This window comes from Rhipicephalus microplus, chromosome X (genome assembly GCF_043290135.1).
Source record: "Rhipicephalus microplus isolate Deutch F79 chromosome X, USDA_Rmic, whole genome shotgun sequence".
NCBI classification, from domain to species: domain Eukaryota; kingdom Metazoa; phylum Arthropoda; class Arachnida; order Ixodida; family Ixodidae; genus Rhipicephalus; species Rhipicephalus microplus.
The window spans coordinates 96,030,973-96,313,472 of record NC_134710.1 but is presented as its reverse complement, the minus strand read 5'-3'; the positions used below and the strand labels follow the sequence as shown (position 1 = coordinate 96,313,472).

At 45.3% G+C, this 282,500-nt stretch overlaps 7 protein-coding genes across 10 annotated transcripts in view; all 7 read left to right on the top strand.

Annotated features, from left to right (window-relative positions):
- Positions 1-1,431: 1,431 nt before the first annotated feature.
- LOC142775665 (uncharacterized) lies at positions 1,432-74,740 on the top strand. Its single transcript, XM_075877300.1, has 28 exons — positions 1,432-1,612; positions 10,430-10,551; positions 15,402-15,525; positions 17,402-17,538; positions 19,901-20,051; positions 25,201-25,373; positions 31,524-31,773; positions 37,441-37,688; positions 37,840-37,957; positions 40,243-40,397; positions 43,077-43,230; positions 43,518-43,672; positions 43,754-43,886; positions 45,126-45,265; positions 48,174-48,327; positions 49,015-50,090; positions 52,374-52,509; positions 53,502-53,668; positions 54,195-54,315; positions 58,809-59,455; positions 59,511-59,841; positions 61,314-61,468; positions 65,426-65,555; positions 67,846-67,985; positions 69,631-69,781; positions 70,617-71,458; positions 73,203-73,356; positions 74,501-74,740. Exons 2-28 carry the CDS (start codon positions 10,488-10,490, stop codon positions 74,721-74,723), a joined length of 6,429 nt encoding a protein of 2,142 aa, XP_075733415.1. The 5' UTR covers positions 1,432-1,612; positions 10,430-10,487; the 3' UTR covers positions 74,724-74,740.
- A 3,507-nt stretch (positions 74,741-78,247) lies between these two features.
- Positions 78,248-93,661, top strand: LOC142775664 (uncharacterized). Its single transcript, XM_075877298.1, has 12 exons — positions 78,248-78,405; positions 87,454-87,577; positions 87,660-87,816; positions 87,904-88,521; positions 88,591-88,760; positions 88,820-88,964; positions 91,152-91,291; positions 91,348-91,498; positions 91,566-91,770; positions 91,827-92,475; positions 92,530-92,668; positions 93,394-93,661. The coding sequence occupies exons 2-12, from the start codon at positions 87,490-87,492 to the stop codon at positions 93,596-93,598; spliced, it is 2,667 nt and encodes an 888-aa protein (XP_075733413.1). The 5' UTR covers positions 78,248-78,405; positions 87,454-87,489; the 3' UTR covers positions 93,599-93,661.
- Positions 93,662-106,368: 12,707 nt separating this feature from the next.
- On the top strand, positions 106,369-180,422 carry LOC119176749 (uncharacterized). Of its 2 annotated transcripts, none has more exons than XM_075877297.1 (21): positions 106,369-106,590; positions 107,890-108,018; positions 108,139-108,232; positions 113,524-113,666; positions 135,192-135,324; positions 135,406-135,578; positions 154,304-154,384; positions 154,525-154,741; positions 155,162-155,343; positions 159,786-159,900; positions 164,991-165,130; positions 165,880-165,906; positions 166,007-166,115; positions 167,248-167,393; positions 176,607-176,742; positions 176,852-176,991; positions 177,070-177,190; positions 177,307-177,636; positions 179,528-179,721; positions 179,796-179,931; positions 180,180-180,422. In XM_075877297.1, the coding sequence occupies exons 2-21, from the start codon at positions 107,907-107,909 to the stop codon at positions 180,406-180,408; spliced, it is 2,958 nt and encodes a 985-aa protein (XP_075733412.1). In that variant the 5' UTR covers positions 106,369-106,590; positions 107,890-107,906; the 3' UTR covers positions 180,409-180,422. The 2 variants fall into 2 exon arrangements, with proteins under 2 accessions (XP_075733412.1, XP_037284003.2); XM_037428106.2 differs by having other exon boundaries at positions 177,055-177,190.
- A 3,759-nt stretch (positions 180,423-184,181) lies between these two features.
- LOC142775662 (uncharacterized) lies at positions 184,182-219,756 on the top strand. Of its 2 annotated transcripts, XM_075877296.1 has the most exons (21): positions 184,182-184,289; positions 184,457-184,637; positions 185,141-185,234; positions 185,326-185,468; positions 185,552-185,690; positions 188,352-188,518; positions 192,636-192,837; positions 200,935-201,071; positions 201,136-201,277; positions 202,900-203,042; positions 203,105-203,255; positions 203,430-203,581; positions 203,685-203,817; positions 203,945-204,087; positions 204,178-204,331; positions 204,412-204,814; positions 205,027-205,059; positions 205,120-205,340; positions 215,139-215,401; positions 219,278-219,428; positions 219,519-219,756. In XM_075877296.1, exons 2-21 carry the CDS (start codon positions 184,520-184,522, stop codon positions 219,715-219,717), a joined length of 3,288 nt encoding a protein of 1,095 aa, XP_075733411.1. In that variant the 5' UTR covers positions 184,182-184,289; positions 184,457-184,519; the 3' UTR covers positions 219,718-219,756. The 2 variants fall into 2 exon arrangements, 1 of the variants encoding a protein (XP_075733411.1); XR_012886905.1 differs by lacking the exon at positions 215,139-215,401.
- Positions 219,757-224,948: 5,192 nt separating this feature from the next.
- Positions 224,949-240,640, top strand: LOC142775661 (uncharacterized). 2 transcript variants are annotated; one of them, XM_075877295.1, is made up of 13 exons: positions 224,949-225,058; positions 225,200-225,290; positions 225,364-225,471; positions 225,529-225,673; positions 226,903-227,057; positions 230,558-230,786; positions 231,565-231,707; positions 231,787-231,895; positions 232,863-233,005; positions 233,072-233,198; positions 234,295-237,854; positions 238,837-238,978; positions 240,333-240,640. In XM_075877295.1, the coding sequence occupies exons 3-13, from the start codon at positions 225,411-225,413 to the stop codon at positions 240,526-240,528; spliced, it is 5,010 nt and encodes a 1,669-aa protein (XP_075733410.1). In that variant the 5' UTR covers positions 224,949-225,058; positions 225,200-225,290; positions 225,364-225,410; the 3' UTR covers positions 240,529-240,640. The 2 variants fall into 2 exon arrangements, with proteins under 2 accessions (XP_075733410.1, XP_075733409.1); XM_075877294.1 differs by having other exon boundaries at positions 225,200-225,294.
- Positions 240,641-267,696: 27,056 nt separating this feature from the next.
- LOC142776914 (uncharacterized) lies at positions 267,697-282,112 on the top strand. Its single transcript, XM_075881239.1, has 9 exons — positions 267,697-267,876; positions 268,090-268,195; positions 268,894-269,024; positions 271,003-271,141; positions 272,670-272,818; positions 275,266-275,386; positions 276,577-276,764; positions 281,022-281,133; positions 281,723-282,112. The coding sequence occupies exons 1-9, from the start codon at positions 267,813-267,815 to the stop codon at positions 281,907-281,909; spliced, it is 1,197 nt and encodes a 398-aa protein (XP_075737354.1). The 5' UTR covers positions 267,697-267,812; the 3' UTR covers positions 281,910-282,112.
- Positions 282,113-282,333: 221 nt separating this feature from the next.
- LOC142775062 (uncharacterized) overlaps positions 282,334-282,500 on the top strand; it is a 4,518-nt gene continuing 4,351 nt past the window's right edge. The window contains exon 1 of the mRNA XM_075876381.1: positions 282,334-282,382. Coding sequence (XP_075732496.1) covers positions 282,334-282,382 — 49 coding nt within the window. The remainder of the gene's footprint in view (positions 282,383-282,500) is intronic.

Here is a 282,500-nt window from a genome sequence, read left to right as displayed (position 1 = left end):
GTCTGTCGGTCAGTCCGCCCATTCGCCCTGACTGTCTGTCTGCTTGTTCGTCCGTCCATCCGTCTGCCCGTCCATCCATCTGTCTGCCTGTCTGTTTGTTTGTTCATCCATCCGTCCATCCGCCTGTCTGTCTGTCTGTCTGTCTGTCCGTCCGTCCGTCCGTCCGTCCGTCCGTCCGTCTGTCTGTCTGTACGTACGTACGTACGTCCGCATTTGCTGAGTGAGCCATAGAACTAGGCGATCACGTACCAAAAGACAAGCACGAACAGACCCACGGCTGATCGCCTTTAAAACATGACGGGAATAATACTGTTTTTTTTTGGCGTCTCTCATAATCATATGGTGGTTTTGGGACGTTAAACCCCACAAATCAATCGGGAATAATACTATTCTGCTTACTCCGTATGCCAGACAAGAAGAAAAAAAACGATGATTAAGAATAACGAAGGCTTTGTGCTTATGCATAACAGAAAACGTGAGCTTTGCCAGTTTACAGCGAAGGGATATATACTTGTGTATACTACTATTTATATACGACATGTGGTGAATCTGTGAGTGTCGCACACTTTCCCTATACTTTAAGCTCGTAATAGAAGTGAATTGTTTTTAACTATTTAATTTACATTCTGGTAGAGTCACTGAAATATCGTTTTGTGCTGCCACTCATGGCTCGTGAGACATGAGTGAGCTGCGTGAAGGTATCATCCGATTCATGACCTATCCCCAGAAGTGGGTTGCGCCAAGATGCTGAAGAACCAACCAACCAGCATCGAACGCGTTCACTAAGCTGAGGGGGTATGCGCCCCTTTCATCTAGGCCCGGCCTCTTCGATTGTCATAAACACAAATAATTAAAGAGTTTTTTCTAGTTCGAAGACGTAGGTATTTAGCTGGTAATTGAATTTCTCACTCTTTTTTAAGTATGCTGATTATTTGATGAATTTCGTGTACGCCGCCATCTTGGACTAATAAGCGTTTGTTTTGTAGATTTTCCATGTCACAATATGAAATAATCGTGATCATGAAACGTTGAATGCCTCGGCAAAGCGATTTCGTCCGTATGAGTTCACCGTATGGCACTATTTGCTTATTTGATACGAATACTAAACTGCAACGTTATAAGTCCAAGATGGCGGCGATTGAGCGCGTTTGGAAAATGGTGTATAGTCGAGGTCAAACTGAAAGCCATAGTAGGCCAAGACAGAGGGCTAAGTTTTTTTACATCCGAACTCGCCCGGTTACACAGAAAAATTAATTCCGACATTCAATGAAGTCCCAACATGATCAATTCAGAGAAAAATAATTGGTTTGAGACGTTCCCATTTTTCTGCAGATTTTACTGGCAACAGGGCACAAAACCAGATTTTATAATAAGCGCGGGCCGTGGCGGGAAGCCGAAGAAGCGAAGAGCGCCGTGCACGCGCGCATGACCACGAGGTGGAACGCGCCCGGCGTCGATTCGCGAGCTCTCGAATCAGCTGCCCGCTTCCGTGCAGGATCCGGGCTTTTGTTCTCTCGTTCGTGGATCGCCCAGGACTCCCGGCGCCTGGACTGAACGCTAAGCCTCGGAAGAAGACGTGCAGCGCTCGAAGGTTCCGGTGCGCCAAGTGAAGGTGAGTGTCCGATTTGATATTGGCCGTGGAGCGGACTGCATTAGGCTTATTCTTTCAGGGCCACGAGCACGGCCATTCCTGCACTGCGCCGTAACCAACGCCGATATCCGAATGCGGCGACCATGTTGCAAGCTGTATCTCGCTCCAATTTTCGTGCGCCTCTTCTTACGTACCTCACGCTAACGCGATGTGACCAGCTAAGCGCTACCCGGTCGAAAATTCGATTTTTTAAACCGTGGACTTTCGCTTGGAGGTAACCAAAGCCGGTATCCGAATGCCGCGACCATGTTGCAAGCTGTATCTCGCTCCAATTTTTGTGCGCCTCTTCTTACGTACCTCACGCTCACGCGATATGACCAGCTAAGCGCTACCCGGTCGAAAATTCGATTTTTTGAGCCGTGGACTTTCACTTGGAGGTAGCCAACGCCGATATCCGAATGCCGTGACCATGTTGCAAGCTGTATCTCGCTCTGATTTTCGTGCGCCTCTTCTTACGTACCTCACGCTAACGCGATGTGACCAGCTAAGCGCTACCCGGTCGAAAATTCGATTCCCTGAACCGTGGACCGAGGCCACACTCTTAAAAAAAATGGAATGACGTACTCTCCATTTAGGGAGGAACGGCGATGTCCCCAATGTTCGTCTTCAAATAGAGAAACGTTGCTCCCTCATCCACGGAGAAACACGTTCCTCCTTATGAAAATCAACATGGCTGCCCCCCGGCGAAGCGAGTAGGCTTAGCAAATGCAACGATTCTCGACTGGTAAGGAGTACACGGCACTGAAAGTTACAAAAACGGTCCCGCTGAGCTTGATATTGAACGAAATTATTATAAAAACAAGCAGACGAACCTGTGGCGGTGAACACATCGCGAAAGAAAAAGATGGAGCAAGTACGTTTCGTTCGGTCAGCGAAGCCACGTTCACTCCGAAAGACACGGTTTCTGCAGAGCCCTCACCTGAAGAGTGCATGCTAGGCTTGCTGTATTTATTTCTCGCAGATTCACATAGTGTAGCGACGTTATCCATGCGCTTACGGGTCTGCAGGTCACGAGATGTGCCTCCAAACCGTACACTCGATCGCAGCGAAATCCGAATCCGTAGTGCAGCTTTGATAGATAGATGTTCAACGATATATAAATGGCTGGAAGTGTGAGAGCGTCAAAGCAATGAAGTAGGTGGCGCCATCTGGAGGGATTTATCAAAGTTAAAAAAAAAGTTGACTGCCGCGACGTTTGTTGTTATTACCCACTATCACGGCTCCCTTGCGGATATTTTACGCATCAACCCATTCAAGACCACTTACGGACACCGAAAGCCTATTATGTGCTGATGCAATCTATATAGCTACACATGCACACGTGGTCACATAGTACACAAATAGTACGCAACAAGTACACTAGCGTATACGCTAGCAAGTACGCAACAAGAGCACAATCAACCATTCAAAACCAACAGCTCACACCTCGACGTGTTTACTCACACCCTACTGTGAAAGCGCGCCAGCTTATATAGCGATGAATTCCAACTCACGTGAGTGGCACAGGTTACAAGTAGGTTTTCTCACACTTTTTTTTCACGTTTTTTATCAATACCACAACATGCGCACACGTAAATATATTGTATCTGATGCTTAGGTAAACCTTAGTTAATCAATGGTTGCACAGTAATGAACGGAATAATTACTAGAGCTTATCAGGTTTTCACGAAGGCGGATGCCCCAAGCCGTGCTTAGAATGCCCACGGCAATTCGAACGCTGCGCCATCTGTCGACCACTGCCACAGCTACTTTTTTTTTTCTTGAAGCCTCTGAGAGTGCAAACACTTGCCACGCGTTAGCCATTTCGGAGGTCACATTTTTTTTTCTTCTTACTTGGAGCATGCAGACCAAACTTTGTCTTCGTCGTGGTAGGTGTTCTGTGGTCACGTCGACCTCGTTTAGTTGTTTCGTCTTAACGTTTGCTTATATTCTTTTTACGTGCGTACCACAAGTGTGGCCGTTAGCCATGGATATAGTACACCACTAGCCCTTCAATGACAATGTTTTAATGCGGTAACGACCGTCCTAGCAGTGTATACGTACGTTACAACGCGGGTCTTGCGAGATAAATAAGCGACGACCTCGCATCCGACGGTATTTTTTCGTGAGCCATGACAGTGGCTGTTGGCGTTGCGGGAGCTCTCATACTTGAGTGGAGGAACTATCGCTGCAGTGCGCAAGTTTACTATAACTTTATAGAATGTTGTGCCTGCATACTTTTCTGCTTCAGATGCCTCTCGCGATTCGCCTCGCGTGTCAACTTGCAATCATAGTGCGTGCCACAATTTTGTTGTTAGCGCTGTGGCTGTGGTGGTTATTACTCTGGATTCGGAATACTCTTTTCACAAAGGTGAGTGAGCGTTAGTACTTACTTGCTGTGCAAAGCTGCTACTAGAAGTGCATTTTGTGTTGAGTTTCTCACGACAAAGGAGAATCATGGACGAGAAAGACATACTGCTCGCGTGCATAATTCCTTCCTACTTCTCAGTGCTGGCATGGGCAATTCAAAACGAATGCGATTGAGAATTTGGTTTAACCTACAGAAGTCATTGGTTCACTTTTCACAAAAGTTTAGTTATGATGATGTTTAAAAAGTTTCTGATAGTTGTAATCTAGTCTGGCGAATAAACGCTCGGTGAAACTTCGCAGCCTGTTTCCCTTTGTGCTTTCACCTGCCGGGGTAGCATAGCCTTATTGGGTGTCGTGTGACTATGCTGATGGACGCAGGTACGACTTCCGGCCACAGCGGCCGTATTCGAATGGGGGTAAACTGCAAAGAACATCCATATGGTGGTAGTGGCACGTATAACTCTATCAATTGTATATGATCGTACTTTCACGCATGGGCAGTGGTATCAGGTTTCCTACACTATTGAAAAAATAAGTGTGATGCTTTTTTACGCGCCTCGTTGAATTCATGAGTGCTGTTGGTGCCGTGCGAAACTAAAAATTCGTGGGCTTACCAACTATGTCGACACCGAAAAAAATCATTATTTTTTTTTTACACTCTAAGGTAATCGTAAAGCAAGACTGCTTGGGAAGCAGAGCTCCTTGTATTCGTGACAAATTGGTAGTATGAAACAACACGAGACACACATGGAAGTGTGCGGAGCATCGTGCGAGTGCCTGACGATAAAAAAAAAGAGAGGCTTTTACTCTATACTAATAAAACAAAAGAAAACGTCATTCCTGCATTGCTTACAACAATCTTAAGTTAAAGCAATCGCTCGCGACTGGCCGCGGGCGGCTATAGGCTTGGCGTGCGCATGCGCGCGAGCAAGACCCCCGTGATTGAGGAGTAACTTGAACGCTGAAGGAGGAACGTTGCTCCTTTGGTCCTTGCCGCGAGAGGGCGCGACGGGTAAAGCGCCCGAAAGGGAGGAAGTCGCTGCGCTGAAGGAGGAACGGAGCCCGTTTCTCCATTCTCGCTCCCTTATTTTTAGAGTGCCGGATTTTGGCTCACGAGGGGTTAGTTCGTTAAACGTCCACCATGTGCCGCATGAAGTTGAACCCTCCCTCTCGTTCCCTCTTTTCTCCTCCCACCACGATGCTGACGAGTTCCCTACGGAAATGGCCTCGCTCTTCAATGGCCTCGCTTTTCGCTTGGAGGTAGCTACACGAATTCACTGCCTAGTTATTTGTGCAGCTATGTGCAGTTTTGCCAGACGCCGCAACGCCGAGGCGACACCACTATAGCACACTACTGATATCAATTGGAGGTCAGTATGCCATTGCACACAATGCTTTCTAAATGTTGTGGGGCCCTACTTGGAGCGCTAGCAGATAAAATTGTACGCGCTGCGATGAAAAAAAAAAGCGTATATACGGAAATGCAAGGTTACGTGAGCCAAGTTCACGATTGAAATACTGCTGAAGGGATTCTGCTGAAAGAATTTTAACCCAGAACAATGGCATCCCTAATTACAAGGGTGTCTGTTTAACGGCGACATGCTTGTTTTCTCGTTGACACATTTCCTTCAGTACTAGGTGGATTCCGCAATGCATTTGAGTGAAATGTTTGAGCAGCGACTTATGCACAGGTGCACATCGCACTCTTGGTTCTCACAAATGTCCTAGCAATGGTCTTCCAAGGTCACGTGCGCTGGAATTCGTCTCTCGGCTCAAATTGGCAACTGGTAAAGGCGTGCCGCAAGCGTTTAGTCACGCCTTTTTGTAATTACCTTTCGTAACGTATAAGGCTAATAACGTATCAGAGTAAAAATTCTCGTATTTCACGCGCCAATACCATAACATTCCATCACGTCATAGTTAAGGACTCCGGATGGATCTTGTCCAAGTGGGGTACTTGAGGGCGCACCTAAATCTAACCAGTGCGGTGTTCTCGCAATTCGCGCCCATTGAAATGCGACCACCATACCAAGAAATCGCATCCTTGCCACGAGCTTGTAAGCACGATACATAACATGCTAAGCTACTATGATGAGTCTCTGTGCATTCTCTTCGTGTGCTACCCATGTAAGGCAAGAAGCTGTGTTTATTGCGTTGGAGACTCGGCATCCGGGCCTCTATTCTCCAACGAAAAAAGCTCTTACCCTCTACTGCTTGCTTTCCCTTGTCATCGCACTATATTTAAAGGGTCCCTAAATCACATCCGAAAAAAAAAAAGATCGTGTCATTATCGCATGGCATTTTTCTAATTTCTCTCGAGACGTCGTTAGAATACATCGGTTGGTCCATATACGAGAAATATTAGTTGTGAATTCTCTTCTACATTGCTATGCCATGCAGTCGCCCGTAAGTTTCCTTGGCTCGCATGACTATGGTGCGTGGCCAGTTGATATAACTTCATTCTAACGCGATACCATTAAAGAAATCTTCGAGCAGGAACGCTGGCGTTGGCATCGGTGTCGGCTGCGGCATCGTTGATTGTGTGGCGAAAACTCGGCACTGTCCGTGACCGAAATTGGACGTAGTTGCAAATAAAATGAACATTCGGTCAGAGCGTGAAGTGAACCCACACCTTGTGCGTGGAAAGCAGTACCACGGAACCCAGCCAGCGAATAAAACTCGTAAAAAAAATCTATGTGAATATCGTGTATAGTAAGGAACCTCATTAACGCATATAATATTGCGTCGCAGAATGATATAATCACTACAGGCGTCAAATAGATGGATTCTGCGACGAAGGGATGGTTCAAAGCAGCCCACCATTACGAAGTGTGCAGCTGCGCGGGTGCGCGCCGCACCTTACGGATACGTAGTTGGTTAATCGCCAATTAAGCAAAATGAAGAATGATAGCGCAGTGGGCGCTTCTCAACTGTATGTGCAGTATAAATTCTAGGATAGTTTGAAGCGACCAATGCATGCAAGGTTGTAGGCAATGCGCACGCACTCCGATCAGTTTACGCTATCGTCTTCTACTCTTGAAGGTGAAGCTCAAGCTCCCTGTAATTTGTGTCCTCGACTGTGCAACGGGATAAAACAGCGTGTAGCTGGCAAGTCCGAAATCTTGAGAGGCTCTAGCGCTTACCCCTAGTTCACACTGAAACATCCGCTTTGTACAGTCGGCGAAATTCTTCTGTCACCGAAACACAGTGTCGTTAGCACTGGACGTTACCGCATCACCGAATTAGCCAAATTATAGCGCCCTAACAGCCGCGTGAACAATCAACCGTGGGGCGAGCACAGGATGGATGCGCTGTTCCCCGGAGGTTGTCGGCGGCTCGCACACTTCAGTGCGTCCGTGAAGAGTTAGATCTTTTTTTTTGTTTTGCGTGTTTCAGAGCTCGTCGCAACTCTGAAGAGAAAGGCAACTGCATCACAAGGTGCTCGTGACCTAACGATCAAAGCAACATAGGCACAGGAACTCGTACTTCTCAGTCAATGCAAGCTAATTTCCTAATAAATGCGAAGCATTTCTTAGCGAACTTCAGTGACTTTGAGCGTATCTATCTATCTAGCCGCTTACGTTTGGGTGCTCTCGTGGTCACCCCCCTTAACTTGGCGTGAACCAAAATTAGCATGGGAGGGTAAGATGGCTTGACCAAGTATGACGCGCTGGTCACCACACAAATAAGGTCACCTCCCTGTCGCATACGCCGTCAAACGCTTCCCGCCAGACAGTGGCACATACCCACGGGCGGGTATGTGCCGCTGGTATGCGGGTATGGGCCACAGGTGCTTGACACTTAGTATCTACCCAGGAACGACGAGAACACACATGGGCAATTTAAACGCGTGAGCGTTAAGCAATACCCGACATTGGTAGCGTCGACATAACGAAGGCATAGAATAAATGTCAGTGTTAAGAAAAACCGGACATAGGCAGCGTTGACTCCTCAACGAATGCAAATAACAAGTTTCAGTGTTCCAGCAGGAATCAAACCCAAGCATTCTACGTGGCAGTCAAGCATTCTACCACAGAGCTACGCCAGGTCTCGTAACTACTTTACAAAGAGACGCTAATCTTTGGGAAACGTTAATAGTGGTTGCAGTGCTGCCTACCCAATTTTATAAATATTACATGTGTACTCCTTTGATACAGCCATTACGTCGGGTTAATGTCAATTGTGGTTAGGTGCCATGCGCTGAAGTTCACTTACGTAGCAGTGTTTCGGGCCAGCATCTTCGCGAGCATCAGCGCTTCATATCAGCTTTTGGTGTGCTAATACGCATTCCATTTGACATCGTTGTGCAAATGCAAACAACTGGTTATATAAACAACAGCAACTCTTGAAGATATCTGTGCGTGCAACATTTGTACATATATTTAGCGTCATTTCATGACGTGTCCTTCAAAATAAAAAAAATGCAACACGGTCACCTTCCCTGTGCATGCTTCGCATAACGTCAATTCCCAGGTACGTGGAATCTGCGAATTTTTTCATTCCACAATTCATTCTTTAGCAATCTGTCCTTGTGCTTGGGGTGGCGTTTGTCGTATAGGACGGGGTGGTTGCGCACAAATTCAATGAGCCTTTTTGCTAAGCGCACGTTACCTCACTGACATGACGAGCGATTGGAACTAGGCCATCATTTTTTTTTTCAAATTCCTCGGCTAGCGCCCCTATTGGTTCGCGGTGAGCCGATTTGGCGGCAGGCGCCGCGAAAATTGGTCCGAGAGCGATCGGCGCGGAGGGGGCCCTTTCGGCGGATCTCGCCGCTGCCGAACCGGATTCGGTGCCCTTCCAGTGGCTGGAATGGTCAGTGTGAACGAGCCGTTAGTGCTGACATTGTGCTCACGCTTTATGAAGAAAATAGGTGGCGAGGAGGAGACATTGTTTTCAGGAAGGCTAGTGAGGCCGAGAAAGAGACGACACTCTTTCTTGTCATTAAACTCGGTGTGATTTAGGGGCCCTTTAACGTTGCTTACTTCCCGTTATTACTATGGAACTGTTCGTTCGACATGACTCCTATCGTCGCTAGATATATCAGTGAAAGCGGTCCAGTAAATAAAAAAAAAACGGCCGCGTATCTGCACGTTTCACTGCAAATGTCGTCTAAAGACGATAGTCTTGCGTCTGGAGAGTGGGAACAAAACGTTTATGTGATGTTCTGCGCGAGAAAATTGGTGAATTCTATTCCGGAGGCGCTGCGTTGGAGAGTCTCGATCCGCGCAGCGACGGCGAGCGAGCGCATCGAGGCACGTTAGACACGAGCGCTATCTGGCAGTTATCTTCGAAAACGAAGGAAGGCGTGCGCGCCCGTCTTGGAGGCGATAAGGTGTAGAATGCAAAGTGATGGGCAGGTGCCACCACCGTGTCGTCTTAGAAAAGCGTTGGAAACACTTGCCTTTTTGAGCATTGCGTCGCATTGTCAGCGCAGCGTGATAAATGCTACGGTCTTTAGAATTACTAATGTATGCCTTCTCTAGTATAAAGACACACATACAAAATATTAACGTGTTGTTGTGGTGCCTGAGGTATGCGCAATGATTGCTCTTTAATTGACAATCACCCAAGTATGAACGTTGAAACTTGAGCAATATTGGGGAGCGCTGAAGATGGAGTTGGCCGTCGGAGTACCGTTTGGTGCCATTTGGGTTATTGTTACGGCGGACAAACAGACAAATGGCAGACTAAAAGGCAGAAAGAGCAAAATTTTAGCGTCGAAGTACCCCAAGAAAAACAATTCTACCCCAAGAAAAACTACGCCAGAATATGGTAGAATTATTCGTAAAATAACACTTCGAGCAGCGCTTAATCTAGAATTATTAAGTCTTATTACGGCCAGAGAACGCCATCGTGCACTGTGCTCATTACGTACTCGGCACGATAAACATTGTAACATATTCTGATGCTGAATTCACAAAACCGTTGGTTTGCAAGCGCTATTTCCCACTGGTCGACAGGTTTCGCTAACCTGTCGGTTGTCGTGAATATAATCACGACAACCGGGCAGATGCTAGCTATAGGGTAGATGCTAGCTATAGCTAGAATCTGCCTTTACCAGCAGTTTTAGCAAAATTACATTTCTATACTGTTTGGAGTGATAATCACAGAAAGCTGCAGCTGCATTATATATACGTAACGTTTTTCGGCGAATTACCATGCAAATGCGTGCATCGACGTTTACCGATGGCGAATGTGAAAGTTTTCTTCAAAGAAGCCGGGATTGGCCCGGCTTCTTTGAAAAGAAGCCGGGCCAATCTCCTTCAAATATACAACATAGTCATGCAGAGGCACTTGTTTTTTTAGTTGATTGTATTCTTTTGATGTAAAAACTTCGTATTGCTGGCTTACCGGATAGGTCGTATATTTGGCGTGCATGTTCACATGCAAATATGAATCTAGAGCTCGTGTTTTCTTTTTCTCCAGAAACAACTACGTGGTGTCCAAAGGCTCCAGTAATTCCAGCTTGGCTAATGAATAAGCGATGAACAAGCCAAGGATAGCACTCTGTGCCGCGCTTTGTATTTTCACCGGGGTCTCAGTAGGCGGTACGTAGCACCTTTTTTTAACGATTAGCATGCTGCCTAACTCGTGTCGCTTTTCACGATTATCATGCCGCCTGACTCGTTCAAGGTACCCCGACCACAAGTGTCAGCAAAAAAAAAATATTGCACACACACACACACACACACACACACACACACACACACACACACACACACACACACACACACACACACACACACACACACACACACACACACACACACACACAACTTTCATCAGTCAAAAGAAACGCTGGAACTGAGTTGCAGGAGTCGCACTGTCTAGCTATGTATATGAATTCGTCGCAATTATAGGCGTGCGTACTGGGAGATTGGTGGAAAGGAGGGGAGTGGGGGCTAATCTCTGCCCCATTCCCTTACCTAGTCAAACAAACTTCTACCGTCATTGTTTCAAGTGCGGGGTTATAGCCGTGCAGATTTTTAACGATAATGAGCCCAATGGGCCCCTCTGACATTCAATTCTAAAAGCTGTTCACTCCCCACCTTCGTTCTCAGAGCTCAAAAGACTGAAGGCTGGCCACTGTAACTAGCACGCCAATGTTTAAACTGTGATTTAAGCCAATTGCGGAGTTTTGTTACCTTTCGGACTCCACCAACGAGGGGCCATGCGTGAATGCATGCGAGGGCTGCAGTGAATGTGAACCCCCCTCAATGGAGAACCCTATATGCACGCTTATGGTCGTAATGGCCGCACCACATACATACGATTCAAATAGACGCTTTCTATACAGGCTAGAGTGATTTAAGCGATGATAAGTATATCTTGTAAGTCGAAGTAATGTCAACTACGACAAATGGCAGTGTAAAGGCCACTGTAACAAACAGAGAATACAGATTATTTAAGTGTATACTTGACGCACTTTCAAAAGGCTGACAATAAGTTTACAGCGTAAGCATTGATGATTTATGCTCGGGAAGAAACAATGCTGTTAGTTTCGAGGAGACGGCCACGGTGAGCGATATTGTGCATGACGGAGGTGATAACCACGACAGAAACGTATAGCCACTGCTAATTTTCTGCCAACAAAAACAGAAGTCCTAACAAACAAGAAGTCCATATTTGGTTCGTGCAGCGAATGTTACATATGCGTGTAGGGTCGAGGGTGCTGGCGCTGTAGTATAAATAGCGACGTAATATGAAATGCCTGTAAAGTTACATGTACTTCATACGTGAAAGTTTTGGATTTGGTCTGTCTTTAGTAAAAACCTGTTAATATTCAAATCTTTCCGACAGCGCCGGCGTAGCTGACGGTGACCGCGATCGCAGAACATGGTGAACAGCAAACGCTAAGGCGCAGTGTGGCTTGAAACATGCAGAAGTAGGCGCGCAGTCACGCTGGCCTAATGGAACACGCGTACCTGTAAAGTGGTATGCATCGTGCCACTTGAACAAAAGGCGCGAATAGCTGGCACCACACTCCCCCCCCCCCCCCCCCGCGAATGGGAATATTATAGCGGAATGCGTGCGCAGATAGTGCATGCACGCAAAACCATGTAATGATGTATCTTCACGCGGCCAAATTGAAATGTATAGGCTGTTTCGCGAGTCGCTAGTCGAACAGACGGATGTTGTTTACCCTGGAGATGTACAACGAACAAAATAACAAATTACTCAAGATAATTATCTAAGCGCAATACTTTAACCATTGAAGTCAAGCCAATAATATTTTCGCTTCTTTTTATAAGCTTGGTAACTTGGGAGGTTCCGGGGGTCGACCGGTCTATAGAAAATACGATAACAGCTGATAAGTTCACCAGTTACAACTTACATGCCAATCTATCAATATGCACATACGTCATGTCTGTTTGGAGTCGTGAACCAGACCTCTCTGATGACCTTTTCGTTTCCCTTCCCCCTCTCATAACGGCAAATTCTAAGCACTTGGTACCGAATGCTGCCGCAAGCAGATAAACGCACTTCCTTACTTTATTTTTTACCAGCGATTCGCTTTTCGGTAAAACCACCGAATCTTCAATAATCACATTTCGCTAGCCAGTCGGCCATTGGCTTCATTCTTGTGAATTTTTTCTGAATGTCGGCAATGACCTTGCCTGTACTAGAAGGAATATTACTTCATTGATGGTGATAAATTTATTCGATGATTTTCGTGGCCTTCAGGTGCCAGTGGTGCATATCTACAATGGGATGGTGAGATTTCGTCGTTAAGGGACCAGCCCCGATCTCTAAAATGAAAACTTATCAAGTGCGCGCGCGCGCGTTTGTGTGTGTGTGTGTGTGTGTGTGTTCACGATGCCCAGATGTAACAAAATTATGGCTTTAACAAAAAACCGCGATCAGCAGTATGGCCGCAACTGCGTTATTTGACCAACTGGTTTGACATAGGACTACATGTTTGGTCGCTGCCACGAATGAAAGCGTGAGGCGTAATGATGAGATCATCATGTTGGATAACCGCCATAGTGACAGAAAGCACTTACGGGACATTTTACGCCAAACGACTCAGCCATTTTGGCGACCATCTCATAAGTATTCGAAAAAAAAAATCATGCGGATTTTCTGCGTTGAAAACAGTGAGTTGCTATAGAATATTTCCGGTAGAAAAGAGTTTTTGGTCAGGTCGGTGACTTTCAGACTTCCCAGAATGTCGTCTGGATGTTGTTTCTGAAAAAAAAAATGCTTTAAAGCACCGCCCCCTTTTTCAGTACCAAATTTGGTCTACATAATAAGTAAAGGTGCTTCCTTGAGGAGTTAGAAGGTGAGTAATATTAGCGCATTTTTTCTACCACATATACCTGCAAGAATTGAGCCGCAAAATTTTGTTTGCATTTTTCATGGCATTACTGCACTTTGTATGAATATTTGAGCACTGAGTGCTTACTCCATAGAAAGTATATTTTGTAGAAAAAATATCTTTAGACCAATAAAGTTGCTAATCTTTACACCTTTACGAGAAAAAATAGGAATTTCACAAAACTGTAAATTTTGACCACAATGCGACATAGTTTGCACCATGTGGCGGTCAAATTAAAAATCAAGTTTGTACCTCAATCGAAAGCAAATGAGCAGTTATTCTTATAACGCTAGTTTCATTATTAGAATTCTCGCTTTCAAGAAGAAAATTGAATTTTAATTCTCCCATTGATGGCAATAGGGAACTCGAAGGCGGAAGCTGTCGTATGACCAAATGGGAAACTTCAAACTTTTTTTCCTTCATTAAAACAGAAATTGTGCTGATAAAATTTGCTATATAAAACGAACAATTCATTTGATTTTTATTGAAGTTTAAAGGTGATTTTTAAGTGGACTACCACATGGTGCAAATTGCGTCTCAATGTGGTCGAAAGTGACAGTTTTGTAGAATTTGTGATTTCTGTAAAGTTTAGCAACTTGATGAGACCAAAAATATTTTTTTCTGCAAGACATACTTTATTTGAAGTAAATATTTATTCCTAAAATATTCATAGAGAGTGCAGTATTGCCGCAAAAAATGCAAACATAAAATCTTTTGCCTTAATTGTGGTGACCTATGTGGCAGAAAAATGCGCTAATATTATACACTTTGAAAACCTTACACAAGAACTTATACCTAATATGTAGACCAAATTTGGTATAGAAAAAAGAAGCAGTACTTTTAAAATCAAATTCTCCAGAAACACCCAAGCGACATTTTGGGAAGTTCGGAAGGTGCCCATGTGGACAAGAAATTCTCTCTCTCTGAAATATTCCAGCAACTGATTGCTTTCAAAGCAGTAAATTAGCTTGATTTTTTCCCAATACATTTACGAAGTTTAACAAAATGGCTGGGACGTTTGGCATGTAATGACCCTTCGGGAATTAGTACAGGCGCATACCTGAAGCAAAACCAAATATGGCGTATTCACTATGGAATGTCTCTGTGACTTTTTAAATTTAATATTACTGCTCTTATAAGTGCCGGAAGTGTTCTGTTAGCAATTTTTACGCTTTACGCTAAACACGTTTGTACATACATGTACAGCAAAGCAAACCACGACATTCTTTAAACCGATAGAAAACCAAAGTACGACACGGGCTGGTTTTGTCAAAAGTGAAGCCCCGCGCTGATTCGTCATACTACTGCATAAACAACTAACCCAAAGTTTGACATAACTAAGTTCAACATATTATACAACGCGCTACAACGCGCTCAGCTAAATAAGTGCGGTGCTTTCGACGACTTTTAAGCCTGTAGACTTCTCTATTTAAGACCACTCAAACTGTGAGCTTAATGCCACAGTTCCCGGTTCCCATGCATTTGAAACACTGAGGAAGAACAGTTTCTGACCTAAAACCATTTACTGTTCTTACTGTTGCTTGAAATATTGGTGATGCGGTAGACATAAGCGTGACACGTTTGTGTGCTGCGGTCACACGAACCCACCTAGCAATATTAAGCTTCGTTTCCAATAGTGAGAACTAGTTCATAATTGTTCACAAAACGTACTTACGACATCGTTTAGCTTACTTAACTACAGACGCTACTGATGTGAGTGATACAATTGCCAGAAAGAAAGGAGTGAACAAAAGCAGAGTGACTTGTTGGGCGAGTTGGGCTATTCTTACGGTAGCCTTTGGCGCTTGTCCGTCTCTCGTGTTTATTTCACGTCAAAAGCTACAGTGTGAACAAAATTATTAATTTTTAAATGACAGCGTAATAAATGATCCTTAGTCAGAAGTGATAGATGCAGAAGTGTCGCCATATTTTGGCGTGTTGGGTATCAGCGGTGTCGCCGTGTTTTCTACGGTCACATTTTCGGGGGCCATGCGCGCGTGTTCAATAAACGTGAAACACTTGTTATTAGATCTTCGTTAAAGGAATCTTGAGTGTATAAGTGTTCATCTCCCGTTTCAGCGAGCCCCGAAGAAAGAATATCACCGTGCGACCAAGACATTCTGTTCACGTTCACCAATGAGTGCGAGAAAGTGTTCAATGATGTGATAACATCAGCACCAGTAAACGACACCGTCAAGTGCAGGTACGGGCAAGGGCGCGCAACTGCGTCACGCGCACCTACGGTCTGAGCCACACGACACGTTAGCATCACCCTTCGCGTAGCAATTCTCGCTCAGAATGGTTCTGGCTTGAGGTTTGTTTTGAGGTATGGGGCACATACCGACTGAACAGTGAAATCGTACGGCTACGTTTTCGGTTCTTTAGAGAGCCGGCAGGATGATTTTGTGTATTAAAGGGACACAAAAGTGAAACAATGAATTGCTATAGATTGATAAATTGTCTTCTCAGAACTCTGACATCGTTGACTTCTTCTTCATAGGTATCTTATTAGAGGACAAAATTGAGGTACCAAGTTTCGTTTTTAAATTCCGCGCCGAAATATTCGCACGTCACATCTGAATTTCAGTGCATTTTTTTGTGATATTGTGACATTGGCCCGAAGAAGTTCCTAAAAATTGATGGCTCTAGCCTTCTGGATGAATAATGCCCTTCATTTTTGCTGTTCAGGAGCTACGTATGAGCTTGATGATGCCATTAAAAATTTATGGCGCCACGGCGTTTGGTGCAGAAACTTCAGGGTGGCATGGCCACCCACATTTTATTATTGGGTGTCCCACATTTTATTATTGGGTGTTTCCTTGCTTACCGAAATTCTACTCGCAGTAGCAAGCATGCTGTTTTCAGTAATCCGAAAGAGGAATTTACTAATACGCAGCTAATAGTTTCTCGCTTCAGTGTCCCTTTAGTGGGCAGCTGAGGCTCAATATTCAGGCCATTTAGTTGGCCTTCAGTTCTACAACTGTTCCGGTGCTCACTGAAGTTCCATAAACTATTAATTCATTGCGAACAGAAAGTATTCACCTAATTCTTTTTTTTCTTTTTTTTTTCCTCACAACACTTCAGGAAATTCTGGGTGTATCATTGATCCGCTAAGTGTTGCGGGTCGAGTAGCGTTGCACTAATAATCTCGAGGCTGCTGGTATGATTCGCGTAGTCTCAAGGCGACGTAGGTTATGTATTATTTTCGCAACCCACACCAATGCGTTAACGTCCCATGAATGTCCACGCCCCACAGAAAATTAATATTAGAGTATGCGTAGCTTTTCACGATAAAAATGGCATGCTGGTTTGCTTAATAGACGGTTATAGTATACTGGGCTTACCGGGATGCCGGGTGCATCGTGATAGCGGGATCAAAATGCGTGTTCACAGATACCTACGTTATTCGTACTGTTTACCATACGCGCACTATTTTTCAGATTTAACATTACCGTGGTAGTGTAGGTGTACAACATGGCGGTGCTCCCGGACGCCCGCTTCGAAGTGATTTTGGCGTAGTTGTTGAAAGATTCTCTTTGTTCGCAGCAAGCGACTATTTAAAGTGGCTTCGTTTTCCTTCAGTTAGCTTCGATGACTGAATATTACGAATAAGTTGACGTAGTTTTTGAGATAACTTCCGATTTCTGGTGCGTCTAGGCCTAACTACAAGATCAATTTAAACAAATCGGCAACATAAATGTTTTAGTGATTGTTGCGTAGTTCATATATACTTGTTTTTATCATTACTATAATAAACTTGTAACAATGCTTCGCGTGGTGGCTTAGGCGAAAATTTGTGTCTTTTTCACTGTTGTTTAACTTATGAACCATCTGAGACGTGGCGCCACCGTGCCAGCTGGGGCACGTAAACCACGTAAATGCAATCTCGCTAAACTATAAGACGCGGTCCACAACGAACGTTTGTAACGCCATTCCCTTAACCTACGTTATCACGTTAACGGTAAACTATAACTGTCTAATATAGCAGCCGAACCACTATATTCTGATCGGCAGCACAGTGACAAGAAGTAGCGGCTTCCACTCTAAAATAGCCTGACCATGTACGCTGTGTATTACAGCTACTTCAAGACCTTCCACGGCTGCGTCCACGACGCACTGCAGTCAACAAGATGCGATGGAAATCCTGAAGTAAAGGACAAAGCACTTGCCATTGTAGAACAACACAGGTTTGCGCAGGGACTCAACTGTGAAAAAGGTGAGCTTTTCCAATCGATCACTTGAATAATCTCTTAATTGAGTCACTTCACCAAAATAACTGAAACGGTTGCAAGATCCGCAATTTATGGCATTTCGCCAGAATTAGTGAAGCGGTTCTTTAAAGATCCTTAATGTTTGGCAGTGTCACAATTTCACTTCTATTTTAGGCCCAGCATGTCGGTGTTTTGTTTGGTTCTACGTAAGAATTCGTATAATGCGCGGCTCACGGGTTTCCTGGGGACAGCATTTAAGCTTCAGGGGTCGTATTCACAAATGCTTTTTTTTTGTGATGACCTATTATGTAGGCACTCTCATTTTTGTTATCAGCGACACACGAAAGTCCAATTAGGCCTAAATACACCATACTGCTACTACACAACGCAGGTGTTTTATTACACTTAGAGGCGCATCATCTCGTGCGACAATGTGAGGTACCTAATTTGCTGTGCGTATATTGAAGCGAATGGGGGCCGCCAGACACGCACAGGTACCTCTTTGGAGACAAATAGTTGGAAGAAGTTTTTTCAGCAATAATATTACCTAGAAACATCTCTATACAAAAAAAGACAACTTAAACATACGATGAATCCAAATGGCATGCTTCTTATACATGCCATTGTTTTTTTTTTCATTCACTAATCATGTAATTGAGTGAGCCAATGAGCAATATAAAATATTTTAGTGCGACAATCGGCCTAAGCTGTAAGCTTGCCAAGTTATTACCTGTAAATATTTCTGGCGTCTTACCCACTGCATGCTTGCAAAGCTAAACTAGATTGCAGTTGTGTTCGTTCTTTAAAAGAATAAAAAAGACCCGATCCTTAGTGGTAAAATAAGACCAATGACAGTGACTTGCAACTTGCAAAGAATGTATTACTAAAACCTCTTAGTTCACTATACTAGTATACAGGGTGCCTAATACTGTAAATCGGTTTCGAGATGATTTTCCGAAACTGACTCGCCGTCATTATGAAAGTGTCCCTTGGTTATCAAATTACCTCTGCTTCCCCCCTCCCTTACTCCCCTCTTACACACACGTGCACATTTCTGCGCACTTTACCACATTCAGAAACTTGGAGCTTTCGAGTTCTAAAAAAAAGACATGTGGCTTGTCTTAAAAGTTTCACAAGCATGTTCATGAAGAACGAAGTTCGTCACATCTCAGACCACACATATCAGAACGCGCACCGCCCTATAAAAAGTAGGCGTGCTTTTCGGTGCGATACAGAATATTCGCTCGTGAGTTGAGACGAGAACCCTGGAAGTGGTGTGGGTGATCGATGTGCAAAGACACCTCGGAGCCTTCTCAGGACGTGTAAAGGCTAGCTACCACGAAAGCGGGTGGGATGCCTGGCAACGGCTGAGGCAGTCAGGGCGACGACATCGAACGTTTACAAACAGCGCTTTTCGCTTCAGCCGTTCACGCATTCAATTTCATGCAAATATAGTCTGAAGAGAAACCGATCAAGCAAGCAGCAACTTCGCACTTTTTCTGCACAGATAAAAATATCTGTCGAAGAATCGTGTACGAAAGTGGTCGAAACGGGTGCGAGAGCATACTCGAGGTGGATGCAAAGCACATCGCCGATGCCAGCAACTATATGCCTGCCAGTAAGCAGAACGAGAAGCAGCTAGTGAAAGCGGTTTTATGACTCGAACCGGCCGTCCCACAATAGACGCCATTTCCTTTCATCTATAGGTTACTTCGGTCGTTCGTCGCATACGTAAGAACAGTTATGAACTTGACACATTGCCACCAGAAAGAGTACTTCCTCGAGAGAGAGAAAGATCGCATCAAGAAAAAGACTGTACAGTTTAATGTTTCTTGCAGTGGTGTTTCTTGCATTGGTAAGAGTGTGCCTTTAGGATGTAGAAAGGCGGTCGGGCAAATTTGTTGCACCCACAATGCTCCAAGATTCACTTCCCTCGACATAATCTTTCACTAACTGCCACATTTAGGACATGTAAAATGTCTCTTACAGATACCGCACAATGAGAGAGCACTATATTATGAAAACGCCATGCTTTGTTCGCTGGCGTTTCATTCAGTTGATGCCCAGTGCCCACGAACTGAAAAGCGTCATTCAGGGCTAAGTAACGCGCGCAACAGTGTTTACAATTTTTACAGTTAGTGAAATAGCGGCTCAACTTTGACTCGGAACAATTACGACTCAACCAACATGACCTTCAGCAACCAGATTCGTAACGACATGAAGCGGTTACCTTGAGCAGCCGCGCCTACCAGTCGTTATACCAGACTGTTTGGTGTCGCGTTTCAATCCGTACGCGCTGTGCTTGAATTCATGAGAGTCAGACATTATTATAAAACCCATAAAGCTATAGGAGGCTTCTCATTGCAGATCACATTGAGTACGCACCACAGTTGAGTGAGCAGTCAGTCTGCCACAAACGTTCTGCGCTCCGCAAGTTCTTTCTGTGTGGCCTTGCGTTCCACTACGTCACAGAAAAGAATGACAGTAGGATCAACGAAGACCGAAGACTCCTGTGCCAGTAAGCGCTTCCTTTTGATCTGACTTTATTTATTTCATTTATTTATTTTATTTCAAAATACTGCCAATCCCTCAAAGGGATTATTACAGGGGTGGGAGTTGATTTATACATGAATGTACAGAAGTAATGCGGAGAGCATATTATGCGCTCTGTAATAAATAGACATATACACGTATAAACGAAAAGACACACTCTAAATTTACACACAGCAAGAGATTAAAACAAGCATACTACATCCATATCACAATAACAATAACCAGAGTGACATGTGTCTGTGTCACACAGCTCTCTCCACGAGTTCAGAGAATAATTCTAGCGTAGGCTGAGTAACAGTAATTTCATCTAAGGCATTCCAGTCTCTTACAACTCGTGGAAAAAAAGAGAAGCGAAATACATTATTAGTAGGACGAAATTCTTCTAACGTGAATTTGTGTTTGTGTCGCGTTTCTCTGGCAGAGCTGTATGTAACAAATGACCTGGGGTTGATCTTAAAATTATTTTTTAACAACAAATATAGGAATTTCAATCTGTGCACTCTCGCTCGGTTAGACAAGGTAGTGAGACCAGCCTGCCGAAGAAGTTCTGTTGGGGAATCGCTACGCCTGTAGCGATTGAAAATAAAACGGACAGCTTTCCTTTGTACGCGCTCAAGCGCAGCGATGTTGTATTTAGTGTGTGGAAACCACGTAATACTGGCGTATTCCAATGTCGGTCGGATAAGACTGGTGTAGGCAAGAGAACGTGTTTCAAAGGTAGATCCGGCAAGCGATCGTTTGAGAAAGAACAATTTATTCATTGCTTTTTTAGAAATTTGCTGCACATGCGCATTCCAGCTTAGGTCACTGCTTATCGTTACACCCAGATATTTGTACTGTGAAACATTTCGTAGTGGGGTGCCGTTGATACTGTAAGGAAAGGTAAGTGTTGATTTTTTGTTAGTAATGTTCATGTAGACTGTCTTTTCTGCATTTAACACCATTTGCCAGTCTGAGCACCATTGAGACACTTTGTACAGAGAATTACTAAGTTTTGTTTGGTCATCTTCAGTTTTGATTGTGTGGTACAGTACACAGTCATCTGCAAATAATCTAATGTTTACGTCGACGTGCTTAGTAATATCGTTTATATATAGTAAGAATAGCATCGGGGCTAATACAGAACCCTGCGGTACACCAGATAGAACGGGAACAGTATCAGATACATGGGCATTGTACTGTACGTACTGATAACGGTCTGAAAGATAATCTTCAATCCAACGTGTGAGTGGTCCTTCGCCTAATAGACATCTTAGTTTATAGTTAAGCTTCAGGTGGGAAACCCGGTCGAAAGCCTTTGAAAAGTCCATAAATATTACATCTGTTTGTAGTTGGCTGTTAACATCTTTGGCAAAGTCATGAAGCGTTTCTACTAATTGAGTAACAGTCGACAGGCCACTGCGGAACCCATGCTGATTGGAGTGTAATATGTTGTGACTTTCGACAAACTCTGTTAAATATTTCAGGATGATATGTTCCAGTATTTTGCAAGATGTGCATGTCAGAGATATGGGCCTGTAGTTAGCAGGGGAAAACGTATCACCTGATTTATGCACGGGTATTATCTTTGCTAATTTCCAGTCAGCTGGAAGATGACCAACGCGAAGTGACTTTAAATATATTAGCTGAAGGAATTTGCTTACAGGCTCAGCGTACCGCTTTAACTTGTAGTAGTAATGGCGCGCACACACTGTCGCTCAAAACTGTGCACATCATGAAAATGGTCGCTCTGTCAAGAGGTCATTAGAAAAAGAAAGAAGAACGATAACCAGTTATAACATTCGCATGTGACATTTCTTTATATACAGTTGACGCGTCAAATTGTCCTGCAAAGCCCGCATCCGATCAACTTTTGATAACTGATGAAAGAAAAAAGCCACGGCGATTGAAGTAACGTTCGTGCCTTGAGAACAGCTTTATCACAGCCGGAAACTGAGCATGCAGTAGCTGTTACGCGGACAATGCATACCCTTGCATAAACCGTGGTTATGCCGCTAACCACGGTTGTCGGAAATAAGTTAGGCAGCCTCGCTTTGGAGGTCAAGCGAGGAAATGGCGGCGTCCATGCATTGCTGGGTTAGCTGTCCCAACCGAGGATGCTTTTGCGTTGGGTAACGTCCGCGAACTGTAGCTTGCGCTAACCACGATTCAACGCGGTGAACCGTGGTTCGTCGTCATGGCGATTAACTTGCCTATGTAACAAGGGTATCACTCACTCTTGTGCAGTGGAATAATGCTAGTAAAAAAAATACGGGTGCCAAAGAATGGCGAGACATACTTTTTCAGGTAACATGCGTTTTTTGTTCATTCGATGCTAATTTTTTTTATAACTCCTTGATCAATAGCACTACCTGCGAGCTTGCGATTACTTGACAATCATGTCGTCCTTTTGCTTTGAGATGCGTCTTTTAAATGAAAAAAGAAAGCCAAACTAAAATATAGCCTCTTAAATTGAAATGGTAGTCGGTTACAGCCTAAGAATGCAAGCTCGAGATCTACCCACAGCAGTCAATCGCACCCATGCCAAAATCGGCATATATGTCTTACTCAATAACAGTCGATTATTTGCGTGACGCCCGACAGATTTCACGGATTTCAAACATATCACTTGTCCATGCAGGCTCGTGTTAATTTCGCTAGTTCTCGGTAAAAAAAATTTCAACAAAAATTTCGACTTCACTGCACTGCAAAACGTAACGTTTTTACAAGTGACGACAAATTTTCAATTGGCAATATGCGTAGTATTTGCCTTACCATAGAAAACGTGCTTATCGTCAAACGAAAATTCACAGTCGTTGCTCTGTTGCGCAGATGAATGACAGGCGTGCTGCAGTACTGGGGGTGGAGCATTTATTTTTAGGCTTTAACCGACTATACGCATTAGCTGGGCTCTAAAAACCACGTAAAGCGTGCTGCTCGTGAGTTAAATCACCATAAACTGAATTGATCATTGCAAGCTATATCATGTGGGCGAATAAAAATATTGTGGATGTCGTGAGCCGCATGACAACAAAAAACTTGTTCGCTTTGTACTCATGAAAACCTTCTGCTTTGCACTTCTTTTTTTAAAGCCGGCGACTGTTAGCTGAAACACCATGCACATACACACATTCACGTTTTCGAAAAAGAGAGGGAGATCGTGCTAGGGAATACAGTCATGTTACTTCAGGGACAGAGAGTCTCGCCAGTGCGCACACAGGAATCACTACGACATGAAGCGACGAGGTTAAACGGCGTTTGGTGCCGTCCATTTCCAAGAGAAACTGTTCTGGTTACCATGCTCCCATCTGGCACCCAAGTTTAATAAAAGTAGATTGACGTGTGTCTATACCCAAAACCATCTTGAGTTACAAAAGAAGCAGAATAGGTCAAAGTTGTCAACCTCTTTCTCCACGATGTATTTCAAGTGTCAAACACCGTAAAAAAAAAGTCGCATCTTTGCCGCAGACGCGAAGCAATGAACGCGATAGTTACAAATTGGAAGGTCACGCGCAGAATGGCAAGCATATCGAAACATGCCCCGCGTTTCTCACGCACAGAGAACGCACGAAACGTACTCGCAGGTACAGATTAACGCGAATAAGCGTCTCAGTTGTTACTTTACTGTGTCTGAAAAGCGCACTCTTTTTGCAAACGAAGGCTGTGGAACGATTGCAGTGACCTTTGTGTGCCTGGTAACTACAACAGAATCGTTCCGACGGAACTCAAAGGCTAGCGAAGACTTACGATTCTCCTCACTGCAAGATAAGGGCGCGCGATCGAGTACACCCCCTTATTCTCTATGCGGGCCAAAGTACGCGTGAGACATGAGAGCCGCCGCGTGGTCACAGCACCATATGGCTGATAATGCTGGAAACACGATAGTCCCCCCCCCCCCCCCCCCGTTCCCCCGAGATGGCCACCAACAGCGGTGAGTGGTAGATATGAATAGCTTGCCGTTTGAGCATTCAAGGCGGTATCTCTTGGTGGATCAGTGGGGAACGCGTCGCATTCACGACGCTGATGTCCCACGTTTGATTCCGCGCGTCAGAGTCCTTTTTTTTTCTTGCGTTTTCATATATATAGATACGTATACATATACGGCGCATGACGACGACGCCGGTGGCGAAATTCAGCCGAAAGTGTACATATTATTGCTATCGCAATAAAGAAAGTTCATGCCCACCGCGGTTGCTTAGCGCTCGCAACTACAGCTAAATTCCACATGTCAGACTGTTCACTCGGCTGCATCTTGCAGCAGCGTTCTGACTTTCTTGGCACTTTGACTGAACTAATGGATTACGAAAGTTTTCTCCAGATGTTTAAAGCAAAATGAGCGCTATATTATAAACAAACAAAGCAAAGTGGACTTGAAGTATGTTTGTCTCCAGCTTCCAAGTATAAACACATGTGCTAATCATGACAGCAAGATAACTAGAAGACCTAAATAATACGTTTGACTCCCATTCCTCTTAAAAGTTGCACCCGCCAAGATGCTCAAACAACCCGTGCAAGCAGATGTTGTGTAGCTATCCTGTCGTTTAAATTAAAATTACTGTTAGCAATTTGAAACCCACCTATAAAGGGGAAATCTTTAACGTATAGCCAATTCGCACGAAACGCACCCGTTAAAAACCATGAATTCACTAGATGGCTTCGGTAGAAACGAGATCAATGCCACCTCATATCTACGACCTTACTGTTCAAAGGAGCACCGTTATTCGCTACAGTATGTTATTCATTATGTTTCAGCGCAAAAAGAACAATAAAACTCATTAAGGCCCACATACGACAGGTGTCCTGTCGTATGTGTGCCATGCTAAGTTTTCTTGTTGTTTTCACGCTGTAACATAATAAATCAATACCAACTTGTCCAGATTACTTCTCTCCTAACCGTATGTAATCATAACGGAGTGCTGCGTAAGTCATACGAAGGTAGCTTCGGTTTCCCCGCACATTAGCGTAATAAAGTTCACCTGGCCCAGTATTTCTAGGCCGGCTACGCTGGTGACAGAAGTCTACGGGAAGCAAAAACGAAGTGGTGCCCTAGGACGTCTGCATTAGCAACACTGTTATTCCCATTTTGTTTCTATTGTATAGCGCAAAATTTTGACATCTTGCTATTTGTTCCTCAGGGCAGTGCACGAATACCAAAAATGTACATCAATGGCACTTTCTTCAACGGACTGCTTCTTGGACGAGGCCCTACGAAAACACGTCTCCTACTTCTCAAGCGGAGCTCTAGAAGACCAAGGAGTGGCTTGCAGTTCGGACGGCATGCCAAAGGCGCAGCGCTCACAGATTTCCAGTGAGTGATTTGTTTACATGTATCCATTCCTCCAAAGGGTCATCATTCGAATTGCAAGAAATCAACAAACTTTCCACATGCTCTCCAGAGAAAGCACAGTGAAAGCAGTACAGCAACAAATACTAATAAAATAAGTTTCCACGGTTGCAAACATAACTTCACCAGAGTATAAATAAAAAAAGCGACAGATCAGACCTGCCATCTGAAACCTACGTTCAGGAAATCTTTTACGATAATGCATGGTTCACAAGCCTGGCTCACGCGCTCGCTCCGCTCATGCTGCTCACCGCCCTTCGACGCCGTCGGCGCTAACGCCATCGCGATTTCCCGCCGGTCTCCCTTTGTAGTACCCAGTCTCCCTTGGTAGTACCCAGTCTCCTTTGTAGTACCCAGTCTCCTTTGTAGTACCCAGTCTCCCTTGGTAGTACCCAGTCTCCCTTTGTAGTACCCAGACTCCCTTTGTAGTACCCAGTCTCCCTTTGTAGTACCCAGTCTCCCTTTGTAGGCGTATTTTGGGGGCCACCACGCAGCTGCCAATGCTTTAGTCGCACGCTACGTGAAGAGCATGGAGGAACGAAATCATAAGTGGCGTTGGCACTCAACGAGCGTGCCTGTAGTGGTGACGTAATGCCATTGATCGATATTCTTACCAATTCGGCACAGGTGCATGCCTACTGTAATAAAAAATTGGTGGTGGCAGAGTGGTTTCATTATCAGGCTTAACTATCAGGCGAATGGTTACAACATCAGACTTTGTGTTTGTAGACAGAAGTGTCATGCACGTTCGGTTCATCAATATTGCACCGAAGTCAAGTGTTTCAAAAAATGCCTAAGCATTCATATGCCGACACAACAGGGCAATATGTCCACCGGTCATGTAAGACGATTCTTCAGAAAGAAATTATAGTGTAAGCTAAAATAACACTGAAAGGAAAGAAATTAGCTGTGGCAAGTTTCTAAGCCATGGCCACACGTTCAGAAGCCGAGTGTTTCATCCACTGAGCTAAGTACCGACGCTTGTAGCTTGTTAATATAACGTGTGCTTATAAAGAAAGGTATTTGGTGAAAATATTTGCATAATATAACATTTCAGCCAATGGTGATGCGTGAAATTTTGGCCAAATTCCAAACGATTTGCTCCCACTTTACTCAAAAAATATATAACACAATTACATGTACGTTTTGGCACCTATGCTGCTGACATCATCAGTATAAATCTTGAAGAAGCACGAACTCACTTGATTTCGAAACATTTTTGCATATTGGTGAAGCCAGTGAGCCAATGGGAAAACCCGCTTACGAAAGTATTGTGAATTCGGTCACTAAAACTCACTAAAGTGCTGAACTTACTGCGAACACTGTGCTGAAAATTTTGCAAGGACAAATACCAAACGCGCCACATCACTGATGGGTGATTCCACGCAAGATCGAACAAAGCATGGCTGGTTGACCTCTTAAATTTCTTTCAAGATTTTATATATTGTTGCCTGATCAGTAGAAAGAAGAGATTCGCAATAGGTTTTCCTGTAAAAAATTATTTCGAAGCACAGTAAATCCATGAAGATGGAGAGGTGGAAAGCCGCGCTTACCTACTCTGCTGCTTTTTTCGATATTGGCGATGAATTGCACACAATATATTAAATATACGTGCATAAACTTGTTTTGATACAAATAGGCGTTCTGGCGCTTACGTTCAATTATAATCAGATTGTGTATATTTTCTAATAAAAATTCTCAAACTTGATCTAAAAAAATCATTTTTCTGACTAATCTGCAGGCCTTTATTCCACTAAGAACTAATGGTGGAGCGATGAAAGTTCCGCATCATTTTTTTAGCATGCTGAATTATAAAACTTCCGAAGCTTATATTTATATCATTTTCAATAAAAATATATAATCGCGCCAACTTCAAGAAAAGAGCATGCACGGTAAACTTCTGACGACGCTTAAAACATTTTTGATATTTTTTATACCTTCCTCACTTATTATACTGCACATCAGCTTTCACAATCAATAAAAAACATGTTGCATTATATGGTTTCGCTTGGAGTTACGGTTCGTCAAAAAATGCCCTTGCGCAAGGAAAGGCAACGGTAGATCGGACTTCCTGCACGCTAAGTATGAAATTCAGGCACAGTCAGGCTGATGATGTTGATGATGATGATGATGACAACAGAGCTTGATGGCGCAGTACCTTCAATGAGCCCCACACGTGCAACACTAACTTCTATTCGTTCACTACCATGTTTATCAGTGCTAATTTGCAGCGCCGATACATAATTACCTAATACAATATCATGCCAAATTAAAAAAACCGTAAGCGATCACAAGTTTCATACAATCTTCAGACTTAAAAATTGTGCTGTCTTGCGCAAAGACCTTCTTCGACGGGCCCTTCGCACACCGGGACATGGACTGTGCGCGCTTGCTTGCTCGCAATCAAATCATTTTGACCAAATCATTTTGAAATCGGCGTCATCAGTGCAGTCGACAGCTATTTCAGTGCTGCTTCCCTTTTAAGAAACTGAAGTGCAGGCTTGCATTCTATGCTTAGCGGGAAAGAAGTCCGATTTATCGTTGGCTATTCTTGCGCAAGGGCATTTTTCGACGGACCGTAACTGGAAGCGAAAGCATATAATGCAACATGTTTTTTATTTATTGTGAAAGCTGATGTCCAGTATATAAGTGGGGAAAGTATGAAAAATATCGAAAATGATTGTTTTTTAATCGTCGTCAGGCGTTTCCCTTGCATGCTCTTTTCTTGAAGTTACCACGATTATATCTTTTTATTGAAAAGTGCTATCAATATAAGCTTCTGCAGTTTTATAAATCAGTATGTTGAAAAACAATACAGAATTCTCACCACTCTGCCATAGGCGCTTTGTGAAATAAAGGCCTGCAAACTAAGCAAAAAAACAGTTTTTAGGTCAAGTTTCAGAATTTTTATAAAAAAGGTACACATGCACACAATCAAGTAATAATTGTGCGTAAGCGCCAGTACGCCTATATGCAGCCAAGGTAATTTGAGGTACGTAGCTTAAGTTTTGAATAACTCATCGCCAAACTCGAGAAAAGCAGCAGAGCAGGTAAGCGTGGAACTCCACCTCTTCATCATTATTGATTTACTGTGCCTCGAAAAAAATGTTTACATCAAAACCGATGGCAGATTTCTTCTTTCCACTGATCAGGCAACAATAAATAAAATTTTGAAATTTAAGAGGTCGACCAGCCATGTTTTGTTTGATTTTACGTGGAATCACCCTGATGCGTTTCTGTGTTCACGGGACAGGCCTTTTGTTTGGGCCGTCCCTTCCCCCGACCGAAGTGACACCCGTACATACGGATTATTCTAGAAACCGACTACGTCATAAAAAAGTCTGTGTTGGGCGGTAAAGTGGAGCAAAAAGTTGACCGGTGAACGCAAAAAGATGAAAGGCGTTGGGCCGATGCCGCCCTAAAACAACCTTCCAGGGAAGAACAAGCGCTGCAGGTGTTCCAGAACAAGGGTGGCAGATTCAAGGGCTTGACAAAGAATGCAATCGGGATCAGAGAGCGCATCATTCGCCTCTCTTCACTGGTCGGTTTTGCTTCCGCAATTCTCGGTTTCAGAATTCTTCCGAGCTGTCTCTCGGAAGTTTTACGAGACGAAGCACTGACATATCACCGAGGGAAATCCCACAGGATATTCTGCGTTGCGCTCCTCCTTAGGCACGCTGTAGTGGAGTGCTATCGAGTGTTCTACCACCCGGGTTTCTTTACCGTGTACTGACATCGCACAGTAAACGAGCCCCTAGCATTTCGTCTACCTCAAGATGGAACCGCCGCGGCAGGTATCGAACCCACTACCTACGGGCCAGCAGCCGTGCATAGCAACCATCATGCCTAGGCGTTGAAGGAAAACGGTCTCATGGTGGCATATTTGAAGTGAAGTTTATTTTCCTTTCATACAAAGAAGAAAGCCGGGGCTAAAAGCTGGGGTGCCTGACTAAGGCATCGGCTACATTGCACAGCCTGTTGACAGTTCACAAGGCAATATAACTACATGACATAATAAATATATAAAACAGCTATACTTGCAAGTACAACAAAATAAACTGTTCTTAAGCATATAGCAGTGAAAACGTTATACCTAACAGAGACGAGAGTCGAGTAAATATTTGTTTCCTTTTTCAAATATTTTCATTGAAACATCAAAATTAACATTTGTAGATATTTTATTCATAGCCACAGTCACCTGATTTAACACTACAAGTATGAACACGAATATCTGTCTCACTGATTAAACGCTTATGCGCAGACAATGATTAAAACAGTGCCTAAAAGAGGACGCTACTAAGACGCAGACACGGTGCTCAGCTTACAACGAAGGTTTATAACAAATTAAGTGCAATATATAGCAAGCAGATATCTGTGCAGAACAATGAAACCCAAGAAGAAATGCAGATACGCGGTATAAAAGCGATACAACGAAAAATAATCACCTCGAGCACATTATCGAGAAGCTGTCGCACTATCAGCTCCTAGATAACTAATTTCCCTCAGGTCACGGGATCGAATCTCAGCCGCGGCGGCTGCATTTTCGATGGAGACGAAAATGCTGTAGGCCCACGTGCTCAGATTTGGGTGCACGTTAAAAACCTGCAGGTGGTCGAAATTTCCGGAGTCGTCCACTACGGCACCTCTCACAATCGTATGCATGGTGGTTTCGGCACGTTAAACCACACGTAATAATTAAATCAATTAGACAGCTAGTTTCACTGCAGTGAAAGGAGATAATTACAATATCTGGAGCTTAACATCCCAAAACCGCGATATCCCTATGAGAGACGCCATAGTGGAGGGCTGCGGAAATTTTAACCATCTGGTGTTCTTTGATGTGCTCCGACATTGCACAGTGCATGGTCCTATACTATTTCGCAATACTTGCTACTGCTGGAAGTTATGTTTGCAAAGAACGACCCAATCGTTACACAATTCACACTGGGTGACGCCTGGCTGTCCCTTTGCTGCTTTAAAACGTTTTTTTTGCACGTTTCTTAGCCTGCTTGAAGTCAACTTGGAACAGAGTTTCAAGCCCCGTCGTAGCTCAGTGGTAAAATACGGGGCTAGCACGCCGACGGCCTGGGTTCGTGTCCTGTTCTATGCTCAATATTTTTATTTAGTTTTTTTCCTACTTTGCACGATAGTGGTTACGGCCCCCGGCGGCGGAGGCGGAGAACTACAGCGCCAAAATAGGTCTTGTTCTGATCTCGTAGCAGCTGTCATTGTAAAAAAAAAAAAAAAAAAGCTATGATGCGCAGGGTAAGACACACAATCCAGGCTGACGGAATAGACGGTGAAAGCCATGGCTCCTTATGCCCCCAACGTTGCATCCCCCCCATGACCTGGCGTCCTTTTTTCCCTTCCTATACTATTTAATAAAGTTGTTTACTCCTCCTCAGCCTTTACGATCACATCGAAAGTAAGCAGCGCTTTGAAAAAAAAAAAGTGCACTAAGTCATGAAGCGTGCGTGACGCAGTTTCTTTCTTCCGTGCCATCCCTCCCTGCTCGTCGAGACGAGGAGAGAGAGAGAGCGATTACAACGTACGACATATCTCTAACTCCGCTTGCACGTGATGGATTATAATACTTTTTTCGGCGGCGGATTCGTTAGAACGCCCGCCGCGGTGGTCTAGTGGCTAAGGTACTCGGCTGCTGACCCGCAGGGCGCGGGTTCGAATCCCGGCTTCGGCGGCTGCATTTCCGATGGAGGCGGAAATGTTGTAGGCCCGTGTGCTCAGATTTGGGTGCACGTTAAAGAACCCCAGGTGGTCAAAATTTCCGGAGCCCTCCACTACGGCGTCTCTCATAATCATATAGTGGTTTTGGGACGTTAAACCCCACATATCAATCAATCAATCAATCATGATTCGTTAGAACATCAGCTCCTTTAGGGAAGCCAATCGATGGTAGCTCGGAAAAGTGTTGCAGGGCCCGTTCAGGAACAGTAAGCTTTCCGCCTGAAACTCACTCAACTGCAAATCATATCAGTAAGGCCTCTGACCACGAATAGAAAACTGCGCTAGCCAAGATAGGAGCGGCCACGCGCAGAAACAATTGCCCACACGTTTCTACTTCCCAGCGTCTGATGTTGGACTTGCGTTTCGCAGGCAGCAATCAGCGTCTACTGCACGCTCAACAGAAGTGCGTGGGGCGAGCAGTCTTGTACGACTTCTTCAAGTGCGGCCTCGAGTTCAACCGGCAGGTGAAGAGGGCCAACCGCGGTGATTTCAAATTCAAGAGGGCCTACTCCCGGAAGAAGGGCAAGCGTAACTCCCGAAAGCGCCTGAAGCCCATTGTCGTGCCGAGAACTGATTTCCGGAAGCCCTTGGCAAACGCAGGAGTGAGGGAACTCTGCGAGTAAGTGTGACCTTTTTTTTTTGTCCAACGACGAATGAGCGAGAAGTAAGCAGTTTTTATTTTAGCTATAGTGGTCGCAATTGTTGGGCTATGGGATTAAGAAAACTACCTGCACAGAGAAAAAATTATTATTGTCCCGTGTACTGCTTTGTACGACAATTTCCCCTTAAACGTACACTAAAGAGGAAAACCACTTTTGTTCTCTGTAAGTTACCTTTTCAAAACTCCAAAATCTCCGTACACGGGGCGAGAACATGCTCGGTAAGCGAAGAAAAGATGCAGAAAATTAAAAAAAAGTGTGTGCTGACGCCACCTTTAAATTCCTGCACCGAACATTGTTACGTCACACATTTCGATAGTGTTAATAAGGCTTTCGTAGCTCCTAATAGGTAAAAATGAAGCACGTTGTCTGCTGATGGGGCCTCAGACTTGGCGTATTAAGTTTGTGGAAATATTGTCGAGTCAATGTATGCAAATTACGACAAATATAATTTAAAATTTGTGATGTCATGCGCGCAGATTTAGGCGAAAATTAAAAAAAAATGATAGTCAGACTTTCAATTGCCTCTGTAATGAACTTATTAAGGTAAAATCACAGACAGTAGAGTTGTCAGAGAATACTTCAGCAGCATAAAAACAATTTACCAATTTAGCTGTTGCTCTTCAGCGTCCCTTCAAGACCACGACAACATGCCGACATTAAATATATCACAGCCCGGATTTCACTTCGTTATAAGAAAAATTCTTTACATCAAATTCGCACATCTTTTGCATAGTGTAAATCAGAATATCTTGCTCTCGCACCCTCGCTCAGAGCACGTAAACGTAATTTCGACCCAATTTACCATACCTCCGCGTGGGCAGAATGGGGGCCGAAGGGTTTTTGTCAAAGGGCCCCTAAACTACACCAAGTTGAGAGGCGAGGCACTAGTTTCTTTCTCGTCTTCCCGACCAGCAATCACTTCCTACAAGCTTTATCTCGTCCTCGTCCCGTATTTCCTCTTACAACGCGCGGAGTGTCGGCATTAGAGGCGTTCAGTTGGCCAGGGTTACCCTCTGATTGATTACAGCTGCTCTCTTCGCTAGCACGCAATAGGCACGCGAGACAAAGCAGAAAGGGCGTGCAACTATATGACAAAGCAGGGCAGGAGACGATTCGCAACAGCTATCACTCGTATGTCGACCAATCTAGAGCTTATTACATCCCGGCGACACGTGAATATACAGCTGGCATCGCGAATGTTACCGCAAAGACTGAAAACGCCGGGAGACAATAACGTGCCCATTCTTTGAATTATCGGTGGTGGTTTAGGGGCCCTTCGATTCAAAGCTGATGGCTAGCTAACACCGGGGACAAGCATGTGACAAGAATCAGCCAGATGCTGTGGTAGTCGTTCACTGCGCCTGGCCCGCAGCTGCAGCATGATGAAGGCTGCCGCCTACAAGCGATAAATATTTTGCGGTATATTATCTGAAGGATTCATTTTCATACGCTATAAGGTAAAGAAAAAAAAACGCCGAACGCTTTGGAATACCACTGCGATAAGAGGCGTTAAGATGTATGCATGTCTATGAGCACACACGATCGTCTGCGCAAGTACAAACGCCCATACACAGGCGACGCTACCCCTCCTTAAAGGGCTTATCCAAGAAAATAGAAAAAAATTGGCCCGAATCTACACGTTACACTGTAAATGTCGTCGAAAGACGATAATCTTGCGTCTGGAGAGAGTGAACAAAACGTTTATTTGATGTTCTGCGCAAGAAAATCGGTGAATGGTATTCTGGAGGCACTGCGTTAGAGTGCCTCGAGTGAGCGAGCGTTGGTCGCGGGTTCAAATCCCGGCTGCGGCGGCTGCATTTCCGATGGAGGCGGAAATGTCGAGGCCCGTGTGCTCAGATTTGGGTGCACGTTAAAGAACCCCAGGTGGTCAAAATTTCCGGAGCCCTCCACTTCGGCGTCTCTCATAATCATATGGTGGTTTTGGGACGTTAAACCCCACAAATCAATCAGAGTGCCTCGAGCGTGTAGCGGAGCACGTTAGACACGAGCTCCATCTGGCAGTTATCTTCGAAAACGAAGGCGTGCGTGACCGCGGAGAAAGATGCGCGCCAGTCTCGGAGGTGATAAGGTGTATAATGCAAAGCAACGGGCAGGTGCCACCACTGTGTCGTCGTAGCAAAGCGTTGGAAACACCTTCTGGGGCATCGCGTTGGCACTGTCAGCGCAGCGCGATAAACGCTGCAGTCTTTAGAGTTACTTGTGCCTCTTCTAGTATAAAGGCAGACATACAAAACATAGACGTGTTTTCATGGCGCCTCAGATATGCACAATACTTGCTTTTTTAATTGACAATCGCAAAACTATGAATGTTAAACCTTGAGCAATATTGGTGGGCGCTGCGGATGGGGTTGGCCGTTTAATGTCGTTTGAGGTATCGTTAGGGCGGACAGACACACAAATGTACAGACAGACAGACAGACAGACAGACAGACAGACAGACAGACAGACAGACAGACAGACAGACAGACAGACAGACGAAAATTTTTCCGTCGAAGGTCCCCAAGAAAGAATCGTCTTAAAAAAAAAAAAAAAAACGAGCGCATCATTTTCTTCCAACGTTTCTCATTTTTCTAGAACACTTCCGTGACGCAACAGCTATAAGTCCCGTGATGTCTATATAGCTCATAATCTCGATGCGTTCATATACGCCAAATATCAGGTGTGACATACTGAAGCTTTGGCATACACACACGAGGAAACAGACATCAGGAACACGGGGACGAGCGCAGACTAACAACTGTTTTTTTATTGAATAAGGAAACAAAATATATACTTTTTTCAGCTCCTCATGATCACTGCGCATGAGCAAAAACAGCATCGCACAAAAATAAACTATTAAATCCTTTAACAGATGAAGTGTAATATAACCGTTATTCAGCTATTCAATTTATTTTTCATTAAGCGATACTGAAGGATGACTAACACGCGTGTCTTCAAGTCTCGAGATATGCTACGCTTCTACAACTTTCCTTCTCGTCTGATTAGGGTTAACATACAGAACTTCAGTTTGATTAAGCAAAAGCTTACATAAAGTAAAAGAACAACGTGCACAATGCAATGCTATAAATGTGTTTCCGGCCTTCCCTTCAAATGAGAATTGATTTATTGATTGATATGTGGGGTTTAACGTCCCGAAACCACCATATGAATATGAGAGGCGCCGTATTGGAGGGCTCCGGAAATTTCGACCACCTGGGGTTCTTTAACGTGCTCCCAAACCTGAGCACACGGGCCTACCGCATTTTCGCCTCCATCAAAAATGCAGCTGCCGCAACCGGAATTCGATCCCGCGACCTGCGGGTCAGCAGCCGAGTTCCTTAGCCCCTAGACCACTGCGGCGGGGCCTATTGTCTGTGTATTCCTGTGTGTGCGCTGAAGCTTCAATATGCAACGAAACCAACTTGCCCGTCTTTTCGTATTGAATCAGACGTGAATTGTCTCCTTCCCAGCTTTACCCTGCAGCCGTCCATCGATTCTCCCTGTCTCGCGTCACTATAGTGCACGATCAAGTGAGTTCACTTCGTTTGGTGTGTTACCGACTGCTCAAGCGGAGATAACAGCGCATCCAACGAAAGCGAAATCTTGATAGGCTGAATACTTAGTGCAGACTTCGTAAACATGCGTCTAAGAAGAATTAAATGGCCACGGAAGTTTTTGACAATAATGGCGACCGAATACACTTAATGTCGCGTTCCAAGAACTCTACGTTTAGCCTTTTTTGTCGTAAAGGCGGTGACCACCAACAGAGTATTGTGAGAAGCACGTCACCACCTGGTTACATCCTTTCACTGTTACATCCATTGCGAAGCTTGTTTTGATTGTTCTCAATAAGAGGGGGGAGGGCAGGGGACGATGCTACAAGGTCTTAGCGGTAGTAGCGCGTATACGTTGCAGGAAAGCGGTTTCTTTCTACAGTCGACGGCAAGCTACGAATAAAAGTATAGTGTTCCACCATTCATTTCTGCCATGCTTGTTCAACTAGGGCTGCCCTTCGCTATCACGTAATAGTTAGGACGAACCAATAAAGGCTCTCATCCACACGTACACATCATCTTCGCCGGTCAACATTAGTGATGACCATTATTCTCCCGATTTCAACTGCATTGAATTCAATCCCATTAAAATTTGATTGTGCCGCGTTCGACGTGCACGAAAACGACAGCGGATCTAAGTGTTTTCCAACGCTCTATCGCGTTCCGTCATTTCCGTGCGTGATTCAGCAACGTGGTGGAAGTATGGGAAGTAAGGGGAGCCTATATTGATTCTTAGGCAGTCACCGGCTGTAGTCGTTTATTGTTGAATGAGTATGATGAATCAACATTGGGCGTTAATCATTTCTTAACAGACATTACATTACGCAACACTATAGACCTCATGCAAAATTGCTGCCTTCTTATTCTTAGCACGAGCTCCGGCTACTGCTACCGAAATACGTGTTTGGGTTCTCCTTTTTTATGCAAGTAAGACGTGGAATAGCATTTGCATTCGTGTTCCCATAAATTGCTCCTCGCTGAAGTAAGGCAGTTTTTGCGACGTTTTCGCTAGCAACCGTTTACCAAATGAAGGCGACTCATTCGTTTCACGCTGAAGTCACATTCATGCAACGAAGCTTATCGCAGATAATTGCGTGTGCCTACATTTTGTTGAATGTGTTTTGTTTATTACGTTATGGTAACGGCACACGCTGAATTAAAAGCAAGTGCACGCGTCATCAGTTGATTCTGAGAAGAGAGCAACGGTGCTAAAGCGTATTGTGTTACAAGCAGCCGTTTATAGTGGGATGACTTGCGCATGACTGCGCACGTTTTTCAAGTGCTCTATTCTATGTGCTCAGCACGTGCAACTAAATGCAGGCATGTGCAATAGGTCGTGATAAAGCCCGTTGCGTGTAGGTGGCTTCTGCGTATACCACACGAGTCGCCTTCACTTGGTAAACGGCTGCTAGCTATAACATTGCAAAAAACTGCCTTGGAACACAAATACAAATGCTATTACACGTTTTACTTGTATAGAAAGGATAACGCAAACACGTATTTCAGGAACATTAGGTGGAGCTAATGCTGGAAACGCCATCAGCTTGGGGAAAAAAAAGAAGGGACAAAGTTTACGGCTTACCCCTTTTCCTTCAGAATTTCGAGTTACTCTCTGTGTGCTGCAAGAGACGCAGCAATATGTCGGCATTGCGATTATCAGCCAATACACGCCTCACGTAAATACGCCTTTCGTATACATCTGCGTAAACACACGACCTGTGGGTACTGATCCGCAGGTCGCGGGATCGAATCCCGGCTGTGGCGGCTGCATTTATGATGAAGCAGGAAATGTTGTAGGCCCGTGTGCTCACATTTGGGTGCACGTTAAAGAACCCTGGGTGGTCGAAATTTCTGGAGCCCTCAACTACGGCGTCTTTTATAATCATATGGTGGTTTTGGGACGGGTGAACCCCAAATATCAATCGATCAGTGCTGTACGTACTGCGCCGTGCCGAGACTCTAACATGGCGGCTATGCACACAACGAGCGACAGATGGCAGCAATTTTACATAAGGTCTAAAGAAAGAACCTTAGTGGGTGATTTGATTTCGTCGTTTCCATTTTGTGCAGGATCGTGGCGAAGTTCAACGTATGCACTCACGATTTGGAGTTAAAGCACGAATGCAGTGCCACAAACAGTCCCGACCTTATTCATAATATGGTATTCGTGAGAAACGCCTTGATCGCATCGTTAGGAATGCTGAACTGTGGAGGGCCAACTCCTAAAACACCATCGACGACCTACCCCTACCCAACCGGCAAAAGACATCCTACTGGTACGGGCACTATTGTACCGTCGCACTTCACCATGCCAACTGGTAAGTTGCAGGATTTCACGCATTTTTCTTCTGATTTGCTCTCCCGTGTAGATCCTCCTTGTTCTTGTTGTCCTTCATAAAAAAAGTCACTCTTTATTGACTCTCTTCAAGCGCGAGCTTACGGTCTAAATTGAGCTGTTGCCTGTTTCAGGCATTCCACCTGGCTGTTCGTACATGGAATATGTGCGTCGCTATTCCTACTGTGCAGTAGCTTTCTATGCCGACGTAGAAGGAAGAGGGCTTTCCCCAAACAACAACGAAATATGCACGTAAGTATTTGTAAGTTTTTTCGGCGATGAGAAAGCAGTGGATTCTTGTAAAATGTTTATTTATTATTAATTTGATTATTTCGAGGCTCACAGGGCATTCCAGATGGGCTGGGTGACATCATCAATTAAGTTTTGCTAAAAAAAAAGACCAATCGCACCTTACAGATGTGGTGGACTGCTTTCCTAAATAAACAAAAAAACAAAAACAAATTAAAAGCAACAAAGTCTAGTGAAGCGTCATCACTTTATTGAGAGATTTGCTATTCGCTGTAGCAGCAGCGCGAGTGAGAAGGTGCTACCAGTTTTCGTCTTTGGCAACAATGCATATCGGCACGCTGAAAAGGAACGTCCACTTTAGGGCCAGGAATTGGGACATTGACGTAGTTGAGGGAGCTGCCACCAGATGCTGCCGTCGAAGCTAAAATGGCGTCCGCGCTGCCCGCACCCGTGGCGAGGGGGGCTTATTTAGGCACTGAAGCGCCCTCTTCGTATCGCTCTCCCACACACACTCGCCAGCATTGTAGTAAATTTCGTCACCACCACAAGCTGTTCCAACACGCCTCGATAGAATACAGGAGCAGACGGGGCTTTGAACACAATGCGAACAAGGCCGCGAAAAACGATCGAGAAAGTTACATGGCTTCAAGTACACAGTCAAGTAGCATATCAGTTTAAAAAAAGGCAGCGCTCACAGGCACTGTGGCGACATCTTAAAATGGCCTGGTAAGATAGATGCTGTATGGCACATTATTACAATTACGTCCAAAATGTTCAAGAACTTCCCAACTAAACGAAACATATCGAAAGTCGTTTTCAATATTACACTTCCTTCAACAGATGATTTTTGTGTGTATGCGTGTGCGCGATTACCGTTCGCATGACTACGGTTGTGAGCCAGGTCACAGCCCAGTGAAGTCTATGTTGCGACATTTACACGTTCCGTAATTGTAGGGATGTTTTGGAATAGCCCACGTGAAATGACAAGTACGATGGTTCTGACACGAATTTACGCCCGAAGAATTAGCTTGTGAAAGTTTTTTTCTCTAAACACAAAGGTCGTACTACTCGGTCTGGAAGGCTGATGAAACATTTCATTGAGGTTATACTTAAAATAAAGTTGTAATTCAATAAGAGAAAACTCGCAATCGGTATCGGACACATTTTAAGGAGCGAACTCTAGTGCTCAGGTGAGGACCCAGTATTGCTACATAATCCGGCTTTGGTCGAATGAATGTTTGGTACTGCCGTAGTTTCATATTTGCATGCGCCTAAAATACGAAGGTAGCTCAGTGAATAATTAGCATTGTAAGTCATGTGAAAAGACCACGATAGGGTTCTTGTTATTTGAGCTCGTTTCACAAAGCATCGTGACGGAGCGTCAGTGTATTACACATTATTTCCGCACATTCACAACACTCAAACGTGAGTGGGAGGTTACATATTCACAGTAAAATTTTAGCTCACCCGCATTGCCCTATTGCACCTATTGTGGGGCAGAAACATCTACGGCATGGCCGTACTAGTAAGCGAAAATATGGCGCAACTGAAACAGCCACGCACAAAATGAACAAAGGAACGGGAACATTCAGGGCTTGCTTTTGTTCAATAGACACAGCCTTAACGAAAACCAACACCTAAAGTGCGCGACAATTATGGTCGCAGCGGCGAGGCAATGACGATCCACTCTTGCGTTGGCAATCGCGGCAGTATCCCAAAATTTGACCAGGAGCTCAAAGCTCAATAAGTTGGTGTGCCAATGTAATAAAGCATCATGCGCTGTACAAGAGTTCAGTTACAGCCGTTATTACTCGTACATGCGACTTCGTGTGGTTGGATGAGCTAGCTAGAATACCGACATGCGATGCACATAAAACACGTAGGAAAATGAACGCAGAGGCAGGAAACACTGAAGAACATGATTGGCTGTCATCTGTTTTTGTGAAGAATCTTAACTGTTTCGTAGACATGTACAAAGCCTAAATTGGTGTACTTTGAAGCATATTTTTAGGCTATGTGGACATAGCCTAAAAATATGCGCGCGTTGTCTGCATTTCTGAACACCAAAGATTTCAAGTCTATTAGAACATCACGCTCACAAAAAATGAACTTTGGTGTCTGTTTGCGACGACATAAGTGCTGCTACTTGCCCTTATTATTTTACGTGTACAACAGGAGTGGCGCACAATTTCGTGCAATGCCAATGTCATTGTCGCTTTTATGGGGTTATGTGTACAACATGAGTGGCGCACAATTTTGTGCAATGCAAATGTCCTTGTCTCTTCCAGTTTGGTTAATGAGTTCATGGATTGCGAACGAGCAGCCCGTAGAGACACTGGATGCGGATCAACGCCAGCTTCACTACTTCAGGACATCTACTACTTCACGGATGTCTTGTTGAGGCAGTACAGACAACTGTGCCATCTGACTACTCGGTTTACACGTAAGAAGTTTTGCACGAAGCCATATCACTAAATTATATAGCTATATTGCTGAAATCTAATGCTGTTGTAATAGCGAGTAAATGTCTGGAGACTGTAGCGAATTACTGTCGCCAGTGTTCCCCTGGGCACGCTTTCTCGATATGTAGAGTATATTCGGCCTCAAAAACGGCTAGGCGAGCCGGGCGGGGTCTCAACGTTGTACTTTAAATAGCTCATCTTGTACAGCGCCAAAGCACTCCTCGTAACGAAAGAGCGTGCCCGGGGGAGAGTGCCCACGTGGGGCGCTATTCTCGTGGTGTCCACTATAGGGCCCCTACTAATTGGCGGGAAATCAGCGAGCAGCACGCCGCCTGTGTTCAGTCTTGCTTTCGTAACTTCATTTTGACGTCACGAAGCTTTCACAACTCTCGAAGCAAATGAGGAAGACGAAATGCGTTTCGCCGCAACGAATGCCGCCCCCAGAGATCCGCTTTTGGACGAACGTCTCGGAGGCCGGGAAGGGCATGTTAGCACTTGAATTAGGTTTAACGCGGCCGCCCACCTGACGCATTTCGAAGGTCGATATGCATTCCCTGCATCGTTCTTTAAACATGTCAGTACATTCATACGCAGGTGCAGACTTGTCAAGTTCGTTTGAGTCCTGTCACTATATTTTGTCCACTTTCGTTCCCTTTACGGTATATAGGAAGAGAGCTGGCGGGTTCAGTGCGTCGACGCGGGCTAAAGTGCCATTACAACACGGTTCGCCACATTTTTGAGTAACTGAATTTACTCCACCGAAATGGGCATGTCGACTAGATGGATACAGCGAGAAAAGCGCCCAACGCAGAGTTGGATGCCTATTAGCTGCCAGGGCGATATAAAGTAAGCCGATGAGGAGTTAACTTGCTTGCAGTTTTCTCGCGGTAATGTCACACAAGACAATACGTAGCAGCAATACACATGACTATCTTCCTCAACGATTCGCCTTTCATGCAGGCAGAGCGGTGTCGTTCTTCTTTACCTCAATCAAGTGTACTACTGTACCTTCGGTAATAAATGTGGGGTAATGAACTGCTTCACAAATTTCGCGCTACAAGAAGTATTTGAAGATGTTGCTTACGAGATATCGATTAGCACAATCGTCATCAAGAGAGATCCGCTGCGCTCGTTACACTCACTGCATGCCGGAAGCTGTAAAGCCTAGAGCGTCTCACTTGGAGCTTTTCACAGCTCGAGTCCTTTTGAAGAAAATTTGTGTTATATATAACTGATAACAAGATATTGCCACTGTATACTACGCAGTCGGCTGAAGTCGGGTTAGTACATGTTGTGTAGGGACTCACGCGAGGCAGAACGCCGGCGTCTTTCAGAGCCGATATCGCACTTTCGGGTGATTGTTATCGACTTTGCAACCAACAAATGCACAGGCAGATCGTACAATCGTGATGAGGACGGTGCAGCTGTAATCACTTTAAACACGAAAAAAGAACTTCACGCGAACCTCATCGACATGAAATAACAGGTTGACAAGTAAAAAAAAAATCGCAGTGTAGCCCACTCGTGACGTGGTAGCGCAGTGCAAAAGTACGAGGCATACAAGGTGTACGAGAAGCCAAACTGGGTCGTTATCTACAAAATTATTGGCCGGCAGTATCGGTCACCGTCCGGAACTGAGGAGGAGAACCAGGGGGGAGGGGGTGCGATGATTGCTTGTCATAGGAAGCCAACGAATAAAGGGACCAAGAAAATGAGATGGGAAGAAATGATGCTACACGAAGAAATATTGTCGAAGTTAAGTGTGCAGTGTACGAACAACACTGCTGTGGCGGTGGCTCCACATTCTTTAGGGTTTACGACTGTGCACATGACTGAACCCCGGGAGTGTAGAGCCAGCTTTAGTGGCTGATTTGTAAAAGCCCTTTCTTATAAACATCACCCATCGTACTTCATTTTTTTTGTTACGAATAATAAACTGATTGATTAATTGAATGGCGTAACGCAGTTAACGTTTAGCAACGAGCAGGTAATTATAATTAACCCTCTCATTCACTCCAAGTATTGCAAAAGAACATGTGCGATTTCGTCATTGCACGATCAGGATTTTTTAAAATTGTGTAACGTGTAAATGCAGACATTATTCCCTGCAACACACACTGACGAGTTGGCATTCAGAAACGCATTTTTCTTATTTGTTTTCCTTTTGTGCTAAAAGTGCTTATAATTCCGAATTTCTATCGCCGGTTTTGCTTTGTCATTACCTAACATTCCTCTAGAAAGTTTCCCACGAGCTTGCGCAGCAGCATAATAGGAGGTGCTCTTGTATGGCCGATTAATAAATATGTACACATAAAAAAAAAACAAAGCGAGTGACAGCTCGTCGTGCACGGAGACAGAGTGGCGACGAGAATGCTTTCACGGGGTCTCACAAGCACTGAACAAGGAATTGTGGCAATATTAAGAGAGGCGCACGGTTCAACTGATCGCAGGTTCGACGTAACCAAACATGTTAGCGCCAAGTGTTTGTGTACAGTCTACAGTGTTGTTTCTAAGGCCTCTTCTGTCGACTTAGCTCCTTTCTCATTACTTTGGGGAAGAAGAGAGCTAGAAAAAAAAAGAAAAAAAACAACAAGAAGTGTACACTTATTTTTCTGCAAAAATGTGACAACATCAAGTGACATTTCGTCTACACATTCTAGCACCCATAAGGACGCCAACAACGCCAGGTCCAGTACCACATACAGGAAGTACAGAATCCGACACGAGTTGCAGGCAAAAAGAATTGTTGCGGAGGTTCTTCGCATGTGGCATTGCACTACAAGCGAGCATAGAAATGGCGGATGACCCATGCAAGTAAGTTGCAGCAGTCAAGTCTTTTCAGCATTTAACGGAAGTTAACAAGGTAAAACAAGGAAGGCTACTGCTGTTTGCATTTTTATGAAGCATTGTACCCTGGTTACCCAGTGGCACTGATGTTTTCTGCAAAAAACTGACGCCAAGTGGTAATAAAGTTCCTGACACCACTATTACGTCAGCTTTCTCAGCGAAAATGCATAAAACATACTTTCGCAAGTCGTTTTTCACAGTCAGTTACAGTAAATTAACACTGTTGCGACCTCTTGCGTTTTCCTTGGGCGCAGGTGTATCAGTGAGTACGAGAAGTGCTACTCAAGAGCCAAGATAGAGCTGCACTGCACGCACGACAACATGGGGGCGAATTTTACAAAGTACATGCTCGAGCTTACCGAGGCTACCAAGAAGATGTACAGGGTCAACTGTGGAAAGCAGCGATTCCGTACGTCACCGCTGTTGGTTGCACAACAACAGCCGGCCCTTATATGGCACCTTTCTTGATTGTGTGTCGCGCTTCTTTCAGATGCTGGCACCGCTCTCGGCAAGTGTGATGCTACCGAAGCCATGCGCCGGTTCTTCCTGTGCGACTTGTCCTACTTCCGACTGGTTGAAAACGCCGTCAGAGTTGGTGGAAAAGCGTACGAAAACATTTGCAGGTGAGCAGGCCCCGATGGCATTTGCTTGATCGCTTGCCTTTTTGCAGTGCCTTTCCACTTCTGTGTTTTTTTTTACTGTTAGCTGAAATTGACATATTATTCTACGACAAGAAAAAGGGACAGGTAAAATGTGTGAGAGCAGCTTGAGGAGCCCAGGCCTCCGAGTACATAGGGTGGCATAGAAGCGTGCGGCCGAGTGCAACTATACCTGGAGGGTAGATGTGCGAGCTTCAAGACGTTGGTACAAAAATGAAATTATAATGAAATCATGAAGCGAAAAGGAGAAAAAAGTTGTTGCCATAACACAACGCTGAATGCAGTTTCTCTGGTAAATAGCAAATTACTTAATGTTATATTCCTTTATGATTTGGTTCAGATAGGTCTTACTGATTTAACAAACTTTTACACTGAAGAAGTTCATGTAGTTTAGGGCGGTCAATATCTGCTCCAAAACCACCACTTTAGGTGTCGACATTGTTTCATCGATGCAGTTGTTACTGCTAGCAGAAAAAAAGTTCCCTATTTCGAGGAAAACGTGGGTAAAGGGTCGAGGAGATATGCGGTATGGTTGGGCACATTGTATAAAGAAGTCGAATGCTCACTTAACTGTGCTTCAGGACCCATGGGTTATTCAGGTGTGCCTTGTTTCTCAACAGACGTTCTCAACAGATGTGAATGCAACATGTCTCGGGCAAAGTTATGCACAATAAGTTTCGTAGACACGGGTACTTTGAGAATGTTACCAAATTCACCAAATTTGTTCGCATTTTTGTTGGCGAACAATATAGCGAAATAAACCTCCACGGAAATATAAATTCCAATCAAGCAAAACAATCCAAAGAAATTTGTTTTCGATTCCCTCGAGGAACCACAGAAAGCTTAACAAACATCGGTCACCTCCGCTAAAATTTTAAAATTTCAAAATTGTTTACGGTAGCCTAACGCTTGTTTGAAACGCTGAACACGTGTGCCGAGAGCCAGCCTAGTAACCGACTCATAATTACGTCGTGATTTCATCGTAAATGTGGCTGGCAATCAAAAATCACGCTAATTGCAAACGTATGGAAACCCGTATGGACTGAAAGAGCCTTGCACGAGACGCGAAATAAGGCATAAACAACATAAAAAAAAACTCTACAACGTGCAGCATCTACTTTAACTAAGTTTTCAAACTTGCAGTTTCGTTTTTCGTCCATAGCAACTTTATCACGGCGCCGGTGACATTTATTTCTATTACAGGCACGTATATGACGTGAAGGATTGTCTAGCGAAGCTGGAGTATCAGACTGGCTGCACGAAGTCGGCCCTTCACCAACACGCGGCATCTCTTTTGAGCAAAATAACATCACCATTCTCAACGAAATGCGGCGAGTCAAAACGTGAGTGATACACCCAACCGTTATAAGTGAAATAGCTCATCACGATCATGTTTTTTATGAAAAAAAAAAGTTCGAGGACACCTGAGCTCTGTCTTCAATATTGAAGGTGATAGCGTGACCAGGCCCCGTTTGCGTATTTTTAGCCAATAATTTGGCTTCATTTTGCTTCTCAGTAGACACTGTAACCGTGTCGCAAAGAAACGGACGCCTGTGCCAGTAACCTTGGCCATTTCAAACTATACTAGGTTGCCTACTGTCAGCATTGTCGGGAAGTGCCCCTGTACGTGTTCGTAAGGAGTCACGTGCGCCTTCAAAGCTGTGCGTTTCGTTGATGCTTTTGCTAATAATGATAACCATGCCTGAGTGCTTTGTAATGGCCAGTTCCTTATAATACTCTAATGCACAATTCCCAAGGTTTGGCACCAGGGGAAGTTCAATGTTTCTGCTCCGCAATATTGCGTGCGTAGAGAAGACTAATCCTACTACGCGGGATTCATATGTTTTTTTTTTTCGAAGCAGCTTCAATGAAAGGATGCGACTGGCCACGCAGGTGGCTTAGGTTTGATTTTCACTCGAGTCAAAGTTTTATTATAATTATTTATTAGTATTTGCCTTAACATTTCTGTCATGGACAACGCAAATTTTGCTTCTTAACCAACGACACCGACGCCAACGCCGGCATTTTTGCGAAATGATCTCTAACACTACCAAGTGAAAAAAACAAACAATCATTTACCCCGTAATTCAATGGTTCAGTATCATTGTAGCTACGAGCACGAAATGCGACGGGGTTGTTACGTAAGGTGTGATACAGTGAGCATAAGCCATCGTTTGAACAAGGAAAAAAAGAAGACATACGTTGGCCTCTACGGACCACGATCATCTAACTCGAATTCCAGTCGATGTTAGCGCACCTTACAGAACACCAGATTGTCAGAATTTTTTTAGCCCTCCACTGCGGCATCCTTCATAGTTTCATAATTGTTTTCGGACGTAACCCCCCCCCCCCCCCCCCATATTTATTCTGAACTCTGGAATTGTTCGAGGCTAATAGTAGTTCAACAACGGCTTTGCATTAGGTGACGAATTCCCATGCTGGTTAGACTGCCCATTTCTATTCACAACGTAAGGATGTCGCACGAGCACTTTTATCAATCACAATGCACCCCGCTATGTCCCCACGAATTTCCTGAAAAGAACAAGGTTGCGACTTCCCACAGGCTTCAACGAACTACCTGTTAAATTTCCAGTCCTCTGAAATATGCACGTCGGTGCATATACAGAGGACTGGACGACAAATGACAAATGCACAACGCAACGTTGGTGCATATTTCAGGGGACACACGCAGGCACACATGAGCGCGTGTGATTTTTGTAAATTACATTGCCTTCGCACCTTGAAAGACACGAAAGAAATTGTCTGATCACGACAGATGCTATGAAAGCGAGGTGACTGCAGAAGCCACTTGCGTGTCACCGGACGAGTCTGAATTTAAAAAAAAATATTTATGACTAGGCTTCACCATTGTCAAAAAAACGTTTATTGTCACGTGACCATCTTCTATCCTTAGATGCGAAGCATTTCTTGCTTGGGCCTATGTCTCGCGGCGTCGGCGGTGTGCGCACTCCCACTACGCATATGCAACTCTCCTTCTTCCTTGTTTTCAACAGCTGCGCGTTCTCTCCAACCACCTGCTTGCGCTCGCCTCCCTCTCTCTACTCTAGCCATGCCTTCCAGCGCAACACCCCCTGCCCAGCGGCGCTAACCCCCCCCCCCCCCCCTTTGCGCATGCACGTCCCCTCCCCTCAAGCGACGCAGCCCCCGCCATAATCCGCGGTGACGAGGTACCGTGGTGGTTAGACACAAAAACGCAGGGAAGAAACGACTTCCATGCGGTGCTGACGATGCTTATTCAGGCGCCACGGAAGCCTCGGAGAGGGCATTGTTATCTCTCCCAAGATTGCCCGCTTCGTGATCATTTAAAGCAACGACATGGGGCGAATTTTCGCTCAGCCGCCGATCTCCCGAAGACACGCCAACTACAGGTCTGCGGATGCGTTTTGCTGGTGTTTTCGGTCTGCCATGATGTCACACTACGACGACATGCTGTCTTTTGAGGCGTCGTCGTTGTCGTCGGCCTAGTGTGACCATAGGGTCTGGCGACTTCGTCGGCGGGCGCGGCCGATGCTCTGCGTCTGCCTCGTGTCTTCGTCGGGGTCATGTCAGTGTCGTGTCGCTCTAGTGTAAACATACCTTTAGCGATTTTATTGATTGAAAAAAAAAAAACCGACTGCTCACGCTGCGCAACCGTTCACTGACCACCCTGTTTATATAGGCACTGGATCTTGACCGCCAAGGTAACTGGTGGGAGACTTCTCCTGTGCGTTGTTGAACAATAAAAATTCGCAGCGTGTGCACTAACTAAAAGCGGACTGCGGGTCTCTGTATTCAATCGGAGTCTTCTGTCGCTCACTGTCCATTAGCAGCAATTGGCATGTTCCAGAAGGAAACACTAGTGCATGACGGGGTACTTTGCGCCTCCCCAAGTTTCTCTGCTGGGCAACGGAGCGATGAGCGCCAGCGTCAACGTCACCGCCTGTGTAAGCGTTAGCGTCCGTTGCTTCGCATCTACACATAGTTTCGTTTAGCGGGAGATGGCGTAATTTTGTTTTCTTTCTCCCCCTTTCTCCAATCTCGTGTTAACGCAGTCAACCGGGCTGACCTGAAAGAGCGCAATTCCTTTTTAAACTAACGGGTTTCCGTGCGTGTCAATGCAAGCCATTAATTAATCACTTCCTGCGCGCGATGGTTATGTGGCCATTATATTTGAAATTTTCATATTTCGGGAATAAACGTTGGCATCACTTCACGTACATCTTTTCTATTTTCCTTTCTCTTTTAAAACAGTGCCCTTGGAGGCCAGTGCGCAGATTGCCCTGCAAAGAGATAAGTGCGACGAGTCTGCAGTTCTGAAGAAAGCTCTCGTGTGTGCTATCGGTTTCCAGAATTTCATGGACCAAAAAGTGTCTCGACGGAGACCCACTAAGGAAGAAGTGTGCCCGTGAGTACAACAATATTTACTAAACCAGGGATAGCACATACTTCAGCAGTTCGAAGTATTAGCTACGCAAATCAATAACTTTACCATAGAAGTTTTCGCGCATCAAACGATAGGCGTTCCAGCTGAAGTTTAGAAGTTTTACTTTCGACCTGTTATGACTGTTTAGCTAATCAATAAAGAGTCTCCAGTTCAAACAAAGCTACGAGCAAACCACTGCTGGTGCCCTCCTCATACCTTGTAGCCCATTTCCTTTTTTACAACAGCCTGGCCCACACTTTCGGAAACTCTTCGGCAATATTCATGCCAAAGCATTCCCGAAGCGACGCACACGATAAACGCGTACTGACAAACGATATGCGTCAGGCAGCTGACGTATTAAATGAAACTTGAAGGGAACTTCATAATAAAATGCTAACGCCTGCTAAACCATGCTGGGCATATATTTGTATATAAGAGAAAGTATATGGAGTGGTTTACAAATCAAATGCAGATTTAGGAGAAATGTTCTGTAAAGCTTCAACTGGCGCTAGTTGGTACGATAGTAGAATGTAGCGGCCCTGAGCAAAAGACCCGAAGGACTAACCTATACTCATCTTTCCCCATTTTTTATTCCTTCATGCCTTTTGCTCAGCGCAATCACTTTAGAATTTAGGCAACGCTTGTACCGAAAATATGTCTGTCTTTCAGGTTTATCAGAGATTTCGAGAACTGTATCGACAATGCCAGCCAAGGTAGCACCTGCAAAACTGACATGTCACTGAGCGCGCAACTGGTGACTTACAAGAGGCTTTTGGAGGAAGAGTATGGAGTCGACTGCCGCAGCAAAGGCGACATGAGCCCGCGCTTTTCCGCGGGAAGCGAGTCGGCAGACTACTTTTACGACGACCTCCGTAAGCGAGAGCACAAGACGCAGCGGAAACCCCGCGAACGGCAGCCACCCGCTGTACCCTCCGGCAGAAAGGGTGACTCGGATTTTTACGACTACGGAGACAATAGACGACGTCGTGGCGCCGCACGCAAGCCGGCACCGAACAAACACGACGCGTACAAGAACCGCGAGGAGTACGACTACTACAACGATCCAGCGAAGGTAATGCCGACTCCTCCTGTACCTCCGCCGAATGTGGAATACGAAGACGAGGACGCCAAGGAGTACTACGACTTTAGGCCAGACGTGAAGCGGGGTGATCAGGGAGGAGACGCCGGACGCGGGAGTGGCGGAAGGTTCCGCAGAGGCCACGACGATGTCGAAGATGAGCGACCACAACGCAGGTCCGTGGACGACGGAGAGCGTCGCTCGAAACCGAGGAAGAACGAAGCTCCTCAGGAGACGAAGGAAGGCCACGCGTACCAAGACGATGAGGCTCCTGTTAGACCAGGCAGCTCATACGACTATAGCTTCGAAGAAGGATTCAGCAAAAAGAAGCTCAAGAAAAACGACCGAAGTGAGGACGGCAGCTTCTTCGAAGACGACGAGGACGAACGCACCGAGAGAGTTCCACGACGGCGCAATCGTAGGCAGGACGCTCCCGCTGTGGGTGACTCTTCCGACGACGCGGAAGAGGCCTCGGACGAGGAACGCATCAACGACACTGTTGACGATGGCGAGCCGGATCGAGCGAGTCAGCGTGCGGCGGTTGAAGACGAAGACGAGGAAGAGGATCCGTTTTTCCGGGGCAAGTTGGCACGCGCGAAGCAGGAGGAAAGCATGCAGATGGAAGACGACGGCTACGAAGATGCTCAGCGCCGAAGAAACCAGAGCGGTGAGAGAACGCTAAGCGCGCCACTGCCAGATGAATATCCTCTATTGGCATATGCAGAATAGTATGCATGCGATGTGGTTTGAGACCGCAGATTAGTGGGTTAGCATGCTCACGCAGCGGTGTACGTAACTTCCACACTCAAACCATTACGCGGAAGTCTTGGGGCGTCCACACTGGCGGGACAAAAACGAACGCCGCAGTCTAGTGCCACGAAGGTGCAGGTCCGTCGTGGTCCGATCCAACCGCGTCGAATCTCGCGTTGCTGGCGAAACCATATGCTCGTTCAAGACGACAAACGAGTGTGGTGGTTCGGCCTTATTTCAGCGAATGCAACAGGGCGTATAATATAGCTGGAGCAAATATACTTATAGAGGGAATTTACTAAAACGACGTGGAAGCTGTCCTTCAAGCTGTCGTCATGTACGGCCCTTTCAGTGCGGAGGAAGATTTTTTTGTTTGAATTTCAGTAGTGCGAATAAGCAGCCTTTCGCCTTCGCAAAAAATAATAATAATAACTCCGTTTCGGCACTCAATCCTCTGTGTTTAAACGATCTTCATAAATTGAAAGCACTATGTATATGATGAAACATACAGCAAAACTGCACCCGCTTCCTAGACACCCTAAAACATCTAAGCAGACCTTATCTTTTTGGTGCCTTTAAGTTTCGCGTAGTCTCCCGTTTCGAAAATCAGAAGCAAAGTACGAACACAATAATATCACTTTATATATTTTCATTTTCGAGTTACTGAACTTGCGCTCAAACCCATGCGTGCTACACGCTACATGGCTAACGTATTATAACACCAAGAAAAAAAAATGAACCGCGACATTCTTTTCCTATTACACACAGCCATATGAAGCCAGTCACATTTAAATGTAGTCATTGGGAAATAAATTTCATAAAAATAAAAGTGGGTAAATAAAAAAGCTTGCCGCTTGTGGGGACAGCCCTTTTTCTTTCATCGAAACTACGGCAGTGGCCGTTGTTACGCCCACTTTCTTCGGTATTTCTGTATGTGTAACCCTTGGTACGTTACCCTGCATCACTCATAGGCATGGCGGTGTATATTGAACATATTTTGGGGCAGATAGAATCAAGCCATCGTAGTCATCATTACCCTTGTCAGCCCGTCTTACGCCCACTGCATAATGAAAGCCTCTCCCAATGACACCCAACCAGCCCAATCGTGCGGAAACTGGTTCCATTTTAGCACGCAAATTTGTCACTCTACTCATTCTTCTGTCGTCCTCGGCCACTTTTAGCATCACGTAGCATGTAATTTATACACACGGGCAGCTGACCAATTCGAACGGGCAGCAAGGAGGTCGATAAGGCAGCTTGTCAGTAATCCATGTTGGGGTAGTTGGTTATATTGTTCGTTAGTCAAGCCTCAAGACAAAATGTGGGTTTGACAAAGGCAAATGTGAAGCTTTATGTGAGAAATCTTGCGAAAGTAGTCTGTGGAGGGGATTGACTTAATAAACAGACAGTTCATATAAATTAGCAGCCAAGTAAAAAAAAAACTTGGTGAACAAGTTAAACTCAACTACAACATTCCGAGCTAAACCCTAAGCAAACAAACACGACCCGGTAAATCAGAAGACTTGTATTTTACTTGCAAAAGTTTTAAGCGTTAACGTCACCTGTCTGTCGTGTCACAGGCTGGAGTTTAAGTGAGTCGACAATTTTTGACCAAATTATAAAGAAGGCGAAACGGCCGTCACTTGCGACATGTTCAGACCAATCGCTGATGGCAGAAACTAGAATATAGGTTTTCGTTACAGTAAGTAACGTTCCGGTTCCTTTCTAACAGAAGGAGCTACGGTGCTATCAAACGATGTTACCTTAAACATTTGCACGATGCCTTAAGGTTAGGTTATTTATTAGGTGATTAGGTTAGGTTCATATTATCGCGGATAGCGTTGAGAAGGCGGGGAGGTACTGACTTGACTATTTTGGTTGAATGTTCAATTATTTTAATGATTACAAAAACAATAAAAAATAAGTCAGCGTAAAACTCGTGCTTATGACGCTACATACTTCCTCGTGAGAAGTGTCGCCAGCGTTTTCCCAGCTAGATTGGACTTGGTTGTGTGTTACGATAGGAGGCTGTGCACTAAAGCGGCATAAAATTGCTGCTGTGACATCAAATTTTAAAATTGTCAAGTACGCAAGTAAAAAAAAAGGCGTCAACTTTTCTATGAATAAAGAAGCATTGACCTTATACTTTGCAGCGCTTTATTATGGTGAAATTATTTATGCCTAAATCACCTTTTTGCAGCGTGTAATGTGCACATGTACCACATCGACATGAAGCGATGCGATCGTGGTATCATGGACGAAGTGGCATCACTGTACAACGTGACCGTACGTCTTTCTCGCAGCGTTTCCACAGCTGCTAAATCCAGCGCATGCATGTGAGTACGAACTGCCATCATGCGGTCATTATGAGATTTTTCTTTTCATGCATTTTGATCAATGTGAGAGTGAAGATATTGCATAAATTTCGCCAAAGCCGCGGCAGTCTCCCAGTTGTGTCACTGTGCTCTGCGTACGTACACTGCCATTTAAGACTCCCCCCCCCCCCCCTCTCCCTGATTAGATCTTAGCAAAGAATCCGCTGATTAGATTTTTGATGACCTTCTTTAGAGACGTTTGCACTGGCTAATACGCTATAAGGACGCGAAATGGCCGTACGTAACAAGACGGGAGCGTGAATTCGTGAAGAGGGTAAATGAAGAATACGGGCGCAATCAGCGTCACTATGGTATAGCCACAAAAACGTCGTAGCAAGCAAGCAAGCAAGTAGAAAAAAAAAAGACTGGCAATTTAAGTCGTCGCCCCAGAAATGAATGCAGATATACGTGCGAGTGAAAAAGCAGTGAATGAACGAAAATTAGGATTAAAAAAAAAATGATCCAAAAAATGTAACCTACAAAGTGTAACCAATAAATTAATGCAAAAAATGTCAAGTTCTGCGACACTTGATCTTCCATACCTTAATTTCGGTGAATACCAAACACAACGTCTTTGAAGACATACGCCAACGAGTCAATGTTTATTTTTTCGGATAAACTTTGGCTGACATGCCTTTTTAAACCTTTTTCTTCAGCCGGACGCTCTATCTGCGATGTTCAAACATTTCGTGCAAAAAAAGCACCGTTGACTAATTAACCATACAATGCCAATATATACGAATACCTTCCAAACCATTTATTTGCAGCCTGAAAATTTACTACCATTAGTATGAGGAAAAGAGGCTTTACTATATCCATTTGGCCCGCTGAACAATCGAACAATGTCTCAGAGTATGTAGCAGAATGACCTTGAACGAAATGAATGTTTATTCTGACAAGTGGAAATACGGCTGAATAGTCTAAACACCGCCTTAAATTTTCTCCTTTTGAAGTGCTATTCGGGAATTTGAGTCCTGCATTCAACAAGCACAGGTCAGGCACCACTGCATGGTATTCGACGAGACACACAACATTTCGCTGATGCGAAATCTACTGGCGAGAGCATTCGACGTAAACTGCTCAGACACTGCGCCAGTGCCCATGAAACAACTTTCCAAAGGTAAGCTTCGCCTGCAAACAGATAGATAGATAGATAGATAGATAGATAGATAGATAGATAGATAGATAGATAGATAGATAGGTATATAGATAGATAGATAGATAGATAGATAGATAGATAGATAGATAGATAGATAGATAGATAGATAGTCCTACTTAGCCAACTTAACTATGGTCTGACAGCCGATAAGTACATCGGTCACAATCGTATAGTCAAGCTGTTGCAAAGACTTGGCGTCAAATTATTGATAATGGCAGGATGTCACTTGTTAAGCATATTGGGACTCCTGTTAGGGAGAAAACTTTGCCCAGGAAACTTGATCACTTTTATTTTACTCCCGAGTAGAGCCAACGAATTGCAACCATTTTTGCTACTTTAAATCATGCCATATCATTAAAAAAAAGTTATTTGTTGCGTATTTTCAACGAAGAATTGATTCCTTGCATTGCGGCACAAAACGAGAACAAAGCGCACGCGTAGTGGGACGATCACTGCATCGCGTTGCGCAATGTTGGCTTACTTTCAGGTTTGCTGCAACACAGATGCAACAACACCATGCTTGCTCGGCTCTACTCCTACTGCGCCGTTGGATTTTATGCAGAGGTGGAAGGCCAACAGATTGACAAAACGGACAAAGCCGTGTGCCAGTACGACAACAATTTCTTTCCCTAACTTGTAGCAGCTCTAAGTTTGCTGCATACACATTTCGTGCGTTATTTTTTGATGACAGCAAGAACATAAGCATGAGAGGCAAATGTAGCCTGTTCTTGGCACACACGAGGGAATGTACTGAACTTACTGCTACAATCATTAGTCACTATGCGCTTGTTTGGGTCTGTGTGGACGAGTGATCGTTGCACTGGCGCTCCGTATAGCGTGTGACTATGCGTTTCAGTGATAATCGCGCCATAAGTGGTCGTCATACGTGGTCAGGGCAGCAACGTCATAATGTTGAAGTCAAGTACCGAATGTAACAGCGTTGTACTATGAATCGCGCTCACAGTTTGTACTTAGTCTATCTCAACTATATTTGCCGGAGTTTATGTCGCGAAGTTACGAATATTCAACGTTTTTGTATCCCCGGTATTTGCGATGAGTCAAATGTATACACAAGTACTGAGAGTTCATTTAGGGCAGACGTTTACAAGTTGAAAACTTCTCTGCCTTTTCATAACGTTGCCACATTAGGGTATTGGTATTGAAGCTGACTTCCTTAATCGTAAAGCAGAGCTGTGTCGGTCAGCTCCTTCCTATTCTGGCTTAACTTTTAGAGCTGTGTCACTGTGAGAAAGATCAGGTGCGGCTACGTCTTCAATAAGCTTTCGCCTTAGATAATAATTAGTCACCATACAGATGGAAGCAATGGTGTTATGTATAGGAACACACTAGCTTAACCAAGCTTAAGGAAAAGGCAAGCGAGAACTCGGAACAATACACGGTTGCTGTGATACACTATATAGAGACGCTGTCAAATGGTCAATCCCACATGTAGAAATTTGCAGCCGCTCCTTTTATCGTAAAGTCTGAGGCAGGGAGAGTCATATGCCTACGTTGGCGCTCCCCGCTTGTCTCCCCCTCTGTCCGTGGTCGTCGTCGCGCCTTTATCTACAAAATATCCTGAACCTACGCGTCCAGAAAGGAAACGCGCTCACAACAAAACAGTAACTGTCAAGTCAGGAATAACTAAATGGGCGAGAAGTGCGTTATATTTAGTCACTCGAAGGGTGGTGACAGATAGAAGAGGCGCTTTGAAAGCCTCCCAAAAGTAGTGCATAAAGAAACTTTGCCCGGAATCTTGCGTAGTACGAAGCTTCATGGGTTCCTAGCAATGACATGCACGTACCCTGTCGTTCAATATCACGCCTATGAGCACAGTTCAAGATAAAGTCCCCTCAAATGGGGCGCATTGCTTTCACTCGCGTAAATCAGGAGTATACCCCCTACGCAGCAATCGACAGCAAAGCTATCCATCGTTTACTCAACACATGCCCCAACGCTTGACGATATAATGTGGGAGACACGCATTTCAGATAAGGCAAGCGCGACTGCTGGCGTCTTCTAGAGGTGTCGCCGTCAGCATCCTTAATGTGGTAGCAAGTTGCTTGTCACGACCAGTAAAGAGTTCATGTTTTATTTCTGTAGGTTTTAAGTTGAAGCAGTTTATCGTGTAGCCGCTCATCTAACAAGGCTGATTCACGCATTGGAAGGCAGTGACACAAGGAGTTGTAAGGTCAAAGAGAGGCAGCAGTAAAATAACAGAAGCACGAGAAAGCTAAAAAGAAACTGCAAACGAACGGAAAATTCATTCACTATAAAATATAAGCTGGCCAAAGAGATTGGTGATTTCAGAGACGTAGTGAAGGTAGCTGATAAGCTGAGCTCAGAAGTGTGCAATTCATCCTTCTTCAAGGAAACTCTCAAAGCAGAACAAGGCAGTGGAGTCCTCTATGTAATGACAGATGAGGTTAGAAAAGGCGTAAGAGGTGTATGGTCGCTGAAAAGCTGTCGGAGAAGACATAATGATTGATGTAATAGAAGATAGAAATTAATATATGATACAGAAACTCTAATGTATATAGTGTCTGAAAACGCCAATTGGTACAGTGAGCTGGAGAAATGCTAGCATTATAATTATACACACGAAAGGAGGTATCAAACATTGTAGTTATCACAAACGGATGAGCTTACTTTCAGAATTATATAAAATCTTCATGAAGGTAATCTCAAAGATAAATACACACAATACACACACAAATACACACAATAAATACACACACAAATACACACAATAAATGACAGCCACGCAATCAGCCAGGTAATAGAGTTGTCTGCTAAGTACAAGAAACCTCACTACACAGCTTTAATAGAATGCCCAAGATGCACTCTACTTCATAAATTATCAGGAGCATTAGAGCGTCATGTCACTTAAGGGCCCTTGAAACATATGAAGATATCTACAGCTACCCGACATCTCCGCAAGAAAAGCTATACAATCACGATTGAAAAAGGCACCAGACAAGAAGGTACGATCTCTATTTCTATTCACTGCATGCATAAAAGCAGTATTTAAATGACTAGACTGGGAAGAAACTAGAATAAAAAGTAACGGAGTGTATTATTAAAGCAATGTAGTGTTTGCAGATGATATGCGCCATCCCTGCATTGCTCATAAAAGACACACACAAAAAAAGAAAATGAAAACTTAGTAGGTTACAAGGATGGCAATAAATCTGTTTTGGTGAAATAAAGCAAAATATTTGAAGAAATGCAAACTAAGTGTCGGAAAGTCGCACATTGTTTTGCCTTCTCACTTTTCACCTTTGATTCGCCAACGGAAGCAGACGACGTCAACATAAAAAAAAGATATATGGTTAAACACAGCGTGACTGAGACATCTACATATAACCTGGTCTTCTTCTGAGGAAGACACAATCATGTTCCCCCATAGTCGAATACAACTTAAGAAGTCCGGAGTCCCGATGATCAAAGCACGAACTCCGATCACCTCCGCGACCGCGCCTAAAGAACACTGTCACGCACGCGACAGTGTTCTCGGAATGTGGGGTCACCATAGGCGTGCACGATGCCCCTTCAGGGTGCGGGGGGGGGGGGGGGGGCGAAGGTTCGTCACAACGCTCCCTCTCTATTATTTCAATGTATGGATCCGACATTGCCCTACTTCCCCTCCCCCCCCCCCCCCGAATTACAGCGCCTCGTTTCCCTATTATTTCACTGTATGGTGCTGTCTTCGCCCCCCCCTCCTCCTCATAGGAGACTAGGGAGCGGCTACCCCATCCTGACTCTCTAGCTCTCCTCCTATATACGCATGCCTATGAGGGTCACCGGCCGTCCGGCTCATGACGTCAGTCTGGAGAGCGCGCCCGTTGCTTCAGGCTTCTTTGCCTGCGCTATTGAGAAGAATATTCAGCAGGCTTTTTGAGTTCTACGCGACTGTTTATATCTTCAGGCAAACTTCGAGAATATTAGGTAGCACAGCTTGACTATTTCATACTGATCGATACGTTTAAGCGAAAAGGATAACTATACGACGTAAGTAGTGATGTCATTTGTTTAGAGAGCGAAAATTGGTGTGCTACGCACGACATGTTCTAAGCACGAAAAAAAAACAACGTTTCTGCATTCCGAAAGCTTTGTCTTGATGAGATGCCACTGATTATAGGCCACAGGGTATTATGAGTTTGTTTCGTCATCATTTATAGCCTAAATCAACCTTGTGCGACATTAGTTGGCAGCCACTTTTATCACACAGGTAGGCGCGACAGTTAGAAGCCAGTAGGTTCGGTCAAATATAAACATTTCTATTTCGAGGGTTGCGTTAACAATTAAACAATGTCAGTGGTTAAACAAGATCGCAATTGGCTGTATGCTAATCAACAAAGTGACATTTGTAGCAGATTGAAAAGCTCCGTACCACCAGACAGGACCTGACAGCACTAAACCTTATGCAATGGCATGAATACTCTAGCCAAACAGTTCTGAACAAGAAACCTATTCATTCCTACTTCGAATGGAAAAATAAGTGTTTCAAGCATTCGATTGCTTATTATTTGACTGTTAATTTTGTAAGAGCATGCATTCTGTCGATAGATTTTCGGTAGCACTCAAGATTATGAGCTTTTTCACCTACAGCACGCGTCGGTGGCTTACTTCAGCCACTGAAATTACCCGGTAAGAAATTAAGCAATCAACATACATTATGATGGATCAGTAGTTTTGTTATTTCTCAGCATGAGACTGCAATCAGTTCACGTAGACGGCATTCAAACACTCGGGATGCCCTTTGTGCTTGAAGAGCCCAAACTTCATAACAGCTGGTCAAACTACATATCTTGACCCACCGTACCTTTACAAGATGCAGAACTTCAAGACTTATTTTTTATAGATAAACGCATGAAAGGGAGGCAGCAGTACATAGTTGACTAGGATACGTTGGCCATCATAAGCAGCAGAGTATATTTCGAAGCACGCTTAAATTGGGGACAGTAAATCTCAAGGAAAGCATGAAACTGCTTTCCGTAATGCCGAAATTAAACGAGCTAAACATCAGATCACGTCAAAACAATGTCAATCCTTAACATTAGTTGGCAGCCAAACTCAATTGATCTTGTGCTCATTTCAGCTTTGTCCGTGAGTTCCTGAACTGTACGAAGGACGCTTATCATGATTCCTCTTGCGAAAATACGGACATGCCGATCAAGCCAACTACCAGCTTCTTCGACAGCGTGTTGCTGACGAAATATGCGCGCTTGTGCGGGATAGAGCACGACGTTACGCGATCCACAACGCCACGGATCGTGACACCGATAATTCCAGAAAATCCTTCATGCGGGAAACCTGGTCAGCCCGGTGGTCCTGGTGGCCCCGGGGGACCTAATGGCCCCTGTGGGCCATACGGTCCTTGTGGGCCGAATGGCCCTGGTTGCAAGCCTAATGGGGAACCAGGTACGCCAGGAGGTCCCGGAGGACCCGGAGGTCCCGGAGGACCTGGAGGTCCTGGAGGGCCGGGTGGTCCAGGAGGACCCGGGGGTCCTGGAGGGCCAGATGGCCCCAAGCCAGGACAACCAGGGGGTCCTGGAGGTCCAGGGGGTCCTGGTGGTCCTGGGGGTCCTGGCGGTCCAGGGGGTCCTGGCGGCCCCGGAGGTCCAGGTGGTCCTGGAGGTCCTGGACCAGGAGAACCTGGTGGTCCTGGAGGACCTGGTGGACCCGGAGGCCCAGGTGGCCCTGGAGGACCTGGTGGGCCGGGTGGGCCGGATTGTATCTGTCCAGGTAAGTGAGTTTCGTGCACAAGGCAATGCTGTGCTCAATAGCTGTTCTCGCGCAGCAACATCATCAATCGCAACTACAACCACATCAACTACGACGACAACTGAACCATCGCCATTTTCAACCGTAACCAAGAAATGGTCGACGATGTCTGACACGACTGAAACAACGTCTCCCGTAACATCACCATATAGCGGCCCGACAACCACTGAATCGCTTTACACTACAACAACGCCTTTCACGCCCAGCGTCTCGGAAACAACATGTCTTGTCATCAACACGTCTTTCAAGTATCCTGAAGAGTGCAATAAAAAGGAGCTGCTTAGGCGTTTCTTCACGTGCGGCATAACCTTCCAGACCAACCTGGAGCTTCAGAAACCTGAATGCCAGTGAGTATGAGTTGGTAATTTTGCATTCAAATGTAGCATGCGAGAACATTAATCTTCGCATGACTTTTGGTGTGTGTGGCGGTCCTATTAGAGTAATTACACAGGGTGTAAAAGGAAGTGAAATCAGAGCCTATATGCGGCATGCTAAAGCTACTACAGGGTCTATATGAACTCCCGGTAGCCGTAAACGCATTCAAAAATGATTTTAGACCTCACTTGTGTTGAAGTAGTGGTACCATTCCATACAACTATATCGTTTGCCTAGAGCTTCACAGGGCCAAAACCTCATTCAGGGTACTGGCAAAGAAGCATACCAACCTCAAGGGCCTGCGTATTTCTTTTCACATATGCTTACTTTCGATCATTTTATTTATGTTACATGAACGACAAGGAGGGAAACACAGGGACACATTTGTGTTACGCACAATCTCACAAAGCGAACCCTCGAAATATCAGGAACGTATAAACGTATAAAATATCGAAGGAATGAGCATGAACGTACAAACTCGTTCCATGTGGGAGAACTCGAGTAAACGTTTATATAGTGTGCAGAAGTGCTTTGTCACCGCATACCACTCAGTTTACCATAGCTCGGCAAATTTCAAGTTTCGTTGCTGCAACTTTGCAGCACTGCTGAGGTTATATAGATGGTTGCCGACTTCCAGAGTTCATTAGGCTGTCAAGTTTTCGTCATTATATCTCACACTACGAAGTACGGTCGACCAGATGCTCGAATGAAGCGTTGTATCTTGTACATAAAAAAATTCGGCGCATTCGTTGACGTGAAATAGGAGGAGCTCTTAGGAAAGCGCACTCAGCTTTGTTCAAATCTGTGTACATTTCACAATGCAAGCAAAACCGCAAAGAGCACAGAACGCACGTGTTTCGACAATGTCCTCTGCATCCCAAGTGGCACAGACAACTGCGTGTCCCTTTGTCAAATCGTATGTGAATAAAAGTGCCGTAGGCGTCTCAAAAAGCCACAAAGTTATTTTTGTTCTCTTAGGAAGATTTCGCTTTGTGTAAACATTTTGTTTAGTAAGGTGGCAAAACTGAGTGAGTAGGACAGTACTTATGACGATCAGCGTAAACAGATCAAATTACAAGTTAGCGCCTGTGTCGTATTCTGATTTTTTGTGCTGGGCATTATGAAAGAAGTTCGCTTGAACTATAAAGGTGAAACAAACAAACAAACAAACAAACAAACAAACAAACAAACAAACAAACAAACAAACAAACAAACAAACAAACAAACAAACAAACAAACAAACAAACAAACAAACAAACAAAGCTACAGCGCTCCTGTAGGCACAGCGAAGGGCGGAATCGGGAAAAAAACGCTTCTAGTACAGGCTGACCATGATCGTGACGCTACGCTTTGCCAGAACGGACGGTTCGGTAGCACTCTTGTGCCTTTATTCCATGTGCGCACATGTAAGCGCACTAATAGAATGCTTACTCCGCTGCCTCAGATGCTACTACAACTACAAGAAATGTTTTGATGACGCACGGAAGGAGCTTCACTGCTATAACACTGACCAGACTAAGGACCCACTCGTAATCACTGTGAACATTCTGTCCGAGCTGATGATCAACATCTACAGTGTGAAATGCATGCCATCAATGAGTAAGTGGAGTTTTTATTTCTTTCCTCCAGGCATCTTAAACCGGTTGCATGTTTTTTTTCCCCTTCTGGATTAACTATCTTGTCAGTCAGTCCAGAGTAACAGTTGTTTAAATAGAATACCTGACTTCTTTACAACGCAAATGACAATAGACCAACTTCACCACGTTCAGAGCGCATGCGGCGCGATCACCCGCCTTAGTGGTCTATTAGCAAGTCGCGGGATCGAACCTCGGCCGCGGCGGCCGCATTTCGGATGAAGGCGGAATTGCCAGAGGCCCGTGTACTTAGATGTAGGTGCACGTTAAAGAGCCCCAGGTGTTAAAAATTTCCAAAGCCCTACACTTGGACATCTGTGGTATTCATATGATGCTTTTAGGATTATTATGATCATCATGCACAGCGATCCCGTCCATGTCATGATGATAGCAGCCCTTGCCACTTTCCCTTAACTTAAAAGATGGCGAGGATCAATGCGAGAAACAATGACATTGCAGATTTTTCAAGAAATTTTCGGAAGATGTCGGGCGGTGCGATGCCTCTATACTTACATCTTCCGAGTGGGATTCCCATAATGCAAATACGGCATGCATTATGCCATTATTGCCTGTCCATAATTTGAGGACTGTTAAAGCTAGAAATCTCTCTAGTAGTGGTGGCGGAATGAAACTTGTAGTAAAGTTAGCTGTTTTAAAGGTAGTTCTTAGCCATGGGGTGAAATTTTACTTATCGGCAGAAAATAGTGTTAGAAAGAACTATAAATTTATATGGTTTGTTAGGCGATGTTTAAGATTGCCACGAGACTTTAAATGTTTTTTTTTTTTCATACAGACACACCTTGTAAGAGGACGCATCAGTCTGAATTGAGCAGTCAGCGACACCATTGAAAATTTTGGTGCTGTGTACACTTTCTTGAATCCGTGTAATGCAACGTGCAGTGTTCAGGCGCCAGATGGACTGTTTGTGTAGGAAATATGCCATCGTGGGCACAACTGAAACACGAAGGAGTCAGGTGCACCTATAGTAATGTGTTTCGATTTCCGCCTTCACCAGTTAATATAATGTCGCTATGGTATAGGCTTGTACGTGCTTAGTATGCCACATAGCGTCGTTTCATAGGTAAAAGTACCAGTGCATAAACGGCATCTTAGGTTATACCTTCGACTTATTGCTTCTAACTGGCGATCTGCTTGAATTATGCCATTTGCGTCCTTTTTAGCCACATCGGGAAGTTTGTACCCTATAAGATTAGAAGAAAAACAAGGCATGGATGGGATAGCGTGTAGTATCCTTTATTATAAGAGTTCATGGTGTGTTGTTAGCATGAAAGCAGCGGTGCCCCATTCCACTCAGTCACGTTCACTTGAAGGGAATGCTTGAACATGCTGAAAGTACCTAAGTATCTATATCGTGATCAGCAACAAGCTTCTATAGTGACGTATTGTAAAGGAACCCACCTCTGCTATTGACATCCCAGTTCATCACCCATTGGCCTAAGAAAACAGGGTGGGAATCATCTCGGATTGATTATGAAATATCTAATATGATGTGTGCCTTTGCATATTTAAATGATCCGGCAGCACAACAGGCGAGAATGAACAATCAAGCAGGAATAGCGAATGACATTTGGGCTGTGCAAATGGAATTTGCCGCAGCGTACAAGAGCTATTAAAAGTGCTGCTGACTTGCGACTAACATGCCCGATTGCAAATACAGCAAATAAAATGTATAATATATAAGTGCCGAAATGGAAGGACATGCATATTTGAGTATTATGCCAAAAACGATCGGCAAAAAAAAAAAGACAGACTTAACGGATACAAGTGAAGTTTATTTTCATTTCACACAAAGGGGGAAGCCGGGGCAAATTCTGGAGTGCCTAACAAAGGCCTCGGCTTTGTTCAGCCTGAACTCAATAAACGCAATTATATAATTACAATTTTAGCAGCATTTGCCAGGGTTACACAATGCTGCGGTTAAGCATGCAGCGTAAACAGAATACAAAGCATTATCAAAACAAAAATTGATACAAAATATAACTTGAACTTATACAAAGCAAAAATCAAACTTTAGTAAATATTTCTTTATTTGCTTTATGAATAATTTAAATGCAATATCGAAAACAACATTCGTCGACACTTTATTAATGGGAAGTTAGTCATCAACAGTTTCATTATTTTGCATGCAACTGCTTGAAGTTCGTGAATCGAATATGATTCTCAGTACTTTTTCAATGAAAAGTAAAACCAAGTTTCAGGAATAGTTAGCTTTGTTAAAGACAAACTTTCGGAAGGTTAGGAAGTGTAAAGCAAACAGACCATTGCTCAATTCACAGCTATATTGTGTCGCGCCTGTATAATTGAGACATTCGACCTTGCATAGATGCAGCTCCTGGTGTCGCAGGGAAAAATAAACGTTAGGTGCAGCCATCATGCCCCGCGGTGGTGGTCTAGTGGCTAAGGTACTCGGCTGCTGACCCGCAGGTCGCGGGATCGAATCCCGGCTGCAGCGGCTGCATTTCTGATGGAGACGGAAAAGTTGTAGGCTCGTGTGCTCAGATTTGGGTGCACGTTAAAGAACCCCATGTGGTCGAAATTTCCGGAGCCCTCCACTACGGCGTCTCTCATAATCATATGGTGGTTTTGGGACGTCAAACCACACATATAAATTAATAAATCAGGTGCAGCCATCACGTGGTGAAGTTAGTGTAGCCATGACGTGGTTTAAACATGGCGTCATGGTTTCTTGGGAGAGAAACAGCCAGCAGGCTCAGGGGCGATGCTGTTTGAATAACGTGCAGATTAAGGGACCAACTTAAGGTTACCCTACGTGGTCCTCACAATGCGGTTTGAAAAGAAAGATTAGAACGATGAACTCGACAAGGAGGTTGCTTTTCACCGCGGAGCTGTTCAAGGCTACCGTGAAAACATCGGTGTCCGCAGAAAACCGCAGGTAGGTATGCGCCCCAGGAATTGGGCAAGACCCCACTGCCTGGTACAGCAGGTGCGAGCGTTGCAGGAAAACTATGCTCGGCGAAAATGAGCAGGCGATACAAGTGAAAGAGAGTGAGAAACAAAGAGATAGGAAGAAAGAAAAAAGTAGTGAGATAAAAAAAGAGCAAGAAAGAAAGGAACAGAATGAGGACAAATTGAGACAACTAAAGGAGATAAAGGCAAAACGATTACACAGAAAACGAAAGCGAAAGAAATGAACTCGAAAAATAAAAAGACGAACCAAGCAATACAGTAAAAGAAATTAATAAAGAGAAACAAAAATAGAAATAAGCTGACACAGAGAGAGAAAGTGGTAGAAAAAAAGACATACAGAAAAAGCTAGAAAGAAACAGACACAAAAAATAAAGAAAAAAACAGCAACACAGGAAAAATAAGTAAATATATAAAAAGATGAAAGAAATAGACAGAAAAATAAAGGAAAGGATGTAGAAAGAAAACAAAAGAAAAGCAGGAAGGCTACCAAGCTTCTCTATTCTTTCACCACAAGCGCAAAGCCACAATTTTTAAATTTTTTTTGCATGTCAGAGTACATTTGTTTTACGTTGAACAGCTTCCCGTAATCCAGTGTGTTTTGTTTTCTTTAGCACTGCGAGCACAGTAAAGAGTTAATCAGTTTTCACCAGTCTAATTGCCACAGAAATGAGCTTGCACGTTACATGGTGAAACGAAAAGTAACTCAGCCATTAAGAAATACGGCAATACTCATGTTTACATTAAATCTAGAGCAAAAAATGTTTTATATTTAGCAATTTGCCAGCGGAATAGCAATGGACACCCGCTTGCTTTTCTGCTGAAGCTTTTAGACACATTTGTGTCCCAAAGGTTCAGCGCCTCGTTCACCATGAGTTGTGCTGAATTAATATATTAAATACTTTTTTGAACAGGTTTTATTGTTCATTGTCTTATGCCATAGTGTAGTGTCAATTTCATGCTTATTTTTTTGCAGGTCCATTAAATTTTGAAGAGTGTAATCAAGCGTTAGCGCTGAAGAAAATCATGATGTGCTGTGTTACATACTTCTCTCTTTCTGACGAACACGCCAAGTCAGTATGGGCTGGAGCAGCGGATACTTGTAGGTAAGTAAAGATGCATCGGTACGGCATGGCTTTGATATGAAATATTCATTCGTGGAACTAAACGTTAAATTTACAGCTAAACGGCAATATAACGATGTCGGTAAAATCGGCAATTTATTTTGTTACATCGTATCATCCTCAAATTGAAATTCGATCTTTTAAACAAAATATGGTCGTCAAATGACTCTGCTTTTGTATAATAAGTGATGGAAGAATACCAGACTAATACGGCAGAACAAAAATTTTTGAAATCGGAAAATTAAAAAAAATAATACCCTAAGTTCTGGCGACCGCAATCCGATGCTTACCGGTGAACTCGCTCTTCACAGCGGCTGAACGTCACGTGAGAACCGCCAAGAAATGCAGCTCAGACGCACCGTCTCAATAAGACATAAGCGACGCTATCGAGCTTGTACTGCCATGTACTGCGGGGTGTTGTGCAAAACCCCGTATGTAGCCAAGAGCGGTGCGACGCCGATGCTACCTTCGCCTAACCCAGTCACTTACTTTCCACTCAATTTTAAGAGCTGCGCTCACACAAAAGCCAGCTAACAACCCGAATTAAGATTTCTCCGTTTATGGTGGCGACTTTTTCTGTGTCGCGACATAGGTCACGTGGATGTCACGGATTTTATGCATTGGTTTAACGATTTTTTAAAAAAAAAGTCTTCTGTATCAGTGAACTCCCACATAACTGAAATTCGCTCAATTTCATTTTTCACACCGATACCGGCTGCCTCGGTGACATTCGTTTCCTATGACCGCCGAGACGAGCTTGTCGCTTGTAGTGGTACTGCCCCCATGCTTAATTATTTCTTTTCCTTGATACGCAGCGTTAACGGAAACGCCGTATGTGGCAATACGTCACTATACCAACTACTCAATGGTCAGGCTTCCCGCTTTACACAAATAGGCATTCCCTCTCTGCCATGCCCTTTCATGTTGCTGTGAAGCGCACTACTTCGTTTGGGTGGCTGCTCTTTATCGAACCACACGCGATTGAAAAAATGCGTTAGCAAAAACCACGTACATTTCGACCATGTCTGCACTAACCCCAGCATAACTTCCAATTTGTCGCATCGGTCTTAAGTCACTAATTGACGCGTTTCATTATACTGAGGTAAAATACATAAATATGAAGCTGCGGAAAGTGAAGTACTATGTTATATCGGGAATTTAGTTTTATTGAAGTTCAGTATATTGATGTTTAGCTCAAGACGTTTCAATTTTTTCCAATACGTATAGCACAAATTATCTTGGTGGTCGTATACAAACATCGCTTCCTCCATGCACTTTTAAAGGATAAACAAAACAAAGCAGAAATGCTTTTAGTTAAACCGTTTGTTTAGTTTCATGGCTAGAAAATGGTGCCAGAGAACGAGACAAGAGTACTTAAGGGGAAGCACTGACATCCAATATGGACGTTGGATCACACGGTCACAACGTATGCTGAGAGCTGTTAAAAACAATCACTGCCACATCATGCGTTGCTGCGAAAGGCAATGAAAATGAAGGAAGAGCGACACCACGGCAGCTTAGGGACTGATAAACGATGATGCTCCTAAGCTCGAAAACGTTAGTTCGAGTCCCGGTGATGCGGTAAGGCGGGGTACAGCTAACCAGAAAGGTCTTTCGTTGATTAGCAAGAACAACCTAAAGGAAACTATAGCCTTAAGGCTGGCTTTCTGGTGCTTTCTTGGAAGCTACAGGAGCTACTTGACGCCATTTCTAACAGTACATGTTTAACGTCGAGTTCTTCTGCATATAGGACCTAGGACGTGATGAAAAGCCCTCGTTCAACACGGTGGTATGCTAGGCTGGTTGGGGCAACATATTATAGATTGTATGCGCGGAAAACAGCAGAAATGTTCGCTCGTACAGCTTTCTTAGCTATATGACGAGACATTGTGCACATAGGGGTTCACAGTGAACTTAGCTTTATGCTATGGATTCGAAACTCATGCAGGATGACTTATACTCAATTAGTTTTTGCTGTTTACGCGCAATAAGCTTTCATACAGACGTCCCTGAATGAGTGAAAAGTGCCGCTGGATTCGTTTTCCTCAAGGCCCCACGTATAGCACCCATAACACTTTTTTTCTTGCCGGTTTTTCTTCAGTGTATACGTTGTTGTAGCACAATAAGTGTCGGCATTCATAGCCAGTGTTCTGTCGTTGTTCTATTGATATACCGAGTACTACTATATAGAAATAAAAGCAAGCGCAGCTTACTGATCGAGCTTCGTCACACAGTGGCTGACTTTCTGAATGTCTTCCTCTCTTGCCCTCAGCTATGCGCATGATATGCAGAGGTGTATTGCCATTGCTGAACACAAGACGAAGTGTGTGAACCACAAGATATTTGCCCATGCTCGAGAATTCGTGAGGCACGCAACGAGTGACAAGCGACATGTGTGTCAACTCAACGTCTGTAAGTGAATTCATGTATTATATAATCAACAAACGACGCTGCCACGCTTATCTACGTGGCACGCCGGCCATTTTCGTTTTGCCTTCTCAGACATATGGCAGTGAATTGAATTATTCTTGAAAGATAGCTCACAGCAACGAGATCCACTTCGCACAGTGACCCCGTTTAACCTTGTTTACTCAGCTGCCTAAAAGAGGGAACAGCGCTGTGTCGTGTCGAGTGTTTCGACCCAGTAGTAAGAACATGCAATCAAAGAAAAAGAGAGCAGACCTCAGTGCCTGTGTACCATAGAACAAATAACGCAGTTTAGTTACGACTTCTCATTGTTGCTTATATTTAGTGGTGCAATTAGCCTGACAGCGTTTTCTATGCACGAGCGTGCAATGGCGTCGGACATACGTCGCAAGCTCGTCAGCACTGAAAGAGGTGACTGTGAATTTAGTGAGGTGAACAAAATAAACGCCACTGCAATTAGTGTTTACTTATGGTTCATTCGCGCACGATTAGTTTCCGCAATATGTTCTTCATCCATCCCTGTTTTTTTTCCTCCTCCGGAGGGAAACATGGTGGAAGAGGGGGAGGGTCAGGAAGGCGCTCTGTGATGCTGGTGTCAGTGAGGTTGTGATATCCCTTATTTTTAAAGCCACGAAGCCATGGGACCAAACAAATAGCAAAAGCTGAGCACTGTATTTCCATCTGTACATGTTTACGTAATAGACGGCCCTGCAAAAAAATGCCTGTGAGAATCGCACAACCATTGCGCCAGGATGGTCCTTCGTAAGAACGATTTGAACTGACTGGTCCAATTATCAAAACACAGTGGTTCGAATTGCTATAGTGTGGAATTATAGTTCGACCACATTAAGATTTCGCATTTATGCAGTCAGCAAGGTAATAAGGGGCAGAAAAAAGCTTGGTTATTCTTCGAGCATGTTAAAGCATGTAATACGTCTTGATAGTCATTTATTATTATTATTATTATTATTATTATTATTAATATTATTATTATTATTATTATTATTATTATTATTATTATTATTATTATTATTATTATTATTATTATTATTATTCTAGTGCTAGTATTATTCTGTGCTATAAGTAGCTATTTTCTGCGCTATATTTCTTTGTATAGTTCAATCTTGTGTTTTTTGCTTTTTTTTCTATTTTAAACATTGTATCCAGTTTGATGTCCTTTGTCGCTGTGTAACCGCTTGCGCAAGTATGTAGGTATGTCACACAATTGGTCCCTCTACTAGCCAGTTAGGCTATGGGACCAAACAAGTGTTTGCGAAGTTTTTTGTTACATGGATGTGAAAAAAAAGTACACCTGACAAATAAGTTCACAAAATCGCTGGAAACAATAATTTAATTCGAATGACGAACGATAAGGCATTAGTCCTGCGCTTGCAATGCTCTATCCATCGAGCTAAAAGAACGGCTCTCTTGCCCCTCAAATGGCTAGTGTATTTGTGCATGTGTTCTAACTTCTAGATATGTGCCTCGTAGTGTTAGCGCCATTGTCAGGCATAGCGACAGATTCAAGCTGCATGCGTCACATAGAACGTCAACTTAAGCAGCAGCCAACCTCGTAACGTCAACAGCTATGCTCATTTGTGTTGTGGCATATGTTCTCTTTATTTTTCAGCCTCCATGAGCATCCAAGCTCTGGCACCTCACATGAAGACCAAGTGTCGGCACACGGCCGTAATGAAACGAGCCCTCACCTGTGCTCTCCAGTTCCAGAATACTCTCGACGGCTACACCAAGAACAAGCCACCCATGACACTTGCTTGCGGGTACGTATATTACAGAGATATTACACGCTCTGCTGAATATATCATGGTGATTAATGGGAGTTAGCGACACAACCGCCATACGAGTAATGAAGGGCTGTCAGTGGCACAGTGGATCGCTGGTTCTGAGCGTAACATGGCTGCCAAGTGGCCTTAAAGGTCTCTGCTAAAACACTTATATTGATCTGACTTCTTCAAAAATGTGATCAGAAAATTAGTACATATTGTTTTATCGGCATTTATTGCTTAAACGCATATTCCATGTAGCATAAACAAGAGTGTACCTTTTGGGGAGTTGCAGTACGCTCTTGCGTAAAAAGCACCACATTAAATAAAAGGAGAAAAAAAAAGAAAATAAACAAGTGCCGGCCAAAATTTTCTCTTGTTGATTCAGGCAGCTATGCGTTTTCTTTTTCGCAATATTTTAGTAGTAGCGGAACGTTTACCGCTACATTTAGGGAGCTCAGCACTTGTTTATTCTCTTTTTGATTTATCCTTGCGTCTATGTGAACTGTTACCGGATGGTAAGCACGATGTGCCTCTCACATCGTTCAGGCTGCAGCGGTCGAATGTCCACGTCAGTTGACTGTAAAATCGATCAACTGCGATATCGGCGTACTTGAAAGCTCAGTTTACCACAGTAATCAAAGACCAGCATGTATCGCAAATTGAGAATATACTTGCTACTTGCCGAATCGTACCTATAGTGGCCACTAGCCGGTAATCAAGATGAAATCGTCACTTAGCGGGGATCTGATGCAGTTAGACAGCAGTTTAGTTTTATGAGGCTTGTGCGCATAAATTCGTCGATATTAACAATACTGTCGCCCATTTTCAGTTACGTCACCCGGCTCCAAGAATGTCTGAGGTCCTCACTTGAAGGCACCGAATGCATCGGAGAGTCAAGCGTTAACGCCCAACTACGGGGCTACAAGCGAGTGCTGCAGGATGCATACAGCCTGAACTGCGAAGTAGCCCGCAGTAATGCTCCAAACAAAGCAGAGCAAATGCGTAGCCGAGGCGAGGCTAGGATATCGAGGAACAAGGTGGCCTCCTCAAGAATGGGTAAGAGTTTGAAGCAAAACGTGCTGAGACGCTACCTGAGTCAGTACGCGCACATGTCAGAACAAATCGCGCCCCGAGGAAGCTACGACGAGGACGAAGATTACGAGCTCATTTCCAAACGGCAGAAGCCAGTGTTCATGAGCCCGGCAGGCAAGTTGATGGAAGAACCAGACGGCTTCCGCGACGATGACAACTACGACTTGTTGCGATCAGAGGGGTACCAGTATCATGACTTGAACAGGAAGAACCAGCGGGAGCTAGAAGACTATGAAGATTTCGCAGACCTCGAGCCAGATGTCAGGCCACGTGTGGGCCACCGGCACCACCGTCGGCAAAAGAAAGGGCGCTCCAGGAATGGCAGGACCAAGAATCTGGTGGGCGACCCACTCGTTGCGAGCAAGGTGAGGCACGCTAAACGTGACAAGCGGCGAAAGCTTGCGTACGAGGATGAATACTTCTTCGACAACGAGCCTGACGAGGATTCTGTGATCTCTGGCCTGCCCGACAACATGGCCATGTTCCAACACATCAAACACAGGCCTGAAATGAACGTGGAACATCTGACCAGCAGAAACACAAGTGCGAACTCCTTCGTGGTGACCAACATGGCTGGCCGTAAGTATTGCACTTAAAGCTTTTTTTTCTTTTTTGCACCATGGGGTGGGAAACATAATGCACGCCTAGAAATAGCACATAACGATGATGTCAAAGTAGTTGCGAGGTTCAGCCTGTTATTAGTCACATGGACGTTATGTGTAGATTTTGCGAACGAGCTTTTGTCAGTGTAAGTCCAGCCGCTTAGACGGTTTTGTAATTGCGCTATCTCAACTACACGCACAGACGATGCATCGATTATTGATGCTTGTGATGAGGCAACATTTGCGCTTTCGAGCAGCGCCCTCAGCTGTTTCACTGACAGTCGAGAGGGACGTAGTGACTAGATTTACCATAACAAAAACTATCTGCGCTAGCGTCAGAATGTCCTGAAACCGACGGCGAGTGTGGCTCCCGCATTCGGAATAGGTGCACTCTTGCGCCCGCACGTGCAATGCCGTTTGATCAGCTACCGTTACGTGTGGCATCACTGAAAGTTGTTGTCGGGACAACTGCTTGGAAAGTAACCCATCCTTCAGGTGACGCGCGATTTCTCTGCGCGAGAAGTGCAGTATTGGAGAATGCTTCTCGTAGGGAAAGAAGGAAGTAAGGGGGTGACAGTATCGATTATATCGAACACCCGATTAGAAACAGTAGGCATCAACATCGGAAATAGGCTTCAACATCGGTAATAAGCTAACTGCTATGGACTGCCCAAGCGAACCGTATAGCAACTTCGAAGCACTGCGTTCACATGTCCGCCTTTGCGTACTTGCAAAAAGAAACAGATGTCCGTTGACTGATTCTGAATACGGTTCTCCAGCATCCCCGATTCCCGCCCGGTGCTCTATCAGGTCATGGACATGATTCTTGAAGAAAAGGAATAAAGCTTGCGACTTTCTGCCGTAAGATCCAATACTTTAACACTACTGGGGCCGCATCGCTTACTGACATATATTTTACATATACAGGTGTGCACGAGCGTGCCTGTACCAAGAATAAAAAAAACACTCTTTTATGAAAAGAAAGTCATGCTTGCTGTATATTGGTAGTCATGTGTACCTGCATTCTGTATTTCTATTAGTTCTATTACTATGTGTAAATAGAATAACTTCAATTAGCCAACTTAACTTTTTTTCGGCCGCCCCAAATGACGTATTTCGGTTGAAAACAGCCTGCGAAGCACACGGGTGCATATGTCTCCGTTCATCATCACACTGTTCAGAGCTTCGCACTGTTCGATAAACGTGGCTTGAAAACTTGCCGCGTCCATCAAAGCTGCCAGACATGGCTATGTCAAATCAGCGATGTATATCTGGGCAGCTGAAAGATGCATCCCTAACACGCTGGCAACAATTGCACCCTAATTCCAAAAAAAAAAACTATCTTTGAAACACCGTACATGAACTCGTTTATGCAAAGTGCTGCTGACGCACAACAACATGGCGCAGCCATCAAGTTTGTAGCGGGAGCAAATAATTGGCGCTATATCAATGCACATTTTCACGCAGGTCCCAATACAGTGAGCTTGGCACATCTATGACTCTGGCATATAATGGCTGCCAGCTGCATTACGTAAAATAGTCTATACAACATGGCCCATAATCACATTGTGGTTTCAATGCGTAATATCCAAGGCTCCGAAAAAGAACCGAGACCAAAAAGCAACTAAAGCTAACGGCTTCGTGATTTCTGGCGAATCATAATTGTTTTCGTGGTTGCGATGTCATGATTTTGGATTATCTTTTATCGTTTCCTTTCGCAGAAAAAGAGTCCACGTGCAACAGCGGGGATTTGCAGAATGAGGTGAACAAATGCAACGTCACACTAACGAAACTGGTAGCCCTGTGGCCACAGTCGTTGGCAAAGCAATCTGACCTGGCCATAAGTAAAGAAACGTACGAGGCCACAATCTGCAGGTAAGCGGTGTGTTTTGTGGTTACAAAATGGGCTGGAGTTCCTTAATGCACAAATATTGCCGTAAGGGGTTACGATGTACAATGACTTCTGAGGAAAATGTACAATAAAAATAAAGCAAAACTATGAAAGCACAGTGCAGCAGCCCATATACTATAACATGCAACCACCCGAATCAAAATTTTTACAACGCTACTGTCTCGGGAATCACAGAGCACGCATTACGAACATATAATTCATAGAATTACATACAAAGGCAAAAGCGCCGACCACAACAGAATAAAATGTAATCAGGTTTTGGCACCCAGCATGGAAGCCTTGTTAATTCACAACCTCGTTCTGGCTGCCGAAACGTCATTACATTTTTATTCTGTTGTGGTCCGCGCTTTTGCCTTTTTATTCGATGATTCTTTCCGACCAAACGGACATCCGACGCAGACGCAATTGCAATGTTCAAACAAATGAATTATATCTTAGCATTCTTGTCGCCTTGCCATTTCCACCTCATGCTCTCTTTTTGCATGCATGTGACAGTAAGCACGCAATATACCTTGAATTCCTTAAACGGCACCGTTTTACTCTTTCGCACTGTCAGGCATTTTACCTACTGCTGCTTTTGTTGTGCGGAGACGTCGAGAGTAATCCGGGCCCAACTTAAGCAATCCTGAAGGTACTACAAAATGGCGAGGAGGAGATTAAAATTATACTGAAAGAAATTAAAAACAGCCAAACCACTAACAATCAAGTCATCATCAACCTTACTGAGCGAACGAGTAAGCTCAAATAAAAAAATAAGTAAGCGAGAAGAAAGACCAAAGCGGTTGTACTACAGGCCGCTAGGAATCGAATCCCTAGAAGCTAAGGTTGATGACCACGGAAACAGACCTCAACGTCGCAATTTGGTTTTCTGTGGAATAAAGGATAACGAGCCACAGCAAATTATCAATCATGCGAAACACGCATTTAGCAATTACGTTAGAATAGCCTAGGGGTCAACAGAATTTGAATTGATATAGCTCGTAGATTGCGATAGAATACAATAAACAAAAATAAACAAAATATCTACGGCAAGTTATGTAGCGTCGTGTGCTTAGACTCTCCCTGGCGACGTCGCCTCAATTAAATTCCCGATGGTGTTCTTTCCAGTGACATGAGAAGCTACAACGCCTGCCTGACGTTTGCCATGCAAGCGACCGGGTGTAGCGAACACATCCCCACGCTGAGGGCAATCCTCAAAGAGCAGCAGTACCGCTTCGGTCTGGGCTTCTGCACGTCTGGCAACAAGCGCAGCCGCCCTGTAGTTCTACTGCAGTTCGCAATGCCCACATTGTTCACCTGGCTCTACATAAGCCGGCACCTGCACTTGTGAATAAAGCTGTCGCCTTACCGTCGTGTATTTAATGAGATTCCACCGGCATTATCCTGACACAGGAGTGATGCCGCACCTGTCTACAAGAATTGCATGCAACAAATGCATTATGGTCACGGGTGTGAGGGTTCGAATATGTTCGAGTATGAATGTAATTCGATAAACCAGAAATGTGACCATTGTTGTAAAATAGGGAGTACGAATACCTTTCTGTACTCTTTACTGCATTTCTTCACTGCAGCCTAATGAAATGCTTTACTGCATTTCATTCGGCTGCAGCACTATAAATATATAATGCACTCATGTTGACAAGGTAACCACGCTGTACGAAAGTTCTAGCAAATTTGATAGTGCGAAAGCCTTTGTCCCTCTGAATTGGTTGCGTTACTGCCTCCGTGTCGAAGCTGACGCGCAGAAGAAAGACGAGAGGCAAGCGTTCCAGCCCCACCCCAAAAGGACCCTGGTTTATTGAAGACAACCAAGCCTAATTCATTATAGTCCTGAGGAACTAGCCGGGAAGGGCTCGCTAGGGACCTCGGCTCGCCGCAGGTTGCTACCATGTCGGAATCGGGAAGCCACGCCTCTGCGCTTTTTCACGGGTCCTCTGGACGGTCGTTGACTGGATATTTAGTGCAGTACTTGCGACGGCGCTTTCCCAGTCCTGGTCGCTGGTGTGCGCTGTGGTGGTTGCAGAGAGCGCGCCTGATAATGATAATGCTAATGACGATGATTATGATGATGATTATCATGCCTCAAATATGGTCATCTCACTCGGGGGGGGGGGGGGGGATCGGCCAATACCTGGAATCTTTCTTGCTCAATGGTCATGGTTTCTCACACCCCACATAATGTTTGTTTAAGAGAAACTATAGGCAGTATAAATGTGGTCATTACAAATGTGATTAAAACTAATGGCTTGAATCGTAATATTACGATAGAATATAATATCCCTCTACCCTCAAACAAAAGAAAAAAGGCAATGTCTAGTCTCTCGGGTTTTGAAATATCAGATTAAAAGTTTACCTCGTTCATGCAGAAAAAAATTTAATAACCACAGATGATTCTGTGACCAATGAAAATGCAGGCGTAAGAAGTGCCTCTGAGTTGCTTGGGTACTCCTTCTCAGTGAGGCTGCCCGATTTTAGCCCAGTTTCCCTTTCAGATTCCCTTTCAGTGTGTAAAGCACTGACAGCTTCTGAAAATTCTTGAACTCCAAGGACATTCCGAGCATTAGTACCACCGCTGATTAAACACCTAAAGTTACTGTGGGTCCCAGATCACTGCGGATTAAAACTGAATGAGCTGGCCGATTCCTTAGCATGAGCAGAGCTTGATGACTAAATAATATCCGTACTTCCAGAAGTAGAATGCATAACCGCGATCAAATATAGGAAATCAGCAATTTGTGCAGATATGATAGAAACAATAGCTACATAGAATATTACAACATCAAGTTTCCACGGCGATCTCAGTGGAATCTGCCCAGAAAACTCGAAGTTATGATTACTAGATTTCGACGCTGTGCCTGCCTATAAATTTATATTTACTCAAAGTCGGTCAGGCGGTATCCCCCCTCTGCGCATTGTGCGAAGAAGTAGAAACCGTTGTACATTATTTTTTATCATGCCGCCGATACTCTTCACTTAAATAGGTTGACGGGGGAAACTGTCCTAAGCTTAGGTGCCTCAGTTTTGAGGCATTTGCCACAGGGACACATTCAATGCGGTTCGCGATTTTATTCAAGCTACCAAACGTACCCCACTTTAAATCTCCACTCTCATAAATACTGTCGTGTAACATTGATAAATGTTTTAATACATACAGTCTGATTGTTGGGTGAAGTAAACGTATGATCAGCTCAAAATTGCAGAATTTTTCATTTTATTTTTTCTTCCTTTTTTATGTCTTTCTGGTTTTTCTTAGTCTACCTATTTAATGTTTCTTTTATTATTTTAACATAAGTTCATTCATAAGCATTGTTGTAGTGCTCCTACAAAAATGAGGCTACGCTTTCTTGGCCAATCACCCGAGTGGGTATGTGCCATAATATAGAGGAATGAAATGAAATCAAATCAAAGCGACAGCGCCGAGCCGAAGAGCGCGAATGGTACGACGAGAGAATATACCAGGAAACGGCAATGGCAACGGCGTCTTCCAGAAGATGCCGAAGCGATGAAATGCCTTACGCGAACGAAGACGTGCCCGTAGATCTGTATACGAGAGGTTCGAACGCTTGGTTTTCGCCCGAGTTTCTGCCTCGGGAGCTTGGACATCCGTGTCACACCTGCAGTGTCTGTGGTTTAAATCTAACATCTCTGCGCTGAGAGTCAGCGTGGACACAACCTTGGCATCACCTTGCTAAAATAAAGCCAAGCAAAGACCTGGAAAGCAACCCACAGAAACAACCGGCACCCCCTCGCTAAGGACAAGAATCAATCTAGAAGCAACAAGATTAGTCTCAAAGATTGCGAAGTTTCGCGGTTTTATGTCTTGCGCGACGTAGCGCAAGTTTTGCCGTTTTTTTTTACGCATACGGGCGTGAATTAGCGCAAAATACAATGCCGCGGTAGCTTTTGGGTGTCACTAGTTACCATTTCTAGATTTAGATGAAACCAAAAATTGCTTTCGCGGCTTTACCAACTTCCTTATTTATCGAAAGAAAAATAAAGCGTGGTCGTTAAATCGAGTTTGAACATTATTCCTTATTTTCATTCGTTTCTGATGATGATGATGATGATGATGCCTCAAACGTGGCTCATACCCACCGACGAAGATCGGCCAAGAATTAACTCAGTTACTTCTTCTTTTCTTACTTTATTCTTTATTTATATATTTTATCAAGCGGAACTGAGCTTATTTACGTTTGTAGTATTCATCCAATGCCAAAGTTGCTTGCCTCCCTTAAGCCTGCATTGTAATTACCCCTTTCTCCTTTTTTATTCGTCCCTTAATGCTGGAGTAACTGCGCATTTAAGTATGTTTGTTGTTCTTGTAAATCTAGTTGGTTTATTCCTGATCTAATTTCGCGGTTCTCGTTTTATTAGTACTGGCAATTTTCTGTAATCAATCACTAGCTTTTACTCGTGTAGCACTTCGTGTTCTTGTTCACCTTCTCTTGTGGCTCATACCCACTGTGGGGGATTGGCCAAGAATTGAGAGGTCTTATAAAATCTCCTAGCATAGCTGACTTGGACAACATGCTCTGGCGGGGCCCCGCGGTACGCTGTGGTGAAGTCGTCATGCCGTCCAAATGGGAGGGTGCCATTACAAGCTCCGGGCTCGAACAACAGTTATAGGCGCGACGCAGCATAAAGACTAGGTATCTCTGTTCCGACATGGAAGTGGCCCACAACGGACTAAAGCGCGTTCTGAAGAACATAACAAAGTTCACCCATCTATTTTAGGGTAATGGAGATTATAAAAATTAAGAGATTACAAATTTTAGAATGCAGCGCTTCCTCTTTTGAGAGGGTGAAGACGACGAGGAGTCTCTAGGGGGTCCGTGGCTCGTGTCAAGCTCGCGGCTCGCGCAGTCCGGGCCCGCACCAGTGTTCCAACGGTCGTCGCAAGGGCAGCCACGCAAGAGGAGGGCTGTCGAGCGTCGGGGGGGAAGCCTGCCTCGACCGCGCCTACCCAGGAGAGGGGCCGCATCTCAAGCTTCCCACGCACCCCCCCAAGCTTGGTGAGTCACTCATCCGGCATTGCGTTTGCACGACGATTCTGCGAGGGCAACATCGGTGCCGAGGCTAGATGTCGCCATCTTGTCTTGTGCGAGCTACAGGGCAGCCTAGTCGCCTTATACGCCGGCTCTCCGGAATGCGAGCCTTTGGATAAGCACGCTGTGGTTGCTTCGGCTCTACCTACGCCAGCCGCTTGAAGTTCGCGGGTGGTTATAAATCGAGGAGTGACTACTCTGCTGGCATCCAGTTAGGGCTATTCGCCCCACCCCCTTCCCCGTCAATTTTCCTTCCTTGGGCAGTTACGGCACAGGTTTCTTCAGTATCCCTAGGCCGAACCAACATTTGTTCTTTATTGTAGGCTACCAGGGCGTTATATAGGCTACGCTCGAATTGATTCTGCAACCGGGGCGGTCGGGGCCTCGGTTCTGGTGTTAAATGTTGCCCATTCGTTGTCGTGAAGTGCCGCCAACGTTGACCGACACGCTGTTTTTACTTAAGGCCTGACCCCACGTACCCGTCGCAGCGCGTCAGCAGCACGAGGCTTTTCGACGCGGCGCCGTGGGCGCGTGGCTCAGCGAAGCCTCTCTCCCCCTCACTCTCGATATGGGAAACGGCTCTACGCCGCGTCAAATGAAAACGCGCCGACGCGTTGCGACGGGTACGTGGGGTCAGGCCTTTAGGGTAAGCGCGAATTCTCTCTAATGGTGTCGGCTTTGAGAATGCCCAGTTCTGTGAAATGCTGGCGTAATTTTCTTCAGGCGACCGCTGGGTGCCGGCAGTATAACTCATCACGATCAACGCAAGAACCACACGCTAGATCAAAGATGGCAAAATACGCACCAATACATGAAGGGCACAAGCATGTACAGGTGCTCCATAAGTAAAACGGAGCATGCGAGCTATGGCCACGCTACGAAAAAACGCAAGCCAGCGCGTTCTCGTTCTGGCAGAGAAGTGGTTCTCTATTCGTAAATGTGTCATAGGATAGGGACATCATTTCTGTATATAAACAAAAACCACGTACCTATATATATGGAGCGCGCTGGCGCGCAGTTTCGCGTAGCTTGGCCGCAGCCCGCGTCCTTCGTTGTAATTATGGAGCCCCTGTGGCGTCAATCCTGGCCACTGCGGTAGACTTCCTTGAAATGGTCGTTTCTCGCTCTCTCTGCCATGACGAAAAAATTTCGGGCGGTTATAGCAGCCGGTGTGTCATCCCCTGGCTACGCCACAGCATAGTGGTCATACGGGGTCATGTCACCACATTAGCGCAAGCACCTTTATACGCTGTAGCATAAAGAGGTGATCTGCAACAGGTTTTAAACGCCCTCCATTTGCCAAACTGTCATAAATGAGGTAATATCGTATTTATATATACAGGGTGCCCCAGCTATCTAAGCCAAAGTTTAAAAGTATTCTGACGCTCGCAATGACGACGCGATCAACTGCATGTTGTTGGCTGTTGCCTGGAGTGAGTCAGACTATTTTTGGTGTTGTGATTATTGCCTGATTAGGTGAATTTTATTAACTAACTTTTTAAGCAATGAAAGTTGGCCGGACACTGCCCCGCCGCGGTGGTCTAGTGGCTAAGGTACTCGGCTGCTGACCCGCAGGTCGCGGGTTCAAATCCCGGCTGCGGCGGCTGCATTTCCGATGGAGGCGGAAATGTCGAGGCCCGTGTGCTCAGATTTGGGTGCACGTTAAAGAACCCCAGGTGGTCAAAATTTCCGGAGCCCTCCACTACGGCGTCTCTCATAATCATATGGTGGTTTTGGGACGTTAAACCCAACAGGTCTAAGTTGGCCGGACATTGGAATGAGGAAGTTGTTCTTTGGTTTGAAAAGCGTCCGATTTGACAGTTTCGCACTTTATCTATGTAACTACTAACTGCAAATGCCCGCAAAATACAAAAAAAATACCTACCACGTGACAAGCCCGATCGCAAGCCAGTGCGCACGATGATTCCAGTGCTCCCTAACGTTCTGCGTACGAACGACCATAGGATCTGCCCGATTGTGCTGTCTTGATAGGGCCGCAACGATGGTGGTGGCTTTGCAATGAACACGTTTCGATATCGACCACAAAAGCGATAATCGCTGTGACTGCTTACCACTGTCATGAACAAGTACGAAGGAAGCGTAGCTATCGTATGCGGAAGGTTAGAGAGCACCAGAATCGCGGCGCGCGTAGGCGCACCATTGGGTTTGTCAACAGTATTTTTTTTTTGTATTTCGCGTGCATTTGTAGTTAGCAGAAAAACGCCAAAACTGATATATGGTTCAAAACTGTCTAATATGACGTTCTGCATACATATGTACAATTTTCTCAGTGAAATCTTTGACCCATCTTTGTTTCAGAATTTAGTTAAAAAGGTCTAAATAAACGATTGATCAGAACAAAAAATAATCTGATTCACTCCAGACAACGCTCAACAACACGCATGTGGTCGCGTCATAAGTGCGTGTGTCGGCAAATTTTTGAGCTCTCTTTGCCTGTATATATGACGAGTGGCAGCGCCATTATCTACCGCTGGTTGAAATAACCTATGCAAGGTTCAGCATCGCTGCTCATAATAAGAATCGCTTTACTTAGACAGATAAAGATACAGGATTTAAGTACCGAATTTTCTTGACAATGCAAATTTTTAAATAAAACTCTATAATGATAAGGTTTCCATTGTTTTCTCACACGAAATCGAGGCGAAATACTTTGTGCCACTGAAGTAATACTGAACGACTTATTATGAAAAAAAAAAAACACGTAAACATTTGTATGTTGACGTGAAGACTATTTTTATATTCGAAATTTGTAGTGTGTGACAATTCATGGTGCACTAATTTTTAAAATGGTGATAACAGTTGACGTGGCAGTACTTGAAATCGTATTTTATTGGCTATATGTCTACCGTTACGCCCGCATTTTCCTGCGACGAGGAAGTGAAGCAACAAAAGTTCGTTGGGGAGCTTCGCCGCTGTCAGGATCGTTTTAGAAGTTCGTTTTTGATACGAGTCCGTCTTTCTGTTCCGTAATGTTTGTCGTAAAATTTCATACTCGGTGAGGTAACTTAGCATTGAAGGGCGTGGGTCATGACACAACGCCAAACTACGAAGGGACATGCCTGTAACGGGAAACGAAAAAGTGAGTCGTTACTTAATCTCACCAGTCGATAGCAAGCGTAACTGTCGTCTGCCCTTTACAGCTTGCAAACGATGTGCCTCGCACTGTAAGCTATCACAAGAGAGGCCGGACGTTTTGTCCAGATCCAAGCGCGTAAGATTATTATCCGGACAAGAGCACTCCAGCATATTTAACCAAGAAGTTGCCCATGGATACGAAGGTCTTAGATATGCAACAGCAGGAATTTGAAATTCCTGTTATGGTGATATGTGTGTGATGTTTGATTTTTCAAAATATGCATCATCCGAGAGAGTGTAAAGCGCGTGTACAAACATATATCCTGTAGGGAAAAAATTGTACGTTTCTTACGTACTGTAGCTATAGTTTCGATATCCCGTATAAATAGTTCATCACTGAAATTAAGGGCATGAGAGTGACTAAAAAAAAGTCCTCATGCTGTGAAAGTAACAAGTATGGCAAGTTTTCTAGCATGCGTAAAACATGCAAAGTACAACTTCAGGGACAGTCAACTGATTTCGGACAGTGTCTCACTAGAGAAAAAAAAAATTGAGCGTATATGCATAGGCGTGCACACCGAGGTGGAGCAGAAGTAGGGAGTTGGCCGACCCCGGCGCAAAGTCGGCCTCATAGTCATACATTGGCTCAATAGGGGAGGGGGCGCAACATTGAGCCCCCCTCCTCTCGGGGGGGGGGGGGGGGGGGGGTCTGCGCAATCTTATGCTTATATGTGTATCATGCAGCAACTATACTGGGTGTCTTCTCTGCAGACACATTTTATAATTCTGCGGCGATAAAACACCTGGCGTCTTCAAAAAAAAAAGAAAATGTTCGTCGAGGCAGCAATACTATGCCGCAGCAAATGTCATACAAAAGTTAATAACTGAGGAAACTTTTCGGTTGACTTTTTATTTATCAGTTTGTGGGCAGTTGTTTATATAGAATAGTTGTAAACGGTGGCAGTTGATGGCATACTATTTAAATTGAAATCACGAAAATGGCACGCGCTTTCATATACCCAGCAATATAAAAAGCTGGGCGTGTTGGTTTTGGCTAACTGTAAACTGAGAGGTGCGAAAACACGGAACACAAGGAAGATGACACAGGTAACGCGCTACTAGCAACTGAAGTATTTGTATTCAGAGAAGACATATTTAAAGCCCGTGTGCTCAGATTTGGGTGCACGTTAAAGAACCCCAGGTGGTCGAAATTTCCGGAGGCCTCCACTACGGCGTCTCTCATAATCATATAGTGGTTTTGGGACAGTAAACCCCACATATCAATCAATCAAGACATATTTAAAGCACCGTGTAATCTTACAACCAGAACGAGTCGACCTTGCGCCCAGCATGCCAACGTCAAGCGACGTTTAAGAAAGGCAATCTCCCCTTTCTGCAAGCGGATAAAGGGGTGATTGATGCAATCCAACCCCTCCTTCTAGATAACGAAGGCTTCTACAATCTCCCTCTGATTCACACGAGAAAAACGTCACCGCGCCTTGACATGACCCACCAACGTGCAACCGTCTGCAAAATCAGTCGCGGCGCGCGGGTGACGACCACAATCTGATGAAACTGCATCGCCGCGCCATCTGACGTAGTGAGCGCGCGTGCACGTCCTCTCATTTTCGCATCCATTTTTTTTTCTCGCTTGCGGTAAACTAGGTGATTAGATGTATCGTTTCGCGCTAGGCGCCGCTTTGTTTCTTCAGTCCGTGACACGCTCAATTCGACTGGGCTACGGACACGGCGCAAGAATACTTTAGGTGAGCGAACGCTGCGAAGAGAGCGCTTGGCGGGGAGGGACCGATTGTGTTCACCGGACTGAGGATGGTGGGCTGCAGGCGAATTCCGCAAAGCACATCCGGCACGTAAGCGACGATTTCCAAATCTTAAAAAACCGGGTTATCGCGCGATAACAACCACGCGACACGCATAAAATGACGTCGCGAAGGAGGGGGTGATAACGGAGGAAGTTGACAGTGCGGCAAGGGTGTTGTGGCGACAATAAATGGTGGTAGTGGTTAGAAGCGGAAAAAGGCAATTATTTCTGCTGCCCGGTAGGGAGCACGGTGCAGTGCCTTGAAATAAAGGAGCACCGCTACTTTCCTACGTGCAGGGTTTTCCTACACCGCGAGGGAGTTGGGGGGGGGCGGGAGGGGGGGAAGCTGGGGCAAAGTTTGTAGCGCCATCTCTCAGGCTCTTGTGAAGCAGAACCTTATCGGGCACTGGATAGCCCCTGCGTTCGTTCACCTAAAGTATCCTTGCACCATGGCTACGGCGGTGGTGAAATGTACGCGGCTTGCTTCACAGACCACAAAGAGCAGCGTTTAACGCGCGAGTGTTAAAAGCTCCTTTCGCAGAAGCTCCACTGTCGGTGTCTACGTAAGCGTCGTTGGTAGAGCGCGAAAAATCAGCGTGGTCCGCGAGCGAGAACACAAGGTAGATGTAAATAAATCCCTAATGAAGAATATTGGTCCTCGTGGGGATCGAACCAACGCGTTCTGCGTGGCAAGGTGTTAAATGTTACGCCCGCAAGCGTTATTTTCCTCAAGGCGCGTGTAAAGGATGGATGTAATGGTGTGTGTGGCACCGGTTCACCACAGAGACAAGAAATTTATATAATCAGGACATAGCAAGCCGCATGCAATTCACGGATAGAATAAAGCGACGCCTGGCACACAACGCTACAAGTAATCAGTTGGTCCACTGCAAGCGAGTAAAAAGACATGGGCGTGAAAATGAAAGGACGCGCATGGGCACTCACCACGTGAGATGGCGCGACGATGCAGTTTTATCAGATTGCGGTCGTCGCTCGTAAGTCCCGACTTATTTTGCAGACGGGTGTACGTGCTGTTCAAGCCTCCTCGTTGGGTGCACCAGCAGAGGGATGCTGAGCTGAATGACTTTTTACTGCTCATGCGGGTGGAGTTCAAAAGCATGCGTTCTTAAGGCATTAAGACCTGCTACGAAAGCTCGCACGGACGAAGTGCATAGCGGAGTACGTACGGCGATGCACATTATGTCTATCGCAAAGTTGAGATGCCTGTTTTGTTGCGTTTATCAGCACGGTACGCGCCGCTGCAGCGTCGATATTCCTCTTTCGGTCAAGAAAGAACAGCTGAATAAAGACAACCGGTGGTTCTGCTGCACGTCAAAAGGCCACCGAGCGAAGGAATGGCGCGTCAAGCTCACCTGCAGTTCTGCCGCGGAAGACACGCTTCAAGTATGTGCGATCACAATTAGTAGAGGGTTTAGACCACATTAATTACCTTGATTTATTAATTGATTCATATGTTGGGTTTAGCGTCCCAAAACCATATGATTATGAGAGACGCCGTAGTGGAGGGCTCCGGAAATTTCGACCACCTGGGGTTCTTTAACGTGCACCAAAATCTGAGCACACGGGCCTACAGCATTTTCGCCCCCATCGAATACGCAGTCGCCACAGCCGGCATTTGATCCCGTGAAGTGCGGGTCAGCAGCCAAGTACTTTGCCACTAGACCACTGCAGGGGGCTGCAGGAAGTACCTGCTGACCAAATTAGGGCAACTCCAGAATGAACACCGAGAAATTGAAGGCGAGCTCTTTGAGCTTATCGAATTTCTCTCCTGGACGTCCTGCGCGCTTACTCGCCTGAATGTCACTCCGTTGTCATCCAAAACGTCGCTCTAGCGGGTTGATATCAAATCAAATCAAATTATAATGTCGGGAAGTTATGCTACCGCCGGATGCTATATTATCGTTTATGGGTGAGATGAAACAAGTCACAGCTTTGCCTCAAAGGCGAAGCAATATAAACACGATAGCAACAAAATGGAAGGTCACGCACAGAATGTCAAGAAGATCGAAACGTGCCCCGCGTTTCTCACGTACAAAGGACGCACGAAACATATTCACAGGTAGAGTATAACGCGAATAGGCGTCTCAGTTGTTAATTCGCTGTGTCTGAAAAGCGCAGCCCTTTCGCAAACGGAGGATGTGCAACGATTGCAGTGACCTTTGTGCGCCCGGTAACTACAACAGAATCGTTCCGACAAAACTCAAAGGCTAACCAAGGTGTACGATTCTCCCCACTGCAAGATAAGGGCGCGCGATTGAGCGTACACCTCCTTATTCTCTACGCGGGCCAAAGTACGCGTGAGAGATGAGCCACCGCGCGCTCACTGCGCCATCTTGCTGATAACCGATGTTTTTGGTCACTGTCTCGAGTAAAGCAGGCGCAACCTGGTCATGGGATACTAGTGTCTCCTTGCTCCAGCAAAACACTACAGTCGGCATTATACTCAAGGAGCCCGAACAAGCTGTATGGACTAGACTTGATTCGTACTTCTGCTGGCGAAGAGCAGGCTGTTGAAAATAAATTAAACGCAACCAGCCAGTGAAGGCAAAGAAGTGTTGGACGATGTTCAATAATGACGACGATGGCTTCTGGCAGAGTTTTTCGACGGCAGTAAACGTTTTAGCCTCCATACATGGAGCCCTGTGCTTGTTAATTACTGTTGTTTGATCAAAAGGATGATCACACCCCTTGCAGTGCAGTGCCAACTTGACGCTGGCATGCTGAGAACGTTTTTTGTTTATTTTGGGGGGAAGAGGGAGGGGGGTGAATAATATTGCATGGTGGATACCATTCCTTTCATGAATAAAATTATTCTACTTGCTAGTTGCGCTTTGTCCGTGTCCTTTTCCGTGTTATCTACTAAGGCGATATCTACTTATCACGACGGGTTGCACAGAAAACACAACCGCTCTATTACGTCAGACCGGAGCTTCCTGTGACACAGAATGATAGATGGAATGAAGGCTCGTCGTGACAATAGCTTTTTGGGGAAAGCGTAACCTCACTTGCAGAAGCAGATCCACCAACCTTGGCACAAAATGTTTGGTGCCTGTTTGTTTGCTGTCTGTTTGTGCTGCCTAAAAAGAAACCATAATTTCCTCCTTCTTCCACTGTGCAGCATCTAAACTCTGCAGACAGGCGAAAAATAGCTTTGAGTTTATTTTTCACTTTCAAGAAAGATAGGCACGACACATCGCATAAAAAGAAAGTAAGCGGTCCCACTGCCTATTCGACCAGATTCTGCTTCGAGGCACCTTAATTCAAATTGCGCCACTTGCCCGTCACAGATAGTTCAGGTGTGACACAACAGAGCGGCCCGCCTGTCCTGTGCACGAGGCGCGTTTGGTTTTGATATCACATTTGGATTTCCCAGAATATCCCATGTTAAGTACAATTTTTCTGGTTGAAAAAAATAATATGCTGTAAACTTCGGCGGCTTAGGTAAAACATGTAAGTTTAATTGTGACAAAGTATCTCCCCGTGAACACAGAGCTCATGTGCTGAGACAACAGGTGCCTCACTGTCATAGTATTTTCAATATATCGTAAAGTTTAAAGAAAACGCCCTCCATAGCGGTGAACATATCCCTAACTTGCATTATCCTAACTTGCGAAATCATCTTACTTTACGTGACTGTGGTAAGGTTAATTGCAGGACGATCCTTTAGCTTCCAATCTATGGCATCTCTTTTAAGGCTCATGCACTGCGGCACGAACTACATCCATTGTGCGTTGTCAATTTCTGGAGCATAACTATAGGACAAGTGAGCATACATTGTATACAGTGTAACCAATATGTAGTTTTCTAGCCAGGTATACGGTCCTTGTGGGAGCTTTACATCATTTTCTACGAGCTCGGGTACGACGTACGGCCCCAGTGAGTGTACTTATTGGACATCCTGCAATTTCACTGCATTGCAAAATGAGCCGAACCATACAAGTAACGTATAAAATGAAGTTCACGTCTTATACGCTCATAATTCCGGCTTCTTGATGCTGAATAGGAGCACAAAGAAGGAACCACTTGTGTGTTCGCATCTACGGAATTAACTTAGCTTTCTTTTCTTTCCCTTGCAGAAGGTCGCCGTTTCCGCGACCGTCGAGTGACCAACCATGGACGTCAAGCTTGTGGTGCTCTGTGCCATGCTCTTCATGGACTTGGGAGCTTCAGGAGCCGTCGATAATAATCTTATGACCAAAGGTATGCGGTGACCTATATAACATTCTAAAGCCCACCTGTCTGTGCTCTATTGGGGGGTCCTTGATAGTTCGTTCTTTCACAGGTTCCCTTCCTAAAGAAAACGTTTCGAGTGTTGCTATCGGAAACAGTACACAGAAATGCGATTACCTGCAGCTTGCCAAAACCTACACCATTTGCTCTATGCCCTTTTACGCGGACTTCGTGAGTAACTCTCTTCTGGCGAGCCCGTCATCGTGCAGGTACGTAGTACTAGGATAGCAGATTCTATTACTGTGCATTAGAGCTTGCGCTGCCACATATTGGTTACGAATTTCCTTTCCTTTCAGCCCACTGACCGCATTCAACGCTTGCCTGAGAGACGTCCTTGAGAAGACCGCTTGCTCAAACGATACAGCGCTCTTAACGCCTACAATTAATTTCTTCACAAGCAATATATTGGCCTCTTATGAGCATACCTGCAAGAACGGCTCGGAAAACAAAAATCTTACCCTTGTTGTAACAAGCGCCGGTGCATTGGATAAGAAAAACTTGAGCAATGGTGCAACCACAAGCGCGAGTCATGGTGCCTCTATTAAAACTAGCCTGAATAATGAGACTACTGCAGCTTACGAGTCGAGCAGAAGCAGTGGCCAAACTCAGACGATACAGCCAGCCGGAAAAAACAAGAAATCATTCGTTCAGGACAAGACAGCTTCAGACACCAATTCTGATTTCTCACAAGACATGGCAGGAGTGACGAGCGCCACGGACAACGCTTCGAGTTCGGGCAATCAGTCGTCTGATGGCGACAAGCGCAAAAGAATGGCTGACGAACCTTGCGTGCCCACAATAGACCCTGGCTACAAGTACCCGGCAAAATGCGACAATCGATCATTGCTTCGACGGATGTTCACATGCGGAGTTACAATGCACGAATTTATACTGCACGGTCAAGACCCCTGCAGGTGAGTATCCAACTTACCTTACATTTTAGCAACTAGTTTCAAAACAAATAACATTTTTTTTCTTCATAGGTGCTTTATGAATTATCGTGAATGCGTTGACAAAGCAAGGACTGAGCTTAAGTGCGATGGCGGCAATAAAATGGATGACCCGATCCTCGTAACAGTGAAGTTAATCGAAAGTTTGATGCTCAGCTGGTACCAAAACCCATGTGCCGTTTACTCGAACTCAACTCAAGCAGGTAACCAGAAGTTTTTCTTTCTTTTGAACTCTGGACTGAAAGCTTTCTTTTTGTTCCAGCCCGATCAAGCCTTGTAAGCAGCGTTGTGAGCAGTTGCGATGTGCGGAAGGGATCAATTGCATCGGTCGTCTGCTACGCAACTTACCTTGCCATGACTGATCTGAAGACGCCCGCACCCTGGACGAGCTATGAGGACGCTTGCAGGTACAGTGTATATATTTAAAGGACGTTACGGACACAGCATCGTTTCTAAGTAATCTACAGAAAGAAACTCGTCAATTATAAGCTTACCTACAGGTATAGTCACCACAGCCTCCTCCCGCATGTTTTCTTCAGCCCGATGAACGCCCTGGAAGCTAACTACACAGATGGCATTGTAATGATTAGTGGACAAGAAGTTATACCATCGCGCTTCATAGCCTTGAGCGTCTGCTTTCTGCTTCCACTTTAGGCAGACACGCGGAAGGGCAGCAAATGGCGGCACCCTGTGGCGACCACGGCATCTGCATTACAGCGCGCTACTATGGCACTACATAAACAAAGGCGCAAGCAGAAGCGATGCGTAACTACCATGCTACCCAAGTGCGCATCGGCTAGGTACCGTGTCATATCTGCCGATGGATAGAAGCCCAATCCAGATTGTGTGTATTGCCACGGTGTCGTGACATTCTCCAACGGAGCAGTCGGCGTGAGAAGGATGAACACCTCAGTTGGCTGAACTTGTGACCGGGAAGCGAAAAAATGCATGCTGCACGCAGAAATTGGCAAACAGAGCGTCTACCGCCCGTAATCTGTTGAATGGTCAAGCGCATCTGCATTCATGCATGCCATTCGGGTGTGGTTTGCACAAAGCATCAGTAATACGTGTAATGGGGCGGCGACATAAAAAGAATTGGGGGACCCTTAAGCTTCACCTTTAAGAGTTGAACGCTATAGCGAAATCCGGCCCCTATTGCACCCTTCAACTACTAAGTGCATACTTATTATTTTCTCTCTCTCTCTCTCTCTCACACTGCTGCTGCATGTCGACCTGGTCATTCCTGAGAAGCTAGCTAGTTTATTTATTGCCCTTTCATGCTGCACTCACTAGGTTTTACCCATGTCATTTTTAAAACTAATTGGCTTAAAAAAACTTAGGAAATTTCCCCTCTTCTTTTATGTTAGATTGGCTTGACTTTGTTATACCTCCTGGTGGTACGGCTACCCCCTTTTTGCTTTTAGTTATTTTCACATATAGGGGGCGAAAAAAAGCGCGCGCGCGCGCGCGCGCGCGCGCGCACACACACACACACACACACACACACACACACACACACACACACACACACACACACACACACACACACACACACACACACACACACACACACACACACACACACACACACACACACACACACACACACACACACACACACACACACACACACACACACACACACACACACACACACACACACACACACACACACACACACACACACACACACACACACACACACACACACACACACACAGTAGATTGTACCAGCGTGCGCGCGAATGGTACATGCAGATTTTTTATCTAAAGCAAGAGTCGCATGGCCTCCCAAGATACACGCTGGGCACTCGCTATCTCGAAGGCTTTAAACAGTCTCACAATGCCTCAGAGATGGCAGCACATTATCTAGCGTGTGCTGTTTGCTTGATGATTGATTGATTGATATGTGGGGTTTAACGTCCCAAAACCACTATATGATTATGAGAGACGCCGTAGTGGAGGGCTCCGGAAATTTAGACCACCTGGGGTTCTTTAACGTGCACCCAAATCTGAGCACACGGGCCTACAACATTTCCGCCTCCATCGGAAATGCAGCCGCCGCAAGTTTGCTTGCTGAACGCCTCTGGAAAGGCATGATATGTTTTCCGCTAGATAGACATAATTGTCCATTTTTAGAGAGGTTTGAAAGTTCCTGTCTCTTTTTAGCGGCGATGGCTGCACTATCCCGGCCTTTTTCGACGTAGTTTCATCGCCTCCAAAATGCGCCTACTAATCGCCGAATGGGCTCGTTTTCGCCGTGACACCTGTGAAGCAAACTGCGTTAAGAAGACTCCTTCCACTACATGGCGTTTATGTAGTATTTTATTTCCCAAAGCTGCTACAAGTAACATCATGGCTTTGTGGTAGAATATCTGCTTGCCACGCAAACGTCCCAGGTTGACTCCTCAATAGAACCGAGAATGATTAATTTTATTTGCTTCTTTCTGAATTTTTCGCTCACGGACAATTTTTCGCTCACAACCAACAGTGCCGACGCTGACAGCGGAGCGTGCCAAGTGCAGTGCAATAATGTAGTAAAGCCGAAACTTTATTCACCTATATAATATAAATCCCGCGTTTTACCTTTACAGCGCTGTCGTCGACGCCCATAGATGCTTGATGGCCGCGGAACATACAAGCAACTGTACCAACATTCAATTCACGGGTCATTCAAGGAAGTTTCTTAAAGTTATCACGTCTGGAAAAGATTTGCAATGCCCAGAGGAAACCGGTAATTTTAGCCATATTTCGTTGTTAAACCACGCACTAATATTGTACTTTTTTCAGCGTTGCCTAATGTACAAGCGTTATCTGCATACGTGAGGCCCGGATGTATGCGAAGCAAAGCACTAAAAAGGGCCTTGCGCTGTTCATTAAGCTTCCAAGACATGGCTGACACGGAGCGCGAGTTCAGTCCATCGCAAGCTGTGCCATGCGGGTGAGTGGAACGCGTAATTAACACGTTGCCTCAATACACGTTGAAACGGTGATGTTTATTGCGACAGGCACGTTTCTCGACTCCACACATGCCTTGAAGATTCCGTAGAAGGTACCGGCTGTTATGGCGACATCAATGTTCACTCGGAAATCAAGCTGTACAAGAAAGTGCTTGAAGACGCCTACGACGTCCGATGCTTAGTGGAAGGGCAGCCGGAGACAAACCTCGGCGCAAAAAGCAAACAACCCATACTGAGACCTAATGATAGAAGCGTAAGCGCTAGGTTGCATTGAAAGTGTCGACGCCTCTAACGTTCTAATCATTGCAGATCTACAACCAAGCGTCCGGCTCCAGTGGGCTCCGAAACTGGCGCATTGATCTGGGCCTCTACGATAAGAACAGCGACAACGTGGGCTATTACTACGACGACTCGGCGGAAGGACACAAGCCGGTTTTCGCTGGTCCCAGGATCATAGCGATGCACCCAGACGATACAGAGTATAACGACTACGATCGGTCGGACTCTCTTTACCAGAAGGCGCACGAATTCAACGCACTGATTGGTTGGCGGCCACTGGTGATGAGCCTCGAAGAAAACGCTTCCATGGCATCCAAGGCCGCGGACGCAGCGGCAGTCAATTCGGCTTCCAAGGTAGTGGATGTAGCTGCACTCAACAGCTCGTCAAACGACACTTCACCCCAGACGCTGCTGCAGTTCTTCAAGCCAGACAACCCTGTAGAAAACATGCCGAGGTCCCGCTCCGGAGAGCTTCAGAAGGTTGAACAGATTGCCAAAAAGCCCCATGGAAAAAAGGCCACAGGAGAAGACGACTACTTCTTCGGTAACGACTACATCGAAAATGCGGAACTTGCGATGTTTCCCAGTGGTCTGGACATGTTCCGCCACGTCAGGGAAGGTGCACTGGCCAAGATGGAGCACGTCATAGCTAGTAACAAGTCTGAGCTTGGCACCAATGGTAAGAAGCGGAATTCTAAATAGGGGCAGATATTAACCGTTTGTTGCGTTTCAGACTGCTCCGTCGAAAAGACCAAGCTGGCGCTCAGTCTCTGCAATGCGACCTTGAAGGGGCTACTACTCCGTTGGCCAAACGTCAGCGATGTGGGTCTGCCACTGGATGGCAGTAATGCAGGAGTTAAGCAGTTCTGCAGGTACTGACGTATCCACTCAGTCGTTCTAAGGAACAGCCGCTCTAGAAACAAATTACGTAATTATGATACACGCGGCCCAGTGATACTTCGCTGTCACTTGATTACAACAATACGGAGCCCACTGTTGATCACAGGCGACGTGTGCAAGCTAAACTTGCAGCCACACAGCAGAGAAATCTGCAGCCGGAAGATACACGTCACCTAGTTTCACGGCCGCGGCCAGCCAAATGTATATTTTCCTTCACAATGCAAAGATGCGCCCAGTAAGCTAGCACGCGCGTGCTAGCTTACTGGGCGCATAGAAGGGTCGCCAACTGGGCTAGTTGGTAATGTTCCGTTATGGTCTAAAAACATGATCTAAAAGGGAAGCTCTTACTCACGCTTACTCGCCGCATGGTGTTCCTTCTTATTCCGTCTTGTGTGACCTTAAGTGCCACGCGCAGGAAACGTCCCTACATCTCAATAACCTCCAGAAGGATATAAATACCTTGACTTACATAGCGTGGGTGCCCACTTTCGCGTGGATAGCTGCATAAATGGGTAATTAGCAGCTACGTACTTGTGCTCTAGTCACGAAGTTTTCGTTCAGGCCATAGACCACCCGCTTGTTTCAGTGGTCAAGTTACTTAAACTTGTCAGTTGATTGCATTCCTTCGAATGACGTTCCCATGTTGCTATCGCATTCATTGCTTCGCCCTTGGGGCGAAACTGACTTTTTTTTCCAGCGATCTGCACACCTACCGGGGGTGCTTGGCAGCAGTCCTGAAGGCTTACAACTGCAGCCATGTGCAGTCTATCAACGGAGTCTTCGAGGCGAACAGAAAGAAGATGCGGCTCCCATACTGCGCTTCCTCCGGGACGTGGACCCGTGCAACTGTCATTATTTCGCTTTTCGGCCTGCTGGCAAATTTTGTGAAGGGAAACGTGTAATAATTAGGGCCGCAAAAAAATTAAATTCACGCTTTTCCGGCGAATGAAACCATGCAAAATTCAGACGAGTTGTGTTGCACAATTTCATGCACTGTAACCTAGTTTTAGACTGTATGCAGTGGCCGTATATTTATCGGGGGAAGGGGGATGGTAGTCGCAGCATAGCGACCACTCTCCTGCCAGCTTTTTCTAGTGACTGTGAAGTGCAGATCACCTGCGGATCCTAGTCAACCACACTTTGTAAGCGTTGAACGCAGATTATGCCAAAACTGATAGGTAGTAATTAAGAAAGACGTGATGCCGCACTACGAATCCTGACTAATGAAAAAAAAAAAGCGTGGCTTCAGCACTCTGCATGGAAGCAGTGTTGATTTCACAGGCAAGTTGGTCATTCGGTAGTAAAAAAGTAAAAAAAGCGTCGTGTTAAATCCTGGCCGTGCAGTGCGCCCGCGACAGGGCCGTCGCGGGCTGGACCTGCCAGTCCCCCCATTGGAGTAGCCGGGTGGCATGTGGCAACCTCGGCGCCTGTACTGGGCCGTAATAAAGTTGTACTCCCTCTCGATCAACACGTGAGGTGACCATTCTGTAGCAGTAGTGTAAAGGTGCTGTGGCCCAGCTTTGCCATATTCGCAACACACATTGATAAAACTTGCGCCATCTATGTTTTGCTGGTGTATGGCTTCAAGCAGACAAAAATATCTTGCAGGAGCTGAAGTATTTCTGCACGTAGCCTGTGGCTGAAATCGGGGGGGTGGGTAGAAAATGAATAATGAATATACAAATGAGTGACGCAATGTTGGTTTTCAAACCCAAGGTAAATAGGGTTGCACTGGTTCCTCAGGATCCGGGTGGCTAGCATGGTGTACATTAGTGTCGTGTGTGTACGATTTACAGCTATAGCATAGACTGAAGCAGAAAATTGCCATGCTCCACGACTAAACAAGAGTACACAAATTATGTATTACCTTGTTAGACTGTTTTACGGAAGAGGCTTTAATGAGAGAAAAGTAGCACGGCAGCGTAAGTACAAGATGGGGTATAAGAAGAAAAAAGCAGTGAACCACGCATGGTACTTGACACAGGGGTGATCTTCAGCGGTAGTCATTGCCGTAGCCCTCATTTCCCACTTCCCTCTAGCTCTGACTGAGGGGCGATAGGCGTTTGCTTTTTGGCGAATTCCATTGAGAGCAGGAGTAGAGGAGCAGGGCGCTGAAAGCAGGGCCACTCAACCTGCCACTGGAATGCGCCGCGCTCCCGGAGGGCTGGTGAGAAGGTGACGAGGGGGAGACCACGTGACTGAAACATTCCAAGGCCCGGCATATTCTTTGTGAGGCAGCAGCAAAATACGCGTGAAATTGGTCAGCCACATATTCTTCATTATCCTAATAGCTAGTATGCTTGTGCAATGACTCAGTCAGCAAACGTCCAGCTCTCATCGTAGCCATCAGTACAAAACAGCGGTGTCAAACAACACATGGTTGCTACCATTGCCACCACGCTCGCCAGCTGAAAAAAAAATTCCGAGGCTGTGACGTTCAAGGACCACGTGTCTCGTCGTACTGCGCCTACTCGGCTTTTCAGGCGAGAGCACTGCAAACTGCTCCTGGCTGCTCTCGGCGCAGCAAATGCACTCTCGTTCTACCAATGGACGACAGTGCTCCTGCACCTGTTCGACCACGAAACACGCCGGCTCTGAAGAGAGCACCTTCAGTGAGCCTTTGAGTGCTCCTGCTCTCACAATGGAATTCGCCATTAGTTGTTGGCTCTTCCACTCTCACCCTTCAGGAAAGAATTTTTCTGCGTAGACGCCTTGAAGTTCCGGAACCTAGCCACAAGAGAGCTTCGCTATGAAAATGGAGGAGCCGTTCCACTATGTGAAGTTAGCATACAGAGTGTATGCTTCACGGCAGATGCCTCAAAAGCAAGGTTGCGAACATGCGGACCAACTGTGCAGTCAATCGTGACACATCGACGACGACACCTTCATCGAGGCTACGAGTTGGCTTCTCAGCAATATGAAACACGACTGTGTGTTGTATACTGAATTGACCGACCAAACGGATTCCACACAGCTTCAGGATGATCTCAATCACGTGGAGGTATGGTGTAAAAATAATGATATGGTACTAAATACTAATAAATGCGTTTACGTCAGTTTCACCAAAAGGGCCAATAGGTTTACAAATCAGTACATCTTAAACAATGAAGTTATTAGGAAAGAACAGAAATACAAGTACTTGGGTGACACATTTTCTGAGGATGGGGGATGGTCTGAACACATTGCCAGTGTTCTCAGCAGAGCTGGAAAAGCCCTAGGCTTTTTGCAAAGAAATCTTAAACATGTAACCAAGGAGGTTAAACAGGCCGCACATTACGCCTATGTCAGACCAATACTGGAATACGCCTGTCACGTGTGGGATCCGTTTCACAAAGTACACATTGATGTACTAAAGCGCATTCAGTCGATAGCAGCAAGATTTGTTCTGGGAAAATATGATCGAACTGAAAGCACTCAATGTATGGAAAGAGAACTTAATTGGCAATACTTACAAGATCGAAGACGTAACCTAAGATTGAAACTATTTTATTCAATCTACAACAAGAAAACAGTCATTAATCCTTCAGAATATTTAAAACCAGCGCATTATCATTCCTCTCGTCACGACCACAAATTTATAGTAAGGCCATACAACCCCAGAACGAATCTGTTTAAGCGTTCTTTTTTTTTCCGAAAGCCATTGTGAAATGGAATATGTTACCAGCTAATTTAGTTGGCCGCAAGACTTCGGATTTATTCTATGAAGCACTGTGCCCCCCCCCCCCCCCAATAATGCCTAAAATGGCGCTGCGGGTAATCTTCCAAATAAAAAAAATGTGGGAAATACAGCATGCGAAAAATAGTTCTACGTTCATTCATATCAAAATATGAAGGCCATAGGACATTTTTTTATTTTATTCATTCCTTCCTGTTACTGTTAGCTCAGTACTATTTCGTAGATACGTTGCTTTTCGAGACTACTAAACATGATGGTGGTAGAAAATACAAGACGTTCACATGGTTATTATACAGTCATATGTTCCAGTCGTGGGTGTGCTACCTATAGCGGATTGTGGGGGCCCAAGTTCAAACGCGAGCACTGGTAACAAACTAGGTTTTTCTAAAGAATTAGTTCCTTGAGTCATTCCGAAGAGCACGCAAGGATCTTGCATGTTTCAAAATGCGTCGGAATACATTAGTCTTTCAGTTGCTCCCTAGAGGGCACTCGAGGTTCTTCCGCGCCAGAGCATATACAGTTACTGTATTCCACGCTAGGGTGCCTCGATGATCGCGCCCCCAGCGGGAATCGAGGCACTCTATTCCGCGCAGACAGCATAATATTTCCGATCCGAGCTATGTGCAGATGTGCTGCAAAAAATAATAAAAAATAAGGGCGCTGTATTCTCGGCGCACATGCGATATTAGGTTAGCTACCTTCTCTAATGATATGTCCTGCACGAGGGCTGACTGAAATTTTCTGTTCCGAACGATTCAGTCAGCAGCATGGGCAGACTCTACCGTCGTGTTAGTGGTTTTTGTGGCCTTGATATTGTGAATAATTACGTGTGGTTACCTGGCTGCATGAATATGAAACGTGAACTGCACTATAGTGCCACGAAATAAATCAGCCACGAACTATTTACTGCATTGTGTCATAATTACTTCAGCCAACTGCATACTGTGCACAGAAGGTACGTGAAGATACTTGTCGCACTTTCTGGTTTGAAGGCTGGTATGTGACCTTCACAAGGTTACTGGCTCAAAATGTCTTCAAAAGATTTGCTCTAATTATATGGACTACAAAACAGACATGGAGTGTAAGTAGGTGCACGGTCGAAAAGGAAACAATAGCTTTTGTTTCGACTCTCAAACCAGGGGCAGGTCTTTTTCCCTTCTGATCTGGATGTTGGATGCTCTCGATGAGATGGGGCTTCTGGGAAGAATTTTGTTTAGCGTACACAAGACATTACATCCGCAACGTGCTGCGCGCTGCGTACGCTACGTCTGAGGTTGCCACCTACAGCATTATTTTACGGTGCGCAATATCTGAAACGAGTATACCGCACCTGAGCGTCAACAGACTCGCCTTTGAGCGTTGCTTTACACCATCTCGTGGAGAAGAAAGAAGCTGTAATAACCTATATTCTTCGACGCAACACACAAGTCAAGGCATGAGACAAGGCCTTCTCTTCCGAGGACGAGTAGTGGTCTGGCGTGTTGAGGCTATAGGTAAACTAACAGCATGAGGGACCGAGATGGCGAAGAGGATCGCTTACTGCCAGTTTACTATTCGTTGCTTGCAGACATTTACTAATATTATGAGAAAAAAGAGAGAGAGAGAGAGAGAACCAAACTGGGATAGCTAAGAGCTAAATACAAAAATCAGGAGACCCTAAAGCTTCGCGTTTAGGAGTTGAACGTGATAGCGACATACTGTGCGTAGTGCGGACTTGAAGTATTTAGTACATGAAACCTTTTCGAATTTGCTATGAACCCACTACATGGCCTTAAAGGAATAGGCGCAGTAGTGTGTGTGCTTTTTGTAAAGGGGTACCGTCTTTCAACCATGGAGCCATCATGATAATATATTCTGACGCCCGTTGGCAATGAATGCTTGACCACGCCTTATTATGGCAATATTTCATGTTGCATTGTGAAGCATGTATACACTGGACACGCGTGTTTGTATAAAGCATGAAAGTTAATATCACTGCGTTTCCAAGCAGAGGAAGCATTTTTAACTGTATTCGCAAGCAGAGCGTGCCCGTGTGGTAGGACATCCACTTGCCACGCAAAGAACCCGGGTTCAATCCCCTCTGGGACCCCAACAGCCCTGGTTTGGTCCCCACTATATTCCATTTTTTCCCCCATTGCATCGTTCTAGATTTTTCGGTCACGCATAAGATGACGATTTTTCGTTCACAACAAACGACGTCGTAATTTCTGCAAAACGAGCTCTTTAACGCTGTCACGTTAAAAATGCCCACATTGGCGCCTACGTCTTCACGTGTCTTTCGCGTGCTGTGAAAGCTGCTTTCACAATGATGAGGGCACCAAGAGCGAGAAAAATCACCTGAGCTTTGTAGAACATGGAGGTTCATCCACATGCACACTAAATGCGTGACGAGAACTAACCTTTACTTTACAACTCTTGGAATAATTTTGCAGGCGATCATTCAGACATCTTCCGGTACCCACAGTTCAAAGGGATCACACTAACACACGATGGCCCGTACGCAACCCACACATCTGTCACGGTGCTTCAAGTCACTTTCGGGTTCTTTCCTGCTGCTCCGTGAGTGACGCTGTCCGGTCGTCCAACATTGCGCTCCGGCTTAGCAGCGACTACAATTCACTGCACCTGTTCACCTATTGGCTTCAAGTTACTTAGTGAAGTTCCAAATCCACTGAAATTCACACGGACTTCGTTAGCTGCCGCGACCACCATATAGTATTTTCGGTCACTGCCATCTTGTTTGTTTTGCCCCGCCACGTAGGTCTAGTGGCTAAGGTATATTCGGCTGCTGACCCGCACGTATATAGCGGGATTAAATCCCGGCTACGGCGGCTGCATTTTCAACGGAGGCGAAAATGCTGTAGGCCCGTGTGCTCAGATTTAAATGTACGTAAAAGAACCCCAGGTGGTCGAAATTTCCGGAGCCCCCCCTCTCTCATAATCGTATGGCGGTTTTGGGATGCTAAACCCCACACATCAATCAATCAATCAACCAATCAACAATCAATCAATCAATCAATCAATCAATCAATCAATCAATCAATCAATCAATCAATCAATCAATCAATCAATCAATCAATGAATCAATCAATCAATCAATCAATCAATCAATTTTGTCTGTTTTTGTCTTCGCAGTTCGAGATCTCATGAGAGCCGCTGGAAAGGTACACAACACCCTTGGCAGGTGCAACGTAAGCGCCGAGATCTAGCATCTGCATCCCCTGCGTGCGCAAACCACACACACACACACACACACACACACACACACACACACACACACACACACACACACACACACACACACACACACACACACACACACACACACACACACACACACACACACACACACACACACACACACACACACACACACACACACGCGCGCGCACGCACGCACGCACGCACACACACACACACGCACGCACACACACACACACACACACACACACACACACACGCACACACCCCTCTCTTAGGTTCAGCGCATGCGCACTCTTGCTCCCTCTCACGCATTGCGCACGCTAAATTAGAATTCTCTAATGTCTGTCAGGCGACGAGGTGATGTCGTTTCCTTTGTCTTCCGGAAGTTTTAGTAGAGGTGCGTGTGCAGGGGTCGCACGGCAGTTGGGTCTAGTTCTCGAACGTCGTCGATGCCCCATTATTCTCTCAGATTATCAAATAAACATTAAAAAGATTAAACATGACTGCTGAGCATTGCACGTCGAGCCAAACAAATCACCGATACGCGAGATCATCGTCTATTCTTCTTCACTGCCCTCTCTTATTTCACACTATATCACATACACGCAGTGGCATAGCCTGATGTCATTGCATGCCTGTTACACTATCCCCCAGTTCAAAAAAAAAAAAATATCCCGTCTTGATGCTCAAAGCAGATTACAACTGAGAGTAATCGCGTCCACGCAAAAACACGTATGAAGCCGCAGTGTCAAGTTGTTCGGGGGTAGTGTGGCTTCATCCACGATACACGAACAATGTCCGCCTGCTGGGAACGACATGATCATCGAGCTGTGTCTTCTGGCAGGACTTCGTAGTTAACGTCATTGACGCGCCGTAGTACTCTATAAGGACCGAAGATCGATACAAGTTTTAACGGAGGGCTTGACATCCTGGGGAGCTTTGGCCAGTAGTAAGAAATATACGAATCTGGGCAACATATATATATATATATATATATATATATATATATATATATATATATATATATATATATATATATACCACCATATGATTATGAGAGACGCCGTAGTGGAGGGCTTCGGAAATTTCGACCACCTGGGGTTCTTTAACGTGCACCCTAATCTGAGCACACGGGCCTACATCATTTCCGTTTCCATCGGAAATGCAGCCGCCGCAGCCGGGATTCAAACCCGCGACCTGCGGGTCAGCAGCCGAGTACCTTAGCCACTAGACCACCGCGACGGGGCTACACAGTAATGCCAAGGAATGTATAGGCGAAGTTATTAGAACCAATGGAAGTTAAATAAGAAGAAAGAAAAGTGGGTGAAAAAATAACCAGCCGTGAGCAGGAATCGAACCTACGACCTTTGAATAACGCGTTAGATGCTCTAATATTGTGTCAAAACACGGAAAGACGAGCATTTAGGTATACACCTCCTTTCCTTATATATATATATATTAGTGAGATCTACCAGACAATAATGTCAAGGAATGTATAGGGAAAGCTATTAGAACCAATTTAATGTAAATAAGAAGAAAGAAAAGTGGGTGAATACATAACTTGCAGTGAGCAGGAACTGAACCTACGACCTTCGAATAACGCGTTCAATGCATGTGTGTGTGTGTGTGTGTGTGTGTGTGTGTGTGTGTGTGTGTGTGGGTGTGTGTGCCATCATGACTATTTGTCGCAAATTAAGAGGGATTAGAGTAGATGAAAATCACATTTGGTCGATTCAATTCCATTGATTTTGCTTCCAGTTTAGTTCCCTTCAATATTCGACAAAATCTACGGTTCAAGAACAGAAACATTGTCCCCCATGTTTTTTTTTGAAAGAAATGCTTGTGAGTTTCATATATATGTACAAGTATTTTTCCCGCAGCACTAATAATAAAAACATCATAATGCTACAGCTAGATTTCACAAGTATCGCTAGATAAGGAGCTAAATTTTGGAAAAAATGCTAAAATAGCTACTCGTACCTAAATCAAACACTCAGTAGCTAGCAGGGTCCAAAAGTAGCTAGATGTAGCTAAACATCAGCTAAATTCTAAAACTAAAACATCAGCTAAACATCAGCTAAATTGGTAACACTGCGCAATGTGCCAACCAATTCTATGTTTGAGCAACTTTGCACAAAATGAGAGACAGCGCATGGCCCAGCCACGGTGGTCTAGTGGCTAAGGTACTCGGCCGCTGACCCGCAGGTCGCGGGATGAAATCCCGGCTGTGGCGGCTGCATCTCCGATGGAGGCGGAAATGTTGTACGCCCGTGTACTCAAATTTGGGTGCACGTTAAAGAACCACAGGTGGTCGAAATTTCCGGAGCCCTCCACTACGGTGTCTCTCATAATCAAATAGTGGTTTTGGGACGTTAAACCCCACAAATCAATCAATCAATCAGAGACAGCGCAGGAGCTTGTTTCGCGGGTGTGGAAAGAGAAGATACGTTGCGTTTTGTGGCCTCACTTGCACCAGAACTACATCACTGAACAAATCATACATAAAGAATGTCATGTCCGTGTTCAAACTCTGGAACCTTTGAAAACTTGAATCGCTGGCTGCTTTGCTTAAGAGCTTATAGGACACTCGTTTTAGTCATAAAAGGCCAGCAGTGCAAGAGTAGTAATATCAGGAAACGCTATTCGCCCTGTCATTGGCCAGCTACTTCCCGTTATAATATATCCAACACTAAAGCAGGCTGAAATTTTGTATTACGGACATGTTTAGCCCAGGTGTTTTTGTGAATGTGGGCCTAGCTGGCCAAGTCATCTGGCCACAGATTCCAACTGGTGTGGCAGTTGAGTAGTTGTCCGTCGCCGCCGCCAGTTTCCTAAGCCCAACGCCTCCAATGCCAGTGCAAACGTGCGCTTCTCAACGAGAGACGTCGGTCCACCTTAATTCAGGGAGTGGTCATGATGTAGCGCTATATTAGGGTGCTATATTGCGGACCAAGGCGTACCGAGCCAGATGCGAAGGCACAGACACGTTATGCAGTGCGTGTGGAGAGGGGGAGAAAACGGCTGAAAATTTGATAATGTTGTGTGAAGGACTCCATCATATAGTCCAAGATAATAGCGCGGAATTTTTCAAAGTGTTGGGGTTTAAGGACAGTGAAGACAGAATAGACTTCAAACGGATAGAACTAACCAGGAAGAGGCTAACTGATTGGTGGCTACAACCAAGGTGTGAGTGAATACCAATCCTTCAACAAGTAGTAATAGTACTTAACTTTATGGCTAGGTGGCGTGAGCCACCGCCCAATCTAAAGGGCACAGGCGGGTACATCCATCCATCCATCGCTACTCGCGTCACACGTGCGCACTAGCGCTTTCCCCAGAAGATGCGATATACTTGTTTCCCACACCAATATCATACGTCTGTAACATTCGCTTCTCCATGCGGCTTCTTTCTGGCTCGAGGCGATGCCGACGCCACGTCACAGAGCAGCGCATGCAGAAACGATGCTGTGACGCTTTACCCGAATAGCGCCACCAACAGTGACACGCTATCTCAAAACACCGTACATTTCGCAGGGCCAGCGTGACTGCCATATTGTGACACTCGCTCGCTGGATTCCGTGCCGACCGGTTGTACCCTCGCGATCTCCGACGACAGCGTAGCTCTGGCTGACTAGGTTGGTCCTACGCCACCTCCTGCCTCCGGTACCCTACGACGACGTCAGCGCAGCTTTGGTCGACGGGATTAGCCCTACGCCATCTCCTTCGCCGACAAGAGCTCTCGCAAGTGGTGCCTCGTCCTCGGACTCCTGTGACCTTGTTTCCATCTTTCCTATCTCTCTTATGTCGTCGCTCGCTGTCCTAGCGCATCTCTCTCTATATACCTTTAATCCTATCGTTTTAATCCCTCCTCACCCCCATCCCTTGTGAGTTACTGTTGAGGTGTCACACGCTGATGCAGACAGTTACGGGGCTCACTTCTCTCTTCTTTTCCCTCTTATAACCACAATCTCTAAATATTGTGAACACGAGGAATGCAAGACGCCACCCTGCGGATCTGTACACAACTGAACAAGAAATTACTTCATATGATTTCCCTCATTAGGCACTGCATGAGGGGATCTCCCCCATGAACGCAAAGCACACCCGAAGGGTAGGTGATGGGAGAGAGCGGGAAAGGGCTCGAGGAGAGGTGGTGAACAGCTAGATTGGGCGCATCTGGCTGGCATTGATAAAATAAAGGGGGCGTTGCCTTAACCGCCATCACACGAAATAAAAAAAAATGAAACGAGAAAAAAACATCTGAATAATTAGCAGTGGCTTATCTCGGCTACGACAGGATATACGTAGCGGGAGCTATGGATGGACTAGCGAGCAAGTGATCTGACGCGAGTCATGCTGTAGCATAGTTACGCATCATTCCAGGAGCTTCCATGCCTCCTCCGGCGCGCCAGCGTGTGACGTCCCTGCTCCTCGGGCAGGGCTGCTCATATGCCACGCGAAATCGCTAAACGTCGGCCAGTGTAGCTTACGCTATAAAGCGCTGGCCACTCTTGCGGGCAATTATCAACCCAGCGTTAGCATCTCTCACAATGGTAAGGTTGCGCGCCCTCGACGTAGCTATTCAGGATGAAGTGATGGCGTCAACATGGACGAGAAATAATAATGGTTGCGGTTGTTATTCCTTGCTGTCACCCACCATATACCCGCAACTCTGTGTTCTCGACCATGTCTATGGTGACAGTGATGGTGCTCAAGGCCCCTATATACAGCTGTTTGAAGAAATGTGTCCAATATTCTTTTTAAAAAATCAGGAAAATGCGCTGTTTGCTCACTGTCTTCACAGTTGCTTTTTTATATAATCGCGAGCATCTTAAGCGGGTTGGAGATATCGAGTTGAGTCAAACAGGACAATCGAAGTCTTTCATGCGAAAAACCGATTGCTGCTTTAAGATTCCAGAAAAGCGGCCTCTAGTAATAACTACGAATTAATAAACTTCTCCCCAAGTATGCGGCGAAACCGAAACGCGAAAGAGCGCAACTGAAATGAGGAAGCGTTGTTATATCAACCATCAACCGACTTCGTTGTGTGGGCTGTGCTCGCAATTACAGCACGCATGACGCACATAAGTTATAAAACGGGGAATAACTGCACCCCTGCAACCGCTGTTTTGAACAGTGACGTCACTTCAATCGTCTATACTTGTCGCGCTCATCGTTCCGTTGGTTACGGTTTACCGTAGAATATAGAAATATTTCATTAGTTCGTAGTTATTATTAGATGCCGCTTTTCTGAAATCTCAGAACGGCAATGGGGTTTTAGCATAAAGGACTTCAATTGTCCCATTTGACTTAGCTGCCGAATTCTGCTACTTAAAAAGTTAATTATTTTAACTTTCCTAATTACCGTTCCAAGTGATGTCTTCAACCTTCTTAAGATGCCTTCCGCTACAGAAAAAGCAACTGTGAAAGCAGTGAGCCAATAGCGTCTTTTGCTGATTTTAAACAATATTGGATACATTTCTTGAAACACCCCGCATACAGTGAAAGCTGTACTGTGCTCAAAGCAAGAGCCAATTTTGGCGTCGTAGTTATATGTCGCTGCCATCGCTGCTGTCTGAAACTGCTATCCTGAGAAATAAGAATTGTTGTCCAAAGAAGTTCCAGGAATGGCCGGTATTTGAACCCAGACACATGTAGCTGGCAGTCGAGTATACAATAGAGAGCAACAATGATGCGTAAAACTTCTTCGCTATAACACCACACACAAATTTATTGTCGCGTAAAGAATCACGCTAACATATTTATTATAGCATTGTAGAAGAGTAAAACAACAACCAGGCGTGACACAATGCGAACTGCGCACAGAGTGCTTCGTCGAATTTTTCCAGCACAGTGCTTCCAATCCATCAGTCCCAGTACAAAGTGCACACAATGCATTACATATGTGTGGCGGTTACCTCGCTTACCTTCAAAATGACGAATAATGGCATAGTGGGTGCTTCCCTAATTCATGAAAGTTTTGGTGGTTTATCGCGTAATAGATGCTTTGCATGTGCACTTGTATTAGTTCCCCCAATCGAGTTTGCAACGGTCTGCTGAAAGAACGCTATTCGAGCTTTGGCTGGGACTTTGTCTGCTTGCCTCTGCGCAGGCCTGTCGCTTTTTGAGGAGGATTGTTTGAACGTCCATGGCCTCCGAAAAGGTGTGCGGACGCGGCGCGCCCGCCATCTCAGAGGTCATGGTACATCCTTTGCATCATTCGAGCAGTTGCGCTGGCTGTGGTGGTTGGTCATGACAGTCACTTTGAACCGCGTAGTATTTGTTGGGGTCAAAAGGATCAGCATATTTGTTTGAAAATGTGTAGCACAGACAGAGAGGCTAGTCTTGTTAATTAATGTGAATAATAAATTTGGTGAATCATCAAATTGAATACCGTGCATCTCCGAATAATTAGACATATTCTGCCATATGCTGCCATACCTTCATTTCGAAGTTTTTCCTGCATCATCCCCTTCCCCCCCTTCCTTCTTGAATAGGCGCAATGGAATAAAGAACAAGGATGGAAGCGATCCTTGATTGGCTTCGAAGTTTAAAAATCGCGCCGCGATCGCTTCTTTGAGTGAAACCTATGGACGGGTAGCGCTAAACAACGAAATTTCCGGGCAATACAAGTGCATGTTAAAATCTCAAAAGGCTGGGATCTTTCAGAAAGTGCGTTGGTCTACTTAAAAAGAAATATCATAACCCACTCCACCGACTTCCGCTGGACGACGAGGAAGACGCTTTCACCAACCACATTACCATCGCCATCACACTTTCCCGGCGCGCGTGCCTTGGAAAAGCGTGGCTGGTGTTCCGAAGCCGGCTGGCACAAACACCTTGCAACGGCATCTGTGCGCCCCGCGGTGCGGCGTTGGGAGAGGAACCCCTGCTAGATGACACCACTTTACGTTCACCCATCGGTGCACCTAAAGCTCGAGTGAACTTCGCAGGAATGCAAGGTGACCCGGTTGGCACGAGAGACCAGTAAGCAAGGGTGCTACATCTGTAAAGGTGAGCCCCGATGTCATAACTTACAACCTTCATTTAACCTGTCAGCTTGCTATATAAGTACTTCAGTAGAGGCACGAGCATTAAGTGCTACCACTGGTATTTCGAACGTGCAATTCCTAAGTGCCTCTAAACAATCGGTGGTGTGGTCAATTTCAGTCTTTATTTATGGAGTAGGAAGCAAGATGAATACACCTGCAGCAATATATGCTTCCGAATTCACAGTCTCTATTGACGCAAAATATAATATAGGTGTACCTATATAACCTAAACAAGCCAAATCGAGAGAAAAAAAATGAAATGGTTGTGGTGCTTCTTTCCTTGTTTGGCTGCGCGTGCTACATACACCTATGTATTCATGCCAACTATAGGCCACTCAGACTCCATATAAGCTAGTTTAATATTTACATTATAACATATATGCAGAATACAATAAGGCAGCTCATCTCCGTCATGCGTAGGAAAAAAATGAATAGACTAGCTCAGCAAGTTTGGAAACAAAAGAATAAGGATGCCGCTGAATGTTCAAGAGTATACCGGTAACGTAGTCTTTTATTCGATGTATAGTTAAACATATACAGTAGCTACTGTAGAATAAGGCACTAATGCTTGAGCGATGAGCAAAATAATGAGCCTTACTTCTCTGTAAAATACTTAAGGAAATTTAGTCGCTGCGAAATCACGTCCTAATGCAGGCACGTATCTGGACAGAACCTTCAATCAGCAAGGGAAACGGTGAGTGGGAGAGTGTTAACTACGTGCAGCACATCTCGCTCTTTTTTTACTTTATCCTCTCAGTCATACAGCAGTCATAACTGTAGAACAACAATGCACGAGTGAGTAACACATCATTCATTACAATGCAAACGATGAGGAGGTGGCAGGAAATATTTTTTCCCACTCAAACAGATTGAGCCAGAGGCACAGGAGAGAGACAAAGATCTGTGCCGCTGAACGCGGCGCTGCAGTCAGTTAGCGAAAACCTGAAAATGGACACTAGTGGTTCTCGTTGGCAAAATATATACGTTGTTTCTACAAGGGGCTTTTGGTGCCAAATGTTTAGTTTCACACATTAATAAGTAACTGAGCTAAAATGAAATGACGACAGATGAGAAACGAATTATGAGCGTTGATATTAGTGAAAGTAACATGACGGACGGCAAAAATCAGGCATGGCCTCAAATTATCGGAGAGGCTCCTATAGTTAAGCCTCCACTTGAGGGCTCGAGGGTGTCATGAGCATGAGATACTTTGATATTATTGAGGCAATGTGTGGTTTTCTCTGCTCTTTTTTATCCGCAGACTTGCCATTCAGGAAAATGTCGGGAGGAAGCCTCTTAGCCTACACCTTAATTATAATGACCCGCATAGCACAGGGGGAAAGCACAGATGTTTCTGCACAAAGTGCCCCAAACATGCGGGGACACGAAGGTAAGGATGTCTTACAAATTGTAATGATATTAAATGTCATTTATTTGAACTTATGCCATTCAAAGATTTCAAATTATACTGATCGATCGAGAACATTACTGCTGACTTTTTTTCTCACAGTGGAACATTGCCGGTACACTGAATTCTCTCGAAGGAGAGAAGAGTGCAACAAAAATGTGAACTTTCTGTCTTCAAGGAAGGGTAGCGACTGCCAGTGAGTATTTATACTGAACGTTTCGGCCACAGAGAATGTCGTCTGTTGAGGTCATATAGTTTCATAAATATATACTAGAGTGGACTCTGGCGCTAGTGTCTATGGGAGCTGCAACGTACGGCACTTCAGTGAGCATGGGAATGATGGGTATAGTACACGGAATCGTCTAATCTTCGTACTTCCGGCTCCGTGTGTGTTCTTGTGGCTTGGAGCTGTTTTCTGACGAAACAAAAATCAGCAAATGTGCTTCACCACTTTATTCTTTTGTAGGTTTACCATTTTAAATCAGCTCAAGAAACTCAAAAGGGTTCATTTTTTCCTTTAAAACAAAACCGAAACACAGCAATAAACGAAGCTACAAGTGATTCACCTGCCGCAAATACGAAGACTACAGGCCGTTGCCTGCACTACCCATCATTACCCTGGTCGCTGAACGATCGCAGCGCCAGAGTCGCCTATAGTTAATTTTAGGAAACTCTATGCCTCAAGTGACAAAGTGGCTATTGATTGATTGATTGATTGATTGATTGATTGATTGATATGTGGGGTTTAACGTCCCAAAACCACCATATGATTATGAGAGACGCCGTAGTGGAGGGCTCCGGAAATTTCGACCACCTGGGGTTTTTTAACGTGCGCCCAATCTGAGCACACGGGCCTACAGCATTTCCGCCTCCATCGGAAATGCAGTCGCCGCAATTCGGTCCCATGACCTGCGGATCAGCAGCCGAGAACCTTAGCCACTAGACAACCGCGGCGGGGAGAGTGGCTATTGTGTCCGCGCAATTATTACCTGTTCGTTAATCGTGGGCCTATGTTCCCAGCAGCGTTCTGGACGCAAAGCGTTCTGGACGCTTCTCCCATGTCATGCTTTGCCATGCTGCGCATCACGCATTCGCAGTTGTAATCAGTGAAGTACGTGGCACAGCCGCACTGAGACCCCATACGCTTAAAGTCCTGCGAAGCAATAATGTTGAATTTTAATGGCAGATTGAGATCTACTTCATTTTTTTTGCTGAGCGTAGCATTGACACTGAAATGGCAGTTCGGGAGCGTGAATTGTGTGTTCTAATGGTAAATTGAGCGCAACCACTAATTGTCTCTTGCTCCATGGAGCGCAAATTCTTGCTCCTCCGAAATCGGTGGATTTAATTCATGTGACGTACACTTTCCGCCCGCCCGTCATGCCGTCACGGCCGGATGTTTACAGTCGCGGGCGGCCATGGACGACTAGGAAAATGGTTCGCGTCCCGTCACGCTTCCTCGCTAGATTTTTCACTACCTACTGCTCCTGTCGAGGCGCACGAGTTCCAGTCACAGATTTGGCAAGAGCCATCCCCCGCAAGGATCCACGCGCTCGGTTCGACCGACCGACCGCTCATGATCTGCCACTGGTATATATTACAAGAAGAAACCAGCCCTCAGCGTAGTTACTCGAAATATTTTGCATCGGATGTCACGTAGGGGCCTTGTCCACTTTTCTGTCATGAGAAATACTATCAACAGCTATACAGCTATAAACAGAATCGCAAAATAGAGCAGAGTGTATAGGTGGCTCGCTATACAAGGTGTACCACATAATTTGAGCCAATAATTTGAAAGTGAAAGGCACTTAGGAGGCGAATTAAACCAAACGCATACTACTCGCACTAGCCTGTAGGTACTCAGGCTATTTTTATTTCTCCACATATAAACTAATTAATAATTCTTGATTACCTAGTTTTTAATTATGGGCTGGAAACACAAAATATGAACACTCATACGTAAAGCACTTTCAGAAACCACCGACTGAATTGTTTCCTGGACGATACGTCTCGCGCTGTTACTTTTTGCACGTCGTAAAGAAAGCCCGCGAAACGTGAAAAGAAACTGCGTGACCCGCGAGCGCACTGCTATAGCGCTGCTATAGGCTTTCTTTACAAAGCAGAAAAAAATAACAGCGGGAGACGTATCGTACAGAAAACAATTTAGTCGGTGGTTTCTGAAAGTGCTCTACATCTCAGTGTTCATATTTTAGGTTTCCAGCGCGTAATTAAAAATCTATTTAAAGTGAATTAATTATTATGGGGAGAAATAAAAATAGCCTGTGCACCTACAGGTTAGTGTGAGTAGTACGCGTTTGGGTCAATTCGCCACTGAAGTGTCTTTCATTTTCAAATTCTTGGCTCAAGCTATGTGAGACACCCTGTATGACACCAGACTGATGTAATTCGAGTAATCATATACAATAACAACGCCGAATGAAAACTATTTAATTGCGAACATTCCCGAAAAATCGAAGTATCATTTGAGTATGTTATTAAAAAGCAACAAAGAAGACGAGGTTCCGTGATGCTACGCTATATAATGAAGCCACGGGAAACGGTGCTGCATTTGCTGCCAAAGCGACAATATCTTAGAAGAAAGTTTTAGCATCTCAGTCTACGCCGGTGTCATCATTGACTCATCAAGCCACGAGCACTGTTATAAGCGAGTGTATATCGTTGTGTCTTTTGCGTGCTTTACGGTAATTAAACTGGATTATTCAAACAGCATAGTTGTCGGGAAAATGTTATATATAAAATATTCAGCCGTACTGGACAGTGCAGTTGATGAATAAGCAAAGTACACGCCAACGTATTGCGTCCGTTACAGATTCCAGTATTTTTTTTTTTTTGACGTAAACAGATGCACTGACGAGCTTACCGTTTCGCGAAGCCTTCGTGTATTCGAGCAATTCGTTAATAGAAACATTGGAAAGATTATCTCGCCGTGTGCATCCACTTTCACTTTATATATATATATATATATATATATATATATATATATATATATATATATATATATATATATGATACCTGGCCCTCAAAACGTTGAGTCTCACTTTTTTTTTTGTTTCAGATACTGTGTGAACACGTATGCCGGGTGTTTCCCGTAAACGAACCAGAGATTAAAAAAAAAAGTGGTTAACTACAACTCAATGAAACAACCGCACATGGCTTGCCTATATGTAGCACGTGTTAGATTTTTTTATATTGCGCTTAGTTAATGATTGATTTGTGGGGTTTAACATCCCAACACCACTATTTGATTATGAGAGACGCCGTAGTGGAGGGCTACGGAAATTTTGACCACTTGGGGTTCTTTAACGTGCACCCAAATCTGAGTACACGGGCCTACAACATTTCCGCCTCGATCGGAAATGCAGCCGCCACAGCCGGGATTCGATCCCGCGACCTGCGGGTCAGCAGCCGAGTACCTTAGCCACTAGACCATCGTGGCGGGGCCTTGCGCTTAGTTATTACGGCCAATTAGGCAATATTTTTGTTATTCATTTTAGGACCAAGTGCATTTCGTTACGTTGTAGAGGGCATGAAAAACAACTGATTCAGTTTTTTTTTGACAACGTATGCGCTGCGTGATTGTTTCCGGCGTTAAAACAGAGACCGCAAAAAAAAAAAAAAGAAATCGGGGACTCTTAAGCTTCGCCTTTAAGAGTTGAATGCGATAGCGAAATCCGGCCTCTAGTGCACCCTTCGACCGCTAAGTGCATATCTATTGATATGTTTTGCGACATACACACACACGCACACTAACACGCACACAGTAGATTCGAGCAGCGCGCGCTATTATCGCCGAATGGGCTCATTTTTGTCATGATACTTGTCGAACAGCATGCGTTAAAGGGGCTCAGAAACACTTTTTCAAGTAACAACGGAATGAATTGACTAGAAGAGCTTATTGCCTCACAAATTCACCGCCGCAAAAATTTTAAGAATATGTCCAGTGCGAGTGGAGTTAGAAAGGTATGTCGCATGCTGCAATTGCATTATCTCTTCTCTCGTTCCGACTAAAGCTGAAAGCTAAGCAGAGAGGGGTGGCAGGGCAAAGAAGCTACCGCGCCTCGTGACCTTGAGCACTTTTTTTTTCGAATGCGCGGATTTTTCATTGTGATCGTGCGCGCGCGCGTGGATCAGTAGCGGCCTCTCGCGGCTATCTCGTCAACTTCATTTTTCGGTCACAGACACACAGACGATTTTTCGCTCACAACCAACGGGGCCGACGCCAGCGGCAGGTTTTTTGCGACACAAGCTCTTTAACGCTATCGCGTTAATATTAAATAAAACGTGACAGCGCTCATGCGCTACCGTATTGCAATGCTCTTAAACATGCTTCGAATTAAACATCCATGCGCTCGGACCATCAACATATCGCTTATCAAGAGCAATGGGGTTTTTCGCCATTTCAAACGCCTATATAAACACTGAGCTTCCTTTATAAAAGCTTATAAAGAAGGCGTTGCCGTGTCCGGCAACCAAAAATACGTGCTCTGAAGCCCGTGCCTGGAGCCGCGCCCGCTCATTTCGCCACAGTCGGTGTGCACGGTTGCTTTTCGGGAAGTATAATTGAGGGTGCCGCAATACTGTAGCGCTGAAGCACACTCACGTGGTTTGACTTCATATTTTGCCGACTTTTTGTTTCACAAAGCCGGAAAAATTAACCCCGCAGCGCGCACGTCAACAAAAAAAAAAAAATGGATTGGTTGTTTCAGGATGTCCTTGACAACGCCAACAAACGCAATTCGCCCTAACGTTAATATAAAAAAGCTTGTAATAATGGTCTCAGTCCCTAACTTAATTAAGAGCAATATGAATATACCCTAACTATGCCACATGATGGCACACTTTATGTTGTTAGTTTTGTTCATTCGCAGTCAACGGCCTTCTTTTTTTTATTTTTGGTTATAATAACGCTAAACAACCTGTATGTGTTCCTTTACGATGCAAATGTGCAGAGTTCTCCTGGGCCATTGTTTAAATAACACCTTATTCACAACCATAATGCTCTGAAACATAATATTGCAGAAAAACAACTTAATAAAACATGATTATGTAGGAGCTCTTGTTCACCCAATGATTTCTCCATCAGCATGTAGTCCATGTACTTCGTGGTTTTACATGGCGCTTTGTTTTTTTTTGGGGGGGGGGGCGCGGGTCATGACTTGTGTGATGTCGAACTTCATTCGCTTCAAGAAACATAGTAATGAAGAGGCACCCTCAAAACACGTAATGAAGAGGCACCGGAACTTCTTTGAGGGGAAGAAATACAGAAAGGCTTCTTGAACACCTTAGGCATACAATTTTGGTAAAATTCGCTTGAGGAGCCAACTACCTCGATGAGAGCTTTCATAGAAAAAGTAGAAGTTTGGGAACAGATATGGGTTCTCCTTCCGAGATACCGTACTGTACACACGTTGAACACAGCGTGTGTTATGGCAGATGGAAGTAACATCATGGCTTCTTGCTGCGCAGCGTGATGCAAATTTACGTCGACTGCCTGACCATAGCCCTGAGGAACACTGGCTGTACAAGGAACCCGTTCTTCCTGACATCGGAATCCAACCTGATAAGGAAAAAGACAAGCGATAAGAACCTGACCTGCAGCCTTTATAGCGGTAAGATGTTCGGCATCGCTTGCCACGCTTCGCTTCTCTAGACTACATCATTTGCCCACGAGCGTAGATTGAACTGATCAAAAGAGCGTAGAACATGTACAGTCGTCAGCACCTTTAAACTCGAACGCTCCGACGCCTGGGTGGCCTCAGCTCGCTTGGACTGAGATCAGCGCCGCCAAGCGTTGCAACTGATATGCTTGCTGCAGTTAACGGTAGATGGAGCGTGCGTCAGTTTCATTAGTAAATTTACGTTTCCAGTCTGCCTGATCGGCGAGTCAAATGCATTCACTTCACATCCCGTTTTCACCCCGTTTCGCTCGTGGCTACGCTATCACGCGCGTCCATGGCGTTCGTTGTCGTATACTTAACTCGACAACGAAGCATTGCGTGCGACAGCTTACGCAACGTTTGAGTTGAAATTCCCAGCTGATGCTAAAACAATCACACCTAAAAGGAGAGCAAACTCCACGTTTATCAAACAAAGGTGAGCGAACCTGGCGTAGCCTTTTGGTGCGAAGAATCTTGCGGATTCGTGTTCCGTGACCAGCAGATGGTGTGAAACCTGCTAGGAGCGCATTGACATATAGGGTGGAAAGAGCTTGACTCAAATGCCAAATGCCTACACCAGGCTCGCTTTTATACCGATGCTTTGCGGCTCATTATAGAGACCTACCAAGGCATTTTTAAGGCAAATATTCCGGGTCGAGAACTGTCTCCTTCGATTGACCGAAAAGCGCGTGGAGTATTTGCAAGTGGTAGCATAGGCTTTTCCACCTTAGTGGCATGACCGCTAAGAAGGAGACTGCGACAAACAATCCTGCACACACACGCTGGGTTGTGGTGTGCTTGATGAACTGGTTAGGCTTGTGTTGTGCCACGAACACAAGTTCGGCATGGAATTGGCCATTTCGCCGTATGATATGCTCACCTACGTCAGGCAAGTGGCTCGACAGATTCCTAAGCATGAAATGGGAAGGTGTGTTTTATACCTTCTACCGAAAAACGCCAGTTAAAAAATCGTAGAGTACTTTAAAGACAATTCACTTGCTTTTTTATCTTCTGATAAAAATGGAGGGTGGGTCGCTTTGTCTAACTCTTTCATTATTGAGAAAGCGACCACAGCCGTTCATTCTGTCTTAAGAGCTGTGGACGTCACCTCCCTCGGAGAAGTTAAATCATAAGCAAAGAAGTTGTGCTTCACCTTGGGTTTTGAAAAACATGCCAAAATATTTGATAGCGAAGACACATTTTCTCCACGGTGAAGAGACGCCAGATTAATTCCACCCTGTGGGTAATTGTGACATAGAGAGCAACGTGGCAAAAAAAAAAAAAAACTGCAGCACGATTCCGGCAAGAAAAGGTCAGCTTGTTGAGAACTGATTATCTTATTCTGAAAATAAAGAATTCAGACAGTTTGGTCAACTTTCTTGAACATAATGCCAAAGGTTTATAATACTTTTTTGTCGATGTCAGATATCTGTATTACTCATTGCTACATGGGAAGTCATCAGTATTTTGACGATGATATTGACTCATTTGGAGCTTTCCAGAATCTCACGGGTGCACATAGCAATAGCCTCTAGTGCTTCTGTATTTTTATATTAAGTGGACTTTTGTATCTTGTAATAATCAACTTGCATACAAAAGTGCCGGCATCAGGTCGTGCCTCGCCCTAATGCTTAGTCACGTATACCTTGTGTATCCTGACCGATTGCTGATGAACACGCTCGACCAAAGTATTGTCTTTAAAGTGTGTCGTTACGAAGACGATTTTCTGGCTTTTATCAAATGCACTGACGCTACCTGCCAGCACCTAACTATTGGTATTGTGTAGTCTTACAAACAAATTTTTCAAAGCACTGTCGTTGACTCACGAGATGATAATTTGGAAAAGCTTACGCTTTTCAGATTTGAACTTAATCTTTCACGTGGCCTTGTGTACCAGCTATGTGAACCTAGAACTAGAAAACATCTCTTACTCTTTGCCTATTCCCATCATAAATTACTTAAGCAAAGCATTACTAATCTTTGTCTCATGAACTCCCTTGAGAAACCACGTCATAATATCATGCAGCGCAGCTTTGCAGTTCAAGCTGAACAGCTTTTTTGAGTGGGGTACCGAGCTACCCTACAGTCATATATAGGTGAAAATCTATTGAAACAGATTAAGAAAGACTGCAACTCTGAGGCTTAGCCGGAGTCTAACGACCATAAAAGACTTGTAGTTTTACCCTACGTGCATGACATTTTCCATCGACTAAAGAAAACACGGTAATAAAGCTAGCGTAAAAATGAGGTTTTTGGCATCGGGTAAGTTACAGCGGCTTTGCAAAGCAATCAATCCCCTAAAATAAAGTGCCACTGCTTGCTCAGCCAAGTGCAAAACGTGGTTTGTGCCATGTGTTGTGGGGGTAGTTTATTGGATACCACTCTCCTGTGGTAAGAGATACATCGGTCAAACTGGGCGCTGTCTTATGAAAAGCTAAAATAGCACCATTACAATATTCACAAAGCAATCCAGGGATACAGGAGATTTCGCTGTTGCGATTGTGGATGTTTATCTTTGTTTGATCAATACAAAGTGGTATAGGAGCACCCGTCACAAATCACGCAAGAAATAACCCATGATGATGATGTGTGGCGCTTTATGGCGCAAGGGCCATTTGATGGCCAAAGAGCGCCATTTCAATGAGTATAGAGATGTGGACAATGATATGTTGCGTGGCTGTATAGGGGCCTTAAAATTCCTCGCGATAATGCGGGTAAAAACATAAGTATTAAAGACATGACAGTGACGTGATATGCATAATAAAAAGGGTGACAAAGGTTTTGATAATAGAGACGTGTAAAAATATTTGGCGGAAGCACAAGTGCCTCATCAGCGCCCTTGTGTCCAACGGCTGTGAGGCAAGTGCTTTCTTGTATAGCCACCGCAGCAAAAACCTCTCTGCAGAGGTCGTGCTACAGGATGCCCGGGTATATGATATCAAAACTATGAATTTCTTTTAAAAACACTAACAAATATTTATGACTAAAAAGCGGTTCTCTACCGACAAACATTGCAGGGTGTAGAGGTTTATGTTGTCGGTAGGGTAACGGAAAGTGTTGTTTTCTTAGAGTGTCCAATTGTTTGCACTGAATTAAAATATGGAGAACTGTTAGTGCTTCACCACATCTGTCACACAATGGCGGATCGCCACCGGAGAAAAGATATGTGTGTGTCGTGTATGTGTGTTCTATCCTGAGCCTTGTTAGTGTTACCTCTGTTAAACGTGATTTTGATACAGGTGGCCAATGGCCAAGGTGTGGCTTGATAGCGTGCAGCTTGTTTTGTGTTTGTCTTTCCCACTTGCTCTGCCAGTAGTCCCTGAGCTTTCGTTTGAGAGACGGCTTAAGATCAAGGGGCGAGATCGATATGGGTGTGGTGGAACTGATTTCTTGGACGGATGCAGCAAGCTGATCCGCCATCACGTTGCCTTGGATCTCATGGTGCCCTGGCACCCAGCACACTACAACATGTTGTTCGAGTGTGTAGAGTGTGAATAAAATAGAGTAGAGTGAGATGAGGACAGAGTTTTTTGTTTTTTAAGATTGTGCAGAGCCGTAACCACACTGAGGGAGTCCGTATAAATTACTGCTTTTTATATTTGTGATTGCTTGATGTGTTTAGCCGCCACAAGTATCGCGTAAGCTTCCGCTGTGAAGATACTTGTGCCTTGATGTAGAGGGCCAGCATCCGAAAAGGATGGGCTGACAGCAGCGTAGGACACAGAGGAGTTAGACTTGGAGGCATCTATAAAGAACTCAGGACGTGTGTATTTGTGTTGAAGTTCCAGGAAGTAGTTTCGGATATGGGCAATAGGTGCATGTTTTGTAACTTTTAGAAAAGACACATCGCAGTCTATAGTCTGCCATTGCCACGGTGGCGGGTATGCTACAGGAGCCATTAAACTGTGTTCAAGTGAGACTCCAGTTTCCTCAGCTAGACTCTTCAGGCGCGCAGTGAGAAGGGCTGCCTCATCGAAGGCCTGTTTTGAAACAGAATTGAGCTCGACAAATCATTAAGAGTAGAGTAGCAAGGGTGCTGCTTGTCTGCTTTCACCTTAAGAAAAAATATAAAGGTCGTGTAAGTTCTTTGTAGATGAAGCGACCATTAATTTGACTCAACGTAAAGGCTTTCTACGGGACTGGTGCGAAAAGCACCCGTAGAAAGGCGGATGCCCAAATGGTGCACGGGATCCAGCATCTTCAAAGCACTTTGAGTCGCAGAGTGATAAACAACAGCCCCATAATCTAAGCGTGTGCGAATGAGGCTCCTATACAAATTCAAGAGACATTGCCTGTCGCTACCCCACGTAGTAGGTGACAACACTTTCAGAACACTCATGGCTTTTATACATTTTGTTTTTAGATACTTAATTTGCGGTACGAAGGCCAACTTGTTGTCCAAAACTAGGCCTAAGAATCTATGCTCGACATTAACAGACAGACGTTGACCGTTCAATTGAATGTCGGGTTCTGAGTGCATACCTCTCTTTCGGGAGAACAAGACACATGTGCTTTTTTGTGGGTTCAGTCGGAATCCATTTTCTTCTGCCCATTTAGAGACCTTGTTCAAAGCTAGCTGAACCTGCCGTTCACACATTGCCAGGTTGCATGACTTAAAGCCAAGCTGGACGTCATCGACATATGTACAATAGAACATATTACGGGGGATAGAAAGGTGCAAGGAATTCATTTTGATATTAAAAAATGTACAACTAAGTACACCACCTTGCGGTACTCCCGTTTTTTGCACAAATGTTTGGGAGAGAATACTGCCCACACGGACACGGAATATCCGATTGGACAAGTAACTCTCGATTATGGAAAGCATTCTACCGCGCACACCCAGGTGAGACAAGTCTCTTAATATGCCAAAACACCATGTTGTGTCGTAAGCCTTTTCGATATCGAGAAACACAGAAAGAAAGTATTGTTTGTGGACGAAAGCGTCTCGGATCTGTGCCTCGATACGCACCAGATGGTCGGTGGTACCCTCTCGAAACCCACATTGGTATTGGTCAATCAGATTGTGTGTTTCAAGGAAATATAAAAGTCGGCGGTTTATTATTTTTTTGAAAAGTTTAAAAAGGCAGCTGGTTAGTGCGATTGGCCCATAACTTGAAACAGAGGAAGGGTCCTTGCCCTGTTTCAAAATAGGGATAACAATGGCTTCTTTCCAGGAAGTAGGTATGGTGCAGAAAGGCAGATAGCATTGTATAGAGAGTAAAGTTTTTCGCGTTTCAAGCGGCAGGTTCTTCAACATTTCATACATGACATGGTCGTGACCTGGGGCAGAACTACTGCAGGAATTTAGTGATGTTTGTAGCTCAGCTAAGTTGAAAGGTTGGTTGTATGCCTCGTATTTTGTACACTTGTATTTCAGTTTCTGCTTTTCGATTTTTGCTTTATATCTTTGAAAAGCTTCAGTATAGTGTGACGAGCTAGAGACCTGCTCGAAGTGTGCACCGAGGAAGTTCGCCTGATCTTCCAGGCTGTCACCCTGTGTGTTTACGAGTGGGAGTGAATGCACTTGTCTTCCTGCTACTCTACCAACCATGTTCCAGACTTTAGCCTCTTGGGTATATGAATTAATCCCCGATAAAAACTTGTGCCAGCTTTTTCTTCTGGCCTGCCGACGCGTTCTCCTGGCCTGAGACTTCATTTTCTTAAAAGTGGCAAGATTTTCGGCTGTCGGTGAGTTCCGAAGCACCCTCCATGCTTTGTTTTGCTGCCTGCGTGCATTTTGGCACTCTGAGTTCCACCATGGCACACGTCGTTTTCGATGGTGTCCATTCGTTAGTGGTATGCTTTTTGTTGCTGCATCGATCAGAGACGCTGTAAAGTAGTCGACAGCCGCATCAATGTCTAAAGTGCATATGTCGCGCCAATTTATATGTGTGATGGTATAAAACTGTTCCCAGTTGGCTTTGCTTAATAGCCATTTTGGAACCTGGGGCGGGCATTCAGTTGATGTAGGTGTGCTCAAAACTACGGGAAAATGGTCACTTTCGTAGGGATTAGTGATGACTTTCCATTGAAGTAGAGGCACAAGCGATGGAGATACTATGCTTAGGTCTATTGAGGAATAGGTATTGTTAGCGAGGTTATAATAGGTTGGTTCTTTCCGATTCAGGAGACACGCGCTTGAAGAGAGAAGAAACTGTTCAATCAGTCGACCTCGGGCGTCACAACGAGAGTCGCCCCATAGCACGTTATGTGCATTAAAGTCCCCTACAAGATAGGGTTCGGGAAGTTCATCCATCAAAGACTGGAATTCATGTTTGCGTAGTTGAATATGTGGAGGTATGTATATAGAGCAAACGGTGACGAGTCTGCCTAGAAGCACCCCTCGAACAGCCACTGCCTCAAGAGACGTTTGGAGTTTCAAGTGTTTACATGCTAAACCTTGCTTAACTATAACAGCTACACCTCCAGATGATGCCACGGCATCATCACGGTCCTTTCGGAAAATAATGTAACTGCGTAGAAAGTTGGTGTGTTTTGATTTTAAGTGGGTTTCCTGTACACACAGCACTTTTGGTGAGTGAATGTGTAGAAGTTCTTGGACATCGTCGAGGTTTGTGAGAAGGCCTCTGACATTCCATTGTAGAATCTGTGTTTCCATATTTGATGGAAAGTGGTGCTGTGTGTACGAAAATGAAGTGGCTGTTCAAGTGGGAAGTTGTAACTTAAGTAGCAGGGCCGTTGTCGGGCCCTGTTATTGGTTCCTTGGTTCTTTTAGCGCGCTCTATGGAGCCACGCCGCGTTTCCGGCACCTGAGGCACCGTGTTTGTGTCCATTGCCTCACGTGAAGCACTGGACGCCCGCGTACGCGAGCTGCTGTTGCGTATTTGCGACCTCGTCTGGTGAGACGCGGTCGGTCGACCCGACGACCCTGGAGTCACCTGAGTCTCTGGCTTGGTAGGTGGAGCAGGCTTGGCTGCTTCCACCATGGGGGCGGCCACCACACCCGATGGCTCACTTTGCGTGGGCCTAGGTAGTGGCGGAGGGTGATGCGACGCTGCCCCCTGACGCGCCGCATCAGCGTAAGTTGTGCCGTGAAAAGCCCAACACCTTCGGCGTGCTTCCTTGAAGGAGATATTTTCGCGAATCTTCAGTGTAATAATGTCTTTTTCTTTTTTCAACTGAGGACAAGAACGTGAATATGATGCGTGGTATCCGTCACAGTTTACACAATGTAGGGTTTCATTACAATTGTCAGAGATGTGGCCTTCGGCACCGCATTTGGCACAAGCCGGTCGAGCACGACAGCTCTGAGAGCCATGGCCGAACCTTTGACACTGGTAACATCGGCGGGGGTTTGGTATGTAGGGTCTGATTGGTGTCTTTGTATAGCCAGTTTATATTGTTTGTGGTAGTTCACTGGTGGCAAACGTCAGTACCCAAGTGTTTCGTGGGGGTTTCCTGATTGTTCCTTCGGATGACGATTCGCTTCACATTGGTCACATTCTGTTCTTTCCAGCCCTCGAGGAGTTCAGCCTCCGTCAGGTCAAGGAGGTCTGTGTCAGAAACAACTCCACGTGCAGAGTTCATGGATCGATGAGGTGTTACGCTGATGGGGATGTCGCCGAATGTTGCAAGGTTCTTTAGTTTGTCAAATTGTGTTTTGTCATGGAGTTCTAAAAAAAGGTCGCCACTAGCCATTTTTGTAACTTTGTAGCCATCACCTAATGTGGCTGTCAGGGACCACGACACTATGAACGAGGACACTGTTCTGGCTGTTTTGTTAGGCTTCTCACTGTGTACAACATGATAACGAGGGAATACTTCTTTGGGTCGGCTGAAAAAGGAAAATTCTTCGGTGCGTACGCGCTTTGAAGCGGCACGATCATTGAGGAGTGGAAAACTTCTCTGCATGATAGAGGAATGTAATTCAGTAACGATGGCGGCCACCCACCACGGAGCCCAACGAGGGGACGCTACAAGGTTCATGAAACGAGAAACATGCAGACGCCAGCCGTACACCGCTACGATAACCTAATGCGCGTAGGCCAAGTTTGGCTAGTTGCACAAGGTTAACCCAAGCCACCCATGAAAATGGGGAAGTAACAGTAGAAATTAGAAGACAGGATAGATTTAAAGAGGAGAAAAGACGAAGGTGTGGGGGAGAGAGAGATAGGAAAAGGCGACTGCCGATTTCCTCTGGGTGGGTCAGCCCAGGGGTGCCGTCTACGTGAAGCCGGGGCCAAAGGGGTGTGTTGCCTCTGCCGGGGGGCCTTAAAGGTCCAATCACCCAGCGTCAGCTCGACCCCCAGGATCCCCTTTTTCCCGGACACGGTAAAGCCACGCACGGCTAGGCGTGGGAGGGAGTCAAAACTCCCCCGTTAGCTCGGGTCCGTGGTGTCGCTACACACCAAACGCCTACTTGCGCAGGCGCCCCTGCGGGGCAAGAAATAACACAAGCGCAGTGTATAGCAGGAGCTGGCATCCCATGTAGCATGGCACCCCTTCATTGGCCTCATTTGAATATCACGTGTCCTTCCTTAATGAGATGAACCATCCATGAAACTTTGCTTTGTGACGTTGAGATGGTGTTCTCTAATCTTCGCGATACCTTCCAGGGTCCTTTGTATGGTTGCGCGAATCTACATATTCGATGCAACTTGCCAATAAAGCTCAGCAGCAAGTTAGCGCTCTCCTCTTTTGTCGGTCTGCTCAGCCATTTATGCTTCCCCGTAATGCTCTATATCAGCTCAAGTACAATGAACCAACTGGCCCAGTCTTCAACACTTGTGGTCGTCATGTCGAATCATCATCATCACCACCACCGTAATGATCATCATTATTAGGCTTTATTTGATTCTTCATTGGACATCCCTATAACCCCATGACCAGCGGGACTACTACTACTACTACTACTATTACTACAGCGATTACGACACCGGCATGGTGCAAGCTAAGGCAGGTTAGCTCTAAGAACATCTGGGCTGAATTCACAAATCTTCTCGTTCGTAAGTGCATTTTTACATTGGCCAATTGGTTTCTATAAACATTTTTCTGCATCCTGATGGCCTGAAATATTCTTATGGAAATTATTGGCGGAAGACGTTTTTGTGAAGTGCTCTAGTATATTGGTTTCGAACGTGTCATTTACAAGATATACGTATACTTTGGGACATATATGGCTTTATCCAGGCTGTGTTTTAGCACAAAAGTGATTTCTGCCGGGGTCCATCACCACTACGCTGACGTACTTCCATCACGGATACGACGTAAAATATATAATACATTTCAAAGAAAAAAAAATGAGGGGAATGGTTCTGTCACGGGCCATCGAACCAGAGACCTCTCCATAGGCAGCGCGTGACGCTGACCACTAGTCGCAATGCCCACAGCCTATAAGCGGCGCACCGTGCAACCTAAGATGGCGGTGGAAGTATGATCAACCCGTGAACTCGCATAAGAAAAGATATAGTGCACGGATGTACTCCCTGTGTCGCTTTCACCGGATAAACTCTTGATCGTCAACTCAATATATATCGAGCCAAATTACTTTCCTAACCAATAGACGCCGCTGAGTGTTCGCTACCTCATTTCTTGCCACAGAGCAAAGGGTGGTGGTGTCCACCGACCGACCATGTATCAACGATGCTTTGCGTAATCCTGTGCATGCTACAGAAATCTGCGCGAACCAAAATTCACGTCTGAACTGAACGGCACTCCGAAATTTTTTGTGCCGAGCTTGTCTGGTGCACTTGTCGCAGGAGTAGGCCACTGGCGAATAGAGCGCCGTCGCGGCTGAAAAGGATTGCAAACATATTACGCCGTCATTGCATGTGCTGTAAGCATCATGTAGCAGCTTCTTCAACGGAACACAAGCATTTAACTTCCCATTAAGCAGCACTTGTGTAACATCTATGACCAGACTCTAACAGGGCGCGATTCCCTGCACTTGAATGTTGCAGGTTTCATCCTCTCGATCGAAACAAGGATATCGAAACGAATACATGCGTACGCTTTTCGCAACGTCAAAATTGCGAAAATTTTTCGAACAACAACGTCGTTCGGACGGCACCAGTGAAGTACAGAAGTTAGTGTGGGCTGTAGTCGTAACTGCATATTTCATTCCTCTAACCATTTCGCTTCGCTGGTCGAGCTCGAGCGTGTTGGCGGCATGCAGCGCTTTGTAATATCCACTATAATTGGGATACACTCAACGCACAATAAAACGTATCCTTTTTATTTTGAGCTCGCTGAAGGATAATATACAATAAATACAACCAAAGTGACTTACGAGCATGAAAAAACATTAACGCGCGACGGGACGTGAAGTGCAACTCTCTGCTCGTGAGCTATAGCTGATTGTTCGTCATCGCTGCCCCTCTCAGCGCGTTGACAACCATCTACGTCCAGTGAAAAATCCTCTACGTCAAGACAGTTTTTTGAACATCACTGCTGAAAATACGCTGTGAAAAAAATTTTTGTCAATGACGGTGAATATACTGGCAGCTCTATTTCCAAGCTTATGACCGTCATTTTCAAATTATTGCACAATTTTATTAATTTCATGTGTTTCCCAACATCTAAAATTACGAGCAAACCGTCCAATTGATAACAAATACATCAAAATAACGACAGGTCACCATTTTCAAATGACAGCAAAATTTTATCATTTTGATGTGTTTTACATCATTTCAAAATACAAGCGAACCGTCAAGTTGTGCATTTACTTCGAAATAAGTACAGGTAGTCATTTGCAAATGACTGTATTCTTTCATTATATTGGCGTTTTTTTAGTGAACTTCATACACAACTGAACTGTCCGATTGACAACCTTTGATCGTCAAAAGTTGTCAATTTTAGATGAAAGTAATTACTAATTAGTGTCACTTAATGCCTATTTGTGAATTAAAACTATTATTAGACCGTCAATGTAGCATTTTCTTTGTAAGGTGACAGCAGGCTCTCACTGCATTGTCGATAATGGCTCATGAGAACAAGTGTATTCTATGTCATCATGAATTGTAGTGTAGTCTACGTCATCATGCCACTGTCATTCGACATGGGTAGCACTGCATAAAATATGCAATGAAAGTTTTCGTGAATACTTGCACATTTATTCTTCAAAGTATTTTGAGAAGGCTGAGCACCCTTCGAGCTACTCCGCTGACTCTGCCTTTACCACAGCGCTGACGAAAATAGAATGACAAAATAAATCCATGCTCCATAAACTGTGCTAATCACATACTTGGGCTTCAGAAGTGAAACGCCGGAAATGTGTCAACTGCACTAACTTGTGTAATACAGACACTGCATTATGAAATTGAATAACACCAGACAGAAATTTTGTGCAGCAAACATGATGGTTTTTGTCATATGCTGAAAATATGGGAACATATAAAACAGAAAACATTAATACATTACAGCATTGCAAAAAGTTGTCCTTTTTATAAAAACGCTAAGCATGCAGCATATTGTAACTTATTGCCAAGGCAAAAATGAAGATGAAATGAGTAACCTATCAGAGTCTTCAAAGAGTAACACCTTGACATAAACGAAAACACTGTATCATTATAATTGATAGAACCTGCAGTATTATATAAATTATTTAGTGTGACATAGTTTCCCTTAGGTGCCTAAAGTTTGAAGTGCCCTCTACCGTATAAACCAGAATATAAGTAGAGATATTTTCAACAAAACAACGAGCTAAAGTTGCCTCTCGTCTTATATAGCAGTGTCTAGCCGACAGTGCACCGCTGTCTGGCAACATGTGGCTTGCATGCGCATGAGAAGCCTGACATAGCCATATTCGCATTCAAATCCAATAGCAGGTTTTTTTTTTCTCTCTTGTCTGTTTTTTCGTGTTTGTGATTTGGCTCCGATCTGTTCTAAGTTCTCGCTCCGCTTGACATTGTGTTTCATTTTTAGTGGTATTTGTTTCGTTCACTGAATATGAGTAGCAATACGAGAAGGCAGTACTCCGCTGCGTTTAAACTAGAGGTTGTTGAGTTTGATTGATATATCGGGCTTAACGTCCCCAAACCACCATATGAGGTTGTTGAGTTTGCAGAAGCGAATGGGAGTATGGCTGCTCAGAGCCGCTTTGGTGTATCAAAAAAAAGCGTGCGATATTGGAGGGTGCAGAAAGGGAAGCTGCAGATGTGCAATCCTCGGAAAATGTCATTTCGTGGGCGAAATGCGGTTCATCCGCAGCTGAAGGATACGCTAGGGAACTTTGCGTTGGAAGTTCATGTGTGCTCGCTGCCAGTGACCGTATATACCATTCGCAAGAAAGCTGTGCAACTCGCTCGAGAAGCTGGGCTCACCAGAGAGGAGTTTTGTGCACCAAACTCTTGGGTGCGTCGATTTATGAGACGCAAAGAATATTCTTTCCGGTGGTGCACATCCATCTGTCAGAAGTTTGCAGACGAGTTCGAGGACAAGCTTATAAACTTTCAGGGCTTCGTGAACCAGCTTCGGGAGCAGAACAACTACCTGATGGGGCAGATTGACAATGCCGATGAGAGCCCCGTGTGGTTTGACATGCCTTCATCGACCATGATCATGCAGCGTGGCGCCAAGGATATGAAGCTGTTGTCCACTGGTAACGAGCACTCGCGCTTTACCGCCATGCTGGCATGCATGGCAAATGGTAGAAAACTTCCGCCCTTCATCATTTTCAAACGTAAGACAATGCCGAAGGAAGTGTTCCCACCCGGTGTGGTCGTTCGCGTCAACAAAAAGGGATACATAGACGAGGCCATGATGCTCGAATAGATACGAGTATATATAGTCTGGAACCGTCAGCCAGGTGCACTGCTGCGTCTTTGCAGCATGCTGGTGTTAGAAGCGTTTTGTGGTCACTTAACCGACGCTGTGAAGCACGCACTGGGTGATGAAAAAAAAAACGGACTTCACCGTGATACCAGGTGGTGGGACGTCCACCCTCTAACCGATCGATGATGTTGTGCTAAACAAGCCGTTCAAAGACCGAGTGCGGCTGGAGTACCAAAAGTGGATGTCCGCCGACAACCCAAAGACACTGATTGGCCGCCTACAGAGGCCCCTGCTTGCGACTGTTTGTGGCTGGGCGCTTTCCGCTTGGCGTTCCTTGCCAAATTTCATGGTGGAAAATGCTTTTAGGAATGTTCTATCAGCGACTCGCTGTATGGCACGGAAGACAACGCACTGTGGAAGGCGGCCAGCGACAAACTCTCATGTTCAAAACACAGTGGTGCTTCGTCTGACGAATAGGAATAGTTGCTATGGTGGTTGAGGGGAGCTCCAACGATCAGGGTGTGGTGCGCCCAATTCGCAAATAAATGTCGTTCGGTAATTTAGGGTTGTTTTCCTTTTTTCTTTTTCGGTAACCTGAACTTGGGGGGGGGGGGGGGGGGGAGGGTCGACCTATAATCCCACTCGACCTATAGTCAGGTTTATACGGTAGGCAACACAAAATTCTTTCGCAAAATATAATGGCTCAATAACTACTACTCAAATTCATATATACCTGCACAATTCTTTTTTTAGCATGATAGGAGATGGTCGAAAATTGGCCGGGTACGCTTGATATGAAATGACCCAATACATTTGACATGGCCTCTGAAATGGTTGGGACACTTGGCTTAAAATGACCCAGGTGTTGTTACCCTTAGATAAACACATACCACCTGTTAGTGGAAATAGCTTTACAAACAGATATTGCACGAGAAATAAAAAGAAAACAACGTTGAGCAGCAACAAACTATCATATGCTTCTTGAAAAAGACATCTTTATAAGAAAGAAAATAGGAATGCAGAATGCAGTCCAAGTTTGCTGGCATAGGCACAATGTTATGAGACAAGCCATTTATGCGTTAAATGGCACAATTTAAAGGTGAACGTGTTCGAAAGAAATCTGTGTGGCTGGGTCTTTAGAACTAAAGTGGCTGGTGAACCTAATTATTCATATAAATGGAAAAACACTGAATTTTTGCATCTTGAGGTAGCCTTATTCTCAAATTTTAAGTGAATCTTGCCTGTCATACATTAGAGGAGCAGGTTAGGACTGCATAAAGTCCGTCTCACTATCTGCATATAAGACAGTTACAGATCAAGTCAGGCTATAGAAAAACAATATTTCGGTTGAAAACTTCATGATCATGCATTGTCGCTTGAGACGGCCTTTCCCCAAGCGTACTTATCTTCTTGAGGGCTGCAGTATTGAAGAAGACAAGTTTACTTGTCATAACGTTTGCTCTAGCGACACTCCACGTTCTCGAACTTTCCATCTCTATCTTTCCAAGAACTTTTGCCTTGAATAACAAGCTAAGCTACACAACTCATGTTTTGAGCGAAAAATTTCTCTATGTTATACCTACCAATGACAACTAGATGAGGTGTTGCTGGCATCCTCTCCAGGCTCTCTTCACCTGCATGCTGGGAATTCACAAGCGAACAATCACTTGGACTCGGGAGAAAATTTGTAATAACCAGACATACCTATCTGAATCACACATCATAACCAAACTTCTAAGGGTCGCCTTGCATTGTTTAACATAAGCAGCTGATAATGCAGTTCATATTACAAGCCTACACACTGTCCAAGGGGAGAAAATACATGACAAAATAAAAGATAAAAAGAAGACCACATTTCGACTTCCATAGAGGCCTCCTTCACAATGAGGCCAAGCAACTGTGGCTTGGGTGCATGGAGAGAGTTGGCCTGGACATCAAATTTGAGGTATTAGTTTAGAAGACATAATTTAGGATCGGATCTGTCTTTACAAATGAAATGCACGTGTAACCAGAAATGGTAAAACAAGTAGACTAAATGAAAAAATTGTGAGATATTGAGTACATACCTCGCTTGGCAGAGTGAAAGTTGCAGTGACATCAATGACCAAATATGCTTGAAGTTGACCTGTCTACGCCAGAAGGTGTCTATTGACCCTTCAGACCAGGCCTGTGAACCAAAGACGATTGAAGCTATTAGCAGTCAGTGAATGATGTCTATTAGACAGTCGCATGCAGTAACTTGCATACAAACTTGCAAGCACTTGACACATCTCGTAGAGTCGTCCTAAACCTACTGCGTTTTAAGTGCTTGCACATGTCGATAACGCTGCACCTGACTCCAGTTTGTCAATTTTTACGAAGGGATATCTGGTGGTTTCATAAGCAGTAACTTTCCTTTAAATATTCAGTCAGCCCACACGCATGATTGCTCTTAGTACAATGTTTCTCAAAATACACTCTGTTTTTCCCATCTTGGTCTTTTTTCCGCGAAGTATTTAGGCATCCGTGTGCATTTACAAGCTAAGGTCACTTTCGATTGCGATTCGCGAATCGGGGTAGATTTGCCCGATCGCAATCAGATACCAACGTCTGCTTTTTATGCCGGCTAGCGGTTGAGAGCCAGAGTAAGAAATTGCAGAAGAGGTGCAGTTTTCAGCCACAGTACTAGACAAAAAAAAAAAAAAACTATTTCTGGTTGACGTATAAATTTATGGATTCGCGGCTGTATCGTCCACATTATTTAGTTCCTCAAAAAAGTGATGATCATCACGGCCTTATAGCGCAGGTATTATAATGAACAGATCAAAACGAAGAACAAAAAGTGCTTACGAAACATCTTCATCAGGTACTCTCAATGCATTCAGCGGTACATAAGATGATAACGCGCTCGGCCAATCAATTCCGGTCCTTGCACCGTTAACCACTTTCAATCGCGATCGAAAGTGCGCGATAAGTGCAATAAACACGCGCTAATGCTCCTCGTACGCTCACGTTCTTTTCTTTTTTTTCCACAGAAAGAGGACTTTTTTTTTTATCATTAGACACAAGCTGACGCTTGAAAATCGCTGCACGTGGTTGAGCCTCGGCGCGAAAGCACCTCCCAAGGCGGCGGTGTCGGGCTAACTCCAACGGTGCATGCACGTCGGTCGAATGCATACTGCAAGTGGAGAATTCGCACAGACGCGCGAAAGAAGTCAACTCCACAACCCGCGAAAACTAGCGCTTGCTCTTTCGCTACTCGCCAACTAGGTGACGCGTTAAAACCATGGACAGCCGAAGGATGTACACAGACGAAAGGGGTATATAAGCACACTCACCTTGCACCTGGGTTTAGGCTGGAGCGTCGAGCAGAACGCGCGTTACACGGGCCCTCGGTCCTTCCAGTACACCACGCAAGAAATAAGACAAAACGGCGCACCAAGCTGAAGGCTTCTTCCCGGCGTGGAAAAAAAAAAAAAACCCGCGCAAAGGTCGAAGAAACACGAAGGAACATGCTGGAAATGCATGCATCGGCCCCCTCGGCTGTTGTCTCTCTCTGGCACAGCAGCGGTGGCATCCTTTCCACTGTATAGTGGAGGGGTCACCTCAAAGGGGTGCGCTAGAGAGTGAGGTGTCACACGACGTGTGGTAGCCAACCGAAGCGCACTGGAAGCTTTTCTCCCTTGGTTTCTCATCCCTGCTTCTCTCCGCTATGTATACGACGGCGGAACCCTCGTCTTTTGCGTTTGACGCCGTCGACTCGTCAAAGTAGATCAAGAGATGGTCGTCAAAATGAAGGCCCGTTTTTACAGTGTAATCTGAGGAATTCTCTTCACCAAACGACTTCGATAGCACCAACAACGCGTCAAGTAGCACGCACAACATCCACACGACATCACTCACCACGTATATCGGGTGGTTCGGAGATCATTTAGCTTCGATACCCGGCAAGAAAGGAATCGCTTGCAGTGTGCTTCCATCTATGAACAAACGCAAAAAAAAAAAAAAACACTCGCAGCGTAGGCCAACATTTGGAAGCGCAAATCGGAAGTCTGTGCTACTTTCCGCGTAGAACGATTGTGATGGGATTCATGCACTACAAAAGTACTAACGAATGCTATACGCACGTAAAATGAGGCGGGTTTCAACTGAAATGGTCAGAAGTTAACACTTAACTATCCAAAGTTGCTGCTTTTAGAAAATCTCGCGAAGCTGATAGCTGTACTCTGCGGGCTATAATCGAGAGCGCTAGTCGACGTATTTTCACTAAAAACTTCGCCTCTCGCCAAAACGAAGCATATTTATCGTGCCACGGACGGTTCGGTATATTCATTGATGCAGGAAACATACAAAGTAGTTTGTGTTCGTTGCTTGCTAACGCGTAAAAGTACGGATAGCACCGTCGAACACAGCAGCATTCAGAGCGTCTGCATACTGACCATCCTTGAAAGGACGTTCCTGAATTCCGCTAGGCGGCGCGGCAGTCTATGAACATTGGTTTTCAACGAGACAGAATTCACTTCGATGGGCGGCTAGGTCATGAGGTGGGTTGGCGACTTGCAGGACGCGCAGTAGCTTTTTTGGGGGGCAAGCGAGCCCTTCGGGGTGCAGGATAGCTAGTAACGAGGAAAACAACCAGGGAGACTCTTCGACAGGTGTTATGGACAGATACGATTCCAAAGTGGCACCAATGTCTAAGATAGGTAGAGTCCGGGCCATAAATGGACGTAGCCACGAGCGCCGAGCCCATTCAGACATAGGGTATATTAACATGCAGGGTGGTAGGAACAGGCTGAAGTGGGAAGTGATAGAAGAACAGCTAAGAGAAGAGAGGCCGATGGTATACGGTTTTGTAGAAACACATCTCAGGGACATAGAACAACCTCCGAACAATCCGGACTACGCGTGGGAATACTGTAATAGAACAGAAGGCAGCAGAAAGGGGGGTGGTATTGGGGCATTCCTTCATAAAAGTACAGACTGGCAAATGGTCAAGCAGGAGTGCAAGGAACATTTATGGCTAAAAGGGAAAGTGGCAGGTCAAATGACACTCCTTGGTTTCGTGTACTTGTGGACGGGAGCAAAGGCCAGAGAGGAAAACCAGGCAATGGTAGAGTGTATATCAAAGGACATTCAGGAGTTAGGAAGAGAGTGCGAGATAATTATACTAGGAGACATGAATGCGCACATGGAAGATATAGATGGGTATACCAACCCGACAGGCAAAATGATCATGGATATGTGTGAAAGGCTTGATTTGATCATTCGCAACAGTACCGAGAAGTGTGAAGGGCAAATAACATGGGAGGTAGGAAGGCTGCAGTCGACGATAGATTATGCACTGATGTCACATAGGATGTATGATAAGCTCAGGGGAATGCACATAGATGAAGGTGGCTCCAGAAGTCTGGGTAGTGATCACAAACGTATCAAGCTAAGTTTTGGAAGAGCAGTAAAAGTGGGAAGGAGACAAGATGAGCAACTACAGGAAAATTTTTATTCAGAATGGCAAATTGAAATAGCCACTAAACAAATTGAGAAAGTAATCACGGAGGATAATAAGACAGTGTGGACATACACGAATCTAATTAGACTCTTTGAGCTAGGGCTTGCTAAGACGCGTAACAAGTCACCCCGGAAAAGAAGACACAAACCCAAAAGTTGGTGGGATGAGGAAGTTAAGAGAGCCATAGGAAAACGCCAGGAAGCCTCTAGGGAACACAGACATGCTAAGCAGCGGGGTGAACCGACAGATGATGTTGAAAGAAAATGGGAAACCTTTCTAAGCTGTAGAAGGGCTGCATCCCTTCTGATCAATGAAAAGATTAGAAGAAAGGGAGCTCAGTGGCTGGCAGAAGTACATAAAAAAGATAGAAAGGCAGCTGCGAAATTTTGGAACCATCTAAACTCCCTAAGAAATGAGACGAGCCTAGAGCAGAGTTTTATAACTACAGCCCAAGGTGCCAGGCTAGAAGGGGACGAAGCTATTGAATATATAAGAACAAGGGTGACAGAAAAATTTCAACAAAGAAGTACTTTATGCACCACAATAGACAAGGACGAATCAAGTGGTGCAATGGCTCCATTTTCACAACGAGAGTGGGAAAGGGCTGAGAAAAGGGTTCCTAGTAGTACATCAACAGGTCCAGATGGCATTCCAATTAGGCTGATAAAGACATTAGGTCCGAAGTCTAAGCAGGCTTTGAGAGAGGCAGTGAGCAAAATAATAATCGATGGTGAAGTTCCCGATGGATGGAAACTTAGCAGGATGAGCATGATCTATAAAGGAAAGGGGGACAAAGCTGACATAAACAACTACCGTCCTATAACAGTGACATCAGTGGTCTACAGGCTGGCGATGCAGATTATAAAGGAAAGACTGCAGGCATGGATAGAAGATGAGGGGGTGCTGGGAGAATCGCAGAATGGGTTTCGGAAACACAGGAGGTTGGAAGACAATCTGTTCTCACTGAAGCAGTGCATCGAAATAGCAGAAAAGGAACACAGGCCCCTGTGGCTAGCATTCTTGGATATCAAGGGAGCGTACGATAGCGTGGTTCAAGAGGAATTGTGGGGAATACTGGACACACTAGGCGTGGAACATGTAGTCACTAATCTTTTAAAGGGTAGCTATAAAGGTAACAAGGTAGTTATAAAGTGGGAAAAACAGGTATCCATGCCTGCAGAGGTAAAACGGGGATTTAGGCAGGGGTGCCCCCTGTCACCCTTATTATTCATGATGTACCTACAAGGATTAGAGGCAAATTTAGAGGGAAGTGGGCTGGGCTTCAACCTCTCTTTAGTCAAACAAGGAAAACTTATTGATCAGGCACTACCAGCATTAATGTACGCAGATGATATAGTGCTAATGGCCAACAACAAGGAAGATTTGCAGAGATTGATGGACATCTGCGGTAATGAGGGAGATAGGTTAGATTTTAGATTCAATAAGGAAAAATCAGCAGTCATGATTTTCAATGACAACGAAGGTAGTGAGCTTAGGATACAGGAGGTCATGCTAGAGATAACAGATAAATACAAATATCTGGGCATATGGATAAGCAATGGGACCGAGTACCTGAGGGAACACAAAATATACGTGACGACTAAAGGTAACAGGAATGCAGCAGTGATGAAAAATAGGGCACTGTGGAATTACAATAGGTATGATGTTGTGAGAGGAATATGAAAAGGGGTCATGGTTCCTGGGCTGACGTTCGGCAATGCAGTCTTGTGCATGAGATCAGAAGTTCAAGCAAGATTAGAAATTAAGCAACGCGGAATAGGTAGGCTTGCTTTAGGAGCTCACGGGAATACACCAAATCAGGGAGTACAAGGTGATATGGGATGGACATCATTTGAGGGCAGGGAAGCTAGCAGCAAGATAAAATTTGAGAAGCGATTGAGAGAAATGAAGGAGGAGTGTTGGGCTAGGAAGGTTTTCAGCTACTTGTACATGAAGAATGTCGATACAAAATGGAGGAAGCGAACCAGGAAGTTGACTGGTAAATACTTAGAAAACAGCAGGTGGCCAAACCAAAAAGAACTATCGGTTAAGAAGAAAGTGAAGGAAACCGAGACTGACATGTGGAAAATGGACATGATTAAGAAGTCCGCACTAGAGATCTATCAAACTTTTAAGCAGGAAATTGCCAAGGAAAGGATCTATGATAATACTCGGGGTAGTTCTCTACTGTTTGAGGCAAGGACGGGAGTACTGCGAACCAAGACATATCGGGCCAAATACGAAGGGGTAGACACAGTATGCAGTGCGTGTGGAGAGGAAGAAGAAACTGCCGAACACTTGATAATGTTCTGTAAAGGGCTTCACCCTATAGTTCAGGATGATGGCGCAGAGTTTTTCAAAGCACTGGGGTTTAGGGACCGGGAGGGCAAAATAGACTTTAAGCAAGTAGACTTAACTAGAAGGAGGTTATCGGATTGGTGGCTAAAGTCAAGGCACGAGTGAAAATTAAACTCTTCACTGCAAAGTACGAATCCTCAAACTCACTTTTTAAGGAAAAAAAATAAATATAGTTTTGGGTTCATTAAGTACTACGGCTTGGTGGCGCTAGCCACCGCCCAATCTAAAGGGTACAGCCATATCTATCCATCCATCCATTCATTGCGAATAGCGCTGTGAAGAGTGCTAAGGGCAAGCTGTTTATTTACCCCATGCACAATTTGGCGAGCCTCAGAGCTCCGTCACTTCAGCGCGTTTTTGTCTTCAGTGGCAAGAGACGCCACGGGATTGTGTTGGGTGCGCTCTAAAGGTTGTCGTCTCGCGTTTCGATGACCGCCGCCTTCACGTAACATTCGGATGAGCACGAAGGTCACTTCGCGCGCTGCCGCGGTCATGTTTACGAAAGGAGCACGTGGCTCACATACGAAGAAGTAAGAATTGTGACTGTTGTTCGCGCTTGTCCTGTGTATACTTGTGCGTTCGTTTCGTTCATATTTCTCTTTGAACAGCGCGCTTAGGTGTCGAGCTGTAACAGTTGTTAGTCCGCGCACGTCTTGTGTATCCTCGTTTCGTGCGTGCTTTTTGCTTGACGTGTGTGCTGAAAGTTTCGGTCTGCTTGTCGTTCCTCACGCCACTTTGAATTTGCTGCTGTAGTATTCATTCTTTAGCCCTTGTGGCGAAACAAAGCAAAATAAACGCTCAACTACCTATGTGTGGACATGTTTCGCTTTGATACTATACCGATTCCTAGAAAAAGAGATCAGCCACGCTGTTCGTTGTTTTTTTTGTTTTTTTTTCAGACCTACTCGTACTCCGGGAAGACGTGGAACATAGCTGCTTGCGGGTTCGTGCCGTGAAGCTGTTTTTCAAGTGTGGCGTGGCATTTCACTTTCATATGGAAGGCAAGTCGCTGACGTCCGGGACAATATGCGAGTGAGTAAGCTCTTCAGTACACTTTTGACTTTAATAAACCTGCCCCATTAAGGCAAACCTCGTTCATTACTCCCAACGCAGACTCCTGAAAACGTACGTGGAGTGCGGAAACTTCGCTCTTAAGGACACAAACTGCACGAGTGACGAAAATCTGCAGGAACACATGAAGTTTTTTCTGACCCAATCCCTTAAAAGGCACTCTTTGAATTGCCAAGACATTCCCGGCTACAACGAAACGTCACCGTTTTCGAAAGGTAAGCGAACCTAATAACTCACTCATAGCTGTGCTTCCACTCAAAGGCTTGAAGAGATGTAGATACAGTAGCTAAAAGAGGCGTAGATTTTCAATTGCACACAATTTTAGAAGTGGAGAAATGGTTCGTACGGAGTCACAGGGAGCACAAGAGGAAAAATTATGAACAAGACAATAAAAAAAAAGAGAACAAAGCTACAATAGTATGAAGAGAGGCTGCAATTTTTATATATACTGACATAAACAAAAAGAGCAAGCGACCCGTTCTATACATCCATAATAGGTCGATACTTAACTGTATGCTGAACGCCGCCACGGTGGCTCCGTGGTTACGGCACTCAGCTGCTGACCCGACAGACGCGGTTTTGATCGGGGCCACGGTGGTCGCCTTGAGATGGAGGCGAAATGTTAGAGGCCAGTGTACTGCGTTATTTATGCGCGCGTTAAAGAAGCCCCGAAGGCCAAAATCACTCGTGATCTTTCACTGCGGCTTTTTACATAGCATGAGACACTTCGAGAAGTTAAGAAAAGAAGGGTAAACTTAATAGCTCGTTTCCTTGTTAGAAAGAGCATTAATGAGAACTGACAGACGATTATGCCGAGAAAAGTATAGGGGAAGTTATTAGACCGAATTGTAATGTAAATATCAAGAAAGAAAAGTGGATGAAAAGATAGCTTGCCGTGGGCAGGGGCCGAACTAGGGACCTTCGAATAACGCATCCGATGCTCCACCAACTGAGCTACCATGCCGGCTATCCCACCATCCACTTTATGGGGTACTACATATGTGCAGTAAACTTGGGAGCGTCAGTAAGCGCTGCCTGTTGCCATCGCGACGGGTGTGGGACACTTATTTTTTGCCTATTGGCATCACGTAGCACGTGAGATTGTTACGAGCTGGATGCTGACCAATAGTCCCTCGTATACAACCTAGGGCACCATGTCTGCCAGTACGAGACCCTCGTTAATGAATTAGAAAAGAATTGTATACTTAAGGGCTCGTTTTTTTTTAGTTAGAAGCAGTATTAATGAGCATTGACAGGCAATAATGCCAAGGAAAATATAGGATGTACTATTAGAAGTAATTGTAACGTAAATGCGAAAAATAAAAAAAAATGAAAGAAAAGATGCACTTGTCGTGAGCAGGGACCGAACTTGTTACATAAAGCGAACAACCTAACCGTAGTGTGTTCAGAAATAGAGGACACTTTTTTTGTAGCCCTTTCAAACATAATTGCACACACCAAAACACACACATCTCCATGGCACACCCACCCCCATGCACGCTAGTTTTTACAAGGAACGTCATGGGAGCATAGAAATTAGTAGGAAATGAATCGGCTAAACATTTTACCATTCCTTTGTCAGCTGAGATATTTAGAAAATTATACTGACAGGTTGTTTTTATATTTCTTTGACTACGCATACCCTACCTTGGCGTTTATTAAATATATCTTATTCCAGAAGCAGGCCGAGCTAAATAAGCACACTGTAATAGCAAATAAACTGTGTTTTAGTCATCAAAGTGGAAACTACGAGCGAAAATAAATATACAACAAATCATCGACTGCGGCGCACACATCGGAGAAGCTCGTGTAGGTGAGGTATATGCAGTTCACGTATTGTGTGTCGAAGAGGCTTACGAATTCGATTAAGTCTACTAGAGATAAAGTACAACTATAAACATTAGGAACACCATGCTACGCAGAAGGAACATGTGCCGTTTTACGTTACTAGAAGAATTTCTACAAAAATCTAGCGGTAGACAATGAAATCAAAGCATCATGATTTATATCGAAATTATATATATATATATATATATATATATATATATATATATATATATATATATATATATATATATATATATATATATATATATATATATATATATATATATATATATATATTGTGAGCGCGACAAGCGAATGACTCTTTATTCTCTTTGTAATCATCATCACCTGTACATCTTCTTCATCTAAGAATATCATCACCAGCGTGATTGAGCTCGAGCCTGGCCGAATAAACCGGTTCCTCACAAGTGGTGGACTGTGCTTTGTGTTCCCTCAAGTTTTCTCGCCCGTTCTCGCTGGAGCTCCGCTCGGGTCGTCGCATACAACCCCCTGCCATGGCGGCCTAAGAAAACCCTGGCCCATCCAACGTCGCCGTCTTACTGCAGCCACCGCCACCCACTCCGCCCAACAACACTCGCCTGCGTGATCCACCTGTGTTTTCCGGTCTCCGAGGCGATGATGTCGAAGACTGGATCAAGAACTACGACCTCGTCAGCGATTTGAACAGGTGGGACAATCCACACAAGTTGCGCAGCGCCCCATTTTACTTGTCCGATGTTGCGAAAACTTGGTTCTGGAACCACCACCCGGATCTTCCCGACTGGGACACTTTCGAGCAGCAAATTCGTCAGGTATTTGGTGCCCCTGCAGTTCGCACTGAGGCAGCAAAGAAGAAACTCGCTCAACGCACGCAGCTGCCGGGTGAATCTTACACCTCTTATATTGAGGATGTCCTTGCACTGTGCAAGCGCGTTAACACCGGCATGTCTCAAAACGACCAAATACGCCAAATTATTAAAGGCATTAACACCGTCGCCTTTAACGCCCTCGCCACGCAAAATCCTGCCACCACCCAGGACGTGATAACCATCTGTCAGCGACTTTACGAGCTTCAGTCTCTTCGCCTTTGCTACGATGCCACCGACGTTCGTTTGCCTGCACCCCTCGACTTGCGTGCGCTTATTCGCGACATCGTTCGTGAAGAGCTGCACGGGCGCTGCTCTTCCTGTGCTGCAGAAGTTACTTTACCTCCTGAAAAAGATAGCTTGCGAGACCTGATTAAACAAGAGATCGCCTCCGCATCGCGTGCGACGTGTTCCAACAGTCCCTGCGTCCGCCAGACGCGCACGTACGCCGAAGTTGCCGCGCTCTCTGCCACACCTACCGTTTTTGTGCCTACAACAGCCGACCATACGCCTGTGGCTTCGTTATCACCACCAGTGCGTGCACCACCTTACTACGCACCTCAGCACCCACCTCGACCGATCTGTTACTACTGCGGCTATTGAGGACATATCGCTCGGTTTTGTCGAAGGCGCCAACAAGACGAGCAACGCGGGTACGCTCCCGAAGAACATCGAAGCTTCCGTCCGACCATGAACTACTTACGGCCACCCTCCCGATCGTCCTATTACCGTTCACCGTCACCTACTTACCACACGGACATGCCTGGGAATTCCCGTACGCCTCGCCGCAGGTCGCCTTCGCCAGGTCGCCGTTCAGTGTCGCCTCTACGGCCCGCCTCCCATTCCACGAACGCCCACGCGGAAAACTCCCCAATGCAGTTTTAGGAGAGGAAACTGCATCCATTGGACAGCTAACAATTCCTCCAGAGCGGCCATCGAATTTGATAGTGGGGTTTGTAGAAGGTGTACGTGTTGAGGCTCTTGTAGACACTGGCACTGCCGTTTCGATTATTCGTGCTGATTTTTGTTCCCGCCTTCGAAAAGTCAGCACACCTTATGGCGGCCCACCTCTACGTGCGGCGACCAACGCTCTCATTCGTCCACTTGCACAGTGTACCGTTCGTGTCTGCATAGAAGGCATTCGTCATCACATTGTTTTCGTGGTATTTCGTGAGTGCACCCACGCTCTCATTCTTGGGTGGGATTTCTTGTCTTCTGCGTCCGCTTTCATATCATGCCATCAGCGCCTCCTGCATCTAAACGCCACCGACTCTTCTCCGCTTGAACAAGATGGACGCATCCGCCTTGTCACCAAGTCAGATTATGTACTTCGGCCATACATAAAAGAAATTATAAGTGTTAATTGCACCAACATTGTGGATGGCGACGTACTAATTCTCCCTTACGGTCATACCCTACGTAGGGGCATTGTGATCACACCGGGGCTTATTCGCTTCTTCGATGGGTGTACGTACCTAACCGCCATAAATCAAACGCCCGAGTGTGTACTGCTCCCCTGTGGCTCAACAGTATCTTGCGCGGTCGACAGTGAGCCTGTTGCGATTGTTACTCTTCCGAACAACCACCACAACGATGTTCCGAAGTCGCAATCATTGCCATTCAATGCCTCTGCCACACCTGTGTCGGCGACAATAAGCAATGACTTAACCCCTAATCAAACTGAAGATTTGCTCGCCCTGTTAAATAGACACCGTTCTCTATTTGATGTGAACTCGCCCGCCCTCAGCATGACTACCACCGCTACTCACAGCATCCAGACGTATGGCTCTCGTATTGTACATCGGCGTCCACATCGCGTGTCTCAGGCAGAACGCAAGATCATCGAGGAAAACGTCTCAGACATGCTACGACGCAACATCATACGTCCTTCCTCGAGTCCCTGGTCATCCCCAGCTGTTTTCGTTCAAACGAAAGTTGGGACAGTGCGTGCGTCGATTACCACGCGCTAAACAAAATAACGCGCAAGGATATTTATCCTCTGCCTCGGATCGACGACGCACTGGATTTATTACAGGGCGCAAAGTATTTTTCTAGCCTCGACCTTAGGTCAGGCTACTGGCAGACACCAATGTCGGAGTCTGATAAAGAGAAGACCGCCTTTTCAACGCCAGATGGGTTGTACGAGTTCAATGTGATGCCTTTTGGACTCTGTAATGCGCCCGCCACCTTCGAACGCATGATAGACGGCGTATTGCGTGGTTTGAAATGGAAAACATGTCTGTGCTATCTCGATGACATAGTAGTGTTTTCATCCACGTTCTCGCAGCATCTACAACGTCTTGACGAAGTCCTCACATGCCTTGCAAAAGCCGGTCTACAGCTTAACACCAAGAAATGTACCTTTGCTAGCAAGACAATCAAGGTTCTCGGCCACCTTGTCAGCAAAGAAGGAATTCGGCCCGACCCCGAGAAGCTTGCCGCTGTCCTCGATTTTCCTCGTCCACTACGTCAGAAGGACCTGCGCAGCTTTCTTGAGTTATCTTCTTACTTCCGGCGCTTCATACGTGGTTTCGCGGAACTTGCGTCTCCGCTCCATCAACTCCTCGCAAAGAACGTCCCCTTCATTTGGTCCGAAGACTGCGAAAGCGCTTTCACGGCATTGAAGCAAGCCCTCACGTCGGATCCGGTACTGTGCCACTTCGATTCCACCGCACCCACCATCCTTCACACTGACGCAAGTAGTCATGGTCTCGGTGCGGTACTCTTGCAGCGTGACAAAAACTCACGCGAACGCGTCGTTGCTTACGCAAGTCGTGCTCTTACCGCTCCAGAAAAGAACTACACTATCACCGAGCAGGAGTGCCTTCATGTTGTTTGGGCAGTGCAAAGCTTCCGACCATTTCTTCACGGCCGTCATTTTACCGTCGTGACCGACCATAACGCGCTATGCTGGCTTTCATCGCTGAAAAACTTATCGGGTCGCCTTGGTCGCTGGGCGCTTCGCTTACAGGAGTATGATTTCGATGTCGCCTACAGATCTGGGAAGAAGCATCAAGATGCTGATGCTCTATCGCGCTGTCCTTTGCCCAGCGGAAGCAATTCACCATCAATACTCCAAAACAACAGCACCTCTCCAATCGCAGCGCTAAGTTGATCACCTGCCACCTTATCCGTCCTTGTTTCACAACAACGTGTCGACCCATACTGCCGCACCATTGTTGACCGCTTGACCGGCTCTACTACTCCTCCAAACGCCAGACTCCGTCGACAACTTAAACAATTTAAGCTTGTCGGTGATGCTTTATGTCGCTACATTTACCACATCTATGGCAACAAGTGGGTACCCGTCATCCCACGTTCTCTGCAACGTGAAGTTCTGGAAGCCTTTCATGATGATCCAACCGCTGCTCATCTAGGCTACCACAAGACTTACGACAAAATACGAAGTCGTTGTTTTTGGCCTGGCCTCTCTTCAGCCGTCGCTAAGTACGTCGCCTCCTGTGTCCATTGCCAACGGCGAAAACGACCGACAACTGTTCCGGCTGGCTTAATGCAACCTCTTCCTTGTCCCACCTCACCTTTTGAAGTCGTTGGAATCGACTTGTATGGCCCTCTTCCTATATCATCCAATGGGAATCGCTGGATTGTCACGGCAGTCGACCACCTTACCCGCTACGCAGAAACAGCTTCTATACCATCTAGGACTGCCACTGAGATCGCCGATTTCTTTCTTCGCCATATCTTTTTGCGTCATGGAGCTCCACGCATTCTCCTCAGTGATCGTGGCAAAGTCTTCCTATCTTCCATTGTCGAGCAAGTTTTGCGTGCCTCGAACACTGTTCACAAGACCACTTCTAGCTACCACCCGCAGACCAACGGATTGACTGAACGGTTTCATCGGACCCTATCAGACATGATCGCCATATACATTCACCCCAACCACGCGAACTGGGATGCGATTCTACCCTTCGTGACATTCGCTTATAATACGGCTGCTCAACGCACTACCGTCTCTTCTCCATTTTTTTTTTTTCGTCCATGGTCGCTCGCCGAGTTTCGCTCTGGACGTCTATTTCCTTTCCGCCCCTGCACCCTCGACGGCTCCTTTCTCTGAAGAATTCCTATCTCGTCTCGCACACTGCCGTCACCAGGCCCGTGTTAACACCGGCCTCTCTCAAGACACTCGAAAATCTCGCTACGACTCGTCTCGCCGTGTTGTGAGTTTTTCCTTGGTGACGAAGTTCTTCTATGGACTCCACTACGCGTCCCCGGCCTATGCGACAAATTCATCAGTCGCTTCATAGGGCCATACACGGTGGTTGAACAGACATCTCCTGTCAATTACCGCGTTTCTCCTCTTAGCGCTAGTCCTGATCATCGTTGCCGAGGAAGAGAGATAGTGCACGTATCTCGTTTAAGGCCTTATGCGCGACGCATTTCATAATACTGTCAAGCGACCAGGCGGCCGCTTTCACCGCACGGGGGAATTAGTGTGAGCGCGACAAGCGAATGGCTCTTTATTCTCTTTGTAATCATCATCACCTGTACATCTTCTTCATCTAAGAATATCATCACCAGCGTGATTATATATATATATATATATATATATATATATATATATATATATATATATATATATATATATATATATATATATATATATATATATATATCGTCGCAGTCTGCCACGCGAGTATCGTTCAGGCAGACTGAAACGATATCCAGGAAAACTTGGCCACAGAGGAGGTTACCGCGTGCAAAGCCTGAACATGATTCTGATGATTCAAAGAATACGTCACCTCACTCTATCAAACACTATTAGGTCATTCGCGTCTCTTATTCGTGACTCTGGAAGCTCTGGGGAGCACATTGAACCACTCATTTTCGATAGCTGTGACTGTAATACACAGAAACGGGTCACCGCCACCTCTCGCATTAAGACCAGTGGGCACTGCCGTTCTCGTCTTGGAATTCTAGCCTTTCGTCGCTAAGGCGTGCAATAGTACAGTGCCGAAGGAAAACAGCGAAGCTGCAGCGCCAACCATATTCGGAGATGTGATCGCGAGTTTCGAAAACAACTGCTCATTGCTTATTCAAGCAATATTCATTCAAACGATATCGAGGGTGTGACACCTCCTATTCCCTTGTACTTTGTCATGGGCAGGAACTGAACCGTTATTCGAAGGTCGCAAATTCGGTTCCTGCCCGTGGCAAGTTATCTTTGCATCCACTTTTCTTTCTTCACATTTACGTTGCATTCAGGTCTGGTAACTTCCCATATATATATATATATATATATATATATATATATATATATATATATATATATATATATACATATATATATATATATATATATATATATATATATATATATATATATATATATATATATATATATATATATATGATTGAAGAGAAGGACGCACGTACGAAATGTGGATTTATTAACGTTTCGGCTGGTGGACCAGCCTTCGTCAGAATGATTGCAGTATGTTACAGGCACTTAATATATAGGTAGGCGGATGTATACACAGGAACAGTGCACCACTGCCAGATGCTATGCGCAATGAAAGCAAGGTACATGCGCATGGTGGACACAACACCGCACTGTGACTCACAATCACAAAAACAAAGATATCGCGTAAAAAATAATAATAATCGCGTCACTGGCCAGTGAGATACCACGAGCACAGAACATATAAGAAATATAGGCAATGCGCCGAGCGTACATAGCACAAGATTGACTCTACAAAATAATAATAATAACGATACATAATGCACTTTTACGAAGGATTAAACATCCATTCACACACACACGAACGAGATAAGTCTGTCGCCGCATGAGGCCGAGCACGCACTGTATTCTACGCAATTATGCTAGCCAGTTTGCCCGCGTTTTCGTTTAAACCCCTAGAAGCCGTTCCGAACTTATGAATTAGAAATGATTCGCGTATCTCACGCTTATAATGCGACGTGAATCCCGCCTCCAATACAGTTGCCCTAAATGATTCAAAACTATGACCGGTAGTGGCGACGTGCCTTGAAATCGGCAGATGAGGCATGGAGTGCACATGGGCCTTGTGATTGTTGAAACGGTAGCGAAATGAATTTTCAGTATGACCGATATACTGCAAGTGACAAAAGGAGCACTCAAGCAGGTAAACCGCATTATCTGTGTCACAGGTGAAATCGCCACGAATTTTTAAAGTGAAATTGTTTGCGGAGCTTTTAGCCACAGCGGTGGTTGTCATCTGTTTGCATAACTTGCATCGAGGTTTGCGGCATGGATGGCAACCAACGTGTGAAATGTAATTGTTAGTCCGTACTTTGGAGGACGTGAGGATGTCCTGCAAGTTCCTACAGCGACGAAACACGGCGCGGGGTGGTTCTGAAAAAACTTCTTTTAGGTGATCGCTTTGCGTCAATATGTTGTGATGTTTCCTAAGAATGGCTGCTACATTGGGTGCGGAAGCGCTATGCGTGAGTACTAGGTTAGCATTATTGAGGCTATGGGAATGTTTCTCTGCATTGATCAGTGTTTTTCGGTCAAGCATATCAGCACGTGCCACTGCGTCATCAATCATCGGTGCCGGGTATTTCTGCTTTAGAAGAGAAGCACGCAGTTTATCACAACTAGCGATGAAGTCTGCTTGCTCGGAGCAAAGGCGTTTAAAACGAACAGCTTGGCTATATGGTATGCTGGATTTACAATGTTTAGCGTGACTGCTGTTGAAATGTAGGTATTGTTGTCGGTCAGTAGGCTTTTGATAAAGCTTGGTGGTTAGGTTGCCGTTTATTAGGCTAATAGATACGTCTAAGAAGTTTATGGTTTCAGTCGAGTAGACGTGCGTAAAAGAGATGGATGGGTGAACGTTATTGAAATCTGATATGAATGAGAGAAGGTGCGATTCACCATGAGGCCAAATAAAGAAAATATCGTCAATGAATCTTTTATAGCATAGCGGTTTTAATAGGCGACTGCGTAAAAACTCCTCTTCAAGCTTCCCCATAAAAATGTTGGCATAATTTGGCCCAATCTTAGTCCCCATCGAAGTGCCGCTGACCTGTACATAATGGACTTCATTGAATATAAAATTGTTCATGTGGAGAATCATTTCAAGTAGCACCGCAATGGTAGTGCTGTTTACTGGCTTATCATCGGAACATTTCTCATACGCTTCTACAACCGCGAAGATGCCATCCGAGTGAGGGATGTTTGTGTAGAGTGACGATACGTCCAGCGTTACCAGAAAGGAACCATGGGTGCACTTCGAGAGTGATCCGAAACAATCCCACCCCCGAATGCCAGCCACCCGCTGGCCATTGTCCTTCGCAGAGGGGTAAGGAACACTACCCGACCTTCGACACATCACGACACACAGCGGATACAGCCCCTCGCGTGAGTGGTTCCACTGCAAGTTCTTCCGTCATCCTGTCCCGCCGTGGCCATTCTTTGCAACAAAGTGAGGGACGCTTTACTGGCGCCGCGGCATCAACTGCTACAGAAGACATCGCCACTACTCAAGCAGGACCCACTACGAAAGCAGTTGGTCCTACTGCTCACCCAAGGTATCCACTTCGAAAAAAATTTTCCGATGCTGTAAAAAGTAATTCGAAGAATTGACTAGCTTCGACGCATGCCAATGAGAACTTTACCTCGCACCTTTGTTCCAAGGGATTTCAAAAGATGAGAAGGGCAGTGGAAAAACGAGTTCGTTACGAGCTACACACTGCCACTTTAGAAACTTACCTCGCTGCTTCTATTGCACCAAAAGGTCTGAACCTTTTCCTACGCCCTGCCACTTCTCAATTGTCAAATAATAACGCAAAAAGGTGGCAAGACACCCTACAGAAGTCTTCGCTAGAACTTCTGCGTATTACTGTTAATCATTACCGCTCGGCTTTGAAATCTCTGATGAACGAAGAGAAGAATATGTGTAATCAAACCCCGCTTAGTACTCTGGAGGTTAACTCGCTGTGCATATTCGAGGAAAAGAAACGCAATGAAATATGTGCTGTCAAATGTAAGAAGTTACTCAGGGACGGCGTGATGTCTCATTGCACACCCGCGCAACTCCTTAAAAATTTAAGTACGGCGCCGTCCCGTTTCGAAAATACACCCCGTTCGGATGATGTTTCAAACGTAGTCAACATATCGAACTGTAGTCTGTCCAAAGATGAAATGTCTGTATTATCGCGTGGTTTGAAGTTTTGCCCCGCAACGGGTCATTGCGATGAATTCCAGCTACTCAGTGACTTAGATAATTTCGCACGCAACCTGAGATTGAGGGAGTTCTTTCACGGTAGAAATAACAGTAGCCATGCTTCCGGGGTGCTGCCGTCAGCTAAACGTTGGACACCACCATTACAACGCGATAAATACCTTGATCTATATATTGATGCTGTTCAGCGCGATGTAATTCAAGCATATAGGCAGAAAACTTCGTTCCGTCGAAATCTGCGCGACGGAGAACTGAAAGCGATCGAATTATTAAGGAAGCGCAACGACATCACTATTAAGCCAGCCGACAAGGGTGGTGCCATCGTGGTTATGAACACAGCAGACTATATTAAGGAGGCTCTTCGGCAGCTCAATGACACTTCATTTTACAAACGACTTGATGCAGACCCCACAATGGACTTCAAAGAAACTCTAAAACAAAAGATATATGCACTCTGGCGAGATAAAAAAATATGTGATAAGGCAGCCACAACACTAGTCCCGCTAAGTCCGTCTGCTGGCCGATTTTACATGCTGCCAAAAATTCATAAGCCGAACAACCCAGGCCGCCCCATAGTCTCTGCAAACGGAACGGTGACAGAAGACTTGTCTTGTTATGTAGACTCGTTGATTCGTCACCTTCCCGCCACGTATCAGTCTTTCTTGAGGGACACGAACCACTTTTTGTCGGTAGTTAACGACATTACCGTGCCTAATGGTTCCTTTCTGGTAACGCTGGACGTATCGTCACTCTACACAAACATCCCTCACTCGGATGGCATCTTCGCGGTTGTAGAAGCGTATGAGAAATGTTCCGATGATAAGCCAGTAAACAGCACTACCATTGCGGTGCTACTTGAAATGATTCTCCACATGAACAATTTTATATTCAATGAAGTCCATTATGTACAGGTCAGCGGCACTTCGATGGGGACTAAGATTGGGCCAAATTATGCCAACATTTTTATGGGGAAGCTTGAAGAGGAGTTTTTACGCAGTCGCCTATTAAAACCGCTATGCTATAAAAGATTCATTGACGATATTTTCTTTATTTGGCCTCATGGTGAATCGCACCTTCTCTCATTCATATCAGATTTCAATAACGTTCACCCATCCATCTCTTTTACGCACGTCTACTCGACTGAAACCATAAACTTCTTAGACGTATCTATTAGCCTAATAAACGGCAACCTAACCACCAAGCTTTATCAAAAGCCTACTGACCGACAACAATACCTACATTTCAACAGCAGTCACGCTAAACATTGTAAATCCAGCATACCATATAGCCAAGCTGTTCGTTTTAAACGCCTTTGCTCCGAGCAAGCAGACTTCATCGCTAGTTGTGATAAACTGCGTGCTTCTCTTCTAAAGCAGAAATACCCGGCACCGATGATTGATGACGCAGTGGCACGTGCTGATATGCTTGACCGAAAAACACTGATCAATGCAGAGAAACATTCCCATAGCCTCAATAATGCTAACCTAGTACTCACGCATAGCGCTTCCGCACCCAATGTAGCAGCCATTCTTAGGAAACATCACAACATATTGACGCAAAGCGATCACCTAAAAGAAGTTTTTTCAGAGCCACCCCGCGCCGTGTTTCGTCGCTGTAGGAACTTGCAGGACATCCTCACGTCCTCCAAAGTACGGACTAACAATTACATTTCACACGTTGGTTGCCATCCATGCCGCAAACCTCGATGCAAGTTATGCAAACAGATGACAACCACCGCTGTGGCTAAAAGCTCCGCAAACAATTTCACTTTAAAAATTCGTGGCGATTTCACCTGTGACACAGATAATGCGGTTTACCTGCTTGAGTGCTCCTTTTGTCACTTGCAGTATATCGGTCATACTGAAAATTCATTTCGCTACCGTTTCAACAATCACAAGGCCCATGTGCACTCCATGCCTCATCTGCCGATTTCAAGGCACGTCGCCACTACCGGTCATAGTTTTGAATCATTTAGGGCAACTGTATTGGAGGCGGGATTCACGTCGCATTATAAGCGTGAGATACGCGAATCATTTCTAATTCATAAGTTCGGAACGGCTTCTAGGGGTTTAAACGAAAACGCGGGCAAACTGGCTAGCATAATTGCGTAGAATACAGTGCGTGCTCGGCCTCATGCGGCGACAGACTTATCTCGTTCGTGTGTGTGTGAATGGATGTTTAATCCTTCGTAAAAGTGCATTATGTATCGTTATTATTATTATTTTGTAGAGTCAATCTTGTGCTATGTACGCTCGGCGCATTGCCTATATTTCTTATATGTTCTGTGCTCGTGGTATCTCACTGGCCAGTGACGCGATTATTATTATTTTTTACGCGATATCTTTGTTTTTGTGATTGTGAGTCACAGTGCGGTGTTGTGTCCACCATGCGCATGTACCTTGCTTTCATTGCGCATAGCATCTGGCAGTGGTGCACTGTTCCTGTGTATACATCCGCCTACCTATATATTAAGTGCCTGTAACATACTGCAATCATTCTGACGAAGGCTGGTCCACCAGCCGAAACGTTAATAAATCCACATTTCGTACGTGCGTCCTTCTCTTCAATCATCTATTACACCGGACCATCGATCTTCATTCCTAAAGTATTATACAACTATGGATTCCCGGAGGACCACGTCGAAATATATTTCATGGAAATTCCCGAAGGCACCACCTTCCACTGTCGTCGTGGGTGACTCACAAACCAAATATTTGTTCCAGCACTTTGACCCTCTATTGGCAGGTACGCCAGCTTTTGTTTCACATAATGGCGCTGTTATAGCTGACATGCCTTTGCTGATCGATTTTGTCCCTTCAACGACGTCTACGTTGATTGTGCACATTGGCACCAATGACTTAACGAAGAACAATGCACGTGCCGTCTTCGAAAACTACATTCACATGCTTACCTGCATCCAAAAGGAGTATCAAGGTATACGGAATATTTACGCCACACTTATTTTGCCGAGGGCTGCCAACCGCCGCCGTGGATACAAGAATCAAAGGTTTATTCACCGGTTCAACCGTGAAGCCAGCCTTTTCAACAGTCTCTTACGCCGTTATTGCAGACGTTCCAGTACGGCGCACCTTCTGGACCATGCACTCGAATGTTTTCCCCCCGCACGAGTCCTAGCAGCGGATGGCGTACATCTCAGCTTTGAAGGCGTTGCTCTCGTGGCATGTCATATCCGACAACTGTGCTTCGAGTCTCCGAGTCAAGCAACCACTGCATCTTGGCAAGATTGTGCCCCAGCTATACAGCACCATACGCCGTCTACTAGAGGGGTAGGTCCTGAGCCGTCCACAGCCGTGTCCCTGCTAAAGAAACCAACGGGCAAAAACAAGAATCGTGGTGATCGTACTGATGATGGTGGGTGCACTTCGAGAGTGATCCGAAACAATCCCACCCCCGAATGCCAGCCACCCGCTGGCCATTGTCCTTCGCAGAGGGGTAAGGAACACTACCCGACCTTCGACACATCACGACACACAGCGGATACAGCCCCTCGCGTGAGTGGTTCCACTGCAAGTTCTTCCGTCATCCTGTCCCGCCGTGGCCATTCTTTGCAACAAAGTGAGGGACGCTTTACTGGCGCCGCGGCATCAACTGCTACAGAAGACATCGCCACTACTCAAGCAGGACCCACTACGAAAGCAGTTGGTCCTACTGCTCACCCAAGGTATCCACTTCGAAAAAAATTTTCCGATGCTGTAAAAAGTAATTCGAAGAATTGACTAGCTTCGACGCATGCCAATGAGAACTTTACCTCGCACCTTTGTTCCAAGGGATTTCAAAAGATGAGAAGGGCAGTGGAAAAACGAGTTCGTTACGAGCTACACACTGCCACTTTAGAAACTTACCTCGCTGCTTCTATTGCACCAAAAGGTCTGAACCTTTTCCTACGCCCTGCCACTTCTCAATTGTCAAATAATAACGCAAAAAGGTGGCAAGACACCCTACAGAAGTCTTCGCTAGAACTTCTGCGTATTACTGTTAATCATTACCGCTCGGCTTTGAAATCTCTGATGAACGAAGAGAAGAATATGTGTAATCAAACCCCGCTTAGTACTCTGGAGGTTAACTCGCTGTGCATATTCGAGGAAAAGAAACGCAATGAAATATGTGCTGTCAAATGTAAGAAGTTACTCAGGGACGGCGTGATGTCTCATTGCACACCCGCGCAACTCCTTAAAAATTTAAGTACGGCGCCGTCCCGTTTCGAAAATACACCCCGTTCGGATGATGTTTCAAACGTAGTCAACATATCGAACTGTAGTCTGTCCAAAGATGAAATGTCTGTATTATCGCGTGGTTTGAAGTTTTGCCCCGCAACGGGTCATTGCGATGAATTCCAGCTACTCAGTGACTTAGATAATTTCGCACGCAACCTGAGATTGAGGGAGTTCTTTCACGGTAGAAATAACAGTAGCCATGCTTCCGGGGTGCTGCCGTCAGCTAAACGTTGGACACCACCATTACAACGCGATAAATACCTTGATCTATATATTGATGCTGTTCAGCGCGATGTAATTCAAGCATATAGGCAGAAAACTTCGTTCCGTCGAAATCTGCGCGACGGAGAACTGAAAGCGATCGAATTATTAAGGAAGCGCAACGACATCACTATTAAGCCAGCCGACAAGGGTGGTGCCATCGTGGTTATGAACACAGCAGACTATATTAAGGAGGCTCTTCGGCAGCTCAATGACACTTCATTTTACAAACGACTTGATGCAGACCCCACAATGGACTTCAAAGAAACTCTAAAACAAAAGATATATGCACTCTGGCGAGATAAAAAAATATGTGATAAGGCAGCCACAACACTAGTCCCGCTAAGTCCGTCTGCTGGCCGATTTTACATGCTGCCAAAAATTCATAAGCCGAACAACCCAGGCCGCCCCATAGTCTCTGCAAACGGAACGGTGACAGAAGACTTGTCTTGTTATGTAGACTCGTTGATTCGTCACCTTCCCGCCACGTATCAGTCTTTCTTGAGGGACACGAACCACTTTTTGTCGGTAGTTAACGACATTACCGTGCCTAATGGTTCCTTTCTGGTAACGCTGGACGTATCGTCACTCTACACAAACATCCCTCACTCGGATGGCATCTTCGCGGTTGTAGAAGCGTATGAGAAATGTTCCGATGATAAGCCAGTAAACAGCACTACCATTGCGGTGCTACTTGAAATGATTCTCCACATGAACAATTTTATATTCAATGAAGTCCATTATGTACAGGTCAGCGGCACTTCGATGGGGACTAAGATTGGGCCAAATTATGCCAACATTTTTATGGGGAAGCTTGAAGAGGAGTTTTTACGCAGTCGCCTATTAAAACCGCTATGCTATAAAAGATTCATTGACGATATTTTCTTTATTTGGCCTCATGGTGAATCGCACCTTCTCTCATTCATATCAGATTTCAATAACGTTCACCCATCCATCTCTTTTACGCACGTCTACTCGACTGAAACCATAAACTTCTTAGACGTATCTATTAGCCTAATAAACGGCAACCTAACCACCAAGCTTTATCAAAAGCCTACTGACCGACAACAATACCTACATTTCAACAGCAGTCACGCTAAACATTGTAAATCCAGCATACCATATAGCCAAGCTGTTCGTTTTAAACGCCTTTGCTCCGAGCAAGCAGACTTCATCGCTAGTTGTGATAAACTGCGTGCTTCTCTTCTAAAGCAGAAATACCCGGCACCGATGATTGATGACGCAGTGGCACGTGCTGATATGCTTGACCGAAAAACACTGATCAATGCAGAGAAACATTCCCATAGCCTCAATAATGCTAACCTAGTACTCACGCATAGCGCTTCCGCACCCAATGTAGCAGCCATTCTTAGGAAACATCACAACATATTGACGCAAAGCGATCACCTAAAAGAAGTTTTTTCAGAGCCACCCCGCGCCGTGTTTCGTCGCTGTAGGAACTTGCAGGACATCCTCACGTCCTCCAAAGTACGGACTAACAATTACATTTCACACGTTGGTTGCCATCCATGCCGCAAACCTCGATGCAAGTTATGCAAACAGATGACAACCACCGCTGTGGCTAAAAGCTCCGCAAACAATTTCACTTTAAAAATTCGTGGCGATTTCACCTGTGACACAGATAATGCGGTTTACCTGCTTGAGTGCTCCTTTTGTCACTTGCAGTATATCGGTCATACTGAAAATTCATTTCGCTACCGTTTCAACAATCACAAGGCCCATGTGCACTCCATGCCTCATCTGCCGATTTCAAGGCACGTCGCCACTACCGGTCATAGTTTTGAATCATTTAGGGCAACTGTATTGGAGGCGGGATTCACGTCGCATTATAAGCGTGAGATACGCGAATCATTTCTAATTCATAAGTTCGGAACGGCTTCTAGGGGTTTAAACGAAAACGCGGGCAAACTGGCTAGCATAATTGCGTAGAATACAGTGCGTGCTCGGCCTCATGCGGCGACAGACTTATCTCGTTCGTGTGTGTGTGAATGGATGTTTAATCCTTCGTAAAAGTGCATTATGTATCGTTATTATTATTATTTTGTAGAGTCAATCTTGTGCTATGTACGCTCGGCGCATTGCCTATATTTCTTATATGTTCTGTGCTCGTGGTATCTCACTGGCCAGTGACGCGATTATTATTATTTTTTACGCGATATCTTTGTTTTTGTGATTGTGAGTCACAGTGCGGTGTTGTGTCCACCATGCGCATGTACCTTGCTTTCATTGCGCATAGCATCTGGCAGTGGTGCACTGTTCCTGTGTATACATCCGCCTACCTATATATTAAGTGCCTGTAACATACTGCAATCATTCTGACGAAGGCTGGTCCACCAGCCGAAACGTTAATAAATCCACATTTCGTACGTGCGTCCTTCTCTTCAATCATCTATTACACCGGACCATCGATCTTCATTCCTAAAGTATATATATATATATATATATATATATATATATATATATATATATATATATATATATATATATATATATATATATATATACGTTCACCCTGACGAAGGCCGTGCCACGGCTGAAACGTAGAGTAAAAAAGTATCCAATTTTCGCAAGTGTGCTCCTTTATTTCTTCACTACATGTGATGCACCAAACCCGCAGAACTCCTTCTTGAATATATAAATATATATATATATATATATATATGAACGACTCTAAATTATTTATAAAGAATAAAACCTAGGATATTATTTAAGAATGTGACTCAACATAATTCACCTATTTTAGCGTCATTTCGTTTTTTTGTGACTGTTAAAAATATTTCACTAGTTAATTTGTGGATTCATGTTGTGCTATAGGGGAGACTCGGCAGTTAGGCTCTCTGTACCTTGTACTCTTAATATCGGCCAAAATGCTCGAGAACGTGAACTCCGCAACCTAATGCTTTGTACGAATGACTAACAACAGTTGAGGGTTTTATGTCCCGAAATTGCGACATCGTTATGAGAGACGCAGTAGTATAGAGGGGCCCAGAAATTTTGCCCATCTGGTGTTTCTAAACGTTCACCTAAACCTAAGTGCCTCAAGCATTCTGCCTTACTTTAGGTCAGCAGTCGAGCACCAATACCCCTAGACCACCGTGCATGGTACAAATTAAAGAAACCAAGTCGGATGAATGATGTAGAGAATGCAGGATTTTACATCTGTTTGCTTTTAAAATTCATTTCATCGTTACTATTAGTTTTTTTTTTCTTTTCACTGTCGACTCTTCCCGTTGAAAATACAGATAGGTATACGCAGTGTACTCATCTGCATGGAAGTTTGAGTGCCATGTTCCTTTTGAGGCTCCTCCTCTGCGCGTGCATAGAAGCTACACAGGAGCCTGAAGAAGTGCACAGATAGTATGATAACTACGCACTTAGAAAAAAAAAGCGTTCATAGTTGCACAAAATAGCGTCACAAACTAGTTGCAATGTAATTTAGTTGAGCAGCAAGACACATTTAGTAACCATACCGTTGACAGCCAAAATTGCAGCCTGCCGTTAACTGTTTCACTGTGGGAATCATGGTTATTATTATGTTTTCAAGGTGTTCCAAGAGTGGTCTCTGATGTTCATCGCTGGGCCATGGAGAGCAGTGAATACGGCAGTCACGGTGACCAGCGCGAAGGTACTCTCATGATTCAGTCACAGTGAAATGCATGCCGAAAGCAGGAATCGCCAAACAGTGACAGAGCTTATAATGCAGAAGTAGAAGAAAAACAACTAATTTACAACGACATGTAATGTTATTTTTTCAATATTTTTCAGAGGCCGATTCGGAACACTCGAGAGGATGTGCTATCGAAGATGCGCTCCACCGATATTTCACGTGTGGCTCAAATTTCTTGTGGAAGATGGTGATTTGGAAAAGACACTTTGCAAAACACCAGGATGTTTACAACCTGGCTGGAAACGAAACGAGCCCGACAACACCTTCTATGAGGATGTTGGCCAGGAAAGCGAATGAAGACGACGAAGTCTGCGAGTTAGTACTGCGAGTTAGTTAGTTAGTACTCGGTGGTGTTACTAATTACAGTGTCCTCTTGTACAATCCAGATTTCTCCTGCTCTTTCCAGTCATGTCTTGTATATTATTAATTGTTTCTATCAGTTTAGGTCTGGCTTGGTACCAAACAAGTTGTTGATAGTACCTGCTGTCACTTTCTTGATTGCGTAATTGTATATTTTTATTTTTATTTCGTTCCCGCTCATTGTTGCGGTTGCTTTGTGGACGTATTTGCGTATGTTCTCGCATTCTTTTATTTGTTCTGCCCACTCCTGCCAAAGGCCTTTTTCAAAGGCTGGCAGTAAATCTGAAAATAAATAAATAAATAAATAACCGACAGGGCCCATTCTAGTCAACAGCGAGTAGAGTATTAATAACGCTTAATTTGTTTCTCTACCAGGGCAATCAAAGAACTCAAGGAATGCACGAACGAAATCGTATCCCACAGCGAGTGCAAGAAAGTGGATGGGCTCTCCACAAAAATGGTCTCCATGCAGGAAATGCTGGTAGGGGAGTCGGCAAAGTGGGCCTGCAAGTTCTTGCCCAGAAAGAAGCACGTCATCTATCCGTCGTACAGCAAACGTAAGAATAAGCGAATGTATAATTATTAAACTGTGGGGTTTAACGTCCCAAAACATCATATAATAATGAGAGACGCCTTAGTAGAGGGCTCTAGAAATTTCGACCACCTGGGGTTCTTAAACATGCACCAAAATCTGAGCACACAGGCCAACAGCATTTTCGTCTCCACTGAAAATGGAGCCGCTGCAGCAGGGATTCGATCCCGTGAGCTCCAGGTTAGCAGCCGAATGCCTTAGCCACTAGACCACCGCGGCAGGGCACGAATGTTGAATTAGAGCCTGTAAGAAGTATAGGTGCTTCGTAGAGTCTCAAGTACATTTCCCAAGGATAATAACATAATAATGAATGTTAGTTCCCTTTAATCGCAATAAAGGCGGTGTCTAATTAGGCACCGTCTTTATTTTTTTCATTGCTTGCTTGAAGAGCTAGTCGTTTGTTGCGTTATGATAAGCAGTGTGACATCACCAAACGTCCTTACAGTTGAAGCACCTCACTTCCTCATAAAAATATTTTCGTAATTGTAAAATGGATTTCTAGACGACATGCTTTTTCCTAGTTAGGGCAGACTTTTCGAAACTTCCCTGTGACCCACTGCATTGTTCATGTGTTGTCTGATGTATCAGAATAGGCACAACTTACTTGCATAAAAATAGAAAAGTCCTGGTCCTCATAGGAGCTAAACAAAAAAAGCTTAGTCAATGAATAATAATAATAATAATAATAATAATAATAATAATAATAATAATAATAATAATAATAATAATAATAATAAATGAGTCGTTACAGGCCAAAATCTCAATACGACTGTAAGGCACGCCGCAGTGTAGGGCTCGGGAAACATCTATACAATAGTGTTCTTTAAACTTGCACCAACATTGGTTTTTACCTGTATGAAACTGTAGCGCATGTATATATATATTGCGCAAGGTTTTACTACTGTGCGTTGCTTTTTCGGAAAGTTCGGACACCTAGGGAATATTTGTCCACGATATTGTGTTAGTGTCGTTTCCTCCAGCGTTGTAAGAAATAGAGAGTTTTAGTTTAGGGTAAGTAAGGCTGTACGTGCGCGACGTGCTGCGTGCTGTGTACGCTACGTTTAAGGCTGCGTGATGATGATTAGTGGAGTTTTGTGGCGCAAGGGCCATGTGTGGCCAAAGAGCGCCATGTCTCTGATGTGATGTAAGCGATGACAAATGATTGCGATGGCAGGGTGTAATACGGCTGTATAAAGGCTTAAAATCACGTGCGGTACAGAATCGTAAAATGTGTGTATAAATTATAAAATTATGACAGTGGTACGTGATTTGATGCACGGGTGTGGAATGAATTGCAAGTGACCATGCTATCTACAAGTGAGTGATTGTAAAATAGCACGAATGCCTCCTCCACCCCTTTGAAACCAAACTGTGAGAGGCAGGTGCTTCTCAGAGTAGCTACTGCAGCAACAACATCTGCGGAGAGGTTGTGCTACGAATTTCCCTTGTATATGATGCTGAAGCTTTGAATTTCACCTAAAACATAAATAATGAGTGATATTTAAGTTTAAGGCTGCGTCCTACAGAATTAGTTTACCGTGCGCAACATCTGAAACGTGTGCGGCACCTGAGCGTCGACAGGCCGGCCTTTGAGTGTTGCTTCTCGCCATCTCGTGCAGAGGCAAGAAGTTCTAATAACCGATATCCGTCGACGCAATACACAAATGAAGGCATGAGACAAGGCACATGTTTCGAGGACGAGTGCTGGCTTGGGGTGTGGAGGCCATAGGTCAACTAGCAACACGAAGGACAGAGACAGTGAAGACGATCACTTACTGCGAATTTAACATTTATTGTTTGCTACAGACGTTTTCTAAGATCGGAAGACGAAAAAAAAAAAACTGGGGTTGCTCAACGCTAAGTACAAAAATGCCCCCATTGGCAGCGGCGTCTTCACGTGGCATTCTTCACGTCGTGATAGCTGCTTTCAGAATGATGAGGGCACCGTGTGCGAGAAAAATAACCCGAGATTCGTAGACCACGTACGTGCATCCACATGCGCGCTAAATGCGTGACCAGAACTAACTTTTACTTTACAACACTTGGAATGCTTTTGCAGGCAATCATTTTATGGTTGGACACACGCAGCCACCACCACAGTTCAAAGGGATCACACACACGACGCCCCGTACACAACCGACAAATCCGTTGCGGTGCTTCCCTTCACCATCGCGTTCCTGCTTCTTCGTAAATGACGTTGTCCAATCGTCCAACGTTGAGGTCCAGCTTAGCCGATATCACAACCCACTTTCACCTGTTCACTGGTTGGCTGCAGGTTACTTATGTAGGCTCCAAATGCATCGAAATTCACACGGACTTTTTTCACTGCCACGACCAACGTAGTGTTGTCGGTCGCAGCCATCTTGTCTGTTTTGGTCTCAGCTGTTCGAGATCTCGCGAGAGCTACTGCTAAGGTACCCAACGGCTGTAGCGTGCGCAGCGTAAGAGCCGAGATCTAGTGTGCGTATCCCTCGCGTGCGCAAACGCACGCAACTCTCTTACGCATAGAGTTTCCCAAAATTAACTAGAGGGCACTCTGCCGCTGCGATCGTTCAGTGACCATGGGAATGATGGGTAGTACACACATTTGCCTAGTCTTCGTACTTGCGGGCGGCGAATCGTACTTACGGCATCGTTTATTGCTGTGTTTCGGATTAGTTTTGAAAGAAAGATTCAACTCTTTTGAACTTAGTGACTTGATTCGAAATTGTAAGCCTAAAAGAATATGGTTGTGAAGCGCAAACGGGGAACATTTGCTAATTTATGTTTTCGTGAAAAAACAGCTCTAAGCCACACAAACACACACGGAGCCAGAAGCAGGCCAAAAGTACTAAGATTAGACAAATGTGTGTACTACCCATCATTCCCATGCTCGCTGAAGCGCCGCGTGTTGCAGCTCCCATAGACACTAGCGCCAGAGTTCCCTCTAGCGTATATTAAGAAACTCCATGCTCTTACGTACAGCGCATGTGCAGCCGTGCTCCCTCTCGGGCGATGCGCGCGCTAAACTAAAGCTCTCTAATAGCGCATTTCCATACACAACGAAAATCTTCGAAACCGGGTGGCTTAAGAGACACCATGTCGCGTACTTTACTTGAATATGTAACTAACTTCTGGATGAGACGAGTGGCTGGGTTCAACTATACAGAGGAGCGTATATGTACGTGCGTACATGCCTATAGAGCTGTGAAGGTCGAATAGATCAAATATAATCGTTGCTACCATTGGACGTTTAATCGGTGATTGTGGTAAGCGGAAGATGCTGTTTCGCGTTTTTGCCGAGAACGTTAATCGAGTCGTTTTACAGCGAAAGCTGTTATGAGATCACAACTCGGGTCTCGCGCAGCACCGTAGTTGTCCGCCGCCGCCGCCGCCGCCGCCGCCGGTGTCCGTAACCACATCGCACCTGTGACACAGTGGGGCTCGAACCCGAGTCCGCTGGGTACCAGCCCAGCATTCCAGCACTGAGCCACGCCAGTGCTTGGCACTTGTTGGCAAACTTGCCTTAGGCAGGCTTGATGTCAGGAAAGCAACCGCATTAATGGGACTTATAAAGCGTTTCAAAACAGCGAAAAAACAAGCAGTCGTCGCACAATGCCGATAGCATAACGAGTGGGTCGTCCAATGCTCCTACCCATTGCAAGAGCTTGCTTTTGTTCAGCTATTAACTGTGGCACATACCCACTTCAGGCATAATTCCTCGTTGAGTCAGCCACTGCATGAACAATTGGCACAAAATTCCTGGCAACTGTTCAGCAGATACCACGCTCCTCAGAAGAATGACGAAAAATAGCATAGTGAATGCCAGCCTACTACCCCAAAATTCTTAATATTATTGCTTTAGTGGGCATCAAGCAAGTGGACTTGCAACAGTTACCCTATGAGTGTTTAGAAACAGCTCTGAAAGGCCGCTCTTCGAGCTTTCGCTATGACAGGGCTGTGCCTTCCGCGCAGGCCTGACGTTTCTTCGTCTTGTCCAACTGTTTGACTGACAGGTCTGTGTGGGTGAAAGTTAATCTTAAAATAATAAAACTAAAATAACAAGCAACGCCCCACCTGGTGCACCGAATTATTGCAGGCTACTGAATTAAAAACAATGAATAATACAAGCGTCAAACGTTCATTTTGAAGAAGAGAGAGAGAAAAAAACTAAAGTAGAAAGCACCACTACCATTGCCAACCACCTCAAAAAAAAAAAAAACGAGCGAGGACCTCAGCGATATACTGTACAAAACTATATAACTTAACACACACATAAATATTCGGACTTGGTCTTGAGTCACCGATTCTTTACTTCAAACACATTTTTTTTTGCGCTCGTTCGTTTTTCTTCATCTTGGTTTCAATCTACCATCTTCCACGCTGAATCCTCCATATTACTTTTCTTTTTCTTACATGTTCAACTAGAGAACCTTCCTCCGCCAGGCTGCTCATACAGGAAGCTTGTCAAGCTTTTTTCATACTGCGTGGTCAATTTCTTCTCAAGCTTCTCCATGTCGAAGGACACCGTGCAGGCGTGCATGTGAGTATTAAGAAGCTAAAACATTGGGACTAAGTGTGCATGCCACCCACATGACATTTGCCGAAAACAAGCGATGTATGGGAGAGTTCATAACAGTATACTTTTAGTCGCACAATACGAAACTATGTTTTTTTTCTGAATGATTTATTCATTGAGTTTCATAATAGTGCACTAGAGGGAATATTTGCCAGTTTATTCAGTGCGTGAACATAGGAAAAAGGAAACAGGGTAGACAGAAAGAGCGCCGACTTATAACTAACTTTATTTCACAGAGCGGCAATTGAATGATTGATTGATTTGTGGGGTTTAACGTCCCAAAACCACCATATGATTATGAGAGACGCCGTAGTGGAGGGCTCCGGAAATTTTGACCACCTGGGGTTCTTTAACGTGCGCCCAAATCTGAGCACACGGGCCTACAACATTTCCGCCTCCATCGGAAATGCAGCCGCCGCAGCCGGGATACGAACCCGCGCCCTGCGGGTCAGCAGCCGAGTACCTTAGCCACTAGACCACCACGGCGGGGCCACAGAGTGGCAAGAATATATAAGCTAAAAGACGGTGATTACAGAACATGAAGATAAAATACAAGCCTAATGAATGGACCAATATCAAAGCACGTGTGACGGGTCCCGTATTGCCTTAAATCCCAGCCAGGTAATCACGTTCTGCCTGTGATAAAACAACCGATGAGGTGCTTACGCATTTATCACCTGTATTTTTCAGGCTCCAATAATTTCTCGGGTAAGCTGATTCCTATGCCTTGCCAATACAGAGCACTGAAAAAAGAGGGGGGTGCACCCACAATCTCGGCAATGAATGCCAAGGTGCCATTGTACCACATTGTGCACATTGTTTCGGTGTTCTCGGAGGCGGTCATTTATGCCCCTGCCGGTTTGGCCGACATAGACGCACCCACACATCCGTCGGATCAAGTACACGACTCCCACTGCGCATGGGACGTAACGTGACCTGTGCTTAACAGAGCACGGCGCAAAGCTGGCGCGAGATGTAGTAACCCGTTTGCAAAGTGTCTGCAATTTTTCCGGTGCAGAAAAAAGCCACAGGAACGTTGGTGGCTCGAGCAATCTTTTTTAGCCTGTGTGATTGATTTGTGTGGTTTAACGTCCCAAAACCACTATATGATTGTGAGAGACGCCGTAGAGGAGGGCTCCGGAAATTTCGACCACCTGGGGTTCTTTAACGTGCACCCAAATCTGAGCACACGGGCCTACGACATTTCCACCTCCATCGGAAATGCAGCCACCGCAGCCGGGATTTGAACCCGCGACTTGCGGGTTAGCAGCCGAGTACCTTAGCTACTAGACCACCGCGGCGGGGCCTTAGCCTGTGTGAGACGTCATGCACGTAAGGTAGTACGACAGACCGGATCTTTCCGACACTGTTGCGTTTATCCGGTTTGTCGCCTCGCTTCACGACAGTAACCAGCTTTTCCGCCACCGAAATGAGAACATGTGCAGGTATAACCAGCTTTGGTCAGACGCTCCACTTGTAGAGCAAAGCTGCAGTGTGCCATGTGGGGCAGGACTTCTTTAAGGCGTTGGAAAGGCAGAGGTTAGCAATGCCCCGCTTGACCAATTTTGAGGGAACTGAGCTGTAGGGCAAAAATGGCTGGCCGCTTTTGGTTCGTAGATCCAGCAAACATGCGAGGATCCTAGCAAAAGCTTCAAATCTAAAAATGTCAGGTTGTTATCAATGGGCTATTCATACGTCAGAGCAAGTGGTTTCAGGCACTCTTGGAAAACAGTCAAAACATCAGAGGAAATGACCTGGAAATTTGGACTATCACATTTCAGCAACACTAAATAATCATCATCAAAATGGCAAACTTTAAAATCTACAGAGTCGTCAAGTTTGTTTGACAAGACACGATCATCTTGTGCTAGAAATATGTCACTGAGAATGGGTATCAAAAATGAACCAATACATACTCCACTTTTTTGTAGTATAGTTTTTGTCATCCCATAATACAAAGGTGGCCTTCAAATAAAAACCGAGTAGTTCTAACAGGCTGCTGTTATCGATTCCAGTACGCGTTTGGGGCGCTGATGATCCGAAACTGTCTATGGATTCCACTACACATTTAAGCAGTTGGTCATGCGGCAAAGAGTAAAATAAGTTCTTAATATCCACAGACTTTTCCTGGAGTCCCGTGTTAGTTCGCCCAAGAATGTCAATGACAGCATCAGTTTTTGCCCCCCCCCACCCCCAAAAAAACTAAAAAAGCGGTCGTCTATTATTATATTTTTCAGCTTTTCTTGCAAGAAAAGTGCTACCGACTTTTGCCAGGTCCCTCTTTCTGTTACAATGACCCCCAATGGGTTGTCAATTTTGTGGGTTCTCGCACAAAAGAACATCTCAAGGCTAAGCTTTTTGCAACTATCTACCGCCTTTGAAAGCTTTCAAAATTTCAGGGCCCCGGTAAGAGTTTTCGCACGCTTCTTAAGCTTAACCAGACAAATCTCATCTTTCTCGTTGAAAACAGACTCCATTGCCTGCACAGCCTTCACCTTCACCCTACAAGTGGAGCGTCTGACCAAAGCTGGTTACCCCGCACATGTTCTCGTTTAGGTGGCGGAAAATCTGGTCACTGTCGTGAAGCGAGGCGACAAACCGGATAAACGCATCAGTGTCGGAAAGAGCCGGCCCGTCGTACTACCTTACGTGCACGAAGTCTCCCACAGGCTAAAAAAGATTGCTCGAGCCGCCAACGTTCTTGCATCTGCGCCGGAAAAATTGCAGAGACTTTGCAAGCGGGTTACTACATCTCGCGCAAACTATGCCCCGTGCTCTGTTGCGCACAGGTCACGTTACGTCCCATGCGCAGTGGGAGCGATGTACTTGATTCGACCGACGTGTGGGTGCGTCTATGTCGGCCAAACCGGCAGGTGCATAAATGACCACCTCCGAGAACACCGAAACGTTATGCACAATGTGGTACAAGGGCACCTTGGCATTCATTGCCGAGATTGTGGGTGCACCCCCTTCTTTGTTCGGTGCTCTATATTCGCAAGGCATAAGAATCAGCTTACCCGAGAAATCATTGAAGCCGGAAAATTACACTCGCTAGGTGATAAATGCGTAAGCACCTCATCGGCTGCTTTATTACAGGCAGAACGTGATTACCTGGCTAGGCTTTGAGGCAATAGAGGACCCGCTACCTGTGCTTTGATATTGGTGCATTGATTAGGCTTGTATTTTATCTTCATGTTCCATAATCACCCTTTTTTAGGCATATATATACTTGCCACTCCATGAAATAAAGTTAGTTGGAAGTCAGCGCTCTTTGTGTCTACCCTTTCCCTTTTTTTATGTTCGCGTGCTGTTAAAAACTTGCAAATGTGACTACGCACCAACTAGCAAATGCTTCCCCTCTTGTGACCAGAGGGAAATTGCGCGCTGGTGTTTGTCGGAGCTACAACACGTTGGCGCTTCATTCAGCATGAATGGACATGATGGTTATTACATGGATATATATATAAACTTCGTTCTTCCGGCTCCTTGAGGCCTGCGGCTGCTTTGCCACAGGATGAAGTTCGAGGAAAGCTTAACAGTCCCTCATTACTATCTTGGCCTTTCTAAGCTGACTAACTGATACCTGTTCACGAGGTTCAAAACGAGCCAACATATTTGCACAAGTGCAAAATGAATAATGACAGATCATGAAGGAATACAACACAGCGCTTGTGTTTTGTCCTCGTTCATTTTACGTCGTGATAATATGTCTATTATAAATCACCAACTAGCCCGAACTGCCATTCTATCTTGTCACAACGAGTCAATATATTACCCGAAACAAAGTTGAAACAACAATAAACAAAATCGCAAGTGCAATCGAAGCCGCAATCAAGCAGACCAGGCGAATCCATGAACTCCATCATTCTTATGATGGCGTAAAGATCATAGCGCTATAGGTCATAGCCCTTAGCAAATATTGTAAAGAAGGGAAGAAATGGCTACAACAATAAAAATAATTTGAAACAGACAAGACTGTTCGGCAATTGCAGAACACTCTATGGGTCTATCTAGCTGTACATGCATTCAAGTATTCTGAAGTGACGTGCCGCGAAAGCTATAGACGTTTCGTCAGGTGTGGTAGTGGCTCGGTACACGGGTATTAGATACACTGTCTGCAATACGGCTATTAAAGACGATAGCGTTTCTTGGGGACCTTCGACGCCAAAATTTTGGTCTGTCTGTAAATTTGTTTGTTTGTCCGCGGTAACGATACCGCCTTAAGGCACCAAATGCTACCTCAAACGGCCAACCCCATCCGCAGAGCCCACCAATATTGCTCGAGTTTCAGCGTTAATACCTGTGCGATTGTCAATTAAAAAGCAATTATTGCGCATATCTGAGGCACTATAACAACACGTTGATGTTTTGTTTGCGTGCCTTTATACTATAGCAGGCACACGCAAGTAATTCCGAGGCCCGTAGCGTTTATCACGCTGCGCTGACAATGCAACGCGATGCTCAAAAAGGCAAGTGTTTCCAACGCTTTGCTAAGACGACACAGTGGTGGCACCTGCTCGTCGCTTCGCGTTCTACTCCTTATCGCCCCCGAGACAGGCGTGCATCTTTCTCCGCGGGCGGTCGCGTCTTCTTTTGTTTTCGTAGATATTATGCCAGATGGCGCTCATGTCTAACGTGCCTAGATGTGCTCGTTCGCCTTCGCTGCACGGATCGAAACTCTCTTACGCAGTGCTCACAGAATACAATTCCCCGATTTTCTTGCGCAGAACATCAAGTAAACATTTTGTTCACTCTCTCCGCACGCGAGACTACTGTCTTTCGACGACATTTGCAGTGAAACGTGCAGATACGGGGCCAAATTTTTACCCCTATTTCGTCCTTAATGTTTTTAGGACGCGCTGAACATTGAGCACTATGCACTTGGTTCGCATCTATGGAAGCGCGAGACGACCGTAGAACTCCGTAGAGATGAGTCGTTATACTTAATTGAGTTCTCCTTTTATCTTGGTTATTTTCCAATGAGGAATCAGTGTAACCTTCTTCTGGATATTCGTTTGAGAGACACAATATGTACCATGACTGTTTGCGCACAGGTTTCTCAGCAGGTATGGCTCTTGCGTAGAGCAGGCACGCAAGTTGACCAACTGCAGCATGAAAGTGAAAGAGCTGGAAGATTTCGTGTTCCTCACGAACGTTGTGCAGGACAAATACTCCTCCCCGTGCAATCCAGAAGGTGGGCATTCTCGTTTTCATGTTTTCTTATGTTGTATATTTTTCGGAAATTGGTGAAAGTTTGGCAGTGAAAAAATGAGCAGCATCATAAAAAATGGTCATTGATATTTCGGCAGTCTTACCCGCGTGTTTAGAAACGCTAAGTGACTTGAACATGACCTGCCACCGCTTTCAATGCAGCGAAAACTTGTTTAGAACACGCAGTTTTTAAGCAAAGAAAGCGCAAACGCACAAACGTGCTTAAAACGCGCTGGCAAGTCAAGTTGAAGTCGAGGAGCGTTTCTAAATACGGGGTTAATCTAGTGGACATATTCTGATACGAAGGTTCATACTATGAGCCTTCGGAAGGAGGAAACAAAAAAAGCGGAATGCTTTTATTCAAATTGAAATACTTTAAGTGTTGGTTCAGTTTTCTTTGTTTCTCGAAGATCAACCGTAACAAACAGTATTTTTATACATTTCAGAGAAGGTGTCAAAATTGCGATGCAATGGTGTATTTACAGACAGAGCTTGCTATATTTTCGACGCATAAGATAGTTCTTGTGGAAGACAATGCATAAGAAAACAGCAAGGCTATGACGTATAACACGAATCAAATAAATTACCACCAAAACTCAGTGCTTTTGCTGGTTATATCTGTAGGCATGTATATATGTTTTTTCAAGAGTCCTTGCTCGGCAAGCACAAATATATTTTTTGTGTATGCACCTTCGGTAAAATGGTAAAACACATACCTCTATACCTTTTCAGACAAGAGCACACTGGCCGAAAAGAAAGGTACTTCTGCTTTTATTTGCATACATAAATTCGGGTATTGAAGTTTCTACAGGCTGTCGCACTCACAATGCGAAATTGTTTATTCTGCCCACCACTGAAGCCGAAGCTGGTGTGCCATCTCTGTGCAAGAAGAAAAGCCTGCTTCAAAATTATATGAGGTGCAGTTTCACGCTTCAAAATAAGCTCTCGGTCAAGATGGACGAATGTAGGTGAGTACCACGTGCACGACTGAATGTATTGTTTGGCATCGTAACGCGTCATTTTTAAGTACTTCATGATGCATAAGCAAGAAGCAACAAAGCAACCAATACCAATTCCTTGCAAACTCAGGAATCTAGTGTTTTCTTGCTTGACTTTACTGCTGCGAAGAAAACGCGCGAATGTTTACTATAGTGGCACGGGCAACGAGTAGCGTATAACGGAATAGCGTAAAAGAGTTCGTTTCGTAGCAATTAGGGTGTTGGTGTAGCCGTCGTTGATTGTGAGCGAAAACTCATCACCTTTTATGTATGACTGAAAAACCTATACCGATGAAAATAAACTAAAATAAGATATCCTGGGTCCGAGGGGGGATCGAACCCGGGTAGAGTGCGAGGCAAACCAACGTTCTACCACACAGCCACGCGTCGGTGTTTGACTAAAGTGAAGATAACTTCATCTGCTTGGAAATACAGTGAAAGTAGCTTTCATGTCTCACAAACACACGTGCCCTGTATACATGCTTCACAACACAACACAAAATATTGCATTTATGAATAGTGGTACAAGCGAACGTTGCCATCGGGCGTCAGAATATGTGATTATCATAACGACTGCGTGGTGTAAAGCCGGTCACCCATCGCAAAGGGCACACACGTTACTGCGCCTATTCTCTTAAGGCCACGTAGTGCATGGGTGCATAACAACTTCGAAAAGACTTCATGCACATAGTGTTTGAAGTAGGCAGTAGAAATGGGATAGCGTTATCGCGTTCAACTCTCAAAAGATAAGCTTAAGGGCCTCCAAATTTTTTGCTCTTTGGTAGAGCACTGACTTCCAGTTTTAGAATAGACAGGAAGTCTTCTAAAATATACTACTGGTACAAAATTGACAGCAGTGTGGTTGAGCTCAAGAGTTATATTGCATACATGTAATATCAGATCATAAGTTCACTTAAGATAAGGTGCAATAAACTCTCAAGATAATTATTAAATGTCCATTAAATGAGTTCATCGAAAGAGCAGGAGATTTTCATGTGTGCCTCTGTTATTTTAGTTAGACATCGAAGTTAACTGCTATCGAACTATAAAGTAGAGATCTCTTCTGATAGAAAAAAAACTGTCTTTTGTTCTTACTTTCTAGGGCTCTTGATTCATTTTCGCAGTGTTTCATGGAAGCCCGAGCAGATAACGAGTGTACATACACGGACGACAGCTTCACGTCCATTATGCAGATGCAGGCAGAGTTAATGACCGACGCTCTAAGGTATCGCTGTACGCAGAAGTTCGGTAAGAGATTCTACGCGCCATTCAGATTGATTTGATTGATTGAACTGTGAGGTTTAACGTCCCAAAACCACCATATGATTATGAGAGACGCCGTAGTGGAGAGCTCCGGAAATTTCAACCACCTGGGGTTCTTTAACGTGCACCCAAATCTGAGCACATGGGCCTACAACATTTCCGCCTCCATCGGAAATCCAGCCGCCGCAGCCGGGATTCGATCCCGCGACCTGCGGGTCAGTATCCGAGTACCTTAGCCACTAGACCACCCCAGCGGGGCTACGCGCCATTCAGTCTCTCTCATGATGAGGCTGTAGACACGAATTACCAGTAGAGCTTCCCACTGAGACTGATTAAGATGCGAAATTCGGAATTACAGGCGCGCTTACTCTCGCAAAGCTTTCGCTACGTCTTGTAAAGTTAACCTTGCCCCGCTTTGGACAGCCAACTTATAAATCAAAGAAATGTCCTTCATTTTTCCATATGCATGCAGAATCAGCACGAGAGTTCACCTAAGTGCAAACACCCCTGCACCTATAGCATACATTTGCGTTTGTAGCGTATACATGCCACGAAATTGGCTACACAAGCGTGCATATCCCGGTGTGTCATCATAAATAATAATAATGAATGACAGGAAGTAGAAGACGAAAGCTTCCGATAAAAAAATTCGTAAACTGACACTCTATGCTCATTCCGACGTTTCGACAAGGCGATTGGTCTTCTTCGAGGCTGGAACCGGTTTCCTTAGCGCTAGTGTGTAATTCGTCGCACCCTTTCTTTCAATCCAAACAAAATAAAAGGAGAGGGCAACTGCGAAAGTTGGGAAGGGGGGGACACTGAAAGGTTGCTGTGGCTAATTGGGTTAGTAAGAAGGAATAATGTATTCAGTTCCAGCCTTGGCGAAGACAAGCCCCCTTATCAAAACGTCTCCTCGTGGAAACAACCATCACTTACGCATCTTTTTATGTTGTGTGTGGCAGTGATGGTGCTTAAAGTCGGCGTTGCATATTCGCGATTACCTGAACCCGAATTCGGAATATCTTAAAGGTCAACTCCGGTGATTTTCGACCATGCCAAGATAATTGTGTCTTTATGTTCCTGAGATACTCTTGTCACGAGCCCAATAGCTTGAATGCTCAGTAAATTTGAAAATAATTTTCAACACGTAAAAAGATGCAATACCGAAACCGATACCCAACCGGGTGCCCTGTCTACATATGACATACGATTTGGTAAGAAGCGGAGTCCATATACTGGAGCCACCGGCACAGAGTATGAAAACCATGAAAGCCAGACCAGCGAAGCGCCGGCCAAACATCACAGAGAAAGCAGCAAAGCTTTCCCGTGCTATACCCGTGCCGAACACCGCCGCCGTCACCTTGTGACAAGCACAATAAACGCTGTAGCGGACAAAGTAGCGATGGCATCGGCTGCGTATCTTTCATTGACTTGCCAAACATGACGTTACACAGACAGGGTTGCCAATAATTCTGGCAAGCGAGGTGAGCTTTTTTAGGCAATCTTTAAAATTTATTTGCAAACAATGAGCGCAACTCTCAAGCCTATAATTTGGCATTAATGACAAAAATGTGCAAGTAAACATGCCTAGAGAATTTATTTGAAATCTATTGGCCTAAAAAGATCACCGGAGTTCGCCTTTAAGGAGAATATTTGCCGACGTGTTAAGCGCCACGGAGCAGAGATTCAATTTGTTGAAGGTAATGACCAACTATCATTTACACGCGAAAAAAAAGCACTGCAACTATTTCGCCGGTGTCCTGTCTTAGAAAAGCAGTGCTAAGCTGGTGAGTGCGCGAGCAAATGTGCAGCATTTGTATACTACCACGCGCGTTTCTTATTTTCATTTTCGTTTCATACGGTTTTCACCCATGAAGCACGTGAAAAATTCTCAGCTCAAGCTGCGCCTCATTGTTCGAGAAGGTTCACGATTATTGTAGATCGTTCTGTTAAGTTCGCGCGCAAAACGCGAACACTCGAGATTATTGTAGAGTTGGTGTGACGACCAGTGATAAGCCTTGAATATTCGACGGCACATGTATAAACGACGACGCGATTTGCCGCTTGTCAGTTGATCGACGGCTGACGCTGAGTTCGCCGCTATGAGTGACACTGTGTATCGCTGTTTATTAATTTTTCGTTAACAGGTCCCAAGTTCGGCTAAATAAACAGTTTAATCTTCGACCTACAGTCTGCTCCTTTCGACGACGTGACGACCCCGTGACATCTGGTGGAGGTGCTTCCCCCTTTATGTACCACACGTCCCACTCCAACCGAGAGCCAAGTCCACGTCGCGGAAAAAACACCGACGCCAACCATGACCAGCGAGCCAGTCGTAGGCAACATGTCTACCACAGTCTTTTAACCGATAGGACTCGAACGACCGAAACCAAGACGACGACTGCAGCAACGATGACAGCCACTGCCGTACCAACTGCGGCGATCGGGATGCAGACACCACGAGAGCGATCGAGCTTCCATGAATCGCCTAGTGAAGACCTGACTAGAGACCTATGACGAGTGGCCACCCTGAATCACTGGGACACTGAAGAAAACCTGCGTCGTGTCTACTTCTACCTGGAAGACGCAGCAAAAATGTGGTTTGAGAATAAGAAATCAAGACTTCAAACCTGGAATCATTTTCGCGGCACATTCCTGAACCCGCTCAGGAGTATCACCCGCAAAGAAAGGGCCGCGACGCTGCTGGAGACGAGGGCACAACTGCCTAACGAAACCGCGACCACCTGCGTCGAAGAAGTGACATAGCTGTTCCCTAACGCCAACCCCATGAGGACAAGAAGCTTCGGTTCCTGATGCGAGGAGTCAAGCAAGAGCTGTTTGCGAGACTTGTTCGCAACCAGCCTAGGACTGCCAATGAATTCCTTGTCGAGGCCATGACTATACAAAAGACGCTTGAGATGCGGGCAACGCAGTACAACCACTGTTCATCATTCAACTACGACGAAGCCCATGCCACCAGCGCCAAAGACCTGCGTGAGACCATCCGAGCGATCGTGCGGGAGGAGCTGTGCAAGCTATTACTTTTGCCGCAGCCTCAAGTTAATTCAATCACCGGCATTGTCCACGAGGAAGTTCGGGAATCGCTGGAGATTCCCGAAGCATCGCAACCTGAAGCGGAAAAATTGGCCCCGTATCTGCATGTTTCACTGCAAATGACGTCGAAAGACGATAGTATTGCGTGTGGAGAGAGTGAACAAAACGTTTATTTGATGTTCTGCACGAGAATATCAGTGAATCGTATTCTGGAAGCGCTGCGTTAGAGAGTCTCGATCCGTGGAGCGAAGGCGAACGAGCGCATCGAAGCACATTAGACACGAGCGCTATCCGGCAGTCATCTTCGAAAATGAAGGAAGGCGTGCGCGCTCACGGAGAAAGATTCGGGCCTATCTCGGAGGCGATAAGGTGTAGAACGCAAAGCGACGGGCAGATGCCACCACCATGTTGTCTTAGGAAAGCTTTGAAAACACTTGCCTTTTTGAGCATCGCGTTGCACTGTCAGCGCAGCGTTATTAACGCTACGGTCCTTAGAACTACTTATGTGTGATTTAACTATAGTATAAAGACACACATACAAAATATTGACGTGTTATGGTGCCTCATGCAGATATGCGCAATAATCGCTTTTCTAATTGACAATCGAACAAGTATGAACACTGAAACTTGAGCAATATTGGTGGGCGCTGCGGATGGGGTTGGCCGTTTGGCGTATCGCTTGGTGCCGTTTGGGCTATCGTTACGGCGGACAAACAGATAGATGTACAGAGAGACAGAAAGGCAGACACACAGACCAAAATTTTTGCGTTGAAGTACCACAAGAAAGACTATCTTCTTTATTAAATGCCGTTGCAGTCCACCGCGACGCTTCTCCGTGGCCGCGTCAGGATGCTGCTCTGCCAAAAATGCGCCGCCAGATTCCGCTGCCACAACCGCCTACGCCATACAACCCACCGGCTGGGGAGCGCTATGCTCCTAAGAAAACCGACGTTTGGCGTGCCCCTGACAACTGCCCTCTCTGATACCACTGCGGGGAAGCAGGCCACACCTACCGGCGCTGCCAGTACCGCCAGATGAACCTGAGGGCATTCGCCGTCAACGCACCACCGCCACAGCGTGGTCAGCGACCATATGAGATCGCTGACTACCTCGCAGAGGCGCAGACGACACTCCGACAACTTTACCGCTAGCCGCCACCAGACCATTACGCGTCACCGCATCGCAGGCAGTATGCAAGCCCTGCTCGGGGCCGATCACCGAGCCCTTACTTAGAAAACTAAGCGCAGCAACCAATGCAGGAGCGGTTGTTGTACGGAGAACTGCCGAAGATCCTCCACCGCCGACGACAACGTCACGAAGAAAACTCGAGAGCCCACCGCAACCTGAACGTAGCCCTAACGTACAAACTTCACGTACCGAAGACAACTTTACAATACAACGTGGAACCAATGGAGGAAAGCAACGTAGCCGTGTTCCGACGCCACGACCCAACCGCAACGCACAACGACGAACCAGTGAACCACGGCCACCACGTCAGTGCTCTCGTCGACACTGGAGCCAACTATTCCATCGTCAGTGGACCATTGATGGATATGTGGGGTTGAACGTCTCAAAACCACCATATGATTATGAGAGACGCCATAGTGGAGGGCCCCGGAAGGTTTGACCACCTGGGGTTCTTTAACAGGCACCTAATCCGAGCACATGGGCCTACAGCATTTTCGCCTCCATCGAAGATGCAGCCATCGCAGTCGAGATTCGATCCCGCGACCTGCTAGTCAGCAGCCGAGTACCTTAGCTACTAGACACCCTGGCGGGGCTCGCCAGTGAACCATTCGCAGCAAGAATGAAGAAAAGACAGCTAGGGAAGGCCCTGAAATCCGAACCGCTGGAGGTCATCTAATAACGCCGGCTGGAGTCTGCACAGCAAGAGTCACCATCAATAACAATGTTTATCCTGCAAGCTTTGTATTCCGGGAACATTGCTCTAGGGAAGTCATACTTGGGATGTACTTCAACACAGCGCTGTTTTTCTGAGGTCTGCATCAATAATACTAACCGCAGAAAACATGCTTCCGACCCCCCCCCCCCCAACGCCAAGGAATTACGCATTAAATGTGCCGGAAGACGAAGCCACCATTCCACTTTGCTCAAGCGTCATCATTTCCGTCGGCACCGAGGCATCCGCAGACCATAAAGACGTTATCGAGGGCAACAAGCATCTGCTCCTTAGGCACCAGATTTGCGTTTCAAGTAACGCAAGAGGCATCACCGAACTGGCTCACGGAAAAGCGATGGTAATGGCGACAAACGTCAGGCGTGAATACAGAAACCTCAACATTGGTACGACGATCGCCTGCATAGAAGAATTCGTTGACGCCAGCAATTCTTTCGCTCTTTCTGGTACTTCTGAACCCGCCTCGACGAATCAACGTTCACAACCCTATTACGACGTCAACCCAAGTCTTTCGAAGCACAAGCAGCAAGAACTCAAAACTCTGATCTTGCGATTCAAGCGTTGCTTCTCGTGGTAATCGAGAATTCGGCAGACCCCAGTCGTTAAACATCACATTATAACAGGAGAAAGGGCCCAACAAATTCGCCAGAGCTCCTATCGAGTTTCGACGCGAGATCGCGAATCAGTAAAGAAACAAATCGACGAAATGCTACGCGACGACATAATCTAGACATCGAAGAGTTCCTGGGTATCTCCAGTGGTGTTGGTGAAGAAGAACGGAGCCCTAAGCTTTTGCGTCGACTATCGTCGCCCAAACAAAGTCACGAAGAAGGAGGTGTATCCCCTCCGACCTGTAGACGAGCCCTGGATCGACTACAACGCTAAGTTCTTTTCATCGAAGGACCTCAAGACAGGCCTTTGTAAATATAGGTTGACAAAGAAGACCGAGGAAGGACTACCTTTATAACATCAGACGGCCTGTTCAAGTTAAAGGTCATGCCTTTCGGTCTTCACACAGCCCCCGCTACCTTCCAATGCGTTATCAATACAGTACTGGCCGGCTTGAAGTGGCAGGCTTGCCTTGTCTCTCGGACGACGTCGTGGTGTTTTCTACGAACTTCCACGAACACTTCCGGTGCCTTAAGTTTTACTGCAAACAATCAAGACCAGCGGGCTACCCCTAAAGCCAGAAAAGTTCTGCTTCACATATGAGGAGCTCTTGTTTTTGGACCAAGTCATCAGCAATCCCGCAGTTTGGCCTGACCCGCAGGAAACAGCTTCCATTGCCGCCTTCCCGTCACCCACCGAAAAAAAGGCCGTGCGTGAATTTTTTGGCCTGTGCGTATATTACAGGCAGTTCATCAAATTTTTTTCCCGCATTGACGAGCCACTCACTAACCTTAAACTCTAAAAAAAAAGAGCGAGTAAAAAGGGTGTCATTTTATCCCACAACAATAATCGTCATCTATATTGCGTTCCATCCTTGCGCTATCGCCCCGCGACCGGTACATTCTTGTCCCGATCGACACGCCCATTATCAGGGTTACATTGCATTTTGATAGGAAAGTGGCCAGCACCGAGTTTTCAAGAAAGGAAGTGCACGCAAGCATGATGACGATTATTGTTGTGGGACAAAAAGACACCCCTTTTACTCGTGCCCCGCCGCGGTGGTCTAGTGGCTAAGGTACTCGGCTGCTGACCTGCAGGTCGCGGGTTCGAATCCAGGCTGCGGCGGCTGCATTTCTGATGGAGGCGGAAATGTAACGTGCACCCAGATCTGAGCACACGGGCCTAAAGAACCCCAGGTGATCAAGATCTCCGGAGCCCTCCACTACGGCGTCTCTCATAATCATATGGTGGTTCTGGGACGTTAAACCCCACATATCAATCAAACCTTTTCACTCGATATTTTTTTAGAGTGTACCAAGACCGACGTGGAGTTCCAAGTGGGAAGCGCCACAGGAGGAAGCATTTATGGAACTAAAACGACGCCTGCAGACGCCTCCATTACTAGCGCATATCGACAGATTCGCCGAGACAGAAATACACACCAAAGCAATCAGTGTAGGTCTCGGCGCCGTTCTTGTGCAGAGGACTAACAGACTTCAAAGAGTCATCAGTTATGCTAGCCGGTCACTATCAAAGGCTGAGGCCAACTATTATACGACAGAAAATGAGCACCTTGCCATCATCTGGGCTACATTCAGGTTGCGCCTCTACCTTTACGGCAGGACCTTCAAACTTGTGAGCGACCACCACACCTTCTGTTAGCGAACTTGAAAGACCCTTCTCTTCACACAATCGAGCTTGAGACTTCAGGAATTCAACGTTACCATCATTTACAAGTGTGGAGGAATGAAAACACTCTGACGCCGACTGTCTGTCTCGTGCCCCCGTCGAACCACCGCCGCAGAACGATGTGGATGAGAGCTGCTTCTTGGGAATCCCAAATACCGACGACTTCGCCGAGTGACAACAAGCTGAACCGGAACTCAGGAGCCTTGTGGAATTCCTCGAGGGTAACAGTGCCACCGTTCTGAAAGTATTCAAGAAAAGGCTGTCGTCGTTCTGCCAGCGAAACGGAGTTCCCCTAAGAAGAACTTCTCGCCCCTTCGAGCCAAACACCTTATCATGGTTCCCTCAGCGGTGAGAACAGAAGTCCTCCAGGCCTTACACGAAGACCCGATGGCTGGAAACCTCAGTGTTCCTCATGTGATCCCGTATAAGAATACTGGAAAAGTACTACTGGCCACGACTAGCCGTCGGTGTCAGTTGTTACGTCAGGACATGCCGAAACTGTCGACGACGAAAGACACCACCGACGGAACCAGCAGGCTTCCTTCAGGGGATCGAACCAACTGACCACCCGTTCCAGCAAATCAGTATGGACCTACTGGGACCGTTTCCTACGCCAACTTGCGGGAATAAATGGATCGTTGACGGCACCGACTACATCACCCACTACGCTGAAACAAAGACCATACCCTGAAGTAGTGCCGCCTAGGTAGCGAAGTTCTTCGTTGAAGACATTGTCTTGCGTCATGATGAGAGATAAGACTTTCCCTGCGGAGTCAACTCAAGCGATCTTGGCATACAGCGAGACAAGTCACCGCCGGACGACCGTGTATACCAACCACAGACCAACAACCCTACCGAGCGGCTATAAAAGACGATCGCCGAAATACTGGCCATGTACGTCGACGTAGAATAAAAGACGTGAGATGCCATCCATCCGTGCGTGACCTTTGCATACAACACGGCGGTGCCGGAGACGACACAGATGTCGCCATACAAGTTGGTTCACGGAAGGAGCCCGTCCACGACGCTCGACGCCATGCTGCCAAACGTCACTGATAAAGAAGACCTCTACGTCACCGTCTACTTTCAACGCGCGGAAGAAGCTCGCCAATTCGCCCACCTGCGCATCGAAAATCAGCATACGACAAACCGCTGCCGTTACAAACTTCAACAAAGCTTCATGGAATACCAGCACGGCAACCGCGTTTCTATGGACGCTGATCCGCCGACGTGGCCGCAGTGAAAAAACTTCTGGGATGGTACTTCGAACCGTACAGGGTGGTGCGACGTCTCTGCGCACTCGACTACTGTCCCCGACGGCATCATGAACTATAAACCAGTGGCATGCGCGACTCGAAGTTGTTACTGTCGTGCGCCTATAAAGCCGTTTCATGCGCATTCTTTGTTGTTGTTTCTTTCTTATTGTTGTACCTTTTTTTCTTTCATTGTCGTTTTTGTTGTTAATGCATTTCTCCCCGTGCTCTATTTCAAGCATCGAGACGATGCTTTTTCAAACGGGAGCAATGCCACGTTGCCACGTGTGTTTCTTATTTTTATTTTGTTTCATTGCGTTTTTGCCCACAAATCAGGCCAGGAATGCTCAGCGCAAACTACGCCTCATTGTGCGAGAAGGTTTGTGATTATTGTAGATCGTTCTGTTAATATTCAGAAGCTAGCGCAACGACGAGTGATGAGCCTGGAATATTCGATGGCACATGTATAAAAGCCGACGTGCTTCGCCGCTTGTCAGCTCATTGACGGCCGACGCTCAGTTCACCGCTATCAGTGTGTGTGCTGTAATTTGGGTTCTTGTTTACAGGCCACAAGTTCAGCCGAATAAAGAGTTTAATTTTTGACCTACAGTTTGCTCCTTTCGACGACGTCATGATCCCGTGAATATATATGTGACGACGCCTGTTTCTCCACAGCCGATTTGAATGTCTTGCTGAAGTGTGCTCAACCCGACGCGCTGAAGAAGATGCTCCTATGCGGGCTTTCTTACAACAAGCTTATGGAAGATTTGAAAAGACAAGGCGAGTACTACGTTACGTCAACAACATGCAGGTAAACTCTTAACTACACATCTGACGGAAGCGCTGCAGTGATCCCCGCTTAGAACGGTTGAAAATTTTGCTCACGAGGACACCTTTCTCTATTTTTTTCCTTTGACTAGCTACTTAGCAGCATACCAGCACTGCATGGTTGACGTGGAGAGGACCACTGGCTGCACCAAGTCTTCACTTCATGAGCACACGTCAGCTATACTGAACTTCTGGACCTGGAACGTGGCTCCACTGTGTGAAAGCGCCGCTGGTAAGTTTTTCTACACATCTCACCGGCCCCGTAAGTCGTACTAGCTTTTTTCTGTCTTCACAGTTTTCTTGTCGACAGACGTTGATCCCAAGTGCGAATACCCAAAAGCGCTCTTAGCGGCCCTCAAATGTACGGTGGAATTTCAAGAGTTTGCAGAGCAGACCACGTGGGACACGATGACGTCAGCCGAATCTTGCTCGTACGTACCTTTAAACTTTAAATTCACATGAGTTATTTGCAGTGATAATTGGTAGTTCTGTAAAATCGCGGCATTCAACGCACCAGCGTGAATAATAACTTTTTTTTTCATTTTAGATCTCGGGAAATGCTTGAAAAGTGCCTGATGAACTCTCTGGACATTGGACAGTGCAAGAACAGCTTGAACGCCAAGGCGCAAGTGTCCGTGTTGAGGTCGCTACTATTGGCCGAGTATAAAGTGAGCTGCCGCAAGATATACCAGTCGGCACCAGGACTGCCCGAGATGCAGGCGGACGACTACGTATACGAAGACTACTACTACTTCGGTGACGAAGTCGTGCGCACGAGGTCGCCAGAAAAGAGGTTTGAGAAGTTACTCGAGGAGCAGTACAGCAACAGAACTAAGATCGCCCCGAGTGCCCGCTTGAAACTGCGGGATAAAATCCAGTAAGTGTACGCAGTGTTAAGCGGTCGGTATCACTTCACGTGAAAGAGCTGTCCAGGCGGAAATCGCTGCCACCGAAGTCGATTCCACACCGCTCTCGCCACCGAATGTATCTTTGTGAACACGCCATTAGCCTTTTGCCGCCATCGAAATCCGGACGTCATGGCGGGGAGTTCAAACCACGCCCTCGAGTCATACGAACAAGTTGACGAGCAACCAGTTAAAAATTACATGCCCTTATATCCCCCAAAAAAAGTTAACCTGACAAACTCAGAAAATATCGCAATGGTTTGTTTAACTTTCCTTGCAGGTTATGGTCACCTATGTGTAGGTTAAACTCAAGAGCCTGCACTCTAAGGCAGGGTGGCATGATGATGATATGTAGTTCTTAAAGGTGCAAGGGCCAATTGATAGCCGAAAAAAGACATGGTGGGAAAATATGGCTTTTTAATCGTTGAAGAAAAGTGCATAGAGGAGTTTAAATGTCTCCCTGTAGCCACCTCAAGTCATAGGTCAGCAAAAGATATGGGACTCATTCAGACTTCCTCGAGAAATATATTTTGCCCTTGGGACTCACTCGGATTCACAAAAATTTTCCTGAACTGGACTCACTCGAATTCAGATTCACTAAAATATTACTCACTTGAATTCAATGAGACCCGTACTCACGACTCATCTTAGTTTGAGTGAGCTTGAGCGATCCGACTCACGAGTCTGTTAGTGTACTATTGGCATTTATGAACATGGTATCAATAATTTTCAGCACTAATATCTCGCGAAGCCGGTGCTCTACTTGGTGCATTTTCATCTCGTACCTTCAAGTATGCTATATCAGGGGTTACAATTCAGTAAGGGCGTTTTTATTGAAACATAACTCAGACGAAATATTTTATCGAGAATTTCTGGGAAAAAAATTTAGGGGCTGAGAAGAGGTCACGGCACCCCCCTCCTCATCTTCCTCCGTAACTCACACCTCTGATCAGTAAATATTGAGTTGGCGTATGAACGCTGCTGCATTGAAGTGTGTGTGAGTCAGCGTGACTTAAACGTGAGCCATCGTAAGGCCTATAGTATTGCTGAAGTTGAGTAAATAGCACCATACATCGGCAAAAAAGAACAAAGCTCCCTCAGACTCACTTAAAAAATACATTTTGCATTTTGGCCTCAGCCTGACTCAGCCTCACCGAAACGTTTCCTCAGCCAGACTCCCTCGGACTCAGACTTACTAAATATTTTCGCAACCGGACTCAGTCGGACTCGAACTCACCAAAAAATATTACTCTCCCGAACTCACGCAGACTCACGGATCGATCTGAGTCCGAGTGAGCGGACTCATGAGTTAGTTTGCTGACCTATGCCTCTCGTATATAAGCGGCGAAAGTTGGAGAAAGCTTAGTTCAGCCCACCGTATGAAGATGTGTGCCCCTATGGTATAGACACGGGCAGAGAAAATCATTATTAGCGGCGACTTGGGCTTAAGACAACTGTTGGTTATCTAGAACAGAATAAAAAAAAGCTGTTGAAGTACCAGTAGCAAGCAGGACCTGTAGCAAATGCAGGAATGTCTATCATTGTCTGGCTGGCGGTGCCTTCCTTTGAGTATGCGGAGATTAAGATGTGGAATACTTCCCTTCCACCTCTGAGCGAAATTCCTGTTTCAAATTGGCATGTTTTCTTCGTGTTTTACTTACACCCATGTCTGCGCCCCCTGCTCATTCCTACCATAAAAATGAACGTACCATTCAATCTTATCCCATATATGTAATTGGTAGCCGATTTCCACGGTGGACTTTGTTCTATGCTTGGTTCCGAATTATTTACCCATAGCCTAGCAAGTGGATAGTGAATGAGAAAAAGGAGAAGTGTATAATTATGTTATTGAAAATATTGCAGGGGTATCTACAACAAAGTGCGTACGTTTGGGCTTGACAAGGTTTTCAACAAATTCGGTCACAATCTGGAGTCCACCAGCGTGCAAACAACTACTTTAACAGCAGGTGTAAACATGACTAACTCCAGCGATGAACAGCAGCAGCCAACGCATATTACTGGCATTGTCGTTCCGGTTCCTGACAACGATGATGCTAGTAAGTACCAGGGTCTACTATTCTCACATCTCAAAACAATAATTTCAGCTAAGGTTAATATTTTTTTCACATAGTTTGCAACATGCCTGGATACGAGAAAGAAAAACGGCACTGCAGTGAGTACATATCTGACCAAGCCAAAAAGTACAAAAGAAATGTCAAGTATATACCGGTGTCCAATCTCAGAGACGTCGCCGACAATGTATGCAAGTAAGACGATTATGTGTTTCCAGCATCTGACCCATACTTTCGTCCAGTTAATGACGAACATTTAGGTAGACTATAGTACAAATATGCTAGTTAATCTGCTTCAATAAAATAAGGAAATCTAGAGACTGCAAAGTGAACAATTTGCAATAAGGCACAATAGAGCGGACACACGCAAGTGGATCAGTCACAGCGCTTGAAACTTTTCACGGAAGCACTCAATGATACGACGTAGAAACACTTATTTCCAGGATGGTTGATTTCTACCGTGCCTGCATGACTGAAGTAGCTGAACGCCACAAGTGTCTGGTGATGCTCGCCAACACGCCTCGGATGGTCGAGAACCACCTGATGAAACTTGGACTGACGTTTTGCACTACCGCTACGATTGGGTCGGGATGCCAGCCCCTGTACAACGCCGCCACCACCGCCGCCTTAATCCTGTGCAGTCTGAGCTTGATGATTCAAAACTGGAAATAAATATCGAGTTCGCATGTGGTGCATTGTCTTAGCTACGTACACTAGGAGTCTGGACAGAAATTTGCTTCGCCCCGCCGCGGTGGTCTAGTGGCTAAGGTACTCGTCTGCTGACCCGCACGTCGCGGGTTCGAATCCCGGCTGCTGCGGCTGCATTTCCGATGGAGGCGGAAACGTTGTAGGCCCGTGTGCTCAGATTCGGGTGCACGTTAAAGAACCCCTGGTGGTTGAAATTTCCGGAGCCCTCCACTACGGCGTCTCTCATAACCATATGGTGGTTTTGGGTCGTTAAACCACACATATAAATCAATCAAATCAATCAATTAGAAATTTGTTACAGAGGGAGGCTTGGGGTTCGACTATAGTTTATGTAAGTTGGTGCGTGTGCTTGCATGTGTGCGTGCATATCGGATGTTCAAAATTAAGCTTCATGGCTTTTATAAATTCAGCACTGGGAAAAACATAAAAACCACCTTTGCAGATAAGATGTGTCCAGAGGGACACAAATTGAGGCAATAAATATTGCTGTCAGTGACCCAATAACTAAGATTTATTAATAAATTTTCAGGGACTGTATTTGTGTTTAAATGTTAAAGGCGGTCGCGTTCCTACACTGGGAAAAATTCCTCTAGCATGTATGTGCTCCGAGATATCCCGCGAAAACGTTTAGTTGTAATAAGCATGATTACGCAAGCAAGAAAGACCGAACCGGCACGAAGCTCCTGCGTGATGAGCTGCGGCAGTTGCTTGTGTCGTTTAATCTGACAACGGGGCGAAGGCACACTTGACACGGTTACCCGTTTACCACCGACTGGCGATAGCAAGCTGTTATTCTTCGTCACATCGGGGAGGAACACTGAGCCAAACTTCATCGCCTTGTGTGGATAATGGACATTTCGATCGTTAGGTGAGTACTTGTCGAATAACGAAGTTTATCAATTTTCAATAATGAAAACATTACTAGTGGCTAGTACAGTGGACTGGGAACAATATGTAGCAGCATTGCTTCGCCTAACGCAATCTTATCTTTCTTTGTGTTCCAAAGCGTGGAGCACCTGTATACGCTCAACAATGCGTTCACTGAGAGAAAACAGCAGTTGCCAGGAGCAGCGTAAGCTAGAAGAAAAAAAAACACTAAGCAAAAAGTAATAAATAATAATAATAATAATAATAATAATATAGTGGAGTGATTACAGTTTTTTATCAAGGTTGCGAGCATGATCAAGCAAAAAAGCTGCATTAAACAGCTTGAGGGGAACCTGGCCACATCACACACTGGGAGCTTCACAACGGTCAAATGGCACATGGTAGGCCTATGGACAATGCATCAACTAACCAAAACAGTAAAAGCCATAAACATCCACGGCCATGACTAATAAACAAGGTTATGTGCAGACTTTTGCGAAAAATAAGAAATGGCGTAGTGATGAAGACTGCGGAAAAAAAAAAACATCTGGGCTTCAGCCACGAGAACGTTTTTGATGCAGTTTGCAAGTACCTTAATGAAACTAAAAGAATTAAGCTATTAATTGTGTGATCAATATTCCTGCAGAAATATTCCAACATAAACAGGAGCTTTGTTTAATCACGCTAATTCTTATTCAAGTTGATGAATGCATTGTCTGACCTGAACGAGTGACAAACAATTATTGCACCCCTTGCATTCTACCAAGGGTGTCTTTTCTTTCTTTTTTCTGGTAGGGAGTATTAATACTGAATATGAAAAAAAAAATAGCCCCACTGAATTAAGCCATCGATTCTTGGCCGATCCCCCTAAGTGGGTACGAGCCATGGCTGTGGACTCATCATCATCATCATCGTCATCACCATGGCTGCACAAGCAATCGCATAAATATGTCACGTAGGCCTTTTAGCCACACGGTAGATACATCGAGACCATGTTGTTTGTGTAAGTGATTTCAAATAGTCAGTATACAAAACTGTAGCATTTATTCATCATATTTAGTTTTGTTTTTGTTAACAATGCAAGGTTCTAAACGATGCAACTTATAAAAAGATTTATGTTCCTGTAAGAATGCCACTTGTGTTCAAGTGTTACGATTAATTTTTTTTCATTTTATACATGCAACAAAGCCTACACGGGTACAAAGATTCAATTTTTATAGTTCTAAGCTTTGTAAATAAATGAGCAGTAGGCCAGAGATGTGGCATCCTGGAGGCAAAGCATATTGCCTTTTTTTTTTTGTAAAGCCACCAGTCTTTGAATGTTTTCAGCTGAAATCGTCGACCAGAGCAGAATTTCTTGCTAGAACTACGAAAGAAACATTGAATAAAATAAAGCCATGTTAATGGATGTAAGAAAAAAGTTAAAATGACGGCGCATAATACTCAATGTTCGGGATAATTTACGAAATCATTCATTCGGCAATCCCACGAAATATTTTTCATATAAATATGCGCCATGCGATTTGAAAGACGGTAGTATTTCTATTTAAAAATGATTTAAATTATCGGGGGTTACTTGAAATGATTTATTACTTGAATGAAATATCACTGCCTCTATTTTTTTATATTTGTCTGAAGATAATCATTTGTCACCCACTTGTGTGTATACTTGCAAGCGTACTTGCAGTGCCGCTACTACTACTACTACTACTAGTACCACATCTAATAATAATAATAATAATAATAATAATAATAATAATAATAATAATAATAATAATAATAATAATAATAATAATAATAATAATAATAATAATAATAATAAAGGGCAAAGAAGTCAGCCTGAGTTAGTGCACTGTAGCTCTATAGGTGTTGCCTGCTACTTGCCTGCCACTTTTCACAGGGCAAGAGGAATAGATAAAAAAGAAGAAAAAATGAAGCGTGACGATGGAGAGAGAAACAGGTTATGCGTATATACAATAACCACACAGTATTGTGGTTTAGCTAGAGTCTAGAGTCCAGTCCTGTGTTTCCGAGGAAACCCATAACAGCCCTTACAGCAGTTGTTGATTTTGCCTAGTAACACATTGCTGGTAAAATGCCACTTTTACTTAGCGTTGCCACACTTATTGCTGCCAGCGTCTAAGTGAGCGTTTTTAGTTGCGACACGTAAAGTGCGCAATCACAAAATATACGTGCTGATGTTTCACACACACACACAGCAGCGTTTACGGTTTGGGCAGTTCGTACGGCGGACGAGGTGTGCGTATAGCGGCGTGTGCATGTGAAACCCAGGCGAATCTGGTGTATAGAACTGGGGTTTCTTCTCGTCATTCCAGCGGGGAGGCGAAAAGTCATTTGAGGATCTGTTTCTCGTAGACGCCTGTATCGATGGTCTGGCTGTGACCAATAGGTCGTTGTGCACTCTCGCATAAGCGATCTCAATAAAGCAGTTCACGTCACTTCTGCAGTACGCTATTTCTACACCAGGGGGGGGGGGGGTGTAATACACATCAGCTTTTGGTTCAGCATCAGCAAGCTCTTTGCCGGCCACTCCACAGCGTCCAGAAAACTATTGAAATGTGATTTAGTAATCATTCCTCTGCGTAAGGTAGAATATTTATTGACTTATAAAGCTAATGAGAGTTGTAATGAAACGCTGCAGCGACACAAATCGACCTCACTTTTTGGTCTCCCTTCTTCGTCATCTTATGGCATGTAGATTGCAGTAACTGAGCAAGCTATACATTGTCATAACTGCGAGCAGCCAAAGCATAATTTTTCGCATATTGTGTGCCACATTGGGCTTTGTTCTACATGACCAGTTGTAAAACAACCATGATGATGCCTAGCGGCACGAGCGGAAGGATAAAGAAGCCGACTGCGCGCCTCGAGCGGAGCGTGCAGTTGGAACGCGGGGCGACCGGGCAGGAAGGGGCTCGCCGGCGATGAACTGATGCGGGCCGCCCTTTACCATCCAGGTAGGGCTGTTTCCTTGCTCATTTTACTGCGGTGATCCCGAGACTCGCTCAGAGTAGCGCTCGGAGTTCGAGCTAGGTGACACTGCTCGTTCCGCTGTCGAGGCCTCGGGCCTCCAGAATGATCAGTCCTTCACTATACTTTCACGGAGTGTACATCTACTGTGCAGGGACCTGAGGACCCCGTATTACTTCAGTGACGCTGCTCGTGAGGGGGCGTTGAGGGTTGCAGAATGCCAGCCAACATCGCGGTGGCGTCGCTCCGTACTGCCGCTGTCTTCGCACTCCTGGGATGCGCGCTAGCGTCAAAAAATATCTGGATTCTCTCCAAGCAGGAAATGGAAGGAGACGGTGGGTGAATTGCTATGTCGGTGTGTACTGTGAAGGTTATGTCAAGGAAAAAGGAAGCATGGCCTTGTGAACGTGCGCCCTTCGGGAAAGTTGATCGAGAGAGTATGTTGAGGGTGAAGAGAAATATCGCCTAGGACTTCCATTGAGTTGTTGGTTTGAAATCGCACCAAGACGGAAGTTATCATGAGATGGAGTGCTATTTAATAAGATCACGCTCTCTTCGTAATTACTTTCAAACGAATAGCGTGTTTAGATAACCATAAACCACCTGCATAAGATTAGCAGGTATATTGCTTCGTAATCGGGAGATAGCGCCACCCGTTGATAGAACAAGACAACTTTAGCGAAACATGTTTGATAGACCTCTGTTTGACAGTGTCCTACTCTTTCAAGGGTGTGCTGCCGATCTTTGCTCTTTGCACTTGAATCATGCAAATATAAATTTGTCCTGGTTGTAACTATTTATCAACGTGTTTTTTTTTTTTGCATTCTTGTTCCTCGAGGCTGCGATTTCCGAGCGTATGAAAAGACCAGGAACGCTTGCGAGGATATGTTCTCCAACGTCGATGTCGTCACCTCGGGAAACAACACATGCAGGTGAGGCAACCTGCAAAGCGTGCAGTCAAAGGTGCTTCTCTTTTTTTCTTTCGGAGTGCCACATGACAACTCTGCTTCTGTCTTGTTTCAGCAACGTTCAAATTTACATCACTTGTGTGAAGGACGCTATGCGCAAAACCCTCTGTAGCGCGAACGACACAATTAAGGAGAACGAGAACGCACGCATCATGATCAACGTGCGCAAAAAGAATGTCACATGCATTCCCAAAGCAGGTAAGAACAACTACTCGGCTTGAAGCACGCTTGCAGCCACATGCACTACTGAAACTGCGCACCTATTTTTCACTTCATTGCAGCTCCTCAGAATATGCGGCAGACGATGTCGTGCCAGCGTTCTATCGCTCTCAAGAAATTCTTCGCGTGCTCCTCTACGTTTCACTACTACATGAAAAACAAGGACGACCTTTTGCCGGCTGCAGGAGGCACAGACTGCAGGTATTTTTTTTTTTTGCAGGAAAAGCGATGTACTTAGAGCCAGGCCGTTGCAAGGAGCGCGAGAGAAGTGCTTATCGGATCCCCACGAGACACGATAACCCCCTTTTTTCGCGCGGTATTTGTTTAACTTCTCAGCATTTATTTGCAGTTTTTCACATAGTTTTCTATGAATACAGTAGAGGGAACTCTGACGCTAATGCCTATGGGAGCTGCAACGCATGACGCTTCAGCGAGCATAGCAATGATGGGTAGTACATGGATTTGACCAAACTTCGCTCTTTCGACTTCGTTTGTCTTCGCGTGGCTTGGAGCTGCTTTGTCCCGAAGCAAAATTCAGCAAATAATCAGTAGTTGCACTTCACCATCTTAATATTTTAGGATCACCATTTCAAATCATCTCATGAAGTTCAAAACGGTTTGTTCTTTCATTCGACACAAAACCGGAACACTACAATAAACGAAGCCACAACTGCGTTCGAAGCCCGCAATCATGAAGACTAAGTGAATCCATGTACTACCAGTCATTCCCATGGTCTCTGGATAATCGCAGCACCAGATTTCTTTCTAGGTTTTTTTTAAGAAACTCTTATGTTTTTCAAGATAGTATATGATGGGGAAACCTTTAGTGTTCCAAAATATTGTAAATGTGCGCTTTCGTTTTAGGTTTAGTGCGTTCATATTGGGGTCATTCCACGCCAAACGTCCCAGCTATTTTGGTGACCATCCCAAATGTGTACGAAAAAGTCACTACTTTCCCGGAAAGGCGAAGCAATGAACGCGATAGCAACAAATTGAAAGGTCGCACGCAGAAGGAAAATGAGATCAAAACATGCCCCACGTTCCTCATGCACAAATGACGCACAAAACGTACTCATAGATACGGATGCACGCGAATAAGCATCTCATTTGTTAACTTGCTGTGTCTGAAAAGAACGCGCTTTTTTGCAAACAGAGACTGCAATGATTGCAGTGACCTTTGTGAACCCGGTAACTACAGCAGATTCGTTCCAGGTAAAGCCCGAGGCCAGCTAAGGCGTACTACCTTCGCCTCCTCGCCGCCGCGAGATAAGGGCGCGTGAGGGAGCGTCGCTCCCCTTTTCTAAGCCGGTCAAAGTACGCGTAGAAGAGCGGGCGCCGCCGCGCGATGTGGCGACGCGCGCTCATTGCGCCATCTTGATGATAATACTGAAAACACAATTCCCCCTCGAGATGCTCGTGAGCAGCGGTAAGTGGTAGGTATAAGTAGCCTGCCGTTTGTACGGTGTGTCAAACACCTTAGCTTCAAACACCTTACACAAGAATTTTCACTTAGCATGAAGACTGAATTTGGTACAGAAAGAAGGAGCGGTACTTTTAAAATAAATTTTTCGACAAACAACATCCAAACGAAGTTTCGGGAAGTTCAGAAGGCAGTCACGAGACCAAAAATTTTTGTCAGAAATATTCTGCCAATTTATAGATTTCAACGCAGTAAATCAGCACATTTTTTTTTTCAAATACATTTCATATGGTCGCCAAAACGGCTGGTTCGTTCGGCATGGAATGCCCCATTGTGAAGTACGTTGTAGTGAGAAATTGCGAATTAATTTCAAACCTTGGTGATTCTTTAACATCCATTCAAATCTATGTAAACCAATTATTTCATTTGACCCCCATCAAAATGAAGACGCCGCGGCGGGGAATCGAACACAATTCCTTCAGCGCAACACCTTATGCGTTAATTAAGCTATATTATAGGGTGATTTTTCATATGTTGAAGCCATACGAGCAAAAAACGTGATTTAACACTCGTAGAAATTGAAACGACTATAGGGTGAGTCCACGTAAGATATAAAGCATGGCTGGTAGACCTCTTAAATTCTTTCAAATGTTTTTATATTGTTGGCTGATCAGTGGAAAAAAGAGATCCGTAATTTGTTTTGCTGGAATTGTTTTTCAAAGCACAGTAAATTCATAATGACAAAGAGGTTACGTGCTCTGCTGTTACGTGCTCTGCCACGGTTACGTGCTCTGCTGTTTTTTTTTTTCAAATTTGGCGATGAATTACACAAAACATATTGAAGCTACGTACCTCAGATTTGTTTAGCTAAATATAGAAGTAGTTGCGCCGCTTCTGATCAATTATGTTTTGATTGTGTGCGTAGTGTAGATTATTTTATAAAAATTCTCAAACTTGACCTAAAAAGTTTTTTCTCCTTCTTTGGAATCCTTTATTTCACATGAGGAGCCTATATGGCAGAGCATCGAAAATTCCTTATCCCTTTCTCAGCATGCTTATTTATGAAACTGCCAAAGCCTACATTAATAGCAATTTCAAATAACGAAGTATAATCGCGCTAACTTCAAGAAAAGAGCATGCAAGAGAAACTTCTGGCGATGATTAAAAAACCCAGTTTTGATATTTTTTATACTTTCCTTTATACTTTCCCAACTTAATCTTCTGCACCGAAATATTCATAATCAATAAAAACATGTTGCATTATATTGTTTTACTTGCAGTTACGGCCTGTCAAAAAATGCCCTTGCGCAATGATAGGCATGATTTACGTTAAACTGCACTAATTACGCTCAGTTACGTTTGAAGCACGATTTACGTTAAATTGCAAGTCAGTTACCGCCGCTAGCAAATGTCCATGACAACTGTCATCTTTCCTGCAACAGCGTCGTCTCCGGCTACAAGGACTGCGTTCAGCTTGGCCTCAGGCATTCCGACTGCAGCGACGACAAGGACTTCATCGACCACGTGCAGTACTTCATGCGGAACGACATCGCTGCGTTTGCGAAACCGTGCCAAGTCGACACTAACTCCCCGACAACAAATACCACTGGTAAGTTGGCCATCTGCTGTGGAAGTTTGGAGGCGCAGTCCGAAGCAGCTGTATGCCACATTCAGCCAAAACATTGAACGTTGTAGCTTTTGCCTCGCATAGCTTGCAGCGTATCGTGAAATGAGTGTGCTTTCATGCTATGATTTTCATAGAAAGTAAAACCAACAATTAGGAATACCTTACAGATATTGGCTCGAAACTCTCCGTTGATTGAGCAGCAGTCCACTTACCATGAAGATTCAAAGTAGTAGAAATGATTATAATCTATAGAAGGAGGCACTACGCTTTCACGGCCCAACAGACGGTTTATAACGTTGCTGAATATCTAATATAGTACGCGTTACTGACACTGGGCAAAAGCTTTCCACTAGTCTTCATAGGATGTAAGTGCCAATTTGTATTCCTTTACTCACCCTTTTACTACGCTGAGCTCATGCAATGAGGTAACATAACTTCGCAATGTACTTGCGCAAAGTAAAGGATGTCGAGGCCACAAAGTAAGCGGTAAATCGTCAATATACCCACATTGATAGACACCATCAAATTTGCTACACGGGCCTATCTGTGAGCCTTTGTTACGTGTAACGTATACCGTACAAAAGTCGGAAGTGTAGAAAGACGATACATACTAAGAGCCACCTATATCAACAATTTCATTTCAAAAACATCGTGATTTTTTTTTTGTGCGTGCAAGCCCCCCCCCCTAAAAAAAAAAAAACCCGCCTTAGAGGCCTAGTGGCTAAGGTACTCGGCTGCTGACCCGCAGGTCGCGGGATCGAATCCCGGCTGCGGCGGCTGCATTTCCGATGGAGGCGGAAATGTTGTAGGCCCGTGTGCTCAGATTTGGGTGCACGTTAAAGAACCCAATGTGGTCAAAATTTCCGGAGTCATCCTCTACGGCGTCTCTCAAAATTATATGATGGTTTTGGAACGTTAAACCCAACCCCACATATCAATTAATCAATGAGCCCAAAAAATAGTCTTTGCGCGTCTGTGCAGCCTCTCAAAAACGCTGTCGCTTTGGCTGAAGAAATAATATAGTCCGCATGCACCTATCAGCCAAGATGGTGGTTTTGTTTCGCTGCAATATTCAAACGTGATATGATTAAATGTTTATTTTGTTTCTTGATTTTTTAAAACATCAAACAAACGCTCTCACTGCGTGCTGTTCGTGCATAGAACTAGTCGCATGCCGCAGTGTACGGTAAACTATACCTCAAATGTTTTCGACAAACTTCGAGCGCTGTTTCTTGTCGCATAATTGTTCTCTGCATTTTGGCTTTATACTTTTGTAATGTTGCAGAATTTTATCGGATGTCACGAACATAACCCTAGCCTTAACACTATTTGGGGTTTAATTTGTATTAATAATACCTGCGGTTTAACGTCCCAAAACCACCATATGATTATGAGAAACGCCGTAGTGGAGGGCTTCAAAAAGTTTAAACATCTCGTGTTCTTTAAGGTGCACCTAAGTCTAAGTACTGTACATGGGCCTCAAGCATTCTCGAATGTGGCCGCCGTTGCCGGGATTCGAACCGGCGACCTGCGGGTCGGCAGTCGAGCGCCGTAACCAGCAGACCACCATGGCGGATGGGGTGATACCTTGTGTGATACCTTATCAATGTACCTTCAGGTACAGGGAAGTGGTGCGTTTGCGTATGTTTGGACGGAGAGATCACTCGCTCCAAGTTACTTTGGCACACGTATAAATCATATTTCTTAATGATGTACAAAAAAAACTGGAACGATTATTACACATCAAACTACACATGTATAAGGGCCGCTTACTTAGTAATAGTTATTGGAGTTCGACATCCCAAAACGCCCCGCCGCGGTGGTGTAGTGGCTAAGGTACTCGGCTGCTGCAGACTCGCAGATTGCGCGATCGAATCACGACTGTGGCGGCTGCATTTTCGATGGGCGCGAAAATGCTGTAGGTTTTATGATAATGCCAAGTGAGGTCATCTAGTGGTAACCTTCAAATAGCGATACAGGCCATTCGGCTAAAAGCATTGTATATTCGAAAAATGAAGAAGAATAAAAGAACACGGGGCCTCAATCGCGCTCTTTGTTTATCGGCGTCTGACTGATACGGTCGTGTGTTCGCGGGTTCCCGTCGAGCGCAGTGCGTGAGCCTCGTTCAGAAAGTTGGGTGCGATCATAGCAAAATGATCGCGATACAACATAGGCCCGTGAAGTCAAATTTGGTGCACGTTAAATTTCCGTAGCACTCCACTGCGGCGTCTCTTATAATCATATGGGGGTTTCGGAGACGTTAAACTCCACATATGAATCGAATCAGCATCCCAAAACCATGATATGATTATTAGAGACGCCTTAGTTGATGGCTCCGGACATTTTGAAAAATAGTGCACTTTAATGTACACGGGTCTCTATAGCATTTTCGCCTCAATCGAAAATGTGGCTGGCGCGGCCGGCATTCGATCGCGGGACCTGTGGGTGAGCAGTCGAGAATCATAACCAGTACACCACCGTGGCGGGTCGTCATTTCGAACGAGGCAACCAACATGGTGCCGACACTAATGGGCCACATGAATGAAATAAATGTGATAATATTATGCTAATTATTCAGCGATATGGGGAGTATGAGTTACTACGCAAGAAACACTATTCCTTATTCGCATTTCTAGCCTTTCCTATCAGGAGAATCAACTAAAAGGATAGTTCCGAAAAAAAAGATTTTATATTGCAAAATTGTGACTCTGAAATATTAAAGGAAAAATTCAGAGCAACCTTCATAAACGACAAGGCAGGAGTGTATGTAGAAATTTGTTTTCAAGAGGGGGGGGAGGCATTATTTTAATTTGAAGTGGGGGTCGGCCAGACACATGGTCATTTTGCGCTTGTATGCCATGGCGAATAAAAAATTTTGGGGAGGGAAAGAAGGGGTATGGGTCCGTTGTGCCACCCCCTGGCTACGCCACTGCCAAAAGGCTCCATAACAAAAACTAAGAGAAGTGCCAGAAGCCTACTTTTCTAAAGGTTGCTGGGAGAAAAAAAAATTCAGCAGATCACAGGTACCTTGGCAAACGATGTTATGTTATGTTAAGCATACGGATGTTAAGCATACGGATGCAGGGTGACTGTGTTTTAATTTTTTTATTGAGCGAGACATCATGAAGTGGCGCTCAATGTAGTACGAATCGACGCACACACATACGTTAATTAGCTGGATATGTTTTATATTAGCAGTTGTTTACAGTTGCATAACGATGCCAGCACCGCCAGAAGCGGTATGATGATATGAAGTGCTGGTGCTTGCGCTGGGGCTCACGAGGATGGTAGCCCTAACACTATAGCTGCTACACAAATCAACCTCAGGGAATGGCACCCAACTACAATTGACGTTAACCCAAGATGACTGCTGTATCACAGGAATACATATGTAATGTTTATAAAATTTGATACCCAACCAGAATCGACGTTTCCAGAACATTAGAGTCTATTGGCAAAGTTTTCCGAGACCTGGCGTGGCTCTATGATAGACTGCTTTTTTGGCACGCAGAATGCTAGAGTTCAATTCCTGCTAGGATACTGTCATTTATTCTTTGCATTCGTGTGGTTAACGCTGCATATGTAAGCTTTTTCTTCGTTAAAATTACCCAAGTGTGTTCTCACCGTTCCAGAGTAGATATAAAATGTCTTGTCGCTTGTGACACATACCCGGGGGCGGGTATTCGGCACTGTTTTTTTTTTTTTGAAAGTGTTTGACGACGTACGCGACGACATTATGACACTGTTCAAGTCATAACCAGCGCGTTGTATTCGTCGAACCATCTTACCCCCCCCCCCTTCCCCTACTAATTTTTGTGTACCCCAAGTTAAGGGGGTGATCATGAGAGCACCCAGACGTAGGCAGCTAGATAGATAAATACGCAGATATATACGCCAAAAGTGCTTGCAGTACGCAAATAAATGCTTCGCATTTAGAAAAAAAAATGCATTGTGGTGCTAAAATGCCCTGAACTAGTGTCATTACACGTGTACTGAAAAATAAAGCACTGCCTCACCCTTAATACATTGTGCAGAGTCTACAAGAGCCATGGTTTTTAGCCTTCCTTCTAGCGCTTTTCTTTTTAAATATTTTATGCAGCTTTGAAGACATGCGACGAGGACAAGGCAATCGACACGTACCTTACGTGTGCCAAGAAATTTTTCGACAACGTGGATTCTGAGGAGCTTCGAAAAGTGTCGAAGATATCTTCGAAAACAAAGGTCGGTTCTCGGCTCATGGAAAATGGAATCCGAAGCGAGGACCTCACTACCAAGCCACCGACGAAGATCGATCCCTGCACGTAAGTGAAGGAAATACGTTCTTTATTGGAAGATCATAACAAAACTATTATTGACAGCATCAGTTTCAGATAATATTACGTTAATACTAGTAGTGTAAAAAATTTGATGCATCTAAGAAGTACAAAATTTATAACTAGTTTTGAGGGCATTTCCACTAGAGCAGAATATTTGTTTTAAAGTTGTCACATCTAGAGAGCATTGTCATTTTTTGCAGGCTATGCGACATAAGTGAACGTTATAGCATGAAAAATTTCAGTGACAGTTTCCCTAATTATTGTATGACAATTCTCTTTATATCGCGCTAATTACTAACATTACGACACATTTAACTGCAAAATTGAAGTGAAAAGTAATGAAGCTATTCATGCTTTGCAGACATCCTCTAAACATCGCACCTTCTTAGAAACATGGCAACTTAAAATGTGCTACAATATAAAATGCTGCTCTAGTTGTTTCCCAAAAGCATGCGTCCAACAGATCGCAGTCTTCTTGAACCGCAACCCGTTTTTAGCACGTTTTCGAGACACAAAACGTCGAAGCGGCAGCTGTATGACCTCGGATTATATTTCACAACACGTACCCGAAAAGAGGAGCATGCAACATCACTGTATACAACCCGTTGACAAAATAAGCCGTGACGTGCGAGCGACGACCGCAATCCGATAAAACTACAGTAACTGTATTTGGTTACTCAAGATAAAACTGCATCGCCGCGCCATCTGACGTGGAGAGTGCGCATGCGCCTCCTTTCAATTTCGCAGTCATATTTTTTTACTCCCCTGTAGCGTACTAGTGATTACAAGTAGCGTTTCGTGCTAAGCGTCGCTTTCTTCATTCCGTGACGCGCTCAGTTCAACGGGGGCACGGTCGCGGTGAAGTGTACGCGGATCGCTTCACAGGCAACGCAGAGCAGCCAAACTTTTCGTTTAACGCGCTGGTGTTAAACGCTCCTTTCGCAGAAATACCAGTGTCGGTGTCTACGTAAGCATCGTTGTTAGTAGGCGAAAATCCAGCGCGTTCTGCGGGGCAAAAATGTGTTCTATTTTAGGCGCACAGGCGTTCTTTTCTTCACGACACGTTGAGGTTAATCATGGAGAAGGCGATGCCAAGTAATCTCGATCAGGTTATCGTGTTCTACTCTGGGGCGCGAATCGTCCTTCTCGTTTTATCGTGGTTCGAAGAGCTCACACTTGCAGAGACAGGGAAGCAGTACAGAGAATCAGGGAACGTCTACTCATTCATAAACACGCTTTGTTCTTTTCAGCTGTCACTCAGCTTTTTTGAGTTAATCTCTGCTCTCACGCGTTTTCGTAACTTTCTGCAGTCACGTGGAACGCGTTGTGATTTACACGCTCTCTATAGGGGATATCGCAAGCTCCGAAAAAGCGTGATTACGGCTAATAGTTCGGAAAACTTGCATCGTTTGGTATCCTGTCGAAAAACTTGCCGATCAGTGTCTGAGCGGGACCATGCACGTGATGCAACAATTTTACGGTATCTTTGTTACTAATGGGGTGAAGACAGCAGAGGTGATAAGTTTCGCCGTTGCTATTTTTCACTCGCCCTCAGTTGCTTGCCTTTTTTTGTTCTTTGAAGGCCAATCCATGACCTCGCCTATTACAGCAATCGTTTTGTTTTCTAGTTCATTCGCCTCTTTTTTGTTGCATGTGAAAGGTAATCTGCCTGCATCTTGTTATATTATATGTTAATAAACTGAAGCGTTCTTTAGGCTCAACGCCTTTTCGTTTTCGATGCCCTCGTTCGTGGTTCACTATAACATGATACGCTTCAGCTAAAACGAACGTGCAGAGAAGAAAATCAATGACGTGTGTGGCACCGGTTTGCCACTGAGACAAGATATGCTATTATCTCTTGAATCAGCACGCAGCTAGTCGCATACACTTCACCACCACCATGCCCTCGTGGAACTGAGCGCGTCACAGAATGAAGAAAGTGACGCCTATAGCACGAAACGCTACATGTAATCACTGCTATACGCTGCAAGAGAGTACAAAGACATGGCTGAGAAATTGAAAGGACGCGCATACGCACTCTCCACGGCAGCTGGCACGGTGATACAGTTTTATCTAAAGCCCCTAAAACTTCGTAGTTTTATCGAATTGCCGTCATCAGTCACACGTCCCGACTTATTTTGTCAACGGGTGTACATTTAGGGCCCCTTCACTGTGCGCTGTTTCCCGTCAAGTCATGAGCCAAGTAGACCAAATGCGGACACTTTTGTAGTGCTGAAGTGTAATAATATATACAGCAATGGTAATAGTAATAGCAGTAATTTTATAGTACCACTATAAAACAAACCAGAAAAGGTGGTGTGTAAATACATACGAGCTTTAGGGTATACCTTAATGACAACCATGAGCATACTTATAAGGGCGCGTTCACACTTCAGAAGCCAAGTAAAAACGAGAACGCCAGAGTGGCCGAAAAACAACGATTGCGCGCGTCGAAGATGTTCACATTCGTTCTGCACCTAATGCCACCGCTACCTTGAGAATTAATTCAATTTCGCCTGCTTTCTGAGCGCTAAGCTTCGTACCAAATTGTAGTTATTCACGCAAAGTACTGAAAAGAAACAGCTCACACTTTTCGAAATGTTGTTTTGGGAGATAAGCCAGCTGAAACGACACGAGCGAGCGCACTGGCGGTGGCGGATTCAGCTGGCCGTACAAATACGTGAGACGCGTTGGGGCATGCCTAATCACTGCTGCTGCACCGTCTAATTCCAGAGTACTCGATGATCGCAATCCAAACCAAGCTCTCGGTGAACGCGTCCACGTTGAGGCCGTCAAACTTCGTCGTGCTGCACGGGTAGCTGACGATTTGAGCCGATGCGAGCCGCCGCCGATACCTTTGCCGCCATGACGAATCTGTGGCCGGCTGGTTAGATCACGTGGTTTGAGCTAGCGCAGCCAAAGGCGCGAAGCGGAAACGGGATCTGCTTTGGCGTGGCGGGAAAATCGGTATCGGACCGATTTTAGCGCGCCGGCCGCGCAGTATGGTTTTCCGGCCGCTTGGACGACGATACGAGCCACTGTCCGGAGAGTTTCGGCACTTTCGCTCTCTTCGAAGCAAAGTGTGAACGCGACCTCACTTTTCAAAATAATGTTCTAACGGCTTTATTGTACGGATTCATTGCCTCAGGAATCAACAACCGCAATTAATTTTTAAAATTTTAAGTGACTTTTTCTTGGAAGGGGAAAAGGAAGAAATAAGCGCAGTTCCGCTACTGCCTTTCTCTCAATGGAGGGCACATCCACAGTTCTGCGCAGGGAATGGGGGTAAGTGGGGATTAAAAAGGACAGGGAGAAATTAAAGGTATAAGAAATAGAGAGACGAGCAGGAAGAGAGAGAGAGAGAGGCGCAGGGACAGCTATATACGGAAGTAAGGAGAAGATAGGAAAGATGGACACTGTCGCAGGAGTCCGAGGACGGGGCACTACTCAGCGATAGCTCTTGTCGGCGTCAGGAGATGGCGTAAGGCGAGCCAGTCGACCAGAGGGGCGCTGTCGTCGGAGATCGCAAGGGCACAACCGGTCGGCACAAAAACCTGCGAGAGAGTTTTATTTCTTTATTCTATCAAGCACGAGTGGAGTTACAAAGAATCGTGGCGAGCTATAAGCGCTTTCTCTCCCGTACTGACGACTGAGCAGGAAGATAAGCAGAGAGGAATGTTAACGGGAAAGAACTAACGTCACGCACGGGTCATGATCTTGCGCACTTCCTTTTGTTTTCAAATGCGCTACACTTTAGGGGCCCAGCTCGTCGTCCATCCATCCATCTGATGTGGCGTAATGACGCTCACGGTAAAGCAGGGGCGTAGACAGAGGGTGAAACACCAAGCCCTCTCCCCCACCCTCAAAATATTGTTCGCCATGGCGTACAGAGCAAAGAATGACTGTTTCAAGGTGGCCGCCCCGAAATCAAGGAGGTAATCCCCTCCCCCCCCCCCCTCAAAAATAAAACTACGCCCAGCGGTAAAGGGCTAGGAATGCTCCAAACCAGATGAATAATATGTGACATTTTACGTCCCAAAACCACAAAACCGCGATATGATTATACGAGACACCTTAGTGAAGGGCTCCGGAAATTTTGACCGAAAATACCCCCCCCCCCCCCCAATGTCATATCGATTCGCAACGTTTTTTGTACTATGTGACAGCGTGTGCATATAAGGGATGACAGCGGGCTCTTTAACTGATTTTATTATTTTATCACTCCCTTGGTTTTCTCCACTTTTACTGTTTTGAATAGCTTCTGGGCAACTTGAGTATTTGCGGCCCCAAACAGAATAAACAAGCTATGTAGCTGAATAGATAGAAAAATAGCGCTAAACACAGAGGTTTGAGAACGAGGAGGATGCGACGTGAATCACATATATATATATATATATATAAGGTATGGGATATGACACAACGGGAGCGTTCTCAACCAGGATAAATATATTTATTTCCCAACAATTTCGGGAGGGGTCCTCCCTTGAACTTCCAAACTTCGTTGCTGCCGCGTCCCTCTCGTCTTGAAAGATGTTTGCGAGAGTGAGAGGGAACTAAAAAAAGGAAAAAAAAACAAAAAAAAAACAAAAAGGGGGGAGAAAAAAGACGAAAAAGAAAGTAAAAAAGAGGAAGAAACACTGTCAACACTGAGGACGAAACCAACTGTCCGTGTACGTCCGCATACGGTTCTTATCACACGGTTCTTATATATATATATAGGCAGTCGTATGTAAAGTGTATATAACTGGTGTTATATATTTGGTGCCAATGGCCTGTGGTCACATCTACATAGGCCAAACGGGAAGATGTGTCCGTACCTGGTTACAAGAACATAGGAGATCGTTGGGCTTAAAAGATAGTTCACACTTGCCCAAACATTAACGCTCCTGAGGTTACCACCATTTTTTTTGTGAAGCTATTGTTTTACCTGAACACCCAGATGGAACCACCAGAGATCTGATAGATGTGTTTCACATTGGGAGAAGTGAGGAGAAATGCCTAAGCGCACCCACAATCACGTTAACAGAAAACGAATTTTCATACCTTATCAGCACTCTGATGGTCTTATCTTAGCCACGTGTTTTATAGCCTCATTTTTGTCGTTTTTGTTTTGTTTTTTGATGTTTTATCTGCCAGGTGATGTCCGACAAGTGATATATATGTACCCACTTTTCTTCTGAATAAACTTTAGTTGCGAATGGCGCATATATTGTGAGCATTTTCTTGTTCTAGTGTTCATGTCTGTGTGCGCGCCCTTATTCGGTTAAAAGAGGAACCAATATTGTCACGGGGTTGTGACGTGGCCGAAGACAGGAAACTTCGTGTCGGGAATTAACTGTTTATTTGGGCGAACCTGTGCCCGGTAAACGGAAAGTCTAATTACAGCAGCAGTCTTGCACAGATAGCAGTCTCGGACTGATAGCGGCGAACGGAGGGTCGGCCTTCGATCAACAACTCACAAGCGGAGAAACGCGTCGGCATTTATACCCTTGCCGTCGAATGTTCTAGCGTTATCGCTGGCGGTGGCGTAGGTTCCAGAACAATGTGTACCGTTCGCACAGTGGGCGTGATCTTATCGAAATGATTTACTACAGTCCGGAACCTTCTCGAAAACTGCAGGCGCGGTTTGCGCTGAGAATCGTGTGGTGTTTTGGGACGATAACAAAAACTTGGGAAATGGAACGTGGCAATATCAACAAGCCCAACTATTTGTGCTACTGCTTCTGATCTTCTTTAACGTGCATGAACATCGCACAGCACAACGGGCTCTACCATTTCGCCTCTACTGAAACGCGACATCCGCGGACTGGATCGAACCACGGAACTAAGCATAATTATAATAAAAAACAAGGTCTAAAATAATATAATATGGATACATAAGCGAAGGAGAGGGTGCCTCTCTCTCTCCGAGCAAGCGAATCCCTTTCCCCGTGCGCTTCGTGCGTGCTGCGTTGCTACATTTGATAAACAACATCATGGAACTCGTGAAGCGCAGCAAAAAGCAGCGCACATGTCCCCCACCCAGTTTAGAAGACTCTTTACCAAGATTCTACGCGTGCCGGGAAAACCCTACATACTTACCTCAAACATTGTCATCATTGATGCTTTGTTAAACGGAGCAGTGGGAAGGGAAGTGACTCTACGAATAAGAATCAGTATAGGTGTCCGTGATACGCACTTCCTCAGGTTTCATAGTAACTGAGCTGCCATTTGCTTTTTTTTTTTTTGCTCTTTGAACTCGCGGCTTAAAGGGGCGCTGCAACAATTTTCGAGCATGGTAAGAAAACGCTGCCGACCGGTAGTAAAGGCTCCCGAGAACACGTGAGCCAAATATTAGAGCGCAGCACGTGGGCTGGAATTCTGAATAAATTATCAAAGCCAGCCAAAAATTACTTTGTATTCAATTGACAAATGACAGAAGATGCTCAAAAATCACTCGTCGAAGGCCATCTATCAGCCATTGGCTGATTTGAACATGGCGCGCTCGGTCGTTACGGAGATCGCCGCGGAAGGCCGTGACTTGTCCGCGCGTGCGCGCGCTATCGCACTGGAAAAGTCACTCATTCAAAGAAAAAAAAAAAGTGCTCAAAATAACAAAGCGCGCGTGACGTTTTTTTTTAAATCTTCGCCATTTCTCAGTGCTCAGCTTGCAGCGCTTTCGTCGGGACGAGTAAAAAAAAGAGTGAGATTGCAACGCGCGACAAACTCTTTGTAACTCCGCTCGTACTGGACTAATTTCTAAAATTTTCGCGGTGTTGAATTTGTGAGGCAATAATCTCTTCCAGTGACTTTGCTCTATTGTTACTTAAAAAAGTGTTTCAAGGCTCCTATAACTTCAGTGAGATCATCAGCAAAGTGCGGGACCGTCGCGCCATCCCGTGGTGGCCGCGGCCCAGTATGCTCAAATCAGCAACGACCGTGACCATTGAGTTTATGGCGCCATCTGTCGAGGGAAGATAAAAATATTTCTAGCTAGCCTTGAAAATTAATTTCAGTTAGCGTGCTGAGCTATATTTTGCTCACATGCTCTCAGAAGCCTCGACTGCCGATCAGCAACGTTCTTCGACCATGCTCAAAAAGGGTTGCTACAGACCCCTTTAGGCTTGCATGAGCAATTTGAAAAAGTAAATATATAGCGTGAATTCAGAGTCCATAGATAGGTGGAAATGGTCGAAAAGACTTCAGTTTTCGAAGGAGCGCGTCTCATTTAAAAGAAGTGATAAACAGGCCATTCAACATTAACCGGTTTCGCGCTCCGACAGGCGCTCCTATAAGTACGTGCCTGTGACAATTACCACGAAAAAGGGAAAGGCTAAGGCGGCAGCTTGGACATGTTGGTGGTCTATATTGAAAAGTTAAAAGCGACTTCGCCGCGGCGGTGTACCGATTATTTTGCTAAGCTGCTGACCCGAAAGTCGTGGCTTCAATCTCGGCCATGGTGGTCGCATTTCGATGAAGGTGAAATAGTACTGTGCAGTATCTGAGCACGTTACAAGAGACCAGATGGTCCAAATTTTCGCAGCCCTTTTGCGCGGCGTGCTTCATAATTATGCAATCGTTTCGGGACATAAAACCCAAGATATTATTACTAGAGAGCTAAAAGCAAACGGAAAACATGGACGAAAAAAAAAAATGCCGGCATATATGTCCACACAGGTGCTATACTTTCAAAGAGAGGAGGAACCATGCATTGATATCGTTTTAAAACGCAGCAATAGGCTCTTCGAGGTTCACAACATCGTTGGCTTTCACGAAAAAGTTTCTACTTCAACTGAAACAGCAGGAGACATGTCATAAGTTTTGGAAAAAATTTCCAAGGATGGAAAATCTGTAGCTCTTGCACACTCAGTTTTCCTTCTTTCAGCATCATCACATGGTGTTTTGAAAAAGAAAATAGCTCGTTACTCTGTCTACTCACTTGCTTTCTAATAACACCTGCATTCGTGGTACTAAACGCTATAACAACTTTTTCTGGGTCAGTAGCGTGAACCGCACGGTAACAGGGCCGGAAGGAGGTATCCTAAGCTCGTTATGTGTTCACAGGGTTTAAATTGATTCAACTGGTTATTTCGTATTTTACAGGGCTGTCAAAGCTTGGCTCAACTGCTATTACGAAGATATTCTAAAGTCCAACTGCACAACTGACTCTGAGTTGTACAAGAGGTCGCAGGCCCTGTACCAAGTCATGGTTGATGAGTTCAACTGCCTCAATTCCCAGTGTAGGTTTGCTCATCACGATTCATTCATTCATTCATTCATTCATTCATTCAATCATTTTTACAGTTCAAGCTGTTGCCGAATCAGAAACTCCTGAATGCCAAGAAAAGCCAATGCTCAACAACTTCTTTGTGTGCGCAATCAACTACAATGTCGAGAGAAAGCGAATCCCGGTCTCTCTACAAACGAAGCCAGACGTCGTTTGCCCGTAAGTAAAATCAAAACAACTAAGCACCTACGTCTATTTCACGCACTGAGGGAGTCTGTGTGCGTCAAGCTTTTTTCACAAAACAAGACGAAATGGCGCCGGTCCCACTGGGACAGGAGACGAACTGGCTGCAGCGATGAATGTGCCCCTTAGGCACCATTGTTTAAGTTTGTAGGGTTAGTGAAAGCTTCATCCAACAATACAACATGTAAAATCACTGCATGGTGACTGAGGCAGCGCTAAAATATGAGCGGAATTCGCCTCTTTATATGTACATATTTGTCATGCGGCTTGACTTGACCACGCTTGAATTGCACTATGAAAATTTGCAAAAATGCTTAGTTCGTCTTTTCATGCGCGTGCGTTGGTGGACGTAAGGAATAGACACAACAAGTGAGGCGGTAAGAACAAACTTCCATCACAGTCCACAGCTATACGTCAATAGTAACATGAGAAGCATGCTTATTCGAGTAATTCTAGTGGGCTTACTGTGACGATTGTATCAACACTGGAAGCATGAAGCCACCGTCATACGTGCAGCGGCGCCCTTAGGCTTGCCGTGGCAGGTAACTGTTGCATTGTGGCATAGGGCAAGCGTGAAGACGTTTTTAGAGAATTCTGCTGGCGGTCGCCAGCCAGGTCTGTCTGTGCTTCACGGCAGCGCCAACAGGGCGCAGCAATCTTGACACCGCCTGACCATTTAGGTTCTTATTAAGAAACGGGCCAGGCAGTGATGCGTCTGTGATTTGAAAAGCTAAGACATCAGGAAGACTGTAGAAGCCCCCCATTCCTTGAAACCGTATGCGCGGGCCACCTGATAAGTGTTTTCGCGCATGCTACGGCTTATGTAAGGGGGCGCAGTTTCAAAAATAATAATTGTTGGAGTTTAACGTCCTAAAACCACGATATCATTATGAGAGACGCCGTAGTGGAGGGCTTCGGAAAGTTCTATTCTTTAACGTGCACCCAAACCTAAGCACACGGGCCTCAAGCATTTTCGCCTCCTCCGAAAGTGTGGTACTGCAGCCAGGATTCGATCCCATGACCTGCGGGTCAGCAGCCGAGTGCCTTAGCCACTATACCAATGTGGCCGGTGGGCGAGCAGTTTTGCAAAATGATTTGATTGATTTGCGGAGTTTAACGTCCCAAAACCACGATATCATTATGACAGACGCCGCAGAGGAGGGCTCCGGAAATTTCGAACATGCCCCTGGGGTTCTTTAACGTGCAACCAAATCTAAGCACACGGGCCTACAACATTTCCGCCTCCATCAGAAATGCAGCCGCCGCAGCCGGGATTCGATCCCGTGACCTGCGGGTCAGCAGCCGAGTACCTTAGCCACAAAACCACCACGGCGGGGCAGTTTTAAAAAATCAGTGGTTAGCCCGGTACCCTTAATTCCTGTTTTCACGTGGAACCTAACGTTTTGTCTCCTTACAGTTAACTGGCAGCCTACAACGCTATCAATTCACCCAACAAGCCACCCTTCAGAATGCATGCGTAGGTGTTTATGTCCGTGATTACGTAGAAAAGAGAAAACGTTTCAAAACAATGTCAGTCAGTTACTTGCAGTTAGGACTCACATATTAGCCAGCTAGTTTTCCTTGCTCTTCATATGCAGCTCCAACCTGAAGTTCGAAATGTGCGTCGCTCAGGCCATGCGTGAATCCAGATGCCTGCACGAGCGCATGAAGATCATGCACCATCTCAAGTACCTCACCGATGTCATTACGACGCCTACAGTATTCTGCAAAGACGGAGCAGGTGATGGGGTGGTTTTCTCATCTAAGCAACCTGTATGACACCTGAACTATTCTGTTTTACAGCCGAATACTCCAAGCAGGTCTTGGAAGGAAACAAGCGCTGCTCGAGGACGACGCTATTTCGAGAATATTTCACCTGCGGCCTTTCTTTCCAAAAAGAACTGGAAACCCACAACAACTTCAAAGGCGACGAGGCAGGAAAGGAGAGATGCGCGTATGTATTTTCTTTCATGTAGGTCGAATAACATGGTTTTACTCTACGCTCCCTTACTAGAAAAAAAGTAAATTTCCCAAAATAACATGTTTTTACTAAAAAATCTTATTTGATAGAGTTTTAGAGCCCCAGAGTGAAGTTCAATAACAAACCATTTCCACTTGGTTTTTACAGGACAATGAATGCGTACAATGAATGTTTCCGCAAAGCTCTGGAAGCATCAGAGTGTCATTCGAAATCTGCGATCACAGACACGATGCAGTACTTGATGGAATTAGAAACAAGAGACATCGACTACAGCTGCGAAGAGCCTCGGCCCGTTTTGAGTATGCTGCCTACTTATTGTACAAAAGTTCATGGAGTTGTGCGCAAATGCAATTCAGTCGACACGTTTGTGCATATTGACATGTGTTATATATTTTTTATTAGACGCTGGAATCATATCAACGAGATGCTCCAAGAGTCTAGCAGTGAAGAACGCATTTCTTTGTGCAATGACATTTGAGCACTTGGTCGAAGACTTGAAAGTAAAACGTGAAGCAACAGCGGACAAAGTGTGCAAGTAAGCCACATGCGGATAAATTATATATTGCTTATCACATCACGAAAATGTCTCCGAAAAAAGTTGTGCTATTGCAGCACACGTTTTTGTTGCGTGTTATAATTTTCACGCGTTATGTCGCCAACAGGTTCCTCGAAGAAATGAACAGCTGCGTTGACGTTGTGAAAAAGAGCACGGGGTGTGACAGAGATGGAGAAATATTCAACCATGTGTCCCCAATTTTGCATTCGTTAACTCACGAATATGATCGAGCATGCCGAAACGTGACGAGTAAGTGAACAAGTGGTATCGCAACGAACATACGTGGCAGCAGGACATACGCTACGGGACAACGGCACTCACAATCGTTCTTATTTGCAGACAGTTTCAGGATGTCTTTCGTACAAATGAAAAATCCAGAAAACTGTGTGCGCCAGCGGGTTCTGAAAAAGATGTTCGTATGTGGCCTCAGCTTCAGCAATCTGTTCGACGAAATGGAGCCAAGGTCTGAGAGTAGCAATCCGGTGAAGTGCAAGTACGTTTCGCGAAATGCGAAAACCGTGTTTCTAGTTGCGAGAGGTAGCTAAATATTGCATTCTCTGCAAAATCTTTCAGATTGCTGATAGACTACGAGCAGTGCATCGCAAAAGCGTCTCGAGGAACGGGCTGCGACGAAGATGCCGAGATGCGAGTCCAGATCATGTCTTTCTCTGACATCATGCGCGACGAGTACAAGGACTCTTGCCCCAACGTTGTGTACAAGAACGCCCCTGAGGCGCCAGAAGCGTTTGAAGACTACGAAGAGGACTGGGCGGACAGCGACCCCTACTGGTACGACACGAAAGAAGGAGCGGACGGACAGGGCAGTGGAAAGGGCCGCAGGGCTAGCGCGCCGTTGGTCAAGACACGCGAAGATCCGTTTGGCAACGTCAAAGTGGTGACCCCGTCCAATGAATCCAGAGTTGGCGCCGACGGAAAGATCGCACACCAGAAAACGGCAAATGAGCGGATACTACAGGTGAGCGATTGCCATGCACCTAATGCCATGCACCTAATTAAAGAAAAGCTCCGAAATAACTTGAGAAATCGCATGCGGGTAAGCTTTGCAATCGTAGCTACGGTGGTCTCATACTTTCAATACATGTACGTGGCATAAAATACCGCGTTATGACGGACAACCGATCACTTGAAGTGAACGAATCACTAAACGCTGATGATCTTACGTTGCAGGAAAGAAACAAGCCAGGAACACTGAGACAAGTGGTAAGTTATATTTGTGCAGTCGGCAGGTTTGTTACTATCTTAATTTATTCCTTGACACAGGCAGGGCCCGGCCAGAATTTTTCGAACGACATGGACCTAAGCACGTTTCTAAGGAGGGAGCCGAGAACTATTAACAATGCCAGTGGAAAGCGCAGGGTGCGCATCGAGAAGGAATACCTGGACGATTCACCGGCTGCAATGGCCTCGTATGGACTAGGAGCAGACTACAAGGACGAATACGTGGACGACTCCTTCGCAAGGTTTCCCAACAGGCGAACCGGGTAAATATAACTGAAAACACCCTAAAGTGTTTGTAGGAAAACGCTCTCGCAGATATCCACCACTGTGCCTTTAAACATCAGTGCTCTAAGTTATTGTGCTATGTAGAGGATGTATGTAGGGTAGGGTAGGGTAAAATGAGACACGGGGCAAAACGCGACATTTTGACTTTGGCGACTTCCGTAGCTAATTCAAGTACTATTCTTCGTTTCTTTAGTTCGGTGAAAGGTGCTGGTAGTTGTCTACTTTATGTAAAAGTTTGTCAATGCTCACAGCGTTCGCTTGAGAAAAATTACGCGGCTGGTGTTGGTCTGTCCGTGAACCGTCAAAACGGGGCGAAATTCCGCTCGGTCAAGATTTTGGATCCGTGCGTGAAGCTTCTCCAACGTCAGTAAATCAACCTACGTATTTATTTCGTTAATTTTACTACTAGGAACATACCACCAAAAGTTTGGTTCATTTTGTGCACGGTGTCAAAGTGGATTTTTTTTAATTAGAACATGTGGGCATCTTATCCTGTGAACCATTTACTCATAATAACTATATTTTTGTTTAGGAGGGTAAGGACGTACAAGGAAATATTATATAGAGCTTCATGCGTGGGGAAAAAAAAACTAACTGCTATTGAGGACAGGACTCACTCCATTCGTGCTAGATCGATGCTGTTCCGCATTAGCAAGAATGCTCTCAAGAGGCACCTGAAAAAATTGGAAGAATCTCCAAGTCAAGCCATTTAGAGATACGTCTTGAATCAAGTTTTCATAAAAACTATTTTTTTCATGCCAAGGTTTTAAAAGTAACAAGCGATAGAAAGTCCGAAATTCATCGCCTCACAAAGCCCGGCTGACAAAATATTCAGGCAGTTCTGAATCAAAACGACAAAAAGAGGCGAAGAAAATGGGTGAAAACATATCGAGCTGCCAATCATTGAATAATCTAATGAAGTTCAAGCGTTCACCAAAAGAAAACATTCGCACAAAAAAAAAAAAAAACGACTGGGGGTGCTTGATCTGCTAGGAGTTGGGAGCAACATAGCGCCGGGTTCTGCTTGGATTCATCGCGTGGAGTGCAGGAAGTGGGCTCATGAAGACTGAGTAGGGGCCCATGGAGTGAATTTCAGGTGCTTGTACTGCGAAAAATTTTTTCACACTGCTTCATTTCGCCCCACGTCGTGTCTCGTTTTTCTCTGCAGGTTGGGGCAAAATGAGGCAAGGTTCCTTTTGGCGTTGCATAAGTGGTTGCCAGAAAGAAAGGATGGTTGTTGCCAGACTGCCGCTAAATTTAGCTGAAAAATTTTCTTCTGTAGTTTTGGCTTTTTTGTAAGAGTTTGGTGCTATCTGCGGTGCATTTCTTGGCTGAAAATTTTTCTTCTGTAGTTGTGGCTTCTCCGTAAGAGTTTGGGGCTATCCGCGGTCCATTTTTGGCTGAAAATTTTTCTCTTGTAGTAGTGGCTTCTCCGTAAGAATTTGGTGCTATCCGCGGTGCATTTCGCGAGTGCATGAGCGACGCTGGCCGTTTTAATTAACGGAATGAACCGAGCCTAGCAGAAGTCCGCGTGGTGCTGCCGTGCAATTAAGAGGCCGTTTTAATTTCGCTTTAATTAACGGAATGAACCACGCATTGCAAAATTCGTTTTATTTACGGAATGAACCACGCCTAGCAGAAGTCGAGCGCGGTGCTGCTGCGCAATTAAGAGGCCGTTTTAATTAACGGAATAAACCGCGCCTAGCAGAAGTCAAGCGCGGCGCTGCTGCGTAATTAAGAGGCCGTTTTAATTAACGGAATGAACCGCGCCTAGCAGAAGTCGAGCGCGGTGCTGCTGCGCAATTAAGAGGCCGTTTTAATTAACGGAATGAACCGCGCCTAGCAGAAGTCGAGCGCGGTGCTGCTGCGCAATTAAGAGGCCGTTTTAATTAACGGAATGAACCGCGCCTAGCAGAAGTCGAGCGTGGTGCTGCTGCGCAATTAAGAGGCCGTTTTAATTAACGGAATGAACCGCGCCTAGCAGAAGTCGAGCGTGGTGCTGCTGCGCAATTAAGAGGCCGTTTTAATTAACGGAATGAACCGCGCCTAGTAGAAGTCGAGCGCGGTGCTGCTGCGCAATTAAGAGGCCGTTTTAATTAACGGAATGAACCGCGCCTAGCAGACGTCGAGCGCGGTGCTACTGCGCAATTAAGAGGCCGTTTTAATTAACGGAATGAACCGCGCCTAGCAGAAGTCAAGCGCGGCGCTGCTGTGCAATTAAGAGGCTGTTTTAATTAACGGAATGAACCGCCTATTACATAAGTCGAGGCGCGTTCTCTTGCTGTGTGCGCAGCTGTGCGATTAAGATATCGCGTCTCAGTATTAGGGATTACGGGGAAAACTGAATAGAGTCGCAGGAGGTGATGCGCTGCCCCCTCCCCTCTTACTTTTCTTTTTTTTTCTCTCTCAGCTGATCGTGTCGCGTCGACCGCGCGCTACGACGGAGGACGCTACGCTTCCCCTAGCTGTGTCAGCACAAGACATATCGTTCGGACTCGTATATACATGTGATGAATTAGCGTTCCAAGGCTGGTTAATCGGGGTACGTCGGATATGCTACAGCTATGTAGGCCTGGAAGGCTGCTTTATCGAAGCAGATGGAGCGAATTAAGCGTGACTTGCGCGTACCTGTAAATGGGACTCGGCCGACGAGCCGCCGTCGCTTACAGGGCCCCACCCACAATAAGCACAAATTGTCTTTCAGCTCAATAGCGCAGTATAAAACAATAGGGTGAGTACATAAGAATAAAATGGCATAATATGTCTCACTACACGCTCATCACTCACGATATGGCAGGGATCCCTAAACGGAATATCGGCGAGTGATCACCTCCATTAATCGAAGGAAAGGGTCTTTCACGCTGAGACATGCAACGACCAAGTACGTCTCGAGAGGCAAAGGAAAGGAGCCTTGCCCCTGTCTACCCTGCATCGTGAGTGTCCCGCGGAGCCGGGACAGCTAGCTGTTTCCTGCAACCATTGTACCTGAAGTGTGGGTCTGCTCGTTTTTTTGCCGGGGCGATTGTACGTGACGACTTACTGCATCCTGGGTCACCATAATTAAGCCGAGGTCCTTGCGAATTCCCCATCACTCGGATGTCGGCGGCCGCTTCTGTGCTGTTCCCGACTGTCTGCAGGTCGAACTGCCGCTCGAAGCGATGGCGTCTTCGACAGTCCAATAACGCGACGGCTCCTGAAATGGTGACAATGTACTTTGCACAACTAACGTTACGGCATTTCATAAGGATCACGATCCTTAGGGATTAGGGATTGCGACCGAGATAGGGAGCACCAAATAAGGAAACATAAGAGGTTTACGTGAGCAAGTTCGGCCATGTCTCGACGCCCAATGCACTGAGCCCTAGGTGGTGTACTTTTTACGTGATACGTGGGTCACATCACGTAGCATCACGTAGCGTCGTTCGCACTCCCGATCAAGTCACCGTTGCTGTGAAGAAGGAGGGGCACCGAAGTGGAGTACGTGACCTAGGTGTTGTACGATTCGAGACGTCTTTGCCTATCCCGTATTTTCACACATATGCTCGCGTCGCGTCGGCGCCGTGACCCACCCCCTCTTTCTCCGCAGACACTCGCGTCGCGTCGGGTCGGCGCCATGTCAACCAACATTAGAGGTACAAAACGTTTTTTTATGTTTTTTTTTATTCAAGGCGTCTTTGCCCACCCCTTCTTTCTCCGCAGGCATTCGCGTCGCGTCGGCGCCATGTCAACCAACGTTAGAGGTCCAAAAAGGTTTTTATGTTTTTTTTATTCCAGGCGCCTTTTGCCCATCCCGTCTTTCTCTGCAGGTGCTCGCGTGGCGTTAGGGCCGCTGCCCATCCACTCTTTCTCCGCAGATGTTCGCGCCACGTCGGCGCCGTGATCCACCCCCTCTTTCCCCGCTGACGCTGCATCACGTAGTCTATCCCCCTTTCACCTCATGACCCTTATAAGATGCCGTAACGTTAGCCATGCAAGCTACACTGTTACCAGTTCAGGAAGCGTCTCGTCATGGCCACGCCACGGCTAGACCCCAGCATTGTCGAAATCGCCGACATCATAAGGTACCCTGCCGCGGAAGAGGCCTTCCTTCGTGAAATCGGACTGCCGCCTGTGCCATCGCTTCGACCGGCAGCACATTCTTCCCGGGACGACGGTGTACAGCGACGAGTGGGCCGCGTACCAGTGCATAACCCAGACTTGTGGATGCCAACGGAACACCGCTAAACTTGGACTGGCACACCGTGAACCACAGCGTCAACTTCGTTGATCCTATGACAGGCGCCAACACGCAAACGATTGAAAGTGAATGGCAAAAGGCCAAGCGCCGTCTCGTTCGCAACAGCAACAAGACGACTACCTCACTTATGCCGTCTCACCTCGCCTGGCTTTGGTGGAGATCAATTAACACACGTCCCAACGTGAAAGACCCTTTTCTTCGATTAATGGAGGCAATTTCTCGCCGGTATCTAGTTTAATTGTGATTAGCGCGTAGTGAGACATATTGTCATTTTATTCTTATGTTTCTGTTGTCATTATGTTGTATTATTATAATTGTCATTATTATGTTTATTATGTCATTTTATTCTTGTTGTTGTATACTAAGCTCTTGAGCTGAGAAACAATACACAATCATTATTTGGAATTTTGGTAGTTTGTGCTTATTGTGGGTGGGTCCCTGTAAGCGGCGGTGGCTCGTCGGCCGGGTCCCATTTACAGGTACGTGCAAGTCGCGCTTAATTCGCTCCATCTGCTTCGATAAAGCAGCCTTCCAGGCGTACATAGCTGTAGCATATCCGACATACCCCGATTAACCAGCCTTGGAACGCTAATTCATCACATGTATATACGAGTCCGAACGATATGTCTTGTGCTGACACAGCTAGGGGAAGCGTAGCGTCCTCCGTCGTAGCGCGTGGTCGACGCGACACGATCAGCTGAGAGAGAGAAAAAAAAAGAAAAGTAAGGGGGAGGGGGCAGCGCATCACCTCCTGCGACTCTATTCAGTTTTGCCCGTCATCCCTTATAGTGAAATGCGATATCTTAATCGCACAGCTGCGCACACAGCAAGAGAACGCGCCTAGACTTCTGCTAGGCTCGGTTTATTCCGTTAATTAAAACGAATTCTGTAATGCGCGGTTCATTCCGTTAATTAAAACGGCCTCTTAATTGCGCAGCAGCACCGCGCTCAACTTCTGCTAGGCGCGGTTCATTCCGTAAATAAAACGAATTTTGTAATGCGCGGTTCATTCCGTTAATTAAAACGGCCTCTTAATTGCGCAGCAGCGCCGCGCTCGACTTCTGCTAGGCGCGGTTCATTCCGTAAATAAAACGAATTTTGTAATGCGCGGTTCATTCCGTTAATTGAAACGGCCTCTTCATTGCGCAGCAGCGCCGCGCTCGACTTCTGCTAGGCTCGGTTCATTCCATTAATTAAAACGGGATCAAAACGGCCTCTTAATTGCACGGCAGTACCACGCGCGACTTCTGCTAGGCTCGGTTCATTCCGTTAATTAAAACGGCCAGCGTCGCTCATGCACTCGCGAAATGCACCGCGGATAGCACCAAACTCTTACGAAGAAGCCACAACTACAAGAGAAAAATTTTCAGCTAAGAAATGCACCGCGGATAGCACCAATTTCTTACGGAAAAGCCACAACTACAGGAGAAAATTTTTCAGCGAAGAAATGCACCGTGGATAGCACCAAATTCTTACGAAGAAGCCACAGATACAGGAGAAAAATTTTCAGCCAAGAAATGCACCGCGGATAGCACCAAACTCTTACGAAAAAACCACAACTACAGGAAAAACTTTTCAGCCAAATTTAGCGGCAGTCTGGCAACAACCACCCCAAAGTCTGGCAACAGATTTATACAACGCCAAAAGGAACCTTGCCCAAAATGAGACATCTGGTGCATATTTATTTATTTTTAAAACACCCTTTGAACTGCGACAAGATGACCATATTTATACAGCACATACCTTGTAGCCAATGGAAAGCTTATGCATTCACATATACTAGCAAAGAGTGAAATAAAAAAAATATTTATTATTTTGAAATTTTTGTGGCATTTTACCTTACCCTACCTTACATGCTTTCTATCATTTTTGTAATGAAACATAGATATCAATAGAATATGAAGTAAAGATTTGCAGTGCAACGTTTAAAGATATTATTAATACCATAGCCAGTTCTATGACAGCTGTTTGATCTGCTTAGCCATTATTTGCATTAAAATGGCGCTCTATAAACGATGTTCAGATGCTTTGCTGCGCACTCAGAAGTTGGTTTAGGAGCAAAGCAGCTCTTTTCATCATGCTTTATATTTCTTAGTTTTTAGCAGACGCTGGCAGGTGAAATCACTGGCGGAGGCAACATTTTTTCAGCGTGGGTAGAAACAAAGAAAAAAAATACCGCCCTATCTTTTCGTAGTTATGCTTAATCAGGTGCGGCCCCGGTGTTTATCAAGAGCTAGGATCTATCAAAATATGATTTGGCTTCTCTATTCCTACGTTTAAAAGATAATTGTACGTGCGGCTTTACGTCCCCAAACCATCATATGATTGAGAGACGTCGTAGTGCACAGGGCTCCGGAAATTTCGACCATTTGATGTTTTTGACGTGCATCAATCGCACAGTACAGGGGCCTCTGTCATTACATTTAAGAGGTGCGTGCTTCACCCAACTTTTCATTTGGTGACGTCAGCTTAAATGGTATTAGGAACACTTTAAGGGACTTTTCCGGTAGTGAATCATGCGGCGGCGTGTGTCATCCCTGGCTATGAATGAAGCGAATACCCGAAGAGAAACTAGTTCAAGCGCGGACGCTTGAACGCGGACGCTGCAGCGTATGTATGAACGCGGACGCTGCAAGCGCGGACGCTGCAGCGTATGTCACAGTTGCTTCTCATTAGAAGGCACCCTCCTAGTCGTATACAGCTTCGCGGGCCGTGTGTTGAATGCATCTTAGAAAGCACAATTTTGATCAAATTCAAATAGCAGATATCACTCTGCGCTTCGGAGGTTAAGCTATACGACATCATCAAAAGTAACAAACTGCAAATGAAAGGAAAGCCGCCATTTGACGGAATTTCTCTAAATATGCTGCCACGGGTCTGCCTATAAAATATAGGTGAATATTAACGCAGATGATAGAATGGAGAGAATCGTAAGCATTAAGATACTTTAAATCATTCATGTTGGGGCCAGCTGCATGCAATGTCAGCGTCACAAAAGTCCATCTACTGCTCTAGCTGGTCTTCTGCAGCCGATGCCAACTTCAAGCGCATCTTTCGAAGAAGTGGGGATTAAAGAAGTGGGGCCCCTTTCCAAAGTCAGCTAAGGGCAACCGATGGATAATTGTTGGCGTCGACGACCGCACACGCTACTGCAAAACGGCGGCCGTCCCCTCCGCAAGTGCCACTGACGTCTCGTCGTACCTGCTACAGTACGTCATCCTCTGACGTGGCCCACCTCACCTGATCATCAGCAATCGTGGACGACAATTCACTGCTGATGTCGTGAAGGAACTGTTTCGTTTCTGTGAATCCCGCCTTTGTCAATCGGCACCATACCACCCCCACACGAATAAGCTGAAGGAGTGTACCAACCACACAATTATCAGCGTGGTGTCTATGCATGTCTCATCCGACCAAAAGAACTGGGAAGACGTAGTCCAGCCCATTACGTGCGAATTCAACACCACAAAGCACGAGACTGCGGGTTATAGCCCTTTCTTTTTGCTATATGCACGTTCGCCCCGCTACACAATCAACACAGTGTTACATTTCTGCGATCACGACAACGCCACTATCGCGGAGACCCTCTGCCTCGCCGAAGAGGTACGCCGCATAGCTCGACTACGCACATTGGCATCGCAAGGCAAAGCGAAAGCATGCTATCACATTAAACATCAACCTGTGACTTATCTCCGTGGTGATTTGGCGTGGTTACGTACTCCCATGCGCAACCCGGGTTATGCCAAATGTTTTGACCACTTACGATAGACCTTGTGTCATTGTCCACAGACTCACAGAGGTCGCTTATGTAATAGCTCGCCTCACGGTGAGTGGTCGATGAGCTACCAAGACTCAAGTCGTTCATGTTGCCGGCCTGAAATTGTACACGCCAAGACAACTCGGCAAACTCGTCCGACGGCCTTCATCTGCGCGGAGAGGAGTGTTGCGCACATGGACGAAGACAATTAAGACTACGGTGAACGCGCTTGCCGCTCCGAGTAGACAGGAAGAAGAGGATATGGAGGATCTCTACTAGTCAGCCACTTCTTAGCTCAACCTCACGACCTAGTAAACGGCCCCTTTCAGCCTTGGACGGTCCCCGCCAAAAGTAATATTATAAAAGATACAATGTCATCCACATAGATCTTAGTACAGACATACCGCAGGGTTCAGTACTTATTCCCCCTTTTTTTTTTCAGCTTATATGAACGACCTGCCCCAAACTTACCAATTAACTGATATATGGATGCACCATTCTGACACCACATTGATAGCCACAGAAAACATCAGGGAACTAGAAAAACCTAACAGAGCTTGCTAATATATCCGAACGGTTAATTGCCAATGAAATAACCAATAATACTAGACAACCTAAATAATTATACCATTTTTCCCTTACGGTCAAAAATTATCAGTAAAGGTTTTGTCTCGCCGCATACAAATCAATGCCCACTGGAACGCACCGACTTATAACTGTTTTGGCGTTATTGTCCGCTATCACTCATTCGATGTATTTTTTAAAATCTCACTGAAGATCACTGTCAAGAACATCTTTGTAAATGGTCCCAATACTAGCCTTCAGGTAACGCGCCATGCAGCATTTGCAATCGTCTGGGCCGCGACGGCCGTATTTCGATGGAGGCGCACAGTGCCCAGAGGACCGTGCACTGTACGATGTCAGTACACGTTAAAGAACACCAGGTGGTCGAAATGTTCGGAGCCCTCCGCTACGGCGTCTCTCGTAATCGTATGGCGCTTTTGGGACGTGAAATCCCACATATTCTTCCCTTTTACGTCTTTCAGGAAGGCTTCTACATAGTTGTGTAGATTCTCCTTAATTTGTCAGTCCCATTTCATTATTCTATTGCCTTTTTATTCTTACCATTTTGCGCCGATTTTTCTGCCTGTGTATTCTTGATATTTTCATTTGTTGATTTTTCTCAAAACTATAATGTATTGCTTATTTTAATGTTAATTTTGTGTGCGCCTTCACTAAGACTTTATTTATTTATTTATTTATTTTTATTCTTTTATTGAAAATGCCTCGAGGAACCTGTACATACAAAGGGTTTAATTTACATGAGGAGTGGAAAAAAAAACAAGTTTGTCAATATTTGCAAAGTGTGACTCAACGGAGTTTTCCTGGTTGTTCTGGGGAACGCTAAATAAAACAACTATTATTATTATTATTAATAATACTAATAATAATATTATTATTATTATTATTACCTTTATTTAATAATATTGTATATGGTATTGTAATTCGTAAAATTATAATCATTATTAGCGTTTGCAGTGGATTGCTATTTACTTCAGTCTCAGTTCATTTGTTCAATGTGCAACGGTTCATGGTTGGTAGTATGCTTACGAAGGTCTCAAAGTCGAGCGACTGCAGTGGGGCCCTCCATGTAAACATACTTAAAAATTAAAAAAAACCACCGTATCTATACCATTGAAGCGTGCACAGAAACGCACGCAAGTTGCGTTCACATTTCATCGCGCCCTACATATACCGTGTACGAAAATAACGCACGTGCAGGCTACGGTATCGCGCGCAGCAGCGGCGTGGGGACCCGAACGCGTGGGTCAGCAGCCGACGGGCCATGAAGATGTTGGACGACGAGGAGCAGCAGGAGGACGACGACATCATGGGACTGATGCGGAGGAAGCGCAAGCGCAGTGGCAGCGACGCCCTGCGCAGAATGAGCAAGGACTTTCAGGTGAAGAAGCAGCTCGACTACGACGACGAAGGGGAGGAGGACGAAATACTTGCCGACCGCGAGACGCACATCTCGGGTGACGGTACGCCACTAAACGCACTTGCTTTCAGACACGTTTTAGCTGTGCGTCGACTAATCGATGCAGGCTCCCATTGGGAATGGCCGGCAGCCTGCGTCCGTAGAGCTGCTGCAGACGCGCAATTCTATTAGCGACCTGGCGTGGTAACTCAGCGGGCCGGGCTGGCATAGGCAACTACTCGCTGACCTCTTCGCATGAAATTCATTTACCCAACACACGGAATCTGCCGGTGTTGTTTTTAAGACAGAACCAGCGTCAGAGAAGAACACGCGAAGATTGAATTCATACAGACACTATTGCATGCACTTTCTAAGCAACCGAAGGTTTCGTGGGATATGGGCATTGCGTGAATTTCACTGTGTGGTGCGGGTGACTATTAGCGCACGATCATCCTTATCTGCGAGCATCGTCTTTTACCGACTGTCACACCTAGAAGCTAGAGGAAGCAATATTTTGACTAAACATGGTTTCACATCCCCACACAGTGAAGGAAAAAAAGGACAACATTAAGTTCAATTTCGGTTAATTCAATTTTCACTATAATACAACTGAAGTGTGAAAAGCTAAACACTGATAGGTAAATGCCAAACAGATCTGAAGACTCATATAGTTTGTAGCTCCTTAGCTTGTTGTGCTGGATCAGACTAGCCTAACACCGACCTTTGCACACCTATTGATGTCGCCACGCCCATGCATGTTATTACTATGCTTGAGAACATGGTCATACTACGAAAACACAATGAACCCCCAATAAAAATGTACACGATCAACTTGGAAATTTCCGTAGCACATTTTAAGGGGGAAAGTACATATCACATCTTAGCTTTGACAGCATATGTTAATTGCTGCACATGCCGTACATACATGTACATTCTATGATGCATCGCTGAGGTAACTAGCACTCATATATTCGTCTTCGTATTCGCACGGATCATACAAGTCTGTAGGCCTGCAAGTGTCTTGTTTGAATTCACGTTGATTTACTTCTAGCCATGATTACTACAGCAAGATATCTGATATAATAGACTAGCCCTTCTAAAAATGGCGTTGCTGAATTTAGATCGAGTGCAGTGGCCAACCCAAACGTCACTAGCAACATAACATCGCAACCGATCGTCTCTATCGGCACTGCTTTCTATTTTTTTGTTCATGAATATTTCTCACCTTAATAGCTATTAAATCGTATCAGCTAGCTCTTTGGTCGAAACACTGCTATGAAACGTCTCACACCCGCCATGGTGGTCTATAGTGGTCAAGGAAATCAGCTGTTGACCTGAAGGTCGCGGGATCAAATTCCGGCTGTGGCGGCCGAATTTTTGATAATGGGCAAATCTTTGAGGCCCGTGTGCTTAGATTTAGGTGCACAACCCCAGCTGGTCGAAATTCCCGGACCCCCCTCCCCATTACGGCGTCTGTCATATAATATTGTCGTAGTTTTTGGACGTTAAACTCCAACAATTATGTAAACTTGTCAGATCTCTCGCTTAATAAGCACAGCGGTAGTAACGTTTTCATTACTGTGAGCTTTGTTACAGAATGGGAAAGTTTACAACACTGAAGGCGAGTATACAAACAGCATATCTTAAACATCATGATGCAAACACAGAACTCTATAAACAGCATTTAAGAAATACAAATCAGCAGCATAAAAACAATGCTGTGCAGCTATGCATAACAATAAGACACTCCAAATTAGGCACCGAGTGACTGTAGTTTTTTTTCGAAACTCATTGGCGAGTGAGTATTATCAAATATTTTTGTGTTTAGTTTATACCATTCTTCGATTATATTGACCAGGAAGAAATGCTAGTAAACATTGACACTGGATGCATAAGGTCTGCTTACGTATGGGTGGGAGGACTGAGGTGACACTCTGCTTGGAGGCTGCAAGTAGAGTCCGGGATTAAACTTTGTATTATTCTAAAGTTCATAAAAAAATTCTGACCTGGCTGTTTTCCTGCGCGAAGTTAAACTTGGAAGGTGTGCCTTATCAATCAACGCAGTGACAGATTCATTCCTTCTAAACTTAGAAAGAATAAAGCGCACAGCGAGATGCCGCACTCGCTCGATCTGATTTGTTACAGTAAGTCAGTTGAAGGGTCTCACATGATACTCCAGGGTCGATCGAGTAACCGCAGTGTAAGCCTTAAGCTTTATATCAGTAGATGCTTGTTTTAATTTACATCTAAACATTCCCAGCATTCCCTCAGCTGATCCACAAATGCTGGTAATATGCTCACTCCAGCTTAAATTATGCGTGATATAAGCACCTACATACTTTGTCTTTATTTCTCATCCAATTTTCGGTACTTCCCATTTTGTAAATAAATTGCAAAGGTGATTGCTTGGCTGACACTCATGCACTGATTTACTGAAGTTAATTTTCATGTCGTACGCTAATGCCAAGCGTAAGTTTATTCGATGAGTCATTTAATATTGTTCATGATCGTTCTTTACTTGTTAAAATAACAAACAGTGAAAAGCAAAGAAGCGAACTTCAATCTGTTGATCTACATTAGCAGCAACATCAATATAATATATCTATAATAGCAGGGATCTAATCACAGATCCTTGTGGCACGCCAAACGTGAGAGGCAAGGAAGCTGAGTATTCCTGGGATTTTTCCACGAACTCCCGTTTGTTAAACAAGTTCTCAATCCATTTTACGACCATGGGCCATATACCACGCGTTTTCCGGTTTTATATAGTTTCACATGGCAAACGTTTATCACACGTTTTTGAGAATTCAATGGCAATAACATAGACTTGTTCTTTCTGATTTATAGCATTTGCGAAAGCATTCTCTCAAATAGTTGTATAATGGTTGACAAGTGCTTGAGAAAACCATGTCAGGCACAAAATAAATTGTCTCCTGCATACTAGACCAAATATTTTCTAATGGCATGTTCCAGGAGTTTACATGTAGTGCATGGTATAGAAACGTGGCGTAATTATTTCCTCTTAGCTTGTTGCCAACTTTTAAGGTTGAAAGCACACGGCTAACCAGTCATTTGGTGTGGTGCCGGTTTGCGGAATGGTGTAAATATTTCGACTGAAATATACGTGAGACCCACTAAAACTATAGTGTTATAGAAACGCGTTTGGTATTTTATCCTGACCAGAACTTCTCCGCACATCTAGAGTATGCAGTCGCGCTACAATTACTTCTTTCAAAAGGATCACGTCACAGGTATATATTTATTTATTTATTTATTTATTTATTTATTTATTTATTTATTTATTTATTTATTGGTACTGCAATCCCCTGGAGGGATTTTAGCTGGTGGGTACAAAAGACGTAAACATCAGCGTATAACACCAGGCAAACAGATAGAACAGCCTATCACATTTTACGTAGTAGGCAGCCATATAACACAAAGCAAACAAATAACTATCACTTACGTCTCACAACGTAAACAAACGTAACAAAATTTTACCGATGACACATAACTCTCATTTTAAGAAAAGAAAACAGAACTAGCACACAAGTAAAATTATTTTCTCTGTTGTTCCAGACCAGCAGCAACGAATGTTAAAGACTGTGTTGTGGCTAGATGGTTATTTAAACTATTCCAATCCTGCACAGTTCTGGGGAAAAAAGAATATTTGAAGCAGTTATTCGGGTACGAAAGAGAGTTATTGTACGATCATGGCGTTGTCTGGTGGCGTAACCTGAAGAAAATGAAATAATTTTTCCATTATCTATCTTGTAATGCCCATTAATTATTTGATATAAATATTTTAATCGGGATATGCGGTTTCTTTCTGAAAGTGAAAGTAAGTTAGCTCTTACTAACAGCCTATGTTCCCTGTGTACGTTTGTCTCTTCAACATGACATTGATTCAACGTGACAATCACTTTTTTTCCCTTGTTTTTAGAGTGCAACCTTAAGCAGCTCAAGAGGCAGTCGGAAACATGTGACCGCACCTTTTCGGACAGCATAAAGGTGTCATGGAGCAAGGACTGGCCCGCCCCCGCATCGTCGTCGTCATCGACGCCAGCAAAAGACGTGCAGGAGAAACTTTGCAAGTGAGTGAGTCACAAGACCAAGCGACAGCAGTTTGATTCATGCCACGCCTCACGCAGTAACTCACGCTGTATTCAAATCCTTATCTGCAGTTCACTGGTGACCTATCGGACCTGCCTGCTTGAAACCGCCAAGCGAATGCATTGTGGAGAGATCGCGGGCAAGGTGGCCATTGTGGTCGAGGAGCAGATGAAGAAACTTGGCGTCGCCTTTTGTGGTGCATCCTCCCTGCAGGTTGCATCGTGGATGGCCATTTTCCTGTCTATTGCACTGACCTTTCGTCCAGCCTAGCTGTTTTAATGCTCACTAAAAAAAAAGTCGCCTCTGCAACGGAAGTTATATTTCGTTATTTTCTCAAGTTCTGGTTATGAGAGCCGTCAATGCGCGCTCTCATAGTATAGCCTGGATGTTAAAATGGAAATCATAACCACGTTATTCCTGAGTTGTCAAATTCACAACACTACGCGTAGAATTTTTGCTCTGGTGGTGCGGTAGATTGACGCCCGATACCAGTCCTTAATGCCAACCGGCGGAGCCGGAACACTACTCGCTTAGTCAGATGGTGTGGCTACACGTTTTAGTAGCGTCTCTATGGGGTGGAAATGTGGATTTCGTACATTTGTGCGCAACTTTCACTGTGCTAAACGTATATAACTTTCGGCTCGAATTGTGGTTCGTTGCCTTTTCCTTCGTAGCGGCATTTTCTCTTAGCTGGTGGCAGCGAAATGAATATAAGTTTGACGTATTACACCATGTCCATATTTGTCCATCTGACGACATTATCTTCCAGTCTATATTATTTTATTTTGAAAGAGCTGCCGATGTCCACGGATGTAAACACTACTTGAGTTTAGGCGCAGGAGCAAGTGTGCAAGCGAGAAATTTTACAGGGAAGCTGTTCCTGACTAAACGATTTCTCCATTCGTGCGCAGGTATGCGAACCCTACTACTCATCACTGGTTCGCTAAAAATGAAAGGAACACGCCTTGCATCAAACGCCAAGCGTATGCGGCAAGCCAGACGCATGTCGCGACAAAAATGCGCCTAAATAGAAAGCTCTGCAAGAGGCCCGGGTGCTCTGAAGTTCAAAAGATATTTTCTAGAGAGATATTTCGGATTTAGTTGCCGGGCGTGTGATCAGCTATGGTACAGAATTACTTGACTTTCCTGTGTCGTACGTGTACTGAACAGCATCGCTGGCCCTCTATCTTCTATCTTGTTTGCTGCTTTTTCGTTGTGTTACTCGCGGCTCAGGCGTGCTGGTTGCTTCGTTTGAAAACCAATGAAATTGATTTCTCCACATTGGACATGCTACTGCAACGTTCTCTCTGGTGAGCGAGAAGAAAATGCACTAAACTACACTTGAAGAAACCAATTTTCAGCGTAGGCATATTAAGCCAACCTCCTAATGTACAGCCGGCAAAAAAAAAAAAAAAAATATCTCGCATAGCTTTGCCCCTTAGGTAAGCACTTACGCTTGTCAGAATCAATGGTGCCCAATGCACTCGCCCACTTCCCGTGGGTACGTATAGAGGTGCTACACTCATGGGTTAGAGCTGTAAGCTCCTTTGCGCCCGATGTCACTACATGCCAGGAGCTCATGCTGCCAGTCGCCCACATGACGAATGCGTCTAGTGATCACATGTCATTTAAACGCGCCAACTCGTCACTTGTTGCTAAAATAAAGCAGGATTTCTTGCTCCGGGATTACTGTAGCCGACATATCGAGATATCGCGGTATTATCACCACTGCAAGAGGCCGGGCAACGGAGCTCTAAATGGGATTGGGGATTAGTAAGAAATTTCAATACCACCTACGATGCGTTGCTATCCTCGAGTGCTCTGTGAAGATTTTGTCGATACGGCGATAGTCGGACTGGGCTTCACGCGTGCCAAACTTATTCGGGAAATTAATAACGACCAGGGAGTCGAGACACTAGGCCACTGTGTAGCTGGTCCTCGTTTGCCATTTTAGTCTGCTAGCAAACTGAAAGGTATACGCACACCACCTTTGCTGCGTTTAGTTTTAAGTACTGATATTTAAAAGAACCATTCTAATATAGTCCGACTACTCGCAGCTGATTAAGGCGAAAGGTTTAAACGGCTCATCTGATGGGTCCCTAGCAGAAAAAGCCACAGTGCAGCACAAAAAGTCACATGACCACCCACACGCCTCGCGGATGGAGACGCTCGAGCTGCTCGTTCCCTTCATCTTTGCGGCGTTCGCGCGAACAAAGAAATAAAAAAAAATAGGTATTCGCGTCATATAACGTATTCATGCCTTCGAGTAGTCTTAGTTTTGGGTGACTGTGAGGCATGCGATGCATAATAGCCCCGGTAATTTTTGCTGCAACAGAGAGATAACGTGAGCAACACACATATCATCTGCTCTAAAATAAACTAGGATATGTATTCACAACAACGTTTATGCGCTAAGAATGAAACTTTCTGCCACGGTGAATCGGTGTTCACGGCCTCGACGGTAACTTTTCAGTGAAGGCGAAAAAGCCCTCATAAGCTGTAGTTGATCGACGTAGCGCGTTTAGAAACATAGGACAAGGGAAGGGACAGAAGAAGCGCTCCCTTCTATCCCTTCTCTTGTCCTATGTTTCTAAACGCGCTACGTCGATCAACTATGTCTTACCAACATGCCCAACTTTATACTCTCAATTACCCTCATAAGCATATCGTGGTTTTGGGGCATAAAACCCTAGAAATAATTATATAAGATTAACGAAGCTGGCGGGTCACTCGCAAAGTGTGTAAAGAGAAGATAAGAAATTTAACCACCGTGATTTTAAAAGTAATTTAAACCTCAAGCTTTTATGTGAGATTGCTGCCTCTGAGCATCACACAGTGACGGCGCGCGCCATTTGGAAAGAACTCTGTGACCTCAAGGGATACACGGTCATTGCTTTGTCCTCCGCTTTGAACTATGCCGATTGCAACCTAACAGCAAGTGTAAGCTGCACCCATGACGCCGCACTGTGCTTTTCTTTCTTTTCGTTTGCGTGCTTTTGCTCTGTAAGCCAAATAGTTCACCGAAAAAAATAATCGTTGATTACGGTGATTCCCAGGCGATATGCATGGTGTATCCGAGCGATGCGAGAAACGCATGCCGCGTTGCAAATGGCCGCTGCCGAAGAGATGGTACGTGATAAATACTTCGAGAACCTGCCGCTTCCACGTACGTACCAATGGCGTTAAATGAAACGCGACCAGCAGCAGCAAACATTCGCAATGGTATAACGTGCGCCGTCCAATTATTATCATGGACAGCTGCGCGCATGCGCAGTGCTGCCATGTTGGATGCGCGCGCCGGTCAATGATGATGAATTAAGGGTGCCCACTACACCGGTGCAAACTCTTGGAGTTGCTAAAATTTCGTTTGAATCCAATATTACTTCGAAAGTGGCACATTCACAAGTTTGTACAGGATCGAATGAGGACTGGCGAGAGTGACGCTAAGGTGCGAGTGAATAACAGTGCGAAAGAAACTTCTGGAACAACGATGACAAGCAAATCTTGAAAGCGGATTCCAGTGCAGCCATGTCTCACCGAAGCTATTTAAGCTGGCTCTACAAACTTTGGTGTCTGCAAAAAACCACCTTCGGGCAGCTCGCGTTGTCTATCAGGAGTATGCACATGACGTCATCTGCGAGGATCGCTATAGCGTCGGGGTCGCCACTTAGGAAGTCCGTACGCTTGACACTCGGGCCAACAACTCTGCGCACACGTTGTGTTCGAGATCCGCATGGAGACATGAATGTCTAGAGACCCCAGAACCATCCCTGCACACCTAAGCATGGACAGCAGAATAGCGCGTATGAATGGACTTCCCAAATGGCACGGCGATGGTGTTGACCCCTTGAAGATGAAGAGGGCAGCACCATACGCTCTATAGCAACCGCTAATGCCGCAACTGCGTCGCACCTGCTCCGTGAGACCTACCTAGACAGGACTCCGCACAGCAAACTGGCATGCGGCTACTAACTCGAGGTTGTCACTGATTAGCCTTGTCAAAAAAGTGGTAGTTAAGAAATGTCACGTGAACATATAACAAAACTATTCACGTGATGGCAGTATCACTCTCGTGATACTGGCATCACGTAACAACAAGATATAACGTTACTGCTCCCTTCATAAGCGATTGGCGTCAGGCGACCTATAGTATTAACTGAAAACAGAAGGTCGTTTAACTGGTCACGTGACCAGGGAGTCGCGTCACTGGTGTCCCACGATACTCGTTTGACAGGACTAAAGAATCATCATATGAGTTTCACGTGACTAGCCACGTGACATGTGATACTCATGTAATACTAGTAACTAACAAACAATTATGGCAAGGAAAGTATAGGGGATGTTATCAGTAGAAAATTTTAATGGAAATGGGAAGAAAGATAATGATTGATATGTGGGGTTTAACGTCCCAAAACCACCATATGATTATGAGAGACGCCGTAATGGAGGGCTCCGGAAATTTCCACCGCCTGGGGTTCTTTAACGTGCACCCAAATCTGAGCACACGGGCCTACAACATTTCCGCCTCAATCGGAAATGCATCGAAAATGCATCAGAAATGGGAAGAAAGAAAAGTGGACAAAAACAAAAAAAAAAAACCTGCCCCTTGCGGGGACTGAACTCCTAAAAGCATGAAACGTCTAAAAGCACGGAAATGTTTTCTCTCTATACCGATTTTCGCCTCAACTAGTCATTCTAGTAGCATCGATGACTTGATGTGATTTGTAGTTTGAGATTATGCATTGACGGTGCATTGTAACCTTCAAAAACCTCGCAAGGATTTGGCGCAAGTTTGATCTGGTCGTGTTTCTTCACTGCGTAAAAGCAACAGTGGCAGGCAATTAAAATTACGAATCTGTCATGATATAGCAAGCATAACAGAACTATTGATTTGAATGAGACGTGGTTTCATTAAAATATGAAATGGGCACTCGCTAAATATAGGGACTTGATCAAGATTTACGTAGGCGTTATCAATAGATCGCTATGACTTAAAAATAAATTTTCTGTTGGAAACGACAGTATTTACAATAACCATCATCAGTGCAACTAACGCACTCGCGTTTGCCCCCCTCCCCCCCTTCATGGTGAAACCATATGACCCGGACTGTTTTCGCTAGAACTTCAATTTTTGTTGCCACATAAAGTACATCGAAACCAACATTGCCAAGTATATATTAACCCTCGTCCCACACAAGTTACGTAATAGCCTTCACATTGGCTTGGTATTTGAATGGCCGTTTCTGACAAACCTGGCACAACTCACCCGGCAAATCGGCCACGTAGTGGGTGGTACCTTGTTTTTAGAATGTAAACAGCATTGTAACACAAGTTGTTTTTTGAAGTAAATAACTTAGGAAATAACTCATTAATGATGAAGCAAGAGAAACATTATAATAACAACAGTAAACCATTGTGATTGAAAAGAGTGACAAAAATTAGACTTCTTTTCACTACTTCTTTATCTTTCCTTTTCTCACCGCGAGACGACCGAAAAAGACAACACAAAAGGTGAGTCCGTGCAGAATCTCGCGCCGACGCCAATGATTGTTGGTAGCGTTCTGGAAGCGTTCGATGCTAGGTAACCTTTAAATTTTTCTTCTGCACAATGGTGAGTAATTCGTTGTGTTCGTTATTTACTCCGAGAATCTATAGCGAGGAAGACAAAGCGCTTGCCTCCCATCGCTAGCCCAGCTGCTTCGCCTTATACCGAGAGCTGCAGTCCGTGACGAGTAGGTTTCGCCCGTTTCAGGTGTGTAGCATTCGCACGAGATGACTAGAAAGCGACTAAATCGAGGCACGCGGTAGTTCTTTCCCGGGTCCGGAGCGAGGATCTGCAAGCAGTGAGTAAGTTCGCGGTGGCGCGTCGCCATCGGAGTAACTGATCCATCAGGCCCTCCCCCTCAATTCGTGCAGGGCCGCTTTTGGTTCCCTTGGTCCGAGGCTGTGAGGGGAGGAAGACCATGGCACCCTTGCACTGCCTCCTCTTCGTCGCTCTCCTGTTGTCACCTACCGATGGTTTGCGTAAGCCCTACCTAATACAAAGCGTGTCTGCGAGACTAACAGAGCAACCATTCGCAGCCTTCTCGAATGCGAAGGGTGTCCCCAAGACCAAGTGCCAGCGGTACCACGCCCTCAAACGGTTTAGCGCCTGCGGAGCCGTGGTTGGCCATGCCGTTCGAGAGAAGAGCCTCCTGGAAAACCCGGACCAAAACGCAACGTGCAAGTGAGTACAGCATACCAACCATGAAAAGTATACACACAGAGTTCGACAAAAAAAAAGTGTCTAAGAAGAAAGCAAACCGATATGCTTAATGTAATAGTTTGTTTGGCAGCTGCATATCGAAGATAACATTTTGACAACTCAAGTCTCGATTGACGCTTTTTTGTTATCCACCTGTCCCGTAGCGCCGTTTTTCCGCCAAGTTATTACTACATGTGAAAGAACTTTTCCACGGCTGATAAATAGGGTGTTGAAATCTCAACATTGAAAAATGTAGCCCTTTAACGTGAAAACTAAATTTAAATACGCAATACTTCATGTTTTTGCTCTAGTACAGCAACTGTGGCCTGGAAGATTATTCTGTCACGTTATTCTCGAGAGCTCAGTGCAGCTGAGCACTTAACATTTGTATTAGAATTAAGGGGCCACTTTGTGCGTAGAAACGTGCACGCTTTTACTCCAGGTTAAGCCCAACTTCAAAATCTTTTAGTGATATTCAATGCATTTGCTTTAATATAGCAATCATTAGGTGGGTGTTCCCTTATTTTGCAGCGTCAATATCAAGAGTTCGGGTCTGCATATAAGCGCCACTCCAATGACATAAAGTTTATATATATATATATATATATATATATATATATATATATATATATATATATATATATATATATATATATATATATATATATATATATACGCATGACAGAGGCAGTATTCAAACTACGCGCGCTAGTTCATGCGCCCCCCAAGAGGCCAGCAGCCCGATGATGAGTCAGGCCCTGACGGCACGCGCCTCCTCAGCACGGGATTTTGACGAGAAAGAAGTGGGCCACCACTCGAGGTCTTCTCGGAGATTGATTCATTTTGCGGATTGCCTGTTAGAAACGCTGATACATTTTCCTTTACTTTTCAGGCACAAGTTAGCCCCAATAAATAGTTATTCTTACACCATCTGGATTGTGCATAACAATGTATTAGATTAAAAGGAAATAACGCAACAAATAGTCTCGTAATTTTAGGGGAAGTCTCCAGAGGAAGAAGTTTGGTGCAGTGAAAAACTCAACTGGTTTTATTACCCAAGAGCACTTGCTGAATATACTCGTTATTTTGCCGCGTGACTCAGCTCCCTCGCTTCTTACATAAGTCTCGTTTTCTTACATCAGGTCGGCATAGATACTAGTGTGAGACGCAGATACTGCGCTTACAGGAAAAATTTTACTACTTTTCTGCAGGAAAGCAGAAGGATTCGAGAAATGCTTCGAAGACTCAATGCGTTCGACGCGGTGCGGTAGAAGCTCCGAGTTCAACTTCCATCTTCAGCACATCTCGACCCTGGTCAACGAGATGTACAAAGAAAGTTGCAGTTCAAGTGGAGAAACCAGCTCCGGTAAGAAACGGATTGAATAGACAGGCTTAGAGCTCAGTGCTTAGCTCCTATATAAACTCACACCGTTGTAGCGCAACATATGACAATCAGCCGTTCAGTGGAAACCGTATGGTACGTGGGCACGCAACGGTTGTGCGAACAGCTGAAGGAAAGCTATCTCGCCTTCGCTTCGTTGCCAGCGTCTATAGGAAGGTTTTAACTGGTGCACTTCGTTCAAGGCCACGTACTTCAGTAGAGCACAACATTCATGTTATAGAGAGCGTTGCATATCACTGATCAAGTTATGCAACAGATTCGTTCGTGATTGTTCGTGAACAGTTCGTATCGCCTTAACGAGGTTTTGTATAGTGTCATTTTTGTTTGAAAAGACGGTCAGACCGTACCTCGTGTGTCGTAGGATGATGTCGGTGATGCCCTTGGACGCCGGGTCGATGTTCGTTTTTAGTAGCCGCAGTACGTCCCGTGCTGGCGTTGTAGTTTGCGCCGATGGTGTCAGGAACGCCAGGTGTTCGTGATCCGGATGTGGGGCCGGGGCTCCCGACACCCCCACGCCGGGACCACGAGCTTGGGCCGCAGCGCCGGGACCGCTGCCGGTCAGCGCCGCAGCATACGATTGGGCCGCACCAGGCACCGCGGGCGGGATTTTCGGTATACCGCGAATATATATGAATATATATATGTGGAGAACACGGCCACATGTCTTCAACACGTCATAGCGCTAGCACCCGCGGATGAGGAAGGCACTGTGGGATGAGCGCTAACTCACAACTGAACTTTCGTCAGAAACAACAGTATAAGAACAAAAGGTGTCTACGCCACGCCGTGGTAGTCTAGTGACTAAGGTACTCGGCTGCTGACCCGCAGGTCGCGGGATCTGGTCCCGGCTGCGGCGGTGGCGTTTTAGATAAAAGGCGAAAATGCTGTAGGCCCGTGTGCTCAAATTCGGGTGCACGTTAAAGAACCTCAGGTGGTCGGAATTTCCGGAGCCCTCCACAACGGCGTCTCTTATATACATATGGTGGTTTTGAGACGTTAAGCCCTATATATCAATCAAACTAAAGGTGTCCACATTAACTGTTATACAAAGTGTCTGCTAGCACTGTAATAACCGTTATTGGGTATAACTAACCATAACGCGAAAAGCTACGTTGACACTTGCCTTCGTCTTTTTTTTTTTGTAGTCAAATTTATTGAGGGCCGGTTGCGTCTATCGACAGTGAGAAACAATGCAGCCACCCTGCAGTGCCTGGGCACTTGAGACGCAAACTGAGCGAACAGTACGCGAAGCTTTGCTAAAACAGTTTTAAACTCCTTTTAGAACTTGCGTTTTAAGGCACAGTAACATTCACAGGATTATTTGCTAGTACGTGCCTTGCCTGACATCAAATTTTCTGCTCAGACAGTGCCGTGCGCATGGGAGCAAGTGACTGAATATAATATGAGTTGAGCGGGCTGAACATGCTGTCACACGACATTTTCTCACCCGAAACAGCGGGAGTGAACCTGCCTGCAATTTTTTTTTAACATGAAAGAGTTGGTTATTGGTAACATGCAAACTTGCATGACCAACTTGCGGAAACCTGATGATCCGCAGAAAGTGGCATTCCTTATAGTACAAAGTGAGTGGCGTGAACTGATCACCATCACAGTGAAGCGAATTCGAGACCTCTTTTGTTTTCAGAAGCTGTTTGCCATCACATTTCGTTGTAGTTTCCATATCGTTCGCTATCACAAGAGGAAGGTGCAACTATTTACAGCTGAGAGCGCTTTAATAAAGTTTGCTGTGGTGCTAAAGTGTAATATGGAACAAAAACTCTGTACAGGAAACGTTCCCACACATGAACAACAAGAAAGCGCGCACTTTTTTTTTTTACAGCGAAAGCTGTTCTGAGATCGAAACTCGGGTCACACGTGGCGCCATAGTTGCAGCCACCGCCGGTGTTCACAACCACCATCGCGAAATAAGAAAAAAAAACTAATACCAAGGCCACACTGGAGTTCTAACCCGGGTCCGCTGCGCGCCAGCCCAGTACTAGACCACAGAGCCATGCCGGTGCTTGGGACTTGTTCGCAATCTTGCCTTAGGCAGGCTTCATGTTGGGAAAGGAATTGCGTTCACCCTTTCTGCCCTAAATTTTTATTTTGTTCGGATATATTTTTCGCGTGTGTTTTGCTCGTAGTTAAAAATTCAGAAGACCACAAACAAGAGATGGACCCAGTGGTGTAAAGATTTTTTCTAATTAACATGGCATCAAGTTAGGTCATCAATGCTCAGTGATTAGAAAATGAGAAAAATGGCTTCTTTTTTCCTGCTAATTAATAGTGTACACAAAATGGGAACCAACGTCATAGTTGTAAGCCTAATACTCACTGAAACAGCTTCGGTACGTCGTCCCGAAACTGGCGCTTTCCCGCCTCACCTTACGCACATCGGCTTTACCGAAGACCTTGGTCGCGCTTCTTCTTTGTGGCTGCTACCTCCACAAACGTGCCACAATAATAATGTCAACTGCTGAGGGGGTAACTGAAGAACTATGTACCCAAGAATGAGCAGTATTGGTTGCGTTTCCGAGATATCAGGGGAAGTGTTGTGCGGTGGCAAAGGGTTATTATGATTGATTGATATGTAGGGTCAAACGTCCCAAAACCACCATATGAGAGACGCCGTAGTGGAGGGCTCCGAAAAGTTTGACCACCTGGAGTTCTTTAACGTGCACCCAAATATGAGCACACGGGCCTACATTTCCGCTTCCGTCGGAAATGCAGCCGCTGCAGCCGGGATTCGATCCCGCTACCTGTGGGTCAGCAGCCGAGTACTTTAGCCACTAGACCACCGCGGCGGGGCAGGATTAGTATGAGTAATAAAGCGTTTTAGAACAGCAAAGAAACAACAAGGCATCACACAATGCGAATAGCGTAACGAGTGGGTCATCTAATGCTCCAACCCATTACAAAAGTTTGTTTTTGATCACCTAATAATTGCGGCGCATATGAACTTCAGGCATCATTCGTCATCGTCGTCAGCCACTGCATGAACAATTGGCACAAAATTCTTTGCAAGTGTTTAGCGTATACAACGCTTCTCAGAATAATAATGAAAAATAGCATAGCGTATGCTGTTCTACTACACTGGAATTATTAATAATAATGCCATAGTGGGTACCCAGCAGGTGTGCTTGGAGCAGTTACCCAATGAGTGTTTAGAAAATACTCTGAAAGGCCAATCTTTCTAGCTTTCACTGTGACTGTGCGGTGCCGTCTGCGCAGGCTTGTTTTTTTTTTCATTCGATTTGTTTAGACAAGAAAAGTTGCCTAGGCTGGAGGGACAAAAAGCGGATTACCTCTTCCTGACCAGGGCCCTTCCATTCATAGGTTTAGCTTGCATTCAGCAGCTTACATTCCATCATACTCCAATTAACATCACTGCTGAGATGGATCGATGAAATGTAGTTCGCTGTGGAAGCAATGCGTATAACTGGCGCGCATTCTCTCTGACGCAGTGTTGACAGACATGAGCACCGTGTGCGACATCCGAGTGGCGGTCGTGCGGTTCCTCGAGTGCACAAGTTCTTTCTACTTGGGCGATCCTGAAACCGTCGTGCCGCAGAACCACAGCGAGGACGCGAGTGCGACAACTCGTGGTGTGCACTTCGGCATCATGTTCGACGCGCCTGCTGTTGTAGGTGGGACGCCAGACAAGTACAGCCGCATAGCTTCCTCGGAGTGCAGGTGCGTAGTTGCTTCATTCAGATGGATCTTTAGCAGACTATACTAGCACTGGACGAGTGATTCTTACACTCGCCTTCATCCACAAGGTTCAGTCATTAAGGAGCACTCTATATATAAACGCGCACATACTTATTTGTTCAGGAAACCAGTGGATTGCCTAAAAAATCTTATTGATGATTGTCAGGTGCATATATTTCGCGGGTCAATGACAGAATCGGATAACTCGATGCCTCTAATCTATACTCTAAATTCAAAGCTGATCCCGCGCGGCGCGGCATCTGTTTTCCTGTGTGTTTGTTAAAGCTGAGAACCCTGCCTTTTCGCACTCGGTGGCGAGTGTTACCGCCTGAGACGTACTTACACCGTGCCTGATGACCATCACCGTGATCCGGCGCTGTTCCCTTCCTATTGCATGACTTTCCAAGCCCAAAGACGTCACTCAGGTCTGATACAGTGAGCCATTTCATAGCGTATAAAAGTTTGTTGTATAAAATGGACATGAAGTACTGATTAGAGTGTTAGGCTTGAATGAGCACGGTGGTGCGCTTGCACGCACTGCCCCTCCGTTTTCCAGCACGATGGTCAACATGGACAGCCTGGTCCGCTCGGCCCTTTATATAGCTCGTAATTGGTGTTAGCGACGAAATAAGTTAAGTAAGCGGCCGTGCTTTCTTTTGTAACCAACTATAATTTACGAAGTGACAGCTCCAGTAGAAATGACAACACCTGGTTGCGCGAATCCGAAAAAAAAATATACATATAGCTCTCTTTCTTACAGACGAAATGCAAAGTTTCGGAACTGCATAGACAACATTCACCTCTATTCGGAGTGCGGAATTGGGACGGAAGTACACTCGCATCTCAAGTACCTGGCGAATATTGTGAACCGCAAGGTGGCTGGAAAGTGCAGCCAACAGACACGTGAGCGATACTTTCATTGTAGGAGCTCATTGTGCAATTTCAAAAGCAACGAGTCACAAACACTTGTGTTTATTCGCAGAAATACCAGACCTCGATTGCCAGTTACTGCCGTTTTTGAGAAAATTTCTGCATTGTGGAGTAAACAGATACGAGACAACAGGGGACCGCGTCGATCAAGATATCTGCACGTAAGTATCCCGCAAATACTCACTCAGTGCGATAAACTTCTTTAGCATACGAAAGCACTGGAATTTTTTTCTCTCCGACGAGCTTCCATAGAAAACTAGTATGCATGACTAAATGGGACAGAGGACAGATCTATAGGGAACTACCCTCGTATTCAGAAACCTTTTTTTACTTAAACTTGACTTGCCACCGCCTCAAGGCAGCGCGTTTGAATCACGTTTGTGCTGCCGTACCGCATTAAGTCAGCGCGTTCGGAACACGTTGGTGCTGCATTAAAGACAGAGGCAAGTAAAGTCAAGGAGCGTTTTATTTAATATGGGGGTAAGGCACGAAGATTTTGAGGCTACTACAGGTGGCAGAGTATTTTTTGAAAATTCCGTAATATGGCTAGTTTTTAACACAAGCTTTTACACGAAACTAATTTGGAAGCGTACAGAAGTGCGTTCACCTGCATCACTGACTTATAAATTAGGTTAAAACAATGATGAATTCCATCCTTCTTATGGCGGTTTGAAGGGGCCACTGCACGATAACTTATCTTCGATATTCTATCTAAACTCCGCTAAGCTCTTAGGCTGTAACAAAGTGTCGGCACAGTTCATGAACAATTAAAGAGAAAATACGGGCAAACCAGCAGCATAGGTCATTGTTTATACGTATCTTGTAATTTTTATATGTATTTTTCGTTTTTATCTAGTGTTCCGATGAAGCATAGAGTTGTCAGCACAGCTCTTAATTTCATTTGTTTATAAGATGCTTGTGGTTCTTCACTAAAGTTCTGGGCAAGAAATATAGTGCAAATTTGCCATTACTCAAGTACATTTTTTTGGCGCAAATGTGCTCGCAAGCAACAACTAGTTGGTTGGTTGCGTCAATGTGTCAACGTCCAAGTATGCTTATGATTAAAAAATCTAATATATGAAAATATGTAATTGTCGTGTGCACTCAGTATTCAAGGTGTCTTTCCAGTCAGGTACATTCCTACAAGGAATGCGTCGCAGCTGCCGAACGTGCCACACACTGCAACATGAAAAACCTCTCCCTGAGCTACCACCTTACCTATCTCCATAATGTCATGACAACTGTGAACACCAGCTGCAAAGGCATGCGAAGTAAGCTAATCTGCTCGCGAAGAGAAATTTTAGTAAATAACTAATAACCGACTGTTTTTTTTTCAGATGTTGAAACTTCAGTCTACAAAGAGACTTGTAAACGAACAACGCTGTTCAATAACTACTTTTCTTGTGGAATGGAGGTTCAGGCACGCCTTGAAGGACTTAGACAAGGTGACAAGGAACGATGCAGGTATGAAACACTTCATTTGCGAGTGCAAAAGAATCCGAAGGAACTGAGTAGTATCGAAAACTGGGCAAAATGGTAACGATTCATAGCTGGTCGAAGTAAAAGACAGTAAAAGGACACAAGACGAACATCAAACATGTAGATTTTTTTTCCGCGCATGCTCTCACAAGCCAAGAAAACTGAAAATATTTCGGTGTATATACAAAACATTTCATCCTAACAACGTTAGCGGTTACAATATACTAAAAATGATATTTCATTGTCATGAAGAGCGATTGACGGCTGACTGACGCCCTTTAGGCCTACCTTTTGAATTCTGTGGGCCTCGAATATTTTCCTTGTCAGCTTGTCACAGTGGCGGAAAGACTGCGGGATCACTGCAGATTTTTCGAGAACGAGGGTTATCGACAAGCTATGAATCCGAAGGAAACAGTTGAGCAAGTGGTGTAGCGTCTGCCCTCAGTTATAGCGAAGGAAAATGATGTTGAGTGCTGCGTTGCACAGCAGTTTGCATGCGCACTGCGAATAGGTTAAAGGGACGCTAAAGAGCAAAACGATTTTATACGTATTAGTAAAGTACCATTACAAAATCGCGATAACAGCACTCTTACCGCAACATGACGCTTGGTAAGAGAGAAAGCTCGCAAAAATAAAGTACGGGTGAAAACACCACCGTGAAATTCCCGCACCAAACTCCACGACGTAGTAAATTTTGAAGGCGTGTACGGGGTCCTTCATAACTTCTACTCAATAAAAATGAAGTACACTGATATTCTGGGTACCATAGACTTAGCATACGAAGTTTCGCAACATTTCAGCGATCAAGTGTCACTAAAATACGAAAAATACATTTCGTGGTTTGTTATGTTACCCGTGGAGATTTCGGCATGAAATTTAAAGATGAAACTTCAACCTAGATTTTCTCCGCTAATAACGAACTTATAACAGTGAAACTTACGGCATTAGATTTCGCAGAGTTCAGTTTATCAATCTAAACCAAGTCATTGTTGCCCTTTAGTGTCCCGTTAAAAATAACAATGTGTAGTGATTACTATTTACCTATTATGGCTCTAACCATTAAACTTTCTTTGTAACACAGGATTTCTGAAAACTTCGAGAAATGCTTCATCAACGCCAAAGAGCAGTCAGGGTGCCTCCTAGCAGACGAGGCTACGAGCATCATGAGCGCACTGCTAGACACGTGGAAAAAAGAGCACGCAAAAGAGTGCTCAGACTATGATGTGCCACCTCCACGGGGAGCGCAAACCGAGTGTCTGACAGGCACTGCCGTACGCAAGGTTTTCCTGTGTGGCCTCACTTTTCAGACAGCCGTACGGGAAGTGAAGTTCTCACCCCTCGAAATGTCTCCTGAGGTTTGCCGGAGGCTGGAGGAAATGAATTCTTGTATCTCTGAAGTGAAGAGCCGCACGCGGTGCGCCATGTCTGAATTGCATGCCCACGTCGCTCCCTTGCTGCAGCCGTTCACCACTGGCTACGTTAAGAGGTGCGAGAAGATGGTGTGGTCTAACCTGTCCACGCCGATGATGTCTCCCAATTCACCGTCGTGTCGACGGCTTCCAGCTTTGAAGCGCATATTCCACTGTGGTCTGAGCTTCAGCAGAATACTGGAAGAAATGGAGCTGGTCCACCAGAAGGCCGAAGTACTGTGTCCACTGCTCAAGAAGTACGAGACATGCGTTCCGGACTCGGCAAGCGAGCTGGGGTGCAAAGATGACCCCGTAATGAAAGGACACGTGAGGAGCTTCGGAAGGATACTGCACAGGCAATATTACGAGGCATGTCTCAGAAATAGGAGGGGGGCACGAATACGATATGAAAGTCCGCGAAGAGGTATGGTGCTCAATGGAAATGGCAGTCACGACATCGGCAATGCGAGGCAACGAAAGCGTGGTGAGAATTTGTCTGCTGCAATTAAACATCAAATGTTAAGCCAAGTTATGGAAGATTACTACGGTCCAGACTACGACGAGTACGTTGAGGAAGAAGATAAAGTACCAGACAGCCTAGATGTCAAGCCTGCCTATGACTATGCCGATCAGGAGGTGACTTCAACGACAAAGAAACAGGATGCAGCCCATAAAAACGCGCAGTTGTCACCACAAATAGCGATCAGTAATGCATCATTGACTGGGCAGAAACAGGACGGAGATTCCGAACTGAGAAAAAAGCAGGAGTTCTGGGCAGGCGTTGAGCGAGCGCGCAAACTCAGGTCGCAACATAGATACGAATACGGGTCCCCAGAACTTGTCCAAGATCTGTCGAGCAATCGAGTTAGCAAAGACTTTGCGCGGCCCGGAGCATACTTCATAGACCAATTGGGTAATCCACCTGATTACAACAGTGATAACTCTGCGAGAAAAGACCTCGAATCTGAAGATTCCGTTACCAATTTCGAAAGTCAACCGAATCCTGGTAAGTTCAGGAACTCGGCCCTGAACTTGCCATTCTACAAATCAATACGGATGGTACCGCACGCAGCAAGGCAAGGAGATAGCGATGCCGAAGGTTGGAGAGGTGTGCCACCATTGAGCCGTGAAGAAGAGCTGGAAATGTACGAGGATACGAGAGGAATGGCTGAGTTGCTGCAGAAACAGCGGGAAAGGCACTACAGTCGGTACAAGGGCAGGGAGCACCTCGCTCCTAAATCTGACATGCAGAGAGCTTGGAAAGAATCTGTCCGTAGGTATGGCGCCACTAGCAATGAAGTATTGAAAGGGGGCCTCGACCACGACCAAAGTTTATTTAACAGGAGCCTAGCGTACTACAATCATAACGGAGGAACAGACATTAGGCGCTTTAGGGGCGAGTACGGAATGCGCCACATTGAGCGCAACCCGTACATCAGACATTACGCACCATATGAAATGGCTGGGAAAGCACAGCAAGATGAAAGGCCACAAAATATTGTGCCTCTAGACAGGCGGGGGATCGACTTACATCGTCGAAGACATGCATACAGAAGTACCACATACGATCTCGGTGATTATGAGAAACCAGCCTTCGGATACTTACCCTACATAGAAGACGAAGAAGACCACGTGCCCAGAGACGCGATGTCATTCCCAGAAGACGACGCGCCCGTACTGTCCAAAGAAGAATCTCTAGACCAAGGTGTCCAGCAAATAGGTCACCACAGAGCGTTTTCGATGAGGCTCCCTGGTAGCAAAGTTTATACAGACAATTCGAGAAACTTGCAAGTAGCTGCTGGTATGGAGAATATAGATTATGCACCTGGTGTCGCATTTTCACCCGACCGCGGTATGGGCGCGAAATGGCCCAGACACGACGGTGCTGACGTTTTGACCGGAGAGCAAATATCTCATAATCACCGACAAGGAGCGCCGCTGCCTAACTATCCTCGGCGATTAGCTTCAAAGATGTTTCGTGCAAGAGCGGGCCTACCCACTGATCCTCGATCTGCTGTAGGAATCATTCAAGATTATGACAGAGGAGTAGCAGATTACAACAAAGCTTCAGAAAAGATGAGTGACGGGTCTTCTTCACTGACCAAGGAAGAAACGTCACCCCGACTAAATGCCATGAAGCGACTTAGCGGCCATGATCCAGTTTATTCACCAAACAACCCAAACTTTCAACTGCCAGGAGAGGCTTCAAGAAATGGGCGGACGTTTCAACGGAAACTTCCAGTGAAAAAGACCACCTATAAAGAAGTAGAGCCACATGAAATGAACCCATATCCGGATGAACTTAGACCATTCCCAAGCCAAACACAGCATCATTCTAATGATTCAAACTACGTTGGCCCTAACAGCTTTCTTCCAGAGCCGGGCCTACGGTCACCTAAAGAGAAAGTTGTGCCAGACTTTCTTGGGGAGACAAAGGAGCATGCCGGTGCACCAGAAGCGCGAACAAGGAAAGACGAATCGTCTGATCGGAGGTTAGTAAACTCTCCTGGAACTCATATAAGGGGCTCGGACAGCGAAGGAGACCCCAACGATGGTCGAGAAAGTCACGAAGAGGGCTTCGAGCAGCGTGAAGCGAAAGGTTCGAAGCGATTCTTTGACATCAAAAAGAGAAAAAGAGAGCCGAGACTTGGTTTCCCATACGTGAGACACATCGATGAATCACCTGGGTTACTGCTCGACAAGAAAGACGTGGCAACCGGCAGCGCTATCGCAAAGCCGCCAAGTCAGAAGACCAACCTTCAGCTAAACCAGTACGAGCTAGAGCGAAAGATGAAGAAACAGCTCGTAAGGGACGATCTAGAGGAAATCATAAAGAAGCACAAGGAAGAGAGCGACAGCAAAGCGGACATGATGCTTTTCCCGAGTGAGCACGTCTTTCACGACGACAGAGTTTTGCGAGACTTTGATGCTAAGGCTCTGGGAGAAAATAAGGACTACTACGAGACAGACGCGAAGCTTGAAAGTGACAGTGCAGATAGGTCTTCTATGTGGAGTGCTGGCAGAGACGACGTTAAGACTGAATTTCTCCGGAGACACATCGACGGAACGGAAAAACGGCAGGACCCTTTATTTGGGGAATTGAGCAAACGCAATGCCTGGTATACGGATGACATTTGGAGTGACAACAACGATCTTTTCGGTATGGAGAGGCTGCTGTCCGATCAGCGCCGAGAATTTGGCGGAAATGGCACAGAGGAAGACGAAACGTCGCGTAAGTGTTTAACCTAAATCTAGCAATTCAACTAGAAATGCAAAAAAAAAAAAAACATCCGCGGGAAGTACTTATTTTCTTGTGAAGTGTATATAAGTGCTACGTTTGTTTTAAGATTGAAGAGTTCTTGTATATCACGGAAAATAACAAACGCAAGGATTTAGCGTAACCTTTGCGGTGTACTCCAAATTGCGCAGGCGCAGAAGGTAAACGTAGACCGAGTTCTCACGACATATGCTATTCAGGAATACAGCTTTCAACACTAAGGCACGCGAGGGATTACGTACGTAATACAAGATGGCAGAGCCTGTTTAGGCAAAAGCCCGCTGCTTCAAGTTTTCGAGTAATTGGCCTGCACTATTTACTTCACGTTTTCGAGTCATTGTCCCGCATCATAAAGCACATATCGTTTCTAAATATGCCCACTGTTTATTAGCGGTACAGGAGACATAACTAGGTTTGTTTACGAGGTCCACGACACGGTGGAGAGGCTAGGCCTATCTGTCCCGACGTGGGAGTTGGCTGTTATGTGTATAGTTTACGCCCCGACTGACCTGAATAGTTTTTTTCATTCAATTCAATTACATTTGCTGTAGCAGTGCCAAGATAGCAACGCTGTTTTCATTCGCTCAATGCAACCAAGCGTGGAACTAAGGCACAGCAACGGTGCCTTTGGATCACCTAGAGTTAGTGGCACACTTGAGAATTCGACAGATCATTTTGTTTTTATGTGCCGATGCCATCGTATGTGCTCGCGTTAGCCTAAATGTTTTACGCTGTACCTAATAGATCAGCAGTTCGTACGCAGCGCGTTTAATTTTAGCGTTAGCGTGGAGGCGCACGCTAACGTTAATGGGAGCATTTTCCGCTATACTAAAGCTCCCTAGTTCTTCCGGGTGCTATGCTAAAATGGTGCTGACTGTTTAAAATTTGTTGCCGTAATGGTTTTTTTTTCTTCTTACATTTTGCCTTTGTAACACAGAATGTCAACCTCACAATCTTCAAAGAAGATCGGACGCCTGTGGACGGGTATTCGAGGATGACTTCAAAGCCGTCAGTAACGGAACTGTACGCCACTTTGAACCCCAATCGCTGACACCACAACTCCGGAAGTCAGTGTGCTCGTAAGTAACGTAATGACAGTTGGCTGCCACATACGCTGCTGCCTTTAAAGGGACACTCACCAGACTCTCGAAATGTGAAAAAACAAAAAAAAAACAAAAAAAAACAAAAAAAACGAGCAACGTATTCTATCCTGACGTTTCTTGCCCTTATATCGCACTTCTGTGACTCAGACCGTCTTTACCGTGACGTCTACAGTGCGCATGCCATAGACTGTTCCGTATGCACGAAATATCAAATGTGAATCGCCTCCTACACTGCATCGCCACGCAGCCACCCAGCCGTCGCTTTTTGTCTCGCATGAATGTCTCGCACGATCAGCCGATCGCACTTCACTTCGTGCGTTCACAACTGCGCAGGCGGTGATAACAGCGCGTAGCCGAGAAGCGCGAAATCCTGATAGGCTCTAGCGCCTAGTGCTGACATTGTTCACGTGCTTTTAAAAACTAAGGGGTGAAGAGCATGCATTGCGTGAGTGAAGCAGTGGAGAAAACCTCCCTCTCGTCTTTGAACGCGGGTTGGTGAGTGGCCTTTTAACAAAAACGTTCACTATATTTCGTCTTCTTTGTCTGAATATTTAATACATTTAGCGAACAATGCAGTCGTCTTTAAACAAAAAAGTAAGGAATATATATATATATATATATATATATATATATATATATATATATATATATATATATATCGAAGCGACCACCAAGAGCTAGCTACCGGGCCACCACCTTGCCATCGGCCCTCTATTCTGTATTCTGCGGGGGGGGGGGGGGGGGGGGGCTGACATAGAGCCTCACATGTCGCCCGGACATAGGGGGCACCATGTTCGGTCGATACAGGTCAGAAAAAAAGTTGCCTAAGGTAATTAGATTGAGTTTATGCTTTATGCTGTATATGATTTGATAGAACGGAAAAAGGTCGATGAGTTTAGTTCCGCTGTACAAAGCCATGGGACGTTCTCCTTTATTAATTGCGAGAAATCGGCTTATTCATGTCTCAAGTGAATTCATTCGTGGTATAATGGACTTGAGTACGCAGAAACTACCGGAATGTCTTCCTATAAATAAGCGTCAGCCCACGTATGAGTAACTTACCGATGTAATCTCCCAGTCAGCTGAAATGCTTGCTTTGTTTACAGCGGCTTCACAAGTTCACGTACTGCGACCGAATTCACAATGTTTTGTTTAATCGGTAATTACTTTACCATTAGTTGACTGCGTTAAAGAACCAGTGTCGGCTCAGAATCGGTTCTGAAAAAAAAAATAGAAAACTAGTATAGAAACAAACTGATACGCTTGTTTCTGTCGAATTGTCTTACTATATACGTGGGTTGCTGAAACTCTAATGCGGATTACTTCGCAGGCATGCCCGTGACTTTTCTCAATGCATCAACCTCTTCGCACAAAAGTACCGCTGCGTCGACAGCCAGCAGCTGATCAAGAATTTTACCGAAGATCACCTGAAGAAAGCTGGTGTTATGTTCTGCGACGCCAGCGCGGTGCGCATTTCCTTCAAACTCGTGATCGCAGCTGCCCTGTTGCAGTTACTTCGTACGTGACGAAGCAACCGAAGCACCATCCGCAGAAAAATGGTCATCGAAGCGATGCGCGAAGAGCCAGAACGAAAAAAAAAATCCCAGAAAAGCGACGACATAAATATTTTGGACTGAACTGACGAGGTATCATTTATTTCGTTCTATCTTTTTCACCAAATGCCCACAGCACTTTCATAGGCATTGGGGGGGGGGGGGGATACACGGAGCACATATTACAAAGCAGGAGTTACATGTAGCAAGCATGTAAACATGAAACATGATCATAACTATATTACTACATCACAACGTGGTTAGGCCTATTCATTAACATCGCGTAGCGCCTGGACAAATGCTGCATTTTGACTTATGCTAACAATGTTAACATCACGTAGCGCCTGGACTAATGCTGCATTTTGACTTATGCTAACAATGTGCTGATAACCGATTCCAGGCTCTAATGGTATTGGGGGAAAAGGACTTGCTGTATACATAATACTTTTACATGATATTTCTTTTACTTTTAAGTCGTGGTCCACTCTCTTAGACAAGTAGTCAGGGTGTAAATATTTCGTTCAGTCAATCCCAGTTCGCGAATGATAAATGTCTATGATAATGTAACAATTTTAATTTGAGTGCAGCATCCTTTTTAAACACTATCCCATCAAATGAATTTTTTCGCCTCTGATAGACTGAATTACCTTGAATAGTTTTGAAAAACAAACCGCACAGCCCTACTTTGAATTCTTTCCAGCTTATCCCTGTTGATTTGCGTCCCCGGATCCCTAACTGTAATAAAGTACTCAAGTGCTGATCTCACAGTAGAAAGAGCCCTCGCTTTCTCCAGAAGTTGTTTAGCATTCCTTTTCAAATACCCTAGCACCAGAGATGTTTTGGCGACAACTTAGTCAATGTGTCGTGTCCATGACAAATAGGCGGTAAAGAACACTCCTAAATAGTTAAATTCGCGCACAGACAATAGTTGTGTTCCATTAATATAATAATTAGTTTGAACTGTTCAGTTCTTTTTTTTAGAAAAACCTATTTCTACTGTTTTCTCAACGTTAACTGTCATATGCCAATGTATTCACCACTGTGCAATCCAATCTATATCATCTTGTAAACTTGCGCAATCGGTTTTGTCATGAATTTCTCTATACAATACACAGTCATCTGTGAACATGCGCACAGAAGAACCAATATTATTAGTGATGTCAATCACAAAAATTAGGAAGAACAAAGGGCCGAGTACCGACACTTGTGGCACCCCTCACGTAACGTCAGTCTCACCTGACTTTTCACCATTATTATAAATTTTAATCGCCTAAACAGCAAATATAATTAATCCATCTAATCCCAGCGCTGTCAATACCATACCATGACAACTTTTCAATTGATGCGTCATGGTGTACAACATCGAATGCCTTCTGGAAATCTAGAAATATACAGTCAACGGTGCTGCCTTTGTCCAATGTACTTGAGAGGTCACGAATCAACTCTGTCAGTTGTGTTACACATGAAAATCCATGGCGGAAGCTATGCTAGCACTTGTTCAATGAGTTTTGATCTAGATGCTTCGTTATGCTTGACAATCTCTAATTTGTGGTGCATTGTGTACTTCACGAATTCGCGATGTATTTGATGTGCCTTCAAACAAACGTCCGTAAGCATTCAGATTGATCCAGTATGAAAGCAGCGAAGGGAGGCATGGTGCAATTAATGCATCAAGCTTTGTGTATTTCGAAATTTCTGTCCTGATGGCAGGGTAGTATCAAATCACTCGAACAAGAAATTACTGAAGCGAAAGTGTGATTACGCCTACATATCAATATTGAAATGTTTGTGCAAGCACACGGAACATGAAATAGATTACAAATGGGTGCAATTAACCTAACTGGTTTATTTTTTGAAAACATTGACTTCATACCTCTCACATTTGCGTTATCTTGCCACAAAAACGCATTTGAACTGCGCACATACCACAACTCACAGTGACAAGATCATTGAGCAACAGACAAGAGCAAAATTTATTACGCTATATATAGTAAGGCAACCAAAGGTTGGCTAACAAATATATCTTTCAGCGTGTCAATGAGATAGGCTTCCATTATTTCTCTTGAAATTCAGTTTCGATGCCTATGTTTCAAGGTAGTGTTGTTAAAACAAAAAAAGCATGCGCACTCATTGCAATGCAGTGCTAAATGTGTATTGGGGTGAGCTTTCGAACTCGACATATGCTCCCTTGTATAGCCTGGCATTAATACATCTGCCAGTCTGCCCTACATACACACAGCCACACGTCATGGGTATATACTATACACCACGTTGCGTGCACATTCAACAAACTGAAGCTTGTGTTCAATGCTACATTAAGTTTGTATACTACTCAGTTTGTCACATTTCTGGTTGACCAATGCGCACACTCCTCCGATATAGTTTTTGACCAAAAACACCACATTTACATCGTACCTTGCAGGTACCTTTTTTATTCTGTGTGAAAGCCCATGTACAGCCTCTAGCGTACTCAATAGGAAGTTTTAAAACAGCGCACCGCGAGCCCTTGCGATGCGGTCAGTGCCACTGCGCATGCGTCGTAACGCGAGTCGGCGTTCACGTTCGTGGACCGCACGCGAAAAATCCGAAATTGCGCGCGGTAATGGCGGCCCGCATGTGGCCCGCAAGCGCTGGTTTTGACGCTACGCTGTCACTGTGATCGTGCGTTGCGGTTCGCAGCAGGGCAAACGCTATTCTAAAACTCATATGGCGCCCGCTACGCCCGCAACGCCCGCAGCACTTGCAAACGGTATTCTAAAACTCCCTAATAATGACGCGCGAGCGTCAACTGGACGCAGTATCAGCGCCTTACAACGGCGATAATCTGAGAGATTGGCAGCAGTACTCGCAGGCGCACGAAGCAGTGCTATAGCGCAAGCGTCGTTGCCAGGATGTTCCTTTCAAGATGAAACACTTCCTTTCTTTAATAAAGACGCCCGGCATACATTTTCCTAAATATACACTAGGGGGAACTATGGCGCTAGTGTCTACGGGGGCTTCAACGCACGGCGCTTTAGTGAGCATGGCAATGATGGGTAGTACACGGATTTGTCTAATGTTGGTACTTTTGGCTCTCTGGGTGTTCTTGTGGCTTGGAGTTGTTTTCTCACGAAAGAAAAATCAGCAAATAATCAGCGGTTGTGCTTTACCACCTTATTCTTTGAGGCCTACTTTTTAAATCAGGCAACGAAGTTCAAAAGGGTTCATTGTTTTCTTCGAAACAGAACTGAAACGTAGCGGTAAACGAAGCCACACGTACGATTCGAATACTAGGTAGATCCGTGTACTACCCAGCGCCAAAGTGTTCTCTAGTTAATTTTAGGAAACTCAATGGCGCCCATAATGCATACAATCGCAGATAGAGACGTCATGGACGTTTTGCCTTTTTTATAGTGATGGCAATTATATGGAAACTCTCGAATCGATTTTGCCGCCGGCATCATCATCACTCGCTGTATATGTATACGTTTGTATAGATGTACAAAAATCAAGAAAATGCCGGAAAGAAAAAAAAAATAAGATACTGCGGCGCGCGGAATCGAACTTGAGACCTTTGAATCGCGAAAGCGGATGGATGGATGGATGTATCCCGTTGTGCCCTTTAGATCGGGCGGTAGCTCAGGCCACCTAGCCATAAAGTTAGTTCTGTCACTATGTGTTTAAGGATTGGATTTCACTCGCGCCTTGATTGTACGCATCAATAAGCTAGCCTCCTCCTAGTTATTTCTACCCGTTTAAAGTATATTTTGCCTTCACTGTCCCTAAACCCCAATGCTTTGAAAAATTTCGAGCCATTATCTTGGACTATAGGGTGGAATCCTTTACAGAACATTATCAAATGCTCAGCCGTTTCCTCCTCTTCTCCACACACACCGTGTCTGTGCCTTCGTATTTAGCTCGGTACGTCTTGGTCCACCATACCCCCGTTCTGGCCTCGAACAGCAGAGAACTACCCCGAGAATTATCGTAGATTTTTTTTTTTTGCAATTTCCTGATTGAACCTTCGGTAGGTCTCCAGTGATGATTTCGCAAGCATTCCAATCTTCCACATGTCCTTCTCTGTTTCCTTCCCCTTCTTCTTAACCGATGTTTCCTCTTGGCTTGGTATTCCGCTGTTGCCTAAGTACTTGCTTGACAATTTTCGAGTTCGCTTCCTCCATTTAGTATCAACATTCTTCATGTGCAAATGGCCGGAAACTTAGCCCAATGCTCCTCCCCCATTTTTATCAATCGCTCCTCAAATTCTATTTTGCTGCTAGCTTCCCTGCTCTCAAACGAAGTCCATCCCATGTCCCCCTGTACCCACTCATTTGGGGTATTTTTGTGTGCTCCCAAAGCAAGTCTACCTATGCCACGTTGTTTAATTTCCAATCTTGCTTGAACCTCTGATTTCATGCACAAGACCGCATTACCGAACGTCAAACCTGGGACCATGACACCTTTCCGAATCCCTCTTACAACGCCATACCTATTGTAGTTACACATTGCCCTATTTTTCATTGCAGCTGGATTTCTGTTACCCTTGGTCATTACGTATCTTTTGTGCTCCCTTAGGTACTCTGCCTCGTTATTTATCTATACGCCCAAATATTTGTATTTATCCACTATTTCTAGCGTTACTTCCTGTATCTTATGCTCACTGCCTCTGTTATCATTAAAAATCTTGATCGCGGATTTTTCGCTGCTGATCTTCAAATTTAACCTATCTCCCTCATTACCATAGATGTCTATCAATCTCTGCAGATCTTCTTTGTTGTCGGCTAATATTACTATATCAACTGCATACAACAATGCTGGTAATGACTGTTCAATGTGTTTTCCTTGCTTGGCAAAAGAGAGATTGAAGCTGAGTCGTCTCCCCCCCCCCCCCTCCCTTCTAACTTGGCTTCTAGTCCCTGTAGATACAGCACAAATAACAAAGGGGACAAGGGACATTTCTGTCGAAGCCCGCTTTGTATTTCTGTAGGTTCAGATACCTGTTCTTTCCATTCGATAACTACACTCTTACTTTTATGAATATCCTTTAGAAGATTAGTTAATCTATTTTCCACATCGAGTATGTCCAGTATTCCCCCTAAGTCTTCTTGAATCACACTGTCGTAAGCTCCCTTGATATCTAGAAATGCCAGCCACAGGGGCCTTATCCAGCGAAGCGTTATCCACTGCGCCACCGAAAAGCAGGTCCTGCAACCTTCAAACGGAGAGATATTTATATTTACCACTTACCGCTGCTCAAGGGCATCTCATTAAGAATTGCATTTTCCCCATTACCAGCAAGATGGCGCAATGAGCGCTCGTCGCCACATCGCATGGCGCTGTGCGCTCTAATCTCTCGCGCGTACTTTGCCACGCTTAGAGGAGGGGAGCAACGCTCCCTCACGTTATCTTGTCTCAAAGTGGAGAGGAGGGGAGGATCGTACGCCTTCGCTGGCCTTGGGCTTTACCTGGAACAATTCTGTTGTATAAACCGAGCGCACAAAGGTCACTGCAACCATTGCAGTCTCCGTTCGCGAAAAGCGCTAGCTTTTCCGACACAGCAAAATAACAACTAAGACGCTTATTCGCGTCCATATGTACCTGTGACTACGTTTCGTGTGTCAATTGTGTGTGAGAAACGCGGGGCACGTTTCGATATGTTTTTCGTTCTGCACGTGAGCTTCCAATTGGTCGATATCACGTTGAATGCTTCGCCTTTGCAGCAAAGCCATGAGTTTTTATTCACAAGTTTTTCTGTCGGCACTCGAGGAGGCAAAATCGAATATGGAAATTGTGGTGCTAGCTGTGGTCTTCTAACAGCACTTCTAATTACTTTTTATTACTTTTTTATTCAAAAATTCCCGCGCATTAACTTTGGGCAGTTTCTTTGACTGTAATCTCAGGAAAGATCAAGAGAATATGAATTGGTAGATCACGGTTTAAGTTGTGAACATGGCTCTGTTCACATCACTTTTGTTTTCCTTGTTTATGTCAAAGGAGGCTAATACAGTCATTGTGGTAGGGCGTGCATCGTCCTAAAAGGAACAGCCTGGCAGACGACGCTTGCGCAAGCACTGCTTTGTGCGCCTGCACGTATACTGTTGCCGGTCTCGGAGATTATCGCCGTTGTAAGGCGCTGATACTGCCTGCGGTTGACGCTCGCGCGATAATATTAAAATCGCTGGAGGCTGTAGATAAAGGATTGCTACCACAAACGGCACCCTTCCATGTTTGAGCTCCTTGAATAACCTGATACCTACAGCCAACATCACAGAGAACGGGTACCCTGCGTCCTCGAGCCGACCATGAGCAGCTTTCCAGCTCTATGCGAGAAGGTGCCACACACATGATTTGCCAAACACTCTAGCATCCGAAAACCGTAGCTTTTTTCTACCGGTACTTCTTATGTAAATGTTAATCCCTTTTCCAGAGAATTAAAAGCGTTTAATACCGTTACTCCGAAGTCATCTTTGTGCACATCGCACCCCAAAATTAAGTAGTCATCAACATATCTGAAGACTTTGTAGACTACACCTTGTAGGCACAATGCCAAGTCTAGATCTGTGCTGCCCATGAATATGTCGCTAAAGACGGGAGCTAACTTCGACCGATGCAGACTCCCTTTACCTGGATGAACGTTTTTTCGTCGAACCCCACGTAAGTGTTCTCTAAATAAAAGTGCAGAAGCTCAAGCAAAGACTCAACGGGCATACCGCGCCTGTTGCGAAACGTCACTTAATCGTTATTTTCTGTTATGCACTCTTGGGCACAGTGCATTAAAGGTGCATGCGGCAACGTGTAATACGTCTTTGGCGTCTATGCTGATACACCAACTGTTTCTTCTGCTATTTAGTGTTTAAAGCCCCGTAAGGTCCTCAGAATTAGTCAGCAAAAAGGATCATTTAGTTCCAAGAAATTCAACATTTTTCGCAGATACCCCGCAACGAGGCACTGCCATGCCCCTTTTTCCGAAACAATAGGCCTAAAAGAAACTTCTTGATTATGGGTTTTTGCTGTGAAAAACGCCGTCAATTTCATTACTTTTGAATTCCCAACGTCAGAAGCCAGTTTTTCTAGGTTGCATTTCTCAAGTAACTCGACAGCCTTCTTTTTCACGCTTTATACACTCACTTTACATTCTTTAAGGAACTTTTGTATCACCACCGAGGCTTCCGGCCGAACAACCATGAAACATTCTTTGCCTGCTTGAACCACTCTCAAGTTGCTGTCAACCAAATAACTAGCCACTCGAGCAACATTAAGGCTAGGCCTGTTGCTTATTGAAGCTTTGTTCACCACGTTGCCACACTCAAAAACACATCTGTCAATTTCTTTCTCAGGTACTTGCCGGGCAATGTCTCTTGTGATGGATAGCCTGTCAACAAGGTGGAGTCCTGGCTGCACGTAAAGCTTTGGTCCCAACCTCCGGGCCTTTTGGTTGGAAATTATCCACCACAGCATGACCCAGGTGTAGAACGCTGCCTTTCGGTGGATCTTTTTTTTTTTTGGGGGGGGGGGAGCAAGTTCCGACGCACATCATTTTATAGGGCTTGTCAGAATGTCGGCTTGTCTACACCACTCGTGAAAGATTTTCACGTTGAGACGTCTTTTCGAAACAGACGAGCATGCCACTCTTAGACATTGCTTGAAGTGAATAACCTTGATTAAGCTCTTTGATCGCAGAATTTTGCTGATTCTTCTCGCATGTCCTTCCGATAGATGCAACCATGCACACACAAGCAGAACTTCCACTGGGGCCCCACGCAATCTTTAGGAACCAACTCAGCGTACGCACGCTGCACTCGCATACCGCGATTAAACGCACGAGAACCACTGGGTTAGTCAAGTCGAAGTTAGGACACGAGGAAAGATTTCCGGAAGAACCAGAAATAAACTGCCAGCCTGCGCTATATATACACAGCCACACGTCAAAGGTATAGGCTCCCCCGGATTGCTAATTTAAATTCTTCTTTATTTGTGCCTCCCGTCATTCACGTCTAGCACATGCTGCCATAACCCTTGAGGGATGACACGCCAAAGTATGGAATCTTAGTTCAATAACCTCTTGTGAGAGATCAAAGATCAATAATTTTGGGGGGTTAAGCCGTTAAAATGGTAACTTAGTTAGCTTCAAAATACTTTTGAACTGTGGTCTAAACTACACGCTTCTAATTAAAGAAACATTGACGATTGATATGTGCAGTTTAACGTTCCAAATACACCATCTGATTATGAGAGACGCCGTAGTGGAGGTCTCCGGAAATTTCACTACCTGGGGTATTTTAACGTGCACCTTAACCTGAGAGCATGGGCCTACAACATTTCCGCCTCCATCGAAAATGCAGCCACCGCAGCTGGAATTCGAAAAATTGAAGAAACCTTGGCCTCAGAGATTCCAGCAGTCATAATTATTGGGAGCTAAAATACACCGAACCAGGAGGTTGTAAGTTTAGGGGGAAAAGAGAGGGAACCAAAACCTCCTTCACCCTGAAACTTTTCATGATTGTTAAGAGCTGATCTTCAACCCCCTCCCCCGCCAACAACAACAACAGCAAAATCCTCTGTGCCGAACGTTTACCGTTGGCGAAGGTGAGTACAGAGTGTCTCTTCCCAAATGTGCTTTGTAAATTTAACTTTTTTTAATGGTATGAGGTCTCAAATATATTATAAGCCTGACGTAGTAGGACACATGCGCGGTGTACATTACCGCGTACGAAAAGCGGCCGTTTTAAGGGGACATTTCACGGATATTGTTAATGGGCGGGGCAGGAACATGTGACTTGACTGCATGTACTTGGGCAATTATATATATATATATATATATATATATATATATATATATATATATATATATATATATATATATATATATATATATATATATATATATATATATTATGACGACTCAGTTGTAAGGAGGTTTATTGGTCGTGAACTCGGGAACGAACAAGAGCAACGGACCCGAAGAAGAAGCGCACGTTCCAAGAAGATGATGATTGTCAGCCAGAACATATGATGATGATTTACTGCTGTTCAGATGAGGATGAAGCGCGTAATAGATGCCTACACTGATTCCCCCCCCCCCCCCCCCCCGTGGAAGCGGCCAGGCTGCGGGCGGGTAGTCAAGGTGACGAGGAACGTCGTGTGAAAAGCTTCATGCGGGAAATGTGTACAATTTCGGTGCTGCGGTAACGGCGGTCAGTTGGCACGACAAGAGGCGTCACACGATAGTTGACAGGTGAAGTCTGTTCTAAAACAACATATGGGCCGAAAAATCGAGGCTGGAACTTGTCGCAGAGACCAGGTGTGCGAATTGGTGTCAATAGCAGGACCTCGTCACCCGGTCGGAATGATATCACACAATGAGAGGTGTCGTAGACGGCTTTCCTTGCTTGTTGCGTAGCTTCCGTGTTCATACTAGCACGCTGGTGGCACTGGGCAAGGCGAGAAATATATTCTTCGGCAGAAGATGGTGATGGAGGGCCATTGCTGGTGAAGAAGGAAACATCGATAAAGAAAGTAGGTGAACGTCCGTAAACGAGATAAAACGGTGAGTAGCCGGTTGTGCGCTGAACAGCGGTGTTGTAGGCGAAAGTGAGGAACGGTAGAACTTTATCCCAGTTTCTGTGATCCGGTTGAATGTATACGGCGATCATGTCGGCAAGGGTTCGATGAAATCTCTCGGTCAGACCGTTTGTTTGAGGATGGTAGCTGGACGCCATCTTGTGTGTGGTACCAGAAACGCGAAGAACTTCACCTAAAAGCTGTGATAAGAACACCTTTCCACGGTCACTTAGAAGTACACGAGGAGCACCATGACGTAGTATTATGGCCTGAAGGACGAAGTCAGGAACTTTTGATGCTGAACCAGTAGCTACTGAAGTTGCCTCGGCGTAGCGTGTCATATGGTCTACGGCGGTGACTATCCATCTATTTCCAGCACCAGTAACAGGAAGGGGCCCATAAAGATCGACACCGACGACCTCGAAAGGTGTTGTAGGGCACGTCATTGGCTGTAACTGACCAGCCAGGGGAGATGTCGGAAGTTTGCGAAGTTGGCACGGAGAGCAGGAACCCACGTACTTTGCTACGCTGGTAGAAATCCCAGGCCAATAAAAGCGGCTTCGAATGCGGTCGTAGGTTTTGTGAAAGCCTAGGTGGCCAGCAGTCAAATCGTCATGAAAGGCGTTAAGTACATGATGTTGAAGAGCGCGTGGCAGAACAGGTACCCAGCGTTGGCCGTCAGGATGATATATGTGACGATACAGCACACCGTCCTGAAATTTGAAGTGCTCGAGTTGTCGACGAAGGCGTGCATTGGGTGGACGCGTAGCTCCTGAGAGGTGTTCTATAATGCGCCGACAATACGGGTCAGCCTGCTGGCGAGAACTGAAGGGTTGTTCATCGTCGATTGGCGGTTGGTACAGCGAGGCGAGCAAGACAACAGAAGTGGGAGTCACGTCCGCACTGGTGTCGTTGGAGGTGGCAGCTGGAGTGTCGAACGACGCCGTAGGTAGTGGGCAACGAGAAAGAGCGTCGGCGTCTTGATGTTTTTTTGCCCGATTTATAAATAATCTCAAAGTGATACTCCTGTAGGCGTAAAATCCAACGACCCAAGCGTCCGGACAAGTTCTTCATTGTAGAAAGCCAGCATAAGGCGTGGTGGTCCGTTACGATGGTGAATTGACGGCCGTACAGAGAAGGACGGAACTTTTGTATGGACCAAACCACAGTGAGGCACTCCTGCTCAGTGATGGTATAGTTTCTTTCGGTAGAAGTAAGCACTCGGCTAGCATATGCGATGACCCTTTCCCGTCCAGAGTTATCGCGTTGGAGGAGAACAGCACCTATACCGCAACCGCTGGCGTCGGTATGCAGGAGTGTTGGGGCGGTGTCATCAAAATGGCAGAGTACAGGCTCTGACGTCAAAGCTTTCTTCAATAGGTGAAACGCTGACTGACATTCCTCGGACCACACAAAGGGTGCATTAGATGCAAGTAGTTTGTGAAGTGGCGCAGCTATTGAAGCGAAATTTCGTATGAAGCGACGAAAATATGATGCGAGGCCAAGAAAACTTCGCAAATCCTTAAGTCTTGTGGAGTATGGAAATCGAAGGACGGCAGCGATCTTTTCGGGGTCAGGGCGAATACCGTCCTTGCTGACGACATGACCGAGAACCTTGATGGATTTGGTGGTGAAACGGCACTTCTTAGTGTTGAGCTGCAGACCCGCACCGGCGAGGCATGTTAGGACGTCATCCAAGCGCCTCAGGTGCTGAGAAAACGTTGATGAAAAGATGATGATGTCATCAAGGTAGCAGAGACACGTCTTCTATTTCAGACCACGCAGGACGGTGTCGATCATGCGTTCAAACGTCGCGGGCGCATTGCAGAGCCCGAAAGGCATCACGTTAAATTCGCATAGGCCATCGGGGGTTGCAAATGTCGTTTTTTCTTTGTCGTCATCGTGCATGGGATTTCGCCAATATCCCGAACGCAAATCAAGGCTTGAAAAGTATTCGGCGCCTTGCAGTGAATCAAGGGCGTCGTCGATGCGTGGCATGGGGTATACGTCCTTGCGCGTGATGTTGTTAAGTGCCCGGTAATCAACGCAAAAGCGCAGGGAGCCATCTTTTTTTCGTACCAAAACAACAGGGGATGACCAAGGGCTAGTTGATGGACGAATTATTTCTCGTTGGAGCATGTCAGCGACGTTTTCCTCGATGATTTTTCGCTCAGCGAGAAACACGCGGTACGGGCGGCGATGTACAATAGATGTTCCCTCCGTGTGAATGCGATGCGCTGCAGTGGTAGTTCGGCCCAACGTTGAGGAGCAGGTGTCGAAAGAATCGGCGTGTTTCGTTAATAACGCAAGCAGCTGCTGCGCCTGGATAGCTGTTAAGTCATCACTGATAAGAGCTGTGAAGGGAGAGGATGAGCCAGGCTTACTCATAGAACGGTCGTTGGTAGAGGCAGGTTTAAGTGGCGTGACGCTGACAGGCTCAGTATCCACAACACAGGCTACTGCAGTGCCCTTTGGCAGGAGAACTTTCTCTGGCGTTTCATTCGTAGCAATGACGAGCGCGGAGCCATGGTGAAAGCGTACGACACCTGATGCAAGGGCTACGCCTTTTGCGACGCAAGTCGACGAAGGGGACACCAAGACGTCACCGTGGTAGATGTCCTTAGAGATCAGGGTCACAATTCGTTCTTGATGTGGCGGTAGTTCGAGATCTTCGCGAGCAAACGGCGTAGTGGCTTGTAGACGCTTGTAGGCGTAGTGGCTTGTAGACGCCTTCGTCGATCATGGAGTTCGTATTAGTTAGGTGCAGAATCCGTTCACCACAACATATAGCGGCTGAAGAAGAAGATAGGAAGTCCCACCCTAGAATTAGCTGATGAGAGCACAGGGTAAGCACAGTGAACTCGATGTAATGCAAAATGTCATCAATGAACACACGAGCAGTACAAAGAGCAAAAGGGCGGATAGTGTTCCCCTGGGTCCATTATAAGGTGTCATTACTTTTTTCAGGCGTTTGCACAAATTATACTCAATCACAGAAACTGTAGCACCGGTGTCCACCAAAGCGTCCACGAGAATTCCTTCCACCGTAACACAAACCATGTTGAACGGGCATGCTGGAGGAATATGAGTCCTACTGTTACATGCAGTTTCTCCTCCGAAAACTGCATCATTTAGTTTTCCGACCGGTTGTCAGTCCTAAACGAGGCTGGCCGAAGAGGAGAGGAGGAGCGACGGAAGGGCGAAGGTGATCGGCGTCGGCTTGCACGGAAAGTGTTCCGCGTCTCAGTCGACGCGGGCGGAGATGGAGACCGCTGCTGTCCAGATGAATAATGCCGAGCGTAAGAATCCCCACTGGAAAAGTCCCGTTCGCGCATGTCGTACCCGCGACGCTCGTCCTGCTGGCGCTTGAGGCAGAAGTGCGATATATGGCCACGATATCCACAGTAAAAGCATGTTGGGCGAGACGGGCGCCAAGGTGGGTAGTAGAGGGCGTTCGGCGCACCGGGAGATAGCGCACTCAAGTGGACAGACGGAGGGTCGGGTGGGATTGGCCGGAAGTTGACCGGTGGTGCAGCAGCAACCGGCGTGAATGATGGCAGCGGCGAAGTATAGTTTACGTTGCGAGGAGGCGCGGCCGCAACTTGCGCGTACGTTGGAGGGCTAGACGGAGGTGGTTGTACGTAGGCTAGACCGGTGAATGATGTTAGTTCCTCCCTTACGATGTCACGGAGGGCCATGCTTGAAGGCTGTGTGACAGATGGAGAAGGTTGTGAGATGCCCATTGATTGAAGTTCTTCTCGTATGATCTTCCGTATCATGTCACGCAGGTCCCGGTCTGCTGTACGGTGTTCACTATTGCCCGACTGAAGGCGAACAGAATCAAGTTCGTCGAGACGCTGACACGTAGAGACGACGTCAGTGACAGTAGAAGGATTCTGGGCAACAAGGACATTGTAGGCAATGCTTCCGATGCCCTTCAGGATGTGGCGCAGTTTGTCCGACTCGGACATCGAAGAATTGACGCAGCGGCAAAGCGCCAGGACATCCTCGATGTAAGATGTGTATGACTCGCCGGAATGTTGTTGGCGAGTATCTAGGGCCCTCCTCGCTAGAGCGGATCGAACGGCTGGCGTGCCGAATACTTGGCGAAGCTGCTGCTTGAAGGCAGGCCAGTCGGTGAGGTCGATCTCATGGTTCAAGAACCATGTCTTGGCGACGCCCGTGAGATAAAGCGATACTCGGCGGAGCTTGTTAGAGTCGTCCCAGTGATTAGTTGCGCTTACTCGCTCGTACTTATCGAGCCAGTCCTCCACATCTTCGTCGCGGAGACAAGCGAAGATCGGAGGGTCACGCTGGTGGTTTACGATGTAAAGAGGAGGGGCTTGCGGCGCAGTGACGGCTAGCGGCGCAGAGACGGGAGCAGAAAGGGCATCCACCCACTCACTCTGAGACATGTTGGCGGACTGAGGGTCCAAGCGGCGGCCTGAACGGAGCTCCAGCGAGTAGGCGTTGTAAGGAGAGGTACTGGGAACGTCAATCCACCTCCACCACGTATGACGACTCGGTTGTAACGAGGTTTATTGGTCGTGAACTCGGGAACGAACAAGCGCAACGGACCCGAAGAAGAAGCGCACGTTCCAAGAAGATGATGATTGTCAGCCAGAACATATGATGATGATTGACTGCTGTTCAGATGAGGATGAAGCGCGTAATAGATGCCTACAATATATATATATATATATATATATATATATATATATATATATATATATATATATATATATATATATATTATGAGCATTGTTTATGCGTCCCATTTTTTCATCTGTACATGTATACTCATCATCACTAGTCAAGCTTAGGTTGTGGCGCACATACTTGAGACAATAAAGAAGAGTCTTGAGGGTACCGGACGCCATCTTACAATATATATATACGTATATATATATACATATATATACATATACATATACATACATAAGAGAACGAGGATGTAACTACCTACACTTTTGACACTTAATAAAAAATAAATTTAAATACAAAACTTGTCATAAACAAGCTTTTGCTGGCTTTCAGTGACATTGCGCCAATAGAAGATTTGGAAAGCAGCACAATATAAGCGGTTGATAGTAAATCAGAACTGGTAAATCAGAAAAAGAGACTGGCATGCGTTCCGCTAGTACTCTCTAGCTAGAGGGCACGTACATTTCCCGGCTGTCGCCAACTTGCGAGGGTTAGTGAAGCTGAACGCGTTCGGGAATGGCAGCGTCAAAACTGACGAAGTGCGAGCTAGGGAAGCCGAATGCAAGCGGTGGCAGTGGAAGACCAGCAACACCGACGAGGTCCGAGTCAAGAACACCGATCACGTTCGAGTATACAGACGGCACGCATGTAACATAGACAAGACGCGAGCCAAGAATGCCGAGCGCAAGCGTCTTCAACGCGTCCCGCCTCCCATGTCTCTGCGTTTTCAAAGAAACGATTACTTGAGTAAACGCTTCATCGAGTTTCGCTTCAAATAGTTCTTCCAGCACCCGCGTCGACGCCCGTTTCAACCGAGTCAACGCTGTGAGCACCACTGCTGCTTCGGCATTATTATTATTATTATTACGTTAAGTTTTATTGGCGCAAGGGCATCTAAGGCCAAAGAGCGCCAGTACAAGTGTTGTTTCATTTCAGGTTATTAGTTTAAAACTTAGAACATATGATGCGTAGCAAATATCTACGAACCATTCAAAACACGGTGCATTTAAAAATAATGTCACTTTGTTAAAAAACCTTCATTTCATTGGCTGAAGTCTGTGACGATAAATTAGTCTGCAAGGCCCAAAACCCTCACAGCTGAAGTCCTTCCCTGAGCAAGAACTGCGAAGGCTCAGACATACTTTTTATGCACCAGGCGGTACCTCACACTTGAGGCGCAGCCTGGTGGCTAGGATGGAATGATGTCATTGTTAAACATTTGACTTTCCCAAGATAATGAAGAAGTCTCTTAAGGTCAACCACTGCATCAAGTGATAAAAACAGCGCTGGATGAAGTGGGATATGATATCAATAGAGCTCCCTGAAATGGGTCAGTCGTGCTTGGTGAAGCACAAGACATTGTATGAGGACATGCAAAACGGTTAGAATCTCTCCACAGTGTATACATGTAGGTTAATCAGTGCCTGTCAAAAGGTGTTTATGTGTGGCATAAGTGTGGCCTTTTCTGAGCCGTGTTGGAGTGACTTCAGCGAACCTGTTGAGTTTTTGTGGGATAACTTTTCTCAGTTGGGGTTTTACAAGGTGGAGTTTGTTGTCGACTTCTCTGTCCCATTCAGCACCACTGCTGCTTCGCATCCCATCAGAGTTCCCTTCAAGGAGATGATCCATGGTTTTCTTTTTCAGCGTCAAGAGTGTTTGAATATCCGCGCAGTTTGGAATAACCGTCTGCAGTAGTTCACCATGCCCAAAAAGCGCCTCAGGCCCTGAATATTCGCCGGCGTCGGGTACTCCACAATGGCCCGAACCTTCTCCTCACACAGCAAAACGCCACCACTCTTGATGGTGTTGGGACTCCGGGTCCTGCCGGTCTCGTTGTCGGTAGCTGGCCCCGTCGCAGGATCCATCGTCCAACAATTCAGCGAGAAGAAGTGCCCGAACGAACAACAAAGATTTATTTACATGTGGAGAAGTGGTCAACTGACCCAAAGAGAGAAGAGTGCGTGTGATACAAAACATCTTCGGCATTTTATAGCGCCACGTTGTTGACACTGGGCGCCTTGTCCGCATCGTCAGCCAATACGGTGTCGCCGGCACCTCGGCCACGAGGGAGGGGAAAACACCTCTCACAACACAAGGAGTGGCACAACCTAACACGAGGTCCATATATGGTCCCGGCGCCCCAAAATGTTACCAAATATGGTCACGAACGCACAGCAGACCCCGTAGCTCTCCCGGCGAGGAGGAACCCGAATGGGGAGGTGGGGGTGGACGACACGGTCAGGTCAAGAACCGGTTCTCCCCCAAACTCTCCCTGCTTGGCTCCCCAGGGCCGGTCGTAACAGTCTCTCGCGCGGGGGGGGGGGGGGGTGAAGATCTCGATGGGCTGAGGTTTGCAGCCACTGTCCGGAGAGATCAGCGCCGGCAGTCGGTTTGGTGACGACCGTCTTTGATGAAGTAGAGGGCAACACCTGCTTCATTGAGGGCTCGACAGACGTCACATACGCACATGAAAACACAACTACTCAGCCGGTGAGCGCCGGACAATTCCGCCAAACTCTACCAGGCAATTTTCCCCTTTAACTGATATTAAAGGAAATACACAATTTATTCAAAATGTTACTCACACTTTAAGGTGACACAAAACAACAACACTGGAAGCACACCAAACCCGAAACCCTGGATAGCCGTGTCTTCAACGTTTTCAAACAGTACACCTAAAAGAGTAAAAAAACAATCACTAGCTCTTGTCTAGGTCAGGAAAAAAAATGCCAGAGTTCTCGAGACATCCTCTCGCGTCAGGGGCATCGACTTAAGCCATCAGCGTTGCCATGGAGTACACCCTTTTTGTAGCGTATTTCAAACGTAGAAATAATGTCACTTTGTTAAAAAACCTTCATTTCATTGGCTGAAGTCTGTGACGATAAATTAGTCTGCAAGGCCCAAAACCCTCACAGCTGAAGTCCTTCCCTGAGCAAGAACTGCGAAGGCTCAGACATACGTGTTGCAAAACGAGGCTCCAACGCAGCAGGCGGCCGTTCTTAGAGGACATGGTCTGTAGCCAGGTGAGAGGACAGTGGTCCACTTCCACAATGAACTTGCTTCCGGCAATATAACAAGCCAGTTTCTGGACTGCCCAAACCAAGCACGCACATTCCTTTTCGCTAGCGCTGTAAACCTGCTCGCGAAGGGTGAGTTTCCGGCTAACATAGAGGACGGGATGCTCTTGATCCCCCTCATCCCTTTGACTAAGAATTGCCCCCATGCCTCTATCACTAGCGTCGCATTGGACTATGAAAGGCCTCGAGTAGTCCGGTGAACTAAGCACAGGTTGGCTCTTAACACTCGATTCATCACGGAGTGAAGCTTTTCTATCGAGTTCGACTGCGGATGGTACACTGAACTATGCAATAATTTCACGCCACACCGCTCTAGAAAGGTTGTCGTTAAGGCACTCGTGAAAATGGTGCCCTGGTCTGATTGTATCTCGGCAGGAAAGCCTACCCGGGCAAACACGGACAGAAGTGCGTTCACTACTTCCACGGAACTTAGCTCTTTTAGCGGGACCGCCTCTGGAAATTTAGTAGCTGGGCAGATTAAGGTCAGGATGTGACGGTAGCCTGAAGTTGTCTTGGGCAAAGGACCTACTGTGTCAATTACCAACCGACGAAAGGGTTCCGTGATTACGGGTACCAGCTTCATTGGAAATTTCGCCTTATCTCCCGGCTTACCCACTCGCTGACACACGTCGCAAGATTTTACAAACCTCTCTACATCTTTAAAGCATCCAGGCTAGTAGTATTCCTGTAAGAGACGATTTTTCGTCTTCTTTACGCCTAAGTGGCCTGACCATGATTCTCCATGCACCAAACTAAGCAAATCCTGACGATACGCCTGAGGTACGATTACCTGGTCAAATTCTACTCCTCGCCTATCTAGATATTTTCGATAGAGTATGCCGCTCCTCTCTTGGAATCTCACATTTCGTTTGGCGATTCCCTCTTTCGAACTGTCCTGGAATTGCTTAAGCGTTGGGTCACCCTTTTGTTCGGTTATTAATGAAGCGGGGCTAACCTGCAGCAGCCGACTGAAATTATCCGAAGTTGGCATGACACACAACTCCTTTGTAGTTCCTAGTACCTGGCATGTGTCACCCTCTGTGCTATCCTCTGTACTACCGGGAATCGGCTTGGGAGCAATGGCATTCTCTATTTGCTCGGTTAACGAGGCGTAATTGACCCCTTCCAATTCGGGAGGAGGTTCAACGTCGCCTTTAGGAATGGTTGCCTCCGCGACTACGGCTTCTGCAGCCTGTTCTCGCACAAGTCGATTTGTTTCCGTGGTGTCCAACTCGCAACCAGGCCCGTTGTCGATTTGAGGCTTGTTTGCCTCAGTGAATGTTGCTCTCGCAGCCAGCGCACGTGCCTTTGATCTAGTCAGTGCCTGCACTATGCCTTCTCCCAACGTTAGACCTTTCTCCTTCAGCATTTGATCTGACTTATTTGAAAATAAGTAAGGATACTGAGGGGGTAGATATGGCGATACCGCGGCTTCTGTTTCCAATGTTCCAAATGCGCCTTTAAGGACAATTTTAGCTACGGGAAGGCACTGACTGTTTGCTTCTACGGCTTGTCTAATCCAGGCACAGTCTCCTGAATACTGTCCGGACTGAACAAAAGACGGATGAACTACGTCCATAGTGGCTGCGGAGTCTCTAAGAACCCGACACTGCTTGCCGTTCACGGTAAGGTCGTACATATAGGGCTCTAACAACTTCATGTTCTCGTCGGCTTCATTTATAGATAAAAAGGCCACCTTTTCTTTCGGGCAGTCTTTCACGAAGTGCCCTGTTTCGTGGCAATTGAAACAAGCAGCCGGTTTTCTCACCTCAAATTTCCTTTTGCTTGCCTCTGCCGACGCCCCAGGGTTAGATGAATTGTTTTCCTCACCCTTTTGTGCGAGACTTGTTGGTTGTTTTCTAAACGGCGCCTTATTCGGTAGTAGGAATTTTTCCCTTTTAGGCTCGCTGTTTGCCCCGAGGGCGCGGCGCGTAACGAATTCTTCAGCGAGCTCTGCGGCTTTCGTTACTGTGTTCACGTCCGGTCTATCCTGCACCCAGAACCTCACCTTTTCTGGTAACCTTTGATAGAATTGTTCCAGACCGATACACTCGAGCACCTTGTCATGATTCCCATACGCCTTTGCCTCTTTGAGCCACTCCCCCATGTTGGCCATTAACTTGTAAGCAAACTCCGGGTATGAATCATTGTTCTCTTTTACGGCGTTGCGAAATTTTTGTCTGAAACCTTCGGCTGACAACCTGTATTTCTTGAGAACGCTCGACTTTACCTCACTGTACTCGTCAGCCTCCTCTTTCGTGAGGCGCGCGATTACTTCTGAAGCCTCCCCCGGAAGTAGGGACAACAAGCGTTGAGGCCACGTATCCTGGCTGAAACCTTGCCTTTCACAAGTTCTCTCAAAGTTGACGAGAAACAGCCCAATGTCCTCCCCTAGCTTGTACGATCTCATTAGGTCCGTCATTTTGAACCTGACCCGCTCTGCGGTACCGGATGCCTCGCTGCCTCCTGTTCTACTATTATGGCTAATCTCTAGCTCGAGGCGCTTCATTTCAAGCTCGTGCTTTCGCATCTTATCTGCCTCGGCTTCTGCCGCTTTCCTTTCGGCCTCGGCCGCGGCCGCCTTTCTTTCGGCCTCGGCCGCCTTTCTTTCGGCCTCTGCCGCTTGCCTCTCCTGAATCTCCTCGACACATTCTGACAGCTCGTCATCCTCCGCCCCCAATGCGAGAATCGCCTCTATCAGCTCTGGCTTTCTTTGAAAGTCCGACACCTCCAGATTCAACTCCCTTGCAAGAAGCAACAACATGGACTTTCGCAGGGATTTCAGATTCATGGCTGCCTCCAGTACCGCTGTCTCTGTTCCACAAAGATTCCTGTCCTGCAACTAATTAACCTTGACGGCAACGACAGCTCTAGATACCTGCCTTGCCTCAAGTTTTCCGTTAACTTAGTCTACAAATAAAGCTTCAAAAGCTCTTACACGGAATCCTGCCCTGTCACTGTTAACCTTGACGCCACTGACAGAAAGAGCTTAACCAAGCTATCACACAATTTCTGCCTGACGCAAGTTACCTGTTAACCCAATGACCAAGACAGCCCCTCTCTACCAGCTTTTACTTAACACATAGAGTAAATGCCTGGTAAAATTTAACAGAGAAAGCCGGCACTCACCCAGTTCGCAGTCATGTCTCCGGCGTCGTGCCTCTCAGAAGTGCCGTTAGATTCCCTCTGGCAGTCGATGAGCTCGTGTCCTCCGTCTCCTGTCGTCCCGTTGGTGAACTTCGGGCTCACTCCGTCCAGTGGTCGCTTTCGGGGTTATCAGCATCCCGCCGCTGCCATCCAGTTGTTGTGACTCCGGGTCCTGCTGGTCTCGTTGTCGGTAGCTGGCCCCGTCGCAGGATCCATCGTCCAACAATTCAGCGAGAAGAAGCGCCCGAACGAACAACAGAGATTTATTTACATGTGGAGAAGTGGTCAACTGACCCAAAGAGAGAAGAGTGCGTGTGATACAAAACGTCTTCGGCATTTTATAGCGCCACGTTGTTGACACTGGGCGCCTTGTCCGCATCGTCAGCCAATACGGTGTCGCCGGCACCTCGGCCACGAGGGAGGGGAAAACACCTCTCACAACACAAGGAGTGGCACAACCCAACACGAGGTCCATATATGGTCCCGGCGCCCCAAAATGTTACCAAATATGGTCACGAACGCACAGCAGACCCCGTAGCTCTCCCGGCGAGGAGGAACCCGAATGGGGAGGTGGGGGTGGACGACACGGTCAGGTCAAGAACCGGTTCTCCCCCAAACTCTCCCTGCTTGGCTCCCCAGGGCCGGTCGTAACAATGGTAAAGCCCAATAGTGAAATGCGAGTCTCAGCTATCTGAGATTTCTTCAGGTTTATAGTGAGCCCTGCGGCATGAAACTTCCAAAGGACATCCTCCAAGTGGTGGAGGTGCGCCTCAATGCTCGAGAGAAGATTACAGCGCCATCGAAGTACGCCATGGTGAATTGCCATTTAGTGTCCCCTAGAATTCGGTTAATCAATCTCTGGAACGCAGCTGCAGCTCCAGAAAAGACAAAGGGCATGCAGGTAAACTTGTAGAAACCCCTGTGGGAGGTGAAAGCAGTTTTCTTCGCGTCAGCCAGCTCCATATGAGCCTGCAGGAAACTGCGGCTAGCACCTAAAATGCTGAAGTAGCAGGCACCGCCTAGAGCAGCAACAATTGAGTCAATGTTAGGCATAGGATAAACATCCTTCCTCGTGACCTCGTAACCCGGCGGTAGTCCACGCAGAGCCGATAGGTCCCTGGTCAATTGCTTTCCTCTTGGCAACACTGACGGGGTGAGGATTGGATTACCACGGATGTGCGTAGCCTGTGTCACTACGTGGTCTCACAAGAGAGGTACGACCCGATCACTTCATGAACATATCACTGAAAAGAGTGAACAACGATGACAGGCGCGTTTTCTAACGTTTCGACAAGCTGTCACGCAAAGGTGGCTGTGAGCAATCCGAGCTACCACTCACCGAGGTGGTCACAGGCGCAGCCAGGACCTTATTCACCGTGGTAGAACTATGCTCAAGAGAAAGCGATATGCCCGGACTGTTTTGCGCCGCGCCGCCCAAGGGGTCAGTCTTGGGGTCGGAGTGAGCGACGCGGGCTGGTGGGGCTCCATTTTGTGTTTTCTCCTCCTGCTCTCTCGTGACGACAAGCGACTTATAGGCAGTCGCGACCACGGGAAGTATAGGGACTGGCCGTAGAGCACCAGAAGGGCCGTCCCTGTAGCCTGCGCTTGCGCCGTGGATCACGGTACCGATGCGCTCGAGGATGTCGCGACCAAGAATCACGACCACGGAAGGAACCGGGAGATGCACAAACCACTGCCGGCGCGCGTGATACTCCCAGCGCTGTGAAGGGTAGGAAGTTGATGATGGCATCCCACCACTGCCACCAGTTGTTAAGGGCTCGAAAGGTGATGGTATGTACGGCGGATTTCTTCCCGGTAGCTGGCTCCCCACCGTCGTCCGCATAGCCGATCTCCGCCAGTGAGGAGACGCGTTCGTAAGGGATGCTTCCAAGGTTTATTTACATGATAGTTGAATGATGGGAACTGTACAGGGATTCAGAAGATCCCGCATTATGTACAAAAGAGCTTCAGTTCATGATTCCGCTCATGATTCAGCTTTTATAGACCGCCGTCTCCTTACACGGAGGTCCGAATAAGGCGGTAAGCATCTAGCCACAAATCAGGTGACGCAGTCTCAGTGGTCCATCCACCAGAAAGGGTGCAGATATTGCACCACTCGGCTGGGCAAAAAAGACCAATGGTAGCACGAGGACACCACACAATAACGCACCCGGCCCACGCCTTGAAGGCACCGCAGGGCGAAGAGACAGAGTCCGGAGAGGGAAGATTGAGCTCCTCCGGGGAGATGGCCGCTGAGTTCACAGACGGCTCACCGCGTTCCGCGACGGACGAACAGCCGCTTGCGTCGGTTAGGGCGCGCTGCATGTTCGCGCGGTGTGGTCACGCTCATGACAGCGGTAACAGACGAAGTCTTTTCTGCCGTCTGTAGGCGTAGGGGTATCAGCTGGGGGAGCAAGGGGGGTGTGAACAACCCCAGACGATTGGCTCGCTCCACCTTCTCAGCGTCTGATTCCGTAGGGTAGGCAAGAAGGTGGAGCTCCTGCAGAGCCCAGACGTACTCGAGAAGAGATTCATCGGGGTGCTGTGTTCGAAGCTATAACTCGCGATGCATGTGGCGCTCGTAGTCTGGAGGAAGAACCTCGCTCCGAAATAGTGCCCTAAACTCCTCCATGGACCGAGCTTGGTGGCCAATAAGCCGATACCACCACGCCACTTGGGCTGTCTGCGCGACAGGCACAACACTGTCTAGCAGTACGCCATTGTTCAGCCGCATCGGATGCTGATTGAGGTGCAGCGCCTCAAGGTACTCTGTGTCACTCATGCAATCCGAATAACCGCTGTACTCACTGTACTCAGGCACAGGTACCGTTAGGCTGCTCGGTGCGCTTGACTGTAGAGACTCAGGAGCTGCTTTTACAAAACAAAGCTGCGAGCGTGCCGCTGACAACAAGACATTTAGGAGATGTGGCACAGTGGCGGGCAGCGACGATCGCTCTGACGCAGGCGCGGCCGTAACAGGGCTGCACCAGAGAACACATACCAGCTGGTTGCACACCGTTGCTCATGCTCATCAGACCGAAAAGTACCAGTGAATAACACGGAAAAGTGTAGGGTTGTTGCCGTTCCGACAGGTGCATGGGGCCTCTCGCGATAGGCAAGCGGATCGACCGCGCAGCACGGCGGCTCACGACTGTCGAAAGTGCCGCCTACGCGCGCCTGAGCCCTGCGAGCATTGAGAGCAGTGGCAACGTTGTCATCAAAGCAAGCTTGCCCGCGGACAACACGGTCGACCCTTTGTGCCCGTGCCCAATGTGGGTCAGTGAGCGCGTGCATGCCGACAACTTAGTGGCGCCGGAAGGAAGGCTTGGGTGCGGCGGGTTGGGCGGTCAACTGCGCCAATGACAAGAAAAGGCAAGCGAGCGGAGACGACGCATACAACGGGCCCGTATGCGCGTGCGTCCCAAACAGCTGAAAAAGCCCGCAACTGGCTTGGCTGTGACCGCAATTTGCATTCGAGTGTTTAAAAGCACCATGGGGAGCCCAAAGGAACCGAAAGCAGAGGGCCGCCGAAGCGACCATATCTCATGCTGTTGGGTTCGTCCACATTGAACGAGATCATGTCCGTCGCCACAGTATGAAACTGGAATGAACGCCTCGAGGAAGTCTGCTCTGAAACCTTGCCGAAACCAAGTTGGGCACCAGTTATGTGAAGATATGTTTGCGAAAAAGGCTTACTCTACGAAATGACCAGGATGGGACGCGACACTCTTCACTGCCGTTACGCCTAAAGACGTTACGGCTGGATTCGTCGACTCTCCGACACTGCGCAGAGATGGCACTCGAGACAGGTGGTCAACAAACACGGGTTTATTTACCCAATATGCAGCACACTGCGATAATAGCGGTCTTACAGACCAGCAGCGAACTCCGCAAGACCAACCATTTGTATGCTTGCCAGCAGGCGCTAGGGCTATCACACAAATGGTGGCAGAGCGCACATACGAGAGGCCGCCTGCTAAAGCAGCGGGTCTACCTCTCGTGCAGGCCTGTGTGGAGCTGTGAACACAGAACACCTATACATTGCTATTTGCTGTGAATCTGCCCAACGGTGGCCGAGTGCCGAGCGAATGCAAGCTACTGGGAAAGGGGGTGTCATGGGTGGCCAGTGAGGATCAACGGAGCATCGTGATGTGTGCTAGCGTGACGCGAGGAGAAGGCGTGGTGCGGGCATGTTCGGACACGGGTCTCCTTGCAGAGAAAACCAACTCAAGGCTGGCCACAGGCAAAACGGCCTGGTGGTGAAACCACGGTGGCAATTTTCGAGGTGCTCGAGCCACCCGCGGTCAGCACTAGCACAAGCTGAGGGAACGAGGCGCCAAAAGGGAGAGCGCACTCGATTTCCACAAATAAGGTATACGCTGCGAGGCATGAGCAAGCCTCCGCTCGATTTCTCTCCTCCCAAAGGAGAAAAAAATTCATCGCCTCACTGCCTCCACACAGGCAGAGCATTCATCTTTCTGTCGTTTCATTGTGATAGGGGTAAAGTGTAAGTAAAGTAATAAGTAATATATGTGACGAGTGAAGGAATAAACGCATTGGGTCGTTCATCAGAGCCGTGGCCCATGTCCTCTTTTACCACTGTTATTCAGACATTTACCAGGCCGTTAATCAACTATCAAATAACATTTGTTTCTGTTAACTAATATAATTTAACTTAATCCCAAAGGCCCAGCATCTAAGTTCAGGCGGACAACGTTGTTTGAATACGGTAGTTGCATTTGGAAGTTTCATTCGAGCGCCAATAAAGAGCGCAGACCACAAGCGCTTGCTGTATGCTGCTGTTGCTGGGTTCAAAAAGTTGTAGGCTAGCAGAAAATGAAATTGATGTTTAGACGTTTCCTAGACGAAGAAAAATCGAGAAATCAGTTACGAAAGGCAGATGTCTGGGGAAAAAAATAGAGCTTATGGGAAACATTTCTTATAGCTAAGCAGTATATGAGTAGTTTTCTGCGCATTCTTCCTTCACATCTCCATTAACGACCGTGAGGAAATAAGTAAACGTAAAAAAATATTTTCTGGGGGGTCTACTTTTCAATCCGGGCCCCAACGCTCCACAGGTTAGTGTCTTGACCACTGAATACGAACCGATTTTTTTTTCTTCTTTTCGTATAGCATACGAGCCATGACATTCCCATAGACCTATGTTTAAAGAACATGACACATATATGAACCTAATGGTTGCCTTGTACCTGTGCTGTGAAACAAAAGTAAAACGAGGCTTCTTTATATGAATGCTTCATTAAATTTCGTATTGTTTGCATTAAAGCCCCTTGCAGGACAAGATGTAAAGCCGACATGGAGAATTATACAGACTGGTAAAAATTAAGGCTTCACGAAAAACTTAGTGCCCATTGCATCGAATTCACATGATAGTTTTATCGCGTGACGTTGTCACTTCGTCAAATGTGTGCCGATGCTGGAGGCAGTGCAAAACGAGGGGAAATGTGCAAAAGCTTGCATTAATACATCCCATGACTGAAGCAAACCAAAAACACGTTAGCTGCAAAAAAATTGCGGATGTCGGCTGGGGAGCGCCAATACATCGACTGGGAAGAAAAAGAAAGAACATGGCTTGATTATGATGGTGATGATGATATTTTGCTGATGGCGCTCACCGACTGGGGGGGGGGGGGGGTTCACCACCAAGTCGTCATAGGAGAAAGCATCAGGCACCAGTTTTAGCAACTAAATTTATCTTCGCTTTCTTTTTCCTATCTAATACTGCCAGATACACATCCAGAGAGTGTTTAAGAATGTTAACACATTATAGAAACTAAAATAGTGCAAGGCGAGGACAAAGAAGAGGCTTGATGCGCACAGCACTCGAGTGTCTCCAGCCTCTTCTTTCTCTTTGTCTTGTGCATTTTTAGTTTCTACCCTGAGAGGATTGAGCCGTATCACGAAGCACCAATCAGCAAATCTCGCACAGCTGTATCTTCTTTATTATATCTTCCAATTAATATTGGTATCTATTTTCTCTTATCTCTATCAATTTAACGGACTTCTTTGCCGTTCCAACTTCATTCTTGTTGCCCAGTTCCCCATGGTGGCTTATCGCCATTTTCTGAATCTATCATCATCACTCTCGTCATTATGAACGTGCACAAGACAGGCTGCGTTTCCGGGTACCAAATCTAAATTTATATAAACACAGGTCTGCTCAGGCACCTTCGCCACTGTGCGCATTCTGTGATGAACTGGAAACAATAGATAATTTCTTTTTGACCTGCAGGCGGTTTAACACATTACGAAAAACCCTTTTAGAAATACCTTTACGTGGTATTGCTATGGACTTATCTGTGCCTGTCATTTTGTTTTTTGGAGCTTATATTCCTGGTTTCTCTAATGCAACAGTATGCGCAGCCGTCCGGGACTATATTTATGAAACTAATAGGTTGACTAATTAACCAGTTTCATTATACTAACATGTCCACATAGTTATATACGTATAAAATCAGATTATTGCTCTATTCTATTCGTTTATGCAAATATTTGTATGCATTACATTAAGCACCACACTTTTCTAGGCTATCGGTAATCATTCTGTTATACCTCAATTATTCCAAATCTGAACAGTAATTTTGAAAACCACTCGATTCTCAGCCAATGCCCCATAGTGGGTATTCGCCACTAACAAGAGGTGAACAACAACAGCAGCAGCAAGACAGCGACATCTTCGTTTTGATGCTGTGGCACTTTTGCGACCACAGAAAATATTGTCACTCATCGTTGCTAGAAATGTCAGCCGCGTAAATCTAACGAGGCAAGATGGTGGGCGCTCGGTGGTGGCTACTCTGCTTCTCGTTCATGCTGCTTGTGAAAATATGTTCCGGTAAGTTAGTACCAATCCATTCTGTAAGAAAGCTCCACGCACGTCAGCCAATTAAAGCGTCGGCGTTTGTGAGTCTTAGCGGGATGAAGAGTACCTATCACATTTACGCACATGCAATCAACAACGCAGACAGAACCAATGCATTACTGCTCATTTAAGCGACATGACTTTCACAAAAGTGTTATTCATTTTTTTTGTCATCTTTGTTTACAGGATTGTCATGCAACGTTGAGAGTTATCAGAAGTTGCGAAGACAGTGCACGCAAGTTCTGCATGAAAAAGTCACCCAAGAACAAGGTGACCTCATTCGAAATTGCAGGTATATTTTCTTTTTCTCTCTCCGCCCGTTTTGACCGGGGGTCGGCCTAGTGAGCTGCTGCTACCTTTATCAAAGCGTGACCAAACCGTATGCTATTTACCTCATTTAATTAGCCGCGCCGCGAATACATGCCCAGCGGCAAACAATGACTTACTAAGAAGCAGTTAATATACAAAAATACTATTCGTGACATTATTGAGCTGCGCAGCCTGTCTTTGTTGTAAGCCTACACTCGCAATGCTTGCATACGCAGACGACCTCGAATTGGGCTCCGTAATTAGATATCGATTCGCACTAACGAGCAGCTACCAGCAACAGGCATGGATATATTTAGATGCAAATGTTGATTCTCCCGATGGCAAGAGTGCCCAACAGTGTCGATTTTTTTTACTAACGGGATAATTAGTAAAACTAGAATGTTTGAAGTTGAGCGCTACCACGTATAGCATCGCCTTATGCACGTGTTCAGCAATACGTGTTCTTACTTCCGTATCTTTTACCGAATGAGGTTCACGGACAGGATTCACTTTCAATTTTTGGACTTTTCGTTCGGGTGACATGATTAGCAGGCACCATTTTATTTTCCAATAAGTTCATTGTCTACCGAAATTAACCAGCACATATATAAGAGCCGGTCCGCTGAATGAAAATACTTTGTGAATCCGGGCTTTTAAATTTCTTCTATGCGGCCTACGCAGGGACTTCACTGATTTTGAGGTTTGCCTCCGAGACAGTTGGAGGATTGCCTGCGAAGGTTCTACAGCGCCCGTCGAGAACAATGACACCCTCGCACTGGACATGAAAAGAAAATACTTCTCCAACTGCCTCAGTGAGTGTATACGCTTCTGTCACATGTTACTCGCCGCGCTATTTCGTTTGCAAGAGTACTTGCGCAAAAGCAAACATGCTCCATCAGTCAGCTCTCCTGGGGGGGGGGGGGGGGAGTGTTTATGTTTAGAAGAAAGAAAAGAAAAGAAAAGTGAGGCCCGCAACCGTCTGCATCAGGGTGCGACACCTCAGCAGTAGCTCACAAGGAATGGGGGTGAGGAGGGATTAAAAGGATAGGAATAAAGGTGTAAAGAGAGAGAAAGAGAGATGAGGTCAGCCAGAGAGAGCGACGACAAATCGAGGGGATAGGAGAGATAGGAAAGATGGAAACACAGTCACAGGAGTCCGAGGACGGGGCACCACTTGCGAGAGCTCTTGTCGACGTCAGGAGATGGCGTAGAGCAAGTCCAGTCGGTCAGAGCTACACTGTCGTCGAAGGTCGGCGTCAGGAGATGACGTAGGGTGAGCCCAGTCGGCCAGAGCTACGCTGACGCCGGAGATCGCGAGGGCACAACCGGTCGGCACGGAATCCAGCGAGCCTCAGCTCTCCTGGCCTACCCATCTACGTAAAGGAAGGGGGTATCAAAGGCATGATTTGTATATCCCAAGCATTGCAAGGCATAATTAGGTTGTGCTGGTTTTCAACAACTCCTTCCATGCCCGCACGACATTCCAGCAGATGCGCAGAGCTGCATACTTTGAATGAGATTCGCATATCTCAGCAGGCCATCTTACATCGAAGCGGCACGCCGCTTTAATATTATGCGAGCTTCTACATCCAAAAACCACCATATAATTATGAGAGATGCCACAGTGGAGGGCTCAAATAATTTACACCACCTATAGTGTTCTTTAACGAGCGCTGACATCAAACAGAACACGTGCCTCTACCATTTCGCCTCCATCAAAATGCGACCGCCACGGCTGGGATCCAAACCCACGACCTTCGGTTAAGCAGCCGAGCACCTTAACCACTGCTCCACCGCGTCGGACAAGACACGCCGCTCTCAATAAAGGGACATGGAGCGAATACGTGTGGCACATGCTTGTGGGTATTGGTTTTGCCAGCTACATGAATAAATCCGCAGGTGGCTGCCGTGTTTTCTCGAAAGTCTGCGAGGTGCGTTCCAAATGTATAAAGCCCCCCCCTCCCCCTTTTTTTTGCACGTAAAGCAACGAAGTGTGGGATGCTTTCTGAGGTGAAGATATGGATGGAACGTTTGTGCGCATGCGTGAATTTTTGTGTGCCCGCAAAACGCGTCAGCTGCTAGCAGTCAGCGCATTAGTAAGAATCGGTAGTGAACGCGTAAATCGACCATAAAGTGCCATCGTTTCAAAGTCTGGCAAGGCTTGCGAACGAGACTGAGGCAAGCAGTGGATGGTTCTAAATTTTTTTTTATGCTGTAAGGCGCAACCGACCAGACATGTGGACAGCGGAACCTTCGCAGATTCACCACGATAAAACATCCCCCATTCTGCTCATTTGATTCAGGTTTTTTTTTTGTGGCAAAAACAACATTCCTGCAACTTTACAGGCTCCCTACTCTTTCTACTTGGCTCGCAGTGACTTTTGGCTTGCATCTTAAACTAAAACTCTGCTTTAAAAAATACTGATTTGAGTTAGGACGAGACGTCATGGCGAATGCGACAAGCCGACTGATCACCTTTCCAAAAAATTCTTCCACAAGTGTTTCCAAGAGCACTGGGAGCGACGGGAGAGGTATGTGATTTAGCGATAAAGCTACCCTAAAAGGTATCAGGGTTTGTACCTATTAATCAAGAGCTATATTTCTGCTTGTTAGAGCTTATTGGGCACGCTAATGAGAGGTAGGTAACTAGCTTCGATATCTCCGCTAACGCTTGCTTTCGCATCAGCTTGTAGGCCCACTTTTTTGATCATGCGATGGGCCAATTAGTTTTCGTTACCAGGAAACCAGGCTGCAAAGGGCCTTGTAGCTAATTATTACGCTTCATTACAGGTGAGACAAGTGCCCTATCAGTGGAATGCCGGCCAGACAAAGCAGTGAAAAAGTTACTGAACTGCGGAAGCCAGTTCTACGACATGGCAGTGCACGTGTCCAACAAGCGTTCAGCAATATCACTTTCTTCGCTTTGCCCGTAAGATTCCATACTTGTATCGGGAACGGGTCGGCGCCCTTGTGTATAGTACACGCCCGCTATATGGCCATGTGATGCTCTCCTGGACAGTAAAACAGCAAACGGTGACAGACTGCTGCAGCGGCACGTTCATGCCAACAGAACAATCACTCGCATGCACAGAGCTACTACGTCTTCAACCATTTACTGTATTAGTTAAACATAACTACATTGAACCACTCAGAATACGCTGCTTATAACGTATTGGCTAACGTGTGTAAAACAGTGCGAAAAATTTCTCGTGTTGTGATGACGTGTTGACGACTTGATGTCTGGAGACTCGGGCGTTTAGAGAGTTGAGTTTGATAGTGATTAAAACAATAATTTAAAAAAAATTACTTTTGGTGATATCCATTTATTTACTTATTTATGCGTATCAGCATCGCAGCTTTGTAGCGGTAGAACGGCCCGGCTGCATACTTATCATTTATATTGTTAAGTTGTCTGTCATGACTTGCAAACAGCTTTCGTAAGCGCTCCAATCAAATTTCATCAGTTAGAAAGTTTTCTTAACCTCATGAACGTCCTCTCTAATTACCTGGCGCAGTATATGCACAACAACGCGATTCAGAAACCACTGCTCATCATGGCATTTTGTTTTGTTTTCATATTACCGAAAGTTAATCAGTTTCTTCGCATGCAATGTTTCACACCTACCCTTATATATTAGATACGATGAACACCGCTACCATGTACTACAAGTCACTTGTAGCTTACTCTGAATACTCATGACGCGCTGTTTCCCTGGCTGCTTGTGTCTACTAATAACAAGCGAGACAAACAGAAATCAATCACATTCGAGAGACCCATTGCATACTGATTGATTGTGCAAACATAGCCTATCATATATTTCTTTCTAGGGTCCATCTATCTAGAACAATAAGTAAAAGTGCTTTACTTGCTTGATTCATTACTTTGTACGATACGGAAAGCAGGGATGTAAGCCGGAAAAGCCTCCTCGTCTCCGTTTTCCTATTGATCAATGTTGGCATCCTCCAAATATCTGGGCGCCTAAACTGATTCAGTATAGTGTATAGAATGTCGCAAGCTTTTCGAGTATGCAGTGTCCCCACCATGATATAAAAACAGACGGCTATTTCATCTTTGGTACCCTCTTTTTCCGAGATATACGTTGCAGTGTATATTGAAACAACGAATTAAAAAAGAATGGTAACTACAACGCTTTTACTTATACAGCAAGGTATCGTTTTAGATGAAGTGCGCCTCCAGCAAATAAAATGAACAGAGTAAATGCTTTAACAACAATATTCTTTAAGTACATATTAAAATGAGGTTAGTGTGACAACCAAGGACGAAAGGCAAATGCACGAGCGCTTGCCTCATCTTATTTTGTAGCTACACACGTTTGCTTGACGCCCGATTTTCGTTAACTCACCCAAGTCTTGATCTTACTCAAAGTGTAAACTTAAGGTTCGCACAATTGTCAGCCAGTGCTCACAAACGAACCAATGTTTGCAATTCATCGCAGGGAAGTCGAAAAGTATGGGCTATGCGCCCACAAAGTCCAGAACGAGGTGAACTGTTCACTGGGCTATCAGATGGTACCCCACATGAAGTACGTAGCGGAAAACATAGTGCAAAGGTACCGCCTCCTCTGTACTGCCCTGAGGAAATCAGGTAGGTGCGTTTTTGAGTGCGGCAATAACATACAAGGTGGAGCGAAAGTGCCCATTCACTTGTTCTTTTAACTTCTTTGTTCATTGTGTTCACTCATATATCTTCAGTTTCCTGTCGATCTTGCTTCTGACCACAGGCTTTCGCGTGAGCTTGAAAAGACGTCCATGTCCTCGTGCTTCGATCGTTGATGTGCTACAACACAGCGTGAGATTGAAAATAAGTTTAGTGATGTTAATCTTCAAAGCTGTTTACCGAAACTTGATCCGCTGCTCTTTTGTTAAACTCTTAGCAGCGGATCATAGGGAAAAAATGCTACAAAATTACCGTAAAGATGGGCAACTGCATTGTGATGTGTGCTCTCTTGAAGCTCACAGCGACTGACCAGGAAAAAATAAAACAAAGAAAAACAAATATATCGGCGAAACTCGTAGAATTGGAAATCGCCGAGCTTTCCACATGCTCCTTGTTGTGAGTCGTTTAGACAGAGTGGCCCAGCTGTCTCTAGCCGGAGTTTAAATGGTGATACATAAACGACGTGACCAAACACATGTTCCTGGCTGTTACCTGAATTTTCGTTACCTATTTTTCGTGTTCTGTTAATTTCTTGATTATGACACTTTCATTGAGCTACTTTTCAAGCAATAATGTTAGGCAAAGAGTTCCAGTCTAAAAGTTTTAGATCGGTTTGGGAAATGTTCGGTTGGGCAGTTCAGAACTTTATGTTGGTTAATTATTAGTATTTGATTGCTTACTACAGATGCCCGCGAAATAAAAACGAGTACCACGTTACACGCCTGCTAGCGCGCCTACGTGCGCCATGATTATAGTGCTCTTTAACGTTCCGCGTACGAATGATACGCCTCTCGCAGCGGTTATCACTTTTCTTGGTGCTAGCAAAAAGTGTTCACCACACAGCCGCCACCATCGTCGTGGTCCTATCGAGACAGCAAAACCAGCCACATGCTGTGGTCCTTTGCATGAGGAACGTTTGGGAGCACTGGAATTATTGCATGCGAGCGGGCATGTCCAGCGGTATTTTTTTTATATATTTCGCGGGCATCAGCAGTAAGCAGAACACTTATAATTAACATATACAAAGTTAGAAGTTATCAAATCAGATGTTTTGTAAACCAATCCACAACTTTCTCATTGAAAATATTTCCACCTTCGTTGCTAAATACTAGCTATTTAAAGTGGCCTGGTTAAGCAATTAATCATAACGCGAAAATATTCTGACTCCGGTTAGTCAATAGTCAGCAGTATGAATATGGTCGCATTGTCATTGAATGCGTTTACATATTTTTAAACTCTGGCTTAAGACAACTGGCGCACACTGTATATTCAGGTGCTTCCTAAAAAAATAATTTCTCGGAGAAGATATAGTGCTTGTCCTATGTACTCTCTGGAGTTTTTTTTTCCTGCATATGCCTCTGAATGTAGTAGTCTACAACTCACCCTCTTCTCAATTCTTATGTCCATCGAAATGTAGTACCGCCACTGAAATCATCACATACACCTCAGCCAAAGGGCTCGCACTGCAGCTATAGCGGTACACGTTTTGAATACATAGCGTAGAGAAATAATTGCTTATCTTGAACAAGAAGACATACTTCCGTCGCTTTTGCTTGAGTTCTTTGCGGTTTCATTTATTTGTATCTAAACTGTATTTATGGTTTGACATCATTGTCTACTGTGCACTACATATGTCGTGCACGGCAGGCGAGCCTGCTTCACTCCGAAATCATGCAGACACCGAAGGAACCTGTGTTAGAAAGCTAGTTGGTCAGACAAAACGCAGGCAGGACTGCTTTTCTCCGGTATACTTCTAGCCTTGTGTTTCGTTCCATGTACAGTTTTCATTCTTATAATAATGCGGCCACTCTTCAAAGAGAGAAGTGGGTTGAAACTACTGTTTTCGCAAATGTTTAAACTAGAAAATCTGAATGGTAAATAAGTGTCATCGAAGCAAGAGTTTAGAGCGAACTGAATTAAGAAATCTTCAAAGCAGATTTCGGCTCAGCTGGACATGCAAAAGACAGTGTGGCACAATCAAAAAGGAATACAATATATAGCAGTCGTAACGTGCCAGCTATCGATCCACAATAAACTTAGGTGACGCAAAACACCCGGAAAGAATAGGCGAAAGGCGAAGAAAGTTCTTTCCCGCTGTACATGTGGTTTGCGTCCTTTAATTTCGTTGTAACATGCACCGAATAGCCCAACAACAAGCTTTACTACAGCTATCATGCAATCTACAAAACAGAACGTGGAGAAACAGCATATTGGTTCCTACATATATTTACAATCTTAAAATCAGTTTAGAACTAAGAGGAAAGGATTGGTGGTTGTTAAAAAACAAGTAACAACAAATACATGCTGTCTAAGCATTCTCCAATTTTCTGCCTGCTTCCTGTTGTTATCCCCAGTTTGCCCATTTTTTTTTTCAGCTTTCCAGAAAGGTACCACTGCATGCGACCGTCAAAAGTTCATAAACGACATGTTCCTCTGCGGCTACCACTTTGCTAATGTTGCCGAAGTTGTTGGGACGAACGCGGAAGAAGTGTGCGCGTAAGTTTGTGCTCATTTATTTCTGCGTATTTCTCAGAATTTCAGCCTTCGAATGGTAGAATTCGCGATTAACGCCACGCGAGGTTTTTCAAAGACCACATTTTTAAAAAGAAAAATCATCGAAAAGTGTCCCGCTGTGCCTGGTTCATCACTGGCGTGTTTATTTACTTCCCAACATAAGAACTAACTTGTAGGGTTGTTCTAGTTTTCATGTGACAAGGTCGAAGATTTTCTTTCGAGGCACTTGATAGGTATACTTACGCATATTTTTCTACTGGAATGAAACACGCAATACAGCTGCTTATAATCGTAACATTCATCGCACGTAATACTTATAACATAAATTAAGAACAGCGATATAAATGAAAACTAGTCATATAGGCTTGGAAAAGGTCGAGCGTATCCTCAAAATATCCAAACGGAACTGTCGAGCAGACAAGTTGTATCGTACCAAGTCGCAGAATATATGCGCCCACGCATTTGCAAACACATACACGAGACCACCACGCAGCTCGAGATGAACTGGCGTGGGGACGATAATTATTTATCATTACATTGTGCGTAACAAACCCAAACACAGCTCGGCTACGAGAAATGCCACAGTGAGATATTCTGGATAAATTTGACACCCAAAACGCCTTAATTTTGATCTCAAATCTGTGACAACACGGGCTTTACGAAATCACACCTCGATCGGGACACTGTAGAACACGACGTCATGGATTGAACCTGCGACCTTGGGCTTTTCTACGAAAGTCACAGCGCTTAGGCCACCGCCGTGGTTTCTTCCAGTAACATAAACAACGTGGACAAATGCCGGTCCTTTGAGCGGCGGTAAGCGACCAAAGCTTTGAAGGCTATGCAGAAGAAGAAAAACGGCCCAAGGGACTTTGGCTGCTCTACTTCAACTTGAGAGAAGTTCTTGAAAAAAAAAAAAAAACATTCCGCCGCTGAGATACCACTGCTGTAAATGGCGTATTCGTCAACTTTACTGATTAAAAACTATAATGAACTTAATGTAGAAAGAAGAGGCAATAATGAGATTGTGCAGAACAAATATTTGTCTTGACTGTATGGGCGCACTATTTTACCGCATGCTTCATAACCATGTTGTTACTGGTCAAAACTTTTTAAAACTCCCTTTAAAGGATATCCTACACATACACGAGGTACGTTCTTTTTTTCGGCAGGTACATACAGAAGTACAGAGAATGTCACAACACGTCTGTTGTCTCGTACGGCTGCGCTCCACCCGATCACCTGGTGAAGGACGCCGAAAAATTTTTCGTGCTCCTCACACAAAAGTACAACCGCACATGTCCATCACAAGGGAGGGCTCGCAGTTCGCCCCGGACGTCACGCCTGACGCTTAATGAAGGTAAGCAATTTCGTTGCTCATTTTTACTTTCTAATAATAATTGATTGTCGGTGTTTATCATCTGAAAACCTCCATATCATTATGAGAGATGCCGTAGTGGAGGATTCCCAAAAATTTGACCACCTGGGGTTCTTTAACGTGCGCCTAAATCCAAGCACACGGGCCTCAAGCATTTTCGCCTCCATCGAAAATGCGGCCAAAAAGGCCGGGATTCGATCCCGCGACCTGCACGTCAACAGCCGAGTGCCTTAGCCACTAGACTACCATGGCGGGTTGGTTTCCTATTCTCACATGGTTCCTTACACTTGGCCAGTGCCCTGTTGCACTTCACCGTGAACGTGATTGATTGATTAATATGTGGGGTTCAACGTTCCAAAACCATCATATGATTATGAGAGACGCTGTAGTGGAGAGCTCCGGAAATTTCCACTACCTGGGGTTCTTTAACGTGCACCCAAATCTGAGCACACGGGCCTACAACATTTTCGCCTCTATGGAAAATGTAGCCGCCGCAGCCGGAATTTCATACCGCGACCGGCGGGTCAGCAGCCGAGTATACCATAGCCACGAGACCACTGCGGTGGGGCTACTATTAACATTTCTTCACAAACTGTTCACAAAGTGTATTCAGTGAAAGCGTGCACTCATTGGGCCGTTTCGATTATTTTTTCTTTTTTGGCCTTGACTCTGCATTCATAAATACATCGGAAACGGTCTCCGTGAAGAGTTTTTTAGTGTTTCCCAACGAGTTCTTTCACACGGACCTTCTCATGACCGCTCCATTTCCCCTCTTTTTTTTAAGTTTTCTTAAGTATCCGAAGTAATCCGTTACTAGTAACGCAGTTGCCGGTAACACGTTGTCTTTGTCAGTGATTTAGTAACATACTCGGTTTACCATTTCCAGACTGTAACTAGTAACGTACTTTAACGTGTTTTGGTAACGTGCGGTGTGACGCTATTAGTTACATTTTATAGCAATTATCCCGACACTTTTACGCAAAACTCCTTTGTCTCGTCGGTTCCACATTCTCAGAGCTATTCATTCTAGAAAGGCAGGGCGGGAAAACACGGACACACGAAGGAAGTCAAGACACCACATGTACCTACTAACAACTGAAGATGTGCGCAACGACGAAAATGCGCTAAATGATGCGCAGAACGTTGGATGTACACAGCGAAAGAAGGCACAAAAACACCTGCGCATGGCCATGCGATATGCCAACCTCTCAATCTGACATGTGTTCCGGTCTACGTGAAAACATCTGTTAAGCCATTTGATTTTATTTTCATGCAAGTTAATCGACGGTTGGTTCACGCATCCGCTATTTACCTTCCACTTGCGGCACTCAGTGAAAGTTTTTACTAGTATTACGAAACAAATATGGGTCCGCTTTTTGTATTTTACTCGTTGATTCCTTCTCTGCACTGTGGCACAATTCTTACCTAGCTTATAGTCTATATTGACAGCCATGAAAACAACAATAATGCTGTCTTACAGCTACCAATTATATATGTAAGATTTGCACCGTAGTGCAGAGAAAGTATGTGGCATGAGCGGGTAAAAGAGAAAAAGTGGACCTACATTTCTTATGTTATACACACCAAAAATTCACCGATTGCCGTAAAATTGTAGCTTAAGAAGTCCTTTTCATCTACCGCAGCTTTCACGGTGGACCAGTGGGACGTTGCATTAACCAGACAATATTGAAAAAAAAAATAAGAGATCGCTAACCGGAGTCTACCCTTCTAATATTTCTTTACATTGCCAAGCATGCAAGTGCTCGCCGATATTCGATGAATATGCAGTTTTGCACCAACATAGGACACGCCACCAATTCTGCTGATTGTCGTACAAGTATAGAGGCAGTGCATGCGTGAGCCGACCGTCGATTAACTTGCATAAAGATGAAATAAAGTGTCTTAACATTCATCTTTCGCGTTGACCCCCAGGCGTGCCAGATTGAGAGGTTTGCATATCACACGATCATGCGCAAGTAAGTTTTCTTGCCTTCGGTATTTCCCACTGTTGTGCGCATCTTCAGTTGTTCGTAGGCGTTTGTGGCGTCTTGACTTCCTTTTTTGTGTCCGTTGTGTCCGCGTTTGTACGTCCTGTCTTTTTAAAGTGAACACGAACCAACTAGCTCAGTGCTTTGTCATTCTAAGTTCAGAGCTATCGTTTTGTCGCAGCGGTGGACTGCTATCGGCCTGACAGGCAACGACAATAGGAGTGTCATCTTATGCGTCCGTTGAGCGCCTGATTACCGCAGACGTGGACGCTGTCAGTAACAAGCAAAGCAAGCTGTCCGACGACAGCTTTGACATTGAGTTGCCGCGTGAACTCTACAAGTTGTAGTTATTGAAATGATGCACCAGCAAAATAACATTTGATTGTATCATCTGCAAATCAGGTATGCCTTCTGGTTCTTGAATTCCTGAGCGAGTGAGGCTCACCTTGAACGCCTTCACGTGAACGCTCGCAATTTTTGCGGCAATTATACAGGTTAAAGGGGTTAAAATATTTACTTTGACATATTTTCTCTCAAAATCTGCAATTTAATCATTTTTTTCATGGCTAAATTGTACGCGTGCGTTTTTGAAAAAAATATATTGGAAGCACTTCCACAGAAGTACTGTAATTTTGTTGAGAGATTAGGAATGTTTCCTTTCCGGAGATTGTTCATGATAAAATCTCATTTTCCGTCTAACGTCCCCTTGAAAAATGACTTTACCATGTGTTGCAGTGTTATAAGCTATCACGTGAAAGTTCTTAAGTTAATTTGAGGCCAATATTCTATTACAGAAGTCCGGTACACTTGTGCAAAGTATGGCCATTATACATTCGTTCTTTCGGGCGAGAAGTTTCATGTAAAATACAAATATTAAATTTATTAAATTGTTATTCTTAGTTCCTGCAGCCAAGGCGCAATGAAAAAATTTTGAAACATTAAGTAACGGCAGAAGCAACCAGCGTTACTTTTTTTTTCTGCAACGGTTCATAGGACGGCAGCGCGTTCATTTTACCTTACGTAATGAGTGCGGTATTTAGTTACCTTATTCAGTAATGCCTACAACACTGAACTTAACACAAATAGATTTTTACAGCAGTATACTGCTTCCAAGGTCAGAGGCTACATAATCGTAACGCAGTACCCAGTATTTGAAAAAGGTGGTCTACTTACTCCAAAACTGTCCCTAAGGACAAATCTCAGCCCATTCATAAGCTAGACATGACGTTCAAAGCTGGACGAATCGGTTCGGATGGAGAATTCGTCTGTCTCTCTCCCTTAGTTGTTTTCTGTACTGCCACGCAGTTGAAAAAAAAAAAAAAGCTGCGCGTAGCTTAGGCCGAAAGCCAACAGCAAACAAAAAAAAATTGACTTCCTTTTTCTTTATTTCCTCCTCACCCCCACTTCATTCTACCACCCATTGTTATATCATACAAGGCTATGCTATGATATACACACTAGAATTCTCCTTTCCTGTTTCCTCATCCTCAAATGACGTGCTAATCTCACTTCGCTTTCCCATCCCCTTTGTCTTATGATGGACCAAATTATTCCTACTCTCGCACCCACGTTTAGAGCAAGCGTGCAAAATTGGACCCTAGCTATTAGTCAGCGTGGCCAGAATTAGGTGCTGTGAACTTGCTTACGTCATAACTGACGGAGAGCCAACACTCGCGGTCAGCCCAGCCAGCGTACGACAAGAACATACCTGGTATTATTGTGCTCACCCATTCTATGTGATTAGCAGCCCCCCACCAAAGATGGCTGCTTTCTAACAAGCTAGCTGGGTGGGCGGGTTGGTATCGCATTTTCATATTGTTATATGAACCCAAATATAAGACGAAGGATGAAGGAAAGCACACCACTAGTTCTTGTAGTGGTTCTGGTGTGTGCAGAGCTTGTAGTGTGCGTATTCCTTCTTTATCCGGAGTCATCCATTTGCACTCAAAGTTTTATATGAAAATAGCTGCTCCCTGCAAGCAATCGAAATTCTGCTCTACACTATGCATGGCTATACTTTGCAATTCGCAATTCTACGCTTAGCGCACATACTACGAAGCTAAACAGCTACGCTGCCAAAATAGTATAGCTTAAAACTGGCAGTTTTCTTGCAAATACGTGATGTTAAGCTGGTAAACCGCTATGGTTGTAAATTATTTTAACAGTGATCAATATAACCACAATAACTGCTTCGCTAATGATTAGGTTGGCTATGATCACAAGTAACAGAACATTTTGATTTTCGTTTCAGATGTTGCATACACATGCGACGGAAATCGATTCATCCGATACTTCTTCCAGTGCGCCGCCGGCTTTGTGAATGCAACAAAACACATGCCAAAGGATCTGCAACACATCTGCAGGTACGCATCTCGCGAAGTGCCAGCGTACATTCTGTGTACCCATTGTGTGGCATCTAAGTTCCGCACAACTAGGCCGAAATGACGTCACTGTGTCTCTACACTTCGAGAGTAAGAACTCTAACCCCCGTATTCACAAACGCTTCTCGACTCGACTTTCACCTTTCACTTGACAGAATTGAGCACTGCGCCGCCGCTCGGCTGAAAATGGCGCTGCGCTACTCAAGAATCTCACAGATTATCGCTGATGTGCAGTGACTTGTCGTGGCTAGAGATGGCGCTCCCATCGGCTTTCTCAAGTGAAGGTGGAACGTTTAGTGAAGGGACGTTCTAGAATACGGGGGTAAGAGCACGAAAGCATGAAAATTGTTTTTTTTTTTCAGTTTGGCTTAAAAATGTGAAGTGCAACTTAACAGATATAGAACGAACCGTTTTCACGGTAGCGTTTTGGTGTAGACGCTTCAGAAAATTGCGATAGCAGGCACATAAAGTAAACGGCGTGCCGCACAATTTACGCACTCGTTCTTTCGAGGATCACCCGATGTGATCAAGGAATGCTCACCCTCTGTGTGCACGTTCTGGATTTCGGCAGGGTGGTGAGCATCTACAGGCACTGCGTCAACGGGGCGCGACACGCGACTCACTGCAACACGAGGATGGAGCTCAACACCCACCTGTCGTACATGCAGAACTTTATCATGGAACAGTACGAGCCCATGTGCACCATGAGACGAGGCAAGACACCCAGGGAGAGCGACCCCACAGAGATGGAGCGCTAAACTGCGTACCGCTACAACGCGGCAGTGTCGGAACAAAACGCGCACGCGCATAGAAACTCGTTTTTGTGTGTTTACCCTCAGTTCCTGCCACACTGTCACATTCATGGTTTGTAAAGTCAGCGGTACCAGCGCTCTTAAAGGTACTGCCGATGTAAAGCGTTCATTTTCGCTGAATAAAAGGTGTGCCCAGTGTCAAGCTTCAACCGTTTGTGTAAGCGTCGGCGCTGTTTGCTATCCGAAGTAATGAGAGCATATCAAGGCGCCGGTTACAGTTAGCCGATACTCCATGACAACCTACTTCTTGAGAGAAAGCTCAGCTTTGCGTGTTGAATCCAGACTTTGAGAATTCGGAACATAAACAATTTGAATTTCTTTTATAGCAAACTTTCGTAAGAAAAATTCAGCTTTTAACCGAACCTCAATAATGTTCAAGGACGTCCCATTACTGCGGAGAACTAGATTCTCACCATCAGGTACGCGTCACGGATACTGCAACTCAATTCCTCGCAGATGAATTTTTTGGTGAAACGTTCATAAATGCTTGAACATCCGGAGGTGATTGAAGTTGTGAAATTTTGCGTACATGCTCAT

Coding starts and splice junctions, on each gene's coding strand:
- LOC142775662 (XM_075877296.1), top strand. CDS start 184,520: ATGCCAGCCAACATCGCGGTGGCGTCGCTCCGTACTGCCGCTGTCTTC. Junction 185,235..185,325: donor TCGGGAAACAACACATGCAG/GTGAGGCAACCT, acceptor GTCTTGTTTCAG/CAACGTTCAAATTTACATCA. Junction 205,060..205,119: donor CAGGAACACTGAGACAAGTG/GTAAGTTATATT, acceptor TCCTTGACACAG/GCAGGGCCCGGCCAGAATTT.
- LOC142775664 (XM_075877298.1), top strand. CDS start 87,490: ATGGACGTCAAGCTTGTGGTGCTCTGTGCCATGCTCTTCATGGACTTG. Junction 88,522..88,590: donor CACGGTCAAGACCCCTGCAG/GTGAGTATCCAA, acceptor TTTTCTTCATAG/GTGCTTTATGAATTATCGTG. Junction 92,476..92,529: donor GTCTGAGCTTGGCACCAATG/GTAAGAAGCGGA, acceptor GTTGCGTTTCAG/ACTGCTCCGTCGAAAAGACC.
- LOC142775661 (XM_075877295.1), top strand. CDS start 225,411: ATGGCACCCTTGCACTGCCTCCTCTTCGTCGCTCTCCTGTTGTCACCT. Junction 225,472..225,528: donor GTCACCTACCGATGGTTTGC/GTAAGCCCTACC, acceptor AACCATTCGCAG/CCTTCTCGAATGCGAAGGGT. Junction 225,674..226,902: donor GACCAAAACGCAACGTGCAA/GTGAGTACAGCA, acceptor ACTTTTCTGCAG/GAAAGCAGAAGGATTCGAGA.
- LOC142775665 (XM_075877300.1), top strand. CDS start 10,488: ATGAACAAGCCAAGGATAGCACTCTGTGCCGCGCTTTGTATTTTCACC. Junction 48,328..49,014: donor ACTAAGGAAGAAGTGTGCCC/GTGAGTACAACA, acceptor TCTGTCTTTCAG/GTTTATCAGAGATTTCGAGA. Junction 65,556..67,845: donor GGAGCAGCGGATACTTGTAG/GTAAGTAAAGAT, acceptor TCTTGCCCTCAG/CTATGCGCATGATATGCAGA.
- LOC142776914 (XM_075881239.1), top strand. CDS start 267,813: ATGGTGGGCGCTCGGTGGTGGCTACTCTGCTTCTCGTTCATGCTGCTT. Junction 268,196..268,893: donor GACCTCATTCGAAATTGCAG/GTATATTTTCTT, acceptor CGGCCTACGCAG/GGACTTCACTGATTTTGAGG. Junction 272,819..275,265: donor TACTGCCCTGAGGAAATCAG/GTAGGTGCGTTT, acceptor TTTTTTTTTCAG/CTTTCCAGAAAGGTACCACT.
- LOC119176749 (XM_037428106.2), top strand. CDS start 107,907: ATGTCGGGAGGAAGCCTCTTAGCCTACACCTTAATTATAATGACCCGC. Junction 135,325..135,405: donor ACGTCCGGGACAATATGCGA/GTGAGTAAGCTC, acceptor CTCCCAACGCAG/ACTCCTGAAAACGTACGTGG. Junction 166,116..167,247: donor GTCAAGATGGACGAATGTAG/GTGAGTACCACG, acceptor CTTACTTTCTAG/GGCTCTTGATTCATTTTCGC.